General features: G+C 43.1%; 1 protein-coding gene across 1 annotated transcript; it reads right to left on the minus strand.

The window, feature by feature from the left end:
- Positions 1-11,199: 11,199 nt before the first annotated feature.
- Positions 11,200-174,715, minus strand: CFTR (CF transmembrane conductance regulator). Its single transcript, XM_088457430.1, has 27 exons — positions 174,663-174,715; positions 147,518-147,628; positions 143,717-143,828; positions 138,058-138,273; positions 136,764-136,853; positions 128,815-128,978; positions 126,247-126,372; positions 123,266-123,512; positions 120,959-121,051; positions 120,592-120,771; positions 99,659-99,850; positions 81,697-81,791; positions 79,966-80,052; positions 74,934-75,666; positions 72,524-72,652; positions 70,121-70,158; positions 68,174-68,412; positions 66,843-66,922; positions 59,840-59,990; positions 52,756-52,983; positions 49,481-49,581; positions 43,879-44,121; positions 40,086-40,241; positions 22,643-22,732; positions 21,468-21,640; positions 21,282-21,387; positions 11,200-15,121 (listed from the first exon to the last, which is right to left on the minus strand). The coding sequence occupies exons 1-27, from the start codon at positions 174,713-174,715 to the stop codon at positions 14,915-14,917; spliced, it is 4,440 nt and encodes a 1,479-aa protein (XP_088313556.1). The 3' UTR covers positions 11,200-14,914.
- Positions 174,716-252,193: the final 77,478 nt, after the last annotated feature.

Consider the following 252,193-nt stretch of genomic DNA (forward strand, 5'->3'; position numbering starts at 1 on the left):
ATGAGTAGACCTGTTGTCTCAGGATCCATGTCTACATCCAGACCTAGCCCATCTGTCTTTAACAGCTTGGCTCTTGAGACATCCCTCCTAACGGCTAAGGGTTTATCCAGATCTGTGGTCCAGATCATGCTAAAAGCACGTAAACCAGCCTCAGCCAGGATTTACCACAGAATATGGCATACATATTTCAATTGGTGTGCTCCAAGAAACTATGACCCTCAGGTCTTTAAGGTTTCTAGAATTCTTGCCTTTCTTCAAGCTGGATTGGATCTAGGCATCCGCCTAGCATCTCAGACAAAGCCGAGACCTGCACTTTCAATCTGGTTTCAGCGCAGAATTGCTCTTATACCGGATGTTCACACCTTCAGGCAGGATGTTCTACGAATACAACCTCCCTTTGTCCCTCCTGTGGCTCCATGGGATTCGTCAGTGGTGTCACTTCAAGAACCTCCATTTTAACCCCTGGAATCAGTGGATGTCAAATGGCTCACTGCGAAGACTGTTTCTTCTATTCTTCAAACACGCCAAGGCTTCCTTCCCAAGGTGGTTTTTCGCTTCCACCTGAATGAGGAAATTGTAGTTCCGGACTTTAATTCACCAGACCTCTCGGCAGGTGAGGCCTCTTTTGGATGTGGTCCGTGCTCTAAAGATCTACGTGGACCGCACTACTTCTATCAGGAAATCTGACTCCCTCTTTGTCCTATATGGATTCCACAAGAAAACCGACTCTGGCCAGATGGATTCGCATGACCATCTCACAGGCTTAAACGCAGACTGGCCTTCCTGTGCCGACTACAGTCTCAACTTATTCTACTTGTTCTGTGGGTCCCTTGTGGGCAGCCCGACATGGTGCCTCAGCTGAACAAGGCGGCCACCTGGTCTTCTGTCCACACCTTTCTTAGGTTTTGTGCCTTTGATACATTTGCCTCTCAGGATGCTTTCTTCGGGCGTAGGGTTCTGCTATCAACGCAGGAGCGTTTCCGCTCTTGAACAAGTGCTTTGGGACATCCCCAATGTCTCCATGTGGTGCCCCATGGACCCTGAAGAAGAAAAGGAGAGTTATGGTAAAACTTACCTTAGTTAACTTTCTTCAAAGTCCATAGGGTCCACAGGGCACCCACCCTGACATGCATAGCTTCTATGGGGTTTTTTCTCCTGGTCCCTTATTTCCTTCTCTGTGTAAGAGTGTGATTCCTCAGTGTACCAGTCTTCCTTTTCTACTATTCTGCTCCTGCCTTTGGCTTGTTAACAAAACTGAAGTGCCCTAAGGCTGTGGGTGGAGTATATGGGGAAGGAATGGAGCATTCTGGGATTGAATAGCTTTGCTGTTGGTGTCTGGTCCTCCAGGTCCCACCTACACACCAATATCTCCCCGTGGACCCTATGGACGGCGAAGAAAGAGAGTTAACCAAGGTAAGTTTTTTACCATAACTCTCCTTTTTAGTAAAGTTGGTTTTCTGAGAACTCCATTGTCCAAAGTCCATGGAGTTTCTCAAAGGTGTATAATCTGTTATATCTAGTTTTAAGGCACTGTTCTACAATCTAGTTGTTATCTCAAAATAGGGTATATGTTCAATAAAGTCTCTCAAATGTAGGCTATCATAATTTGGTTTGCTATTTTTTTTGCAGTTATTTACAACCTTCTGGAAATAATATGACCAGGTCAGAGCACATTTTTAGAAAAGAAAAAAAATACTGCTAGTAGTGCAGAGTTTCAGTACAAATGTGAGTCATTATATACGATTACAGTGCATTTACAGTATGTTCTCTTTGCATTCTTTGTGCATTGCAATAGTGTACGTGCCTGGAACTTGGCCATGTAAGGCCATTCCAGATAATCAAGTTTACGTAATCCCAGTGTGACCTGCAATGAGTTAAAGCAATACCATTATTTGATGTTTGCCATGGTTCTGTGCTAAGAATGTTTACTTTAGCTCGCTATAATCCAGCTCTGTAAAAAGAAAACCACGGTATTGGTGTACTATAAAAGGTGGTAATCCGCAGAGCATGTGGTATCAATGCCTTATAGCGCCAACATTATTTCTTTTTCCAAAGTTATATATTGATTTATAGATCTATTAATTTGCCACATTGTAAAGGTGAAGATCCCATTTAAGCTAAATTATTAACCCTGAAAGTGATTGATAGAGAAAGCAGATATGGTGAAAGCCAAAATAAAAGCCTCTGTAAATTGATAGAAATAATGTCAGTCAGGTACATAAGCGTTAAAACAATATATTTATTGAAAGTGCTGACTCCCTCTATGTAGATTCACTCATGTGGAAATAACAATACTATTTTCCATCCTTATGCTGATAGTTAAAGAGCAGAGCCCTGCTTATTTGGACCAGGAGGTCAAGAGGACATATTTAATTGAAGGGCATACATGTATAGGAAGTACAATGGTTAGTATTGCTGCATTATAGTGCTTTCGTACTAGCTGAATCTAGTTTGTATGTGTTTCCTCTGAGTGCTACAGTATTCTACCACAGACGAAAATACGGGTTATGTTAGAGTGTTTGTCTGATACACAATATAGACTGTGTCCCTGGGACAGGGACTGATTTGAATGGTGAAAGCATTCTCTGTAAATTAGGTAAAATGTTGGTGCTATTTACATTGGCCAGAAAAAGTATGTGAACCCTTTGGAATGACCTGGATTTTTGCATAAATTTTTCATAGATGAGGATCAGATCACATTTTAAGTCACCTAGTGTTCTGCTGTTTCCAGAGATTTATGTGATTGTATCTATTATTGAAAGATTCAATAATTGCTCAATGTTTAAATATTGTGCAATTTGCGCAATAAACTATATTAAACTTGACCTCTAGTGGTAATTACTATATCTACAGGTACAATCTCTGATTGCAGCCAGTATTTATATCTGTTTTAGCTAAAGCTGTCTACACACTGGCCGATATATTGGCCGATCAATTGATCAGCCAATATATCCTGCCCCCATAGGCCAGTGTGTACAGACGATATATCTGTGAACAACGTCGTACAGACATATCGCATTGGCTGTGCCTCCAATGAACAGATATGTCTGCAGACATATCTGTCCATCGGCAAGTATGCACGGAATATCAGACGATTGCCCATACACAGAGATGCGGGGGGGGGGGGGAGCCGCAAGCGGGTACTACTTACCAGGGTCCGGCACAGCTCCCCATCCACAGCAGCCCAGCACGCGCTGCTGTGTGCTGGACTGCACTGAGAGACTGTCCGAGGCTGCTAAAGCAAGCCCAAGCAGTCTCCTATGCCAAAGGGGGGGAGCGGTCACGCTGATTGCACTCCCCATTGGTTGTGCGCCGGGCTGAGGGGCACACTGTGCTCCCCTCCCCAGCACTGCAAATGTGTGTATTTTGTTTCCTAAGGGGGGGGGGGGGCAGCCACTCCTTCTGCAATTAGGCCACGCCCCCTACCCGCCGGGACCCACTGCAGCATGCAGATGATGGTCGTTCAGTGTGTGTGAACGATCGTCATCTGCAGATCACTCGAAACAGTTCAGTACAAGCACTTAAGGCATTCCATTTAAATTGCACGGTTGGTTAAAGTTGCTCTGCTTTATAAAAACCAATCACAAATGTTGAGTTTGCTATTCACCAGAAGCATTGCCTGATGCAAATCATGCCTTGAACAAATGAATTCACAGAAGCCTTAAGATTAAGAATTGTTGACTCTAAAAGCCCAGATGTTCCTCAGTACATGGTAAAACAAATGGTCTATAAATGGGGAAAGTTCAGCACTGTGGACCTCATTCAGAGGCGGTCGCACGGAGCAATGTTTTTCAACTGCGCATGCGTGTACATGGCAGTGCGCATGCGCAAGCCTGTCTTTCCGACTGCAATCCTCTTGCTCGTTAGTCACTACGAGGTTGTAGCTGTGATTGACAATTCGTGCCGTTTGTGGGTGGTTACAGGGGAAGGTGCTTGTGAACGGGGTGTGGTGGTGCGGACGCAGGCATGGTTGACCTTTAAAAAGGGCGTTTTAAGGCCGTGCATATATTACTGAGCGAGTTATCACACACGTCATCTCGTTGCAATAACAATGCTACTGGTCGTAGTGCTAAAGGTAGCCCAGGGTCTACCTTAAGCATTGCGAGTGCAGGTGATGGTTTCTGCCTCAACCGATGTCTGTAGGCAATTAACACTGTAACAGGTGTTAATCGTGCTGACGTAGGTTGCCGCCTGCGACTGACTCTGAATTAGGCCATAGAAATAGGAGGTGCGCTTTCATTGTTGTGGGTGTTTCCGCGCTTACGATGTGCGTTGCGATTGAGTGCTCGTTTTGCATATTCTCGATCACTTTGGGTGCGACCGCCTCTGAATGAGGTCCTGTATCCACTCTCCCTAGGGGTGGCCATCCTGTGAAGATGACTGCAGGACCACAGCACAGAATGTCAGCTAAAGATTTACAGAAATCTCTGCAACTTGTAAATACATCTGTTCATGAGTCTACAAAATGTGAAACACTGCACAATAATTGTGTTCATTGGAGGACACCACGGAAGAAGTCACAACTGTCAAAATATATTAATGCACATCTAAATTTTGCTAAAGAGCAGCTGGATGTTCCACAGCGCTACTCTCAAAATGTTCTGAGGACAGATGAAACAAAAAGTAGAATTTTTTTTGGAAGGAACACACATCACTGTAAGCAGGATGCACCAATATCAGAAATGGTTCAAACCCCCGAAAATGCAGTTTTTGGGGGGTTTGACCGCATTTCTCATGCACCAAGCCACAGAATGCAATACATTCCGGGGCTTGGATGCGGAGGGTAATGCAATCGTTAGATGATGTTGTCTATGGGCTTCTATTCGTGGCTCCCCTTCCATCACCTCCAGCAATGCGTGCGTCCTTCTGTGCATGTGCAGAAGGTCACCAGAGGGCCTTCTGGGTCATTAGATCCAGAAGTCCCTCACTCGCAAAGGACAGCTCTTACCGTGAGAGTTGTCCTTTTGGGTTTTGTTTCATGCATACCAGCGTAATTAATGCCGACATACATGTGATGAGTGGCGGGATGCATTGCATGCAAATTGCGAATAGTCATGCATTCCGCCTTGTGTGTGAAGTAAAATAAAACAACTTCAGAACCTCATCCCAATTGTAAGGCATGGTGGATGGAGTATCATGGTTTGGGGCTGCTTTTTGCAGATGTAAGGCTAGTTCTCCACAATTGAAGTTTAACAGACGTTGGGAGATACAACATCGCAACAACCTGTAACAGAAGTAAATCAACAATGGAAAAAGTCACCTTCTAGAGTGGGCCAGTCCTGACCTCAACCTGACTGAGATCCTGAAGTATGACCTGAAAAAAAAGCAGTTTACAACAGACATTCAAAGAATAGTGCTGAACTGGAACCATTTCAACCGGGACCATAACCCCCCTAAAACCTGACCAGGATCCAACTGGACCACCTCGTGTTGGTTTCATCCCAATCAGTGCAGGGGTGTCCGAATGCATAACCAGACAGACCGACCAATTAATTTTATATATAAGATAATGGCTCTTTTTTTTGACAGGAGGGTACAATCCAGATGGGGTACTAACATGGCCCAAGGAATCTAATCAAAAAAGAAACAAACTTCCGTAGTTGATGCTGGTATTTTTTTTATTAAACTACTGTATATCATTTATTTATTTGATAAATTCTCCTACATACAGCTGCTGGATCCAAGATAATTTGCTGTTCACTTAATGATCAGCCATAACATTAAAATAAGTATAGGTCTGCCTCGTGCCTCCAAAACAACTCTGACCTATTGAGGCATGGACCTCATAAGACCTCTGAAGGTGTCCTGTGGTATCTGGCACCAAGACTTTAGCACAAATCAAACAAATAGGAATCTGCGCTTGTTCAATTTTGTTAGTTCAATTGTAAAATGAGAAACAACAAAAGGTATCCCGCTCAAAATGATATCGGCAAAAATATTTGAAAAACTACATGGTGGTAGATAATTCAGAGATCTTAGTTGCATATGTTTGCAAAATTATGTGTAAGCTTCCAGGCCACGTTACGGTATCTCTGATACTGGAGGTTCCTAAGTCTGAGTCAAAGTCTGGGGCGCGGAACCCCAAAAAGCCAGCAAAGGCCAGCCACCCCAGGGTAGCACACCAGTGAAAGACAAAGTGTTAGTAAGTGTTAATAAGAAATTTAATAAATCAAAAGCTATGTGTTAGGGGGTGATACACAGGTGAAGGGTGTAATTTAAAATGCTAAATAAAGTAGTATTAGTAGAAAAAAAGTATTAATAAAGTGCTAAATAGAGTTGTCACGAACCCGGGCTGACTCACAGATACAACAATCTGGATCAGCTGGTTGTGATGACGGCGCACCGCGGTCACTTACCAAAATACACAGTTCTTCTGCCACCACGCAGACTATTCTCCAGAGGTCTGCGATCTCCCAACAGATTAATAATAAATCACATTCAAATGAGACACAAATATGTAGCATGGGCCTATCCAGGCACGCAAGTTCAACAAGAATCACAGAGAATATGCTAGATTAAATGTGTTTAATCCAAAAAATATTTTCAAGGCTTAGTTACAAAAATATTAATAAAATGACAAACAGATTATAATGCAAATATTCTCTTACAAAATAAAAGAGAGAAATAATTCAGAGTCCCTAAGACAATTTACACTAAAGTTCTTAGCACTGCTGATGGGGTGGGGGATCTCACCCACAGGAATATCCTGATGCACTCCCAGACCTGACTGTCTGAACCCCAAGGAGTGAACATTGAATGTTGGATGGTATTCTCTTTTTATACATCCCTAATTCTTTGTTCATACTTAACAGGGTCTCCCAATCAGGTCAGCAGGGTTTGAGATTAATAGATTTCCAATACAGGGTTACCTGGCCAAACTAACAGGGTCCCTGCTTTAACGATAAGTGATGATATAACTCACTCTTCAACTTCCCCCTTCTTGAACTATAGTAAATACCAGAATCCTTATCTTAGCCTCTATAGCATAACAAGAGTCCTTAGAAGTAGGGCACTGAAGTAACAGGAGGTCTGGTTCTGGGATTATGATCTAGGACACTGACTTCAGGGGTCATAAAAAGGGAGAGTTGATCACACATGACCTCACACTGTGAGGGATATACATTAGTTTGATACCTGAAAGCCATTCACTTGCTAATTCCAGCCCTTTCTGACCTGCACACCAAATAGCAATGGATATACCATGTTTATACAGTCTATAGAACTAAAGGAGACACAGTTATATAACACTCCTCAAATCACAGGACATAGATCATTATCATAGATTCCTCTTCCTGGAATGCCTATCTTCAAAAGAGGTGGGGTAATACCTCAGCCCTTCTAGGCACACACAGGTCAATTAAAGGACTTCATAGTTCACAAAATATTATTTCTGGCGATTAATCGTCACAAGAGTGTTCTAGTGTGCCACCCCAAAGCAGTCCAGCCATACTAACCCAGGGAGCACCGCACCACAAACTCATCCCCAAAAATAATATACAATCTAGGGCATATAATTGCCCAATGTAAGGCCACATGATAATGGCACATACACAAACATATCTAAAAATGAGAGCCAGCTTACCTTGGAGTCACCCCTAGGTCCTCCACATATGTCCATCAACATATTTTTGCAAACATATGCAACTAAGGCCCTCATTCAGAGCCGTACGCTCTGAGCAGAGCGCACGCTCTGAATGAGGGCCGGCCTCCATGAAAATGGAGCGTCCTTCTGCGAATTTGCGAGCCGGAGCCTGCGGTTGAGGTTTTCAACCGCAAGCTCCGGAGTGATTTTGGCTCTATCAGAGCCAAAATCACTCCCACTGACATCACTAGTGATGTCAGTGGGCCGGCTTCTGACGGGAGGCGTTCCCGTGGGAACGCCCCCGTCAGGGAGGCACGCCTACCAAAGGGGGCGTGCTGTCAATCAACATTGACAGCACGCCCCCTTTGATCGGACACAACGAGCGAAGGACTTTCCTTCGCTCGTCGCGTCTGGCGCATGCGCACGACAGAGCTCCCTCCGTCGTGCGCATGCTCAGTCCAGAACATCGACCCACTTGCGAGCGGACAGCCGCTCGCGAGTGGGTCTGAATCAGGCCCTAAGATCTTTGAATAATCTACCACCATGTAATTTTTCAAATCTTTTTTCTGATGTCATTTTGAGTGCTGGGGGATACCTTTTGTTGTTTCTTGTATAGACTAACCCCCCCTTTCATGCACCTGAGTGATATTACTAAGGTGATTGAGCAGCTACCAATATGCGTTTCAATTGTAAAATGGCAGAATTAAATATCAGTCAGGACTCAGTTGTATAAGTAGCAAAAGACTTGTTCATTTACTTCAATAAAAATCTAATAAAAATTTACATACATAATAGCTTCACATAATGCACATAATAAAAACTCTTTATACAAGCTGGATCCAGTAGACCACAGGTTCTCAAACTCGGTCCTCAGGACCCCAAACAGCGTATTTTTTCCAGGTCTCCTCGCAGAATCACAAGTGAAATAATTAGCTCCACCTGTGGATCTTTTAAAATGTGTCAGTGTGTAATGAATACACCTGTGCACCTGCCAGGATACCTGGAAAATGTGAACTGTGTGGGGTCCTGAGGACCTAGTTTGAGAACCACTGCAGTAGACTAATGGTAGGGGAGTGCTGTGATAATAATAATTAGAATTTGTGTATACAGAGTAATCCCATTTGACGATATTGCCACAGCTCAGTTAATATCCGCATAAAGTCAATATCGATCATATTAATTGATCCGCTCCAAAGCTGTAAAACACCACAGAGAAGCCGTGAAGTTGGCCTGGTGGCTATTTGCTAATATCACTGAATTTCTATTACCATATAGTTTTCAAGTATTGTTGCATGTACAATTTAGTGTGCTGGGGAATGCCACTCTCAGTTTTTTTACCTTTCTATCATAGCCAGCATTTACTTTTTTTTTTTTTTGTAAATTCTTTATTTTCATGAATATTTATGAAAAAAGATCAAAAATAGTAAGCAGATGAAACCAAGTAATATAATATAATACTGATTGACACTTAAAAATATCACATATCTAGAAAACATCTAGTGTAGAAGAGATAGATAACTATCTAGAACAAATACTTCAAGTAACATTTCTCAAATATAAAAGAAAGAAAGGGAAATGAGAAGATAATTGGAGGGGAAAGGTCAAATCCAGAGACCAGCAGATGTCTTAGCCAGAAAATAAATGAAATTCAAAAGACTTTTTCCTAGGGGGTAGCTCATAAGGCTCTCTTTCCATGAGGATGACCTTTTAAGAGGGAGTAAATTTGAATTCAATCCAGAGAGACCACAGTACTTCTCGGGAGCTGCATAAAAATATATAGTCCATGGACATGTAAAAATCAAGTCGTTGGCACCATTCCCACATTGAAGGGGGGAACGCCCTAGCAACTTTGTTAATATTCTTGAGAAGGGATTTTTTTTTGGACTGTGATACTGGGATCTTAGAATGAGAGAGTAACCAACAATCATGGCCCTTGGGAACTGAATAACCTACTATTTCTGAGGCCAAGGCTATAATTTTCTGCCAAAACGGGGCAATAAGGGAGCAATCCACCATATATGAATCAGCGTACCTGGCTCCTTGTGACAACGCCAGCAAAGGGTACACCAAAGGGAAGAATTTGTGAAGGATTATTGGGCAACGATACCATCCTTTGTATTAAATTTCCAATACCTCTAAGCTGAAAGAACAAATACTAGAAACCTGAAACTTTGTCCCATTTAACCTGTATTTCTCTTGGCGATAAATCTCAGTTCCCTGCAAATCGTAGTTTTGCAGATGCTTAGGACCGAGAATGTAATAAAATCTTATAAATTCCAGAGACAATATATATAGGGGCCTTTTGATGGAAGCACATAGCCTCAATGGGGGTCAGGTCTCTAGAGAGAGCCGAGAGTCCCCAAGGGACAAAATAAAAAGTGTTGAAGCTGAAGGTAAAACCAAGAACATTGAGCAGCCAAAGAAGTAGCAGAACAGAGCTCCTGAAAGGAAAGAAACCAACCCTCAGAGAGTACATGGCATATCCTAGTTAGCCCAGGCTCTGACCGCATGGAAAAAGCCTTCCCCGAAACTCCAAGAGGAAATTGGGAATTGTATAGAAAAGGTGTGAGAAGAGATGGTGCAGGAGAGAGATCACTTTTACCTTGTAACTTCCTCCATATGTCCAGTGTAGGCCCAACGGTTGGGTGAGATTAATGCACTATTTTAGAGTACCACGAGAGCATCCCCAGGTGAAGGTTGGAGGATGTGGATTCTAATTCCACCCATTGCTGTCCTCCAGAGTCACAGGTCCAGCTCAGAGTCACAGGTCCAGGTAGAGATCATGGGGGCTTGTTTCCCCCCACAACTTTTTTGCCTGCAGAAAATTACATGATTAAACCTAGGTTTTCAGAGTCGCTCAGATCCTCGCGCTTGCCCATTTTTCTTGCTTCCAACACCTTAACGTCGAGAACTTAATGGTCACTTGCTGCCTAATATGTCCCACCCCTCGACAGGTGCCATTGTAACAAGATGATTAATGTTATTCATGTCAGTGGTTTTAATGGCTATGGCTGATCGGTGTATATGTATTATACTAGTTTTTTGGAACAGATATTTGGAAAATATTGAAAGAACTGGTAAATAGTTACATGATTTTTTTAATAAATAAAATTGTCCCAAAATAACAAAATACAAGAGTGGATTCTCTCACAATGCTGTAAATGGTGTCACTTATTTACAAAATGCCATTGATGTATATAAGGATGTGTACAAGGATACAGTTTCATGTTATAATAAATATATATGATCATATATTTTAAATATAAAAAAAATCAACAAAATTTTATATAACATAACACAAGGTGAGAAACGACGATTACTCCGTTCTAATGCATACTTTCATGAAATACTGATCTAAAATTGTCAAAAGACCCATAATTCTCATGGGCAGCCCTAAACACAATGATCCAATTAGGATTTGTGATCTCTTTGAAGTAAAATTGTGAGCTGTATTGGAAGAGGGTTTATGCTCCCTTCCTCTAGGATTAGATAGAGACACATTTAAGAGATTTCTGCCTCTTTCTTTTCTTTTAACCACTTAATAATTGTTATTTCAAATTTGAATTAAAGCAAAACACTGAGAATTGTACACAAATTAAATGTCTTTTATTGACACATTTAATGCATTGGAATTAACTTAAATACAGAGTATACATTTGAGCATAATAAAAAATTGGAAGGCAGTATATTGTCCAAACAATTATCACATCACATTCAATTCCAATAAACCATAAATTATGTTATACTAATTTGGCAGTATTTGCAGCTCTAATACTCTCAATCAAACCCAGTGTTTAGCTCTCTTATCAGGAAAACCAAACCACCAATATTTTTTTTTGTAATTTCATTCCGAGGTCAGAAAAGAACAAAGACAGAAAAGACCAACAAGATTTCGTAAGAAAATGTTCTCCCTTATAAAACTGCAAATAAGAAAAAAATAATTTTTTCGGCATAGTGCGTCTTTCATTTAAATACAAGATTATATTAAAACTCTTAAAAATATAGAAATAAATACTAGGTTGTAGAGAAAATGTCCTTACAACCTCCATAATTGTAGTGTACAAAAAGATGTAAAATATATTTATTTTCACATATATTGTTTACAAAGTGCAATTATCATATACAATAAAGCATACAATTTCAGAAAAACATTCTAGATTTTAAGTTGAAAAACTAAATTCATACGAGATCACAATGTTAAAAAATATATTTAGAGACTGTAGGTTAAAGGTCGTAGTAGATATCACCTGAGGTTTTCAATGAATTGCGTTAAAACTACTAACACTTCTAGCATATAAGTACACTGGTGTCACAGGTTCCTTAGTCTCACCATGAATGTACTAACAAGGTAAAAAGCTGGAATTGGAAGAAAAAAGATTAATGAGCTATATTTTTGCTTTCTTCATTTTGATTTACCTGAATTTGTTCTCATTCTTAAAAAAAAAAAAAAAAATGTGAACTCTAATTTGCATATTAAAACTGATTTGTCCAGTAGTACAACTATAGAGGTGCAGCTGCTTGGGGAACTGGAGATGAAGACGGCCAGGCAATGCCATGTTGTCACCTCTAAGGTTAAAGTGCACCTTTTGCCGACATGCAATTAAGGCAGATGTTTGTGGGCTGAAATATTTTCTAGAATCAGTCAAAAGGAATCAATGCTTCATGAATATTTAAAAAGAAATTCCCTTCAGAACAATTTGGACAGTATATTACTCCAGTTGATAAAATGCTGGCATTAGCATCAAAGGAATTAGCGGTGCCTAATATAATATATAGTAGATGATTCAATATGTGTCATGATAATCCCCATTTCCACTCCCAGTGCTATTAATTATGGTGATGTCAATCCCGGTCTCTGATCTTCCCATCTGAAAAGATCTCACCTATGGTTTCGTGGTACTTTGGGGACATCACTGGTTCCTAAGAAATGGTAGGCTGTATTTTCAGGAATATTAGTTTAACCCACAGATGGATCTCCCACTGTATGTAGGCAACCTTTTCTCAGTAATTGCCCATGTATACATCTTTTGTGCTTGTTATGCAATCATAGAGCTATGAGCGTAGCTTCTCTTGTAAGGTGGACCACATATACACCACCCGAAGATGGTTCTGCTAGTAATAGCTTCTAATGTGGGGTTTGACATACAGTAAAGTACCCAGGGAGGGATGAGAATTATGGCAGTGATACTATGGCCTTATTATATGAAGTATAAGCAATGGAAGACAAAGCTGACCATTATTTATAACATTATAATGAACATGGACTATTGCTTTGCATGTATTCCTGAACATGTAACATAAAAATTTGTCACCTTTATCCAAAACCTTCTTTTAACATAATATATACAAATCAACCTCTGTATAATATGAAATGTTTACATTTTTAAAGCTACAGCATGCTGAGGGTTTTAAAGGTATTCTAAGGCATTGTTAATAAATACTGTCATCTGCTATGTATATTAAAATAAAGTACCATATATAACTATGGAAATTGAAGTGTAAAATTATATTTGTATCTACGATAATTAAACACCTAGAAATTCATATCTATTGCTTATGCTTTCAGATGTATCTGCATGTAGTTTCTTGAACAGTGCGGTATAAAATTAAATGTCTGACTAAAAATAAAAGAACTGCTAAAAAGAAACAAAAAAATAAACCTTGTTTTAAGTAAGGGTGGCAGTAAAAATAGTATCAAAGGCAATAAGTTAATGCAAGCAATAAAAATTGCAGTTTTGTCCATCTAATTACTTTCTACTGTTTGTAAACAGGAAGTTATAGGAATGGCGCTCTTTGTATAGCCAGGGGTATAATGCACTGTCCCTCCATGCTGTATTATCGATAAGAAACAGTAAGTAGTGGACCGTATAGGGGATATGACACACAAGCATTGGTTTGTGTTTTCTTTTTGAAGCACAGAAACAATATAGTTTCCTTAGCTTTGGGCATCTACACACGATTTATGTTAGCATGACTGCACCATCCACTGTGAGATGTCATCATTTGCATCATTATGGAGCAGGGGCTGAGGCCAAGTTTGTGCCACAATTTGCTATGAATTTCATCACAAAGCCCCCACCCACTAAACTAGGGAATTAGGTGGGATCTTGGGGGGGGGTGTCCTGGAGAACTCATCGACATTCTGGGAGAGTAGTTAAGTGGGAGGGTAAAGAAAAAAAAATATCCACAACATTTATGAGTTGTAATAGTGAATACTGCAGCCCTCACGCTTATATAGTTCTGCAGTTACACTTAGTGTTACTGAAGTGCATATGGCTTTGCAGGTGGTCATGAGACACAATGTAAAAGCGGGATTTTGCTTTGCAGGATGAGGTAACGTAAATGACACAGAATGAGTTCAGTCCCAAGGCCATTCCCTGCTTTGTCCAAGAAGACCCAGCCTGTTCCCCCCCCCTAAGTGATTTGACTTTGAACATAGATCAAGGTTACATTTTGCAGGGAACGGGTCATGGTCATACAGTTCATTGTTAAAGCTAGCACTCTAAAGTTGCCCATTGTTCCTCCCCTGCATGATCATCCAGGGGGAAGTCCCAGAATTTGGACAACTGTGCAAGGAGGTGCATTTGCGTACAAGAATCGCAGTTTTGCAACAACACAAATTAGTTTACAGTACACAGTTGTGTTATTTGTTTTCTTTGCATTGTTGCACTTCTGCCTATTTTTCACATTTTATTTGAGTTTGATTTTTCCTCAAATCTAAATGCAGAAAAAAAGAAAAAGCAGAAAAACTAAAAATACAAAGTAAAACTGCTTTTGTGTTCCTGTCCTACAGCATTACCTGTCCAGCTTATTCTGCTTGGAAAATAAGGCTGAAAAAACAAAAAGTAACATTTTCATAATCCTATAAAAAAAAACCTAGTAAATCTATCTAAAGGTGATTAAACTTGAAGTGATGTGAATTACTATTTCTACTGTAGATAAATGGCATGTACAGTACTTTACTGACACGTGTCAGGCTTTTCATACAATACATCCTCTACTCATCACATCATGCGCACGTGTTTCCTAGCTTTATAAATTCACTTTATCATCACACAGTTAAAGTGATAAAGGGTAAAGAGATACATGCCATGTACAAAGTACCTAAAAAAAACCTTTGGGTTCTGTTATCATAAATTGAAATCTGGATATTGCAGGCACTGCGTTATGTATGGTAATATAAATATGAGACAAGCACCACAACTAACTCATTTCAAATGAGATCATGCTGTAAAGTACCATTATGTCCAATGTTACATTGCTTTTCCTGACTGGCATCTTCACTACCTGTAGAGGGGGGGGGGATCTTCTGAAGAGTTTCTAGGTGCTTGATCAGAGCCTCGTCTCTTGTACTTCTTCCTCTGTTTCTTCCTGCAGGGCAGTGATCTTGGGTCTGGATTTCCTCTTACTGGAGTTTCTGCGTTGTAGTGGAAATAGTTTCACGCGGTCAGAATGACTAATGGCCTGCTTGAAGAAACTCTTTTCATTCATCAGTTTTTGTAGAGAGTCGTACTGCCGCACCGTGTTCTCTTCTATCACCTGAGAGGATTAAACATGTTTCAAACTAACAATCATATGCAGTATTTAATTTAAATAACATTTTCATACTTAATATGATCAAAACATAAAAGCACTGTTTGCGAGCTCTAAAATGTACGAATTTTAACTATTTCTCCAAATAGTGTTTATTAAAAATGGTGGACATTCATTCTATGGGGCCAATTTAGCAAGCAAATTGGTTACTAAAATCATACAGAAATGAAAGTATACAATTCTCCTCCATTAATGCCCGGCTGCTCAGGGGCTTAGAGAGCTGGCCTGGGCCCGGGGAAGAGGGCGTGTTAGTGCGTTGTAACGCCTTTGCAGGGGCGTGGCCACTGCGTGGCCATAAGCAGCCATAGCACTGATAGCGTGCGTGGCTGTTAGCAATTTCTGAGTAAGGTCAGGGCTTGTAGAAGTGTGCATATGGGTCCAATGTTACTCGATTTTACCGATGGTTTCACTATGTTACCCTAGTATACGGATGTGAGTAAGGGGAAGTGGGCATCCTTATGTCAGGCTGCAATCGCAATGTGAATGCAAACATTTAAATAGCACCTCTGAAATTAGCAACTGCGGTGCGTGCGTTATGCAGCTTGCAGAAAACATTAAGCAAATTATAAAATGCTGGCCTTAAAAAAATCCTTCTCTCTGATAAAAACTGCATGGACAGACCTGTCTTTTCCCATCAGTCCCTGCAGTCGGCTGCAACTCCTCCCACTCTCCTCCCCTCATTTGCTAGTGTGCCTGTGCTATTGTTGCTGTGTATTATAAGGCTTTCTATGGATATAAAATAATATACATAATCTCTCTCTATATATACATACAGTATCCACACACATATCCAGGTAAATACAAGGCCCATTTCTGTACAAAGCTGTATTGGGATGTGTGCTATCCTCATATGCAGTGACACATGGTGATGAGACACCGCTGTAAGGAGATGGGGCATTGAGATGAGCATGCCTGACCTGCAGTTGGAGCATTTACAATACTGAATAGAGGAGGATATTCATTTTGTCTGGAAGAAAAGAATGTCGGTGGGGACTTTGTAGGAACAGCGTGTTTACATAAGCGCTGTCCCTGGAAGGATTTCTGCTGAATAGCAACAAATATTAGAGTCAATATAAAGATTATTGATAAATAGACCCCTATGTACCATGACATGAGGTGAGAATTGTGAACCTTCTCATTACAATATGCCTCCAATCTGTATGTCTGTTCCATCCTCCTTAGCTGTGATCATGTATGCAGGACAATATGATGGCAGGCTAACTGCCACAGATGGCTGCTCAATGCTACTGTCCAATACAGTGTATATAGCAATGCAATGATAGATTGCTTTGTCTGTTCTCTCCAGGACTATAACTACAGAATCAAATGTGACAAATTGCCCAAATCGATGTAAACTTTGATAATCTTGTACTTGTAATTTTGCATATCACAGAAGGTTGCCGGGTGTGGTGCCCGCACTGAACGGTGTTCACTGAACGTCATTCAGTGCAGGAGACCGAGCTCCTATCTGTGAACATATGAACCTGTCGATCGTCGTCAGGTTGACGAGCATGTTCCACAGATAATCGGCTTCGGCAAGGACCCAGCGTGCACGCACATCGCTGATCCTTGCCGGCTATCCATTACACGACTTTCTGAACGTTCCGACCAAAACCTCCTGGTTTTGGTCGGATCGTTACAAAAGTTGTCTAATGGATAGGCCCCTTAAGTGTGTTAAAAAAAAGAGGGTAAACAATTCTGAACAATGGTTCCTGTTATAAATGGCAAACTGCAATAATTTTTTATAATGTACTCCATATTACTGTTCTACATTTGTATTGTGATAGTGTGTAATCACGCATTTCCTATATGGTTTGCATACAGATTTGTCCGCTTACACTATCTGTCCACATACATGTGTATTTAAGACTGCATCTGAATCTGTATACAAAGTGCTACAATTCAGTGGCTGCACCTTTTTTTCTCGCTTGAGGCTTGGTGTATGAGGACACATCTGTCGATATGCTTATGATCTCAGTGTAGGGACAATACCAAGGCTGATTATCATTAGGCAGCTGGGGGGTGCCAGTGAGTCATAGTTGTACTTAATGCAAGTGGTGGCAGTGGAACTTATCTGCCTCCTTGAGAAGTTGGGAAGTGGGTATTGGTAGTGGTGGGGGAGGGGCGCTGTGCATGCACAGGTCTCCTGGAACATGGCAGCATATCGACATATGAAATGTCAATTTATGCTGAACCCCTATTTTCATATCATAAATCCCCCCATACCATGTACCCCATCAATCACCCCAATTGTCACATCACTTTACCATGTAATGTCACACAGTTGTACCCCCAATTTACATTATGCCAAATACAACTGGACAGTGTATTTTATACAGTAAACTCTCTATACTGCTGTGTCCTCAGCTCCTCTAGAGGCAGGGATAATTAGGATGCAAAGTAAAGGGGAGTGCACCTCTGCACTACTATTTCTTGTGAGCCAAAAATTGTCTAACATGAGTTAAAAATCCACAACAGCAGTGTTTTGCTATTCAATTAGTAATGTGCATTAATTTAACACGGGTCTCAATGGGACAAATGTATATCTTAGTTCCCAGCTCCAGACTAGGTGAAAAGTAGGGGGAAATCCTTGTGTAAAGAAGGTATTTAGAAAAATATGGCCAATAAAGATATGTCCCATTTCACGTCATTTTCTCTAAAAAAAAAAAAAAAAAAAAAAATACTGCAAAATGGGTTACATAGTGTGGGACATGTTGTGTTGGAGTGAAGGGAAGGTTTTTGTTTTATTAACTTGCAGAGATGGGGGTTACAAGGTTTTTTTTCTAACTTTTTACAAACTTGTATATTTGCTAAAATACACTTGTTGGGTAGTATTTACCTGTCATTTATAAAATTTGCCAAGATAAACAATTTGAAACCATTTATCCCTCTAATGACCTTGCTTATGACCACTAACAACCTTCTAATCTGTCCTGTTATATTTGACACTTTTCGGGGGGACTCAGGATGTTTTCCCCTCTTTCATGTACTATAATTCACATACAGTAGGTCGCATACTGCAGAACTAACGCGCAACAACTGAAATTTGTCGTTTCTAATTGAATTGCATGGGTATCGGGGGGGGGGGACGCTTTATGTAAATATTCCTCCAAGCGTGTGTAATGTTAACCCTCTAACCATTGGCATATCTATAATGGGTTCAGGGTGTACGGTGCACACTGGCCCGTGAGCCCCCCTGCAGCCATATAATTAGTATATGTACCTCTCCGGAGTCCCACGTCAGCCAATTCTGCAGACTTTAATCAGTTGAAAACTGTTGCAGCGCCCATATTCCTAGTGATATACGCAGTAGTGATGTCCCCGGGAATAAGGCGGGAGCTCCATGTTCTCAGAGACCTGCGCATACGCAGTAGACTCTGCCACAAAAGACTACTGCACTGCCGGAGAGGAGGGGGCCTGCATGTAGTTTGCACACAGGCCCCCTACTCTGTTAAAACGCCCCTGCATCTTGCAGAGGGCATGTAACTCATGGCTAATTGAATCTGCACTGTTATCTCATCAGAATGCCCTCAGCACCAATAATTTTGTTGGCAAGCATGGATGTCATTTAGGTTCTTGTGGTGGTATTATTCTTATATCAGTGCTGGTTGAGGTTATAAATTGGAGGCCGATGGCAGGGTCAGATTAAGCCTTCGGGGGTCTGGGGCAATTAAGACAGGGGGATCTCTCCCACTTGTCAGCACAACAATCACTCATCATCCAGCCTGGAGCACTTCATCCTCCTCTGGTCTGTGGGAGTATTAATAATATGCAGTTGGGGTGCTAGCAATATAGGGGTCTATTTACTTGGATGGAGATAAAGTCAACGGAGATAAAGTACCAGCCAATCAGCTCCTAACTGCCATGTCACAGGCTGTGTTTGAAAAATGACAGTTAGGAGCTGGTTGGCTGGTAACTTATCTCCATTCACTTTATCTCCGACCAAGGCTTAGTAAATAGACCCCATAGTCACATTGGCACAAATGAAATACTGTGGATGCCCACTAAGGTACAGTGGAATTGCCCAACGGTAGAGTTATTTCCCTCAATAGTGTTTAGAGAAAATTGGCTGCACTTAAAAAAACGCTAATAAGTATTTATAACCTTTAAATACACAATTTGATAGTATATCATACCATCATATAGCATTAATAAAATCAGTCACAGACACATTAGCACACTGGCACAACGAGGCTTTGCTATTTTTCACTAAGACATTTATACTGGACAACAAACAACCTCCCTAGGATTTACTCACCTAAACAAATAATAAACACTCATATGGACGGCTTCTTCATTTGCAACAGCCCTTTACCATCAGGATTCCTGACGACAGACAATACACCAGAGACAAATGGCTACATATGAGACTTTACTGGAGAATCTTACTGGTGAACTTAGGGCCTGATTCAGAGCCGGTCACTCTGACAGAGCGCTCGCTCTGAATCAGGGCCGGTCTTTTTTTTTTTTTTTTTTTTTAGAACGGCCTCCTGGCCGCTCGCATAGCTGTGGGTGACCACCCACAGCTATAGCGAGCGGCCAGGAAGATGGTCGCGATAGTCAAGACCATCGCGACCATCGGGCTTGCGATGAGACCTTTGCGGTAGAGTCTCGTTGCCGCAAGCCCCAGAGAGATTTCGGCTCTAACAGAGCCGAAATCTCTCCCACTGACATCACTCGTGATGTCAGTGGGGCCGCCCACAAATGGAGGCATTCACATGGGAACGCCTCCGTTTGGGCAGCCACTCCCCCGGCCCGGCCATCAAAGGGGGCGTGCTGTCACTCAACATCGACAGCACGCCCCCTTTGTTGCGAGACCCGGAGCGACGGATTGCCCGTCGCAACCCGGTCTCGCGCATGCGCACGACAGAGCCAGCTCCGTCATGCGCACTGGCCCATCATCGACCCGGTTGCGAGCGCACAGCACTTGCGACCAGGTCTGACTCAGGCCCTTAATGAGACTCTGCATATTACTTTTAATCTTATGAGTCAGCTTTTGGAGTATATAGATTGTCCTCTAGTCATCTGTTACTGATTTTACTAATGCTATATGCTGATAGAATATTCTATCTACATTTTTATTGCAAGGATCTGATTTACATATTAGCTTTTTTTTTTAAGCTCACCAGATTTTCTCTTTTTTTCTAACTTAATATTGGGGCTTGTGGGGGGAAATAGGACTATTTATTCAATGTGAATGCTAATTAATTTAATGTTGGAACTGGTGGTTGGGATGGGTGGTGGAGTCCTATATTGTCCACTCATTGCTTGGCTTTTTAAAAGGTGAACAGTACCCATCCCTTTTCCAAACAGGTCCCCAATATTATAGGACCATGGCCAAGCATTAACTGAAATAATGACACCAGCAGCAGCACTAGAAAGCCCAAAGCTGCAAGATCTGTGATGTTAGTATTAAATGCACACTGCTGCTAATGGAACTCAGCGCTACGTATATTTTCTAAAGGTCAATATTAATCGATTTTGATCAATTTAAAAATTATCAATATCGATATTTTATCTCTAGGGCGAAATCATACATTTACTAACAGAAACGTTTTGATTTGGATCTTTAAGTATTAGTAAATGACATGTGTGATTTAGAACCAGAAACACAACATCGATGTTGATCAATTTTAAATCGATCAAAATCGACCTTTAGTAAATATACCTTCAGACCGCTTCATAATATGAATGATTACTGAATTTGAGAATGGTGCACTATTTTCTCATCAAAGTATACAGACCTAACACATAATAATAGTTAGTAGGAATTGTATCTAACATGTAAAACATTAGGCGTTTGATCGTGCAATGGGTCAATAATAAACAATATGAATATGAACATTTACACAAACAAATCTTTACAACCTGGGACCATCCCTGGAAATAAGAGACAGTTGGTAAGTAATTGGAGTGGTTACAAGCTTCTCTCAGGTCTGGAAAATCTGAAATAAGAATTACCTATTTCTTCTAAACATACTAGAATGTCTGATATAATGTCCCAATGTGATGCTTGATGTAATCTCCCTAATTCTAGCTGGTGTTTTTTTCACTAATACATGAGCTCATATAACACATTATAGTAAAATATGTGGCACTAACTTACCAGGAAGAACTGACATTCCAGCATGGCTTCCAACCTGTGCTCAGACAGGATGACCGTACAGTTTGCAAATGCATGCTTTAGAGTTTTCCTAATAATCTGAAAAGTTCTGAAATAAAAATATTCCCACAATGAATTAAATGTTTATGCCATTTAGAACATGACTGTCAGCTGTATTTAAATACTTACATGGGATCCAAATGAGCACTAGGCTCATCCAGCAGGAGAATTTTTGCTTTGCTGAGTACTGATCTGGCCAAACACACCAGTTGTTTGTGGCCGTGACTTAGAACACATCCGCCATCCAGGAGGACAAAATCCAGCTGACCTGGAAACTGCTCAATTATTGACTTCAAGCCAACCTACAGAGGGGATTGTGAAACCCATTCATATTAACTGCACATTCTATTTAATAAGGTGCATACACACACAACGATTTTTTGAACGATTATCGTTAAACGATATCATTTAACGATAATCGTTTGTAAAAATCGTTCACTTTCTGAGGCAAACGATGAACGATTTTCGTTCATTCACGTTTGTAGTTTGTAGTTCAGTCAGACTTGTCAACTCAACGATTTTCAGTAAGGGAATATGCAAAAATCGTTTGTAGTTCTAAAAAATCGTTCATTACATTTAAATGAACATAGTAAATGAACAACTTTAGTAAACGATTTTAGTTCATTTTTTCAAGGGAGAAAATCGTTTACTAAAATCGTTCATTAACTAAATCGTTGTGTGTGTATGCAGCTATAGTGTTTGACCTTAACATGAATGAGGCATGAACAGTTAAAGTAAATAAGGTTGTGACAAATAGTTGTGTTTATAAGTTTTGTTTTTCAGATATTTACTAACATAAATTAACTTATAAAGAATGTATATGTTGTCTGAGATGATTGTATTTGTCTTATTTTTTTTCACATGGAAAAATTAATAAAAGAATATTGGAATTAAAAAAAAAAAGAATGCTCCAAAGGCATAAAGGAAGAGAGCCAACAGTGACTTGTGAAGGAACACAAAGGACGGGGTATGTCACATGACACTGTTCCCTGGTAGGTTCAAATTTCTACAGCTTATAGATAATATATATAGCAGTTTTCTCAGACATGACGTCATTCTTTCAAACCACAAGGTGGCAGCACTGCACAGAAAAATAAAAAATCTGTATGACTTCTTAGTGTAGAAAAACACTGCACTATTAATCTTCAGTAAATCTTTTGGCATGCAGAGGGGATGGAAGCACACATCCAGCAAGCAGTCTTTGTTATTTGTCATATTATCAAGATGTTCACAATGCAGCTCATTGTCACCACTGGTAATTTTGTAATCCTTGCCATGCATATAGGACCAATGTGTAGCTTTACCTCTTCAGCAACTTTTAAGATATCTTCATCACTGTATTTTCCATAGGGATCAAGATTTTTTCTAATACTTCCAGAAAATATGAATACTTTCTGCGTGGAAGAGAAGAAAAAACATAATCAAGACCGGTTTTCAGCATTTTTTAAGTATAATCATGCTATTTATTAGGAATAAGCGTGGGTAAAATAAGACTTCCTTGTGTAACTCAGGTGAGGTTGAGCCAACACTTATTACAATAAAACTAAATCTGTTTCCTCCTTTATCTGAAAGAAGGTAATTGTTAAGTACTTGATTATAAAAGGCATTCATTTACTAATTAAACATATGCGTTGCATAATTCTTACACAAATACGAGTTCCTCATAATAATGTTTGTCTCAATTTTGTGCTGCACCGGGGGAGTGTACATGTAGAGCTGCTGCAGCCAGGACAGAGTCCCAGGCTGCAGGGCTGAGTGCCCTATGCCGAGGACTGAGTTTAGCTCCCAGCACTGCAGCTGGGCAGAGTACTGTATACAAAAACACTGCACATGTTTAAATTAAACTGTATTAACAATATATATCGTACTGTGCAAAAGTTTTAGGCAGGTGTGGAAAAATGCTGCAAAGTAAGAATGCTTTCAAAAATAGAAGTGTTAATAGTTTTTATCAATTAAAAAGATGCAAAGTGAATGAACAGAAGATAAATCTAAATCAAATCAATATTTGGTGTGACCACCCTTTGCCTTCAAAATAGCATCAATTCTTCTAGGTACACTTGCACACAGTTTTTGAAGGAACTCGGTAGGGAGGTTGTTTCAAACATATTGGAGAACTAACCACAGATCTTGTGTGGATGTAGGATTGCTCAAATCCTTCTGTCTCTTCATGTAATCCCAGAGAGACTTGTTGATGTTGAGATCAGGGCTCTATGGGGCCCATATCATCACTTCCAGGACTCCTTGTTCTTCTTTACGCTGAAGATAGTTCTTAATGACATTGAGGACACCATTAATCCTGACCAAATCCCCAACTCCATTTGCTGAAATGCAGCCCCAAACTTGCAAGGAACCTCTACCATACTTCACTGTTGCCTGCAGACACTCATTATTGTACCGCTCTCCATCCCTTCGGTGAACAAACTGCCTTCTGTTACCGCCAGATATTCAAATTTTGACTCATCAGCACATAGCACCTACTGCCATTTTTCTGCACCCCAGTTCCTATGTTTTTGTGCATAGTTGAGTCGCTTGGCCATGTTTCCATGTCAAAAGTATGGTTTTTTTGGACGCTATTCTTCCATAAAGACCACTTCTGGACAAACTTCTCTGAACAGCAGATAGGTGTACCTGGGTCCCACTGGTTTCTACCAGTTCTGAGCTGATGGTACTGCTGGACTTCTGATTTCGAAGGGAAGCAAGTATGATGTGTCTTTAATCTGATGCACTGTTTCCTTGGCCGACAACTGCGTCTACGGTTCTCAACATTACCCATTTCTTTGTGCTTCTTCAAAAGAGCTTGAACACCACATCTTGAAACCCCAGCCTGCTTTGAAATCTTTGCCTGGGAGAGACCTTGCTAATGCAGAATAACTACCTTGTGTCTTGTTGCTGTGCACAGTCTTGCCATGGTGTATGACTTGTGACATGAAACTGTCTTCCACAACCTCATCTTTGTAGCAGAGTTGGGCTGTTCCTCACCCAGTTTTAAGCCTCCTACATAGCTGTTTCTGTTTCAGGTAATGACTGTGTTTTAAACTACATATGAAAATAATTATCATTATCACCTGTTTGGTATGATTGGTCAATCATATACCCGACTATAATCCTACAAAATCCCTGACTTTGTGCAAGAGTATCTAGGCTACAAGAATTAATACGGTTTTGAAAGCAAAGGGTGGGCACACCAAATGTTGATTTTATATAGATTTCCATTCATTCTTTTTGCATTTTGTAAATTGATAAAAATAAACTATTAACACTTCTATTTTTGAAAGCATTCTTACTTTGCAGCATTTTTATCACACCTGCCTAAAATGTTCGCACAGTATTGTATATTGCTGTAAAGCACTGCTGAGCTGCAGTGCATTAGTATGAAAGCCTGGTGCAGGGAACCAGGCACAAAGTATGTATATATTTAATGTTAAAATTTATGCATTATTAAAGTAATAAACTACTTACCTTTTTCCCTGGTGGTCCATGGTATCAAGAGCCCTTTAATGGGCTGCTGGCTTCCCAAGTCACACTTCCAGGGAAACGGAATGTCCTCCCATGCAGCCTCCTACAGCAGAGTAGTATGAGGAGATGCATTGAGAACTGGCCAGCACAACTGGCTAATTGTTTCCTGGGAGTCCCAAAGACCTCCCACTTGGCTGCCATGAATCTACTGCCAGGGGATCTTAACTGCTTGTCCTTGGAGCCCAAATTTGGCCAGAGAGGGTGGCAAGGTTTCTTAGTAGAATCCTGGAAGTAAGTTTTAGAGGGAATTATCCCCCCACTCTAGACAGGTTATCTGTCCAGGTGGTCTCAGGCACAGATGAGTCACACTCCCCACTGTCCATTAGAGGCAATACTAAATGTGTGCATGCATGGCACATGCACTTAGCTTGCTTGGGACCCAGAGTAGATATCCCCAGTGGTATTGTGTGGAAGAGCAGGATAAAAGAGGGCTTGTTTGCCCTGCTTGTGTAGGTATCTTTTGAACATCGAGGTGGATTGTACTTCTGTAACACCTGTGTGCTGTATGCTGTGATTGCTCAGAGCGCCTAAAGCGAGGGAAATAGTTTTTTCAAGACATTTGAGCAATAAACATCTTTTTATATCCAGTGACCACCATAATAGAACAAAATGCTATTCCATTCTCTGGGCTGTTCTGGGTCGAGTTCAGTATCTCCAAGCTCAAGCTCTCTGCCAAATGCCCCCCTGCAGACTGGTGCAGAGTAAGGGACCAATGAGAATTAGTCTCTACTACAAAGAAAGTGTTGCAACAGAACCCATTCATACTCAGAAGTGAGTGTGTCCCAGGTGCAGGTTTAGGAGCCTGGGAGAAGTGGTTGCAGGTGCCAGTGTAGGAGCCTGGTGGTGGTAGTGAAGTACCCACCCACTACACAGTGAGAGGAGTGCCCTGGAGAGGGGTACCCCTTTATTGGGAGGTCCACACCTCCCCAGGGATCCCCGGCCTGATCTGACTAGCGGTCAGGTGTAATGCTTTGACCCAGTGAAATGGTTCCCCTGGCTGTGGCATTACACCCCCTACTAGAAAGAGTCCTGTGCTGCTTATGGAAAATACAGAGGACCCCCTACTCATTTTGTCCACTGTATTTCCAAAACCATGACCGGCTCACTGAGCCAAGTGCTGGTTGTGCTAAATACAGGGTTCCCCTGTATTTACGCAACCAGGACTGGCTCTAAAAAGTCTGGTGCTGGTTGTGCTTTTATGGGGGGACCCCACCTAATAGTTTTTAATTTTAACACGTTATGCGTTTTACACACAGATGCATGCATGGATCTAATTGATCTGTGCATGCATCTGTGTCATTCCTACCTGTTCATGCTAAAATCACCAGCATCATGCAGGTCTATGAGAGGGTAGTGTCGAGGGAATGCCTGTCAAGTGATGGCCGCTTCGTCCAGGTCAAAAACAAATTTAATTTTTCGTTTGGTAGTGTGTACACACTGCACGATAAGAGAGGAATCATTCATGAGATTGACAGATCTTCCTGCATGTACAAAAGATCTGAAGATGTGACCAACGACTCGCGGAAACACCATCGCATCATGATAGAGTGTACACATTGGACGATATGAACAATTTGTCGTTCCGATGCGTCGTATTTGGCCAAACCGCTCAAGATATTATCTAGTGTATAGGGGCCATAACTCAAACTAGGTATATCCAGCAAATGTAACTAGCTGTATTCACCTATATATAATAAGATTGACTGCTGATAAAAATCATCTAATTTTGTGGAAAGTGTCAGTGATTTTACAGGATTTAAGGGGGCAGTGACAGAGACAGTGGGGAGAAGGAGAAGTGGGATGAGAGTGGAGAAGAGAGAAAAGGGGGAAGGTGAGAAAGGTGGGAATAAAGCATCGGAAGAGAGAAAAGGAGTAAGATGAGAGAAAAAAAAAGATGGGGACTGGAGACAGATATGAAAAAAACAAATTACATAGCTAAAAGTCAGGCAAGGCCAAGCATTACAGCAAGTTTAAAATGAAACCCTGTTCCAATAGTACAGCAGTATGTATGTCCAGACAGAACTTATCACATTTTAAAGGTTTATGGCATAAAATACCGCTAACTAAACTTTCTTCTAGGCTCCAAACTTTCAAGCAGGCCCCGAAAACCTACAGTATGTCTTCAGGCAAGCTTATCAAATTCCTGAACCATCCATATAATCAGCTTCTCCTTTGGAGTTAATTAAGGGCACCAGGAAGCTCCAATAAAAAACACTGCTCCGTAACAATTTTTCACATTTTCCAAAACCATATTGGACACAAATGAAAGAGATTACTATATTTGCATGATATCTGCAAAACAAATGCAGAAAACGCATAAAAACACTAGGAACTCATTTAGTTTTCTTTCAAGCATAAGCTACAAACAGATTTTATATATCTTCAAGAATGAGGTTGCATGGGTGCCCGGCTAGCGAGGGGTCATCTATGTACAGGTGACTGAATATCATGTTAAACTTCATAGAACCCTAACGGGCCAAGAAGATGCAGGTGCTTAATACAGTGGAAGGAGTGCAACAAGCGACATTTTTTTATTTGGTATGCAAACTTGCACTTAATAAACACTTGCCACTTATATTAATTCCCTACACTTCACTCTCTGGGCCTGATTCAGAGCCGGACGCATGCATATGCATCGCAGTGCGCAGACAAGCAGTGGATACGCAGAGACACAAGGAAACGAGTGACAGCAAGTGCCGTTTGGGGGTGGAGAGGGGGGTGGTCAAAGGAACGCAGGCGTGCCATTACAGGGGTGTGCATAATTAAGCGACAGCATAGGCAGCCAGAGCTCTGCATGGCCACAGGAAGCTTCGCAGGTTGTGAGTCATGTCAAGCTCAATCACAACTCTGCATATGGGTCCGATGTTACTGATGTTTTTGCAGACTTGCTGATGTATGTAATGGGAAGTGGGCGGCTTTATAAGCTGGGGGCGTCTTAGTATAGTATACTGTGATCGCATCATTTGCATATTTTCGCAGCTAGCGGGTGCGTGCGATTGCAGACTTACGATCCGCTGAATCAGGCCCATCATTTCTTGATTGAATAGTGGATACAGGGCCTGATTCAGACCCGCTCGCGAGCACTGAGCGCTTGCAAGCGGGTCGATGGTGCCCTAGTGCGCATGCGCACGACGGAGGCTGCTCCGTCGTGCGCATGCGCGAGACCCGGCTAGCGACGGGGAAGCCGTCGCTCCGGGTCTCGCACCAAAGGGGGCGTGCTGTCGATGTTGATTGACAGCACGCCCCCTTTGGTGGGCGTGCCGAGGCGTGGCTGCCAGACGGAGGCGTTCCCATGGGAACGCCTACCATCTGGGTCCGGCCCCACTGACATCACTAGTGATGTCAGTGGGAGTGATTTTGGCTCTAATAGAGCCAAAATCACTCCAGGGCTTGCGGTCACCGAGACCCTACCGCAGGGCCTCGTCGCAAGCCCGATGGTCATGATGGTCTTGACCATCGCGACTATCTTTTTGGCCGCTCGCATATGCTGTGGGTCAGGAGGCCAGGAGGCCGCTCCAAGTTTAGGTAGGAGGGCCCTGATTCAGAGCGAGCGCTCTGGTCAGAGCGTCCGGCTCTGAATCAGGCCCACAGTGCTGTACAGTATTTAAATACACACGCACACACACAACTGTTGCACCACGCTTCCGTTAGATGATATTATGATTCATATTTGCAAACACTGTCTGAGATCAATAAGAAAGACACGTTTTCATACTTCATTACAGCAAATAAAACTGGCTCTAAAGTAAACAATGTGAGCAGTGTTGATGGGAACAGATATAATCCTCACATTAGCAAAACAAAGCTCACAGCTATTTTGCTGCATGACAATTATAGAAACCTTTTTTACTGAAAGTTTAAGGAAGCAAGTGGGAAATACTGGTGACATTGGCATAATTCTGAGACACACGTAATCCGAATGTAAACTGTGCATGTGTCACTGCTGATGTATGCAACAGATCATATATAAAGGATTCTGACTTATACACATTTCAGTCGCATCTCGCCAACAGTTGAATGGGCGCTACTGGGTGGCAACTGGCCAACAAATGAGCATTTGCATATAAAAGAAGTGTGTTGTGGGTGTGTTGTCAGTGCTGTGACCTATTCTGCGGGGATGGGTACGGGATGCTGGTGCTTGGGATCCCAGCGGTCAAAATCCCGACGTCGGCATCCCAACAGGGATAGGATACCAAGACCTGTCGGTAGGTATCCTAACCCTCCCCCTCTCCCTACCCTAACCCTCTCTGGTTCCTGAACCTAAACTCCCCCCCAGTGCCTAAACCTACCTTCCCGCACCCTAAACCAAACCCTCCCCCCTAATGCCTAACCCTAATACTCCATACACATGGGATGATTTTCATGAAACGATAATGATATCGTCAAATGATATATCGTTCCTATCATTCATTTTTAGGCAGTGAACGATCGACCAAGGACCAACGATGCGCGTTCCAGCATGGACGATAAAGATATCTTTCATCGTCCATGCATGCAGGCCAACTTGGACGATATCGTCAATTTTGCCCTGTTCAGAGATGTGGCAGGATGACTCACTGAAAGATATCTTTGAAAGATCTTTGAACGATCCATGAACGATAACTATGAACGATATCTTTGAAAGATATCTTTCAAGACGTTGGTGGTACAGATCGTAACGTGTGTATGCACCTTAACACTCCCCCCAACCCCGCTACTTACCTTTGGGATGACGGCGGGTGGGATGCTAGCGCTGGGATTCTGACAGGTGTTGGGATTCCGGCGCCGTTATTCCTTGCGCCGGCATGCCCTGTGTCGGGATACTAACTGTATCCCATTCTTATGCAAAGTGCGCTGTATTTTCAGTTGCACCCTCAGCACGAAGCATGGGGTAGGTGTAAGGGCTATTACTAGTGATGACGCCTGCCATCATGGTCAGAGGGCCTGGGGTGGTGCTGCCACATAGATGCATTAGACTCAGAATATGGGCAGATATGGGTTGGAGGTGTCAGGAATTGTGGCCGCATGATGTGTGTGATTCAGAATCAGGCCCTTATGTATAAAAATCTAAAAATAGAATAGCAAATGCTTCTCTTCTGTCCATGCCATGTACTTTTTATTTGTGGTACAGATGACAATGTTTGTAATGTTTGTGGATTGTAGAAAATCGCACAAGGTGTTTATAAAATAAGTAATAGAAACAATTAGGACCAGAAGAGGGAGTTGAAGGTGGCAAAGAGGTAGGGAGGGTTGGAGGCAGGGGTGTATTACGAGAGGAGGGGCCCTGTGTGCAGTCTCCATCTGGGGCCCCCCTCTCTACCCGGCAGCCAGCCGCGCACTCAGTGCAGCAGTAGACTCTGGACACTAGTCTGTGCCAGAGCCTACTGTGCATGCGGAGGTCACCAGGGAAATGGCGTGACAGCGATTTTCTCAGTGATTTCCCTACTGTGCATGCACAAAACGCCAAAAAAATGGCTATTTTCCAAGCAATTTGTACAGCAATGCTACCACTGACTTGGGACTCTGGAGAGGTAAGTATTGATTAAATGGGTGCGGTGTGGACCTATGTGCACCATACACCCTGCCCCCATTAAAGATACATGGGTTGGGTATGAGATCCTGGCGGTCGGGATGCTGCTGGTCAGATACTGACAGTGGCATCCTGACAGTCAGAATCCCAACTACCATAAGAACAGAAGGTAAGCCTAACCCTTACATCTAACCCTCCCAAACCGGCACCTAAACCAACCTCCCCCCTAGTACCTAAACCTAACCTCCCCCTCCCCCTCCCCCTCCCCTAAACCTAACACTCCTTCCCTGGTGCCTAAACCTAACCTCCCCCCTAGTGTCTAAACCTAACCTTCCTCCCTAGTGCTGAACCCTCATCCTAATGCCTAACCCTGCACCCTAACCCTCCGCCTAATGTTCGATACTTACCTTCTGGATGCCGGCAGTCGGGAGTTTGGCGCTGGTATTTTGGCCATCGGCATCCTGCACGCCAGGTTGCTAACTACATCCCTAGATACACACCTGTTAGAATGATTGGAAGATAAGAGATTTAATATTAGACTGCTTGGAGAGAGAAAGAGCAGAGCTGTAAGAGGAGAGTATAAATTTGAGTGAAAGAAGTCAAAGAGCAAAGAAAAGTTTCTATAATGCCTTTCCACAGTGACAGAACATCTTTAGGGGTAACAGACAAGTCTAGAGTGCCAGAGATGGAGGTGAGGATGCTCAGAGATAGAGAGTAACTGCTTGAGCAACAGCATCAAGGGCAGAAGTAAACGAGTTAAAAAAGAAAGTAGCTTTATCAGGGCAGGAATGGGAAGAGATGGGGGACAGGCTAGAGTCATGGGATGTGGAACAAGAGTCAGGGTCAAGGGCGTTAAGGGTGCACTGAATGAGGGTTGTCTTGAATGAGGGGGGGTCAAGTAAAAAGGGAGAGATAGATAGACAGAGAAAGGAGGTAATGCTCAGAAAGAGGAAGGGGGGTTGGAGAAGTCACATCACAACATTAGGAAAAGACTATGGCCACTGGAAGGACAGGGGTAAGAAGACCATTGAGAATGGTTCAAGGAGGAAGGAGAGACGTTTAGAAGTAGCAGTAGCCACTGGATTATCAATTGGGATATTGAAGTCTGCCAGTATGAGGAAGGGGAGGTCAGAGGAAAGAATGTGGGGGAAGCCAGGCGGCATAGTTGTCAAGAAAAGTTGAGGAGGAACAGGGGTACAGTAAATGTCCACAACCAGAAAATGGACAGAGTGGGAGAGACCGATACAATGGACCTCAAACAAGGAAATGGAAAGAGAGTTCAGTGGGAATGACATGATCGGTGCAATCCGGTGAAAGGTGGATACCTATGCCACCTCTAAGCGGGAGATGTGGGTGAGGGAGAGTCCACCAAAATGTAGGTGGCTCTCTTTTGGATGGTAATATTGGATCTATTTAAATATACAACTTTGCAGGCCCTTAAAGAAGGTGGTGACACACCGTAACAGCTGTTGGGCTGACATTTGATGCTATGTATTCTCTACTGCCTACTATATACATTAAGATGAGTATTGCACTTGTACACTTTCATTGGATGGCTTTTCTTGCCCATCAATAAATGCATTGATAATTTTTTCTACATATTGCTTTTTCAAGAACCCCTGGTGGAGTTTGGAAAGTGACTGTCATTTTAATTATTTTTGCCGGACACCCTCCTACATTAATGAAAGTGTGTGCGATTTTCTTTAGTATATAGTACACAAATGATGCAACATGGCACTCAATATTATATTTTTGTACCCTTATAGAAAAAGTACTTTCCATTATTTACATTTTTCATAATTAAGATGCTTGAACGGTGTTTAACGATATAAAGACCAAACTATGCAAGATATATCATTCCATCGTTTGGAGGATACCATAGTGTTTACGCACCATATCATTTGTTATGGAGATGAAGGGATATCGGAAAGACCATCACGCCATTTGCACATTGTCTAGCGTGTACCCAAGTTAAGAATAGTATTTTCAAAATGTCAGAATATCAGGAGAAAGTATCTCCCAGATAATCATCACGACTGCTGCCATTAAACTCAGGGCCTGATTCAGAGCCGTACGCTATTTGCGGACAGCCGTTCTGAAAAAGGGGCTGGCTATTTAAATGAAGTGCTCGCTCTTTGCGGTCTGTTGACTCCTCTAAGTCTGAATGAGCGAACAAAACCTGCGGCCGCTATTTTGATAAAAACGCCCCCCTGGCCGCTCGCATCCTACGTCATCTCCGCTATTTATTAGATTAATCGAGTACATCGAAAGGCGTCTGAACTGCTCGCAGTGCTTGTGGATTTTCCTACCGCAATCATGCGAGCAGTTCAGGCTAAGAAACAACCAAGTGACGTGGTCGATGACGCTGCTTTGTTAATTATGCACACCCTTAAAACGCCCGTTTTGACCTTTTGGCACGCCTGCGTTCGGATCTCCACTCCCAGTTTTCAAGCACCTTCCCCTGTTACCACCCACAAATGCCTCATCCTGTCACTCAAATTATCAGGCATTCGCTATTTTGCAAGCACATGAATTTCGACTGCACTGACTGGTTCGCGCATGCGTATTACGAGCCGTACGCATGCGCAGTTGTGCGAACATCGCTCGGAACAAACGAGCGGCCGCTTACGAGCGGCTCTGAATCAGGCCCTCTGTACACTATGCAGTCATGTTGTTGAAAACTGCCAAAGTCTTAGGTTATAATTATGAGTTCTTAGAAATTATTTATTTGCCCAATATCTTATAATGGAGACTCTCTTATAATGCATAATCTGTTATATTATTACCCAAAACATTATTTTAGGTGGCTATATACCACATCAGAGTATTTCTGTTTAATATAATCAAATCCTTTTGATTTTTCTTGTTTAATTTTTTGTCTGTAGAGTGTCACCCAAAACACAGATATTCTATTGTGAAGACACCCATTATCTATCTTTTACAGGAGTGTTGTTTTCCTTTTTTTACGTTAGCAAATACTACATTAGGGGGTCATTCAGAGTTGTATGCAGTAGGGATTTTCACTCAGTTTTCCGATGTTAGGAAAACTGCGCATGTGCAGGACCCGTACCTAATACCTAATATTTCTGGTCCCTTTATTTCATTTTGGCATTCATTTCTATGAGGACTGCCAAAATTGTTAATTTATTAAGCTTTGTAAAGCTAAGCCCTCAACCACTGATTATTAGCAACCATTGATGGTTTGCAACAAATGATAAATGGTTTTGCCATTGATGGCGGCAATCCGATGGCAATGATTTTTGTTTTCTCAAACAGCACAGAGGGTATGAAGCTTAGCTCCACCCCAACATGCCCAGCATAGCCCCAGCCCAGCATAGCCCCTTCCGATTGGCCTGCCGCACATGAGTCTCGCCTCCCAATGTGTTATAGCTGCTGCCTGCACTGTTATGATAATCTATGGTTCACAATCAATGGTTTCCTTCCATCAATTTCATATATTGATGGCACCATCAATGGTGACCATTAATGGTTGTCTCTTCAAAGGCCACTGCAGATTTTTTCTTATACACTGTATCTTTAGACTTCATGAGTCATTGAATTCAATAGGATGCCTTTTCACAAATATTTTGCCGGAGAGGAATCTTTGATACTCTTCCTTGAGAGCCACATGCGCAGTCTGATGGCCATGCAAGGGCAGAAAATAAGCCAGGTCCAAAGTCGACAGTAAAGTAACTGCATAAATTATCACTTTACTGTTTAATTTCCCCGGGTCAGGCTCTTACCAGAGCCTCTGTTCTGAGAAATTTGATAAATATGGTCTAAAAAGTAATTTCTTACTGCAGCAAAGACAAACCTTTAAAGTAAGTCAGCCATAAAGGTGCGTACACACGTAACAATTTTTTGAACGATTTAACTATAATGACGTAGTTATCATTAAAAAAAACCTACATTTTTTTGGGGTGAACGATGAACGATAATCGTTCAAGCGTGCTCCCATTTGTAGTTTATCGTCCATTCTGACTGTCCAACATAACGATTTTCGTTCTGAAAATCATTCATGTTGTACAGAATGAACGATGAACGATGTCCATTCACTGTATGCATGATTAAAAAATCGTTCATGAAAATCGTTGACAAAATCGTTCATTAATTTAGTAACCAACGATTTTTCGAAACGATTTTCGTTCACTTTTTCAAGGGAAAATCTGAAAAAAAATCGTTACGCGTGTATGCAGCTTAAGACAGACATTTATTTCATGCAAAGAAAAAGAACAGTCCACACTAGTAGTTTTGTTTATGGTCTAATAATAGACTGTTATTATTTTGCAGGACTAGACAGTTAAATGAGTAAAACTGATTATTTGCCAATGAATCTTCCAGCAAATGTGCCTTTTGATGCTGATAAACAAAAAACTGTTTATCACAGCAAAGTTCTTCCATTGCGTATGTTTTCCTGTTGTGTAGGAAGTAAGACACAGAAGTAAACTAATGCTATGTTTTAGTAACTATAACCCTATCGTATAACGCTATCCGTCTGTTGAATGTAGTCACAAGTGAGCAAAAAAAGATGTAAAAAAATAAATGAACAAAATTTGTGCTATTATCATGAAAGTATCTGTTTGGGGGTTAAGATATGATACATGTTTATGCAGTGTCCGACTGGGGCAGGAAGGGCCCACCAGGGGAATGCAATGGCAGGGACCCACATGGGCGTGACCAACCATTGGGTAGATTTAATAATCAACTACAGGTGTGTGGCCATCCCACAAAGAACATGGTATAATTTTATAATCTGTGCCCTTTTAGTCTATATTTGCCCCCATTATTAGAATTGTAATCATATGTGATCCCTCTTAATTTTTAAATATAAAATTGTTCTGGCGCGCCCCCCTCCCCCCCCTCTTAAAGTGTAACGTGAGGTGTTTTAACCTAAATACCGGCACATTACTCCTCCTCTTCCATGCAGTGCAGGGGCTGTGCGGCCATAGCTCCTTTGAAATGTTTTTTGGGGGGGGGCATGAGCCGCCCCCTTGATCCCCGTTGAGATGCCCATTGCCTCATGTGATGTGAGGTGGATGCATGTCAACTGCAGTCTCACTGCATTATTGTGTCCGATTTTGCAGCCCAGTAAAAACATGAAATGTAATTTTGTGTGACAAGATATTTTAATGAACGTGAAGACTTGGAGATGTGCCTGTAGGAGGGCAATCGCACTGGATGAGCGATAGTACGTAACTTAGTCAGGGCCTGAATCAGAGGTGCACACTATGCTGATGTCGCACACTAGCGGCTGATATGTTCATTCTGTGTATGCATCTGAGCCGCTCTGCGCATGGTTACTGCCAAAAGCCACAGAATGAATGTAGATGCAGCGAGAGGCATTTTCTGTGGGCATCTCTGGGTGATAACAGGGAAGTGGCTAGCCAACCGTGGGCATGTTGCCGTCAGCAACTCTGTCTTTTCCCACAGTTGCACATGTTTGAATGTAGATTCTGCATCTCCATAGGGCTGGTGCAAAGCTCAATGGTGCAGCCAATAGCATGTCTTAATACGCACAGCAGCGGATTATTGCCACAACTGGTGGGCATCTCTGTACAAAGCCCATCGGCAGTGGCATTGGCATAAAGATGCAGCCACCCTGCGGAAAAAAGGCAGCTGCATCTGCGTGCATCTCTGAATAAGGCCCTCAGTGTCGTAGATGGCCCTAACTTTTGGCCATATGTCTTCAGTTCACACGTGACGCTGATTGTTATGGTGTAAAAGTTTTTTAAACAAAACTTAAAATAACATACGCTCCCTCTATGGTCTTTAAAATGGACTATTATATATATATATATATATATATATATATATATATACATACACTTATGTGAAAATGTATATTAATACTATGCCAGCTTTCTTGACTCCTAAGAATTACTGTACCATCCACCTAACCACCTAAAGATATAATAAGTACAACAATGCTCTAACAAGCATAGTATCAAATCCTAGTACGCCTATATTATAATTACAAATCATCAGTAATAGTAAATCATGTACATACAGTAGGAAAATGGATACTGTATAGATAGTATTGTAATATTAATCTAAAAAAAATCTACTATAATATACTTGTTAGGAGGAATCAATTGAATTGATGTATTTTCCTTGTATGTGACTCCAGGCCTCTGTGTAGGCTTATGTAGAATTGCAATAACGGTTTACTGATCTTGTACATACCAGACTCATTCATTTACTTGATAACAGCTCATACTACCTTTATAAAAAGCTAAATATTTACTTCACTCTTTTTCCATCCTGGTATTATTAAACTCTGCCAAGCCAGTATTGACTTTACTTTTTATGTCCTCAGCATGCTAATGACACAAATACTAACATATATTAATAGTAAACATAATTAAAATCAATTGTGTGCATTCATAATTTACTAATGATGGTAAAACATGCATTAATCTGTTGTAATAGAATGCCTCTGTTTTAAAGTAGGTTTATATTTACAAATACTGTAGTGTGCTCATTTCATATTTAATCATGGAATAGAACAGTAAAAACCTAAGTATAAAACATCTTGGCATCAAAAGACTCAGGACCTCATTCAGAGTCGGTCGCAAGCGCCGATGCGCTCATAACCGACTTGATGGTTTGGCCTGCGTCTGACTTGCCTTCCTCACTGCTTTGTTACAATGTTTGCTTGCCTTTAAGTCACCTGAAATAGTGACTCCTAGATCCCTTTCCTCTTCAGTAGTTTTCAGTATAGTGACATTAATACTATATTTAGCCTTTGGATTTTTGAGACCTAAGTGCATGATCTTGCATTTTTTTGGCATTAAACTGCAGTTGCCACGATCTTGACCATTCCTCTAGTCCACAGGTTCTCAAACTCTGTCCTCAGGACCCCCAAACAGCGCATGTTTTGCAGGTCTCCTCACAGAGGCCCTGATTCAGAGCCGGACGCTCTGACAGAGCGCTCGCTCTGAATCAGGGACGGTCTTTTTTTTTTTTTAGAACGGCCTCCTGGCCGCTCGCATAGCTGTGGGTGACCACCCACAGCTATAGTGAGCGGCCATGATGATGGTCGTAATGGTCAAGACCATCGGGCTTGCAACGAGACCCTTGTGATAGGGTCTCGTGGCCGCAAGCCCCAGAGAGCTTTCAGCTCAAACAAAGCCGAAAGCTCTCCCACTGGCATCACTTATGATGTCAGTGGGGCCGCCCCCAGACGGTAGGCGTTCTCATGGCAACGCCTCTGTCTGGGCAGCCACCCCCCCGGCCCGCCCACCAAAGGGGGCATGCTGTCACTCAACATCGACAGCATGCCCCCTTTGGTACCCGGAGCGACGGATTGCCTGTCACTATTCGGGTCTCGCGCATGCGCACGACGGAGCCGGCTCCGCCGTGCGCATGTGCTCTGGCCCACTATCGACCCGGTTGCGAGCGCTCGGCGCTTGCAACCGGGCCTGAATCAAGCCCAGAATCACAAGTTAAATAATTAGCTCCACCTGTAGATCTTTTAAAATGTGTCAGTGAGTAATGAATACACCTGTGCACCTGCTGGATGACCTGGAATACATGCACTGTGTGGGGTCCTGGAACCGAGTTTGAGAACCACTGCTCTAGTTTACCTAGATCATCAATCATTTGTTTTACCCCTCCTGGTGTGTTTACCCTGTTGCATACCTTTGTGTCATCTGCAAAAAGACATAGTTTTCCTTCAGTACCATTTGCAATGTCACAAATAAAGATATTAAAAAGCACTGGTCCCAGTACAGATCCTTGAGGTACTCCACAGGTAAAATTTCCATCTTGAGACTGCACCCAGTTTACTACAACTCTCTGTTTCCTATCCTGCAGCCATGATCTTATCCATTCAACTATCTTTGTATCCAATCCCATGCTTTCCAGTTTATTTAACAGTTTGCAATGTGGAACAGTGTCAAAAGCCTTACTAAAGTCTAGATAAGCTATATCTCTGCTCCCCCCCCCCTTTATCTATTTCCTTAGTCTGCCAGTCAAAAAGTCAATAAGATTTGTTTGACATGATCTCCCCCCAGTAAATCCATGCTGATTGGGGTCCTGCAAATTGCTGGATTTGAGATAATCTACAACTTGTTTTTCCATAAATTTCCCTACTACTGATATAAGGCTCACTGGTCGGTAGTTGCTTGCCTCTTCCTTGCTTCCACTTTTGTGCAGTGGGACAACGTTTGCTCTTTTCCAGTCCTCTGGAATTACTCCATTAGCTAATGATTGGTTGAATAATTCTGTTAATGGTGTTACCAGGATCCCTTTAAGCTCTTTTAGTATCCTTGGATGTATCCCATCTGGCCCCATTGATTTATCCACTTTCAGTTTTGAGAGTTCTGTTAGGATCTTCTCTGTAAATGTGCTTGTTCCTACCTCATTTTTCTGATTACACCTGCAACTTAACTGTGGCCCCTTTCCCTCTCTCTCTCAGTACTGAATACTGAATGATTATTAAGATGATCAGCTATTACATTGTCTCCCTCAACAAGACTCCCTCTTTCTGTCTTTAGTCTTTTTATTCCACCTTCTTGTTTTTCTCCTTTCACTTATATACTTAAAAAAAGTTTTGCCCCCTTTACCCACTGACTGTGCCATTTTCTCCTCAGCTTTTGCCTTTGCACATCTGATTACTTTCTTAGCCTCCTTCTGTTTTACACGATACACCTCTTTGTCTTCATTATTTTGCGCCTGCTTGTATTTCTTAAAGGCCATCTTTTTTGCTTTCACAATACTTGCTATCTCATTCCCAAACCACACTGGCTTCCTTTTCCTTGTGGTTTTCCTAACCCTTTTGATACAAAGGTCTGTTGCCTTTAATATTGCACTTTTTACATTTTCCTACCTCTCCTGCACTCCTATCAAGTTCCTCCACTCTGCCAAAGATTTGCTTAAACATCTTCCCATGCCTGCAAAATCAGCCTTCCTAAAATCTCACACCTTTGTTTTTGTATGGGGTGAGTCAGTATCTGTCTTTATTCTGAACATACTGCTTGATGATCACTGGACCCCAGGTTTTCACCCACTTTTACATCAGATATTCTGTCTCCATTTGTAAGTATCAAGTCTAATATTGCGTCTTACAGAGTGGGCTCTCTCCACTTCAGCCCTTCAGTTAGAGACAATGCTGCTTTTTAGATATAGAATATTTCTGAGTCCCATAGGGGTCAAAGTATTTAATTGATATATCTATCTTGCTTTGTTTCTTGAATGTAATATGATCTCTAACTTGCCAATTCTTAATTTTAGGATGCCACAAAAGTTTAACCCCTTGTTGTGCATTGTTAAAAAATGTAGAGGTACTATGGGTGGTGAGACCACTTTATATATGATAGATGTGTTTGGCCACTTTGATTTCAATCTGTCTTTCTGTAACTACATTATTTTTATTCAAGAGGAATAAATCTATTTTGTGCTTTAGATTCTTTGTTTTTAATGTATTGTACATGGGTCATAGGGACCATGCATTGTTTGACATTATATGCACACCCATCCACCCTATTATTCTCAGGACATACCCTCATTTCCACAAACAATTATACTGGTGATGCTTTACCAAAGTACAAATTGCTATTTTCTGTTATTTAGTTATAAGGCCACCTATAAGAATGAATGCATCTTTTATGCAACATAAAATATATAAATAAAATATATAACAATTTTACTACATGGATTTGTAAATAAACACATAGTTAATGCACAAAAAGCACAATGTAAAGGAAAACAATCAGTCTTACCTGTGGAACAACTCCAAAAGCTTTTCTCCACTTCTGCAGGGGTAATGACTGCCAAGATACCCCATCAATTTGTATATCCCCTTGGGTTGATAATAATCTCAAAAAAGCAGACAACAGGGTGCTTTTTCCTGAACCAGTTCTTCCTAATAACCCAACCTGGAATGGTAGATATTCAAGATATGAATGCAAAGCATATGTGATAGGGAGTGCTATGTCTCAGAGAGCCTATTGTTTAAGATATATGTGCTCAGACAAACAGAAGCAATGTACAGTAGTTGAATCTTGGGAGTCATTATTATGTGGAAACATTACAAGCATCCATAAGAAAGAATGCTTCTACGGGGGCAATTCCAATGTTTAAGGAGAAAAAAACTATAGTTAGTAATATATGTGAGAAAGAAGGTAATAGGGAACAGTCCCATCAATAAATTTGGAATAAAAAGTATTTACATTAGAAATAGCTTCCAAACAAATGTAATGTTTTCCATTACTATCAACCAGTATTTATATAGTGCCAATATCCTCTGTAGTGTTCTACACAAACTAGGGAAGGGATGGGGGGGTTCATTTCAGCCACAATGTGCACAGAGTACCTCTGCAATGGTCGGTTAAAGGCTACTGTGCAGAGCAGAGCAGCACATAGCAGTGATATCCGGCAGCATATTGCACTGAATTGAATCCCTCCCCTATAGAGTGCCTCTATTCAGAGATGTACAGAAACCCAAGGCTTACGCATAGCACTGATGATTTTAGATCTGTGCATGTGCAGATCTGGGGCTGTGATGTCGCTCGCAGTGCCCCAAACACTACTTTACTGACGTGCTGCTGGTGTTTGGGGGCGGCGACAGGAAGCATTACAGAAAACTAGGGCATGCCGGTCCCGGTTTCTAGGCATGTCGAAGCCAGTAACTGCTTCCTTGGAAACAGCCTGACTGACCCCAGCTGCGTTATTTAACGGCTCATCCTGAGTAACCTGTGGGTTACTCAGATGTCTGATGGTCACACAGTTTATCCCATGCACTATCCACAAACGCAGCAGCAGATCACAGAAGCCGGCAGTAGGTGTCTTAACTCATAATGCCTCCTGCAGCATTTGCATATTTTAGCACAGCTGCTGCATACAAAAACACAGCAGTGTTGCTAACTGCGTCTATCTCTGAACCAGGATCCTTGCTAGAGTTACAATCTATAAGGAAAGGAGAGTGACACCAGGCAGGCATGCCTGGAAGAATAGATCTTTATATAAGGCTAGATCCACATGAACAACATATTTTTCAGGATACATGGTGAGGAGCAGTGTCACTAAATATGCAAATACAATTCCTCACAATACATTTTCCTGCCACCAGATGACCTTGTACAATTGTATTATGCCAGGGGAATGAAAATTATATAAAGTATATGCCACACATGTGCATTGTACTTTATAAATCAAACTGCCCTAGCTTAAATGAATGAACCAGCAACACCTGTGGTCTGACCCGAGGTATTTGCAAAAAGAAAAAGAAAAAACATTTGGTTAAATTGTTCATATATTTAAAAGATTGTCTGTTACTAAAGCTCAGATCGCAGATGTTGCACTAGTGAAAACCATGCCCACTGTGGTTATTTATGGCAAATAAATGTACCAGTCCTGTCCACAGACGGTTGTCCCTAACAACTTTGTCACTTTATTCAATACTCTTCTTTCTTGTATTGAACAAGGCACAGGTAAAGATAGGGTGTGGCAGGCTGGCCAAGAGCCCTGAGTGATGAAGGGGGAGGGGACGCTAACAGGAGAGCATGGGTGTATTGGCTATACGCATGCTCTCAGTAGGTTAATGGTGTAACCAGAATGTCTGAGTTTAATTTTTTCAAATTGTTTTGGGCAAATCCGGGAAGCTAGGCCATTAATGCAAAATGCTATGCGGTAGTGTGGACTGTGGAGTGGAACATTTCTCCTCTCCCATAGCTTGTCAGGCCCCATAGATAACACAGGGAATGGGTAATTAGTGCCTGCCCCCTGTTTAGCAGCTCTGATTATAAGGTGGTCACTGTGATGGTCTATGCACTATATAGCGGTCACTGTAATGTTCTCTACATTATATGGCAGTCACTGAAGTTTTCTGCATTATATGGCTTCCACTGTGATGTGTTCTGTATTATATAGCAGCCACTGTTTTGCTATCTGTATCATAGTGTGGACACTATGATGTTCTGTACATTATATGGCAGTCACTGTGATGCTCTCATCATATGGTGGTCACCATGATGTTCTCTATACTATATGGCAGTCACTGTGATGCTGTCATTATCATATGGTGGTCACTATGATGTTCTCTATACTATATGGCAGTCACTGTGATCCTTACCTTTGAGTCTGGAGACGGTGCAGCCTGCATGCTCCATTTAAAAATTAAGACACACCAGAATAAATGCAGGAGACACTGGCACTTTAATGTAACAGGACTAACATTGGTTTTTGCACTCATTCTACAAACATTTCAGTCTGCATTCAAGTAACATAAAATCCTAGCTTCACCCCTGGAACAAGGATACTGTACTCAGTCATACACTGCTGTTACCTTCATCAAACAACATATGTGCCTCCACTGGTGTATAATGGCTACTTCTCTAGCAACAGGTATTTTAAAAGGTGAAGGGAAAAACTAGAAAGCTGATTTAAGCAGGCCCAAAAGATGTCCTCCCCATCTCCCAGGACACTTCTGTTTTCTCTTCTACCTTCCATGAGTTTCATGGCTACAACCCCTGCCATGACCCATCTTTTTAAAATACAACAAAAAACTGTATGATTAAAGTAATATTTTTTATGTACTGTTGTGCTAGAATGTGTTTGCCAGCAACATCACTACTACCCGCAGGTGTAGGAGCTGATACCCCCATGTGCAGGGCTGATACCCACTCACGTGTAGGGCTGATACCCACTAGGCTTTGCAAATCTGCTACCTGAGCGCTTATGTGGTGTATAATAAATCCCAACCTGATTTTAAGAGCTAGGTCTGGGATCGTGCAAGATCACTAGTGATATTCATGTAATTTGAAATTATAAAACTCTCTACCTGATAAATTAACCTATGAGAGAAATTCGAGAATTTACTGTGTTGGGCTTTTACATTTAAAATGAGATGTCCTGTTTACAATCATTGGCCAGTTATATAATCTCCATTAAACAATTGTCATGTGCATGCAGACACAGCAGCCATTTATCTCTGTAGAAGATGATGCCCAGTGCCCACAGTCTTCTGAGAACTCAATTCAATCACAGTCACATTCAAGTGCAACTGTGGAGCAATGTATAAGGTTTCCCCATATATATTGGATCTAGTAGAGACAACTCCTATAGAACCAACATATATTAAATAATTAAGGGCTGGCAGCACATCCATCTAACAGACCAAGCTCTCATTAAAAAATTAATTAATTAAATTAAAAAAAACAATATCAAATAAAAAAGTGGAAATTAATGTACACATCTTTTATTTATAATCCTGTCACAGGTTCAAATGTAAAATAAACTTATTTCATATTGTTACATATTTCATATTGTTACATTGTTCATACAGTAAAAGTAGCTTTTTCTTTCTTAGATAAATTAATGATAAATTAATGAGCTTGCACTAATTGTGTAAGAGTTAGAAATAGTAGCATGATGAAAATTTCTCCTTCAATTTTCTTTATTTAATAGCCTCTCCTGTGAATAATCTAACATTAAAATGAGTAAACTAACAAAAAATCTCTATGCAAATTGGACCTTTACTTTAATAAATTGAATTTGGTATTGTATTGTTCTTACCCTCTGACCAGGATTGATCAAGAATGAGATATTTTCCAAAACAGCATGACCTCCTTCCACGTACTTTGCAGAAAGGTCTTTCACAGACATCTGACCACCGGATGGCCAGTCTCTGTCTTTCTTTGTATAGTCATTCTCAATGATAAGGACCTCTGACAGTTTATTATCTTTCTTGCTATTATTCTGGCTCATGTCTTCTCTTGGGAAATCAATAAATTTAAATATTCTACTAACAGAGCGCATCTACAACAAGGGAAATCACATTTGAGTATTACAACAATTATCTACAACATAGAACTTAAGTCTCTTTACCACATTTCCAACAAAGTCCCAGGTCTGACCCGGGATTTGGAACACAGTTCCAAACTGGGTCAGACCCCTTTTCCACCTCAATGCCAATCTGGGTTATTCCCGGACTGGTGCCATTCACACTGCACACAAGGGTAGTGCCAGCAAAATTCTCTTTAATTGCCATACAGATATTTATTACCCCATGACATTTGTTGGATAACATGCCACAGCCATGTAAAATCAGCCTTACATTGGTTTAATTATGTTTTAAAACTGCTCATATCTAATTTGGTTATTTAAACTGGTTGCCCAATATAGCTGTTTTTAACCAAAAATGCCCAACATTGCTAAATGTGTGGCCATAAATCAGTTTGTCTTATGAAAATTTATTTGGGCTAGATGGAACTTTATATGCGCAGGAGATATAATTCTGACTGGGCACTGGGGCTGATACATTGAAAAATGAGTCACAGACCCAGCTGTTGTTGGCATTTCATTGGACTACCAGATTTGTCACTGTGGGGCCAGGGTCAAGTACATGCTTATACACACATATACTGTATCTAGTTTATTTGATCACTATAAGATGATTCTGTAACCTTTTGCATCTGAAACATTTTATTAAGTGAAATAAAAGTTATAATAAAAGGTATGTAATAATAAGTGATGTCATATAATTGGAGAGGAAACACCAACTTTATCATCAAAACCAAAATGGAAAGCTAGATTAAGGGCTCATAATGTCAGAGCTATATTTTTGAGTCCTCACACAATTTTTAAATGTTAACAAAGGATATGCTGCCAGTTTATTTGAACAGTACTTGCCCCCCTAAAATTAAATGACAGTGTGACAAGGTGGCAGAGTACGACTGAAGACACTTACCTGTTCATTTACCTACCTGTTCCTGGAGTCCGGAGCTGGAACCACAGGATTTTCTGTCATGGTGGAGGTTGCATTCATTGAGATTCAAGCTCCACCAATGGCTCATCGCGGTTTCAAATTTGGCGCCAACCCTAAGCCAACTGTGACTCAAGGATGGTCAACCAATAAGGAGCTGCCACAGCCAATAATGGCTTGCTGCATCATAGCTCCGCCCTCTCACTGCATCTTATATTAGATGCCACAGGGGCAGCCGGTTCAGTTCAATGGTGGCGAGACAGAAAAAAGGAATTCCAGAGAAGAAGAGCTCCAATGGCTCGCTCATGCCAGAAGACCGCATGGGCAAAAAGAGAAGTCCCAGTAGTCGGCGAGAGTCAAGACTGAAGCTGTGGACGGGATTGGCCTACAGCGGTGGGAAGCAAATGAGCTTTATGAAGCTCCCCACAGCAGCCTTTCCCTCCACTACTGGTAGGCAGCCTTGGGCCACTGTGACTTACAATACTGTGCAAATGTTTTAGGCAGGTGTTGAAAAAAATGCTGCAAGATAAGAATGCTTTCAAAAATAGAAGTGTTAATAGTTTATTTTTATCAATTAAAAAAATGTAAAGTGAATGAACACAAGAGAAATCTAAATCAAATCAATATTTGGTGTGACCACCCTTTCTTCTAAACAGCATCTATTCTTCTAGGTACACTTGCACACAGTTTTGAAGGAACTCGGCAGGGAGGTTGTTCCAAACAAGAACTAACCACAGATCTTCAGTGCATTTAGGCTTGCTCAAATTTTTCCTGTCTCTTCATTTAAACCCAGTCACACAATGGAGATCAGGGCCATATAATCACTTCCAGAACTTCTTGTTCTTCTTTACGCTGAAGATAGTTCTTGGCTGCATGTTTGGGGTTGTTTTCCTGCTGCAGAATAAATTTGGAGCCAATCAGACGCCTCCGTGATGGTTTTGCATGGCGGATAAGTACCTGCCTGCATTTCTCAGCATTAAAGACACCAAGAAACGAGCAACGTTGAGAACCATAGACGCAGTGGTCAGCCAAGGAAACTTAGTGCATCAGATGAAAGACATCATGTTTACTTCTCTTTGAAATTGGAAGATGTCCAACAGTGCCATCAGCTCAGAACTGTCAAAAAGCAGTGGGACCCAGTTACACCAATCTATTGTTCAGAGAAGTCTGTCCAGAAGTGGTCTTCATAGAAGAATTGCAGCCACAAAGCCATACCTTCGAGGAAACAAGGGCAAGCAACTTAACTATGCACGAAAACATTAGGAACTGGGGTGCAGAAAAATGTCAGCAGGTGCTCTGAACTTATGAGTCAAAATTTTAAATATTTGGCTGTAACAGAAGGCAGTTTGTCTGCAGGCAACAGTGAAGCATGGTGGAGGTTCCTTGCAAGTTTGGGGCTGCATTTCAGCAAATGGAGTTGGGGATTTGGCCAAGATTAATGGTGTCCTCAATGCTGAGAAATACAGGCAGGTACTTATCCATCATGCAATACCATCAGGGAAGCGTCTAATTGGCTCCAGATTTATTCTGCAGCAGGACAACGACCCCAAACTTACAGCCAATGTCATTAAGAACTATCTTCAGTGTAAAGAAGAACAAGGAGTCCTGGAAGGGATGATATGACCCCCACAGAGCCCTGATCTCAACATTGAGTCTGTCACAAAACGGATTATGGATGCTACCCGTATTCAGGGAATTGGCTAGACCTATTCCTTAGGCGCAGAGTCTAATGTGCCGGCGGTTTTCACCAGGGACCCTTGCAAGAAGGTATGGACTTGGCTGCATCCGACACACAGGTCGCGGCCCTCAGGTTAGGTTTCCCTATACAGGTGCTGGCGAACTTGGTTGGAATGCAGGAGACTTTAGCGTAGTCGACTAGCCGGGTCAGGACCAAACAGACGAGACGGTACCAAGGAGCAGACATAAATGGGTCACAGGGAATAGCCGAGGTCAGATACAGATATCAACGCAGAACCAGGGGTCAGGCAGAATCGGAGTCACGAACAAGCCAAGGTCAGTACAAATAGTCAGGATATGCTCAGGAACGCTGGAGTATGGTAATGGAGTGCTCCCAGGAACTTCCTTATATAGGTCAGAGTTCAAACCCAGCCCCAATCAATACTCCCTAATCTTGCGCCTGCCCCTTTAAATCCTATGCGGAGCGCCGTGCGCGCTCCTATGGGAGCCACAGCCGCCTGCACACAGCCACTATACTGTACTTGTAATTCCCCTATAAAACCAGGCATTCTGTTATTAGACCCGAGGCACTGTAATCAGGCACTAGGCCTGTGCCCTAGACCACCAGGGATCTGGGCATTAGGCCCGAGACATAGATTACCAGGCATTGAGCCATGTCTCTCCTATATCTTCGGGCATTAGGCCCATGACAACTAGCCCCTTTTAGGGTGTGGAGGGCTTTCTGGGGGGTTGTTTTCCCGCCAAAAGCATTTTTCCCACCAAAACAAAACCCTGAAAAACCCATTCAGGAAAAGGGCAATAGGTAATCCAGAAAAGTTGGTGTGTGTGTGTGTGTGTGTACATGTAACCCAAAAGATGAAGGATAAATATATAGGATAATATGTTCTAATAAAAACATGCACATAAACAATAAATATAAAAAATACACTTTCAGTGGATTTGTCCCACAGTGGTAAGAATTAAGCAAATTACCAGAATGTTCTCAAAGAACTGTGGAGCTGATTCAGACTTGCTTGCTAGGATGCGAACACTTGTCGCTGCCCGATATTTGCACTCTGCACATGCATCGTAATGTGCGTGCGCGAACCACTGCGAAAGATCGGGAAGCGCTCGCTCACTCAGCATAGACAGTTGAGTCAGTGACAGGAGAGGCTGTTTGTGGGTGGTAACAGGGGCAGGCCATTTGAAACGGGGGAGTGACGGTGCAAACGCAGGCGTGCCTGAGTGTTTCAACGCCATTTCAGAGGCATGCATAATTAACAGGCAGCGTCATAGTACATGTCACCTGGTTGTATTTCACCGTGAAGTGATCGTAGTGCTTGCGGAAAGGTATAATCAATCTCAAGCGCTGCGAGCACATCCGATAGTGCTCGATGTACCAATGTTTTCATGCACTTCCAGGAGATGATGTGCGCAAGTGGGCGTCTTAAGACTGGCTGGTGGGCATCTGCATATACAAAGTGATCGCACGCCAAGACATAGTGGGTGTGCTAATGCCTTGCCGTGCATTCGCCTTCCTTGCGGGGCGTGCAATGGATTTGCATACGCTGGGAGCTAGCGAAAGCGTCTAGTGGTCAGGTCTGAATGAGCTCCTGTATGTCAAGCAGCTTTTATAGGTAATGTGAGAGAGGCATATGGAGTCTCCTCCTGGTCATGCCTTATATCACCACCATATTGTTCTCCTCTACCACCAGTGGATTGTCCACCTGCGCTGATGTGCTTTGGGGACAAAATATGGCCCAGGAGAAGTGAAGTAAATAAGAGATGGGATTGCAGAGGTGTCTTTGGAGACAAGTCCTCAGGAGGTGCCCACTTGTTTAAAATTTCTTGGGTTCCAACCCATAGGCTCCTGTTTTAAAAGTGTGCACAGAGTATACATTTTTGTTTTAAGGGCCAGTGGGCCTTACACAGTGGTGTAAGGTTGTAGTTTCCATCTAGTGCATAAGAACCTATAAGTGAAACTTGGGATCTGAGGCCACCAGTGCCAATGATGATCTTCCATTCTACCCCAAGGAGGGATACTTGTTTAAGCACGGAGTTCCTACTAAATGCAATAGAGGCCTTCCTGATCCCTTGTCTTGTTCTTTTTTTATTACTAGGTCCATTCTGCATCTGTCATCCATACCACGTCAAACTGAAAGACATACTTGCCGACAATCTGGCTGCCTCTTCCGGGAGTAGTCAGCCAGCTCGGCACAGCGGTGGGGGGAGAAGGGGGCGTGACTCATTTTCAGGGGTGGAACAGGGGCGTGGCCGCATGATCACATCATTGTAGCCCCACCCCCGCTACACAACGCAAATATTATCAGCATTGTGTAACCGCGGGCGGGGCCACGATGATGCAATTCAGCGCAATTTGCGTCATCAGCTCCTCCGACCCAGCCACTTTGACCAGGTAAGAGGTGACGCCGGTGGGGGGGTGAGCAGACACATGCGGAGGGTGAGGGCGGGCTGCACTGGCCGGGCGACACCCGACTCTCGGGAGGCTCACGACCATTTCGGGAGGGTAGGCAAGTATGCTGAAGGATTATCCTTGTTAGGGACTCTGATAAAGCAACATCTAATTGAGCATCTAAGAGGTCCACCCCTACCATCTCCCTTACAACAATTCTTACATTTGTAGGCAAATTGCACATTGACCATGTCTAGATCCATTTATCAAGGTTTATAAAGTTTTACCTAGGAGTATAAACTGAAGTATACATTCTTACTCACCAGACTATCCACATCAATACTCGAGTTTACAGCCCACTGCAAGGTATTCATGATATTCATGGCTAGTGTCAAAACTATCCCAACTTTTTCTTTACCAGCACCTGAGTGTTATGAGGAGACTGACATCAGATTTAAATGAAAAAGTCTACACATATTTTCTGAATTGACAATACAAGTTTAAGTGTGTACAATACATGCATGGTCACTGGGTGGCCATTTTATATTTCAAATGATGGTGGAAGTAGATGCGGCAGGCTACAAGCCTTTGACCATGCACTTAATGTGTTTAAAAAAAAAACATTTCTAGTTCAGTTAAAAAATGTTTTGCTATTTTAGGGTTTTACATTTGCAGTGCATGCACACACTGCAATGCATCTTTTCATTTTGTTGGGACGGGACGCAAGCTAATAGCATGCATGTGTCATTTTACTCTAAATTGTATTGCGATGACTCAAGTCACAAATATCTTTCCATTAAATATTTTACAGGTAATATATATATATATATATATATATATATATACACACATACACACATATATATATATATACACACACACACACACACATATAGGATTCAGTATAATTTACATGGCCGGCAGTTCAAATCCCGACAGCGGCAACCCGACAAGGATGAAAATCCTGATCGTCCCAAGGGAAGTATTCACTAAAATATTCTCCCCCTAACCCTCCCTTAGGGGTGCCTAACCCTAACCTCTCCCCTAAGTGCCTAACCCTAACCCCCCCTCTAAGTGCCTAAACCTAACCCCCCCTTCCCCGACGCCTAAACCTAAGTCCCCCGGGGGGGGTGCCCAACCCTAACCTCCCCCCGGGGGTGCCTAACCCTAACCCCCCCTTCCCCTAGCCTAAACCTAACCTCCCAGGTGGGTGCCTAATCCTAAATCCCCCCGAGAACCCTAAACCTAACCCCCCCGCGGCTGTCTGCGCCCGTCGCCCGGCTTACCTTCGATCGGTAAGCCGGGTGTTGGTCTTCCAGCGTAGGGAAAATGACAGGCGTCGGGATTTCAACGCCTGTCATTAAACCCTTGCCACGATTATACAGTCAGGAAGCCGGCGGTCGGAATTTCGTCCAGCGGCTTCCAGACTGTTTCTCATATATATAGTGATTTTCTCTATGGGTGCTGTCCTTGGGCAAATGATTCCTTCCTTCATTAGGATATGTTTGATAATTATGTATGGTTTAGGGGTATCTAAATAAAAGAACCACTTGATATTGTCTTAAAGGGTAACTGCCATTTATGTTATATTTTTTTGACACTCTTTCCTTGGAGATGAACAGATCAGTTGTTGTTCAGCCCCCGCGAGAACCACTGTTTTGAAAAAATAATTTCTAGCAAGAGAAATCTTGCTAAAAATGAATCCACATACACCTATCCTCATATAACCCCATTTAGCACAACTCAGACTTTGCACCATAACACTAATCTTAAGTACCTAGTACACTTATATAAGATGGAAAATTGGGGAAAAAGTAGCACGATAACGGAAAAAGTACACAATCTAGGGTACTGTACAAAGGCAAAAGACAAGTCCAATACCAGTGACCTGCACTTCGCATCGTTATGCTTTACCTGTGGATTTATGCCAATTCCTTTGTGACAAAAATTTAATCCTAAGTATGTAGTACACAATGTCAGATTGGGACACAAAGGGCTCATGGGGGGCTGATGTTGTAGGAACCATGCCAGCCACCAGTCCATGGTCCTGCTGCACCAAGTTACTGGCCAGAGTAATAGAGTAACAACATAATACACCAGTGTATGGTTTGGAACCTGACCCATTGGGTGGTATTCAATTGTTATAGCGCGCCTGTTCTCCCGTCTAAAGTGACAGGAGATCGCGGAACGCTATTCAATTGTTGCAGTTTTTGCGCTGATCGTGCCCAAAGTGGTCGGGTTTAGCCGTGTAAAGCAGCTACCCCCGACCAAAGTGCCTGGCGCGACCACAAAAAGTGATGTTTGGGCGCCCAAACATGTCACTTTTCACCCATTTCAGCTTGCACCAAGCTGGGGCTGCGAGCTGAAATGGTGTGCAAGCAGCTGATCGCGCCTGACAGGAGAAATAATTGAATAGCTCCTGTTGGGTGCGTACAGGTGTGTAACAATTGAATACCGCCCTTAAAGTAGGCAGAGGGGCATTCAGGCAGTGGGGCCCTTCAGGGATTTCCCCTGACTCTCTGCGGGCCAGTCCAGTGCTACTAACTATATGCAAACTAAGATGCAAAATTGAGAAAAAGTAGCAAAATTAAGGAAAAAGTGCACAGCATGGGAAGTGTGCCAGGAGTCTTGTGCCATATGGTGCAAAACGGACAGGTGTATGAGGAAGTCTGTTAGTAGCTTTGTCAGATTGATTTAGCCCATGTGCAAAACTAATGTGACAGTTCATCTATAAATCTATGTGATTTTACATAAAAGCCACATTGAAGATACACACACTTCAACTATATATACAGCATACGTAGCTGCTCAATCTCCTCTAATCTATACGAGCCACAGATATTATAGATTGTAGGAAAGAGATACAAGACTGAAAGCACTTATGGGGCCTGATTCAGAGATGGACGCTGCTGCATTCGCTCTTATGCCTGTTTCCAGAATCGCAGCTGTGATAATATGCAATTGCTGGTATCAGCCCTTCCCCTGGTGTACAAGTGTGTGTCTGAATGTGCACTCTGTGTCTCTACACACTAATACTGCTGGTGATTCTTTAGATGCCACCATCATAGCACCATCACTTGCATTATCGCCACTTGCAGAGACCGGCAGCCGCATAGGTGGGAGATACAGAGACGGGGCTACAATTCTGAGTGGGGGAGTGTCTGAGTTGAAATACAGCGGCGGGGACAGACACAGTGAGCAAATCCTTATGTATCTCCTCAGCTGTAGGGGGAAAAGTATCACTTTTCCGAAAAACTGACTCCGCAGCATTTCGGAAATGATACTTTTGTTAGTGAGGCATGATGAAAGGTTTATTAAACTCGCAGCAAGTTTAAAACATAATTATCACTAGTGGTAATTATGTAATGATGAATAGACCCGCAAGTGTGCAAAACTATCTTATGTGTTTCAGTTTTAGAACTTCATCAGGGATGAACCCGGTTTCAGATGTCTATCCATCTTTTACTTATGATTTTAGCTTCACAATAGTTTGTTCTAGATAGATAGATAGATAGATAGAACATAATTTCTGCTAAATAACACAAAGTGCTAGCTGCATTTTTATGAGAGGCTCAGTAAAGACTAGATCCTGGTGTACCTGATGTTGCAATCGAGATAAACGCAACAGCGCAGAAGAAGATGACGAAGATCATTTCGATAGTCATTTGGAACCATCGCAGTGTAGACAAATAGAGGAACCAGTTTGCGGTATGTACATTCAGTGCCTTGTGAAAAAGGGTTTCAAAATATGGCTGCCTGCCAAAGGCTCTTAGTGTCCACAAACCCTTTAAACTGGTTATCAGATGAGCAAAAATCGGGCTACGGGCTGTCAGAAGAAGAGAAATCTATTCACAAACATATTCAAGATTACATGATAAATAATAATAATAAAAAATAAAAAAACACTCAGTTGTTATTTAAAAAATAAACCAAAATCATCTAGTTGTTCCAAATTCAAATAAAGAATACTTTTAAACATGTCAGTACTAATAAAATAATGCTATGTACTGTACTACAAACACTTGATGCAGCAATTAACACTTTATTTACATTCTGTTCTCTTCCCATTTTAAAGTTTTCATAGAGCAAGGAGATAAACCAAAGGGAGTAGCTTTCCATGTGATAAAGGGGATTATCACTGTAAATACAGTAAAATAATCCAATAATGCATGGGACAAATACGGATTATGTATGAATATGAAATAGGGATCAAGATGTGCAAACTAGATGGGTGACTTGGTTCTTTTCTATCATCATACTTTAAATACCCTTGTCCCTCATTGAAACCAAACAAGCATAATGACCAGTTTGACACCTGCAGGCTACGGGACATGCCATGTGGGCACTACCAGACTGAAGAGCAGGCTCAATACGTAATTAATATGGATAGAAGTGAATAGTTATGTTTTAGCAACTAAATATGTTTCAATAACATTTACACACCACTTACATTACATATTGAAAACAATTTATATCGCTATGCAATCAGTTAGAGAAGTGGTTAATTTAAAGTATACGTATAAAACATGCAGTACAGTATGTCTGTCTATGACAAGTTTTCTTTCACCTTGACTGTCTATTAGTGATTATCCCAATTTTACTGTGGTGTAGATTTTTTTTTTACTGTACTTGACCCCTTTCAAACTTGGAATCCAGGATCTTTTCCACAATATATTCACGATGGACTTGCACTACAACTGAAGAAGGTCTACTAGGATGCCAGACTCTGAATTTCCTGGAAATAACTGCTGGTTTCAAGGGAGAACAGTGGAAGGTATTATTGATCTTGAGAGTCTTGGATAACTTCAGATGGAAGGCGACAGGATTGATGCATCTGGTAATCCGGAACTGACCAATATACCTTGGACCCAACTTCTGTGAAGGCTGATGCAACTTGATGTTTCCAGTCGAAAGCCAAACTAGATCACCCACTTTGAAATTACAAGGTTTTCAATGTTTGTCAGAAGTCGTCTTAGAACAAAAGGAAGCCTACTGAAGAGAATTGTGCACCTTTCTCCAAAAGGTCTTGAGACGGGAAATAGTATTAGATGTATCAGACTCCTTGGACAAGTTCATTTAGAAATATAACATCGGAGATACTTTTCAAGGGACTGCTTAACTCGTTCAGAGGCTGACATTGATGTTCAAGACGGAGAAGAACGACTTCCAGAAGCGACCTCTATCCAAAACAATGTCTTGTGGCAGACCATACAACCTAAAGATATGTTGAATGAACAGCATGGCCAGTTCTTTCGTAGAGGGCAATTTGGGTAATGGAATGAAATGGGCCATCTTGCTAAAACAATCCTCCACTGCCCACATATTGTTACATTTGGAGGATACCTGAAGGTCCACAATAAAATCCATGGAAATATGCGATCATGGTGTGTAAGGAATAGAGAGTGGTAAAAGATGGCTGGCAGACGGAGTACAAGGAGTCTTGCTCTTGGCACAGGTTTCACTGTCTTGCATGAATTCTTTGACATCCTGTGTAATAGAAGGCCACCAAACTGAACAGGATAACAATTCAAGGGTCTTGAAGACACCTGGATGTCTTGAAGTCCTCTTGGCATAAGTCGATTATGACTGCACCTAAATTTTTCAGGAATGAATAGAAGCCCTGAAGGAATTTCAGAAGGGTGCCTGAGCCTGCATGGACTGAGTTTGTACTGCCAAATCCTGAGCATGAATGTGAGTATTAGAAATTATCATAATTTCAGTGGATGTAGCGTGTTGTACCAGCAAGAAACTACGGGACAAGGCATAAGCCTTCACATTCTTTGACCCAGATCTAAAGGTAATTATGAAGTTAAAATGGGTGAAGAATAATGCCCAATGAGCCTGTCTTGAATTTAATCTCTTAGCTGATTCAATATAAGACACATTTTTATGGTCCATATATATAGTGACCCGATGCTTAATTCCTTCTAACCAGTCTCTTGAGTCCTCGAAAGCCCACTTTGGCCCTCATTCAGAGCCGTACGCTCTGAGCAGAGCGCACGCTCTGAATGAGGGCCGCCCTCCATAAAAATGGAGCGTCCTCCTGGACGCTCGTACAGCTGTGGGTCACCACCCACAGCCTATACGAGCGTGCAGTTTGATGGCCGGGATGGTCGTGACCATCGCGACCATCGAAACTGCGAGCCGGAGCCTGCGGTTGAGGTTTTCAACCGCAAGCCCCGGAGTGATTTTGGCTCTATCAGAGTCAAAATCACTCCCACTGACATCACTAGTGATGTCAGTGGGCCGGCTTCTGACGGGAGGCGTTCCCGTGGGAACGCCCCCGTCAGGGAGGCACACCCCCGGCACGCCCACCAAAGGGGGCGTGCTGTCAATCAACATCGACAGCACGCCCCCTTTGATCAGACACAACGAGCGAAGGACTTTCCTTCGCTCGTCGCGTCTGGCGCATGCGCACGACGAAGCTCCCTCCGTCGTGCGCATGCTCAGTGCAGACCATCGACCCACTTGCGAGCGGACAGCAGCTTGCGAGTGGGTCTGAATCAGGGCCTTTATTGCCAGAAGTTCTTGGTTACCCACATCATAATTGATCTCCGCAGATGAGAACTTGCGAGAGAAGAAGGCTCATGGGTGAAGTTCAGTGTTCTGAGGATCTCTCTGGGACAGTATGGCCCCAACTCCTACCTCTGAGGCATCCACTTCAACCAGAAATGGAAGGTCTGGATTGGGGTGACAGAACTGGTACTGAAACAAAGGCCTGTTTTAGGATCTCAAAGCCTTGGATATCTGAAGGCAACCAATGAGAAGCATGTGCTCCTTTCTTGGTTAATTCAACTATAGGCAGTGACTATGGTGGAGAAGGATCGAATGAACCTTCAATAATAATTTGCATACCCTAAAAAGCACTGTATCACCTTTAGGGTAGATGGATGGACCCAATCCAGAATGGCTTGAACCTTGGTGGGGTCCATAGAAAAGCCTTTAAGGGAGATGCTATATCCCAAAAAAGAGATCTTGTCCACCTCGAATCCACACTTCTCCAATTTAGCATAGAGCTGATGTTCTCAAAGATTCTGGTGTACCTGCTTTACATGATGGTGATGCATATCCAGTGATTGTGAACAAATCAAGATGTCATCCAGGTACACGACAACAAATCTTCCAAGAAAATCCCAGAAAACTTTGTAAATTAAATCTTGAAAGACAGCAGAAGTATTGGACAGCCCAAAGGGCATGACAAGATATTTGTAGTGCCTTGAAAGCATATTAAATGCCATCTTCCATTCATCATCCTCTTTTATTCCCACCAAATTATAGGCTCTCCGCAAGTTGATTTTAGAAAAAATAGTTGCCTCTCTTAACTGGTCAAACAGGACAGATATTAAAGGCAGCGGATATCAGTTTTTGATCGTGACCTTGTTAAAGCCTTTATTATTGATGCAGGGGTAAAGCGAGCAATCTTTCTTCTGGCCAAAAAAGAATCCCGCTCCTACTGGTGAATGAATCCTTTGGCAAGATTCTCCTGAATGTAGATTCTCTCCATAGCTTTGGTCTCGGAAATGGAAAGAGTATAAACTTCCTTTTGAAAAATTGGAACCAGAAAACATATTGATTGCACAGTCGTAAGGCTGATGCGGGGGAAAAGTGTCTGCTTTCTTCTTACAGAAAACATCCAGGAATACATGGTACAGAGCTGGTATTTCTGCTGAAATGGATTGCAGGACTCAAAGAGGAAGGGACAAACATTTGGCACTACATCCTGTACCTAAACGAAGGATCTCGCCTGTAGTCCAGTCCAGTACAGTCTTGTGATCCCTGAGCCATGGTAGGCCCAAAACAATTGGAGCCATAGGACACAAGTAAATAGAAGGAAAGATCATCCAAATGTAAAGCACCTATGGAGCCTCGAAGGGGAGGTGTCTGAACGTTCACTTGCCCATTCAAGAGAGGGCTTCCATCAAGGCCACAAATAGAAACTGGACAAGCTAAATCTCTACTTAGGAAGGCCTAAGGATTTGCAAAAGGCGAGGTTCATAAAATTTCCTGATGCTCCTCTGTCCAAAAAGGACAGTCACAGTCTCCCAGTCTCCATACCATTGAAACTAATCAAAACTGGAATCAAATGAATTTTGGGGAGAAATAGTTGACAGACCTAAGTGAATTTCTCTGTACTCACCTAGGCCTTGTCTTTTCCCACTTTCTGAGGGCAAAAGTTCACCAGATGTCCCTTTCCACTGCAATAAAGGCACAGATTGAGGGTTCGTCTCCTAAGTTTTTTCTCGGCTGACAGGCAGAACGCCCCAATATGCATGGGCTCTTCTGGCTCCAAGATGGGTTCGGCAATGGGCAAACAGGGGGCCCAAGTTAGCAGTTCTTTCTCCAATCTTTATTCTCCAATTTGCCTGTCAATTCTTATGGCCAACTGCATAAGACTGTCTAAGGAATCTGGTGTGGGATATTGGACCCAATAGTCCTTAATCTGTTTGGTGAGACCTAGGTGAAATTGACTCCATATAACCGAATCATTCCAGCCACAATCGTTTGGCCCACCTTCTGAACTCAGTACAATATTCCTCAGCGGAGTGCCGCCCCTGTTTGAGTAAGTGTAGATGAGCGTCTACTAAAGTTTTCCTGTCAGGGTCATCGTACAGAACTCAGAGAGCATTAAAGAAGGCATCAACAGACTGTAAAGCCTGATTTTGTAAGCCAAAAGCCCAAGTCTGTGGGTCGCCATTCCAGGAGAGAAATAATTATTCCTACTCTCTGGGACTTCAATCCTGAAGACAAAGGCCTGAGATTGAAATAAAGATTGCAGCTCTCCCGAAAATGTAAACATCTTCTGGTCTCCAGAGGATCGATCCGGGAGATTAAGTTTAGGCTCTCTTAACTCACCTTTAGCTACTGAGGCTGACCGAACATCCTGCACCCGGAAGGTTAAATCCTGTAGCTTCTGAGACAAACTCTGAATTTGACCGGCTAATACTTGTGCTGAATTCAATAGCGACGGATCCATATCAACATTTTTCTCCTAACCGCTGTTTTTGGGCCGGTTATAATGTTATGATGACCGGAACTACTATTGTGCAAGACCTCTAGAGTCTTCATGCCAATTACAGCTCCCTTTTGTTCCTTTAGAGCTGAGCATGCTCACCGGTACTTAGATTGCCATCTGGACATGCTCAGAACAGTAGAGGCTTACACAGTAGTACAGATATCGCTGGGGATGTGTGTGGCTAGGGATCTGACTGGAGACAGATGTAGTGAACTCCAATATAAACAGGAGTGACTGAGCCACTAGTTAGGTGTGGAGTGAAGTAACTGGGTAGCTGGCTGGATTGCTATGCTGAGGTAATCTGAATTACAGGGCTGCGTATAGAAATCGCAGAATTGCGATTTATCTGAATTACCATTTGTGTCTGTTTCCCAGTGTTTGTGAGCAAATGGTCGATTGTCATTTGCTCCCATACATTACCAGATTTACATTCCAACTAGCCAGATTGGTCAAATATCTGACAGATAATTGTAGAGCACAGTGGTTTCCAAACTCTGTCCTCAAAGCATCCTAACAGTCCAGGTTTTAAGGATATCCATGCAGATTGTGTTATCCAGTGGTTCTCAAACTCGGTCCTCAGGACCCCACATAGTTCATTTTTTGCAGGTCACACAGCAGGTGCACAGGTGTAATCATTACTCTTTTGGGCCTTCCACTGGATGGATTTGAAGATTTAAACCCAGGCAACGCAGTGTACTACAGCTAGTACTGTATAACTGTACACCAACTAGGAAAATGGAAACCATGCACTATTTGTGTTCCCTGAGGAATGAGTTTGGGAAACACTGATCTAGAGAATATGGTCTTCTATTTTATATCATACAAAGTAATTGTGTCAAAAATTAACAATTATTTGACCTCTCTCGTTGCAACAGTATTGTAACGCCATTAACTGCACACAAAATTCCCCCCAATTCCCTACCCTCCAACATGTCCCCTTCCATCCGCTACAAAATCCTCTGCTCCTGAACTTCCCACCTAATTAATGATTGCAGACACCTGTGTTGAGCTCGTTAATAGATGAGGCAGGTGTATCACCACAGGTGGCTACAATCAACAACTAAGAGAGAAATCCCGAGCAGAGCTTTTTGTACTGGGTGGAGGGGTCATGTTGGAGGGTCTGCAATTCCACCCCCAAATCATGTACTGTTGTTTAGGCCCCATAGGGGTACATTTTAAAATAGCAATTTCGGGGCTACCTTATGTGAGGCATATGCACGCACTAGATCGTAGCCACAACTAAATTGACCCCATAGCCATAACCATGATTTTGAGATTCATGTTTCTTAAATAATATAAAAAAAAATATTTTACAATTAATCGATTTATTTAAAATAATGTTTCTTTTATTAATATAGTTCTATAGGGAAAGTATTCTGACCTCTTAGCCACCTGCCCAGTCAAAGCTGGGACATTTCACACCTGAGACGTAAAGTCTGTGGACACAAATCAATTATGGGTGTGGACTTCTACAAACAATTGTTCTGTCAACCTTCATCTGTTGACATCAGCATTAAAACATCCTCCTCCCTGCATTCCATGCAATCACACTAAATCAATATGTATATTAGCTATATGAAGAACAAATGAGTGCTGGAAGAGCATTAGATAATATGACAGTGGGAAAGTTATATTTGCAAATCAGATAATGTGTTTCTGTTGTCCTTACCTTCAGATTCTAACTGTTTTAGTTGCTGGGAGGTGTGCAGAAAGTAGGACCTTAGTAAAATAAAGGCAATGATCACAGGCACTGTAGCCAAGAAGATGTAAGGTTCTAATATGGAAACCACTGTTATTGACCCAATCACAATGAGGACCAACTGGAAAGAGAAAAAGAATGTTACATGAACAGACATTATTTGTAAATTGAGTACAATACTGTAGACCGGGGCATCTAATGGTGTCACAACTATACATCTGTGGTATGTGTGTTCTTGGTCAGTGTCCATACCAGAGCCGGACTCGACATCTGGCACATGCCAGAAGGGGCGATGGGCCGGTCTGGCCATCTGCAGGTCCACCCGGCAGCACCGCCTCCCGGCGGCACTATACTCAGCGGCTGAAGTTTCATGTGCGGCTATGTCATGGCGTAGTGACGTCATGAAGCAGCCATGTAGTGCAGTCAGGATGTGGGCGGGCACGGCGGGGGCGGATGGCCAGACACCATCTTCAATTCTGACAGCTCCTGTGAGCTGGCATGCAGGGCTGCCCGACATTTCTGCCTCCCGTGTGGCAATAGGAAGAGATAGATCCCCTTCCGTTTCTGTACGATGACATCATCTGCCAGTGTCCAATGTCATTCCCTACCATCCAAGTGGTCATAGAAGGAGAATATATACTTGTGGCGAGCGAAGCAAGCCACCGAGTCCGCAAGGGGCCAACTTTTTTATTTTCGTGGAAAGTGGGCAGAAACCTCCACTTCTGCCCTCACTCACGTCACTTCCAGACTCGGCTAGTGAAGGGGATTTATACTCTTCCATGTGGCAATGTAGTGACATCATGATGCAGCCGCATAAAGACATCATAACGCGACTGGGCAGGGTATGAAAAGTGTGGCGAGGGCGGACGGGCATCTCAGGCTTTCAGCGGATGCATACCTCCTGTGAGTGTGACCAGGCCCGGCAAGAGCCACGGCAGGCCCGGGTAACAGGGGGCGTGGCCTAATCACGGGAGGCATGGCCACACCTCCTTCTGATCGCTCCCCCACACAGGCATAGGAGACTGCTGTGGCTGATGCTTAGCAGCCACGAGCAGTCTCCCACTGCAGCTCAGCACACGCTGTGTGCTGGGCTGCTGTGAGGGAGGGGGGGCGGCGTCAGACCCGGGCCCCCGATGGGCCCCTCAGGAAGCCCGGGCAATATGTACCCGCTCCCTCCCCCCTCTCGGCGCCCCTGTGTGACCTGACAGGCACCATCTGCAAACGCTGCCCGGACATAGTGCATGCAGCATAGTGCATGCAGCATAGTGCAGCATTTCTAACCCCCTTGGTTTGGTGGGCTGCTCCGTGGTCTGTGCCAACTTGCAATGGCTGCCATATAAATAAGTGTTTTATTATAAGTACTGTACAGGGCCATGCATGCATATGTGGGACTGTATATTTCTGTTTTCTCATAGTCCCACTGTTATAAATTCTATAAATAGACAAACGCCATACCGGCTGCTGAAATACCTGTCAAGCATATCTCCAATAAGGGATGAAAAGTAAAAAACACAAAAATACCTCCCAAAATGTCCACTGCCATGAAAGAGAACAATAAAGTATAAAATGCAGCATAATGGCTACAGTGCTTATTGTACATGACGAGTAGGGCTTCAATCTGTAATCAACAGTGGGAGAGGTGAGCTCTAGTGTCAGAAAAGCACCATCACCGCTGGAGCTATTGCCCCCTGGATGCCGCACACCGTGCATGGACCTGGGCTTGGATGCTAGAGGCCAGATCAGCACTCTAGTAGACAGGAATAGGCGAATGCGCGGTAAGCAGTACCCTAAAGTGCAGGGACCACTACTTGCCAGTAAGAGAAGGATCTATCGGCAGCCGTAAGAGAAGGATCTATCGGCAGCCTTAAGAGAAGGGTCATGGGCATATAAAACTCCAGACAATGAGAAGTACAAGGAAGCAGGGCAGCTACAGTCAAGGACACCTGGATAGGAAGCAGCCTCCCATCTTGGTAAGAATGAGTCTGGCATGTGTAGACATTACTGATTGTGGCATTATGTTATAAAGGGCATTACTACTGTGTGTGGCATAATGTGTTAAGGGGCATTACTACTGTGTGTAGCATAATGTGTAAGGGGCATTACTACTGTGTGTAGCATAATGTGTAAGGGGCATTACTACTGTGTGTGGCATAATGTGTAAGGGGTATTACTACTGTGTGTGGCATAATGTGTAAGGGGCATTACTACTGTGTGTGGCATAATGTGTAAGGGGTGTGTAAGGGGCATTAATACTGTGTGTGGCATGTGTTAGGGTCATTACTACTGTGTGTGGCATAATGTGTAAGCGGCATTACTACTGTGTGTGGCATAATGAGTAAGGGGCATTACTGTGTGCAGCATAATGAGTAAGGGGTATTATTGTGTGCAGCATAATGTGTTATAGGGCACTACTACTGCTTGGCATAATGTGTGGTGTAATGTGACTAAGGTTGAATTGGTGGTACTATTGTGTGGTCATGCCTCTTCCCAGCAAGACCACTCCCCTTTTTTTTTTAGATGTGTGCTCTCTCTACTTTACAATGTGTGGGGGAACACCAATGCTCTCTATATACACAGGGGACCAAAATGTAGTTAAGGCTCTGCTTTGGTGTGCACAGATGTGTCCTCCTCTGGGTTCAGCACCCCTATCCTAAAATATTCCTACAGTGAATTCCATCTAATCCTCTACAGCTGCTAAGCTAGGGCCTGGTCAATTGGGAAAATGCCTTCCCTTTTCTTTGTGTGTGACCTCCACCAACGAAGTGCCAGCTTTACCTAATAGAACCAACCAAATGCCAAATGTCTGACTGTGGCACATATTTGAATCCTCTGGAGGATGAGCTCTGTTGTGTATATTTTAATGCAGATAATGATATATACTCAGGGGCGGATTGGCCCTTCCTTTATCGGGGAAAATCCCGGTGGGCCGATTGGTCTGTGGGGCCGCTTCTCAACCTTGGCCCCGCCCCCCGAATCGCGTCACCCGGCTGTGATTTTTTTTTTTTTTTAAGCATGACAGGCAGCTCGGCATAGAGATCAGTAAGCTGCCCATGGCCCGTGGCCTGCCCACCTCTAGCACGAGAAGAGGCTTCTGAGCCTTGGCCCCGCCCCCCGAATCCCAGTCAGACACTGCGCCGGGCCGCACGTCAGCACTTCGTAGGAAGAGTGCTCACTGCTCAGATGCGCGGGTCTGCAGCCGAAGTCTCCTGTGGCAGCAGCGGCAGCGGCAGATCCCTTCCCCTCTACCTCCTGCACGTTTGGAGCAGAGGGGAGCGAGACATGCGGGCGGATCCCTCCCCCATGCACGTGTGGAGCCTGTGGAGTGAGACATGGAGGAGGAGTGATGGGGGAGCTGGCCGGGTGAAGAGAGAAGCTATTATCTGATGGGGAGATTCCTGTTTAGTGGCGGCTTGGTACTGGAGCTGGCACTGACCCCTGTGTGTGTGGATGAGGGGGGCTGGCACTAACCCCTGTGTGTGTGGGTGAGGGGGGCTGGCACTAACCCCTGTGTGTGTGGGAGAGGGGGGCTGGCAGTAACCCGTGTGTGTGTGGGAGAGGGGGGCTGGCAGTAACCTCTATGTGTGTAGGTGAGGGGGGCTGGCACTAACCCCTGTGTGTGTGTTTGGGGTAAGGGGGGCTGGCATTAACCCCTGTGTGTGTGGGGTGAGGAGGGGGGCTTGCAATAACCACTGTGTATGTGGGTGTGTGTGGGGTGAGGGGGGCTGACACTGACCCCTGTGTATGTGTGTGGGGTGAGGGGGGCTGGCACTGACCCTTGTGTATGTGTTTGTGGGGTCAGGGGGGATGGCACTGACCCCTGTGTGTGTGTGTGTGGGGTGAGGGGGATGGCACTGACCCCTGTGTGTGTGTGTGTGTGTGTGTGTGTGTGTGGGGGGGGGGGGGGTGTGGGGATGGCACTGACCCCTGTGTGTGTGTGTGTGTGTGTGTGTGTGTGTGTGTGTGTGTGTGTGTGTGTGTGTGTGTGTGTGTGTGTATGGGGTGAGGGGGGCTGGCACTGACCCTTGTGTATGTGTGTGGGGTGATGGGGGCTGGCACTGACCCCTGTGTGTGTGGGGGGGGGTGAGGATGATAAGATCACTGGTACTATTAGAAGACTGGGGGACAATAATCTTCAGTAAGACAACAATTGTAACAAAACCATATTACTGATGCAAAGGGAACCAAATTAGCAAATATATTTTATTAATATAAAATTGTTTGATATGGGAAACCCATATTTGTCCTGCCCCAAAACATCTGATTGTATGGATGTTGAACGATAATGACATTGGTTTTATTACTACACAAACAGGCGGCTTCCAGACCATGTAATCTCCTGCATGAATAGTGAATACCGTCTCAAGACACTGCCTGTCCAGGGAGGATCAATTTCTTCAGAGTTTCCCTCGTTGCAGAGAAATCATATAGGTAAGAAAATGCTCATTGTCATTAACATGTTTGCTGTGCTTATTCACTAGAAAGAAGGATTGGGGGCTTTTGGAGCGGTGGGCATGCCCCCAGCATGATGAAAATGGGGGGGAGTGGCTTGCGGGCATAACATTTCACATTAGGCCACACCCCTACCACAAGGCCACACCCACTTTCCGGGAGCACGCATGGGGCCACTTTCTCCGTTTTTTTCCAGGGCCACTTTAAATTCCCAATCCGCCCCTGTATATACTTGTATGTTTTTAATTATTAATGTTGTTAATTATATTTGTAAGAGCATAGACTAGGTAGGAGGAGTCAGGAATAGTAAGGGGGGTGGGACTCTATGCCTGGGGTCAGATGCTGAAGCCGAGGTGGGCCTGTGTGTTTTAAATGCGAGGGTCTATTTTTAGTGCCAGTCAGGCCCTGGTCCATACTATATGGCAGAGGTTCCCAAACTCTGCCATTACAGTCCAGGTTTTAAGGTTATCTATGCTTGAGCCCAGATGGTTAAATCAAATTGACTGAGGTACTAATTGAATCACCTTTGCTCAAGCATGGATATCCTTAAAGCCTGGACTGTGATGGCGGAGTTTGGGAACCTCTGCTATATGGAAAAAGAACACATGTATACAAGAGACACTAAGATCAATGATCAGATCAGTTGGGCATGTTGGAAGATTTTTCATGCCCATCATTTATCGGTCAGAGACATACAGTACATACACTATGCAATAATTTCCCAGATACGTCGATAAACTATGGATCGGGCCAATAATTGCATTATGTATGTATTAATAGTAGCTAGTATATCTGCTCTATAATAGCTATGCTGGACTCCTCATGTGTACAACACAGAATATCTTGGAGGTACTGTATATGAACTCTTTAAGATACATAGTTGTAGGAAATTCTTTATTCTTACAAACAACTAAAATCCACAACCCAGGTTGTAACCATTAATATTCTGTCTTCTGCCCTGTTGCATTATATCAGTAGCAGTGGCGTCACAAGGGGGGTGCGGGGGGTGCGGGCCGCACCCGGTGGTCACCCTCCGAGGGGTGACACCAAGGTGCAGGCTCCCCCTCAGTGACAGGTGGTGGGTGCTGCACTGTAACATCACGTGAAGCACTCTGCTCCTGTCACAGAGATTGAGCCTGCACTGCCTGCACCTCCGGCACCCCCCAATGATAATGAAGTACCGGCGGTCTCGGGACGCGAAGCCACGCCCCCTTTCCCGAGGCCACGCCTCCTCAGGCGAGGTCACGCCCCCTATCGGCGAAGCGCGCGGCTCCGCCACTCTCAAGGCATCCCTCCCCACACCGGGTGTCACTGATCAGTAGTTCCCAACTCCAGTGCTGAAGCCCCTATAACAGTCACAATTTTAAGCATTTCCATCCTATGGCACAGATGGTTTAATCAAATTGGCTGAGACATTAATTATGTCTCCCAGGCAGGGCCGTAACTAGGGTGGTGCGACCAGGGCAGGGGGCACTGTTGGGGCCTGTCAATTTTCCTGTTTATTATCATTCTCACTTGTATCTTCCTCCTCTTTTATCCCCAGCATCTCCTGGCCTCCCCTAACTCTTCCCTGGCCCTTCCCCATGAGGCCACGGCCCTTTTGCACTATCTTATGTCCCTATTTAAAAAATGGGGGGGCGCCAATGCTTTCTCTGTCACAGGGCACCAAAAAGTCTAGTTACTGCTCTGCTCCCTGGGCCATAGCAAGGCGAAATTCCGGCCAGCTCATCTCACGGTACACCATAAGTTTTAAAACCATTTCTATTCACCTTACAAAATTATGCAGTTTTTCTTTTACATATTTAGGGAGACATTGGGGTTAATAGCAGTGTACACACCCAAAAAGTACTGGCCACACCCTCACAATACTGGACACACCTTCTCTGCTTCTCACAATAGGTATTTCATCATTTGTAGCCCCAGGCCCATATGGCACTTTAGTCCTTATTCAGTACGGATCGCTATTGCGATCGCAGCTCCGTAATTGCACGCAGTCTCAATGCAAAAATATGCTAATGATTGCAATGCCGTCACAGCCAAACATAAGGACGCCCACTGTACCTTACACACATCCATAATACTTAGCAAGTCTGTAAAAGCATCGGTAACATCAAGTACCATCGCAGTATACACTTGCACAAGGTCTGACCTTACTCAAGAATTGCTAACTTCATCGCACGCAGTGAAACCCCAAGCTGCGTATGGCATTGCAGTGGCTAATTTACGCATGCCCCTGTAATGGCATTCATAGTCATACGCACTGACACCGCATTTCGCCGACCTCCCCCCCATTACCAGCCCCAAATGGTCACTTCCTGTCAATCACTCTGCAATGGGTCTGCGCACATGCATTGCAATGCATACACAGACCGCAACAATCGGCCAACTGCATGCGGAATCGCAGTTGCGATCGGTAATGAATCAGGCCCTTTATATGGCCCTGAGATCAGTAGTTGCTGGGAATAGGAGTCAGTGGAAAAGCTAAACTAGAAAGCTCAAACTTATCTTACAGTATTTCACCCACCTGTATGAAGTCAAATATTGTCAGAGGAAGTAGATCATCTAATATAGCTGTGTCCTTTGAAAATCTGTTAAGGATCCGCCCTGTAATTTACCAAAGACAGCCTTGTTAAAGACACTGCTTAGTTTTTGTATAGCAATTCTTATGAAACATGGAAGCACATGTTTACAGGAGGTCATCATTGTCAGAGAAGGTCTAAACAACAATTTAATCAAAAAAATATAATTTTTTATAAAATATTGAGGTAAATTGCATGATCAAACTTAATGAGCTTTCTACTTTTATCATAGTAACAAGGTAAAGTGATTGAGTCTTTCCTCTCCTTGCATCACATACACTACAAAAAAAACACCCAATAGATTTCTGTTAACTAGGAGACTGAAAATTTCTTGGAGAACCCAGGGACTAATTCATCACAGATCACAACTGCAACGGTGTACGCAGATCGACCGATAGTGCGTACAGCACGTGCGTATGCACCATAGTGTGCATGCGCGAGGTAGCGTTGCGATTACAATGTGATCACATACGCAGAATAAAAGCCATCGCAGACTAAGAAATAGAACATCAACATTTGGAGGTGGCGACGGGGGAGTGGTAGGAGAAACGCAGGCGTGCCTGTCCATTTGAGCACCTTGGCTTGGGAGTGCATAAATGAGCCACTGGGACGGCATACACAGCTTGTGTACTCACTGCATGCAACAAGTTTAGCAATTTCTGAGTGAGGTCAGACCTGTTGTAATTGTGCGCGAGGGTCCGATGTTATTCAATGTTCCCGATATATGCAGGACTGCAAAGTATTACAGATGTGAGATAGCGGTAGTTTTGGGGGCGTCTCTATGCTGGCTGGGCAATGGCTTTGCGATTGCATTCATTAGCATATTTTCGCAGCAGACCTGCGTGCGTTATCGCAGCCACAATCGCAATAGAGATCCGTAATGAATCAGGCCCCTAGTTCACTAATGTGAAGGGTTTGGTTTACTTTATATGTATTATATATTAACAAATATATTACTGCCCTATAATCAGAATATTTGCTCATTCACAGACTGCAGCAATTCATGTATCTAGCACGCAAGTTACTGCTCCATGCATGTGGGAGGGGAAAAACCATTCAAATAATGAATAATGCAGAATATAGGAAGTAATAAATACCTGAATGATTACAAGGCTTTCCAATAACATATAAAGGATAAAGCACAGTTTCCATAGGCCATAGAACATATTGTTTCCCAAGAGAGGAAAAGAAAAAGAAAGAACCAAAAAGAGTCATCATAAGCAGTGTTCTGCATATAGGATTCTTATCCCCCTACGCCGGCAGCCTATAAACATACCAGCTCTCATAGTATTAAAAGTGGACATCGGAGCATGAAGAACTGCGTGTAGCATTTTCTGGTGTAACGCCTTGGAAACAGATATAAGACCATGCACAAGAGGCAAGCCACGGAAGATCCCCATTGCCAGCAGAGAGTCAGCCACGCCAACATAAATATAAAATACATAGTAAGAACTAGTTGAGGTCACAATTACTGCTGACTTGGAGGACTCGTTCCCATTAGCTGTCCTATTATTTCTAAATAAGAGAAAAAGATAAATTAATTAGGATACACACATTTAGTAATACAAAAAAAATGTAGATGAAAATATAGGGACAGATACATAGCAAAGCATACGATTGTTTATGGAGCATATCTGTGCATGTTCTAGAGCAGGGGTTCCCAACCACGGTCCTCAAGGAACACCAACAGTCCAGGTCCTTGGGGATAGCCATACTTGAGCACAGGTGACTTAATTAGTACCTCAGTTATTTTGATTTAACCATCTGTGCACAATCATGGATGTCACTAAAACCAGGACTATTAGGGTGCCTTGAGGACCGAGGTTGGGAATCACTGCTCTAGAGTCAAGCATATGCATGTATGAGCAATGCTGAGTCTTATACTGTACATTTCCGTCTCATCTCCACTTGCAACTGAAGGGGCAGAACTAGTCTGTAATTGGGCATTCTCACGTAGGCAAAGTTCAGAGACTGTGTGTCTATGCAGACTGATCTATGCAGAGTTAGATGGAAGTATAAATACACCTGTTTCCAGATGTTTCATGTGCATCAATGTATCATTACTGGTGCAAGTGCCACCTGGTGATGATGGTGGTAGTGACTCCAATTACTAACAGGGCAAGGAGTGACTTCCACATGCTACAGAAGTCTGGGGCTGTTTAGTTCTTTCCAACACCTTGTTACTTTGGAAGTACCATCACGGCTGGCACAGTAGTTAGATTAGTAGGTATGATAGCTTGGGAGGTCTATGTAATGATATCAGTGTGTAGTACTCCGGTGGAAGAAAGTCTTCTTTGTCTACTTACTAATCAGGCTGATCTGGTGCTTTCATGGTCACAAGGTAATGGGAATGGAGAGATAATGAGGGAGCATACAAAATACAAGGTCAGATGGGCAAATGACAGAAACAAGAGTCAAGGAGGAAGAATTGTGCAAGTGTGGAAAGAGACACAATAGGAGACATATTTAGAAGCCCTCAGAAGGGCAGACAGCATGAGCAAATTATTCATGGGACAAAATTAACAAAATATGGATGAGGTTTGATGTATGTGATATGTGTATAGGATATACATGACATGTGTGAGTGTGTTAGTCATAGCGCAGAATTGATAGTGAGGAATGTAAGTAGCTGCCTGTAGCGGGTAAGTTCACACGACCAATGGGAGACTGGAGGTGTTGCAAACAGGTAATCTTTTTATTCCAGCCTTGAAAAGGCAGAGCCAGTGCAATGGCTTCTTACATAAGGCAAACACAGTTCAGGAACAATAATACAGCTTACATGAGACAGCAGTTCAAACAAGCAGAGTATTCCCAGCACAGTCATGGTTCAGATTGTCCAGCATAGAGAGAGCTGCTAAAGGTGCAATCTCTCTCTCACATTACCACTGACTAACTAAATTTATCAGGTTTTTATACCTTAGCTGGTCTTAATTAAGGGTGTGGTTCCTCCCTGGCTACAGGGAGGTTATCCCTTTCCTTAGAATGTGGGAGAGACCCACTCTATCACACTGCCCACTACTGCTATAAGGTTTGATACATTTGCAAAAGTTTATACATTTTATTTTACACTAGAGAGACTTTAGTACATTTTTATTTTCATGTACTGAGAAAATAAAGTGAAAGAAAATTAGTGATCATATAGTCCCTCTAATCATCACCACAATCTCCAGAACTCAATATAAAGGGATGTTTAAAGATGTCTTTAGTAACGGAATATACTTACTGACTAATAAGTAACAGACCGGCTAACGATGCCGCCACCTACAAACCAGGAAAATACATTCATTAACATTCAGATGTATAGAATGTGTATTTATTTTTCGGTTACCATAAATCAGGGGTGGACAATAAGCGGCCCTCCAACTGTTGTTGAACTATACATCCCAGCATGCCTTGCAACAGTTTTAGCAAGGCCAAATAGCAAAACTGTGGCAGGGAATGCTGGGATGTGTAGTTCTGCAACAGTTGGAGACCGCTTATTGCCCACCCCTACAAAACTGAATATGGTATAATTAGGGTGGCTGTTGCTGCTGCAGTGCTGCTACTCTGGCCATGGCCGGCCGGGTCCTGGCGCCTGCGCAATGAATCTAGCAGGTGCCAGGACCAGCGCATGAGCGGTGGTGAGCATAACACCGGCTTCTGGAGACTGCATTGTTTGCAGCCCCGAGAAGCCCTGTAGGGCCGCCCGATAGGCAGGGCAGCGGCTTCCTATGGAAGCCGCTCTCTGCTAATCGCAGCCCAGACTGGCGGTCCCAGGTGGAGGAGACACATCCCCATGTGGCTGCCTGTCCTGTGCATGACTGGCAGTTGAGACTTCCAAAGGAAAGCCACCTTCAGTCACAGTGTAGCCAGTGCAGTCATGGACTGCTGCACTGGTTCACTGAAGTGGAGGATTTTACTGGGGTGCATGCAGCCTGGCAGCCCCTAGGTAAAATCTGACACTGAATATGATAATAAGTCTATATAATCATGTACAATCAGATCCCGTTTGTGTTTTTGTGTGCAGAACAATTGTTTGAAAGAAATTTGTATCGTCCAATCCAGTTAAATCCTATTGGAGGAAAAGATGTGATAAGCACTAGCAATACCATATCTAAGTAAAACTTCTACTCAGCTGAGTCACAGCGTCATGATGTCATGTACACTGCTGTTTCGGGCCACAACATCATGGAGGTTCTGCCACAGAGCCCACAGCCAGGAGCTCAGACCAAAAGGCAAGGCTTGGTCAATTTGCAGAAAGCCTTCCATGGTATTGGGCAGAACATTAGGGGTTAAAATTTGTAAGTGGCTGCCCCAGGTGCCCCCCTCCATGGCTAGCGTCCCCGGCCCTAGCCATTCGGCGGTCACTTCCCCAAGCACAGTCACTAGTATTATGTGAATTACATATAAGAATCCTAGATCATAGACTTACAATGGTATCTATAAAATCTAAAACCCTACTAAAAATGCAATAACTAAGGTAACATAATTTAATGTGATCACTGTAGTCATTCAAACTTACATTTCCATTATTTTCCTAATGGAAGAAAGGGAGACTTTTACTAAAAATATGGAAAAGTACAAATGTGCAATAACTTGTAGCAACCACTCAACAATTAGACCTAAATCAAGTGTTGGCTTGAATTTCAAGCAACAGCACCCATTCAAAGTTGGTCAGATCAGATGGGTGCTATTTAATGTGTCTATCAGATGACCACACATAAGCCAACAGTGGTTATCTGCTGACCAGATCTCTGGATATACCCAAAACTGATTTTTCAATTTTGGGTATTGCTTGTTCCGGGGCCACCAACAGCCGGAATCGGTATGATATCCGGCTGCCGCATGGCCGGCAGTTCGAACCCTGGCAGCGACAGCCCGACAAAACAGCAGAGCCTGGCAGCGGAAGGCCAACAGCTCTGGAAATCCCGATCGTGGTAAGGTAAGTATCAACTAATCTAACCTAACCCCCCTAACCCTAATCCTCCTTAGGGGTGCCTAACCCTAACCTCCCCCCTGTGCCTAACCCTAATCCCCACTCTAAGTTCCTAACCCTAACCCCCCCTTCCTTGCTGCCTAAAGCTAAGTCCCCAGGGGGGTGCCTAACCCTAAGTACCCCCCGGGAGTGCCTAACCCTAAGTCCCCCCCGGGGGTGCCTAACCCTCCCTCCCCCTAGCCTGACCCTAACCCTCCCGGCAGGGGGTTGCCTAACCCTAAGTCCCCCCCGGGTGCCCTAAACCTAACCCTTCTCTCCCCCGAGTGGCTGTCCGCTCGCAGCGCCCAGCATCCCTTAGATTGGGATGCCAGGCGCCGGTTTCCCGGCGTCGGGGAAGTTACAGACATCTAGATATAGACGCCGGTCATTTATCCCACGCCGGGATAAAGCAGTCGGGAAGCCGGCTGTCGGGAATCCGGCAGCCGGCTTCCCGATTGTATACCCAACAGCCATATTTGGTTAAGCTGTTTTCACCACCGGCATTATCACAGCATGTTTGGCCAGCTTTAGGAAATGAAAAAATGTCTGAATGGTTGTTATGGGATTTTCCATATTTTACTGTGATAGTATATAACCTCGAGACTGTATAATAATAATAAACCAAACCAGTGCATGTTTACAACTTATATGTTAGATATTTACTGTACATACCTCTGCTAAGAAAATGACTAGGACAAGTATAAGGATAAAGATTAAACTCTTGTGAGCAGTAACATATCTGAAATAAGTGTTCCATGTTGTAGTCGGTGTTGCACTGTCTGTATCATCCAAGAAACACTCCTGCAAAGAAAGACAAGCGTAGCTACATTAGCTACTGTTTATATGCAGTTCAAATAATAAAAACTAATGTAGTGAGGAAAATACAAAAACTCTTTCTTGGTACCAATCACAAAGGTCAAATACAAAGTAGTTCAATTTCACCAGAATGTAAATCTACAATTAACAGGTAATTAATATCTCATCAAAATAAATGAAATGTCTTGGTATTTCCTTTCAGTTGAATCTTGTTTCCATGCTAATCTAGCCTAAAAGAGGGAGCATGGATGATCTGAAAGCCTAATAAGTCAAGTTACAGTATTGGTAAATAAAGCAAGCATTTTAAACAAATGCACAGTTAAGTGAGTGTAAATGTGATGAAATAAGCTAATATTGTTGCACCCATAGTTATATCCAAAATAAGGCAATTCAAATGCCAATTTTAAAAGTGCTTTCATAAGAAAGTCTCAATAAAGCTTAAGAAATGAGCAAACAATACATTCCCAGAAAAGATAAACATTATGGTAAACCACAATGAAGAACAGGATATATGTACTTAAATTAGTATTGTAATGAACATTTGGAGCATTGAGTTTAAATAAATGCTGATTTCACTACATAGCTTCCTTTGCTCAGTGACTAGTCCAAGTCAAATACTTAATGAGTATATGGAAAGATTGTGTAGGCTAGGAACGCTCTACTGTACTTTAGTCTTCATGCAAGCCCAACGTGTTGGCAGCCCAATTTTTAGACTGACCAGGCAACAGGGCTGGATCAACCATTAGGCTACATACAAATCCACCCCCCTTCCCAGTGCGGCACTGCAAAACATATTACTTTTAAAAAAAAATGTTTTGGGTGGGGGTGTGCCACACCTCCCTGATTTGAACATGCCCCCAAGACCGGGGCCCATCACTGCTCTCAATGGCCCTGGTGACGTGCAAACGGTAAGGTCAGAGTTTGGTGTAAACAACATGAATCCATCCTGCCCAGTGGCAATGGTTAAGGCTGGTGGAGATGCTTTAGTGGGGACTGTTACCTTGGCACACATTAGGCCCTTTAATACCAAATAAGCATTCATTAAATGATACAACCTATCTGAGGATTGTTGATGACCATGTGCATCTCTTTATGGATACAATCTACCCATCTTCTAAAGGCCACTTACAGCAGGATAACAAATGCCATATCACAAAACAGATGTTATCTCAAGCTAGTTCCACATTGAGTTTTGTGTACTCCAATGGCCTCCATAGAAAATAGAACACAATCCGATATAGCATTTGGAATAATGTGACATAGGAGAAAAGTGTACCTAATAAAGTTATCATGGAGTTTTAATTCATAGTTGACAAGGTGCTTGGTTGTATGGGGTACTTGAGTATGGGCCACAAAAATGACTAAAATATCTATTTTCAATAATGCATCCACGTAACATAAAATCATACATATTAGTTGGTAACTATGGAATGTAAGCTATGCAAATTGGCTCATTTCTTTCTTGACACCAACACATTTAAATTGTCTCTTCCCATTCTGGGATGTCTCCAGAAAATATAGAGTGCAACATGAATAGCTTAGAATGTGTCTGTTGACAGGAGATCAGCATTTTGCGCTGTCTCCGTCACTTCAATAACTAGAGCCGTCAGGCATTAGGTCCCACCGCGACTCTCTCTGGAGGTCTCTCCTCCAGCATATGCTACTGCGCATGTGTGGCACTGCCATACTTCTTTCTGAGTCCTGGGAGCATAGATATGCCCCACAACCTCCAGACCCTGCTATGCCCAAAGGACATACCAGGACATACGCTGTGCCACCACCACTTAGGTGCCCAAGTGCCCTGCCTCAACAAATCATGTTTTGAAGATTTACTAATTAATTTTCTGTTGAATTATGTATTTTATTTGTTTTCTTCTTACCCAAACTGGTATAAAATGTGACCATACCACTAGGAACAGTCTCTATTGTCCACCGTTAATATTATGTACATTTTTATTCCATTAAATCCTATGCTGCCCACACATAGGTAAAAATATGCAGCCTCCACACACTTTGGACTAATTTGGACCAATCAAATATTTGGAAACAAGACCGATCATTCAGATTCAAGCCATGCAGTCAGCTATATACCACACTATCTGAGATAATGGTCATCAAATAGTCAAGTTTCCAGTTCTAACCCAAATCCTGTTAATTGGTTAATCATTTAGGGCCCATACAAAAAAATATATACATCTTGGTTGAAAATAATCAATTTGTTAAAACACTGTGTTAACACAAAATATAGAATTAGCAAGACACCTACCTTCAAATCTTCTTCATTAATTTCTTCACTTATCTCCATGACACTGTCTTGTGAAGAGCGTCTGCCGTAAATATCTAACTCTGGTGATAATTTGGATTGTGGAGCAATAGAAAGTTTTCTGATGGCTGCACTTCCTCTTCTGAAAGCGCTCTGACTTTGGGAAACAGATGTACCCGTCATTAGGTTTAATACAGATTGTCTTCTTCGACCTTGAAAAGTTAGGCCTGTGTTGAGAATGTTACTCCTTGGGAGGATAGCTTCCCCTTGTTCTGAATCTGGAACTAAGGACAGTTTTCTTTCTCCTGGTTCTGTGGGAGATTCTTCTTCAATTCCACCCATTTGTGGCTGAGATTTCTGCTTCACAGAAAATTTTCTACTCGATTTCCGAGCATTAATAATGGAGTTTTTCCTCCTTTCAATTAAATCTGCAGCTTGCTTGAATGACTTATTTCGGACTTCATTTCTGACAGTTACTGGGTCATTCTCTATGGAGAACCGCCGCAAGGTCTCTGTTAATATTGAGTTTCTTCTCTCTGCACTGAAGTGATCGAAAGAATCAAACCCCATCAGCTGCGAGCTGAAGTCGGGACGTTGTTCTTGAAGTTCTGCAAATCTTCCATAAAAATAGCAGCTTCCTTCATGCAGTAATAGTATTTTGTCAGCTTTTTTAAGCTGCTCCAGCTTTGAGGTAACTAGAATTCTGGTCTTGTTGGCCATTAATTTACAAATGCAGCTAAACCAAACAAGAAACAGCTATTAATCGTAGTGAAAACAAATAAGCTATTTTTAGAATTTGCACAAAGCAGGAGGACTTTCATTTTTTAAAATACTGTATACATACATTTCTAATCGTGTGCATATATAAAAGAGATAGATAAAAAGATAGATCAAATAGATAAAAAAATAGATTAGTTAAAAGGATTTGTAATGTTGCCAATGTCTGAAAATTGCTAATTTCCTTGTCAAATGTCATAATTCAGATATTCTGATGAGGATTTTGCTAAACAGAAGATAGTTAAGGTTGGGTTTAGGAGAAAGCATTCAATGTAATACCTGGAAGTGCAAACACCAAGCACCAAAGCTAACAATCTACTGTAAAATGTCTATCCATAAATAGACTTCAATATTAGGAAGAGAAGGTTTTGCATTGTATCAATAGTGTATGAATGAGTTTATCTTCAAAATCCATATGCAATATCTCTAAAACAACTTGTAAAGAAAATACACACATGCATTCAGTTCAAGTTGGTTGGTGGAGGGTAAACAGCAAACTCAAAAACAAATTAGTCATAAGGAAGTTATCTACTATGCACCAATATTCCTTTTACTGCAAATTGAATATTCTCGGGGTGCAAATACATTTATTTTATTTATATATTTATTTATTTTTGCATGCAAGTTAAATACTGCTGTACTGTAGCCCATAAATGCTGGATAGCTTTATACACTGCAATTTAGATGTGAGTTGAATACACCCTTCTCAAATCTAAGGGGTCAATTCATTTAGCAGAAAGGGGGGCAATTCGCTGTTGTACCGGCATAAAAAGATGCCAATGTCACCATAAGTCGACCCTCTCGCAGTCTGATCTTGCCCCGGACTCGTGGATATTGGTACGCAGCCCTCCGGAGGTACTGTAAGTGTGGCATATAGCTGCATTTACTCCCACCACAAGAGGACTCACAGCTAATTGAATTGACCCCCTAATCTCTCTTTACATTTTAAATCTGCCCCACCTGCAGTGCAGCATTTACCAAGGTGAAAGTTACTTATTTTGTTTTTTGTTTTTGCTTTGCTCCCAAATCAGATTCAGCCCCTCTATTCTAATTTACAACCTTCTCTCCTACCTCCGGAAAAATCCACTCTCCATCCTTGGCCCGCTCAGCCTATTTATCTAATTATAAAAAAATTCCAAAGAGATACAGGGGTAGATGTACTAAGCCTTGGAGAAAGATCAAGTTCCATCCAATCAGCTCCTAACTGTCATTGTTCAAAGTCAAACACACCCTGTAAAGTGTCAGTTAGGAGCTGATTGGTTGAAACTTGATCTCTCTTCACTTTTTCTCTGTCCAAGGTTTAGTACATCCCCCCTACAGTATAAATTAGACTAAATAGTGTAGATGCTTTGCAGTATAGGAACCATTTAATTATATAACATCCAATAAAATTACAAATCTGGCTTGCTTCCCACTAGAAAATGTCCATGATACTCAAACACACAATGGTCAGTGCAAAGACATTTGTTGCCAGGTGGAGGAGTAGATTTGTTGTGTAAACCTAAAAATAATAATGTACTGTACCCAACACCTGGTAAGAACAGACCAACACTGCTTAATTATATGTTGTACTTGTGTTATAAATCAAACTGGTTATTATATATATTAGTATATCAATATTTTCTTTTCAAACAACAACAGAGTGATTAAAAAGGATTAATAATTAAAATTAATATATTACTAAAACAAATACATTTTAGGTTTAAGCCATAATGCTTCTCATATCTCCCATTCACCTACCAACAGTGGTTGAAGTGGGATTTTTGATGTGGGGGTTTGGAAAATTTAAGGTCATTCTTATGCGTGTGCTGAAGGGAAAGGGGGCATGGACACTTTAAAGAGGCGTGTCCTTAAGCCACACACCCTTTTCATCAGTGTAGTGTACCAGACCATAGTATCCCGTACACACATTATGCCACACAATAGTAGTGCCCCTTACAACACATAATGCTATGCAATAGTAGTGCCCCTTATACATTATGACACACATTAATGCTCCTTACACATTATGCCACACACAGTAATGCCCCTTACACATTATGACATACAGTAATGCCCTTTGCAAATGATGACACACAGTAATGCCCTTGACAAGTGATGCCACACAGTAATGCCCTCTACAAATTATACCACACAGTAATGACCCCTATAAAATTATGTCCCATAGTAAAGATCCCCCCCTGCAGCCTCTTATCTCCCCCTGTGTCCCTCCAGCAGCCTCTCACCTCCCCTTCATGGACAACCAGCAGCAGCCTCTGACCTCCCCCTCATGTGCCAGAAGCAGGTATTTGGTGCCAGGTCTGGCAGGCAGCCATGGAGAGACAGCGTCACAGCACCGCCATCATTTAGAATCTGGCTCTGCCCACTAGTCAATTGTAGCTGCAGCCAATTGTAGCCGGCAGCCAATCAAGAGCCGCCCCTGCGGCCGCTACTGTTTGGCTGTCAGTCTGTGAGTTCCAATTGGCTCATGGGCAGTGGCAGATTCAAAATGACATTTCCATGGATGCCTGCCTGTGCACCAGCTGTAATCAGCTAGCGACCGGGCACCAGCACCCCCTCGATCTTCTGGCAGACGGGGAGCAACACAGCAGGGCTCAGTGCTTGAAGTGCTGGTATATCATACCATTGTATACCGGCACACTTCGAGCACTGCCTACCAATATAATATTATAATTTTTTATTACCTGTGTATATAGAGCCAAAAATGTTGCACAGCGCTTTAACACATACACACACAACCTATGGGTACATGTTTGCTTGCAGCCAATTTACCAGAAAGTAAGATTTTAGTCTGACTCTAAGCCCATTCAAACACAGAGAGAACATACAAACACCACACACATAGGGCCCTGCATGTAAGCGAACCCATGTCCAACATTGCGTCTCCAAGCTGTCCAGCATAAATCAAGCAAAACTCTGCCTTAGGAAGCAATCTTTTCAAACACTTCAGTAAATAGTTATGGAGAGGAATCTTCACAGCAGAACAGGAAAAGGACAAATGCAATGCTATGTAATAGTTGCTATGGATTATTCACAGAGCTGGACTGGCCTACAGGTGTACAGGCCAAATCCCTGGTGGGCCCCACTGCCTGTGGGGCCCTCCACTAGGGATCAGGTTCCAGATCACGCACTCAAATTATGCTTTGTTACTCTACTAGAGTGGCCGTAACTTGGTGGGGCAGGACCATGGATAAACTGGGTGCTTGGTTTGTTTCTATGGGAACTTCACTATTCTACCAATCACTTTCTAGATGCACCCCTGTCCCCTACTGTATAAAGTGGGCCCTGTTCTTTGCAGGCTGACTATGGGCTTGATTCAGTAGGGATTGCTATTGTGTACACAGCTGCAAATTCGTACAGAACGCAGCTGCGAATGTATGATAATGCCTGTCATAGCTCATCTGGCATAGAGACGCCCACTGCTGATTTCTTACATCTTTAATACCTGGCACTCCTGCGTATACATTGGTAACATCGACGGACATTGGCCAGTCACGCACAATTTACACCAGGTCTGACCAGCTGCAGAAAATGCAGTGAGTACTCGTACTGCATATGCATTTGCAGTGGCTAATTTATGCACGCTCATTTAACGGCGTTCCAACGGACAAACACTCCTGCGTTTCTACGACCAGGCTGTGTACCCAAATGCTCAATTTCTCTGTGATGATTCCTCTGTGTGTGCAAAATCGCAGTGCGATCGTAGCGCATGCTTATATGCATATGCAGTTGTGAACAATCGACCGATGTGCATATGTAATTGCAATTGCGTACACTGCTGAATCAGGTCCACTGTCCTCTCTCATAATTGTCCATGTCCTTTTATGGTGACTATGCCCTTTAAGTTTCAGCCCATACCACTACATTTCCCGGTGAGCCTTTCATGCCCCAGTCAGACAATAATTATTCATATCAGTGCACTGGAATTATGGTTTCTCTAACGTTACTCTCAGGTTGGAGTTTGACAGCAGCAGAACCTGCTATGTACTGGAATGTCTTTGCAATACTACAACTCCTCTATATCTTCTACAATAAATGGCAGTCAGTCAGTGATCAACAAGTTCAACGTATCTATTATACTTCTACCACCATTTCTACCACCCCCACATATAGCTTGTTCAGTGATAGAAATGTAGTCCAAAACAAGTTTGGGATAATTTAAAAGACAACCTACTGCAGTTTACAAAACACGAAACAATTTCCCAGCTACATTTTTTTAAAGTGTGCTGTCAGCAAATGATCCTGGACACATACATACCTTTCAAATATTTCCTTTTCTGTAAACAAGTCAAGGTAACTAAATGGAGAGTCCAGTAGGTAGAGGTCAGCATCCTTATACACCGCTCTAAACAAGAAAAAAAATACACTTATGGTTCTAGGTCGTTGGCTAATCCTCAACCAATTGTATGACATGGAAATAAATAAAAATTATCCAAACAAATTCTATTTCACTTTCTTTTGAAAGTATGTGACCTCCGATGCCCTTCACCTTCACAGTTATTTTATCTCTGTAACTGAGTGGAGTTAATCTCTTGATCTTCTTGTTCAATGTTTGTGCTTCATTTCCTACCTATTTCCTTTGTTAAACAGGTCTATGCTTCGGTTGTTCTCTAACTACACTATCTTTCTTTGGTATCAATTATCTCAGGAATATGCCAGCCTTTGGTTTACTAGCAATACTAATGCCTGGAACCACGTTCACCCTACAGGATTGCCAGGGTCATGGAAACCAGCAATATTCATATGTGGTTCTCTCAGCTCTGGTGCTAAAAACAATGGACCACATTCAGACCCGGTCGCAAGTGCTGAGCGCTCGCAACCGGGTTGATGTTTAGGCCCCTCTCTCGCTCCGGAGCTGACCACATAAGGGGCGGCTGTCGATGTTGATCGACAGCTCTACCCGTTTTGTAGGCGGGGCGGGGGGGTGGCTACACAAAAGGAGGCGTTCATGACGGAACGCTTGCCGTTTTGTGGGCGGCCGCACTGACATCAGCAGTCATGTCAGTGGGGAGCTTCCTGCTCAATCAGAGCAGGAAGCTCCCTGGGGCTTGTGGCTGCCGAGACCCAACCTTAGGATCTCGTCGCAAGCCCTGATGGTCGCGATGGTCTTGACCATCGCGACTATCATCCTGGTCGGTCGCTAAGCTGTGGGTGGTAACCCACAGCTTAGCTAGCGACCAGGAGGCCGCACTAAATTAAAAAAAAGCGGCCGCCCTCATTCAGAGAGAGCGATCGCTTCTGAATGAGGGCCAATGTCTACTGAAGGTCTTTATGTCAATTACAACATTTTACCTTTAGTTAGTGATCTTTTACTTTGTTGCCCCCCCCTCCAGTAAAACCCACCACCAGCAGGGACTGTCTAGCAGTGGCATTGGAAGCGCTCCCTACTAATCACAGTCGGACAGGCTATCCCAGGAAAAGGTGTTTTCTCCCTATGGGACTGCCAATCCATACTGCAATTAGCAGAGGTCGCTCTTCCAATGAAAAACCACTCCCCTGCTGTAACGGCAGCCCCATCTGGCTTCTAGGGGCTGCAGCCGATGCAGTACAGTAGAAACCCCCCCCAGAGTTACAGTTAGGAACCGCCACTGCTGTTTTCTATTAACACACATGTTCTTACATTTCTTGCCATTCAGGAAGGTACATGTAGCTAAAGTATTTAAAATTGAATGAATGAACTAATTGTTTCTCACATCTCTAATGATAGTTACATAAAACAAATGGATATGTTTATAGCTGTCTAGTCCCTATCACAATCATTATATCCTACTGTATTATGAAGCTACCAAAAAATCAAGGTGACCTTTTAAATGAGTGCCAGATGCTATTATAATTGCATTCACAGGAGGATTATCAACACCATAGGAAGCAGCATTATTGAAATGGATTTGCAGTGTGACATTTATGTAAAGAATACAGCAATCTAATGCTGTATTTTATAAGATATGCTGCTGTAAGCTCCAAAAAAAATAAGCAACCAAAACATTACCTTGCTAGGGAGATTCTTGCCCGCTGGCCTCCACTCAGTGTTATTCCTCCCTCACCTAGAACAGTATTATCTTTTTCTGGAAACTTTTCAATGTCCTACAAAAAAAACAAAAAAACAATTGAATATGTGAGCATGAGCTTCAGTCGATCTGCAAAGTAGATTTAAACTTTAGGGTCTTCAACCTTTGGCCCTCCAGCTGCTGTGGAACTACTCATCCCAGCATGCCCTGCCACCGTTTTGATATAACAGCATGCTAAAACTGTGGCAGGGCATCCTGGGATCTGTAGTTCCACAGCAGCTGGAGGGCCAAATGTTGAAGACCCATGCTTTAGTTCATACTGGATGTAGAAATAGATTTTAATACACCAAAGAAAAGTGATTTATAATTTGTTCTCCATTGAAAATACTTCTATTGCATGCTGGGGATGTCATCAGTCATTTATGAAAATGCTAAAATGTCTTTGTTTTATATGAGACAAAGTACGTAGACTGTAAATAATTATCTTAAAAAGTTTACGGAGAAAATCAGTTTTTCTTATATGTTGATAGCTGTATATTTCAATTAGGTGTAATATGAATGGTACACTTTTTATTCCTAAGATATATGACAGATGGGTTGGGTACGGGATGCTGGCACAACTACAGAGCATAATGCATGAGTTCCACTGGGTCCCAGCATACTCCCTGGATCAACAGCACATATTCACCGCACTGAGGGCCTGATTCAGACCCGGTCGCAAGCGCTGAGCGCTCGCAACCGGGCCGATGGTGGCCCAGAGCGCATGCGCACGACGGAGCCGGCTCCGTCATGAGTATGCGCGAGACCAGGATAGCGACGGGCAATCCGTCGCTCCGGGTCTCGCACCAAAGGGGGCGTGCTGTCGATGTTGAGTGACAGCACGCCCTGTTTGGTGGGGGCGGGCCGGGGGGGTGGCTGCCCAGACGGCGGCGTTCCCATGAGAACGCCTACCGTCTGGGGGCGGCCCCACTGACATCAGAAGTGATGTCAGTGGGAGAGCTTTCTCCCACTGGGGTTTGCGGCCACAAGACCCTACCACAAGGGTCTCATCGCAAGCCCGATGGTCGCGATGGTCTTGACTACACTTCGCATACATGCTTACGATGACTCACTATGGACCTCATTCAGACCCGCTCGCAAGCGCTGAGCGCTCGCAAGCGAGTCGGTGTTTAGGCCCTGTGCACGCGCAGTGGCCGCACTGCGTGTGCGCAAACCCATGCGCGAGAGAGAAATTCTCTCGCTCTGGAGCTCACTACAAAAGGGGCGGCTGTCGATGTTGATCAACAGCTTGCCCCGTTTTGTAGGCGTGGCAGGGGGGTGGTTTCACAAACGGAGGCATTCCTTAAGGAACGCCTGCCGTTTTGTGGGCGGCCGCACGACATCAGCAGTGATGTCAGTGGGGAGATTCCTGCTCGATCAGAGCAGGAAGCTCCCTGGGGCTTGCGGTTGCCGAGACCCAACCTTAGGGTCTCGTCGCAAGCCCCGATGGTCGCGATGGTCTTGACCATCGCGACCATCAACCTGGTCGGTCGCTAAAGCTGTGGGTGGTAACCCATAGCTTAGCTAGCGACCAGGAGGCCGCACTTCAAAACCCAAGTGGCCGGCAACATTCAGAGCGACCGCTCGCATTTTGCGAGCACCTCTGAATGAGGGCCTATGTCCTTAGAGAAGATCAGGATGTCGTCCAAATACACCACAACGTACTTGCTTGACAGGTCTCGAAATATGTTATTCATGTACTTTTCGAAAACAGCTGTGGCATTCCTTATACCAAAAGGCAGGACCAAGTACTCGTAATGACCATCACGCGTGTTGAAGGCCGTCTTCCACTCATCCCCCTCTCGGATCCTTATTAAGTTATAGGCCCCACAGAGATCTAACTTGGAAACAACCTTAGCTCCTTTTATGCGATCAAAGAGTTTCGAGATTAGTGGTAACAGATACCTATCCTTGACGGTGATGGCATTCAGGCCTTGATAATTGATACATGGTCTCAACCCTCCATCTTTCTTCTTAACTAAAAATAACCCCACTCCCATGGGTGATTTAGACTCCCTGATGAACTCACCCTCAAGGTTCTCCTTGATGTATTCAGATACTGCCTGGATCTAAGGAAGTGAGAGGGGAAACACTCTCCCACGGGAAGGCATTTTTCCAGGCAGTAAATCTATAGCGCAGTCCCACTCCTGATGAGCTGGGAGTGTTTCAGTGGCCTTCTTGCTGAATACATCTCTGAAATAATGGTATGGGGCTAGTAGGGGATCATCCGAAAAGATGGACGAATTCTGGATGACACGATGTATAGGCAAAATGGTTGGCAAGCACATCTGACGGCACTGAGCTCCCCATGACAGGATTTGGGGTTTACTCCAATCTAGTGTGGGAGTATGCTTGCGTAGCCATGGAAGACCCAGGATAATAGGACACTCGGCTGATGGGAGTATGTAGAAGGATATTAACTCCCAATGGAGAGCACCAACTTGCATGGTAACTTCTATCATACGGGAGTGGATGGTAGCCATTGGAAGTTTATTCACATCCACTATGATGATACAGAGTGGCATCTGTAGCAGCACACTAGGAATTCCTAACTCCTGAATCTTTTTTGCAGTAAAGAAGTTGTCGTCGGCGACGGAGTCCAAGAAGACCTTGAGAGTCTCTGGGGTTTTCTGTAATAACAGAATCACATCAATTGAGAACTGGGAAGGACTACCCACTTTTTAGGTGTGATTAAAAGCACCTAACCTGACCACCCCTTGATCAGTTAGGGCCTCTCGTTTCTCGGATGCTTGGAACAGCTGGCAAGGAGGTGACCACAGTACAGACATAGCATATTTTGAATCTCCTTTCCCTTTCTAAGGTAGGGAGACAGCCTTCCCAATCTGCAAGGGCTCTTCTGGAGACTCAACCTGAGCTGTGAAATGTGGGGCAAGCTTGAATCTGAAGCACCAAGACTTTTCCCTCTCTCATGCTCTCATGCTCATACTCTCTCTGTGACAAAGGTCTACCCTGAAACACAAAAATGCCAGTACATCCTTGATCTGCTCTGACAGACCTTGCTTAAATGCGGCAACCAGGTCTTTGTTGTTACATCCTAACTCTGAGGCCAGGGTTTGGAATTGCATGACATATTGTCCAGCAGATTGGTTGCCTTGCTTCAACTGCAGAATAGCCGACCATGTAGAGTGTACTCATCCGGGCTCATCGAAGACCTTCCAAAAGGCTGCTAGGAAATCAGTGCTATTATTGACCCGTGGGTCACTACTTTCCCATAACAGAAAAGCCCATGCCTATGCCTGTCAGGACAACAGCGAGATAACATAGGCCACTTTTGTCCTCTTGGAAGGAAAATTTTCCACATGGAAGTAGTTGACCTACACTGACTAATTGCATAAGCATCTGTAGGTGCTGCATAATCTGGATCTGAACTTGCTCTTGCTTTACGACTCTGGCTAGGAGATTCTCCAGCAGATCTTGAGGTGAAAGATTACCAGCAGCATCCATGGTGGGCCACAGTCTTCTTATGGATAGATAGTGTATGCTAACCTGTATTTCGGGATTGACGAGACCCAGTATTGAGGCATGGAGTCTAAAGTGCTGGCATTATTCTTTAGGGAACCCCACATGGAGCTCAAGACTTGGTTCCCTAATACAGGTGTTGTTGTTCTCTGGACAGGTATAAAAGCTGATTCAGACCCTCTCGCTAGGATGCGATCATTTGTAGCTGGCATATATTTGCAATCTGCGCATGCGTATGCATCGCAATGTGCATGCGTGAACCACTGTGAAAGATCGGGATGCTCGCCCAGCATAGATGGCCCAGCAGAGTGAGTGACAAGAGAGGCTGTTTGTGGGTGGTAATAGGGGTAGGCCACTAGAAACGGGGGAGTGGAGATGCGAACGCAGGCGTGCCTGAGTGTTTCAATGCAGTTCCAGAGGCATACATATTTAAGAGGCAGCGTCATAGCACATGTCACCTGGTTGAATTTCACACTGAAGTGATCGCAGTGCTTGCGACAGGGTATAGTCTACGTCAAGTGTTGCGAGCACATCCGATGGTGCTCGATGTACCAATGGTTCCATGCACTTCCAGGAGATGAAGTGCGCATGTGGGCGTCTTATGAATGGCTGGTATGCATCTGCCTACACAATGTGATTGCACGCCAAGACATAGTGAGCGTGCTAATGCTTTGCTGTGCGATCGCCTGCCTTGCTGTGCATGTGCTGGATTTGCATATGCTGGGAGTGAGCGAACGCATCTAGCGAGCGGGTCTGAATGAGCTCCAGAGTACAATGAAGTCATCAAGCCAGGTCAGAACCAAACGGACAAGACAGTACCAGGGAGCGGATGAATGCAGGTCATAGAGGATAGCCAAGGGTCAAAACCGGAATACTGAGCACAGTACCAGGGAAGAGACGTAGTCAGTTCACGAACAAGCCAAGGTCAGGAACAAGCAACAGTATCATAGGTAGAATGCTAGAGTAAAGTTTGGGAGCTTATACTCTGGCATTAGAGTGTCCACAGGAACCTTATTTAGGAGGAGATGTGAATTTGGGGCCGATATGACGTCACCACGGCGCGACTGGCCCTCTAAGAATATCTCTGAGCGGCCCACGCTGCCCTATTGGAGCCGCAGCCGCTAAGCGGATATTGGAGCCGCAGCCGCTAAGCGGAAGGGGAACAAGCTGCAGGGTCCGCATATGCCATGCCCTGGGTGGTTGCAGAGCAGGAGAGTTGGCCGGACTATGACGCATCAGGCGCCGGGAACCATCTGCCCACTGCCCCATAATACACCAGCGCTGCCAGACCCAGGGCCGGTGCTACCATGAGGCAACCTTAGGTAGCCGCCTAGGGGCGCCAGCCACTGGAGGGCACCGCTGAGTCCACAAAAAAAAAAATCAATGGCATAATTTATGGCTGAGTGGCATATAATAAATTTGTGGCACAGCTGTGTGGCATAATATAAATTTGCGACAGTGTTATGAGGTACATTATGATTTTGGCGCTCTACTGTGTGTAATATTATATATAGTATATTATGAATTTGGGACACTGCTGTGTGGCATGTTATTTAACTGGGGAGACTGATGCGTGGCATATTATGAATTGGTGGTTGGAGAAATGGTGCCTACGGCGTCCGGCAACCTTGCACCGGCCCTGGCCAGACCCACTAACTAGATGCCGGGATCCGGCGCGCTGTGACAATAATAATTCTCACTTGTAGCTTAATATCCCCCTCCATTTGGCCACCTCCTAAAGCACCTTCAGTCACATCCTCTTTCACTCATTTCAAAATACTGTCATACCCGGGACTCAAACGTATGATCTCTCATATGGCAGTCAGGCACCTTACACATGGAGCTATCTGCCCCACAATTTTTTATTGAGGCCACCGATTCTCGACTCAGGAGTTACCAGCACACCTCAAGTACCTTTGCCAATGAGTTCAGCTGCCGACACAGGGTACATATACGTATCTCCACACCGCTATTTGCTGCATATACACTACAGTAGCACTCTTACACTCTTACTATACATTTTGTCAGTGATCTACATTGCCGTCTCCACACTTGTGCACGGCTGTTCTGATGGGCAAATCCTGCTGCAGGTGCAGCTTCACCAGCGCTCTCCTGCATCTGGAGCTGGTGAGTTATTCTGCATAATTATTGTGTATCATCACTGCAGCCATTGGATTCACACTGTATTTGTCAGTGACAACCGAATAACAGTGATACAACGGGATCAGTACCCCTTCATCATCGTATGGGACAAATCAGATTTGTTATGCCCCTTCCCCATGAGGTCGCACTCCTTTGTCTTATGTCCATATATGAAAAATAGGAAAGGTGGGCGCCAAAGCTCTTTCTGACCCAGGGCACCCAAAAGTCTAGTTACAACTCTGCCATCAAAGAACAAGACTGCATCTTTGTCAGCCAACTGGACATAAGCTTTGGGGGTTCAGAGTTGCACAACTATTAAATCAAACACTTATTTCAGTCAAATTGTTCCTACACTTATACATGCATTTCTATGCTTAGACTACTGCAATGCCCTAAACTTGGGTCTCCTAGCAAAAGAATCGCACCGCTTGCAGCTGGTACAAAATGCAGCAGCCAGGCTGTCAACTAACCAGCTACATTCCTGCCAGTGGCGGATCAAGAAAGGTAGTGATTAGGGTGAGGAAGAGAACTGCTGCTGTTGGGTGTCAGCAGCTTCCCCAGATCCTCCCCAGCCCAGAACAGAGCAGATTGTTTTGATATTTGATTTTATTAGAGCACAACACAGCTTGTTAAATAAATTATTTCCTCTGTACAACTCAAGATAAAAGGTGACATGTAAGGTAATAAAAACTGGTTACATTACTTAACATGTGAAAATTACAACATGTCTCAAAGTATATTTATTTTGCAAGAGATGCAAGTATCCGATGCAAAGCAATTCATGGCTGAAAATACCTCTTCTATCGACTATTGTTCCGTCAAACATAAAGGTCAGCTTGCCCTTCGCTCACAGGGGAGTTAATAACTGATGTTCTTGTTTTCTTTTTGTCAAATATCAAGGCTCCATGGAGCATTTGATTTAATTTATTATACTTATTATACTGTGAGCACATTCCCTTAGAATAAAAATGACACTCATTAGCACTCCATTGGAATGACTAATGTCGCCATATGAGACCAGTAAAATGTTTACTGATAAGAGATCATGTAATTCATTATGTTATGTAAAAACAAAAAAGACTATCTCCTACCTACTAAAGTGTATACCCAGTTTGTATTTTACCCACCTGTAGGAAAAAAAATCTGCAAAAATGTAACTTTTACCAATGTACAATCAGATATCAACTGCTGTTTTGGTTGAACATGTGATAGTTCATTCAGTTGTGTGATGCCAAACATGCAAAGTAAGATAAGTCCCCTAGAGTTGGTTATATATGGCTTTCACCTACAGCGGCCCACTTTCACATAGAGAGCAATATGCTCATTCAGCGCTGTAATAGGTCAGCAGTGCACCCTGTGCTGGCTCCGCCCCCTAAACCAGTGATGTCATGGCTCTAGGAAGTGAATTAATTCTTGGAGCCTTTTAAGGACTCTCCAGGCAGCTCCAAAGTCTGCAGGGTGCCTGGCCAGAGCGTCCCTTGGATGCTCCAGTAGGCTCTGCAATAGCACTACTGGCTGTAGGATGTTGTTACAGGCACCCTGCAAGCCACATGCAAGTGCCATGTACGACCCTGTGCTCAATGGTACTCAGCTGACCCCAGATCTTAACATGTAGGAGTAGGAGCTTATACCATTCCTGGCTCTGGCACAAACTGATATTGAAATTGAAGAAATAGACTGGAGTGCACAGGTTATGAATCAGACAAGTAGCAACAAACAGGACACACCAAGGTGTTAGCAGAACTTGTGGTGCTGCTAAAGATTGTGAAACTCCAGAGGCAGCGGGAGCCAGGAAGGGTCAGCAACTTTCTATTACCTCGCGGTGTTGGCTCGGGAAGTGAAATATGAGTACCAACACAAGTTCATCATTCATTCACAAATTGTGATTAATTATATACCCTAGTTCAGTGGTTCCCAAACTTTTTTGAATCACAGCCCCCTAGATTAACAGCATTGTTTTCACGGCACCCTAAGTTTGTTTGTTATTGAGAGATACAGAAAAAAAATGTAGTGTAGTAAAGTGTGCTTATATGTCATCCTTAGGTTTGGTTATGTAGTCGGGGACAGGTTTGAGCTCTGTTTGTCCACATATTTACATTACATTGACCATAAATAATTTGATTTGGTGCTAGATCCACCAACCTGAGGATCCCCTACAAGTGTCCCGAGGCACCCCAGGGTGCCACGGCGCACAGTTTGGGAACCACTGCCCTAGTTACAGTCACAAAGTACTATGAATGATGGAATTATACAAGGCTTGAACAAATCAATAATGTCATTGTTGGTGTGCAATATCTGGAAAACTGTACTGTAACTATTGTGATATTTGTAAGAAGCAACTGGCCAGATTGTAAAGGATAAGTCAACCTTTGTGAACATTATATTAACAAAAATATACATAAGAGGTCAATAGGATATATCCTGTGAATACAAATCCCTGCCTCTTTTTTGCTAGTTAGTTACACTCTGAACTGAGTGTAACAAACATTAACTGTATCTGAAAACTCTTCTGCAGGAAAGGCATAGTCAGAGCTGGATTTCTCACTAGGCATGTGAGGCACATGTCTAGGGTCACCACTGGCAGGGGGCATCACAGCAGTCCTCCTGCACTAGGGGGAGTCTCAGGTGCGGGAGCTTGTGCAGTCCATGAGCAAGAAGATTAGGTTCGTAGCAGGGGGCAATATATACAGCTGCTGTAGATTTACCACTGTCTGAAGCTAGTATACTTGAAGTCACTGCTGAAAATAGTTTTCCATGCAGATGATTTTCTACATATGTAGAAGACTATGATGCCACTTCTATTGAAGAAAAGAGGCTTCAAATCTAGGCAAATTATTTATTTTTATTTATTACCAGTTATTTATATAGCGCACACATATTCCGCAGCGCTTTACAGAGAATATTTGGCCATTCATATCAGTCCCTACCCCAGTGGAGTTTACAATCTATGTCCCCTATCACATGCACATTATGGTTAATTTTGTTGGGAGCCAATTAACCTACCAAAACTAATTATTTAATGAATTTAGTTCAACATTTGTATTCTGATGAAACCTTTGTATTGGGAAAATGGAGAAACGCGTTAAGGGACTTAAACAGGAATTTTAATAATACCTGCTGCTCCTGCTACTGATTGAGACCCTGTGGATTACAACACAGATGCTTAATATTCCAGTGTTAGTGGCTTTCTCCCTCCCCGCGATTTTGGCTTTACAAGTGTTGCTCCAACTAGACGCTGTCTTGTACCACTACAGGCGTGTAGCCTGATTCCACCTAACGAGGAGCATAATACACTGTGGACTTCCTCTATTGCTGTTAATTTCAGCTAGACGCTATTCCAGCATTATCTTGTTTGAGAAAATATTCTAACATATGGAGATCCTAAAGCACTGAGGATGTCACCTACCGCTGCCACTCTGTGACTGTGTCCGGGGACTGTCATCTGCGCTAGTGGTGAGCTGATTTCCTAATGGAGGAGGTTGAGATTTATGCCTGTTTTCACATTTATTGTTGCTTTCAAGTGACTACTACTTTGGATTTCTCTTCAATACATCACACTGTGGTGCTCTTTAGCGGAGCTAAAGAAGCAGAATAATATTTTGTCATTGGAATTTCTGATTGCCTATATACTAAAAGTTTTTAAGCATGAAATATTTCTATATATGTATGTATATGCTTGTATAAATTTTATGTGTTATTTAGAATACAAATGTTGAACTAAATTCATTAAATAATTAGTTTTAAGCGCTCCCTATGTGCCTTTTATTGTTTTTTTCAGTTTTGTTCAATACTGAGTATCTCCAGAAAGACTCTTGGGAGCTGCTAAGTAGAATAAATCTTCAGTTAATTTTTAATATTGTTGCGCCTGATGTAGATTTTTAGAATCTTTTGGTGAATCAATTAACCTACCAGTATATTTTTGGAGTGTGGGAGGAAACCGGAGTACCCGGAGGAAACCCACGCAAGCACAGGGAGAATATACAAACTCCACACAGTGAGGGCTGTAGTGGGAAATGAACCCACGACCTCAGTGCTGTGAGGTGGTAATTCTAACGATTACACCCTTTGTGCTGTCCCCAAATTAAGGTATACTCTACTAATTCTAATTTTACCTTGCAAAATGATCCATAAAACAAGTAAAAACAAAATAATGCTAATTTCATTATACATAACTTATAGGTGTCAGCGAGCTGACATTGTAAAGATGTCAATAAACAATGTTACAGCATTTGTCAATAGCAAAGCTTACACATAACAAATATATTACTATAATTAGAGGAAGAACCTGCCAATGGAAAATATGCAGTATACAAATAATAATTAACAAGACTCAATATCACACATTGCCTTATCGTAATGTTGAATATTTACACACAGCAAATAATATAAACTGTTATATCAGCATATTAGGAAAGCTGAATTAATGGTAGTAAATATTTGAGTATATCACACACATGTTGCACATTGGGTTTGTCTTGATATTTTCTTTCAGCAAAGATTTTTATAAAAGTTAAGATTTCACTCTACATCCGGTGAATTGTTATTATTGGATGATTTTGTAACAAAATAGAGAACAAATTAAATAGAAAATATGTGATTTCTAAAAGAACAGTTATCAAAACGTTTTTTTCATTGTTTCATCTAAGAAAGCACTAATGAGATTGAATCAATTGCTCAAGTCATTATGCACAGGGACAGGCTTAAAATCAGGGTGAAATGTGTCTACCCATTAAAACCCCCATCCTCCCCACCCCATCACCGTTGTTTAATTGATTGCTCCACAGTCTCTCACTATACCCAAGATCACGTCGCTCCACTAATTAAATTAATTGTATGCATTTGGATGGAACAAGTCTGCCCAGTCTATATTTAGTTTACTACAGCATGATCCCCTACCTATACCTACTAGTAACCTTCCAAGGACCCCCACAAGGGAGTTTGGGCTTTGCTGCACCTGATATGTAGGTTGTGGCCCTCTGACTGGGTTCCTATGCATGGGCTGGTATACACTAGAGAGTTTAAAGACAGACAATGAAACTGGTCACTGAGAGGCATACTGGAGCGTAGTTATCAGAAATGGGTCAGAACCAGATGGGCAATGCAGTACCAGGGGACAGGCAGAATCAGGTCAGGAGAAAACCAAAGTCTGAACCTGGAAGAAACAAGAAGCGCTACCAAGGGAGCAGGGAGCAGAATCATCAGATGGACCGGATCAGAATTCAGGTAAGTACACTGGAGAGTTTTAGCAGATCAAAGAGATCAAGCTGTCAGCCTCAATACTATGGCATTTATTCACACTGCAGTTTAAATAGGCTGTGTAGTTTCAATTTGGCACCAACGTGACACATCAAGGGTCATATGACTGCATCTATAAGCTTAAGAGAGAGCTGGTCGCCCGCGTCTAAGCATGGCAGGGACAGAGAGCAGTCCACAGCAGCAACCAGCAGAGGGGGAACAGATCAATGAGCTGACCCGCGGACAGTAGAAGACAAGCACTCGCCTGCATACAGGTGGTGTCCTCCTGTCACAGTGAGAACCAGTTATAGCATGCAAAGAACAGGCCAGAATATCCTAGGAAAGTTGTGCTGCAAAAAATAAAAATGTAGGTCCCCTGAAATGGCACACCAGATTTGTGCTGAAAGCACTAGGGCTATCCTAAATTCAACATCACCCACCCTACCAGTCTAGTGGGGTTTGGAAGAGATGCAGTCATATTGCCGGTGGACACGGAATGCCGGGCGTCGATATACTGCCGCCTGAATCCCGCAGCCCGGCAATGTGCCGATGCTGATATCCCGAAGGTGAACAGGATACCGATGTCGGCATCTCGAAGCGCTGAAATCCTGATCATCTGGACGGGTAAATAACAGCTCTGTTCCCGGGGAAGGGGGGGTTGGGTTTAGACACCCACGGGAGGGAGATTAGGTTTAGGCACTCCCTGGGGAGGGTTAGGGTTAGGCAAGGGGAAGGGGGTTAGGATTAGGCACCACTGGGGGCGGTTAGTTTTAGGCACCCCCCGGGAGGGTTAGGGTGTGGGAAGGGGGGGGTTAGGGTTATGCATCACCGGGGGGAGGTTAGGGTTAGACACCCCCTGTGGAGGTTAGGGTTAGGCGCCATCAAGGGAGGGTTAGGGTTAGGGGGGGTAAGTGGGAGGTTAGGGTACTTACCTACTGCTTTCGGGATTCTGCACCATGTGGGCTTCCAGTGTCGGGATTTCAGCCATATCATACTGATTCCATTTGGAATAATATATAAAAATTATTTAAAAACAAAATTACTATACAATGTAGCACTACAAGTCCCAGTAAGCCATGGCAGTAATTAACAGTAATTCTACATAGTAATGTAACAGTAAATAGCTACAAACAGTACAGAAACAGAACAAGATTCCATCATTATTTTACTCCTATATACATTGGGACCTTGCTTTCTTCTATCTTCAAGTACACTAAAGGTTAAATCACCACCTGATAGATGAAGGTGTAGGGACCACAAGTGCAATTTACACTGAACTTTAAATTCCACATTATGGAGCATGTACAAGAGAGAAATGAACTTACGTCTAAGTCTAAATCAGACCCACACTGACCAAGCTACAGTATATGATTATATAGTATACAGCAGTGGCGTAACTAGGGTATTTGGAGCCCAGGGCAAATTTGAAAATGGAGCTCCCCCATGTGTGTGGAAAAATGGGCATGGCCACTGAAAAATGGGGCGTGTCAACATGACACACACCCCTTTCTTGTCACTGGGAACATTTCTTTCCATTTGCACCTTAATGCAGTCCCCCTATGCAGTGCCCCTAGTAGTGGTACCCCTTATGCAGGCCCCGATTAGTTCCCCTTATACAGGCCCCCAGTAGTGGTCCCCATATGCAGTGCCCCTTACACAGTGCCCCCTGTAGTGGTCCCCCTTATGCAGCCCCCCATTAGTTCCCCTTATACAGTGCCCCCAGTAGTGATCCCTCATATGCAGGCCCCCAGTAGTGATCCCCCATATACAGTGCCCCTTATACAGTGCCCCCAGTAGTTGTCCCCCTGTAGTGGTTCTCCCTTTTCAATGCCCCCTGTAGTGGACCCCCCTGTGCAGTGCCCCCAGTAGTGCGCCCCTTATACAGTGCCCTTTATATAGTTCCCCCAGTAGGAGTTCCCCTTGATGCAGTTCCCCCTGTAGTAGTCCCCAGTAGTGGTCCCCCACAATGCAGTGCCCACAGTAGTATCCCCCCCCAGTGGTAGTCCCCAGTAGTGGTCCCCCATGATGCAGTGCCCACAGTAGTATCCCCCCCAGTGGTAGTCCCCAGTAGTGGTCCCCCACGATGCAGTGCCCTCAGTAGTATCCCCCCCCAGTAGTATCCCCCCAGTAGTGGTGTCCCCCCTCCGAGGCAGTGCCCCAGTAGTATCCCCCGCAGTAGTTGTCCCCAGTAGTGGTCCCCCCCCAAAGCAGTGCCCAAAGTAGTATTCCCCACCCAGAAGTAGTCCCCAGTAGTGGTCCCCTCCCACCTGAAGCAGTGCCCCCAGTAGTATCCCCCCCCAGTAGTAGTCCCCTTCTTTGTAATAGAGCGCACCCCCTTCCCGAAATACACACTAAAATGAAACAAAAGAAAAATACTTACCTGTATCCACGCTCCTGCTCCCGCTGCCGTCCGCACGTCCATCCTCCCGGGCTGGGCCGCTCTGCATTATGGGACAGACGTCATGACATCATGACGTTTCTCCCATTACCACTGCAGGAGCCGGACGGAAGCCCGGTTTTTGCAGTGGGCGCGCAGCAGTCAATGAGAGTCTATCTGACTCTCATTGGCTGCTGATTCACACACACATCGCTGCCGCTTGGCAGTGATGTGTGTGCAGCAGCAGCAGCCAATGAGAGTCTGTCTGACTCTCATTGGCTGCTGATTAACACACACATCACCGACAGTGCTGGCGGCGATGTGTGTGTTATGATTGGGAAAGCGCTCAGGGGGAGGGATGGGGCTCAGCTGTGCAGCGCAGGACCGGCGCTGGAAGCCTAGCGCCGGTCCTGTGTAAATGTGTAGCGCTGACCGCACTCACTGCGGTCGGCGCTACACTGGCTAACTAGGGCGGGCCGGTACCGTGGCTGGTGGCGCCCCCCACGCCGCTGGTCCCACGGCACCAAGGGCATGCACCCCGCTCTCCTTGCCCAAGTTATGCCACTGGTATAGAGTTAAGGTTAGGTCTACACTATACAAGGCTGATGGACCTGTAACGTCACACACACGTGACCCGGCCTAAAAGGGGGAGGGGCGGGGATACTAACAGGGGACCAAAAGTGTCCTCTCACGGGTTCGCTACGCTCGCCACGCTTCGTGCACTGTGGCTCGCTGCGCTCGCCACAAATATTTATTCCCCCTCTATGCCCTAGTGGATGGTAATGCAGGAGCGGTCCAGCCTCCTGCAGCGGTCACATGGTGGATACGTCACAGAGGTCCTTTAGCCACATAGGAAATAGCAGCAACCATACAGTTAACGTTTGCCATATCAAGAAATATTGCAAGGTTTACAGTACTAGAATTATTCATATCTGGTAAATATTAATGGTACAAATAGTGGCCAAAATGTGAAGGAATTATAAATGTTAGTATCACTAACTAAATCAGCATGAAAAACATATCACTTGGACTCTTTACAGGCCTAATTATTGCAGAATTGAAGAATGACGTATAGTGGTTAATATACACAGTATGTGTCCGTGAACATGTTTTCCTAATTTTTGCCCAAAATTAATTTGTGATGGCTAGCTGATGCCAATTTAGGTTTTCTTAGAATCTGTGCACCTGGACGGCTTCCTGTATATTTATGCTACAGTACGTCACATATTCCGTGACGAATGGAAGATGTCTTTGTGGTCACACCCTAGAAGGATTTGGCAGTATTCGGATGGTCTGCATAAATTGGATTATATTTTTTTTTTTGCTTTGTAATTTCCCAGTATTACTGTTTGTTATGACACAGCAACAGTGTTATTGTAATAACACAACTGTATCATTAGTGCATACAACATTAATGATAAAGCATATTGCAAAATACAGCTGAAAATTAAGTTCATTATTTAAATCACAGGAAAATCTCATTTCGAGAAGTGAATATACTAGAAGTAATTTAAGGCTCTGACATAGACCATCTAAACCTCATCCAGGTTTGGTTTAGGTTAAGGATAGATATTATTGGGCTGATGCTGAGTTCACATTATTTTATGTAAATGATGCAAATGTAAAATGTAAAACTATGTATTTTGTGCAGTATGTGGAATCAGGCAAATTAAGATGTGTCCAGCTCTGTAAGTGTAGCATATATGCCAGGATTACGCCAGGGGAAAATAGTAGTAAATACACCACATTTACACTAGGACAGTAGTTCCCAAACCCAGGGTGTGACACATATTAGGACAGAATTGCAAAGCTGCACGCAAGCAGCTTTGCAATTCTGTCCTTGGAAATATGCAAATGCAGCTGGAGGTATATGACACCCCCTGCTGCATTTGCGATCCCAGCACTGCGACCGAGGTCGCAGGCTGGGATAACCATCACGCCTACCAGTCATGATGGTGGACGGTGCCGGCCAGCTGAGTAAGCCTCTTCTTACACAGGCTGGCCGGCTTGTAAGGCCAGGAAACTGCATCCATGGACACAGCCCCTGGCCTTTCCACTCCTGCAAACCTGGTCCGATATGCCCCATTTCCGGGGAACGCTGGCCATCCCCACACCACCCCTGTCAATCAGGCAGAGGCATAGATGGGCCTGCGTGCAATCATGCAGAATCTGTTCTGCACATTTGCAGAACAGGTGCTGCACACGCGCAGATTATTGATAATTGGGAATCTGCTTTCAGCATTCCACATACGTGCAATGCGTAATTATCCCCTCAATCCTCAAGGCACCCTAGCAGTCCAGGTTTTCAGGATATCCATACTTAAGCACAGCTTACTTAATTAGTACCTCAGTTTGATTATACTATCTATGCACAAGCTTGGATATCCTTAAAGCCTGAACTGTTAGGGTGCCTTGAGGACCAAGTTTGGGAACCCCTGCACTAGGATAAATAGTAGTATATATGTGTGCTTAACACCAAGAGATGTGGCATGTCAGTGTTAGTAGTAAATGCTAAAGTTACAATACCCCATTTGTACACAATATAGTAATTTAGTGAAGCAATAAATATACAAAAGACAGCCTGTCTGTGTCTGGCCAGTGTTGTTAATAAATACTAAAGGCACATTTACAATGTAAAATACAAATAAATACAAAATAAAAGTACTAATTATGTTCCAATAAATACATAAAACACCAGATTAGACCCTAATGTTTATAGGGGCCTACTCAGTTGATATGGCATAGAGGAAACACCAGCATTAAGGATATGGTGTAACTGCCAAAATACAAAAGAACCAATCATAATTCAAAGTAAAAACATTGTTATGCTAAGTTGTGTTGTTGTGTCTTTACCTCTTTGAGATTTATATGAAAGAATCCTGATTAAGGAATGCATTGTCTAAATTTTAGCATAGTAGTTTTTAAGGAACATTTTGTAGTTCAGAAGGTGCATTTAGCATGTAACATGGACCTCCAAACATTAAATATTGTGACATTGGGACAAGTGAAGACCAACAATTTTGAGTCCGACGTGGTGCATCCTTCATCCTGTTTCCTCCCATGAAAGCACAATTTGCATGTTGTGCACTCCAAGGATGGTGTTTGTAATACAAGTAACTGAACAAACCTCCTAAGCTTTCAGACTGATCAGTTCTGAGCTATCCCCATCGGGAAGGAGGGGCAAAGCTCTCAAACAAGGGCTGTCCACTAGAAGGTACACATACAGTACCATATGTCTTTGCAGTTTATTCTACTGTAGGTAGACCTTAGGATGCTGCAGCCCCAATCACAAAATGTTTACTGAATATCATTTCATTTTGTACAATCTTTCCCCCAGTTAGATTATACTTGCTATGCTTTTCCCCATTCCTTCTATCTGCAATTCTCCTAGCCTCAAAATACACCATGGGTCTCCAGTGTGGTGGAAAGGAATATATGTATGAAACCAATTACTAAAATGCATTAATAGTCAAACAATATGAAGGATATAATGAAGGAAGGGGCAATCTGCTCTCTACTAGAGTCCAGCCTATGTGGCCCCAAATTGTATATGACAATAGGATGGTTTTGAACTCTCCAACAAAAAATATTACTTTACAAAGCCGTACAGTGAGAAATGCAACTGGTATACGGAATAATCCATTAATTGTACTGTCGGTTAATCGGGACTAAAATATGATTAGAAATGACAGGGTAAAATCTGTAAAATCTGGGACTATACCAGGAAATTAGGCACATGTGGCAACTGCAATACACTCTTAAAACTTTCTGTACATGAAGATGTGAATTTCTTTCACATTTCATCTGATAACAAAAATCTTGTTCCACTTGAAGAATGTTACTTCTGTGCCAGGTTTTCCTCCCAGTTATGTTTTAAACATTTCCAAAATAAAACTGTCCAAAGTGGAGGTCGGTACAGGTTACAACTCAGTTCCTGCCTGTAAGGACACTCAAACCTCAACATGTGTGAGAAACTCAATCCAAAGGTTCCGCTAATAATCACTGATGAATACACCTTACCCAAAGTTTGTGCTACAAAATGGAGTCTGGCTAAACATTTCAATTGTATCTCTGGGTTGTGAAATGGTTAGCAACAGAACAGCATATTGTTCATGGTTTATATGTAATACTTTTCATATTTTTTTATTAAAATACTCCCCACTTATTAAAAAGGAAGAATACAGTTTAAATCAATACAAATTACTCACATTCTCCATAGCAAGTGCACTACATAAAGTAATGTGTAAGTCATAGGTAATGACCTGAAAGTGTTTGAACATAACAGTGACTATAAAGTTATGTTACAGGCTCCTCACTGAGTAACTTTGGCATTGAAATGTCTCTTGTTTCTTAATGGTGTATTCTCTGACAGCTTATGCAGACGACACTCAGGGTATATGTAAGGAAAAGTTACTCATGCTGTGTACTGATACTGTGATCTACACATACTTATGGTTTTATCACTGAGGAACGCAAACAGATGTATATTTTGACAAAATTCTGTGACCCTGAGAGAAATATGAAACCGTGAATAAGCTCCATTGTTTAAAGCTGGAATGTACAGTATGATTAATCAAATGTTGTTATTACTGCATGCAACAAAATACACAATATAACAAAAAAGATGAAATAATGATACAGAAGCAATAACTGAAAGAAACCTCACATACCTCTTCAAGCTGACAGGCTTTAATGACACTCAGGTATCTGTACTGGTCATAAGAAACTCCAAACACTATGTTCTCCTTGATGGTCCCAGGCATAATCCAGGAGACTTGGGGCGAAAATGATATCCTTCCACTGTGCTTTATTTTGCCTGAAGATGGTTCTAATTCCCCCATGATCATCATTAAAAGTGATGTCTGCAATATCATGAAAAGAACACTAAATATGTACAATTAGCAATAATAAGGCAACCGATAGCAATCCTACTGCATGCAAAGTGTTTTTTTTTTAAATGTAGCATTTACACCATCATACAGCAGTGCAATTACCTGTTACTAAAAATATAATCATAACTAATAATCTACAGTAGGTATTCTGCAAATTAGTGTTATATAAACCATCAGGTACTAAGCTTTAAAATAGATTATATAACTAGTAGCAGAACTAGTAATGAACTGCTTTTCAGAAGTAATAAAGATTCTTTAACACAAATATATTGCAATAGGAAAACTAATAACGTGTTTCACGGAGGTCTGTAGGAGTCAACATTGTGTGATTTTAGTCCCATCATAAATGAAATGTTCAAATTAGCTCTCTGTGTACTATATGTCCTTGTGTGACTTCTGTAGGTGTGGTCAGAAATATGCATGATGCATACAGTAGCTCAAAATATTCAGTCCTAAAAATAATTTTACTTACATGCAGTAAGAAGAAATACCCCAACTCAATAAACCTAATCCTCTCTCTTTGGGTACATTGCTTGTCTGCTTCTGATTGGCTGATTGTATAGTGACCCAACTGACTAAAATCATTAGCATGGTAGCCATATTAAATAAAGTCACGCCCATTATTTAACTGACATTTCCATTTGGACTACTGCAGGAAAGAAGTTTACTGTTTGATTGTTTGACTTACATGTGAAAGTATCAGATATTTGTATTTCATTTCATTTGAATTTTATATTTGTATATGTATTTATTTAATTACATTCCGTATGGAAAAATAAAAAATTGATTTATTAATAACAGAGAAGAGAATATTATTTTTTTATGTATACAGTATGTCATTTAACTTCATTATTATTTTATGTAAGGAGATTTTAGAACTTACTACTCATTCTGTCAAGCCACATCTCTAGTTATTGTGGGGTGCAAGCAAACACATGCTTGACAAATGCTACTTTTTTTTATCTGAACACATTTTGAGATGCATCCAATCTTATATATAATATTAATTGGTCTGTTAGTTTGTCTGTGCGATTATACATTCGGACACCCCTGCACCGATTGGGATGAAACCAATATGACGTGGTCCAGTTGTATCTTACCAGGTTTTAGGGGGTTTAGGGTCCCATACGGACCTTCCGTTGGTGTACGCTGGGCAGAACTTTGACCCGGGGAAAGTGTTCTGTGCCTTCCACTGGATGGATTTAGACAAAAACTTCACAGCGTGGTAACATAGGATCCCAGAAGACATGCTAGGGGGTTGAGGTCTCGGATGGACATCCTGTTGGTCTATGCTGGGCAGAACTTTGCCCTGGGGAGCCTGTTCTGGGCTTCTACTGGATGGATTTGGATAAAAACTTCACAAAGGGGTGGCAATTGGTCTGGGATGCCTAACTTCATAACTTGAAGATTATGTCCCAGTCGGATATCCCGTTGGTGTATGCTGGGTAGAACTTTGAGCCGGGAAGCCTGTTCTGGGCCTTCTACTGGATGGATTTGGATGAAAACTTCACAAAGGGGTGGTGATTGGTCTGGGATGCCTGCCAATTGGTCTGGGATACCTAACTTAATAACTTGATTATTAGGTCCCGGTCTGAGCTTCCGTTGGTGTATGCTGGGCAGAATTTTAACCCGGGGAGCCTGTTCTGGGCCTTCTAGTGGATGAAAACTTCACAGAAGGGTGGCAATTGGTCTAGATGCCTAACTTAATTAGAGATGTGCGCTGGACCATTTTTGCTGGATTTGGATTTGGCTCTGATTTGTTGTCTGGCTTTGGTTTTGGATTTGCCAAACCGCTGTGACTGGTTTTGGATATTTTACAAAAATAGCTAAAACCACATAATTTAGGCTTTTTTTATTCCTAGAATATTATTAATCTCAATAACATTAATTTCCAGTCATTTACAGTCAATTTTGACCACCTCACAGCTCACAATATTGTTTTCACCATTATTGGCCAAAGGCTGCAGTGAGCTGGCTGGTTACTAAGCGACAGAGCAGCAGCACAGACACCGCAGTTTAAAGCACATCTATGAAACATTGCCACACTGCAATGGCAGAATTGAAAGGTAGTGCAAGATGGAATTGTCCTTGGGCCCTCCCACCCACCCTTATGTTGGATATTAAAAAGGACATTCACATATTAACAAACCAAGCACTTCAGCAACTGGGACTGCCACTTTTGTGGCTGAAGTGCTTGCTTTGTTTGGTCCCCCACAAAACAAGCTACCAATCGGCTTAAGGAAACAGCTCTACAGTGGCAAGATGTCACTCATCATCAGTGTGTACATCATCCTCACACAATATCAATTCATCCCCGCTGGTATCCACCATTACAGAAGTCTCAGTACTGTGATGCAATTGCCAGAATTTCCAGTTCATCTTGATGAACATCATCTTTTCCACATTTTGAGGAAGTAGCTTTCTACACTATTTGCTCCCAAGGTTCCCGGCTGTGCTGAAAACTCTCTCCGAGTACACACTGGAGGGTGGGCAGCTTAAGTAATGCAAAGCCAGTTGTACAAGGGCCTCCACATTTCCTTTTTTTCCTTCCAGTACTCAAAAGAGACTCTGTGACATGTCTATTTGTACAGTGTCATGAAAATAATCCTCCACCATTCTTTGGATAGTGATCGTATCAGATGGAGTAAAGGTAGAGGTGTCACTAATGTTGGGGAATTCTTTTAGACCCGTCCAGATGTCAAAATGTTGGGTTGACTTATCTGCATCACCACTGGGTCTTTTTGGAAAGCTGAATTTTTTTGTGGCTGCTGCTGAAAAAACTGAATGAGGAGAGCTGCCAACTTGCTCATCAGGAACTCTTTGCATCTTTTATGATCTGGGTCAGTTGGAAAGAAAGACATAGCATACGACTTAAACCTAGGGTCAAGCACAGTTGCTAAAATGTAGTGCTCAGATTTCACGATATTGGCCAGCCGTGGATCCTGGCGAAGTGAATAAATGACTTGATCTACAAGTCCGGCATACTTTGCGGATTCGTTTTGTTTAAACTCCTCCAATTTATCCAGCTGATTTTCCAAAAGCCTAATTAGGGGAAACACCTAACTCAAGCTAGCAGTGTCAGCACTCACTTCACATGTGGCTACTTCAAAAGGGTTTGATCACCTCAAACAAGAAAGAAAGTACTCTCCACTCTGCTGATACATTCCCCCTCCTCTCCCAATGTCATGGCTTGTTGTATAGCTATGGATGGCTTTTGCGGTTCCTCCATCCGCTGAAGCATATAAAGGGTGGAGTTCCATCTTGTTACCACCTCTTGCTTCAGTTGATGGCAGGGCAAATGAAACTGTTCTTGCAGGTGCTGCAATCTTCTGTTGCTGAATTCCGAAAATGTCCCAACATTTTTCGGGCCACAGACAGTACCTCCTGCATGCCCTTGTCATTTTTTTAAAAACCCTGCACAGCTAAGTTGATTACGTGAGCAAAACAGGGGATGTGTTGAAATTCAGCCAGATGTAATGCTTTCACAATATTTCTGGCATTATCAGTAATCACAAATCCTGAGGAGAGTCCAAGTGGGGTAAGCCATGTTTCTATGACATCTCTTAGTTTTTCTAAGAGGTTGTCAGTGGTATGGCTCTTATTGAATCCGGTGATACACAGGGTAGCCTGCCTCTGAATGAGCTGACGTTGTTTGTTAGATACTGCTTCTGCTGCTGCTGAAGGTGATTCACCCACCCAGTGGGTGGTCACAGTCATGTAATCTTTAGTTTGCCCACTACCACTTGTCCACATATCTGTGGCACATTGTAGGCCAATAATTAGGGTTTTTTTTATGTCCTCTTACAGCCGAGGAATGGCTTTTCGGGTAAAATGAAACAGAGATGGAATTTGGTACCGGGGACACAGGATCTCAATTAACTGTGTAAATCCCACTGCATTAATTGTGGATATTGGACTCAGATCTAATACTAGCATAACCATAATGGTATCAGTGATCCGCTGTGTGACTTGGTGAGAGCTGTCATACTTGCTTCCTCTTGCAAATAATTGTTTAACAGTCAATTGTTTTGTTAAACTACTACTAGTAGTCTTCTTGGTCCAATTCTGGGATGAAAATCCACCCCCAACAGGAGCAGCAGCAGCAGGCCTAGCGCTCAAGGATTCTTCTGAGGAGACCTGGAAAGGGGAGGAGTCACCTAGCAATAACAAATTGTATGCTGGACTACCTCTGATCATTACTGAGGATTTTGACGTTGAAGGTGTTGGTGGTGGAGATTGCAGGTGCTGGAATCTAGTAGAGAGAAGGGAGCTAGCTGATGTTGGACTGCATGTTGTTATTTATTAGCACCAGTTTCTGATGTTATCAAATACTTGTCATGAGCTTGTTGCAGATGACTTAATAGCGTGGAGGTTCCTAGATGCTTAACATCCCTACCTCTACTTAATGTGCTTCCACAACGGCTACAGATGGCTTGACAAATGTTGTCAGAATTTGGGTAAAAATAATTCCACACATAAGAGGTGGATTTGTTGGTAATTCCACACATAAGAGGTGGATTTGTTGGTCCTATGCCCAGACATGACAAAGGCCTTCTTCTTATCCTGGCCAAGAGCTGCTTAGACTGGTATCTGACTTACACAAACAACATCCTCATCCTCAATATCCTCATTAGTGCCAGCATCAGCTACCTGTACACACATATCCCCCTCAACCTCTTACAATTCCACATTGGCATCCTCCATTTTCTATGTCATCAGTATTACTTATGCTGCTCATCCCCACAAATACAGAGGGAGCAGAAACCATGGAAGGCGGCTACTCTAAAAGGTCAGGCTCACACATAGCACTCGTGGACATACTTAGACTCTCCTCAGGGGTTTGTGACATTTGTGTTTCTGAATGCACAGTTTGATCTACTGCCTTACTGGTTTTCAGTTTTTTTACACTTCTTCTAAAGTCTGAGTGAAAAGGTCTTTCATTGTCATGAGAGGCAGAAGATGCATCACTGACAGTTACAGAACCACCACTCTGAAATAAAGGCCAATGCCTGAGCCTTTCCTTGCCACTGCGTGTGGTGAATGGTATGTTGCCAATTCTGTTTTTCTGCACTAACCTTTAGAGGTGTTTTGGTCTTTACCCCTTGTCATGACACCATGCCCAGGTTGCGCTCAGATATGCCAACCTGACGTAGCTAGGTTGTTGTGACGTGGGTTTTACTTATGCTGCCACCATGAAGAGTATTAAAATAGCGCTCTTATGTTCGCCAGACACATAAATCTCACTTAAACTCACAGTGATTACACAAATATAGCATGGACCTCTACAGGCACGTGAATTCATTAGAGCACAGAGATAACACTGATAAAGTTTTAATATTTATTGAGAAATATCTCCAGGGTTAAATTACAAGAAAAATAGGTAAATAAAGAAGACATATATATATATATATATATATATATATATATACATATATATAGTAATAATAATAAATGCACAGATTGATTACAGATAAGTAAAGGTTAGAAAGTCAGAATCCTAAGGTATCTTACGCTGAAGTCTTAGAGAATCTGAGTGGAGGGAGACCATCATAGACCGACATGGGGAGCACTTCTTCGCTCTCAGCTATCCCTAGAAGTGAACACCTAGCAGTGTGGAATGCTGAGTATTATAGTTCCACAGCAGCCCCCACCCTTCCCAGGCTCAAAAGTACAGTCCTTTGTTCTCCCAGGTTCTTGTGTAAATGCAAATTAGCACAACTACAAGACCTGACACTAATATACTTCCCTGGAGCCTTTATTGGTATTTTATGATAGGAAGACTGCTAGCATGAGGTGTTACAAATGACCTTTCTCGCAGCCAGTGTGACTGCACTGCTCCTTGAGCAGGGCCACCTAGTGTGTGAGCTGACATTACGTCCCTGAAGCTTTTCTTCAAAGGCTAGGTGTCACATGGCCATTTGCTCTGATTAGCTAAGGCAATCCAATTTTGACATACTGTATCCATTCATGGCAAGCAGCCATTCCTAAAATATATACTTTAGGGAATTATGATAATACACACACTTTATACAGAGCACACAAAATACGTACAGTCATGACATGGGCTTTTGATGAATCGCCGTAACCCATGGCGATGGTCACACCCCTGTAAAATGTAAATTTTTTATTTCAAATACCATAATATTTTAAAGCCTCTATGCCCTTGAGCATCAGCTTTAGATGATAGTGAAGGACTAGTATCATCATCATGACCGGTTGCAGCAGCTGCAGTGCTAGCATTTGCCTGCTGCTTCTGCTCTCCTTTCGGTTGGTTGTCATGATCCGTATTGATGAAACTACTCAAGTTGTACAAAAACTACTTACTAGTATTATGTATTTACTAATCACCACTCACTGCATAGTACTTGTTTGTTATGGACACACAGAGGGCTGAGGTCCAAGGAGTCATGGTGCTTGTATAAATATAGGGAGGTATTGCGCACTGGATTCTAGAAGGAATTGTTACAGGTGAGCTGCACTATTGGGACGGGTGTCTGCCCTCCTAATTAGAATGCAAATGTTTGATCTATGATTATAGATCACTATAATGCGCTCAAAACCTGTGACTGAATAGTCTGTGTCAATTACAGATATGTGAATTAATAATATTGATATTCAATAAGTTATTGAAGAATTTTATTGGGTAAAAGTAAATAGCTTTAAATCTCAGGGATGGTAGTTCCTGGGCTGAATATGACAGTCAATCATTTGGACATATGCCGTCTAATGGCAATGTTCAGTCTCTGAAAGCAAAGATAGAAAGTTTGATAAAACAAGAAAAAATTCCAAAATTAATCACTCTGGATCTGTGGAAGCAATATTGCTCCAGTAGTGGAGCAGGAACTGGAGACCTTTCAGTGTATAGTCAGTATTGTAGTGTAATTGGATATTGGTGCGGCGTCCCGCACTTGTGATTAAGTAGTCATCTGGGCTGTTGATGGATAATACACAGCTGGCGGTTCTCAGTGTGATCTTCCCGGGATAAGTAGTACGGACCCTCTACCAAGTGTCTGGAGGTGTGTTGCCAAACCTCACCGTAGCCGCAGATCGCTTCCGCAGCTCACCCGGTGAAATCAGGTGGTCTGTGGTGCGTCCCGCCGGTCCACGGTTAGGTATGCAGCAAGAGGGGGAGAGACGGCTGTGGTACTGAAACCAGGCACCGTCTCCCCTACTACGCTGTGGACTCACCTCCCAGGGACTCAGCAGAGTCCGCTCTTCCCCTTGCCGGCGTGTTGCAGTCGCGTCCTCCTCTTCTCCAGTATCTCCCGGCGGAGTCAGCTGCTGGAAATGATGTCTGTTCAGCGCTGTCTGCTCACGTGTGATGTCCTTCTGGTGTCCAGTTCCTTGCTTCCTTGTTTCTTTCACGGTGATGTGCCAAACGCGTTTCGACCCACGTGGGGTCTTCCTCTGGGCGGGATTGGTGGTGTGTCTGAGTTCTCGGTTTGTTTAAGTACACAACTTCCGGATACGCCTCGCTTTCTAATTGGTTGGCAGGAGGTCAGTCTTAGGTGTTCCTGGATTAGTTCTACTGCCAATTTGCATATGTTAGCAGCGTCTCCCATTCAGCCTTGATCTCTTTAATTGTAGTGAATTACTAAATCATTACATAAAGTGCTAATCCTGCACATGTGAATTCTACTTGATAAGCCAGTATCTAGTTAGCTTTGTATTGTTTATACTGATGATGTAGCGTGTATCCTTATTATTATGGCATTTATAATATGGTTATAATCCGCTAATGGATACTCTCTATAATGGACCTGGGGGGCTGTGTTTATTATAAGGAGCAAAAAATAGAAATGAGAACCTAAACGTAACTAAAAGGATTTAAATAAAAACAGAAATAAAACTGGAAACATCAGGGCTATTGGTGTGCAACATTATTAATGGTGATATATAATCAGAACTTGAATGAACCTCAATTAGGTGGACAACAATGTTAGTGTTGATAGTCAGAATTTCAGATGGATATCACTTAAACCTTATTTGTTCTAAGGCAATGTGTACCCAATAAGTGAAATTAGACCCACCTTACAGTTCCTGAATATAAGGTTCTTTATCATGTTAACAACAGATTAGAGGTGAATTGGTTATTGTCCCTGTGTATTTGGATACAAATAGTGACTATAATTGGTCGCATAAAAGATGATTACATGTTTGTACTGACTTATTTAGTCACATACGATGGACTTGATTTCATTATCTAGATTGAGTCCCTTTGGGTATAGGGTACCCATTTGAATCATGGTTTTGAGTTCCTCTTTGTTGATTTGTTTAATGAAATCCCCACCCCGCCAGTTCTGCCTAACTAGCCTTAATGCACAGAATTCCAGACTTGCTGGGTCTGACTGATGAAATATTTTGAAATGTGCTGAGAAGGGGTGGTTGTCATTACCCTTTGTTATATTGTAAAGGTGTTCCTGTAGTCTTGTTTTTAGCGGACGGATAGTTCTTCCGATGTACTGTTTCTTGCATGAACATTGTAATAAATATATAACCCCTTTACTGTTGCATGTTATACTGTCCCTAATTTTCCACGTTGCATTATTGCTAGTTGATCTCACAATTAATTTTGGTTTCGTACTTCTTTGTTTGGTTACGGTACATGCCTTGCATTTTCCACAATAGAAAAAACCTCTCGATCCCCCTAATTGTTTTAGATGCCAAGTCTTTGTCAGTGTGTTTCCTGTGGAGTCGGTGTTCTTTGGTGGTATATGGTTATTGGTAATCTGCATCTTAATGTCAGAGGATTTACGGAATATTACTTTGGGTTTCAGTGGCAGGGCTTTGCTTAAAATCTCATCGCCTAATAGGATAGGCCAATGTTTGAGTACTAGCTTTTGACACAGACTATTCAGTCACAGGTTTTGAGCGCATTATAGTGATCTATAATCATGGTGCTTGTATACACAGAGGGTTAAGGCCTAAGGAGTCACAGCGCTTGTATACACAGAGGGCTATGGCCCAAGGAGTCACGGTGCTTGTATACACAGAGGGCTAAGGCTCAAGGAGTCACAGTGCTTGTATACACAGAGGGCTAAGGCCCAAGGAGGAAGTGCTTGTATACACAGAAGTCTAAGGCCTAAAGAGTCACAGTGCTTGTATACACAGAGGGCTATGGCCCAATAAGTCACGGTGCTTATATACACAGAGGGCTACAGCCCAATGAGTCACAGTGCTTGTATACACAGAGGGCTAAGGCCAAAGGAGTCACAGTGCTTGTATATAGTACACAGTGGGATAGAACTAAAAAAAAAAATTTTTACTTTTATAAAAAAATTTTTACTTATTTTATACTTTAAAAAAAATTTATTTTACTTTTTTCAACAGAGTATAGTGCAGCATACATCAGCGTGCAGTGTTCCACCTATACACAGTCAATTAACAGGAGTCTGGACACAGGCTACAGCCACTTTAATTAGCTGAGTAGCGCAGCATACATCAGCATGCAGTGTGCCCCCTATACAGTCACTTAACAGCACAGCCACTTGGGAGTCTGGAGTCCGGATACAGGCTACAGCCACATTAATCAGCAGAGTAGCACAGCATACATCAGCGTGCAGTGTACCCCCTTATACACAGTCACTTAACAGCACAGCCACTTGGGAGACTGGAGTCCGGATACAGGCTACAGCCACTTTAATCAGCAGAGTAGCACAGCATACATCAGCGTGCAGTGTACCCCCGTATACACAGTCACTTAACAGCACAGCCACTTGGGAGACTGGAGTGGACACATGCTACTACAGCCACTTTAATCAGCAGAGTAGCGCAGCATACATCAGGCTACAGTGTGCCCTCTACAGTCACTTCACCAGCACAGCCACTCTGGACACAGCCACTGTAATATATGCAGAGACATTGCAGAGCAGTGCACAGCATGCGTGTGAACAGTGAAATGGCGCCAAATCCCGGTCGCGGCGCCTTATATAGAAATGAACTCTCGCGAGAGTCCGATGTCGGGGGATGACATTCGGCCTCGAAGTGGGACCCGAGTCAAGCGGGGTGGACTCGAATCCCCGGTGTTCGGAGCGGTTCGGATTCCACAGAATTCGAACCGCTCATCTCTAATGAGTACTGGGTAATGGGTACTTCAGCTAGTTCAACATGTAAACATAAGTACGCTTTTACTTGCTTGCACCTTTTCTTACTTACACACAGGGCACAAATGAGTGAAATATTAAATGTAAGATAAATACAGTATATATACTGTATATAGAAAGAGAGAGAGAGAATGTATGTCTTTTTCTTTTGAAAGATGTACTGTATGTGTCATTTATGAATGCATTGTATTTGATTGTAGCTATTCGAAATTATATTTCTCAAATATGTCACTTGCTGTGTAAAACTACTCCACAAGTTATGACAACGACCTGGACAGCTATGCTTATTTGGCTTGGCATGCAAAGCACATGTCATGTACCTATAAATTCTTTACATTGAGCTTGTGTATCAGGGAAAGGGATCCCCACAAAATTATTGCTAACAGGCTCCTTCATTTCTAGTTACACATATGGTTATATAATACTAGTGCTATAGTTACATTACACTAGAGATGAGCGGGTTCGGTTTTCAGAGATCCGAACCCACCCGAATTTTGTAGATCCGAGTTGGATCCAAGTCGGCTCGGATGTTCCCGCCTTACTCGGATCTCTTAAGGGAGGGTGGGTAGTGTAGGGCTAGGGAGAGGTGATGTGCTGTTCTGTCTGCTGTATCCTGGGCTGGTGCTGATCCATTCTGGGCTGGTGATGCTGTGCTGTCTGCTGTGTCCATCTGGGCTGTTGCTGATCCATCAGGGCTGGTGCTGTGCTGTCACTGTGCTGTCTGCTGTGTCCATCTGGGCTGTTTCTGATCCATATGGGCTGGTACTGTCTGCTGCGTCCATCTGGGCCCAAGTTCTGGACCCCCCCCAAAAAAAAAAAAAAATTTTTGTGTAATATATATTTGTCTCTGTGCGTGTTAGGCTTAGCCGCACAACATCTAGCAAGTCGGCAACGAAACCTAGTGCTGCCTGACTCCAGTCATCATCAATCTGTGCTCTGGGCCCAAGTTCTGGAGCTGGGAAAAAAAATAAAAACATTGTCTTTTTTTTCAAATAATTGTCTGTGTGTCTGTGCGTGTTAGGCTTAGCCGCACAAGATCTAGCAAGTCGGCAATGCAACCTTAGTGCTGCCAGACTCCGGTCATCATCAATCTGTGTTCTGGGCCCAAGTTGTGGACCTGCAAGAAAAAAAAAATAGTGTCTTTTTTTGTACATTTTTTTTCTGTGTGCGCACGACTGCACATGTGTGAATTTTGTAACCGCACCTTAGCTACACTATTGGTGCTTGTGACACTGCTTCAAGACCGCAGAAAATATGGAGGGCTGTCACATGACAGGAAAGCAAGGCCAAGAACCACATGTTGTAGCTGCCGCCAGCAGTGCAAGGCCATCAACTTCCTCGTCCTCTATGAAGGCCCATGCCCCAGGGCTTAAGTCACACCATTGATATGGTAAAGCTACTTTTCCTGAAGTTAAAAAAAAAAATTGCAAGGAAATTTGCCTTTAGATAAACAAAAAATTGGCAGTATGCCATTCACTACACGAAGTGGCAAGGAAAGGATAAGTCCTTGGCCTTTCTCTATGAAGACTGCTGGTTCTGATTCTGATAGCAGTGCGTTTGTGCTGCTGCTCTGTTGCTTACTTTAGCCAGCCAGCTCGCTGCAGCCTTTGGCCTGTACTGGTGAAAAATAGTGAAATCAATATTGTGAGCTGTGAGGTGGTTAAAAATGCCTAGAAATGCCTGAAAATGATTGTTATTAAGGTTAATAATACTGTAGGAACAAAAACAGGCCCAAATTATGTGGTTTTAGCTGTTTATATAATTTTTGGGAAAAAATACAGATCCAAAACCTAAAAACAAAACACCAATGAAAAAAATCCAAAACTAGATTCAGATCCAAAACCAGGGGAGATCCAGATCCAAACCCAAACCCAAAACACGGGGGTCGGCGCACATCTCTACATTACACACATGGTTCTTCTTGGCATTACTCAGGGATTGCTAAGAGGGCATAACTACAGTTGGTTACATTGTGCCACAATGAGATACAGCCAAGACAAATAGTTTATATAAATATACTAACTGTAAATCTGAAAAGTTTTGATGTATATATCCAGGCAACACATGCAGCAATACACAACATGTCCAAATATTGAATATTAATTCAACAGCAGTATTAGTGAAATTTTGGAAGAATGTAGTATTTATTCTAATGTATGCTGGGGAATATTGATTGTACAAGGATTTCAACCTTTGAGTTAATTATTTTGCAAATAAACCCTTCAGTATCAGTATGCTGAAATTATTATGCTAAGTCTGGCAATCCAATAAAGGTATTAGTTTTATATGAGTTAGATAAGATAGGAAGACCTTTAATTAGGTGGGCATTGTAAAATAGTTTTAAAATGCTGGCATAGAACTTATTCGGATGAGTAAGAGAAGTGATGGTGACACAATCATACTATACATATGACCACAGTAGGTATAGATATCACTAATGCACTACAATATGAAATATATAATATCTCGACAAAATTACACAAACTAAATGAGACATTTGTAATTGGCAGGAATGTCACATGAGAAAAAGGGGAAAAGAATAGAATTAATAAATTAATGAAGTTTAAAGGGATTTTTGAGATTGTAAATTTAGGAGGCATAGAACTCTTGTTTTACTCATACAGAAATGCCATGCAGATATTTATTTACTTTGAGATTGGATATTTTGTTCAGTACAAAGTCAATAATATGCACTTAATGGCAGCAATTCAATTGATATCTTTGTAGTAAAGTGTGGCACACCATCCAACACGACCAATGTCCCCAGACAGGCAATAATATGCTCATCTTTATCCAACTATATACTGTAACCAGTAAGAGTACAATTGTACTCACTCGGAATACACATATTCAATAAACCTGATCCTTTCTCTATGGGTACACTGCTTGTCTAATTCAATCAGGCGGCTGCACTGTCCATGCACCTTCTCTGTGAACTTCCAATTTTTGAGAATAAGACAATTATAGGGGGTGGATTTGACAACCCAGCTGATAAAAATAAGACAGGCATGAGCGAGGATTTCCTATGCTGGACCATTGTAGGCTATGTGGGGTACACTAAATTGTGGTATTGGCAAAGCACTGGAATGATTACATATTTTATTTTATTTTTTTTATTACTGTACTTTATGTCAACAAAATAAGTGGCTCTGTGTTTTTGTTAAGTACCTGCTAAGAAATAAATATATTTCTGAAAAATGTGGATTTTGTATATTAGGTTTCCTTTAGGTCTCATACTTACTGGGTTTTTACTTGAGTAATGCTATTAATAATAGCACATCTCAAATGTTTTTAAGATACATTTTTATTTTTATTAATATTTTAGAACCCACTGTAAGCTTTCTATGTGGTATGCACAGAAAATGAAAGTAAAAGTACACATGGGCACTAAATGGTTTCTAGTGTCAGACCTGTTTACATGTTTCCTTAATGAATCGTGAAAAAAAGTAAAAAATGCAAGTGGGTACGAGCCCTTAATGATTGATCTCCAAGGACAGTAGCAGGCGGGCAGTGTGACGTGGAGATACTGTACGCCTATCAGTACCATGGGTGTAATACGGCGAGCTCAGGGGGGAAATATGGGATCAGTTTTCTGTTTAGATTAACTAATACTTGAGAACATAACCAATTTCTATTAGTATAATCTTTTGGTGAAACCTGTTTGGTCACAATAGGTGTCAGCGGTGCCAGTGACAGCAGAATACACACTAAGTATAGGGTTAACAACAGTAACAGTAACGGAGGCCATAGCATCAGTAATAACAGGTCTCTAGCAGGCGCTAAGCACTGCACATCCGTACAATACTACGGTACTCTATACAGTGGTGTGAATGGGGTTCAAGCTCGGCAGTGATACCATCCCACCAGCGAGTCACAGCAGAGGAGGAGACAGCGTAGGAGAGCACTCCCCTCTAACAATTTAAACAGGGACAATGTTCTGCTCCTGATTCCCTAAATACTTTCTGTGAAATAATGTCTATTCCCTTTCAGTTATCTCAGTTTTGTTTGACACATACACATGATACTGTAGGTTCATTCATCTTGACCGATTTTTGTAATAACAAACAGTTCTGTATGTAGGATCCTACGCCCATGTCATAAATCAGCAGATAAGTAGGGGAGATTAAGTTGCAAAGCATTGGGTTGTAAAACTTGGCGCTTCTGATCATGTCCTGGTAGTAACAACACTGCCCTTTGGAATATCGGGAATACACATGACTAGAAGCATCGGGTATTGCAACCTGACTCTTCAGAAATAAACCATTGGAGAGTGGTAAAGTAGAGAAGCAGCCAATCAGCTTCTGTTAATTTCTAGCACAGCCTGTAAATTGTTAGTTAGAAGCTTTTTGGTTGTTATGGGCAATTTCACTTTCTCTCTCTTCAAGATTTAATATATTTTTAGATTGGTAACAGGGAGAAATCACCAAACCACCCTTATAGATAGTTAAGAGAAAGGAACAGATTACACATACTTGAATCTAATCCTGGACACAGGCACTTGTGAGGCTGGTCCTGAAGACAATCAGCCATTTTGTTAAGAACATAACATAAAATATGTAAAAAAAAATAAAATGTACAAGTATTTCCACTATGTTTCTTACAGAAACTATAATTTACTGCAATCTACAGGTGATTACTGGTTTTGTTGGTACTGAATGCTTTAACAGTTGCAGAACACTGGACATATATACTTTTGCTATTGTCTGTTTTTCTATATCATGGCTCCTAACTAGTAATCTGCCTATCTACACTTTACATAGAAAAGAATAGTAGATAGAGATATATATTGATAAAGAAATTAGTTAAACTATTGAAAATGATGCATAATATAAAACAAACAAGTAAGGGATGTATTATATAATTCCTTATTGTAGATGAAAAGTTTAAATTTCACTCTACTTTTATAGGAATAAAGTAACAGACCCATTCATTATAAAGTATATATCACGGATATCTCCTTTTTACCTTGCAGTAGCAATGTGGACTGACACCATCTTCAGATGACATTAGTTCCCAGAGCCATGTTCCTTCCTATGTGAAGTAGATCCAGGTTGCAAAGAGCAGTGGCGATAACACCATTTGAAGGGGTGACAACGAAATAAGACTTTCTGTGCTATTTTGTTGTACACCTTTGGATGGTGTCACCAGGCAGAGCATGCACACGTCATACACACTGTGCAGGGAGAGGCTGGGGGCTTCCCAGCAGCTACTGGAGCACTGGGCAAGCCCCCAGCATGAAGAGAACTGGGGGCATGACCATATGAAAATGGCATTAATTAGGGGGCATTGAGGTGCGTAGTGTGATAAAATTTCCACGTCTAAAGGGCACATCAGCAGCTGAAATTCATTGCCAAATTGTGGAGGTGTACGGTGATAATGTCATGTCAGGGAAACAGGTTTGGTGCACTGCCTTTGATAACGGCAGGACAGACATTCAAGTTGAACAGCGATTCAGTTACTCAAACACGAGAGTTGTTACGGCGCTAGCATTGAAAGGTACTGGACCATCCTCCCTACAGCCCTGACCTGGCACTGAGTAAATTCCATCTCTTTGGAACATTGAAGAAGCACCTGGGTGTAAGGTGATTCTCAACCGATGGTGAAGTTCAGCAAGCCATCATGTCCTGGCTTTAGGCACTTGACACTGAGTTCTTCTATGCTGGGATAGATGCCTTGGTGTACCATTGGAACAAATGCTTAGACAATTATGGGGACTATGTGGAAAAATATTCTGTACCAAGGCCATACTATTGATTATACATATATGTACGAGTTGAATAAATATACGCAATGAGAGGTCTTGTTACCTTATTTATTGGACCACCTTCGTAGATAGCGGCAAAAGTGTTAGTGATAGGGCTTGTGGGGACAGCTGCTTTTTAGAGCAGCTGTCCCACCTCCAATATTGAATCGCTGTATTAGTTTGGTATCCCCAGCCAGACAGTTTTGAATTCAAAGTAATGGTGGACAGATAGGGCTAGAAGGTGAATGGTTCCCATAGTTTGAAAGGATCAGTGGTGAACAAAGGGTTAATATCAGCAGTAGTGGTGAGCACAGGGTTAATTTACTCCTGAATTTAATAATTATGGTCATTCCCCCAGTCCTCTTCACTTCAATGGTAAAAAGCGTATTGGTGTTTGATATTATCTAGGAATAGTATAGAGCAGACCCTCCAATATGACCCCTTGCATCAGGTACAAAATGCTCTGCTCCTGGACTTCCCACCTGATTTATGATTGCAGCCACCTGTGTAGAAACACCTTTCTCATCATTTACCTAGTTCAACACAGGTGGCTGCAATCATAAATTAGGTGGGAAACCCAGGAGCAGAGTATTTTGTACCTGATGGAAGGGATCATGTTGGAGGGTCTGTATAGAGCAGTGTTTCCCCAACTCATTTCTTAGGGAGCACCAACAGTGCATGTTTTCCAAGTCTCCTCACAGAATCAAATACAAATAAAAAAAGGAGAAGCGGTTGTATTGGTATGGCGCACACTAGAGAAAAGATCCTATAAAATGGAACTTTTATTAATCTGTATTAAAAAGACCTATTCCACATCCTTGGTGTCCAGGTCCATGCATAGTGAAAGATATTGGTTAAAACTTAATAAATGAAGGTAAGTGCTCAATTGAAATAAAGAGTGTTTTTAAAAGAGGAAAGTGTCTTATAATCCTTTACCTTTATATTTTTGACATATATTAACTTTATAATCCTGGTTCTGGGGTCAAGATGATTGAAGTATGTCACATGCTTTTTAGACGCCGAAGAGAGGTGAATCCTATTGGCCGCAATATAACATGTGACCTGCATGACACCAACAGTGGGATTGCATGGATAAATAAGAGTGTCATTATTGGTTTTAGCCCCTCCACATGACTCGGCTGTCAGACAGCGGGACAAGTGGGGTGAGACCAATAGTAAATCAAGCCAGAAGACTACACCAGGATGACATAGTGGGTGTGATGGATTGAATAGCTCAAGTGACCTTCTAATGGATCGGGATTGGTCTACATAATAATTAAATATCCGGACAGCAGAGATTACCGGCTAAGCCTTGAAAAAGCAATCTAGTGAAACGCACACATTGGCATGTCTGTTACTGATGTCACTATGAGATGTACATATATGTTGTATCTATACTGCTCCACAGATCTATCCATATGGTATAATATAAATACTATCTGTAGGATAAAGCCAGAACGAGGCAGTGAAATGATCAGCAACATAACTGTTACTATCAGTCTATAAACTTGGTTGATGATACAAATGTATCCACTGAAGTAAGGGTTTGGATGAGCCTTTGTTTTGGTCACTGGACCAGCAGATATATTATTGAATGTGAAGCACATACTTTTAAGTATATCTGATGAAACAACAAGAATTATATCAAATAGATTAGTAAACTAAATACTTCAGTCATACAGGAGTTCTACTTATATAGTGTTACCTATGAGTAAATATCATAAACCCTAAATGAGAGGAATTAGTACTCACTAATTTAAGTATTACAACAATCTCGATATAAAGTTGCGGTGTCACCCTCGATCTAATATATACACCTATACTATATTTTATGATCAAGATCGAGATATGGGTTACCCGTAACCTCATGGATATTTATCCTATATGATTTTAGGTAATTAGCGGGGACCTTATGCCAGAGTAATCGGAGATATTAATCTCCATGTGGCTTGGGTCAGAATAATACCAGGGATCATATGCAAATAATTAAAAATTTTGGGCAACCCACTATAAGTGTATGATAGAGGTCCTAGATTATTATCTCGCCCAACATAGGGTACATTATTATCTGTATACCTAGGATACCAACTTTATGAGTGGTCTCTGCACCTATATTTTAATTTACTTGTGACCTATGATAGAGGTCCTGGAATAAGAGGGTATCACTCTGCCCAATATAGGGTATATCATTATACCCATATCTAGGGCACCAATTCACAAGTAGGTTATATACCATTATACCGATTGATTTGTGACCTTTCACTTAATAAGTATTATTGGGGATTTTACTCTGTAACACTGCAGGTGAATCACACAGTCTATCTGTGGACAGTTTACAATAATAAATGTGAGAATCAATTAGACACAGAAAAACCGATATTTTCACTATGCATGGACATGGACCCAAGGATGTGGAATAGGTCTTTTTAATACAGATTAATAAAAGTTACATTTTATAGAATATTTTCTCTAGTGTGCACCATACCAGTACAACTGCTTCTTTTTCTTTTTTGTATAAGATCTGTTTGGTTGTTTAGGCTGCAACCCCATGTGTATTGGTCTGATAATAGGAAATGGGGTACTTACAAGACATATAGTTGACTCAATTTTACATTCTCAAAGATTTTTTGTGTGCAGATATAAAAACCCTCTTCTCTTATTACTCCTCACAGAATCACAAGTGAAATAATTAGCACCACTTGTGGATTTTTTAAAATGTGTCAGACAGTAATGGATACACCTGTGCACATGCTAGGTAGAATGGAAAACATGCACTGTTAGGGCCCTTGAGGAATGACTTTGTGAAACATTGGTGTAGAGAGATAGCGTATGTGGTAAAGGCACCACCCATTATATTTTTAACACTTTCCAACCGCAATAATCAGGATTTAACTAACTAAATAAATAATGTTAAATGTGTTTTTTAATAAAGCACAAGTTAATTCATCTGGAAAATTAGTGATAAAAGTGAAGAGGCCATTGAGTACCAAGTGAAATACGACATGCAAGGTATGTAAGGGGTCTATTTATTAATACTTGGATGGAGATAAGGTGCACGGAGATAAAGTACCAACCAGTCAGCTCCTGACTCATCTTTCAAACATAGCTTGTGACATGGCAGTTAGGAGCTTATTGGGTGGGACTTTATCTACGTTCACTTTCTCTCCATCCAAGGCTAGTAAATAGACCCCACTGGGTGAGAAAATGTATGTACTACTCTTGTCAAATGTTACTACATAGTACTTTGACAAAGAACACCTTATATTAACTTGTAAAATCATATTCCCAGATATTTTATAAGCAGATAATCAGGTGATAAAACGACAGCGCAGTTTTTGACAGCCGTTATAATTTCTTAGTTAAATAGTAGCCAGCCTCCATCAAAGCAATGGTTGAGAAATGCAGAGAAAGGTGTTACATGTATCAGTTTAATGCCAGCCTTATCTTTGATGTCAGTCTGAGGTCAACAGGAAGACAGGGGCTTAAAGCATAAATCATTTTGGAAAACAATTTGCACAATTTCTGAACGTCATAAAACCGAGGAACAGTTTGCACATAGCTACAAATTAATTTGGATGTTTGTGTGAAATTTCCTTCCTTCTAGTAAAAAGTAATACAAGTAATGGGTTGCCCACAGAGAGCATTTGTACGAATATATCTTTAAAAAATATATATTTGTTTAAAGTCCATAATAAAGATGTTTCATGCACATTATGATATATAATATACATTTTATACAATACATCACAATGGTTTACAGATTAATCATGTAAACACATTAAAATAAAACAAACATGCTACATGACTATTCTGCATAATGTAATGGGACACTGACTGGGACTCGCAATTTAACGGCTGTATGAAAGCTTCTCCAGCCATTTGTTTATTTCCTATCAGTAAACTTTCACGTTCATTATCAGCCACTTTCCATAGTTAACTTTGCCTTATTTGTGAAATTCTATTCTACTAGAAATTACTGCTATTTACTATAAACATGCCAGACTCTGCTGCTGGGTACTGCCATACATACTTTGTAGCCAATGATCATTCATACTACTGGAAATAATTCTATACTAGCTGTACTCTACATAGCCTACATTCACTGTTTATTCGTGTGATAAATACCCACAAAGGCTTATTTGCAAATACTGATTAATAGGCCCAAACTGCCACATTAGTTAAGCAAATCATTTGGCAAGTGCCCACCCACTTTCTGAATCTTCTGAGTGCCCCCATAAAAAAAAAAAGATCGGGGTGCACCTTCTATGATGCTTGGAGGAAACAACCAAACTCCAGCTTACTATCATCTTAAGACCACAATAATAAATTATTATTATTAATTATTATGATGATGATGATGATGATGATGACTGGAGGGAACATTGAGTCTTTATTATGTGTGATACTGTATGTACAGATTTATTTCAGGATTTATTTATCTCAGTCTCTCTATTTTGCACTCTGGGAAAGATATATCAAACCTTAGAGAGAGATAAAAAGAAGTTGCCCATAGCAACCAAGCAGCTTCTGTCATTTTTAGACTGTGCTAATTAAATAATAACTAGTAGCGAATTAGTTGCTACGGGAATCTTCTCCATTTTATCACTCTCTACATTTTTAAACATCTACCCCTAATGTTACAGTAGCACAGGAATTATGGTGTAAAACAAATGGACAAGATTGTTGCAATAAATGTGTAAATTCAAAGACAAATATTAATACAAACTATCACAAATTGCACTTTCATCACTGACCCAATGAAGCTGAGGTTTATTACAATAACAGCGGATATAGAGTAGTATTGTATTTGCTATATTAAATAACAAAATACACAATACATATAATAAATGCAAAACACTGATTACCTTTCCAGACCCTGTAGACCCAGCAATTGCCAGAAGCTCTCCCTTATCAAGATTAAAATTGATGTTGGAAAGCACTGGGGTAACATGCAGTGAGAGGTTACTGAAGAACAGGTTCGGGTCGTCCTTTGAAGGGCTGCCCCCATTTTCAAGCATGGCTTTTCCAAAAGCTTCTCCAATCCCCTGTTCGTAGATAATAAAAGAGACATTTGACACATTCATCCAGTAAGAAGTGGGATGATTTTATAATTCCATTGTGACTACCCTGAAATACTCTGATAGCTCCACAAGTTTTGTTTTTCTTTTACTAAACTTCCTTAAAGATCACTCAAATTATTTTGACTATAGAGGATTTACACTAAACACAGACCTCATCCCAGGAAGCTGTAACATTCTCCATGGCCACTTCTGTGGTTGTCAGGTTGTAATCCAAAGATTTATATTCATCTTTTTGCAAGAATTCCTGTTGAATATATTAAAATAAAGATTAAGCAACAACTATTTTACCCCCAATAGGCAAATAAATAGACATGCTTTATTGTGCAAATAATGTATTATGGCATCTAATACCACTTCTATTTTGAAAATGTTGTCAACCAGTTCTCGAGTTTTCCTAAAACATCTCTTATTAAGCCCGGTGAAGTGTGTAGTGGACAACATTCACTCCAGGGAACCCTGTACCTAGTATGTGATAGGAAGTGACATCAAAAGTTGTTTGTGTGTCACCGAAACAACTAATCTAACCATAAAAAGAAGGAAAAAGTTTTCAACAATAAAATCTATTCAATTTCTATTATCAGGACAATGACTACATTTATTGTATGAAATAGAATGCAGGAACTTTGCTAATAGTACCCTATATAGCTATCAACATAGATGTATAAGGCGATAATAGTGGGAGATCGATGGATAATAGGTCAACAATGTATAGGTCTACACCAAATGTCTAACCATAACCTTCCACCTGGTGCCTAACCGTAACTCTCCCCCAAGTGCCTAAACCTGATCATAGCCCAACACTCCCCCTAGTAACTAACCCAACTGTCCGCTAAAAATGTTGGAAAAAAAAATGTCGACCTTGAACTGTCAACCTTTTGTCAGCTGCACCAATTTGTCTGCCAAGTCCATGTTAAGGTAGCCACCCATTTTCCAGGTCTTGGAACTTCCCCCATAAAAGGGGTGCACTTGTCTTTGAATCCAGCTGAAACTATGCCAGATAGAAACAATAACAACCTCACTTCAGATACCAACTTACTCTCACCTTAACACCATCCTAACTCTCACCTTAACACCACCCTTCTTTATATGTCATCTTCTACATTATTAACCTTTAGACTGAGGGGAACAATGAGACTGTCTTAGTTGCTTCAATAGTTTTTGTACACTGGTTGAACACTAATACACTTTCATAAATAAGCCTGCAGATGTGTCCTCATTAATCTATGCCCAAAACATGAGCATTAAAATGAGAGTGAGCCCTGCCATGCATCCCGTCGCTCACCATTTCAGGAAATTGCGAATGCACAAAAAGCACCAAGTATGAACACCCTGAGCACTACAGCAGTGTGCGACACAAGTGCTAATCTGAGACAAAAGCAAGAGACCAGAGGACAATAGGACTGAGCCGCGCCATATATCACGCCATGCAGATTCACACACAATGTGCTAATTTACACTGCCACAATTGCAATTCAAATACAAATCCTAAGCACCTAGGGCCTGATTCAGAGATGGACGCAAAGACGATTACGCATGCAATCAAGCAATTGTTTGCCATCGCACATGGGAATCCATTGCAGAGTGAGTGACAGGTTGTCAGCGTTTGGAGGTGGTAACGGGGAGTGGTCAGAAAAACGCTGTTACATGGGCGTGCATAAATTAGCCACTGTGAGTGCATACGCAGCTCTGCTTGTCAGGAGAGCTTCCAAGGCTGCAGCAGGTCAGACCTGCCGTAAGAGCAAGATGGCCGACGATTTGCGGCAATGTTACCAATATTTTCCGCAGGTATGCGTCTTCGCACGCAAATGAGAAGGCAGCAGTGGGGGTGTTTATGCTCAGGTGATCTTTGCTAACATTAGTGTATTTTCCCTGCTGCATTGTGTACGAAATCGCAGCTGCAATCGCATTAGCGTCCGTCTCTGAATCAGGCCCCTAATGCACTACCATTTGTATGCAGCTGTGGTGCAAAAGAAAGACTCTGGGGTCTATTTACTAAGCAGTGTTAGGAGAGTGAAAAGTGATAAGAAAGTGATAAGGTGCCAGTCAATCAGCTCCCAACTGCCATCTCACAGGCTGTGTTTGAAAAATGACAGTTGGGAGCTGATTGGCTGGCACCTTATCACTTTCTTATCACTTTTCGCTCTGTCTCCTAACACTGCTCTATATTGTGTGAGATTTAGGTAAAAATGCAAAAGTTCATGTTTCATTTGAAAAGCTGATTAACTTGCTGAAAGTTTTGTAAACTGTTTTACTTGTTGAAATGTATTGGGAAATGTTGCTTATATAAACATTAGAAATGTATACTGACTTATATCATTTGTTCTGTATATACTGTATGTAGGCGCAAATCATTATTATATAGCTTAATATCTTGTGTGCTTTGCTAGTTTTTCAATCTCCTTCTTCAGAGATGTGGATAAGGCTTTAGCAATAAACATTAGTATACAATAAGGCATACCTGTATTTTATTTATTACTCCTATAGAGTCGTACCAGGTCTGTACAGCCCAGGGAAACTGGCGTGTAACTGTCATTCTCAGCACTATGGTGAATGAAATGGTGGTAAAGATTTTCCGGAGGGTGATACCGGCTGTAAGTAAATGGGGAAGTATAGAAAGAAACACCACAAAGAACCCAGAGAAGAAGAAGGCAGAGCTGTTGAAATATCTCACGTAGGCAGCTTTTCGGGTGAGCTTCAATTCAGTCCTGTGAGAAGACAAACAGCGCAGAACTCATACTGATTATACATTTATTGCTTGTTTGTTTTTGCACACCTAACATTTGTAACACACATTGAAAGTGACTATGTATAACCCTTAACATTTCACTTGACATTCACACCCTAACTGGAAGAGGTAAAAGTTATGGGGTCTAGATACTAAGGCCAATAAGGAGAAAGGGGTGCCACATTTCCCCTCATTCCTCCACATCTGCCTATTTCGGTCATGCAGCAAGGCAATCTGTTGGGGGAGCACCCAGAGAAGGAGTTGTGGCTGAGCTACAGTGTGCAGGCAAGATAATCATTACATATAGCGTATATACTGCTCACACCCCTCCTCAGCATGACAAACACCTTCCTCATCTCATTTTTGGTGTAGAGCTGCTTGTATGTAGTAAAGAGACCATTCTAACATTTGCAACCTCTGCTTCAAAACAAAGCATTGTGGTAGCTCAGGCGTACAGAGAGCCTTATGACTGCACATAGGGACTGATAAGGATGCATTCATGGGCACATTTCTATCTGGCCGCGGATGTCTGCTTGCTACATTATGCTAATGTGAGAATCCGGCTGTGTATACTAAAGATCTGCACAAGTACATGTGGAAGTCTATTCTGCCCTTGTTCTTATGTCCGCAGCTGCAGTTGTCATCATTAGTATCGGGACTCAACCCCATGCTGAGTGCAAAAGATCCACTAAGAAATAGATATATCACCAGCAAACTCCATCTGTGCACATAAGTCTGATTTGGTGCATGTACAATTACTGACTTATTAAGTTGCCGTATGTGCAGTAAGCTAAAATCTATGAGAACCGTCTGCAGTTTAACTTTTTAAGCTGAATACACACTGAACAGATATATCTGCAGATAATGGTAGTCGACCATCATCTGTCTCTGGCCGCAGGTCCCGTTGGCCAGGGGTGTATTCCGCCCCCCTCCCCGCAGCCTGTACTGCATGTGTACGGCCGGTCAGCAGACCACCCATACACACTGCCCGATGGACAGATATATCTGCCTATGGCTGTGCAGCAGAGCCGACGCGATAGATCTGTGAATGACGTCATTCACAGGCATATCACTGGTACACACTGGCTGACGGGCACCCGATATATTGGCCAATCAATTGATTGGCCAATATATCTGTCAGTGTGTACCCAGCATTACTTACATTATTACGAAACACCGTTGTGTCAAATGTTGGGACTTCAGGCTAGATAGATTACAAGTCAACTATTAGTATAGAGTTTGTATAGTATTTAATATTTCAAGAAGCCAGTAGACAACATAAATGAAACAATGAGATGAAATACAATCCTGTAGCACATTTACACATGCCTATTCTATGTTCATACCATGTAATCTCATCACAGACCATATAAATGTAAGCAAAACAGCTTATTGAATACAATATCAAAACAGAAAGACAAATATTAGCATTTCCCATGAAAGCCAATTAGATCAGCCATGTGTAATACATTTTAACTAAACTCTCGAAAAACTTGACACTTTCTGTGGGCAGGTTCCAGGTAAAACCATCATCAGATGCAATGCATTTGCTTGGACTCACAGTCACAATGTATTATTTATTTAGTCTACATACATTATTTTCTCTAGACCTTTAATAAATGTCATTACTAAAGAATACAAAGAACGTAGGCAAAGTATTCAAACTGCTCTTTAAACCTATAAAGCCTGCCATCCATTGGATCTATATTTGGAGATGACAGCACCTGTCTGCATGGCCTGATCTAATCTGACATCATTGCTGTCCATGCCTATTGAATACAGTAATCAGTGCACTGAGCTTGGTAATGGCAGGGGGTGAGTGAGAGGGGCCAGTCCCAGTCAGTAGTCCAGTGGAATACTATAAGAATTTATTGTATATGTTATTTGTTGTCCCAACTTCATTATATTTATCTGCATGTATCTCCTTCATTGTTGTTTACATTGTTCCCCTTTATCTTTATTTACAAACCTTGCATGTTTATTATTTTCCTTATTGTGTATATTTGCATATTCTGATAAGTAAATCATTCAGGACCCAACACAGATAAATTGGCACTCACATAATTTCCCAAAGGCGATAAAAGATAATTGCAACTGAACAGAAGATCATGGAAGTGTAAAATAATTTAGACTCATCAACCAAACGCAACTCAAGAAACATGCCAGAAAAACAGCGCGGCATACAGAGCTATTGATCCTATGTTGCTCTGCCTATGCTGACCACACAGAACTGTGAGAAAAAGGCGCTGATGGCATGATGTACTTCCTCAAGGCAAAACATCAATCCTTGTATACCGTTGCTGCCTATCTGGAAGCCAGTCAGTGCAGCACACAGGTCAATCCAATCCATCTCCATGCCACAGTATCTCTCCTGCAGTTTTCTTAAGTTGCAATTGGGGATGCAGCTCAAGAAACACTCAAGACACAGTAACAAACTGCATCAAGGATACATCTGGGTTTTGTTAAACCTGCCATGTGTGTAGACACAGCATTTGTCAGACTGATCTACTGATGACAGGAACTGTTTAAGCAATTAAGCGGTAACCACTATTTGTATTAGTGTGAAATTGTGGAATTGTTCATATTACATATTGAGGGGAATAGTGTACAATTCCACATGTTTATAATTTCAAAATATGGCATGATTATTAGGCTAACACTTATGAATATATAATGTGAAAACGTGTGTATATATTGTCAAGGATCATACTTACTGTCTGATAGTTTCAATTATTTTCTCCATGGCATCCTCCCAACAGTAGGCTTTTACTGAGTGTATGTTGTCAATGATTTCAGATGTGATCACAAGCCTCTCATTGATCTTTCCTGCCCTCCTGTCTCTATAAGATAGTAATGCAATAATACAAGCTTCATTTTAACATTGATCATTAACGCCACTAATAAACATATAAAATAATACTCCACTGTAGCCACAAAATACACATTTCTTATTAGTGTCATATATACTACTAAAGACATACAGCAAGGATTAATTCTATAAATATGTAATGTTTGGACAGAGTCGGATACCAGTTCTGTAAATACTATTTTTTAGAATTGGTGCCTTCTGATATCAGAAAATGACAATTATACACTACAGGCACTCCACTTACCTCTGATGATGTATGAAAGTTCTGCGCACTCCACTCATGACAGCAGCAACAGGAGGTTACCTGTATAGGGAAAGAGGCGCCTCCTGGGACTCAACTAGTGCTGCAACTATAACATGAGTACTGAGAGATTGGCATCATATTGGTCCAATGCAAAGCACCAAGAAAGGTAAGAGAACAGGTGGTGGGGAGGGCTTCTGTCACTGTATGCATGTCTGTCTTTGGGGACAATCCAAATAGGTGCAAGTTCGTGAAAGTTAACTTGCATCATCAAACTCACATACACCGCAAGAACGAGCACAATTAGAAATGCTAATTTGTGGAACTCGCAGCGAAGTTGTGTGACTTTTGTACAAATGCAACCTGGGAGTAGGGCATGAAAAACTAGGGGAATCATTCTGAACCCCCAAAATCTGACTACTGAGATAGCAGGCCCATATAGGAGGCTGTTAGTGGCCATAAGGAAAGTACTGAAAATTCTAGGTGTCAAATGGCTGATTTTTACATTTTTTGTAAATGGTGGAAAAATGATAGCAAGCAGGTGTTATCCAGAATTTTGGGGTACAAAGAATGTCTGTAAATTGATTTTCAGTGTTTTTATACAAGTTTGTAAAATGTTGGAAAAAGCGCTTGTTACTCCCATCTGCTAGTTCTAAAAACAGTTTCCCATCAATACAACACTCACATTCCTGTCCCACATTATTTTACCCATGTTTGAGCTTTTAGAAAAATTCACCTGAAAACTGACTTCTTTATTAGCCAAATGACGCTATTTAAACCCCTCCAAGTGCATAATTATTCATTGGGAGGGGTGTACCAGAGATTCTGCACTGTGTCACTATATTTGTACATTGAAATAAAGATTTCTCGATTTTCTTAGCTGCTCAAGGTTATATCAGTGTGACTCTATATGTCAATGTGACTCTATATGTCAGTGTGATTCTTTGTAAGTATGATTCTGTGTGCCAGTGTGACAATTGGTTATTGTGTTTGTGATTTGTGTCTGTGATTTGAGTAACTGATATCTTTATTTTTTAAATTACATTTGTGTATAAAAAATAATGTACCCTGTACTTGAAATTATACAGTTATTAACAGTAATTTCATAGTCCTGTACCCAGGAGTGCCAACGGGGATTCGAGGAAATCCCTGGTGGGCCCCACTGATTTGTAGCCACGCCCTCTATAACAGAAGGCTGTGGCCTATGGCGCTGTTCTTATGGCAGGATGCTTGCCAGGCAGTCATCAAGGCTGTGTGGGCACTAGAGGTGACATAATGTGTGGGCACTACAGTCTGGCATAATGTGTGGGCACTATAGGTGGCATCATTTGAGGGCACTACAGTGTGTAATAATATTGGAGTCACGTGCATAATGTGTGGGCCCTACAAGTGGCATAATGTGTGGGCACTACAGTGGCATAATGTTTGGGCACTACAGTTGGACATAAAGTGTGGGCACTACTGGTGACACAATCTGTGGGTACTACAGGTTGCATAATTTTAGGATACTACAGTGTGGCATAAGTGGGGTGCACTACAGTGTGGCATAATGTGTGGGCACTACAATGGTATAGTGTGTGGGCACTACAGTATGGCATAATGTGTGGGCAGAACAGTGTGGCATAATGTGTGGACACTACAGTGTGACAATGTGTGGGCACAACAGTGTGACAATGTGGGGGGCACTACAGTGTGGTATAATGTGGATGCACTACAGTGTGGCATAATGTGTGGGCACTACAGTGTGACATAATGTGTGGGGCACTACAGTGTGACATAATGTGTTGGGCGCTGCAGTGTGACATAATGTGGGGGGCACTACAGTGTGGTATAATGTGGAGGGCACTACAGTGTGGCATAATGTGGGGGCACTACAGTGTGGCATAATGTGGGGGGCACTACAGCATGGCATAATGTAGATGCACTACACTGTAGCATAATGTGGGTGGCACTACAGTGTGGCAGAATGTTAGTACATGTGTAGTGGTCTCATTTACCCACAACTGACCAGCATTGAAAGGGTTACTGGGTGGCTCACCACTACCTATCTGCTATTCTACAATTAAAACAAACTTTGTAGTATTATTATTAATATAATAATAATAATAAATACATTTAGATATGTTTTTTTTTTATTGAATTAATAAATTACAAACAAAATTAGATTCTTACCTATAATTCATCATCAGTCTTCCCAACCATGCTTGAAATAGTGCAAGAATGACAAGAAAACCCAGACCACAGAAAGCAGACGCCTGCAGCAAGTCCCAGATCAGACCAATCAAAAGGACCACTTGCAGTGGAGCAATCCATACATAATGAGCCAGGGCCAGGCCCTATCAGGTCAAAGCAGAATTTAGGTCAATTGGGAGATACTATAAATGACTACACATATAATACAGCATATTGATTTTATCATTTTTAGAAAAGAAAATACAGATACGTTACACCAGTGGGTGCTCTCTAAAGAAGCAGCCTGAATGTTAAATGTTACAGACACAGAGAAGCAATAACCTGGTGCTATATAAACGTAAGAGACCGTCCGCTTTTACAACAGAACAATTTTAAATATTTTTCATAACTTCCACTCAGCTCATGATATTTGTTCTTTCTTTCTTCATATCTGGTGGTAGCACACACATAAATGTGAGGGGAAATCCCCCTTTCAGATCTATTCACGGAATCAGTATGATTTCAAATCCCGGCAAGGGTGAAAATCCAGATCATTAATTAAGGTAAGTATCGCTAACCTTTCCCCCCCTAACCCTCCCTTAAGGGTGCCTAACCCCCCCCCCAAGTGCCTAACCCCCCTCTAAGTGCCTAAACCTAACCCCCCCTTCCCCACAGCCTAACTCTAAGTCTCCCAGGGGGGTGCCTAACCCTAACCTCCCCCCGGGGGTGCCTAACCCTAACCTCCCCTTCTCCTAGCCTAATCCTAACCCCCCCAGGGAGGCTGCCCAACCCTAAGCCCTCCCCGGGAGCCCCGAACCTAAACCCGCGGCTTTACGCACCCGGTTTATCTTCGTTCAGGCTCCTGGCGTAGGTAAAATTACAGGTGTCTGGATTTCGACACCTGTCATTAGACCCTTGCCGGGATTAGACAGTCGGGATGCCGACGGTCGACATTCAGACCGTCGCCATCCTGACTGCATACCCTATGCACAGGGGCTGACTCTTAGGGGTAAATTTACTAAAGTGAGAGTTTTTAGAAGTGGAAATGTTGCCCATAGCAACCAATCAGATTCTAGCTATTATCTTCTAGAAGGTGCTAGTTAAATGTTAAGTAGAATCTGATTGGTTGCTATGGGCAGCATCTCAGCTTCTAAAAACTCTCAATTTAGTAAATATACCCCTTAGTCGGATGAATCTTAGTTGGATCTTGCTTTGTGTGAAATGTGATTTTAAAAAATGTTTTATAATTGTAAACGTTTCTGAAAATCACTTGGTGGTTATATCATTCACCTATTCATCTATCTATGCTACGTTTGGTTTTTGTTTTGTAGTTTTTCCACCTGTTGTTCTATTAAAATGTAAACAATGAGGTTATTTAAATAAGTTTCAAACAGCATCACCAGAAGAGCTACAATATGTTTCAGAACAAACGGAATGTATATGGTAGGAAGGGTAACGATATGTATCTAAATTCCACATGTTGTATACAGTTTGTATTAAGCTAGTCAAGTTACAGGCTGCTATTAAACATGCAAGTGATACTTTTTTTTTTAAAAGGTATTATATTTTAAACACAATCTACAATATTCATCTAAATATTACACCAAATTGGAGTAAGCATTTGAAGGCATGTGGGTTTTATACTTTTACATATAGGACACTGTTTGTAAACAATGTTATAACAATGCAATTACATATTTTTAATTTCTTTTGTTTTACTGATTTGCAATCATAATGCTTCTAAATAGGCAACTCGTTCTTACTACAGTATATCTCGCCCCATCTAATCATGTACTCTGGCTGAGGTTACCTGGGCTGTAGACAATCCTGTCAATTATAATAAGTACCTATTGTTTGCAGCACAGTGAAAGTGACAAGCGATCGAGACTGAGCAACAAGGAGACAGCTGTATTATTACAAAACAACATTAAACAAACTGGTCTCTTTGCACCAAATGTTATCTCACATTCCCCATCTTCACAAAACAGCTGCTAATTATATGTTTCTATTGGGCGTATTCATTTTCCTTTAAAGTGGATGAAAATATATTTTTTTCACCTACTTTTGTAAAATTAAAGTACTGGCACCATTCATGAAACATGTTACACAGGAGATTTCAGTGAAATCTCCTGCTTACCGGTCATCCCTGAAGTGGATCATGGTCCCCATACACTAGAATGGGGACCTCTTCATTTCCCAATTCATCAATCTCCTATAATACAAACTTTTTTCAATTTGATTGCGGGAACAGATTTCAACTTCAGATGTGCATAGCTTTATATGCCTTAAAACCTCAATGTGCTCGCCATTAGACAGGATATATCTGTGTATTTTGCACCCATAGGAACTAGAGATGAGCGGTTCGGTTCTACTCTGTTCTACCATGTTGCACTGCAGGTAAGGCAGATTTAAATGTGCAAAGAGTTTTAGATCTGGGAAGGGCGTGTCCTAGATCAAATCTAAAAGTTGTCCAGTATTTGTGGGCTATATGCAAAAGCAGCCAGTACTTTCCCTGCATGCAAAATAAAATATTTGCACCCCTTGCATTGCAACATGGTACAGTATGTCCGGTTACTCCTTTTTTTGCTTTGCTCCCAACTCTGAATCAGAGCCTCATGCAAAAGCAGGTGTAGTGATATCATAGCTGCTGTGCACTGCCTGGACACACTAAATGGCTTCCAAATGTACAGTATATTCTCAATGCATTCTTCTTTTTTTTGAATCCAGGGCATATCTGACATCTGTGGGTACACAATTCTTGTGCCATTCAGACTGACAAGTGTTATGTTGGACAAACATGTTTAAACATGTTTACATTTTTTAATCAGATCTTATTTTAATTGTGCAAGACAGGGACAGAGGGCCGATTTAGCAAGGATCGATATTCTGCTTATACGCACGCAACGCAGTTGCTAATATCAGCGGTGATATGTAAATATTTTAATTTGCATTGCAATCGCAGCCTGACATAAGGACGTCCACTTCCTCTTACTCACATCTGTATACTTTGGCAACATAGCAAAACAATTGGTAACATCGAGTAACATCGGACCCATACGACAGTTAAGGCAGGTCAGACCTCACTCAGGAATTGCTTACTTCAGCGCACACTATGAGCTCTCATGCTGTGTATGGTATTGCAGTGGCTAAATTATGCACGCCCATGCAACGCTGTTCCAACGTACTGGCACGCCTGCGTTCAGCCAACCAACCCCCCCCCAATCACCCACAAATGGCACTTCCTGTCAATCACTCTGAGATGGGTCTGCATAGCCTCTGCGATCGCAGTCCCAAACGCAGTGGCTGGTTCGCACACGCGCACTGCGATGCATGTGCAGTACGCAACAATCGGCCGATTGCGTGTGCATAAGCAACTGCGATCCTTGCTGAATCAGGCCCAGAGAATGTACTGTTGTCAGGTAATTCAGCAAAAATGGACCAACCAAATCTGCATGTACTGTACAGTATGTGTCCCAAGTAGTAATGTTTCAGCATATTTCAACCCTGTTTCTTCTCCTGCCGTGCCTTGGCACTGACATATTGATGTAATATTGTTAACAATATAAAATATTCTAACTCAGTACTTGGGGATTAGCGGAACTGTCATCACGTGCAACTTGTATCATTGGTAATTATGGTGTGCTTTAAGTAATGCTAGGCATACATTGTTCAATCATTGGCCTAATCAGCTGATAATCAGCTAATCAGACCGATTAATAATTCAACAGTGTATTGCCGCAGCTGAGCAGTAGTTATCGGTCTGTAGTCCAGCACGTCCAAAATATCCGATAATTGGTGCTCTGATTTCAACTATCTGACATGCTGACAGGCTAAAAGCATCCAATATCAGTACCATAATCTGACAGTACATAACAACAATTTTAGATATTGCCAGCGTCACATAATTGGTCTGTCGGCAAGACAGACATTTTAATCTGTAGGTGTATGCCCAGCATCTAAATTGTACTTGACAATATAAGATGTTAACATTACACTCAGAATGTAACAGAAGACAGAAACTTATAGTACAGTACAGATGTGTCCTCTTACACCCAGTGTCTATACGCCATATTGAGCAAGTGACTGAGCCACTCTGAGAGATGTAGCGTACTGTTTTTTTCTTAAAATTTTGCAACCTACTTGCATGTCAGATACAGCAAAACACCACTCACAGTGTACTTCAGATGCTGGGCTGCACACATAAAACTCGTTACTAAATGAGGCCTTATCACCAAAATGAGTGATAAATGTCACTGTGTATGATAAATGGTGCTTCAGCCAATCAGCTCCTAACTGTCGACTGTTAGAAAAATGACACTTGGGAGGTGATTGGCTGGAGCAACATTTATCATACACAGTGACATTTATCACTCGTTTTGGTGATAAAACTCATCACTAAATGGGGGCCATAGTTTATTAAACATATACAAAGTCGCAGATGAAGCACAATGGAAAGTGGCATGAAAGAAAGCCACAGCCGCTGCATTGTAGCACTTCATATACAGATTTAGACTCATTTGTACGCAATGCACATATGTCGGTCATCAAATTGATCAGTGTAATCTAGCAAAGTAGTTTTGTCACTTCGTTATTTTATTTATGTGAATGAGATGCACATTTTGAGCAAGAAAGACACTTGGTGCGGCTGAGTCGCCCAGGACTTGGCGCGCTAAGAGGGTCTGTTTGGCGCGACTGAAGCCACAGTGTATGAGGACACATCTGTATGTGCTGTTTGAATGTATTTCATAGGATAGACCAGGTTAATTTATGCAATAATCATTACGTAAATATTGTTAGTATTTTATAAAACTGTATACACAGTTGGTGATTGCAAGAGATAACATAGCTAGCAGGATAAAGTTGCACAAATATTATTCTGAAAAATACACAGATTAATGTGGCTCAATCTTCAAATGTACAGTAGGGATGGCCATCAGTGGGGTGTCCATCGATGGTCACCATTGATAGTTCCATTGGTGATTAGCATCAATGGCACAAAAACGATCTATGGTGAACCAACACTGGTTTGCACCCCTCAATGACCACTGCTGCTGCAGGCATGGCAGGCAACAGGCCAATCAGAAATGGGGTGGGGCTGAGTGGGCACCAGGGGTGTGGCTAAACTCCATCCCATGAAAAAAAAAAACATTGGGTCCAAACTTGGACATCGGTGGCGGAGAACCATTGACTCTCTGCCATCGATGACAAAACCTTTGACCATGGTGTTAACTATCAATGGTCCATGGCCATCCCTAATTTACAGTAGATAAAAAAAGTGGTTTTAACTGTGGAAAACATTTATATGTATAAATAAAGTTATACAACCACTGCAGTTTTAGATGTGACCAGCGCCCCTTATATTTGGAAATATACACTCAGAGTTCTTTAGGTTGCTGCCACACATGCACTTTGTTGGAGCATATCACTTTCCCCCACTGCAGTGTAGTCCATTATCTGTGCTCTTTGAAACACTGAACTTGCATACATACATTGCCAGGTGTGATGTGTGGTTTATAAGATGTAACCTGACTACAATATCCTTTCCTGTAATGTTCTTTTAGGTTTGTTTTATATTAAACTGGCTGTAGGCACCACATGTTGAATGTTGCAGACAACAGATATACGGTTGTGTGTATGCTTAGCCTGGAGCTTTAATGAAGGCACTAGTATCATGACTCGCTAGCATGTGCTTCTGCTCACTTCACTTTGCTGTTCATGCTTTTCACCCAAAGTTCCTCCCTGACATTACATTAGTCACTGCTGGTCATAAGACATTACCAAGTTGAGCTGTCTCAGTCACTGAAGATCATGTCAAATGCAACTGAACAGTCATCGAATTTCTAATTCACTGAGGGTTTGTGGTTGTCTATGGGAAACCAGGACATTTCAGGACTGGATCCTGACCAAGCTGTGATGTTGTTTGCTGAATTAACACATGCTCCAAACCTATATAGAAGCCTTTACTTTCTAAATGCTTGGTATCCCTCATTTAACCTGATGTTTCTAATGTTTGGTCTGCTACCTATAAACGCCATTGTTCTTCTCATCTAGATTTGATTATTAAAATCGGGAGTGGTTATCTCTCTCTCTCATTTTAATCAGACCAAAAGGAAGATTAAAGTGAGGGCAGAACACTGCTGATTCCAGGGTTAGTTTTTCCCAGACAGCTTATGCATGGCATCACAGAGTAAATGGCAGGACAAACTATTCCCACAATTCTTTACACAACAAACAATGTAACAGACTGTAAGGACTTCATAAATCACAGAGACCTAGAGTAATGAATGTATTACTGCTATGAAACACTATCTGTGCCATAATTACTTACAATGTTGTGAACCATAAAATATAACACACAGACATAATCCACCATACATCATCGCAGTCAGCCAAAACTCTCCCCATTGGTCTGATCAAGTTACAATGCATGATAAATTATCCACGTAATCATTAACAGGCAGTTTTATTGCACTTTACGAAGTGTCAACTTACGTAGAATGTTTAACTTTATATCCGTTCAACCAATAATACAGACTATAACAGTATCAGTGATGTAAGATTCCACCAACTGAGTGAATTACATTCCTTTGTAAGAGGAAACTGTAGAAAACAATTCATATAGGTATAATGTTTAACTATGTGTTGTTACGTAAGTGACATTTTCAAAACTGATACAAGAAATTGTCATGTACATTTGGCAGTGTAAATGTGCACATTAAGGGGCTGATGCAGAACAGGCCACAAAATGAATGACCGAAAAAGTCACACTCAAAAATAGTGTATTTCTTTCTGTCTATATGCAGAGCTTTAGATACGTTCCACCAGCAACAACAGTAAATGTGTCTGGTATCACCATTCTCACCTCACAGACACTTGAGCACACGTTGTAAACCATTTCATTTATGTGCGACAAATGTATTCACTATTAGGCATCAATTAAGCTACAAATGCCTCTGTAATTCAGCAGAAACAACTCCCCGTCTCACCTAGGTAAACTATGAGCAAAATAAAACAAAAGATATGCTTAAACACACTCACAAAAGTATAATCTACAACAGGGGTAGCCAATCTCAGTCCTCGAGAGCTACCAACCGTTCACGATTTGTAGGTCACCCAGCAGGTACACAGGTGTAGTTATTACTCACTGACACATTTGAAAGGATCCACAGGTGGAGCTAATTATTTCACTTGTGATTCTGTGAGGAGACCTGGAAAACATGCACTGTTGGTAGCTCTCGAGGACCAGGGTTGGCTACCCCTGATCTACAATATGCCCAAGTGATGAAGAAAGCACCAATTAGTATCACCAGAGTATTCACAAACAGCCAATCCCAAGTAATTTGATAGTGCTGGTGTCCATCAGCATCACCGTCTGGTATTTGCACCTGTCCCTTACCAGAATAAAGTGACCATTATCATCACAGCTCACAGACTATGAATTCAGCGAAATGCAAATTCAGAAATTTATTTTGGCAAAGCAAAGACAAACTCAAAGACAGTAACACCCTGATGTGCAAATGGCCTGTTTCACAGCAAACCCTGACTCACATGAAATATCACCACAAGTTTTCTCATCTCTATCTGGGACCAATTGTACTTGCATATTTTTTAATCTGAAGTTTTGTTGTTGATTAGATAGTGGATATAAATATTATCAGTCACTGAAGACTTGCCTGACAGCATAGCAGGAAAATATTCTTTTCCACAATTCACAATACTATGAAGGGTAAACTCAAGCAGGTGAAACATTAGAAACTGTTTTTATTTTCATGCTCTTAGCCACAAATTCATTTTGGACAGGATAGTGCCCACTGCATTCAACTGAATTACATTCATTGTTTTTTTTTTTTGGTTTTTTTAGATGTTTATAAGGTTTTCCTTGTGTTCATAGAATTCAAAATACATCAAATGATTTATGCCATAAATACAGATTAGACATGAAATCTTACCTCATCAAATTTATTTAGGTTGTTTGAGAGAAGACTTACAAGTTGCCCAGTGCTTATTTTATCCAGAACTTTACTTGACAATTTTAAAGTCTGTAACAACAGAAATGCAACAGAGTAAGCCATCTATTTATCATGAATGATTTGTGGGTGGCAGTAACTATCACTGTATGTCACTTCCATACAGTACATAATCAAGTTTTACTGCCATTAACCATGCTGGCGCTACTCTGTCCCAACAAACACCGTCCTCCTCTGCAATGATAATTTTCCTTTTACATTTTTCGGGGGTTTACTCTTTTAAAAATAATAGGAACTGGTGACAGGGACTCGTTCTTGAAAAAACAGACTTTTTGCAGGAAAAAGGCACTTTCATTGCTTACTCTTCTAATACAAGTTTAATAATTGTGTGTTTTACCATTTACAGTATATGGATCCATTTATTGTAGGATTCTCCTTATTTGATGGCACAATATATATATTTGTTAGTGCTGCCTGTACAAATATCTAACCTTATTTTATATGTTGGGTCCGCCTGTTTGTGAACATATATATGTATCTTTGTTTTATGTTCTGTACATTGCTTCAATAAAAATATATTTAAAAATAAATAAATAGGTCACAATTTGGATCACAAGGCAAAAATGAGTGCATACTACAGATAATGGGTACATTTACTAAAGATCAGATCTGCCGTCAGAGTAAAACCGATGAATATCAACATCAGATTGCAGTACTAAAAACCATCATTTACTATGGATAGGTTTTGATTATCATTCATAATCAACCTCTATTCTGCAGCAGATCTGATGGCAAACTCGCCATCAGTCTTCTGCAGAGTGGAAGCCCTGCACAGATCACTATGATCTGTACAGGCTTTGTTTGCTTAAAATGTTAAAAATGGTAAAAAATAGGAATAAAAGTCTGAGCTTAGGCTGGTATTGTAAAATAGGGGGTAAAGGGTTCCCTCTAAATTCCTATAACCAGTCTGAACCAGCTATATAGCAGGGTTGTCATAATTGCAACCACCCTCAAACTGGTCAGCCCAGGGCTGGAATCCCTTTAATTTGTCATGCAATTCCTTTTATTTCAGAGTTTGCATCCCATAGCCTTTACTAAGTACTGTTTGCAATTTATTAAACTGCGATAACCTAAGCTAATCACAGTTTAAAAAAAAAAACCCTAACGCCAGCTCAGGCTGATGCTATTATGCTTACGAAGTAAGGAAAGAAGCAGAATTTGTTTCTTCCTGCTTCCTCCCTGGCAAGCTGCTGGTTAGATAATGCAGTACACTTACCTTTTTGTAAATTAAGCTGAACATTGCTATCCTCATTTGCATCCCTATATGATGTAGACCAAAAATGGCAGGATGTAGAAGCAGCATTCTGACTGCAAAGAGTAGAGACAGACCAATTGCTAAGTAGTAAGCAATGGACCGCTCTACAGTATTATTTTGATCATAGGATGCTATGATTCTTCCAAGGAGAAGTGGTTGAACAGCTTTTGTGACTTCCTGAAAGAAATAAGAGATAATTTGTTTATAATACTAGATAAGGGGTACACCTCTCAAATTGTGAACTATGGCAGGTGAATGGCAAGATCATTATTAGGAAAGGGATTATTGACGTCAGGCTATTTATAAGCCTTTTGTTTTAAAATGTATCATATTTAAATAACATAGGGTAAATGATTATGCCAACAGCATTATAAGCTGCCATTAGCCTGCTAACTCGTACAGCTAAGGGAGGAGAACCCAAAATGAAAATCATGTCTTGTGCTTATTGTGAAATAACTGTTTTATATAACTAATTTATTTATTCATTTATTATATAATTGTTGATACACTTGTGACCAAACCCAAATAAGGCGACAAGCAAGGGGCTTGAACACTTTTATTTTACACCGCTTATCTGGACTTGTGAGAGCTTTGGGCTTTTCTCCAACATATAAAAGTCATTTCTGGATATCCATCATAGATTCAGATGAGCCAGATAACAATTTATATGATGTATGCAGTTATAGTATCCTGTATTAAAATGTATTATTTTAAAAAAAAAAATAGAAATTGCTACTGTGTGTTGGGTCCTTCTTTGTCTACATCTTTTCTCAACCTGTTAAGAAAGTGGCTTTATTGAGACCTTCACGACCAAGAAGTCAGTGAGGAGAGCTGGAGGAGGTGCCGACCGGGAGGGCAGATGTGCCTGCCCTGCACAGCACACTGCTGGAGGACACGACCACGGCTGGCCTGGTGCTGTAGGTGCAGGGGAGGGCCAGACCTCGGAGTCAGTCCAGGCCCCATATCAGCCGCACCCCCGGCACCTATGGTAGTTACGCCAGTGCCTGTGCGCAATTATTCAAGTAGCACTTAGCGGCTATTGTGGCGAATTGAATTCCCTCCTTTATGTCCTGTAATGAGAGCGTGATGTTGTTGCTCCTGATGTGTGAGAAGGCACATGTGCTAATCAAGAAAGCAGGAAGTTACTCACTTCACATCAGCAATGTACTTAGTACATTCCTGCTTTCTTTCTCCTCTCAACCACTCTGATTTTGATGGGACAGTCCCACTTTTCGGGCACTGTCTCACCATTCCACAGTGTCGTATGGTGCAGGAAAGTTGGGAGGCCTTCTCTCACTCGCTGCTCTGCTTTGCAGAGCATACTGTGAATAGACGCTGAGCACATGCGCACAGCATCTGTTCACAGGAGAGAGGGACTGTCCTTCATCCATTCTTTGATAAATAGTTAAAACATTCACAATCTCATTTATCAAAGAGTTTTATAATTCACAACGAGTAATAAAACTTGTTGCATTATGCATTATTTTATTTACCAAGGCTGTCACATATGTAATTTTACTGTGTTTATGGGGCTAGCCTCTCTGCTACACCGAAAGAAGACAGGTGAGCCTGGCTAAGGAGATGCAGCGGCGGAAAGGAGGGGGAGTCAGACACCCGCGAGGGGGTTCTGGATCGTAAAACCGCTGGAGGGGGGAGGTCAGACACCCGCTGGGGGGGAACCAGATTGTACACCCATGGGGGGGGGGGGCATTTAAGTCCACAGCCTGTCTTCAGCTTGAAGACAGGCAGTGAAAACTAGGAGAAAAGTCTTTCACTTCCGAAACACTGCTTCATAGAAACAGCTGTTTCGGAAGTGATAGTTTAGAGCAGGAGGCAATGGTGCACCAGCCAATCAGCTCCTTACTGTCATCTGCTTGAAAAATGACAGTTGGGAGCTGATTGGCTGGAGCACCATTCATTATACACAATGAGTTTCATCACTCGTTATGAATTATAAAACTTGTTGATAAATGAGGCCCTTAGAAACTGCTGTTTCTAAGGGTTTATTAAGGTTAATAAATGGCCCACCAAGGCAGGATGTACTGAGATCAAAAATGCGGTAAACCCCCCCCCCCCCCAAAAAAAAAATGGGATTGCTCAATAGAGTCCTATGGGCTTTGTTTCAGAATGTCCCTTGAGAGGGATCCAATGAGATCCCACCCAGCTTCCCCCGCAGTGCGCTTGCCCTTCTGCACATGTGCAGAAGGATAAGAGAGGGACTTCTGGGTCACAAACCTAGAAGTTCCTCTATCGCAAAGGACAGTTCTTACCGGGAAACTCCAATTTAACATAATGGAGGAAAAACAGATGTCCATATAAGGGTATATATTTAGAAATCACACAGTGTAGTTTATATTTTGACTATTGAGTCTCCTGGAAAAAATGGGGCCTTCATGTGTCTTATTCCGTAGACAAGACATTGCAATTCTAGATCTCAATGAATGAATGTCATAAAGCATTCCACAAACATTTTACCACAGCTATTTATTTCTTTTGAATGTATACTTAGTAAAATACTTAATAAAATTTATATTTGTAATAAACCTGGCAGTAATAAGAGCAAATAGACATTGTATGGTGAGAGGCTGTCACTAGATGGAGCCAGAAAGGGACAAGCTGGCAACCACAGCAAACATTTGTGGAGTCTGTGTGAGTTAGGGGCCTATTCATCATAACATAGTTATCACATGTAATAATTATGGTTTGAACACGCTGCAAGTTCAAACACAGTTTAGGCGGCATTCGTCATGCCTCCTGCTCTAAACTATCACTTCCGAAACAGCTGTTTCTATGAAGCAGTGTTTCGGAAGTGAAAGACTTTTCTCCTAGTTTTCACTGCCTGTCTTCAAGCTGAAGACAGGCTGTGGACTTAAATGCCCCCCCCCATGGGTGTACAATCTGGTTCCCCCCCAGCGGGTGTCTGACCTCCCCCCTCCAGCGGTTGTACGATCCAGAACCCCCTCGCGGGTGTCTGACTCCCCCTCCTTTCCGCCGCTGCATCTCCTTAGCCAGGCTCACCTGTCTTCTTTCGGTGTAGCAGAGAGGCTAGCCCCATAAACACAGTAAAATTACATATGTGACAGCCTTGGTAAATAAAATAATGCATAATGCAACAAGTTTTATTACTCGTTGTGAATTATAAAACTCTTTGATAAATGAGATTGTGAATGTTTTAACTATTTATCAAAGAATGGATGAAGGACAGTCCCTCTCTCCTGTGAACAGATGCTGTGCGCATGTGCTCAGCGTCTATTCACAGTATGCTCTGCAAAGCAGAGCAGCGAGTGAGAGAAGGCCTCCCAACTTCCCCTGCACCATGGGACACTGTGGAATGGTGAGACAGTGCCCAAAAAGTGGGACTGTCCCATCAAAATCGGAGTGGTTGAGAGGAGAAAGAAAGCAGGAATGTACTAAGTACATTGCTGATGTGAAGTGAGTAACTTCCTGCTTTCTTGACTAGCACATGTGCCTTCTCACACATCAGGAGCAACAACATCACGCTCTCATCACCTGTCTTCTTTCGGTCCGGGCCACATGTCTGCAGTGTTCCGGAGCTGTGCTCCGGGGCTCGGCAGTGCAGAGTGCAGACACAGCTGGGAGGGATCTAAATAGATCCCACTGCTGGTGGCCGCCATGTAAATCTTCACAGGCTGCTGTGTAAACAGCAGCCTATGAAGGTTATCGGGGGCTGAATGCCATATGAAAGTGGCGTCAGTAACACCATCTGACAGCATGATATATGTGCACATTCAGCTACCATTGAACCAGTGGGACTGAGACTATTAGTATGAAGGGAGAGGAAGCCATATTGTGAAAAAGATTGGCAAACTGCAATAGCTAATTGAGAGTGCACCTCTGACTGAGATACTGATACTATTAAGTGCTGAAGATAACTGTTGTAGTTGTAGACCTGCAGCCACAGAGGCTATGTTTATAAGGAGTTGAGAACGAGACAATGCACCTACCATAGGCTGGTGCAAGAATTTATGGTGCTCGCAATGGTGTGCCTTTTGTGGATTGTTCAGAACCAGCAGCAGAGTTGCACTGACTATGGGCATTGAAAGTGGGCATCTCAGGGCTTGCACTCTCCAGGCGCTAGCTAGTACACAAGTGAAAGTAGCATTTGTATATTACCGCCGCTGCAACTGCACAGAGAGTCGCAGTCATGGCTGCAATAGTGTGCATCTCTGAATCAGGCCCTCTGTGTTCAATTTAAAGTATTTGACTGATCAGTCTGGGGTTCAGCTAGTCTGCTGAGTAATAATCTGTTTCTTTGTGTTATTGAGAAGGTTATTGTGTGTTTAGAGAATAGTGTATTGAAGTAATTGAGAAACTGTATATATCATAGTTTTTGCTAAAGAGGTTCTGCAGCAGTTAGCATAAATAAGCCTATTTAACCATTAGAGAAAATTATTGCCTATTGTGTATTTACAACCATATTGTAAACTACTGTCATATATTTATTGTATTTCATTTATGCTGCATTGACTGTCATCTGTATGGTGATTGTTATTTTCTCCATCTTGAACTCCCTGGACTCAAGTCCTCTGAAGCTGTTACACACTAGGTTGGCGGGGCAGCCGTTCAGTCGTCCAGTCGACCTATCTGATAACTGGTAAGTGTATACACACTTACCTGTCTGATGTTCCGGGCTTGATGTCACAACTGGGCGGGCATTTAAATTTGACCACCCAGCTGAGATGTCAATCACCGTTGGTCCCTGCAGTATGTGTAAGGGCGATCGGCGGGTCACCCATATACACCAGCAGAGGACTGATCTATCTTTCAGATATATTGGCTATCTGCTGTGCTGCAGGGGCGATCTGATATGTCTGTGTATGACGTCATTCACAGACATATATCGGGTACACACCTGCCGATGTACTATTGATATATCGGCAGTTCAATAGAATGGGCGATATATATCTACCAGTGTGTAACCAGCATTACACTCCTTTAATAAATCTACTACATTATTTCATACTTGCCTACATCTCTTTCCCTCTTTCCAGAAGGGAGCTGTTGGGCATTCTCGGTGGGGGGCGGGTCGCAGTAAATAGTGGACGTGGCTGGCAAATTACGCTAGTTTGGGGGCGGTGCTTGGGGTATGACAGCGCGATCACGTCATTGTTGCCCCGCCCCCTCTTCCCATTGCCGTTATTAATGGCGAATCGCGTCACCGGCCCCCTGCTGCAGGGGATTTACACCGTAACCGCAGGGGGGTGGGGGGAGCGGACGGATCGCCGGGGGCTGGAAGGCTTGCCTGCCTTTCCAGGGGGCCGGGAGCGGCACCCGATTTTCAGGAGGCTCCCAGCCGAATCGAGAGGGTAGGCAAGTATGCATTATTTTATTTACCAAGGCTGTCACATATGTAATTTTACTGTGTTTATGGGGCTAGCCTCTCTGCTACAGCCTGAGGGTGGATAAAGCTCGTGGAGTCATTGCCAGGAAAGAAGGAAGATCTGCCATCTACACCTAACTTATCTGTGCCCATGCTAACACCCAGAGTACACATACAGTATATATTATCTGTATTAACAATAAAATATATATGCAATCATATATTTATCTGCATTAACAATAAAATATAGCGCATAGTAACAAAAAAATGTCATCATACCCCGAGATATAATAGGATACCATAAAAAAGAAATTTCCAGAAAAAACATCGTTTCAGTGCATTGATTAATTTGGGGTTTTCCTTTGATGTTGCCAGCTCCCTGTCCCATTCTCTAAAAGAAACAACAAAACAAGAGAGTCATTTATCATGTGTAACATTTACACTTGTAACATTTCTGCCCATTCGCAGGTATTTCCAGGGAAACTCAGGGGTTTACATAAAGATGCTAATAAAAACGCAGTGTTAGCATACCAGTGAGATCCACTCTTCATTATCCTGAAAGGGTAACCTCAGCATCAGTTCATTCATGTGTTTGGCAGATTTAAATACCTAACCATATATCTCATGGCAGGGAGTTAATTCATGTAAAGGTCACATTGTATGTAGAAAAAAAACTGCCAGGGTTCTTAAGACCAATGCAGAAATAATAGGCAAATAAAGTGTGTTGGAGTTCATCCAGTCCCTAGCAAGATGAATACAAAGGCAGACTATTCTGACTGGTAACAATGCAGACAAAGGTGACTTGTTGACAGAATAACATCTTATCCATTAATACAGAAACAAGACATATCAGACGGTTTCCTATATTTTCATATAGTGACTTTGTTTCTCAGTGTGATAAATCTATATATTTTGTCAGATAGAATAAAATAACATAACACAGGATCATAGATATACCAGTAACTGGCAGCATCCGTATTATAGTCATCAGTCTAAATAAAGGCTCACATCCATCATTAAGCGTAGCACATGTAGGAATATACATGTATATGTACAGTAAATGCATTACCTGTGTTTAAAATGTTCTTATACAGTAAACACAGGGGAAATGAGACTGAGTCAGTCTGATCTTCTACATTGTGCTAATGAGAGTGTCTGTAAGGCTAAAGCGAGGATCTGTGCAGGTTCTGCGGGAAACCGCTCCGCCCACTGCTTGCCACAACCATCATTATTAGTGTCAGCATTTGCAACAGCCCCAGGATTGGTGCAAGAGATTGAGTGTGAAACAGGCTTCCCTTCTCTATACGCACAGCCATGACACTTCTACGACACTCCCATGACACTACCAGTACTGTACACTCCAGCAACACTACCATGACAATACCACATCTTCCATGACACTACCACAATACTACCATGACATTCACACAGCATTACCATGACACTCCCACAGCACTACCATGACACTCCCACAGCACTACCATGACACTCCCACAGCACTACCATGACAGTCCTATGACACTCCTACAACACTACCATGACACTCCCACAGCATTATGAAGACACTCCCACAGCACTACCATGACATTCCCACAGCACTACCATGACACTCCCACAGTTTTACCATGACACTCCCACAGCACTACCATGACATTCCCATGACACTCCCACAGTATTACCATGACACTCCCTCAGCATTACCAGGATATTCCCACAGCACTACCATGACATTCCCACAGCACTACCATGACACTCCTATGACGCTCCCACAACACTACCATGACACTCCCACAGCACTACCATGACACTCCTATGATGCTCCCACAACACTACCATGACATTCCCACAGCACTACCATTACACTCCTATGACGCTCCCACAACACTACCATGACACTCCCACAGCACTACCATGACACTCCCACAGCACTACCATGACACCCCTACAACACTACCATGACACTCCCACAGCATTACGAAGACACTCCCACAGCACTACCATGACATTCCCACAGCACTACCATGACACTCCCACAGCACTACCATGACACTCCCATGACACTCCCACAGTATTACCATGACACTCCCACAGCATTACCAGGATATTCCCACAGCACTACCATGACATTACCATGACACTACCATGATCCACCCATGACACTCCCACAGCACTACCATGACACTCCTATGAAACTACCATGACACTCCCACTGCATTACCATCACATTCCCACAATACTACCATCACACTCCCACAATACTACCATCACACTCCCATAGTATTACCATGACACTCTCACAGCACTACCATGACACTCCTATGACACTACCATGACACTCCCACTGCACTACCATCACACTCCCACAATACTACCATTACACTCCCAAAGTATTACCATGACACTCTCACAGCACTACCATGACACTTCCACAGCACTACCATGACACTCTCACAGGATTCCCATGACACTCCCACAGCACTACCATGACACTCTCACAGGATTCCTATGACACTCCCACTGCGTTCCCATGACACTCTCACAGCACTACCATGACACTCATGACACCCCCACAGCTTTACCATGACACTCCCATGACACTCCCACAACCCTACCATGACACTCCCATGACACTCCCACAACACTACCATGACACTCCCATGACACTCCCACAGCACTACCATGACACTCCCATGACACTCCCACAACACTACCATGACACTCCCACAGCACTACCATGACACTACCATTACACTCAAGTGCTTTTTCGAAACCCAGATCCTACTCCAAAACACCCATTTCACACAAAGGCCGGGATGTACTAAAGGAAAAATGCTGTTAAAACCCCGTTTCCGGGTTTTTGCCGCATTTCCAAATGTACTAAGTCCCAGCTGCCCTTTTATCGGTGCAGAGGGTAACGCCAGAAAAACCTGGCATTACCCTATAGAAGCCTATGGGTTTCTTACCACAACCCACACCCGACACTTTTCCGCCACCTCGTCGCCCCGCAGACGCCCAGCACTGGCCCTCACTCACATGCTCTCCATGGTTGCCGTCCCGTGCTCCTGCTGGGTCCTCCGCCTCCTCCTCTTCCTAATCTTCTTCCGGGTGTAGGGAGGAGGAGGAAGAGCCCGAGGCTTCCTGCATAGGTCACCAACAGAAAGCTCCCGGGACTCGGAGGAGGCGGGGTCCCACGGAGACTCCCTCACCTGGCATCGGCTGCTTTGCAAACGGCAGCTCTTATCGCAAAAGCTGTCCTTTGCGATACTAATCGCATATGTTAGTAAATATGCAATTAGTAAGGTTGCGGTGACTGGCTGAATGGTCACCGCAACCTTCAGTACATCCTGGCTAAAGTGAGATCTGGCAAAAGTCCGTTCAAATCAGATAGGGGGTAAGCAAAAATGCATATATTCGGTTCTGGTGCTAAAACTCGCTATTTACGTCCATCTCAGAATCTGCCCCAGGAAGTGCAAATGTACATGATGCCATAGATCAACCCAAACTGCTCTCCTAGAATTTTCATGTGATCCTAGAATTTGTGGAATTCTCTGGGGCTCCTGGCAGAGTAGAGAACCCTCATGCAATGATTGGAAATGTGGACAGTGTGATGATGGTTCACTTTAAATTGTGTCATCATGTCCCAACATTATGTTGTGACTCACTGTATTTAGTAAGAGTGGTCAGGACCATGATAACATGATTCATGGAACCATGCCCTGGCCCATACGACATGGACCTCCCCCTGTCCAACCTCCCAGAGCACAGAAAGAAAAAGTAGGTAAGTATGGTCTACCTACACATGCAACAATGGGGAACCCTCTGATCTTCCTTCAGGGCTCAGCAAACGGCTCTGATTGATTCTATATGTCTCTCAACAGTATAGCCATACTAGGAAAGTCATACTAGGAACATCCATGCTGGTCACAGTCATAATTTTGTTAATTTATAAAAATATAACTGTTTAATTCAATGCATATTTATTATAATACATTTACAAATACAATAAATTCTGAACATATTACATTCATATTACAAAATGAAAAATAATTTGTGTATTCAGGAAAACACAGAACATCTTACCTTTCAAGTCTTTCTGACAGGTTATCTGCAGAATCCTCCGTGGGAATTTGATAAATGTCTGACAATTCCAATCGTTGTCTATATCCCTTTCTCAAAATAGGCTTGGTCCAACTGCAATGATAGACAATGCTCAAATTGTTTTGTTATAACAAAACTACAGAATCCATTGATATTGGATATTTGTACCAACTGTACTGTTGAACCCAACTGCATGCTATAAAACAGATGAACAAGTACAGCTTGTACCAGTATTCAGTGAGACAAGTAGACAGCATTTCTCTTGAATTAAATCTAGGATTAAGAAATGGACTTAAGCAAAGATGCCCCTCAAGTGCCATTGGAAACAAGTCTGTTGTAAAAGGAATCCTGCAAGTTTATCTCTACTGTGTATACCACATTCCAGAGCTGGCCATGTGTGCAGCACAATGTCCTGTCTCCTTAAGAACCAGGTATTGTGAGAAGGGGGGAATTAGACATTTTCTTAGAAAGACCATGAAGAGAGAGAGACAGAGAAGGTAGTGATTAGAATTTATAGTCACTGGGACTCACTTTATAAAGTTGCAAAACACCGTTTATCAGCTGTCACCTGTGATGAAAAGGCTTTACACTGCACAGTGCTATTCTGGGAGTGGGTTTTCACAGTGAAATATATGATTTCTCTTATGGTGTCTAAACTTTCGCTTCACTACACTTTAGTATGGGGAAAGCGATCTCCTGTCAAGTTATAAAGCTATGGAAGTTTTGCTTATAGCCGGCTTATATAAAATCAGAACGCCATTAGAGGATGACATAATGAGCTTGAATTGGCCTTTCTGTGGGATAAAAGGATTGGAGTTTCTTCATGCTTCCTACCCTTCCTCAGCGTGTTGCTCCTCCCCTTTACAGTGTGTAGAGGCAATTGTACCAATTAGTATTTATAGCATAGCATTTAAAGTATTGTAGTATTGTCATAAAGTTTTTCTCTCTCTCAGTTCACAATGGTAAGCACTGTTATTCCTCCTCTCTGCGCTAAACAATCTCTCAAACTGAAAGTGCATAAATGAGGCTTTAGAGGGTCTTTTGTTTAAGTAAAGCTTATTAAAAACTTGTGTAAGTGTGTTTATTTTCTTTTACTAGCTTGTATAATGGGCATTGGTCAGATATCCTTGGGGCACCTGTACAATATACTGGGACCATACCAGGGTTCTCAAACCTGTTAGTTTTCCAGCGTACATAGCCCTGCGAAGTAAAGCATTGGACTGGTATAAAAAAATAAAAAGGTAGTGATTATAATTTATAGTTACTGGGACTCACTCTATAAAGTTGCAAAACACCCTTTATCAGCTGTCACCTGTGATGGCTCCTAAACTCTGAGACACTCATCCTTTATGGATTAATCTGGTTTTCATTATAGCAGGGGGATTCCATATGCAAGAGTTTGCTGCCTATTTCTTAATTATTTTTATGATACAGTACTAGGGTTACCACCTTTTTCTTTTAATTTTCCCGGACTGGGTACGTGACAAGAAGGTGTGGCCAAAACCACACTAGGATTATAATCATTTTATTTCTCCGATTTCAGGCCCCTATATCCCTTTTTAAATACTATCTGCTTCACAAGCCTCTTTACATGCCATCAGAGCCTCCTCATGCCCCTTTATATGCCAAAAGTACCCTCCACTTCCCCTTTATATGGCAGAGCCCCCTTGTTCCTCTTATATGCATCACCCCTCCTCCACATGCCCTTTTATATGTCAGAGCATTCTTATGCCCTTATATGCCAGCCCAGAATACCCTCAGTCTCTAAATACGCCAGAACCCTCTTCTCACCCTTTATATGCCATCATAAAAGAGCCCCCTCATGAGTCATACCTACTCATATCCCATAAGAGAACCTTGACAATGTGCCTTCTCCACTCTTATCTCAATATAATTAACTTACTCACAAAAATTAAATCTCCTTTGTGCACTGCTCTGCAAAACTGTGCACCTTTTCCATATGTCAGTGGGAGCAGCTTCCCTCCACACAACTCTACACAACTCGTACATTTACTAACACTAAAGGGCCCCATACACAATGTGATATGCACCTTGCAATGCGAAGGCTGATCCGACGGCCGACATATCGGGCGGTCCCCACACACTGGGCTGCATGGGATCCACGAACGATCCCATGCAGTGATATGCCGGCACTCCGCTCCCCCACCCGCATAGCTCTGCATGGGATCATTCGTTGATCCCCCAGATCAATTGAATAAGCTGAAAGAACTGGAGGAGCGACGGACGACCCCACGGGAGCGCGCAGCGGAAGATATCATGCCCACACATGGAATGATATAGCGGGGATATCGTTCAAAACCGTCAGATAGGCCACTATATCGCTCCGTGTGTGGGGCCCTTAAGCTTTTGCAGACATTTTTCTCTGCCAACCTATGGTCCTGTACAAAATCTAGCTGCAATTGGCAAATCGTTGTGCACATAAGGACCAGAGCTGTGTTTATGCTGCAGAGTGGGTGATTTGCAGTTTTAAAGGACCTCTAGGAGGAGATCCTTAGTACAAAGTTTATATTCTATTTAAATTCAAGTTCCAGTAGGGCACAAAATATAATCTCATTTCAAAAATACTTTTTTTTTTATTTTAAAGAAGATTGATTTGTCTCTTTAATCTATCAATGAAAATTTAGATATCAAGTTTCCACATCATGATGATATTCACATTAATCAATGCTTAACATCACCTATGAAACTGCAAAAAGTCAACTGTGCAAGCAAATCCCATTCATCAACACAAGCTGAGGCAATATAATCAAAGCCGTGCTTGCCAAAAAGCAGCTGTTTGCTTTATTGGGATTTCCAGCACTACGTACATAGATAAGTGTAACAGGTTTATGGCCAGGGAAGCTATGATTTTATCACTGTGACTTTCTCAGACAGTATAACAGGAAACATAACTAAGACTGTACGTCAGCACTGTGAGTATAGAAGTAACCAAATCCACAAGACTCACACATATATGAGAATATTTCATATCACATTAGCAGATAGGGTGAAAGATGAATGAGCAATCTTCGAGAATTATAATAATTTGAACTACACCCTTTTTTTAAAATGGTATATCACAGGATTTTTCTTCAGAGAGAAGGTGATTTTTATATCAGGGCTATTTATCAACCTTCAAAAGCTGGAGACATCTCTGATTTCTCTAATGTTTACATAGGTAATGATAGATACCACAGTCCCCCCTTATCGTCTTATGGTTTTCTGTGTCACATTGTATGGATACCAGGTCGCAAAGCTAACTCTGCACGAGTGCCTTTTGTTATTTGATAAATTGCCCATTTTGATAATCACACACAAGAGATGCATTTAAAATTGTGATTTGGAAAATGTTCATTTTAATCCATCCCAGCCGGGATGTGTTCACAAATAAGAAAATATTGATAGAATAACAGTAGCAGAGAGCTCTGAAGATGTGCTGGTTAATTAGAGCTTTTCTTTTTGTTTCAGCTAATTTAATTCAGGACAGGCACTTACCACTTTCAGAGAAAGGTTTATAATTTGCATGTCACACACACGTGCTTTATGTATAACTCAGGCTCATGTGATATTTCAGAAGTTTGCACTGTGCTGTAAAGGTGCCTACACACTACACGACTCGCAAAAGATGCAATGTCGTCAACGATTTCCCTTGAACTCCCCGGCAACTCCCCTGCACTCCCAGACAAACAATATCTTGCATAAACTGTCCAATCTGACAAACGATCTGATCAACGACCTTAATCTCGTTAACCAGATTGGCAGATCTTACCTGCTGTAATCAAGATCTGAAGATGCGATGTACCACCCACAAGGAAGCGCATCAGTATCGATATCGTGAGTAGACACTCACAATTTGGACATATTTTACATGATGTGTCGCTCCAATGTGTCGAAAATTGGCAAATTGTACAAAATATTGTCTAGTGTGTATGCACGTTTAGTCAATTAGTACAATGTCTATTAGAAAATAAGGCACTTTTTTAGTTCAATTTATAAGTAGTCATGGATTTGTAATTGCCACAAAACATTGTCTTACTTAGACCCCTTTTCCACCTAAATTCCGGGTCTGACCCGGAGTTGGAACAAAGTTCCTATCCGGATCAGACCCGGAATTTCGCCGGCGCCGGCTCGGGATATTCCCGAGTCAGCGCCGCTCACACCGCAGTCGGGTCTGCATAGACCCGGCTTTTGCGGAGTGAAAGTGGTCGCTTGCAGATGACGTCATCTCCAAGCGCCACTGAAGCTGGACCAATCGGCCGGCTAACAGCGCACTCCAGGTCATCGTGACCCGGAGTGCGCTGTTCTCACAGCAGGGTTTCACGGGCTACGCCAGTGTTAAACCCTGCTAGTTACCTGGGTTGGATTGCCGGGTCACTCGACCCGGCGATCCAACTCTCTCCCCTTTTACACCAGGGAGCTGCTGGGGTTAACCCTTCAAAAACCCGGGTTTAGCTCCGGTGTAAAAGGGGTATTAATATCAGTAAATGCCATTACAAAATGAAATGGTCATGCAGTATTAACTCACCAAAGTTAGTGTAATGGTTAAAACTTACAACAAAGGTTAAAGAGAATGTGGCAACTATTCAGTAAGAATTTATCACATCCGATGCCTCCGATTACATTACTGGCAGGAGGAATAATATCTATTTTGTAAACTGTATGGCTAGCTTTGAGACTAGTTTGTTTAACAAGAGTTGGGGGGAAGCTTCGACATAGGCTGGGTTCCTCATGTTCACAGATAGGAGAATATAAAAAAGTTGTGCAGACCGTGGCTAAAATTCAACTGAATTCAGAAACAACAACAGTCACTTGAGAGAGCCACAACTGACCTCTATCAGGCAGTATATCTGCTATCTGAGGTGGCACTACTATGTACATATGTATATGAGTTGTGTGAACTTTAAAAAATAAATACTGTATTTTTATTTACAATGTGTATTTCATCTACAGTGGCTAGCATTGTTGCTTATAACGTCGGTGCCTTTGGTTAAATTCTGACTTTGGAGTTTGTGTGTTCTCCCCGTGCATGGGTTTCCTCTCACACTCTGAAGTCATTCTGGTAGGTTAATTGACAGTATGCATTTGGACACCACTGCACCAATTGGGATTGGATCATGGCCAGGTTTTAGAGCAGTTAGGGTACCAGTCAGTCCTCCTGTTGGTGAACGCTGGGCAGAACTTTGACCAGGGGAGCTTGTTCTGAGCCTTCCACTGGATGGATTTGGACAGAAACTTCGCAGAATGGTAACATTAGATCCCAGAAGACATACTAGGGGGTTTGAGGTCCTGGTTGGACCTCCCGTTGGTGTACGCTGGGTACAACTTTGACCCGGGGATGCTGGGCAGAACTTTAACCTTGGAAGCCTGTTCTGTGCCTTCCGCTGGATGGATTTGGATGAAAAATTTCACAGATGGGTGGCAATTGGTCTGGGATGCCTAATGGAGTGGTTGGGGTTTCGGTTGGACCTCACAGCGAAGTGCGCCGAGCATATCTTTGACCCAGGGAGCCTGTTCACTGGATGGATTTGGACAACATCACATAATAACCTTAATAACTTGAAGATTTAAACTTTGAAGATTTAAACCCAAGCAACACCGGGCCCTTCAGCTAGTTCTCTATTAAAAAATGAATAATATAGTTGTTGCTATAATAATAACTATTGTAAATAAATAAAGCAATACTTTTAAGTATTCATATATCTACCACATGATGACAACCTGGTTTATATTTTGGCCAAGGCATTATCTGGGTGGTGTTTGTAAGTTCTCCCTGTGTTTGTGGGTTTCCTTCTGGTACTCTGGTTTCCTCCCACTGTCCATAAACATGCTGTTACTGTGTGTTTCTATGGTATACATTTTAGACTGTAAGTTCCAGGGGGTAGACAATGATTAAATTATTCTCTCTAAATACTGCATACAATTTTAGCGGTATAAAGTTTGGACACACATTCTCATTCAATGGTTTTTGTTTATTTAAATTATTTTCAACATAGTATATTAATACTGAAGACATCAAAACTATGAAAGAACACATATGGAATTATGTTGTAAACAAAAAAGTGTTAAACAAATCAAAATATGTTTTATATTTTAGATTCCTCAATGTAGCCCCCTTTTGCTTGTATGACAGCTTTGCACACTCTTGGCATTCTCTCAATCAGCTTCATGAGGTAATCTCCTGGAATGGTTTTCCAACAGTCTTGCAGGAGTTCCCACAGGTGCTGAGCACTTGTTGACTGCTTTTCCTTCACTCTGCAGTCCAACTCATCCCAAACCAGCTCAATTGGGTTTAGGTCAGGTGATTGTGAGGACAGGTTATCTGATGCAGCACTCCATCACTTTCCTTCTTGGTCAAGTAGCCCTTACATAGCCAGGAGGTGTGTTTGGGGTCATTGTCTTGTTGAAAAACAAATGACGGTCCCAGTAAGCGTAAACCAGATGGGATGGCAAGGCGCTGCAGAATGCTGTGGTAGCCATGCTGGTTAAGTGTGCTTTGAATTTTGAATAAATCACCAACAGTGAAACCAACAAAGCACCCCCACACCATCACACCTCCTCCTCCATGCTTCACAGTGGGAACCAAACATGCAGAAACCATCCGCTCACCTTCTCTGCAGCTCACAAAGACATAGAGATTGGAACCAAAAATCTCATTTTTGGACCCATCAGACCAAAGTACAGATTTCCACTGGTCTAATGTACATTCCTTGTGTCTCTTGGCCCAAACAATTTTCTTCTTCTTGTTGTTCATCCTCAGTAGTGGCTTTTTCGCAGCAATACGACCATGAAGACCTGATTCATGCAGTCTCCTCTGAACAGTTAGTTGACATTTGTCTGCTACTTGAACTCTGTGATCTCTAATCTGAGGTGCTGTTAAGTAGCAGTTTCTGTGGCTGGTAACTCTAATGAACTTATCCTCTGCAGCAGAGGTACCTCTTGGTCTTCCTTTCCTGGGGCGGTCCTCATGAGATATTTTTTGCAACTGTACTTGAGGATACATTCAAAGTTCTTGAAATTTTCCGTATCGACTGATCTTCATGTCTTAAAGTAATGATGGACTGTCATTTCTCTTTACTGAGTTGAGTGGTTGGTGCCATAATATGGATTACAACAATAGTCAAATAGTGGTGTCCACTGTACACTAACCCTATCTCTGCACAACACAACTGATGATCTCAAACACATTAAGAAGGCAAGTAATTTCACAGATTGACTCTTGACAAGGCACACCTGTTAATTCAAAACCTTACCAGGAGACTATCTCATGAAGCTGATTAAGAGAATGCCAAGAGTGTGCAAAGCTGTCATCAAAGCAAAAGGGGGCTACTTTGAGGAGTCTAAAATATAAAACATATTTTGATTTGTTTAACACTTTTTAGTTAACAACATAATTCCATATGTGTTCTTTCATAGTTTTGATGTTTTCAGTATTAATCTACTATGTTGAAAATAATTTAAAAAAACAAAAACCATTGAATGAGAAGGTGTGTCCAAATCTTTGACTGGTACTGTATATATGCTAGAAATATAATAACACCAATAAATAACACCACTGCTTTAGTCTTTTGTATAAAGAATATAAATTTTTTTATATTAATTATTTTTATTTTGTTGCCCACTAAATAGTGCAGCCTAAGGGGCCTACATTGAGAGTGGTAGCATGGGATGATCAGCCAGAAATTAAGCTCTGGGTATCAGTCACTCTATTGGACTCTTCACCGCCACAAAACTACTTTTCTGCTCAGGTGTAGTCCACAGCAACAGTGCTCAGGGCTCAGTTTAAGAACATTATTAATTGCCGTCTGTATATTTTGTTTAGTATTACTGTGATACTTATGAATATTCCGTCACTATGTAACATCGCTTACCTATCAGGCAAGGTCCAGACAGGGCTGTAGCGAGGGAGGTGTTGTCTGTGCCGTCACCTAGCGAGCAGAATGACTGCTGCACCAGCCTGACCTGTTGGACATATTCCCATGATTTGTGCCTGGTTTTTTTGGCTGAATGTGAACAGGAATGCCATCCGTGGGGGCTGTGTATACTGATTGCTTTGGAAGGGCATCCTGTCAAGTTGAAGTTTACATTTTTTTTTTTTTTAAATCATTCTTACAATTCTGTAACAAATTTATAATTTTGTTCCACAATTAAAGAGGAAGGGGGCAGACGCTGGTGCTGTCTAGCTATGGCTCGGGGGCCCAGACTTGTCTTCATCCTCTGCAGCGTCCTCTGCTGTGTTGCCTGCAGCCTAACACTGCTACTAATGGGTTGCTGATAAATGTTCCTTTGCAACAGCCTATAGATGGAGTAAGCATACTTGCCAACGCTCCCTCATTGTCAGGGAGACTCCCTGAAATAACAGCATTCTCCCTCTCTCCCTGAAGAGTCTAGCAATCTCCCTCTCTCCCTGAAGAGTCTAGCAATCTCCCTGATTTTACCTTACCCCATTATGTAGCTGTTATATTAAAAAAAAAAACAGATATATACATTCCAATTGGATCATTAGTATAATTTCCCTGCATTGGTTATAAGGCACAATGATCCCTATAGCTACATGTATTTTCTGAAAAGTATCAGTGTGTTTTCATCAACAAGTAGATCTTACTGACTGCTTTGGGGCTCATTTACATTTGGATGTGTCAATGTTATGACATGCCCCTCAGATGTAGCAGTACACGCCCACTTTAACTCCGCGCTCATAGGTGTTGCTATCACAATCTCCCTGAAAATCTTTTTCAAAAGTAGGCAAGTATGGGCGTAAGGGTTTCTTCAGAAGCAGCGGTAAGCTAGGCTGTGATGGATAAAAAAGGGATGGGCTAATGAATAACCAGTGGTGTTTGTGTGTGTGTGTTAGGGGGGGGGGTTATTGATAACAATAAGTCTGAGGGTTGAAAAGTTAAATAATTCAGGTGGTGACCAATGAGGATTTAACAGGGGGGCTGCAGTCCCTAGGTAAATTCCACAACTGCAATTCCCATTTTGCATTTAGGGCGCGATGTACTAAGCATCACAACGTGAATGTGGTACATGCTGCCACTTATCGGTATATACCAATGTTAGTAACGCCAGGTTGCACCTAGAAATGTGATTAAAATCGCAAAGGACAGCTCTCCCGATAAGGTCTGTTCTTAGCAATAGAGGGACTTCCAGGTTTATAACCCAGTAGTCCCTCTGCACATGCTTCGTATGACGTGTGCCGCGGGGGGAGCTGTGAGGGATCTGATTGGATCCCACTCACAGCACTCTGAATGCACTTCAGGCTTTAGTACTTTCTGCCCATACTGTACGTTGATGCATATCTCAACTAAATGTGAAGACAATCATGTGTATGAGACCTTGATATAAGATTTAGGTCCAGTTAAATCCAGTAATGAAACTAATGTTTTTAGATAGCAACACACTGTATATACCATGTTTGTAGTAGCCACAAGAATATGTCTGTCTGATTGTTGTCTCTAGTGTTTACATAAAAGCTTTCCAAAGAGTAGTCTAATAGTGAAACAAATGATGCAATGATTTTCTTTCCTCACTACCCATTGATTTTATGTTCATTTACAATGATGTGTAACTGTTTATATTACTCTCGTAAACTTCACAAAAAGTGCTAAAATTTTGATGTCAATTAAAAACATGAAGGTTCCCAAACACTGCTCCCTGACCTTGTGTTTCAGATATCAGCTGCTGCTAACAGCACAGTGTGTGCTCACTAAACACACTTGCGGTATAAAAATATTTAATAATTAAATACAATGTTTATTCAGTAGGATCAACATAGACCTAATACATTAAGAAAAGTATCTAAATGAAGCCGATATGACAATATATTGCATAGTCAGTGCTGTTTGTACAGATTGTTAAGACATTCTTTTGTGCAGGAACTAAATGATGTCTGTGAGTTTGCATTGTGAATGATTGTGCACTGTTTTGATGATTATATAATTGTTGAAAACATGATTATCAATTTCCAGATGTGCCCAGCTAGTTTGTTGTTCAAGGCGCGCCATTCAGGGCTCTGAGTCGCGCCATGGAACGTTACGTGATGTCTGGACTTGTGTCGTACTGTTGTATTCTTCAACTAAGGATACGCTACGGCATGTAATACAGCGCTTAACCGCTGGGTGGCGAGTGCTCCACTGTTGTAATTTGTACTGAATACCATACTGTTAAATTGGAAGGATATCACATTCACGCACTGTAAAGTATTTGCATGTTCACACAACCAATATTTTTAATATCACATACATACAGTAAGCTCTTAGAACGGGACGCAAATCAGTACACATATTGTACATATCTGTACAGTAGTGAAGTTGCCCGAGTTGTTATCACGGTATAACCAATACTGTAGATTAATGAGATGCACGCACAGCTTTCACTGAGATGGGATGAATTATTCTCTAATGGTGGGGTACTGTGTATATACGTACTAGTACTGTATAATATTTGGAAAGGAAGACAATTTTTTTATTATTAAAAACAGCAGCGAGTGGGTGGAGTGCACAAGGCTGAGACCGCTATGTGCCGTTCTTAATATAGCTGGCTTGTGGGCTAGTGGTTAGGTGATCACTTTGAAACAATGCTGGTCCCGGGTTCGAGCCCTGGAAAATAATAATTTTTGGCACTGTCGGCTCTGGACACTATAGTAAAACTACTGTAGAAGTGTTGTTGTTTAAAAGGCTGTTTAAAAGTAAGGCATTACAAACTGATTGTGCATTTAAAAAGTGCAATCTTGCGTCAATGTCTGCGCTGTGGTGGCTGTCAGCTCCGAGGGGTTACAATGGGATTTCTGGCGCATGCCCAGTGTAGGGGTTACAATGGGATCTGTGGCGCATGTCCAGTGGAGCCAAGCCATACGCCATGCCCAGTTGTCTGTATTACTACTGTATGCGGTTGAATTTTCACACTTGCGCCACTCTCTGCGCTGACTACTGTATAGTCATTTCATGACTTCAGAAACTGCTAGTGAGCTCTGTTTGAGAGAATCTCTGTATTACAAATTGACTGTGTGTTTAAAGTGCAAACTTGCGTCAATGTCGATGCTGTCCCAGACTTGTACACAATAGTGATTTCATGAGTTCAGTAACTGGTTGTGGGCTCTGTTTGAGAGAGAGGTGTCTGTATTACAAACTAACTGCGTGTTTAAAGCGCAAACTTGCGTCAATGTCAGCACAGTTGGCACTGTGGTGGCTGTCAGCTAGCTCTGAGGGGTTATAAATGGCATCTCTGGCGCATGCCCAGTGGGAGGGTTGCAATGGGATTTCTGGTGCATGCCCAGTGGAGGGGTTGCAATGGAATTTCAGGCGCATGAACAGTGGAGCCGCTACGTAGCTGTGGCGTAAGGAAGTTCATATACTGTAGTAGTAATGTGCATGCCCGCCCAGTGTGTCGGGAGTCACACACAATGGAGCCACTCCATACACCAGTCGAGCTACTGTACAAGGAGGCTTACTACACGTACAGTACTGTAATTCGCAGCCATCACATCACATACATGACAGATGCAATTCTTGCTAAGACAGGCTCGTGAGCAAGGGGTTAGGTGAACCGCCTTGCTAACACTTCCTGTCCCACCTGTTAGAGACCTTGATAATTTTTTTTTTTTTTTTTAAATGTTCACTACAGTAGTTCAGTATTGTTATCCAACCCTTACTAAACTCAACACATTATACTGTATATGTAGATGTGCCCAGCTATTGTACAGTAGTTTGTTGCTCCATACACCATGTAGCGCATTGCTAGTTGCGCGCTACGCTGTGGCATATTGAGTCTCGTAGCACTGAGCCTGCCCAGTTGTCTGTATTACTGTACATACTGTACTGACTGTGCACACTTGCAGTAATGTAAGTACAGTACTGTCGGCACTGTCCCGGATTTAGACATTGTAGTGATTCCATGACTTTAGGAACTACTGTAGTATAGGGTTGAGGCATGTGGGCTAGGGGGCTAATGCCTAGTCTCACTGCTTGTACGGTCTTCTTATCCCGCGGGTTCGAGACCTTTAAAATAAATGTAATTTTTTTTTTTAAATCTTCACTAATACATTATCCACAAATCCTGGCATTTCTATGCTACTTTATACCACTGAGTGCTCAAGAAAGGGGTGTATGGTGCTCCAATACAGTACCCACGTACAGCACAAAGCTAGTTGCGCTACAGTATGGCATACTTACATTGGCGCAAGTGTGCAATTTCAACCGCACAGTCAGTGTGTAATACAAAGCTTAATGATTTAAAACTTTATTAGACATTCATCTATCGCTTTATTATACATTCCTGATTCCATGTGGAAAACGCTGTACTACTGTATAGTGTACTGAATCACCACTTCTGTCAGACAATCATCCGGCGGTGATACAGAACATGCATTGGAAATCAGATGCATGCGCTATGTAGTTTAGGAAAAGTGACACCTGGTGGGCAAAAAGTTGATTACACATTATGACTTTTTTCCAGTGCTACGCTACGCTACATTACGAAACTTTCTGTGTGGCGCAACTCATGGCGTGGTGTGTGGCGCACCTTGCATGGCGCGCTACATAGCGTATGGAACAACAAACTAGCTGGGCACATCTGTAGATATAATTTGGAAGCATATAATAGTACTAATTAAGCGGACATGGACACAGAAGTGCTTATTTTTCCACTAAATGCACTAAATTACCATTAAATTCTGAGCAAGCATACTTTACACTTTGGTAAGTGATGACATGCAAGGATCCAATTTACCTAAGTATGTTTTTGGAGTGTGGGAGGACACCCATGCAAACATACAGATGTGTCCTTACAGCGTCGTATCAGAACGGCAGTGTGCCCTGTGCTGCACTGCCGGTCCTCTCGCTCCCCCCGCCCCCCTCCTCTACCTGAGCGCTTACCTTTTCCTCTAGGGGTAGGGTGCAGGGCGGGGTTCTTCATCAGCGTTGCTGGGATCCCGCGTAGCACTGCAGAAGGTCTCTTCCTGTAGACCTCGAGAGCTGGACAGTTCGTGTCGGTGACGCTGAAGGATTCCGCCCTGTGCAGAAGCACCGGCCACACCATCCTCCCTACGGCTCTGTGTCCTTATACCTCAAGCCTCAATACTCCTCGCAAAGCGAGAGGACTGGCGTGAGTGAGCCGCTAGGTCCCGTGCAACACTGCTAGGGTTAAATTTACTAAGATTCGAGTTTGGTAGAGGCTGACAATCTCGGATGAGTTTAGGCACGTTTTTCATCTCGCAATTTTACTAAAGACAAACTCGGCTGAGTTTGGGAGAGAGTTCTCTCTTCTCACTCGTAAAACTCGGGTGAGATTGCAAACTCAAAACAATCTTTTTATGAAAAAGATGCAACTCAGGAATTTACCAAGAATCGAGATTACAATCTCGGGGTGAGATTTAAGCAAACTCTCAGAGAAATTGAAGTTTCAAACACTCTACCTCCTGAGCTGCGAGTTTTGCAGAAACATACACAGATCAGTGTGATTTGTGTATCTTTCTGCATGTGTACCTAATTTAAATGTTTTATATAAAGAAAAAAAAAAAAAGATGTAGGGTCCCCCTCCAAAAGCATAACCAGCCCCATCCGCTAATTGGCTGGGACCCACGTTTAACCAGCCAATGAGTGGCCGCTATATGTAAACCGGCCTCAGATTGGCTGGCGGGCCATGGAATTTCCAGAGGATGCCCGTGCCAACACATACCAATACTTGACCATATGGGTTCAGTTACTTGGTTTGTTATGACCCTTGGTTTGTTATGTATAATACCCCTGGATGCTACGGAGAGTAGCGCGAGGATGGAGGTGAGTATAGGATCTTTATTCCACGTACTCCAAACAGATTCTAAGTAGGAAAAGTGGACCGACCAGCTGGCACAGGTATTTGTGAGTGAAGTAAGTAGGTGTGTAATAAAGTTTTACTTTAGATGGTATGTGTGTACTGTTTTTTAACTATTTATTTTACAGTGGAGGTATGGGTGCTGGCTGTCTGCTGGCACTTGTAGTTCCACAAGTGCAAAAGAGCAGGCATGCTGGCACCTGTAGTTCCACTGTAAAATACAATAGTTTATAACTATTTTCCACATTATTACCCCCGTACCCACAGCCCAGGGGTGCGGGGAAGAGCCCCAGGCTTCAGCCCAAGCATGGGGTTTCAGGAGAGGGGGGACCAGGTGATATGATTACATTTTATAGTTAACAATTTAACCACCAAACGATGCAAGATACATCATTTGGTTGTTTGTTAGATTGCACAGTGTGTATGCACTAGATCCTTTGCCCGGGAGCTCAAGGGAATTTGTTGACGACATTGCATAGTTTGCAAGTCGTCTAGTGTGTACCTAGCATTAGTCGCAATGCGATGTGACTAGGACGCACCAGGAAACTGCACTTTTTAAATTGATATGCCACACTTACACAGTATACCTGTGTCCGATTGAATCTGTATACAAAATACACTTGACATGGAAAAAGCAATGACTGCTGCATTGTAGCAATTTATATATAGATTCAGAAACTCAGTCACACACATACAAACAAGTGTTACATGTCAAATTAATCAATGCAGGCTCCTGGTACAGGACCTGGCGTGCTGCGAGGGGTTGTTTAGCGCAATGGCAGCAATAATCAGAGATGTCCAGTAATGATCCAGTGTGAAAATTATATATCATGCCACCTACCTACTCTTCCAAACTGTCTGAGAAACTTCTGAATTTGTGGAGAGTCCCCCAGACCCTCGGAAGAGAAGTTAGCCTCCTTTTTCTATAAGAATCATATGTTAGTCCTGTACCCTCTTCACAGACCCGCAAATTGAGGCAATATGCTGTGATAGGGTAGTGCCTAATGACACCATGCACCCAATCCCACCTCCATCATCAGGGCACCAAGAGGGGGGGAGTACTAATTACCCGGGTTTGTTGGAGGGGTCTGGTTCCTCCGCCACCCCCTCCTTCCTCTTACCTGTCGGTAGCCTTTATCCCTAGTCCAGCACATGCTGCTGTGTGGTGGACTGCAGTGGGGCTAGGGAGGCTGCAGCCGCTGAACAGCAGCAGTCTCCTGTGCATGTGAGGGAGTGGTGCAGGGAAGGTATGCACATTACCGGCGCCAGGATGCCGGTCAGAATCCCGGGACCGGCATCCTGAATGCTAGGATGCCGAAGGTAAGTAGTGAGGTGGGGAGGAGGGTTATGGTTAGGTTTAGGGGTTAGGGTTAGGCACCTGTGGGGGGTGGTTAGGGTTAGGCACCAAAGAGGAAGGGCTAGTGATAGGGTAGGGAGAGAGGGAGGGTTAGCATACCGACCAACAAGTGTCGATATGTTAATACTGTCGGGATCTTTGCATCGGGATTCTGACTGCCAGGATGATGACTGTAGGTATTTCATACCGATTCTGCAGGGAAGCGGCTGTGCAATACCGTGCAACTAAAATGCAAATGCAGCAGGAGGCGTCTGTAGAAAATAGCTGCCTCCTGCATGCATCTGCAATCCGAGTGCTGCATCTGAAGATGCAGCATCGGATCACCATCGTGTTCATCTCAATCATCTCGATGGTCGCAGCCCTTGGCCAGTCTGCATAAGCTAATGCTTACACAGAATAGGCATCAGAACTGGTCCACAGGGCCCAGGAAGTCTGCGTCCGAAGACGCAGACCCTGGGCAAGCCTACAAAATGGGGACTGCATGCCCCCTTTTTATAGAATGGTCTTGGTCTCGGCCCCCCAAATGCCACAGCATGTCAATCATGCTCCGACTAATAGGGATGGGGAACTGTGAGCGATCATGTAGGAACCGTTCTGCACATACGCAGAATAGGCCCTTTACATGCGCAGAACCCCAAATATTGTTTTTGTATGTAAACCATGCTTAAATCTGAATCAGGCCCCGTATGATATAAGTCGGTAACTCTGGTGCTTAGGCATGTTAGAGCTGAGATGCCCTGAGATCAGAGAGTTTTCGGTGTGCTGACCATGTCACCAATACAAGGAAGTGCTCATAAGTGGGAAATACAGAGACAAACTGCAGATAGATCCAGAGCAACTTTTCCACTGGTCCACTTCTCCAATCTTTTCACTGCTTGACACATTAACCCTGAATCCAAAAGTTTTTTGTATCCATTTTGTCTGGCATTTGGTCTATGTCTGGGTGCAGTAACCTTGCCTCTTGTCTTTGGTGTGGAGAAAAAACATTAGTGCTGTTGAATTAGAGTTCTGGAGCAGAATAACCATACAAAAAGAATAAAATTCTCAGGTTACTGAAATGCCCACAAATAGTATTGTAATGTAATTTATGTAATTTTTACTGAAAGATAAAATGATGGATATATTTGGCTTACAGACTTGCCAAATAATAATAACAATTTATATGTGTAAGCACTTTACGGCAGCCCGAACTCGCACAAAAGTGCCCGCAGCCCCATGGTGCAAATTCGAGCTTGGTGCGGGCTGCAAGGGGTATGAGTTGATATCGTTGCGTGGCAATGGTAACTCGCACCCTTTGTCAAACGGATTAAGAAATTTTTACCTGTATTGAACAGATATTAGGGCCGATACAGTGTATGTCGTAATTGCTTCTCATTGCAAGCACAGAGGGAAATGCTATTTGCTTGTATGCAGAAGTGTACGGGTCCCTGCGGTTGCACCGCCTCATCAACATGCTTGATTGCACCTGCACCAGCTGTATACTATGTAGGTGCAAAAGATCAAGGGTGCCGAGGGGGGGGAGCAGGTACTACTTACCCAAGCCCGGGCCGGTTGGAGGGGCCTGGCAAGGCCCTGGCTCAGCGTCCGCCCCTACTGCTCTACCCACTACCACTGCAGCAGCAACGGCACATCTGGCAAGTGTGACCATAGTGGTAGTGGGCAGAGAGATGTGTCCCCCTGGAGCCGCCCCCCTTTCACCTGAGGCTGCCCCTTCTTTGCAGTGCCATGTACAGCAGTTTATTGGGTGTGGCCACGTCTCCCCGTAATTGCCCACGCTACCCCCAGTACCTGGGCTCCTTACAGCTCTTAACAGCCAAGCAAAAGATACATCTGAAAACAGGTGTAGTTACATGAAGCCACAACTCTACATTACCCACAATTCAGTTAACACACTCTCAATGAACTTAGCCTATGTGTGAAGGCCCCGTTACCACCCTTCAGTCACAAAAGGAGATGCTACTTAGTTGATTACTACTGTGCATTGCCCTTAGTAGTGCGTGCGGGACTCGGGAGCATGTTCAGCATGAAAACACGCAAGACCAACTTTTATTCACCTCTGCATCAGCCCCTGTAACAATAAATACTGACAAATTCAATACGCCTACATAAAGTTTGACTTTTATTTAATACCATTTTTATGAAGCCACCTGTCTTATTTTTGTAAGCATAAATACACATTAATGTTATAGTTTGGCAACTTGCAAAAATAATATCATGTTGGAAGAACCTTACATAATTTTTCTGTGACATGTGCCAGCAAGCAAGTGCTATATTACAATAGATTGGACCTCCACTTATTTTTATAAGCTGTAATGTTATAATGGTGCACTGCTGCTCCTCTATGTTCCCTTAAACACAACTTTAATTAGATGTAGTACACACTAGGAAAACAAATACTAGGGCCCCATTTATCAGTGAAGGTAAACACCAGCACAATTTTCCGTTTAGTATCACTGTGATACAAATGAAAAATCCACTGGTATTTACCAATATTTTCCCCTCCGGCGAGGTCCCGAGAAGTCCAGCAAGGTCCTTCTCCTCGGCGAGGTCCTCTGCTGGCAGCCTAATGCTGGCAGTGACGGGGGTCTTGTGAAATGTGCAATGGTCCATCTGTGCATGTGCATGACACGGGAACACGGCAGTGCATGGAAAGCTTTGCTGAAACCGGAAAGGCAGCACCAGGTCCCCAATGCTGGCAATGGGGACTGCATTGATAAGATGGCAAGAGCGATGCTGTGACAGACAGTGGTAATCTTGACAAGCAGTGAGCATTTTGGGGGTGGTGACGATGTAGTGGTCTGAGAAATGCAGATGTGTCTGTCAGTTTGAACGCCGTACGCATGGGTGGTACATAAATTAGTCAGTTCGATTGCATACGCAGTTTGAGTACTCACTGCGTGCAACGAGGTTAGCAATTTCTAAGTAAAGTCAGGGCTGCTGTAATTCTGCATGAGGGGCCGTTGGTACTCAATGTTATAGATGTTTATGGAGGTTTGCAAGGTATTACGGATGTGAGATAACGGTAGTGGGAGGCAGTAGGCTTCTCTACGCTGGCAGTGCGACGGCATTGCGATAGCATTCATTAGCATATTTTTGCAGCAGATCTGCGTGTGATTACAGAGCTGCAATCGCAATAGCGATCCTTAATGAATCAGACCCATAGTTATATCCAGTTCCTAAAATCTGGCAAACAAGTCTCCTATACCATCTTGCACACAAGTATTGTTTTACCATTATACTTGTTCTTACAGCCTCCATCGGTCCCAGCCGACACCTCCAACCATCGAACCCATCCGATGCTTACAACATCGGACTCATCAATTAAGTTAATCAATATCGGTCCCAACCGATCTATCAATTCATCAACATCGGACTCATATCATTTAAGTTCTTCAATTCTTCACCATTGGTTCCAACTGATCAAGTTCATTAATTCATTAACTTCAAATTCAAATACATCAAGTTCTTCAATTCATCAACATCAGTCACAAACTGATCCAGCTCTCAAACCAGTTTAATCGGTCCCAATCTGATTCTGCCCATTCCTTCAGTATTATATCTCCAGTCCCATTCCAACCTGCTGTGCAATAATTATAATTATATTTCTGTCCTTGCCTTCAGGCCCATCATCCACTGCGTATCTCTACCTCCTCACATCAATACATGAGGAGGTCCTGGCTCAAACCACCGAAGTTCCTTCACGCCTCTCTAATCTCCTCTTCAGCCTCCATGCCTGTTCCAACCCAAACTAACCCTCAGACGTGACACCCATAACACGCCCATAAGACAGACCATCTCCATGGGTGCACTAAGCCACCTCTATGTCACTGAGCAGAAAAATTTCTGAGATGTCTCCCGTGTGCCTGAATCGCTACTCCGACTCTGTGCGCTCGCTAACTGGATGTATGTGCAGTGTGATATAGAGGCATGATCAGAAAATAAATCCCAACATCAGCAGAATCAGGCCATATATGTCACCTTTTCAGTAGCTTAATTAAAAGTAAATCTGTTTGTGATATGTATTAAGCTTTAATTGTACTGGGAAGCAGGGCCGGCTTAAAGGGGGGCGTCAGGGGCGATCGTCCCTGGGCCCCCACATCTGAAGGGCCCCCACACCCAGCCATCAGGGTTAAAGTGAACCGGAGGAGACGGAACCAGTTCCGCCTCCTCCGGACACCTAACCCCGGCGCCGCAGGGAGGCACCATTGACCAGGCGCCCGCTGAGATTGTAACCAGCGGGCGCCCGGCTCCCTACCCGCAGCAGCAGCCAGAGCCGGAGGCTAGAGCTCACTCGTTCGTCACATTTAATAGGGGCCCCCACATGTTTGTTGCCCAGGGGCCCCCACAGACCTTAATCCGGCCCTGCTGGGAAGACTTTATTTTTAAACTGACTGGAGGGACATTGATGAATACCCCAGTCTGCCTCTCATCAACCTGATATGACTGAGTATAGAAAACAATACTTTGCACTCAGCTTCTATACATATCAAATGCTAATACAATATCTCAAGATCTGCCAAGGTACGGAAACACAGCCAGATTAACTATCTGGCACTTCTGGCAAATGCCAGAAAGGATTATGGCCAAATAGGCCGGACCGGCTGTGAAAAGGCCTGTTCAAGTAGCTCCACCTCCTGGCACCATGATCAGCCAGCATACTTAGACTGGGGCACAGGTACTCACTTTTCTATGCAGATGCCAGGGCCAATTAGAGACCCAGTCCATCCCTGTATGGAAACATATATGTGTGTATAAATGTGTATTAGTACACTCTTTATGTAAACTATTTTCATTTTAGATTTTTTTGTTAAATAATAATTTTGTAGCTTAAAATTCAAACAATATTTACCCACACCCCCCTTTAAAACTTTTAACAATATACAGAAACTAATTCTGAATTCCACCCTAACCTCGACCCCCCCCCCCCCCCAAAAAAAAAATAGATGCCTTCACAGTAAAGTATGACACTGCCAAACCCATTCAAGGTCATGCATCACTCAATTTGTGCCTGAGAAGGGCTGTGATTCTGCATTGCCATTTCTAGTAGTACAAATGGTAACACTGTCACATGCCTGATGCAACTGCACGTGTGTACAGTATAAAATCTGGTCTAATGGAGGGTATAGGGGACAGGCCTCGTTATGTCTATGCAATGTGCTTGGGAAAAGCGCTCTCATACTACAATATATCATAGTTTCTCATGGAAACTCTGGTCAGCTCTCAGCTATTATGCCAGAGGCAAATTGTAATGCCCCAAAACATATTTTATTGACAGTTCTACAGTAGGGAACTTTGTTGGCAAACTAGTTCATATGGCAGAGCTGGCAAATCCTTACATTTAAAGTCTATTCTAGAGACCAGCGAGTGATAGATAGAGAAAAAACTTCATAGAGCATTATGTGATGACATCTTTATATAGCTCTAAATAACAGAACAAGTAAATGTAAAGCCTGTTTTAGAGACCAGCGAGCAATAGAGAGAAAACTTTATACAGCATTAAGTGATAACACCTTTGTAATATGTTGCTTTAAATAATAGAACAAATATAATAAGTTTATTTTAGTAGTATATTCTCATTGTAGTATCCTGACAGCAGAAGCAGTTGACTGGAGGCAAAGAGGGGTACGGGAGGGAATGGGTCAAAAATAAGTTAATAGTGTTAGCAGACAAGTGGATATTCAGTACACCACCCCAGATAGGAGCCCCCCTCAGCACCCTGGACAGCAGCCCAGCCCACCCATCTGTAACAACTAGCCTGCTGTACTGTACACTGATTTATTGCTCTGCATTTAAACTGTTATATATCTAAATGCATTATACCATACATCAGGGCTGTAGCTAGGGTAGTGCAATCGGTGCCATGGCACAGGGCACCACAGGTCAGGGAGCACTGTTTGGACCTGTCAAATTTCTGTTTATTATCATTCTCACTTGTAGCTTCCTCTTATTTCATCCCCAGCATCTCCTGGCCTCCCCTATCTCTTCCCTGGCCCTTCCCCATGAAGCCATGGCCCTTTTTTGGGTGCATCATGTCCCTTTGAAAAATGAGGGGGGCGCCAATGCTCTTTCTGGCACAGGGCACCAAAACGTCTAGTTACGGCTCTGCCATACATAATTGTGATCTTTTTGAACTTTCAACTATTTGAAATTTGAAGGTAATGTAACTAATTGTAATGTAAATGTAATAAGGAAACCAAATGTGTCACATTTGCAAAATATTTGTCAAAATATCCCATTGTAACAAGTCTTGTTTTGATGAACTGTAAAAGTGTCAATGTGTTTATGTAAAGTAGCCTTTTATTGTGTTAAATCAGCTTCACTAACAAGAGTATCTGCTTGGCCACTTACTGGACTTTAGCTTTTTTTTGCAATTTGTATGCAATTTAACTGCATATATTGTCCTATCTTAGACAATTAATGCAATGGAAGAAGGAAAGCAATGCTTTGTTTTTAAAACAATGGGGCCATTTACAACCAGTAAGCACAAGACTTTTTGTCTTTGTTTGCGACATTTATCCCACTTTTTTGCACAGCCTTGACTAAAACTGGGTACACATTTAACGATTTTTTAAATGATTTGCCTGATTCTGACAGATCGGAATGACAAATCGTTAAAATCTCTAAATGTGTATGCACATGTCGTGTGGTGGGCACTCCCATGGAGTCGTCAGCCGCATTGTCAGGTCGGCCATACATGCAGCTCAACTTGACGATGCGGCTGACAACCCCATGTGGCGGGATGCGGCAGGGGTTGACATGTCAGGTGATCGGTCGTCCGATATGTCGGCCCATCGGCGGGGGGGGGGTAACCAGTCGCATCGCTGGGTACACACATTGTTTAGTGTGTACCCAGCTTTAGATTTATTTAGGTCTATAAAGCATTATTCTATGTACATAATGCACAAAGTTACAAAGTCAGGTCAAAGTACTACCTACTCTTGTATCTTTTTGCTCAACTTATTTATATTTCACAAGAAACACTGGATATGGTAATCTTGACAAGGACATCTGAGAGAAAGATGTAATCTACTTAGTACACCTGCGGACTAAACATCATATTCCAGCTGTGATGTCCATTAATTGGTTTGATATGGAAGCAAAACACATGAGCACCTATAAATCAGTTTACTGAAAATATCAGTCTAGGGCAGTGGTATCCAAACTGGGTGCCATGGACAGTTTAATGTTTTCAATACAAATTAGTTTTGAGTTTGGACATGCCCTACCCAAATCTAAGGGGTAGATATACTAATGTGCAGGCTTTTAGAAGTGGAGTTGTTGCCCATAGCAACCAATCAGATTCAACTTATCATTTATCTAGCACCTTACAGAAGCTAATAGCTAGAATCTGATTGGTTGCTACTTCTAAAAAGTACTTTAGTAAATATACCCCTTAATCTCTGTACATTTTAAATATGCCACACCTGCAGTGCAACATGGGTTTACCAAGGTGCAGAGCAACTTGCTTTTGACTGGACTTTATCACACTATTGTCTTTTTAAGTCTTAGTCATCAAGTTAAAATAAAATAATTCTGTGCAAGTTAATTGCAATGTCATTGGCACACTAGGCACAGGTACATTGTTCATGAACAATGACTGGAAATGTACCTGATACAAATAAGTATTAGATCACTATTATTCATTGTATGACCTATTTATACTTTACACAGCAAGTTGTGTAAGGCAGGGATTCTTAACCTTTGGGTTGGGACTGACAAATGAGGCACCATGTTGTTTATAGTATGTTTAAATAATAGGCCTGATTCTGGGTGGTTTTATAACACTTTCAAGTGTCATGAGCAGCAGCACATCTGACACAGATAAACCCTTTCATAGAGCTGGTCACTCCAGTGATATGCATACAAAGGTAGTGAACCTCACTGGAAGTGCAGTGTAAAGCACTTTTATTTGCACCAATATGTCTTGATATTTGCATACACCTCAAGATGCTTGCCTATTATCTACTCTCAGTATATGTCTCTACCCACTAGAAGTGTGCCTAAGTGTGTGGAGAGGCAGAAAAAGTGTAACCTTCACATCAAAAGTCCAACATCCTACCACTTTGGGGGAGATTTATCAAAGCTTGGTGAGAAATAAAGTGGAGAGAGATAAAGTACAAACCAATCATCTCCTATCTATAATATTTCAAATATGGGGGGTGATTCAGCTTAGGATGGAATTGCAAAGCTGCACATAAGCAACTTTGCAATTCCGTCCTAGCAGATATGCAAATGTAGCGGGAGGTGTATGATACCCCCGGCTGCATTTGTGATCCCAGCACTGCAACCAAGGTCACAGGCTGGGACAACCATCATGACCATCAATCGCGATGATGAATGGCACTGGGCCGCCAGTCAGCTGAGTGAGCCTCAGCTTACTCAGGTTGACCCGCTTGCCGGCAACTCACTGTATTCTGTCTGCCAGAAGCCTATCAGTCAGGAGCAGACATGTAATGGTGTGCCCAGTGCAGGGTTGTACCAGGGAATACAGCACCCTGTGGTGGCCTTGCCCCGTTTGCGCATGGTGGTGGAGGGATGTGAATGGGAAGCAGCAGGCTTGGGGAACAAATGTCATCTGAAAATGACGAATGATCCCGCAGTCAAGCTTGATTAATTTTGGTCTCATACTAGTGTATGCGGACAGTGGGCCAGATCGATCAGTGATATATCCAGCATTACCGTTATAATGAATGGCCCCCGATAATTTATACAAAAGTTGTTAATTTTCAGGCACTTTTGTATAAATTAATTGATGATGATATTAAAGACATAAACATGTAGTAACAAGTAGATCACAAAAAAAGATGAGAATGAATGAGAGGGGAAACAGTCACAAATTAAAAATAATAGCTAATAAGGATTACAAATAGTATAAAACTGTAGATGTGCTTCAAGCTCCCAGCATGGAATAAGACATCGATTCATCAGTTACGTAGTACCATAGGTTTCATGGCATTGAAAGCAGTTAATCACATCACTTCAAAGTTCAATAAAATTACCTGAAGATGGAGGTAACAAGACTTATTTAAGCATAGTAAGCTTAACACTAGACTTTTAAATATAGGATAGTGGACTCTACTTCACCCCTCAACAGAGCAGCCAATAATCTGTTACTTTGTGCAAGATTATTAAGAATTAATATCCAGGTCTGAGTGGGGATAACTAAGTATTCAATACAAGGACCCCATTTATTAATATCAGGAGGACAATCTGAATATTTAAAGATTTGATTGACAGCTGTAACTCTCACTAGATTTAATAATACTTATACCACTGTAACAATTTAAAATCAAAGCCTTGTGTAGGGAAGTGCAAGTTGTTGATGAAGACTGAGGGCCTGATTCACAGTTCGCTATGCACACAGCAGCTGCGCTTTGTGTAAATATGCTAATGCTGCAGGAGGCATCTGAGGGCAAAAGACACCTTCTCGTTCGCTATGTTTGCAGCCTCGGCCATCTGCGGAAACCTTAGGCAAAGTGGCCGTCTCATCTGCGTTGCCGAGGTCAGTAAATCTGCATCGGAAGATACAGACACTGACCTCGCCACTTATAGAAATGTTGGCGACATATACCCATTTTCGGGACCGCTACCCAGAACCGCCCCCAAACAGCCACAGCCGGTCAATCAGGATGCGGCTTAGGGGACACTGCGTGCGTGGACACTGGACCTGTTCTGCACATGCGCAGTCCACCCATCATCGGACTTGTAGGCAAACCATCGGTTACAGTATATTAATATTGTTGCCTTACTAAATGTCAACATCACCAGATCATCGTTTAGTGTTGGTTTAATTTAAACTGGCTGGAAATATGAAGCCGTTATTCTCAGTGGTGTAACAATGGATGTGCCCACCTTCAAAAATGATATCAAGGAAAGTCAGGTCACTAATAAAAGTTCTAAATGAGTGAAACCGCCCCACTACAACCCAATTACACCTCTTCAGTCAAAAAGTCATACATGGAGAAGTCACTAAAATACATACAACTCTGACTCGTATGTACTGGTGCACACATGGTGACAAAACATGAAAGATAGGCTCCCCAAAAGGTCTGTGCTCGGCTCTGCATTAGCTCATTCGTCTTTATGCAATCTCTGCTCTTTACCGCTTTCCTACAGGCCAACATTTAAGGGGCAAATATGCTATGCTAACAAATAATGAATACATATGGATTACCTGTGCATAATCAAATAAGCACATTGTAAAAGGTAAAAGGCAGTGCTGGAGAACTTGCATCCTCCTAAGCCAGTAGAAAATAAATTGCAAATTCAATATCAATATAATTGTTTTGTTCAAAAATTGAAGTAATTCCAAACACAACTCTAAAATCAATTGGGAAAATGCTGGTATTTATGGCAGGGATTTGCAACCATTGACCATTAGTACACAATAGTTTTACTTCTATTCCACAGGTCTCTTGACTGTTCTTAGTACAGTATCTACCAAAAGCATGTACTGTATGTAAATCACATGAACATTTCAGAAGTTTGGACAGCAGTGGTATATACTGTACTGCTGTCCAATACCCAGTATACTGTACTGCTGTCCAATACCCAGTATACTGTACTGCTGTCCAATACCCAGTATACTGTACTGCTGTCCAATACCCAGTATACTGTACTGCTGTCCAATACCCAGTATACTGTACTGCTGTCCAATACCCAGTATACTGTACTGCTGTCCAATACCCAGTATACTGTACTGCTGTCCAATACCCAGTATACTGTACTGCTGTCCAATACCCAGTATACTGTACTGCTGTCCAATACCCAGTATACTGTACTGCTGTCCAATACCCAGTATACTGTACTGCTGTCCAATACCCAGTATACTGTACTGCTGTCCAATACCCAGTATACTGTACTGCTGTCCAATACCCAGTATACTGTACTGCTGTTCAGATTCCCAAAATCAAATGTAGACAGCTACATAAAGGTGTACTGAGTGTAAAGGTGCTGCTCTACATTAAACAGTTAAATGCAATAGACATATCCCTAAATGTTTGTTTATGATAATTAATAAAAAGGAAGTTTGTTTAAATGACATGTTCTTTCTGTGATTATATTAAACACAGATATTACTATTTTTAAAATGCAGTACTGACAACAAATAATGTTATTAACAAATGGACAAGACGGTGATGTGTTTTATCATAAACCCACAACAAGCAACACAGAAGAAAACAATAGAGAGTTGGACATAAATACAGCTGTGTGTTATGACAGTAAACTATCAGGATGGTGAAAGAAAAGTGTCAGTGTTATGACCCACACAAACCATTAGAATGACCCTGCTTAAACCATACACACAGTTTATTTGAGTAATCAGCCTGCTCTTCTACACCACCACCTGACCCATGTAATCACATTTTGATTAATAACCAGATTATCCTTTCATCCATTTAATATCGCTATGTGCCTTTACTGTATGTAGAACATTTTCTAAGACTTTGCGTTCTCATTATTGGATGTGTTGCAAGATTACAGCACACATGTATTGTTATTTGTCAGCTAAACAATGGCAGATCTATAAGCATTGTATTATTTGCACAGAACGTTTACATTCTGCAAAGCTGAATTCTAAACTTTTGTTCTTATAATACAGATCTAAGGATTTGACCAAGAAGTCATTGATCAAAGGTCATTCATGTATTGTACTTATAAAAGTATGCCGTCCAAGATTTGCAGAAGTTATACAATGCCAGCTTTTATTAAGCAGAAAGGAGTTGGATATTGTCTGCTGTACAGTATTTGCTGTAGTGTGTGTGGCTTATTCCAGTTACAGGTGCAGCATAAACGGATCTGTTACAGCATCGGCTGCCAAATAGCTTTTCTCCCCTGCTCATTACTGGCATAAGCGAGAGCAGGACGTGAGTGGTGGACGTGCACTACCTGTGCTGAGCTGCCCCTGCCAGGACCTGCGCTGGATGGAACAGTGCTGGAATGCTGCAGCTCGCTGTCACTTACCTGAAGAAGAGCTTGGACAGGATGTTGGCTTTCTCCAGCGGAGATCTCTGCATGGTGACTTTTGTGCATGCACAGGATTTGTATCCCGGCACTGTAAGTCTACTCTGAACCTTCTCTCCCACCTTGTCTTCTCAGCCTTCTGATGTTAATAGACTCTACCCAGATTAAGAAGAGGGAAGCAAAGAGAGTCAGCCCAGTATTTCATATCTTCCTCCTCTTATCCCACTTTTTTCTCCTCCTCTCCCTTTCCCTCTGTTTAGGTGACACAAAAGGGGTGTGTTGCAAACAATTATAATACGAGTTCATTACCCAGGGCTTACTGTATTTTGGATCAGCAGAAGGTAATGTGCCCTGTGGGTGTTGGTATAGCTGAGAAGGTCATAAACACAATTGAAGGGGTAAACACAATTGACCTCAGGTCGGGAAAATACCATCATATTTTTATTTATTTATTTTTAGATATTTTAATTCATGACATCGATAAATAAGACAATTAGAAATAGTTGAAAAGTCCATGCAGGACATAAATCAATGAAACAAACCAAAATGAAGGGTCACTTAAGTTGCATGAACATACAAGAAAAAAGAAGTATATATAAGTAGAAAGAAGGTCAAGCCAAGGGCAGATAGTTGTTGGATTTTTAATGCTAGATAATAAAAATAATGAAAACCATAATACAAAAAAGGATGAAGAATAAGCAAGTGCTGTCAATTCAATAGAAACAAATCTACAGCAGATATTAGGGAGAAGAACAATGACATAGGAGCCGTGTAGGAAATGAATATCCCTTTCACACTGAGGGGCCCATTTATCAGTCATCACATTTGCAATGCGACCTGGGCACAATATTAGCGTATTATGCGCTCAAACCGCCCGGATGTATTAAATATCACCCACAGGGACAGGGGCTCCGACAGGATGTGATGCAATGTGCTTAGAGTAAAGTGACCGCATTGGTACTTTTTGCAATGTGTAGTCCATAGGCTACAGCAGCACAATGGAGATATCTGCTGCGGTCCCTCCATAATACATCTGGGGGATACTAATTATTTGCTGTTATCCCCAGAAAATTGATATTTTTCGGGGAATATGCTGCATATAGTTAATAATAAATGGGCCCCTGAGCTGGGATATGCAACCCGGGTCCTGGCTTGATGTAAAAGGGTAAATACAGGTTGTATGTTCCGGGTCCTCGACCAGGGTTATACCCGGGAATGACCTGGGTACTCTGCAGTGTAAAAGGGTGATCCGTGTTATTTTACCCGGGTTATGTTTACAAGCTGCTCATTGGCGGATCGAAAGTGTCCACTTTTCATATCTCATATTTGTGAGCCTGTAACATCTACTTTTATTTACTTTTATTGACTATTATTTTGCAGGGCAGACATGGGTGCAGGGAGAATAGCCTAGTTCCAAGGTGCAGTTTGAAAGGGGTATGAAGAGCTGTAACACGGATTGAACCCAGATCGTACCCAGGATTTAGGTGTGAAAGGGATATGACAAACTCTTTGTAGGACCAGATAGAAATAGGTACAAAAAGAAGAAAACTACAGAAAAAAAGGAAAAGTTAAAAGAGAAGGGAGGGGAAGAGGAGGAGGAGACAGAAGAGGAACGAAGCATAGTAGGTCAAATGTTGTCGCAAGATAAAGACTTAGCTGAACCTGGGCAGCAAAGTATTCATAAACTGGAACCATGGACCACAGATCTCATGGAATTTAGGAATTGTATTATTCTAGATACTAGTAATATATTCCATGGAAGCTATGAACTCAAACCTATTAAACAATGTGGTTTCTAAAGGCTATTTTCAATCCTTAGCAATTAGAGATTTGGCCGCATTGCAGCCGTGCATGAGTAAGCAGTAACAGGCCTTACTAATTGGGCGGTTCAGCAATGCATCTGCTGGATCCATGGGAAACATGATGTCCGTGAATCGTGTGTCCAGGCTGCAGTCTAGCATTGGTGGACACCATAATATTTTACAATGAATAATGATTAATCAGCTGCTCTAGTTTGATTCATTTTAAAAATCTTTTAAGTATTAACTTTGAGATTTACATTGTACTGTAACATGAATAATGTTGCTTTGGTGAGTACAGAGAGCAGACTTTTTACTTCAAGGGATCGATTTCATTAGCAATGCAGTACCCATATCAGTCAAACGTACAGTAGACCCTGAATCGCATATTTTAAAATGTACCCATAAGGGGCTGCAAACTAAACTGCAAAATTTAGGGGTGAATTCAGAACAAAATCGGGGTGATTTAGGTTGCCGTTGCAGGCATCCCAATTTTGTTGCATTGGTACATTGCAGGCATTGCCCACAATTCGCCCCCTTAATTAAAGTAACCCCAAAATAAATTCCCTGTTATTCTTATTAATTAAAATTACAAAACAAACTTCTGACTTCTTGATTACAAGTACAGCAGGGGCACAGATGGTCCTCATATATACAGTGTAGAAAGAAAAATATATGACGTTGTGATCTTACTGTTGTACTAATTAGTTGGCAATCCATAGTCAGCTTCTGTGAAATTTCTAGTTCAAATAAGTTTACAGGTGCACAGGTTTCTTATCTAGCATCTCAAATCTCCAATTAAAATGCTGCATTCGTAAACATGTTAAACACACTGACAGGAAAAGGACACTTATTGCCTCCATTATAGTGTTTATATAAAGTTGCTGTAAATGTGAAACAACAGAAAAATGCTGAAATTAGCCTAGTGAGATCATGTTACTATTATATACATAACAAATAAGTAAGGAAAATGGAAAAGGGAAAACAATATTATTATATGTACACATGTTGGAAATACACAAATGACTATAACAAGAGCAGGCTATCTTTTCTTAATATCAGCATATCTCCTACAGAATAAACGAAAGTAAAAACATATCTCTGTTATTACACTTTACTTACAAAGAACCAACGTATTTTGTACTGGTGTATGGAGAATGGAACAGCAACTACATCAGTATGCTGCTCATGTAAAGCCTATAAAAATACACATTGTCTACCTATCAGGAGGATCAAACTGAGGAGCTCATTCAGACCCGCTTGCTAGCAAGCGTCCGCTCGTTGCAGACGATGTTCGCTAATGTTTGCATGCATGTAGTTCGCAGTGCTTGTGCGCAAACTAGTACGAGCGATCGGGATGCGCTCGCTCGCCCTGCAAAGACAGCTCAGTGGAATGAGTGCCAGGAGAGGCCATTTGTGGGTGGTAACAGGGGCAGGCCAGTAGTAACGGGGGAGTGGAGTTGCGGACGCTGGCGCGTCAGAGTGTTTTCACAGCGTTTCTAGGGCGAGCATAATTAACAGGCAGCGTCAAAGTACACGTCACCTGGTTGAATATTACACTGAAGTGCTCACAGTGCTTGCGGTAGGGTACAGTCAATCGCAAGCGCTGCGGACAGATTCGATGAAACCGATGTACCGATGGTTGTATATACTTCCTGGAGATGACGTACGGTAGTGGGCGGCTAAAGACAGGCTGGGGGGCATCTATAAACACAAAGTGATCATTCGTCAAGACATAGTGGGCGTGCTTATGCCTTGCCATGCGAGCTGCTGCCTTGAGGTCACTTAGCTGATTTTCCATACGCTGGGAGCGAGCAGCCGCATCTTGCGAGCAGGTGTGAATGAGCTCCTGAGCCGAAAGTTTGGTTCAAACCATAAACTTAAAACTAGTAAAATATTGATTCCAGGCTACATCAGTGACACATAACTAAGCTATAACTTATGAGGTTATGCTGCTATAAAGTATTTATAATAGGTGTAATGAACTTCTGACTGACATACTGCCATGTGTAAGGATGAGAGCCAATACAATTCTTTTCTTTTTGCAATATATTTGTTTTATACTTAATTCCTCTTATAGCTATCCATATTTGCTCTACTGTTCTTCCTGGCGGTCTGGCACCAATATTAATCCTGAGTCTTTTGGAATAGATGTTTATTTATACTAATTTAATATGCATATATATGTGCACACTTGCAACACTGGAGATAAATTGTACTATAGAATGTTCATTCTTCTTTGTCCAAAGTGTTTGCCTGACTTTCCCATGCGTGGCATCTATTCACTCATCCAACCCATGGGAAACACTACCCTGGCTGATCTCTGTGAACAGCGTGCTTTGCGCATCCTGCACTATGGGGCCAAAGTATTTGTGAGGGAGCCTGTTGTGTTGAGGTCCAGTTTCTCTGCCAATAATCTGACCATGGGCTAATTTACCTTAAACATTTTTGAGCTTGGAGAAATTGTTACTGGCTAATCTTCTATTAGGTATGGGTAATTGTATGGAGCTATCTACTGTGATGATTGGCAGGTTTTTTTACTTTGTAGTAAACTGTTTTACACAGCTTATAAGAAAAGTAGCTAAGAAAAATCAGACGCCAATGTATGTACCAAAAGAGTCTTTCAGTTCATAAATATCCACCCAGAGCAGTAGCGGCTCCAGAGGTGGGGCTGTAGCATGATCCAAAATTCAAATAGGGGAGCCACACCAACTGCCTCCCCAAACGCTGCCAAACATCCCTGGCCAGGACTCACTAGCAGTTGGTGTGACTCCTCTATTTGAAGATTGGACTGTGCTGCAGCCCCACCTCTGGAACCTCCACTGACCCAGAGGGTCCCAATAATTTAATCTTCCACTCCAGTTGAGCATAAAAAATAAAGGAAAGTAAAGAAAAAATAGTATATTATCTTAATATATTCAGCACCCTGTGCATCACATGGAAAATGTGTACCCTCCACAATAGGGAAGTGAAAGCATAGGTGCAACAATTAGGGTATTTAAACCCTTTGGTATTACGCTTACCGTGAAAAAATGGCATTTGAATAATGGTCTTTATAGCATAAAACGATTCACTGCTTCTTCTAACAGTTACTCATCCAAGAATTCTGCATCATGAAGATTAAAAACAAACGTGGGCACGAGGTAGGCTGCGTATCGGATGGTACATGGTAATCACCTGTAAGACCACAAAGGCTGAAGGTTGCAGATGTCCCAATACACTGCAACACTCAACCTCAGAGGCAACACAGCAGTGGCATTTCTAGGGCCGACAAACTCCTCTAGTCCACTTGACTAGCATTACCACTACCACGCTTTTCGTGTGTCTGTAATGTCCTAGATCTCAACTAAAACTCATACGAGTTAAATTCAAGCACCATTTTTGTTACAGGTGTTAAAAATTCAATACTTTGCAAACATTGATTTCCATTTGCTACCTTACTGTAGGTCTCATGCAGACTAATGTTCTAGGGGGTCAGTAAACATAGCCGTAAAGGGGGCCATTGCTGTTGCAATGGCGTGGAAATCCTGGTACCTCTTCTCGGGCCCCTTACAGCCCTATCTCGCCCAGGACTCGTGGTCTCTCAGGGGCAACTAATTTCATTGACCCCTAGGTGTTCATTTAGCCTCTTTGTTGCTGAGACTACTCTCACCCCTGTTCTGAGCTTCTTCTTTTTTCAGGATTGTAAGATTCTAACATCAATGTCAGTTATTTGTTTCTAGCAAAAAGCAGGATTCGACAGAATCACCAGACAATAGCTACCAAAGAATAATATTAACTGAAAGAGGGAACACTGCTATTTCAAATGAGGGTACCCCTAAATCTATTAAAGCCAGGATTGGGGAGATCTGGGCATTTTAATCCATACATCTTTGGACGTCTTAATGCTTTCTGTAGTGTAGGGTGTTTATTGGTTATCTCTTTAACTATCAAACAGGCACAACATTTAAAAAAAGTAACTATTTTGTTTAGTGGCTTAGCCCTGGGTGCCCTGTGTCATCATTGTACAACCTGCCCTGTGTCATCATTGTACAACCTGCCACCCACCGGTAAGTGATACTCACTGTTCAGATTATGTAAGAACAGTGGCCCTGATTCAGAGTTGGACGCGCGCTTTGAATCAGGACGGTTTTTTTTTTTCATTGTGCGGCCTCCTGGCCACTCGCATAGCTGTGGGTGGCCACCCACAGCTATAGTGAGTGGCCAGGTTGATGGTCGCGATGGTCAAGACCATCGCGACCATCAGGCTTGCGACGAGACCCTTGTGGTAGGGTCTCGTGGCCGCATGCCCCAGAGAGATTTTGGCTCTAACAGAGCCGGAATCTCTCCACTGACATCACTCGTGATGTCAGTGGGGCCACCCCCAAATGGCAGGCGTTCTCATGGGAACACCTCCATTTGGGCAGCTACTCCACCGGCCCGCCCACCAAAGGGGGCGAGCTGTCACTCAACATCGACAGCTCACCCCCTTTGGTGCGAGACCCGGAGCGACGGATTGCCCGTCGCTAGCCGGGTCTCGCGCTGCGCACGACGGAGCCAGCTCCGTCGTGCGCATGCGCTGTGGGCCACCATCGACCCGGTTGCGAGCACTCAGCGCTTGCGACCGGGTCTGAATCAGGCCCAGTAAGTATTACTTTCATAGAATGCCATGAGTGCTTTAGATGAGTGTGTATAAATGGAGAACAAATGCCTCTCATCCATAGCACTCTAAGGAGCATATCAATTAAGTACAGGCTTTACCGCTTCTGGAAAAGCTCCAGGTTTAGCACCTTGAGTTATTCAATTATTCTGCATTTTTCCTGTGCAGTCAATCCTCAGGTAATGCGCAGTGAACCCATAGATTCTTCGTAAAATGCTAGAAAATATGGGTTTACAAGAGCGTTAATTCCCAGGGGTTGCATTTTAATGTGGACTTTACATTGCAGCTCCTAAGCTTCTGTTTGTACTCCGGTGTTTGCTGATGCTGCAGTAACATCCTGTTTGTGCTCCGGTGTGTGTTAATGCTGCAGTAACATTCTGTTTGTGCTCCGGTGTGTGTTATTGCTGCAGTAACATTCTGTTTGTGCTCCGGTGTGTGTTAATACTGCAGTAACATTCTGTTTGTGCTACGGTGTATGCTAGTGCTGCAGTAACATCCTGTGTGTGCTCCGGTGTGTGTTAATGCTGCAGTAACATTCTGTATGTGCTCCAGTGTGTGTTAATGCTGCAGTATTATTCTGTTTGTGGTCCGGTGTGTGTTAATGCTGCAGTAACATTCTGTTTGTGCTCCGGTGTGTGTTAATGCTGCAGTAACATCCTGTTTGTGCACCGGTGTATGTTAATGCTGCAGTAAAATTCTGTTTGTGCTCCGGTGTGTGTTAATACTGCAGTAACATCCAGTTTGTGCTCCGGTATTTGTTAATGCTGCAGTAACATTCTGTTTGTGCTCTGGTGTGTGTTAATGCTGCAGTAACATTCTGTTTGTGCTACGGTGTTTGTTAATGCTGCAGTAACATTCTGTTTGTGGTCCGGTGTTTGTTAATGCTGCAGTAACATTCTGTTTGTGGTCCGGTGTGTGTTAATGCTGCAGTAACATTCTGTTTGTGCTACGGTGTTTGTTAATGTTGCAGTAACATTTTGTTTGTGCTACGGTGTTTGTTAATGCTGCAGTAACATTCTGTTTGTGCTCCAGTGTGTGTTAATTCTGCAGTAACATCCTGTTTGTGCTTTGTTGATGCTGCAGTAACATTCTGTTTGTGCTCTGGTGTGTGTTAATTCTGCAGTAACATCCTGTTTATGCTCTGGTGTGTGTTAATGCTGCAGTAACATTCTGTTTGTGCTCCGGTGTGTGTTAATGCTGCAGTAACATTCTGTTTGTGCTCCGGTGTGTGTTATTGCTGCAGTAACATCCTGTTTGTGCTCAGGTGTATGTTAATGCTGCAGTAAAATTCTGTTTGTGCTCCGGTGTGTGTTAATGCTGCAGTAACATTCTGTTTGTGCTCTGGTGTGTGTTAATGCTGCAGTAACATTCTGTATGTGCTCCAGTGTGTGTTAATGCTGCAGTATTATTCTGTTTGTGGTCCGGTGTGTGTTAATGCTGCAGTAACATTCTGTTTGTGCTACGGTGTTTGTTAATGTTGCAGTAACATTTTGTTTGTGCTACGGTGTTTGTTAATGCTGCAGTAACATTCTGTTTGTGCTCCAGTGTGCGTTAATTCTGCAGTAACATCCTGTTTGTGCTTTGTTGATGCTGCAGTAACATTCTGTTTGTGCTCTGGTGTGTGTTAATTCTGCAGTAACATCCTGTTTGTGCTCTGGTGTGTGTTAATGCTGCAGTAACATTCTGTTTGTGCTCCGGTGTGTGTTAATGCTGCAGTAACATTCTGTTTGTGCTCCGGTGTGTGTTATTGCTGCAGTAACATCCTGTTTGTGCTCAGGTGTATGTTAATGCTGCAGTAAAATTCTGTTTGTGCTCTGGTGTGTGTTAATGCTGCAGTAACATTCTGTTTGTGCTCTGGTGTGTGTTAATGCTGCAGTAACAACCAGTTTGTGCTCAGGTGTATGTTAATGCTGCAGTAAAATTCTGTTTGTGCTCCGGTGTGTGTTAATACTGCAGTAACATCCAGTTTGTGCTCCGGTGTTTGTTAATGCTGCAGTAACATTCTGTTTGAGGTCCGGTGTTTGTTAATGCTGCAGTAACATTCTGTTTGTGCTCCGGTGTGTGTTAATGCTGCAGTAACATTCTGTTTGTGCTACGGTGTTTGTTAATGCTGCAGTAACATTTTGTTTGTGCTACGGTGTTTGTTAATGCTGCAGTAACATTCTGTTTGTGCTCTGGTGTGTGTTAATTCTGCAGTAACATCCTGTTTGTGCTTTGTTGATGCTGCAGTAACATTCTGTTTGTGCTCTGGTGTGTGTTAATTCTGCAGTAACATCCTGTTTGTGCTCTGGTGTGTGTTAATGCTGCAGTAACATTCTGTTTGTGGTCCGGTGTTTGTTAATGCTGCAGTAACATTCTGTTTGTGCTCCGGTGTGTGTTAATGCTGCAGTAACATTCTGTTTGTGCTACGGTGTTTGTTAATGCTGCAGTAACATTTTGTTTGTGCTACGGTGTTTGTTAATGCTGCAGTAACATTCTGTTTGTGCTCCAGTGTGTGTTAATTCTGCAGTAACATCCTGTTTGTGCTTTGTTGATGCTGCAGTAACATTCTGTTTGTGCTCTGGTGTGTGTTAATTCTGCAGTAACATCCTGTTTGTGCTCTGGTGTGTGTTAATGCTGCAGTAACATTCTGTTTGTGTTCCGGTATTCACAATTTTTTTTTTATTTACCACTTTACCAATAAATGGTGGAAAAACACACTGTGGGTTCCTAAACTGCACTATTCAAACTGAATCCACTCCAGTTCCCCCTGGAGACACAAAAGGGGTGTTTTGAAAACAACTATAATACAATTTCATTACTCAAGTCATGTTGTATTTTGGGTCAGCAAAAGTTAATGTACCTGGTGTATTTTGTTTTGACTAAGAAGGTCATACTTTCAGGCTGACCATACCTGATTTCAGGTCAGGAAATCACCATAGTATTTCACAATGGATAATACATACAACAAATGATCTAGCACAGGGTTATTCTTGTGACAGTTGCTCTAGCTGGAATTGTGCATGTATAACAAAAGGGATGTAGTTATTAGACTGCCGGAAGAGATGCCACTGGTCTAAATGCCGATGGTTCAAGCTCGACACGGGACTTGATATAGGCGTTGAAATACCGATGCCTATCTTAATCCCGACGTCAGAATCCTGGCAGAGGCCATCTAGAATGAGGTAAGTATGGGGCATCTTAGGAGTTAGCCATGGAGGGAGGGTTAGGTTTAAGCACTCCTGGGGTATTAGGGTTAGGCACCCCCTGGGGAGAGTTAGGGTTAAGCTAGGGAAAGGGGGGGTTAGGTGCCACTGGGGGGAGGTTAAGGTTAGGCACCCCCCATGGGAGGGTTAGGTTTAGGGTGCGGGAAGGGGGGGTTAGGTTTAGCCCCCCCCAGGAGGACTTAGGGTTAGGCACCACCAAGGGAGAGCTAGGGGGGGAAGAGGGGAGGATTAGGATACCAAACAGAGCCCCCTGCCCTGCAGTGCTCTGTGCCATGGCACTGATCGCACCACCCTAGTTACAGGCAAAGTGGCTGTAGTTGTGGGCAGCTGCGGGAGCCAGGTTTACTACCTCGTGCTAAAGTCAGAATCCTTAGAGCTCATGTGTGGGCTTTGTGTATCTTCAAGTGGAAAGCTGTGCTGCCCATTTATTTTACTTTAGCTACTAGAGCCATAGTCATTAGTATCAGCACTTGCACTAGTCATATGCTATGTGCAATAGATCTGTCAGAAAAAGGCTTCCCTCCCCCATATGCATGACTCAGAATCACATGGAACTTTTGATACACACCCACGACACTCCCACAAGACAGGGCTGCACTTGCATTATCAGCTCCGGAGCTCCCACCGCAAAATTTCCCAGAAAGCCATAGGACAGAAATAAATAATGTATGTATTTGTATCCACGCATGCGTTGTATGCAGAAACTCGTCATTTGTGCTCATGTTCAGCCCCAGTATCTTTACCAAGCAGTATTATTTGTGGTTAGCACGTTACATATAAAATTGGACTCTCATTGTTACCGTTCTTTCCCTTCTATTCATGCAAATGGACCCACCGAAAGCTGTTAGACTGACCCTACCAACTGATAAATCAGGGTCACATTTAATAACAAATCATGTATGAAAACTTCTATGATTATTTTACATTTATAAAAATGTTTGAATGCTGTTGAGTAGACAACAGATGTTTCCTCAATGTGTGTGGGGTTTATATACGACAAGCCACTGCTTACTGACACGTTTAAGTCCAACATTTAAAATGACTATTAGGAAAACACCCCATGTTTTGCTATTACAAGCATTGCACTTTTATATTTCAGGCTTAAACACACCAGGAAGCAGCGGCCTTTACAAGTGCTTAATAAATAAACCCCTGTGAAACCAACTGTCATGGAGGAGGAAGCGCAATCATCTGGGACTCTTTTACTGGTTCCTGAAACAGACTGACTGGCACCTTGAACCAAAAGGGCTACCACTGTATGCTGGAGCACCATGAAATATCCTCTGATCTACGCCAAGTTAGACAAGGATTCATCCTACAGCAAAATAATGAAGGTGTCACGGACTGAGAAACTTTGAGTTGTGTACCCGAACTGGGGTGTTGGACAGAGACACCTGGTTTGGAACTGGATGGTTTAATATAATTTCTGCTCATACAGTTGAAATAAAAGAAGATTGTAGTATAAGATGAAATACTAGAGTCCTCAGAGCAGAGATAACGCAGCTAGAAGATGCAGAATAAGATTGTAGGATAAAGACTCTAATTTGTAGTTGAACTTGGAAAAGGAACTGTACACGTGGAACTTGAATGAACTTGAACTTGATCTCCGGACTGGAGTATCGTGGACTGCACTGAAGAACTTGGATTCGACTCCGGACTGGAGCAACGGGGACTGAACTTGAGAACTTGTAACTTGACTCCGGACTGGAGTAATGTGGATTGAACTGTATGCTGGGAAGCACAGGTTTCACACCAGGAGCTCAGGAACATAGGTCATGCAGGAGCAATGAACATTATTTTACTGGCAACCAGCATGTGTTACAGGGAGGTCCTTTATAGCACCAGGCTGGAGTGGATTGGCTGAGGCAACTAGGAACTGCTGCTGACTGGATGCATCGGTATCACCTGACCTGGCCCCAAGATGCCAATGCCCATGTCTTGGAGAACATGAATTCTGGCATGCTGAGCGCGCATGGTTCTGCGGCAGTGGGACACAGGCAACAGCTGGGATGATGCAGCCGATCCTCCAATGGAGGCCCTGCACCGGAGATAGCCAGAGTAGCAGGCCGATGGCATGGTAAAGTGTGACGGCACAGACGCACAGGAAGGTACAAGGGTCTGGGACGGAGGTCTCTGGCACGGTTTGTGACAGTGAGCTTCAAATCATGGAAGTGCCAGCACAGTCTCCAGACTTAAACCCCAAGGTTTGGGATGAACTGAATAGAAGGGTAAAACCAAAGCAGCCTACAAGTGCAACACATTTGTGGGAACTTCTGCAACAACGTAGGGAAGAACTTCTTGAACAATATTTGATTTCCATTGTAGAAAGAATGCTACAAGTGTGTTTGGTGGTTATATTTAAAAAAAATGGCTACTTTGATAAGTGAAAACTGTAGATTACATTTTTGTTAAAGAAAATTACTCTATGATCTCTTCTGTTATCATCAATGGTTTACAGTACAGAGTACTTTGTGACATTAGACAGCATAAATTTCAATATATACTGGAAAAATGGGGGCGTTTAAAAGCTTTTGAAAAGTAGTACATATATATGGGCAGCACAGACAGTGTAATGGTTAGCATTACTGCCTCACAGCATTGAGGTCATGAGTTTGATACCCACTACAGCCCTAACTTTGTGGAGTTTGTATATTCTCCCTGTGGTTGCATGGGTTTTCCCCGGGCACTCTGGTTACTTCCCACACTCCAAAAATATGCTGGTAGGTTAATTGGCTCCAAACAAAAATTTAACCCTAGTGTGTGTACATGTGGATGTGAATGGCCAAATACTCTCTGTAAAGTGGGATATATGAATAACTGGTAATAAATAATATATATAGTTGGATTGTATATAAACGATGCAAGTGCAGACCTTTTTTTTTAACACAAAGGGGGGTATCCAATTAGCTGCGCTAAAGTAGCTCTGGTAATTGATCGCGTCAAGGCTATCCTATTAACCCCGAAGTGCCAGCCGACACCGTCAATTATCGTGGATATTTTTCGTGACCTGATGTGTCTCGAAAAATATTCCACGATAAGTGCCATTTTTTCACCACATAAATGGCGAACACACATAGCTCCTCGAGCTTATCGCGAGTCCTATGTGTTTTCGGGAGAACTATTCTATTGTTTCGACCAAAATAATAGGATAGGGTGAAAAAACACATTGGTGAAAAACAGGTATAATCTGTGAAAAGTCCCCATTTTTTGCCAATCGCGGCTATCCATTAGTGCTCAAACAATGTTCGGGGCTAAATGGATACCCCCGAAGACAATAATAAAATAGCAGTTTGTGAGAGGGTTACTAGAACACATGGGGCTACCTCTTTACATAGTGTCCTACCTCTTTACATAGAATTCTGGCATAATATGCTAAGCCTACAGCCGCATAAAGTTCAATGGTTTCCTCTCAGCCCTGATGATGATTTCCAATTCTACCCGACAGGGATGCCCCCTGTCCACCCTTATTTGTACTATGCATGGAGGTTATGGCCCGGGCGATCCAAATGAACCTAGACATATCTGAGAAAACTGTGGGTGGCCGTGAATACAAGGTGGCTTTCTTTGCGGATGTCCTCCTGGCCATTTTGACTAATTCGTCTGTGTCTATACCCAACCTAATGCATGAATTCTGTGAATTTGGTTCCCGCTTAAATGTTAAAATAAACTATTCTGAATCTATAGCGGTTAAACTTACGGTTCTCCCCTTGGCGGTGAAAGGTTTCAGGTTTCTTACCCTGTCTCATGGCATGCTTCAAGTGTTAAATTGGGGATCTTGTTGACCTAGGATCTGTCCCGTCCCTTTTTACATTCTCATGGTTGGATAGAGCAAGTCTAAATAAAATGAACATATTCCCAAGAATACTTGCTCCAGACCATCCTGATACACTTGCCTAGGGGCTGGTTTATTACATACTTGCCGACTATCTGGCTGCTCCTTCCGGGAGGGAGCAGCCAGATCGGCAGAACAGGGGACGTGGCCGGCAAAAGGGGGTGAGGCCGGGCGGACTGAAGACAGTTTGCGGGTGTGACAGGGGGCGGGGCCATGCGATCGTGTCATTTTGGCCCCGCCTCCGCTACACAATGCCGAAAAAACAGGCATTGTGAAGCAGGGGGCGGGGCCAAAATGACGCGAATCGCGTCAGCGGCCCCCCCGCTGCGGGGGTTTAACAGGTACTGGCGGGGGGGAGACGGGGGATCGGCGGCAGGCAGGAGGCTTGACTGCCTTTCTGGGGGGGGCGGGAGCTGCACCCGTTTATCGGGAGGCTCCCGCCCAAATCGGGAGGGTAGGCAACCCTGGTTTATTAGTATTCACCATCTTGTGAGGGAATTTGTTTGGGGTGGGTAATGAGAATGCTTTCCACATGAAGTGTTCTTCTGATGTAGACATTTAGGTGGTTTTCAGTTGTCCCACTTCCCCACTTACTACGAAGCGATGTCTTTCCTGGAGTGGTATAGACCGGAGTTGGAAAAATAGTGGGTAGTTATTCAAAATCGAGGGCTCTCTGTATGCCTCAGGCTGGCGGCATGGCTACATATCCTCTCTTCTGTTGCTCATCTCACTGTGGGCCTGACCCTGGCTCTCTGGATATCATTGTGTAACAGATCCTGTATCTCTCTTAATTGATCTCTCCTATGACTCCGCATTTTTACAATCCTGATTTTTCCCCCAAGCTGTCCCATTCGATTTTTCACTATTGGGTGCAGGCTGAGGTTGTACGCATCAGTGAGCTGGTGACCTCTTCTGGCGTGAACTCCTTTAGACATGTTCCAGCAACTTGGGACTTGCCTGCCTCCAAGCTCTGGAGATACAGTACCTCCCGATTAAATACTAAAGATTGACACAAGATCTTTCAGACCACTACAGTATGTCATGTTCAAACTTCTATTAGGGTGTTTTACTGTCATCACAGTGCTAAAATCTGTAGTTTAAGTGCATCCCAAATTGTTCTGGGAGGGAATTAGTAGCAGAAGCAGAGGTACGGTGATATCACCATACAGAATGGTGAGACGCAACCTATAATACTGTGTTCAGTTTTAGAGGCTATGGGGCTCATGTTCAATTAGGTATAATCTGCGTCCAAAAAGCAAAATGCTTTCCTATAAAAAAAGCACATTTTACTTAGCTTGCAGAGCAGGTCATAAATGCAAGATGCATGCAGATCAGTAAGGGTAGCTGATGAATCTGCTTTACTCAGGGCTATATTTCTGGAAAAATAGGTTCAGGAACTGTGTGTGGAGCTACTGGGGGTGGAGGTATAGAGAAAATTTTATATATATATATAATATATATATATATATATACATACACATACATACACACACACACACACACACAATGCCAATATTTGCAATGTGCGCATGTGTATAAGATGCAGTGCGCGTGCGCAAACTAGTACATGCGATCGGTAAGTGTTCGCTCGCAGCGCATAGCCACCTCGCTAGAAATGAGTGACAGGATGAACCATCTGTGGGTGTTGACTGGGGATGGTCGATGAAAACGGGGGTGTTGTGGTGCGAACGCAGGCTTGTCTGAGCGTCTTAATGCCGTTTTAGAGGTGTGCATAATTAAGACGCAGCGTCATAATACACATGACAAGGCTGAATTACACACTGAAGCACTCGCAGTGCTTGTGGTAGGGTATGGTCACCAAGAAGTGCTGCGTATGGATTCGATGTTACTCAATGTTACCGATTGTTGCATACACTTCCTGGAGATGATGATGGAAAATGGGCGTCTTAATACAGGCTGGTGGGCATCTAAATACACACCGCGGGGGCGTGGCTTGGTAGCCCAAGATGGTGGAAAACTTATTTTGAGCACCACAGTAAGCTCCACATAAGCAGTCAACACCCACTGACATCCCACTGCGAACCCTCATCTTACATCCCAGCTGCCTCACTGAAACACCCAGCTATAAACCTGACCGGGTCGGGGGAATCTAAGCCTCGTGTCTGACCTGGACAGCCAGACCCTGAGGCCTTCCTGCAGGGGATATCCGCTGCCTACTCGGGACTCCCCCCGCCGCGGTACTGCCGACGGGACTCTCCACCGCTGGTACACATACCTGGAGGGGAGAAGCGGCCAGCCTTCCTGCCTGCGACGTGACCTGGCAGCCGCTGGAGTGCCTTCCTCCACCTTCAGTGGCGCCGCACGTGACCGGCGGCTGGCTGTGGGATATCCGACAGGAGACAGCGGCTGCTGCGCTGTCGGTGGCGGCTGCTGCGCTGCCTGGAGTGCGGACCCTACATCAATTGCCCAGGTCCCCCACTGCATTTAAAGGGGCTTACCAGCCCAGCTGAGCTCAGCACCAGTCCCCTCAGAGGGAGGCGGCCATTTTCCTCTAACATCGCCGCACAGAGGACACACACAGGAGATTTCAATCTCCTGCAAACAGGTACTTTCCCACAATGTCTCCAACTCAATCAGGGGCAGCTTTTCATCTCTTCATTTAATTCATAAGCCTTTGTAGGAATTGGAATTCCTTTAAAGTGCTACAGTACAAGGGCAATTACAGAAATAATCTGTTGGTTTACCTACAGTGGCTACCTTGATCAAACTAAGTGCTGTGCAGGGTGAGGTCTCATTTATCAGCAGTCTACAAGCCCTCCTTATTATCACTGATAAATCATCTGTTAGAACCACAGCCCACTCCCGACCCACTCAAGACAACTCCCACCTATTTAAGCGTGTTTTATGTGAATACCATTTGTATGATGTATGGAGGGCCAAACACCCTGGTCAAAAAGATTACACCTTCTATTCCCACGTCCATAAATCTTATTCGCGTATTGACCTGGCCCTTTCAGATAAATGGACACTTAAATTTATTACTCGAACCTCTACATTGCCAGTCACCTGGTTCGATCATGCAGCATTATCCCTTTGTTGGGATATTACCAGTTCCAGAACCCCTCCTGGTCCCTGGCGGTTAGGTGAACATCTTCTCCTAAATTTAGAAGCTAAACATACTATAGCTAACTCCCTTTCATTATTTTTGGAGACTAATGATCCAGAAGATACATCCCTATTTACATCCTGGTGTGCTTTAAAAGCAGTGGTAAGGGGATCGGCCATTCAAGCAGAAACACGTATGCGTAAGATGGCAGTGTCAATTCAGGCTGATATAGAATCTCAACTCTCTGATCTAGAAGTTAAACATAAGACAGACCCGTCCAATGATAAAACTTATCGTAAACTCCTCAAAGTCCAAGAGGAATGGAACGCATTGGCATTGAAAGAGGTTCACAAATCCCTATTCAAATTAAAGCAAAAATTTTATGTTCAGGGTGACATGGCAGGACGTATGCTTGCAAGGAAATTAAGGGGCAAACGAGCGAGGGACCGCATTAGATTGATATCTACTATAGGAGGCAAGAAAATATCAGATCCTTTCTCTATAGCAGATGTCTTTGCTGAGTACTATACCACCCTGTACAATTTACAGGCAGATTTTGAGGTCTAGCAACCAACGAAGGTTGATATAGCAAACTTTCTGGAAAAACTTAACCTCCCTATGCTGGATCCCAACTCGCTTAGCCTACTTGAGCGACCATGGTCCAGTGAGGAAATTGAGTCTGTTATTAAATCCCTTCCATTGGAGAAGACCCCTGGTCCAGATGGATACGCCAATTCATTTTACAAAAAATTCACAAATACCTTATCCCCACTCCTAGCTCAGTTGTTTAATGAGGCTTCCTTTCCAAAAGAAATGCTTGAGGCGAGGATCGTAGCATTTCCTAAACCTGGCAAAAATCAGACCTTACTACCAAATTATCACCCAATTGCACTCCTTAATACAGATGTAAAATTTACTTTAAATTAATTGCAAATCGGATAAATCCTTTACTTCCTACGCTTATCCATCGGGACCAGGTTGGATTTGTTCAAGGACGTCAGTCTTCTGACAATACAAGATGAGTGATTGATATAGTGGATGCCTTCTCCAAAATAGACCAGCCCCTTTTGTTGTTAGCATTAGACGCCGAGAAGGCATTTGATAGGTTGCACTGGGGGTACCTTCATGCTGTCCTTCGCAAATTTGGTTTCAAGGGCTTAGCACTTTCATCGATAGCGGCATTATATTCCAACCCTTCAGCTAGAATTTTTGTTAACGGTATTTTATCATCAGTATTTCCAATTACTAATGGTACGCGGCAGGGATGCCCTTTATCCCCACTAATGTTCGCATTAGCGATTGAACCTCTAGCGGAAACCAAACGATCTCACCAATTTATTCAAGGACCAGTTTTATGTAATCAGACATATAAAGTCAGTTTGTTTGCGGATGATGTCCTTCTGACCCTTATGAACCCTACTACCTCCCTACCTTACTTACATTCTATACTAGAATCCTTCTCTAGAGCATCTTATTATAAATTAAACGGATCCAACACCGAAGCTTTGCCTATTTCTCTTCGACAATGATACAATCCCTAAAATCAGAATATTCTTATTCCTGGCAAGAGAATAGTATCACGTATCTTGGTATACATGTAACTCCCACTACTAATAATTTAATATCGGCTAATTATTTACCCTTGTTGCAAAGTGTAACATCATTAACAACGGACTGGATGATGCAAAATATATCCTGGTTAGGTCGCATATCGGCCATAAAAATGGTGATTCTACCGAAAATTCTATATTTATTTCAGACAATTCCTATATTAGTCTCAAAAACAACTCTTAATAAGTTTCACGCAGTATTTATTAAGTAAATATGGAAGGGCAAGAAACCTAGATTAGCTAGGAAGACTTTGTTTTATCCAAAATCGGAGGGGGGATTATCTTACCCAGACTTACGATGTTATCAACTAGCTACAATGATCTCCCAACTTAACGCTTGGTTTACTCAGGGTAATCCAAAATCGTGGGCTCTGTTGGAGCGTGATATGGTTTCCCCATTCCCTCTTACAGATTGTTTATGGCTTCCTTCATCGGTATCGGTGGGGGCTTTGGGACGGTCAGTGTCAGTTTCCAACTCCCATAAAGCATGGCTTGAATTATCCACAATAACATCGGACATTGGGCCTGATTCAGACCCGCTCGCGAGCACTGAGCGCTTGCAAGTGGGCCGATGCTGGCCAAGTGCGCATGCGCACGACGGAGCCGGTTCCGTCGTGCGCATGCGCAAGACCCGAATAACGACGGCCAAGCTGTCGCTCTGGGTCTCGCAACAAAGGGGGCGTGCTGTCAATGCTGTCGATGGTGATTGACAGCACGCCCCCTTTGGTTACGTGCCGGGGGCGTGGCTGCCCAGACGAAGGCGTTCCCATGGGAATGCCTACCGTCTGGGGCCGTCCCCACTGACATCACTAGTGATGTCAGTGGGAGTGCTTTTGGCTCTGATAGAGCCAAGAGCACTCCAGGGCTTGCGGCAACGAGACCCTACCGCAAGGGTCTCATCGCAAGCCCGATGGTCGCGATAGTCTTGACCATCATGACCATCATTTGGCCACTCGCTATAGCTGTGGGTGGTCACCCACAGCTATGTGAGCGGCCTGGAGACTGCTCTTAAATTGAGAGGGACGGCCCTGATTCAGTGCGAGCGCTCTGTCAGAGCGTCCGGCTCTGAATCAGGGCCATTGTCCTTCCCTCTGCTAACTTTTCCCTTTCCCATTGGCTACCTTTATTCCAAATCTATCTTTTGACACTTGGAAGGCCCGAGGAATCTTAACCTTAGAGGACGTAACCGTCCCTGATTCTCTGTTATTATATACCCAGCTACAAACATTATTTTCTCTCCCTTCCAGAGATTTTTTCAAGTATCTACAATTGAAACATTGGCTCGGTAGTATTACTCCCTCTCCATACATAGTGCAGAGATTACCGAAATTTCTCATTTATCGATTGTGTAGTATTGGAGGCAGAGGAAAAATTAGTTGGTGGTATCTATATTTAACTAACCCTCACAAATTTACCAAATTTAAATCTCTACTGAAATGGGAAGTAGATCTCTCATGTATAATACCTGAGGAACATTAGCATATCATATTTTGAACTTGCTTTAATCTCTCTAAGTGTATTACCCACATCAAACAGTTCTATAAACTGCTTCATCGTACATATCTCACCCCGGTGCTAATGCATACTTTTTGGCCCTCACAATCCAACTTGTGTTGTTTGTGACTGTGGGCTCTTTGATCCATATATTTTGGTCGTGCCCTCATATCAAAGTGTTATGGTCATCAGTGTTTGACCTAATCTTTAAAATACTTAATGTCTCTATCCCACCTAATCCATAAATAGCTCTATTCCATCTATATCATGGTGGCTTGACCAACAATGATAGCTATATTATGGATCATGTCTTCCTGGCCACTAAACTACACCTTATATTCCCAGTTTAGATGCTATCGAGAAAGAGGTGCAATCACATTGCGAGTTTGAGACAGCGGGAGTATTTTACTCCTCTGCCTCCAGTCCTCCTATTAGATGGCTTAGATGGTCTGAATATTGGGAATCAAAACTGAGGGTCTAACTATTGTTCTCCCTGTATTCTTGTGATCCCTCAATGCAATGTTATGTATTTTCTAGATACTTTATTGTACAATATGTTGCTATGTGAACATTTTGTAATGATATATTTTATATATGTCCTGATAATGTGTACCTATGTTTGTGTTTTTTCCTTTGTACCTCTTCTTTAGTATTTTTCGTATTTTATTGTTTTTCAAAGAATTCAATAAAAATTTAATGTTGAAAATAAATAAATAAATAAATACACACCGCGATCGCAAGCCAAGACATAGTGGGTATGCTAATGCCTTGCCATGTGATCCCGGGATTTGCATACCATCGAGAGCCATCGGAGCTGCACGCAGCGCTTGAGGTAGACTCTACCCCACCGCAAGCACTGCGATCACTGCAGGCTGAAATATAACCAAGTGACGTGTACAATGACGCTTCCATGCTAATTATGCACACCCATAAAACTCAGTTTTGATGCCCAGACATGCCTGTGTTCGCAGCACCACTCCCCCGTCCACAAGCACCTTCCTCTGTTACCACCCACAAATGGCACGATCTGTAACTCAAAGTAGCTCTCAGACTTTGTGGTAAGAGCGCATGATTCTCGATCACAATAACTGGATCGCGCACACGCACTGCGATGCATACGCATGCGCAGGTGGGCAACAATCGCCCATAGTGTGCGTCCACGGCTAAGCATTCAGGTTTGAATCGGGCCCACAGTGTCTGATTTACTCCATGAGATGTGGCTTCACAGTGAAAGTAGTAGATGCTAAAAGTACAAAACACTATTCATACTGTTCACAACATTGTTGGACAGTATTATCAACAACTAATAAAGTTGCAATTATCACTGAAAAGTATGAAGTAAAATACATACACATATCTGTTGCTTTTCCCTTGAAAGATGATCAAATGGGAATATGCTTTTATGCTGCAGGCAAATTGCAAATATAACTGTAATCGTGAACATATTGACAATAGTTTGCACCATGGGTGGAGCACCTGAATGCAATCCACCTCCAGACCCATGCATATGCATCTTTTGGAGTGAACACGCCATTGCTGTACTTCAGCTGCACTTACACGACCCCTCCAGTCTGCATCCCTAAGAGTTAGGAGCCATAGCAGAAAAATATGTCTCAGTCAGCATGGAAAAGAATGCATAAGAAATTTTGGTGCGCAACTGAAATAAATCCAAATGGGGGAAACATTTTTTCCAGCTCTACATGAGCCCATAGAGCAGGGGTGGCCAACCAGTCAGAGGCAAAGAGCCCAGAAACATCTGTAGGTATGTCAAAGAGCCAAAGGCGCACGTGCAAAAAGGGGCATGGTCAGCTAGGCCACCCCTGGTATGATGTTTGTAGGAGCATGTAAAAGTGCATGCACACAATTACCGTGGAGGTAACTATTAAAAGAAAAGAAAAAGCCAGAACTGAGAAAGCCACATCCACATAAAATACACTGAAAAAGCCATATCCACAATAAATTCATTGGAAAAAAAACAAAAAACACAGATTCACATAATACAATCCAACCTCTCCTGGTGTCACTCCAACCCTCCATGTGTCACTCCAGTCCCCCTCATGTGTCACAACAGCGGCCCCTCCATGTGTCCCTCCAGCAATCCCCCATGTGTCACTCCAGCAGGGGTGTATCGATACTTTGGCCAGGATGGCACTTGCCAGGGGCGCCGGCAGCCAGGGGGCGCCACCCAGCAGTGCCACCATAGCAATACATGCGCTCTGCTGTGGACAGACAGGTATGGTATGCTGGGCACCAACTGCAAAGGATAGGTAGGTAGGGTGGCCACACTGAGTGGAGAATGCTGACCCGGCCGCTGCTGCAATTTCTGTTTGCCGGGTGCCCGCTGCGGTGTATATCAGCAGCGCACCCGGCTGTCCTGACTGCTGTGTGGGTTGTGTATATAGATCCCCTTCAGTAGGTACATCTACGGAAGGGGATCTATCCACAACCCTGCTGTGAGCCTGTGAGCTCTGCCTCCTTCGGCTCCCGCATGGTGCACTGGCTTGAGACATCATGACGTCTCTCCAGTGACTCATCTCCCAGTGCAAGGGATCGAGGAGCTGTTCAGCGCGGCACAGCACTGAGAGGTTAACAGGTCAGTCTCTTGTTAGTGTTGGAAGGGTAGGGGTTGGGGATGGGGGGTGTGTGTGTTAACACAACAGGTCAGTCTCTTGTTAGTGTTGGCCGGGTGGAGGGGTGTATGTTTGTGTTAACATGTCAGTCTCGTGTGTGTGTGTGTGTGTATATGTATGATGTGTGTGTGTTTAAGTATGTCATGCGTGTATGTTATGTGTGTATGCATGCTGTGTGTGTGTTTGTAAGTATGTTATGTGTGTATGTATGCTGTGTGCGTGTTTGTAAGTATGTCATGTGTGTATGTATGCTGTGTGTGTTTGTAAGTATGTTATGAGCGTATGAATGCCGTGTGTGTGTTTGTAAGTATGTCATGTGTGTATGTTATGTGTGTATGCTTGTAGGTGTGTAAAGTATGTGTCATGTGTATCTATATATATATATATCTGTACGTATATATATATATATATATATATATATATATAATATAATTATGGAAATTATGGAACCCCCCCTGAAAATCTTGCACTTGCCCCTGGCTGCCCTGTCAGAATAGAACCAAGCACCGCCTCCAGCTACAGAAAAAAGACAGAAGAGAGGATAGAAAGAAGGAGGTAAGTACATATATATATATATATATATATACACACACACATCATATATATATATATATATATATATATGATGTATGTGTAATATATACAGTCAGGTGCATAAATATTGGGAGATTGACAGAATTTTCATATTTTGGCCTCTATTCACCACCACAATGGCTTTGAAATGAAATAAAGAAGATGAGCTTTAACTGCAGACTTTCAGATTTAATTTGAGGGTAATTACATCCAAATCGGGTGAACGGTGTCGGAATGACAATGGTTTGTATATGTGCCTCACACTTTTTAAGGGGCCAAAAGTAATGGGACTATCAACTCAAAAGCTATTTCATGGACAGGTGTGGGCTATTCCCTCGTTATTTCATTATCAATTAAACAGGTAAAAGGTCTGGAGTTGATTCTAGGTGTGACATTTGCATTTGGAATCAGTTGCTGTCGACTCTCAATATGAGATCCAAAGAGCTGTCACTGTCAGTGAAGCAAGCCATCATTAGGCTGAAAAATCAAAACAAACCCCATCAGAGAGATAGCTAAAACATTAGGTGTGGCCAAATCAACTGTTTGGAACATTCTTAAAATGAAAGAACCGCACCGGAGAGCTCAGCAACACCAAAAGACCCGGAAGACCACGGAAAACAACTGTGGTGGATGACAGAAGAATTATTTCCCTGGTGAAGAAAAACCCCTTCACAACAGTTGGCCAAATCAAGAACAATCTCCAGGAGGTAGGTTTATATGTGTCAAAGTCAACAATCAAGAGAAGACTTCACAAGAGTGAATATAGAGGGTTCACCACAAGATGTAAACCATTGGTGAGCCTCAAAAACAGGAAGACCAGATTAGAGTTTGCCAAACAACATCTAAAAAAGCCATTACAGTTCTGGAACAACATGGGCAATGCACTATGATCACATCTGACTACAATAAATTGTATGTCTAAACAATGTAACACACACTGAATGAATAAAAGAGATATTTTACTTCTAAAAATGGAATGGATACATCACACACAATATATTACACACAATACATATAACATATATAATTTGGACTGTTAGGTTGCAAATGTATAAAATGATTATATCAAAATGATAACTTGTGTCAAACAGTAACTCTTCTGTTGAGCAAAGAATGAGTGATACAGTTAGATGTAACAAATCAGATCAATTGTGTAATTTCCATGGAATGAATTAGTACTGTCTCAATTCTTTGTACACTGTTTGAAATTACTGCGTTCTCACACCTGGAATGAGTATATATAATCTGTATTAATTGATTTAGGTGTAAAGATTTCATGCTTGTGTCCCAGCATACAATAATGATATTAGTGATAATCAATTGAAGTTATATAACTTCTATTCTGGAATGAATAGTCCTGTGAAAAAATATGTCCATCGACAATGGGGATAGAGCGGCAGATATATAAGTATCTTTCTCTCCGTTTGTTGGAAAGGAGAGAGTGTATCTTACCGCTACCGGGAAGGATGCAGCAGCGTTCTCCCAAAAAATGTGAACACTGTGGGGAGCTGAATATCGACGTGCCGTGGGATCGGTGGTTCCGCTGTGTTTGGCTGTAAGGTCAGCTCCTGAATACCGCTTGCACAGTGCGTATGGCAGTGTTCTCCCGGCTGGATGTGATCACTGCGGGGAGCTGGAAGGTGATACTCCATGTGCGGCTGTTCGATCAGCTCCGAAATCCCACTGGCACGGTGAGTGTGTCGGTGCTTTCCCAATTGGATATGGTCACTGTGGGGAGCTGAAAGGTATTCCTCCGTGAGACGGGTGTCTCCGCTGCCTGGGGCTGTGTGATCAGCTCAGGGATTCTCCAAAAGGTACAGGTACAGGTGTGTAGAACGTAGAGGAAGGACTGAACGGCAATTGACCATATCCAATTGGGAAAGCACCGACACACTCACCGTGCCAGTGGGATTTCGGAGCTGATCGAACAGCCGCACACAGAGTATCACCTTCCAGCTCCCCGCAGTGTTTACATCCAGCCGGGAGAACACTGCCATACGCACTGTGCAAGCGGGATTCAGGAGCTGACCTTACAGCCAAACACAGCGGAACCACCGATCCCACGGCACGTCGATATTCAGCTCCCCACAGTGTTCACATTTTTGGGAGAACGCTGCTGCATCCTTCCCGGTAGCGGTAAGATACACTCTCTCCTTTCCAACAAACGGAGAGAAAGATATTTATATATCTGCCGCTCTATCCCCATTGTCGATGGACATATTTTTTCACAGGACTATTCATTCCAGAATAGAAGTTATATAACTTCAATTGATTATCACTAATATCATTATTGTATGCTGGGACGCCAGCACGATATCTTTAAACCTAAATCAATTAATACAGATAATATATACTCATTCCAGGTGTGAGAGCGCAGTAATTTCAAACAGTGTACAAAGAATTGAGACAGTACTAATTCATTCCATGGAAATGACACAATTGATCTGATTTGTTACATCTAACTGTATCACTCATTCTTTGCTCAACAGAAGAGTTACTGTTTGACACAAGTTATCATTTTGATATAATAATTTTATACATTTGCAACTTAACAGTCCAAATTATATATGTTATATGTATTGTGTGTAATGTATTGTGTGTGATGTATCCATTCCATTTTTAGAAGTAAAATATCTCTTTTATTCATTCGGTGTGTGTTACATTGTTTAGACATACAATTTATTGTAGTCAGATGTGATCATAGCGCATTGCCCATGTTGTTTCAATAGTTTTTGCAGTGGGAGTTCACACCAAACTCCAAGCAGTTACAGCTGATCCTCACTGACAGTGTTATACTACTAATACTAGCGCCGAGAGCTGGGTAGGAGTTTACCCTCCTCCCCATTTTTTTCATTACAGTTCTGGAACAACATCCTATGGACAGATGAGACAAAGATCAACTTGTACCAGAGTGATGAGAAGAGAAGAGTATGGAGAAGGAAAGGAACTGCTCATGATCCAAAACATACCACCTCATCAGTGAAGCATGGTGGTGGTAGTGTCATGGCGTGGGGATGTATGGCTGCCAATGGAACTGGTTCCCTTGTATTTATTGATAATGTGACTGCTGACAAAAGCAGCAGAATGAATTCTGAAGTGTTTCAGGCAATATTATATGCTCATATTCACTCAAATGCTTCAGAACTCATTGGACGGCGCTTCACAGTGCAGATGGACAATGACCTGAATCATACTGCAAAAGCAACCAAAGAGTTTTTTAAGGCTAAAAAGTGGAATGTTATGCAATGGCCAAGTCAATCCCCTGACCTGAATCCGATTGAGCATGCATTTCACTTTATGAAGACAAACTGAAGGGAAAATGCCCCAAGAACAAGCAGGAACTGAAGACATTTGCAGTAGAGGCCTGGCAGAGCATCTCCAGGAATGAAACCCAGTGTCTGGTGATGTCTATGCATTCCAGGCTTCAGGCTGTAATTACCTGCAAAGGATTTGCAATAAAGTATTAAAAAGTGAAAGTTAGATTTAGGATTGTTTAGTTTGTCCCATTACTTTTGGCCCCTTAAAACGTGGGAGGCACATATAGAAACCGTTGTAATTCCTACACCGTTCACCTGATTTGGATGTAATTACCCTCAAATTAAATCTAAAAGTCTGCAGTTAAAGCACATCTTGTTTGTTTCATTTCAAAGCCATTGTGGTGGTGAATAGAGGCCAAAATATGAAAATTCTGTCAATGTCCCAATATTTATGCACCTGTGTATATATATATATATATATACTAACGATACTAACTTTAAACCTCTGAACCATCCTGCCTATACCTTGTAAGCCTTTATATGCTCCTGCCTATACCTTCTAAGTTGAAGCTATTTGCGTACGCAGTCATACAGTAAAATAAAAACCTTCAGACATTGAAATGTGTTTCCAACGCACAAAGTGTAATATTCAACATAAAAACAGTAGGTTACACACTGTGATCTAAAGACAATTTAGCGCAAAGAAATTATACAGACCCAAGGTACAGTTATACATACGCACACGCACTGGGACCAGTTACCGGCATCCATAAGAAACCTCCATCAACAGCATCAGCATGAAGCCTCCAGATTGGAGTCAGTACGCACATTTATACTCTTACAGGGATAAGCAACACAATAGAAGAGTGTGGCATGGGTCCATTGGTTCCCAGTATGCGTGCATCTGTTACAGAATATTTAACAGGTTGATTCAAATGGACACAGATCAGCCTCCGACAGCCTTTTGTCTCCTTTTTCCCGCCGCATGCAAATCTAAGCTGTTAATATTACAAAGTACATTTTAGTGTTTTAACTCTCTACAGTCCATAAGTTGAGAATGCATGTTGCGACCTTCTCACCGATGACACCGGAAAGCTGTTGAGACAGAGTAGATCAGTACAACACCAAATACGGTTTGCTTATCATGTACTAAACCTTAGTTGCAGAAAACAGTCATTTCTTTACATGCTGGCATTGTGATTGAATTGAATAATAATAACCCTTTTGCGCTACAGAACTATTGCTTTAAGTGTATGTATGCAAGGGAGAATGACACTAAATAGCGTTGTGCGTCTGGGGGTCTGTGGGGTACTTAGCGAGCAACACTAGGCTGGAAAGGTATCTCTGAGTGTATGGGACTAAGTCAGTATTGGTTGTGTAGGGATCGTTAAAAAGCTGAACGTGCTAATAATTAGCTTTTTTGCATTGTGCACTGTTTAACATTGCGTGTATGTGTTAATGTGAATGCAGGGAAAACACCACTAATTTGCCACTTTTTAGTGCTGTTCATATTTAAGTCTGTGGTGATTTTAATGTGTTGGAAAGTCATTTTTATGTATGTCAGACACCGTCGGTATGTGTTTGGGGAAGATTGTTAAAAAGCTGGCCGTGCTACTTAGTAGCAATTTTGCGTTGTGTTTTGTGTACTATGTGGTTTTTATAAAATGGCGCTGTGTGACCTATTTCTAAGATGGAGTCTTGTCGCCATTCGCAATATGATGTCGCTCCGATCTCATTTTAAAACTGATTCTGTCTCAGGCAATTATCCAGCTTCGACAGTCCACCCTTTTATAGCAACCAACATGCTATCATACACTGGTCTTACATTTATTTTAGACTTACATTTTGACATATTATGTTAATGTTATAGTATGGGATGGCACACGGTGGTTCTTAATCCATCAATAACGTGTCTCTAGGAGGGGACATAAAACTACCTTTATACGCACACCGCGGATCCTGGAGGATCATGGGAAAGGTGTGGGAATGCACCTATCCTATAAAGGAAGTCTTGTGGGGGAGATAGGGACTTACATTATTTGAGGTGTTTTTAGGATAACATTTTAATAATACATTTTATGCATGTCTAAACATAATACATTATATGATGGTATTTCCTAGTTCAGGGTTGTAATGCAGTTCTACATTTACCTCAGTATTCATATTGTCATTACTGACCACCATCATAATTTTGTTCTTCCGGTTTACCTTATTTTTACATCTTCCACACTTCAACACAGTAGGAACACACCTGACACATATTCCAATTACTATGATGACAACCAGTATGAGGATCAGGAGTTTACCTATGCTTGCAATCATTTCCTGGACCCACTCTCCTAGACCTGAGAACCATTTTGCTTGGTTCAACCATGAAACCCATTCCTCTACCTTCTCCTCTACTTCAGCCACTGAAGCATTATGGTTCTTCCGAAATTCCCATTTTAGCTGCAGAATTTCATCCATCCTCCGGTCTATCACCTCCTTGGGGTTGCTGGTATCATTCGTGACATAAGTGCAACACTTCACTCCAAATTGGGTGGCCAAAGTTACACAGTACCCACCAGTGACAGCTGTTAAATAATTTAGCACTAGTCTGTGTTGCACCAGCTCTTTCTTGTACGCTTGCAATTCCCTACCTGTATACCTGAAGGTGTCATCATACATCTCGGTGATATTATCTATCAATTTAGCAAGATTTTGGATATATCTAAAATTTAGCATACTCCGAGCGATCCTGGTGGGATCCAGTGCTACTAAAACTTGAAAGCCAGTTGTCTTACTAATTAACTGTGTGGCTTTATGCACATCACCAGGTATAATATTTATTTTGCCTCTGTGTTCATACTGTGAAGATATGGTGATGGTGAGTTTTTATGAATACCAAGCATTTCAACATGTGTGAGGGTCATAACATCTGGAAGTATTCTTCCCAAATAACATAACAATTATGGTACCAAGATTGGTCAGACACTCCCCTGATTTGGCATAGTACTCCTCCTCTCGACTCCACTTCATTGATATCACTATCAGCTCCCCTCTCCGTCCTCCATCACAGAAACTGGATATCCCCAAACAGATCATCATGACAGAAACTCTGGAAGAAAGAACTAGGATGACCACAGCAGACCACTTCATTGCTGGAAGCACTGATCTACACATTTCTTTAGCTCAGGTATCTCACCGCACCTTTTAACCCTCCTGGAACAGGCTCGCAATCGACAGGTTCATGTTATCTGCCTTGACTCCACCCCGTATCTCCACCGGTTGGTTGACCTTTCTACAGTGAGTGGAATGGACCCAGGTATCTCTCTCGGCCACCTTCAGCAACACCTGATACAGACCTTCCCACCGATCTAATGGACAACCTGAGAGTAAGAAATTTTGGATCATAACAAATTCTCTAGATTTGACATCATGACAATTTGCTTCTGGCATATCAGGTGACAACAATTTAATTTTCTGCTGCTGCTGTTTTAACTGCTTACTCATTGATATAAGATACTTTACAGTTACCTCGTTGTTACCTTTCGAATCTTCCTGTGGACTTATAATCAAATGAGGTTGTCTACCAAACAGTATTTCAAAGGGGGACAGATTTAAAGGGGGCCTGGGGGTGGTCCTGGTGCTACTATTACTCATCAACTTACACATGCTTCTGGATGACCACACCTATGAAATGAGTATCCCTATACTCTAGGGATACCGTATCTGCATACAACCTTCTGTACAATTGAACCCTGTTATTAATAGCTACTGCTCTAGGTAGTGTCTCAGCCCCTGGGTTTGAACAGTTTCTCAAGTACTTGACCTTAGCCTGGCATGGCTGCAATTTTTCCTTAGCAATCTCATGTCCTGTGTGTGAGAGATGAAGCACAATAGTTTAGTATCTTTTCAACAGGGCATAAATGAAACAGGGCACAACAATAAATTGTCCTTATATTGTATCAGAACAGATCCATTGGCAGGTTGAAAAGATTGTAAACAGTCATATAAGGCCTGGGAGAAGATAATGGGGTTGTCTATGAGCCCATGGGACACTCATGTCCATGTGTGGTGTACACCTCCCCCTATGTGAAAGCAAAAAGATACTGACAGTCAGGGTATTAGGACACAGGGAAGAAAGCGGAACAGAGATTGGGTATCAGTTACATCAATTACCATTACCGGTTTTTCCCTAGTACTTCCCGTCTACCTGTCTATCTGTAGACCACAGGTATGACCTGACTCCTAGCGTTGGCTCCCACTCTCCAATAAAGCATTAATGGCCACAATTGGAGCTGGTGCCTGTTGGACATTTGCTGGTCTCTGTGTATATCCTTTATGGTGATATCCAGGTGCTCCCTGATTAGGGGATCCTATCCTCTTCACCGTACAGTTCTTACTTACATGTCCTAGCTGGTTGCAATTATAACACTTTCGTGTGTTGGATGAAGGAAAAGATTGTTGTGTAGGTTAAGCAGGAGAGAAAGGTGGTGGGTATGGGTAAGGATATTGAGGGAAAGCATATTGTGGGAGATATGGAGTTTGTGGGTAGTATGGGACCTGTGGTTGTGTATGTTAAGTGGGGTAGGGCTGTGTTTGCAGTGGTGTGGGATTAGTGAGGATGTGTAACTGTTCAGGTGCAGGTGCAGGTGTGTCCGTTGGCTGTGATGTTACCGTCATTCCTTCTAGAGCTTGAATACTGACAACCATTAGTTTCTCGCTCTGGGTCTCTCTCTTTTTAGAGATGTTTTTGTCATGTTCTATGGCAGATTCTATGAGGGTATCTATTGAGACTCCCCTCCAGCCAGGCTGTGAGGTCTGAACCCGGGTCTTTAGGTTCTCTTTAAGACCATCCATGAGTATAGTGACAATCATTCCACTGTGGTGAGTGCTATCTTTAATATCTTCTAACCCAGTGTACTGGGTGATAGCCTGCAGAGCCCAGTCACAATAATCTTCTGCAGATTCACTCTCCTTTTGTTTTATGGTTAACATTTTGTTCCAGTTAACTACTACTGGAAAATATACCCCCAATTGAGTTACAATGCGGGAAATATTTTCTTGATTAATTTCGTCTGTTAAGGGAACATCTCCATCCAATACACAATCCGTGATAAATTTTGTCACGTTGGTATTGCGTGGTAGACAAGCCCTTAACAAAACTCACCAATCTTTGTTGGTTGGCTCGTGAGAACTACCCAAAATTTCTCAAAAATCTTTGCCATTTGACTAATTCCTTTTTGGGATCAGAGAAATCATTCATTATGGAATTTAGCTCCGCTCTTGTCCAAGGGCAATGCATTATTACTTCCCTTGTGGGCACTACTCCGTTTGCATCCGCATTCCCATTTGGAACAATTATTGTCCGGGTGGGATGCAGACCGCCGCACTGCTACTTTTGACCTTATTACCTGGCTAGGGGTTTAGGGCCTGATTCAGACCCGCTCGCGAGTGCTGAGCGCTTGCAAGCGGGTCGATGTTGCCCAAGTGCGCATGTGCACGACTAAGGCGGCTCCATTGTGCGCATGCACGAGACCCGAATAACAATGGCCAAGCCGTCGTTATGGGTCTCGTTATGGGTCTCGTTATGGGTCTCGCACCAAAATTGACAGCACGCCCCCTTTGGTGGGCGTGCCGGGGGCGTGGCTGCCCAGATGGAGGCGTTCCCATGGGAATGCCTACCATCTGGGGCCGGCCCCACTGACATCACTAGTGATGTCAGTGGGAGTGCTTTTGGCTATGATAGAGCCAAAAGCACTCCAGGGCTTGCGGCAGCGAGACCATACCGCAGGGTCTCGTCGCAAGCCCGATGGTCGCGATGGTCTTGACCATCGCGACAATCATTGTGGCCGCTCGCTATAGCTGTGGGTGGTCACCACAGCTATACGAGCGGCCAGGAGGCCGCTCCAAAATGAAGGAGGGACGGCCTGATTCAGAGCGAGCGCTCTGTCAGAACGTCCGGCTCTGAATCAGGGCCTTAGGGGGTCATTCAGACCCGCTTGTGAGCGCAGGACGCTCGCAAGTGGGCCGATGTTCCCCCACTGTGCATGCGCACGACGGAGGGAGCTCCGTCATGCGCATGCGCGAGACCCGGCGAGCGACGGGCTCTCCATCACTCCAGGTCTCGCACCAAAGGGGGTGTGCTGTCGATGTTGATTGACAGAACGCCCCCTTTGGTGGGCGTGCCGGGGGTGTGCCTGCCAGACGGAGGCGTTCCCATGGGAACGCCTACCGTCTGAAGCCGGCCCCACTGACATCACTAGTGATGTCAGTGGGAGTAATGTCAGTGGGAGTGATTTTGGCTCTGATAGAGCCAAAATCACTCCAGGGCTTGCGGCAGCGAGACCCTACCGCAGGGTCTCTGTCGCAAGCCCGATGGTCGCGATGGCCAAGACCATCGCGACCATCATCATGGACACTCGCATATAACATGTGTACAGCATGGGAAATGGCAGACATAACAATAGGCTCATCATCCACATCATAAACATTTTCCTTATGGTTACTTAAGAGAGGGTACAAATTACTTGTTACATTTTTATGTTTTTTTTTTCAATAACTGTACCTGCACCCCCATCCACATAAGGTGGCGGTGGTGCGCGTGAACCACTGGCAATACCTTCCACAACGCTACCTTGCTGCATGTGCGCGCTATTTCGCGGCTCCCACGAATTGCAATTTAGCGCCGCGGGTGTACTTTCTGGTATGCGTTCGCAATGCTAGTTTGTGTCGCTTGCACATTTTTAAACCATGCATCCGCTTCATGCTGCCACAATTTTAAACATTCGTAATATTTTGCATCCTTATCAAAACTACCAATTCTGGGAAACGGTTTAACACTCTTCATCGTTATCTTAAACCATACGTCACAATACCTTATTGCATAAGCACCGTACTTAGTATGCATAATACGATGGGCCGATCCAAGCAGCGCTTCCATTAGCAGCACATCATTGTCTAACATCTCTATTGTTTGTGTGGCTCCCATCTTGGGACAACTCCTACGTTTTTCAATAAAGATTTAAACTGGTGAAAGACAGCCAAGATACTTTCACTTACCTGCGGACGTCTTGGAAAAAGTGTGTATCCACGAACCCTATGGAAGACCTCTAGATGCCTCCACTCACCTATGGAAGAAAGGCCGCTTCCATACAGCAATCCCTTTTTGACTACTTTCCAACTGCTAGGGGGCAGCAAAGTACCCTTTGTTTTCCAGTTGATTTCATCCACCCTCTCACCAGTTCACAATCACAGTTTAGCCAAAACTATGTGGTTCAATTATAGTGCTCAAATACGCCTAACAGATTATCACACACTGATTACTGAATACTATAATCACACTGGGAGCCGAACCCAAACAAAAATAACAACCCATACACCTGCCTTGTGTAAAGTAAACGGTAAGCTGATACCGAGTCACTAGGCCAACTCCTGCGCCTAGCATTTAAGGGTCCTATGATACCCTTAACATTTAGGTCCCGTGTTACTCCCTAAACAAATACTCACAGTTACACACTATTTTCCTGCGCAGAAAAATACACGTTAACCCAGTTATTGGCAACAATTGATAAAGTTATCTCATCGGATTTGTTTTAAAACATGCGGCAGCAAGACCGGAAATACGTATACGCTATTGTGCGTCTAGTCGCATATACAATAATGTGACCACTACACAACCATATGACTGTTACCCTTAACTGCGTACGCAAAAATGCGTCACTGCTGCGTATGCAAAAATGCGACCCAGCCGTGTATGCAATACTTCGGTAGTCCTTTTAGCATGCAATTCTATCAACAAAGAAAAACAAACTGTTTCCTTTCTTGTCCCTGGATTCTAGCCAGCGTACCTTAACTCACACAATAACGGATAGCGATCTCTCAGCATCAAGTGGATGTAGGTAAACTGCATGTGGCCACTCCACCCTTTGATGAGAAATTGATAACCGTATATTTATCGTGTAAATTGGTATCATGACTTCACTCGATGAGCCCCCAACTAATGATACTAACGTTAAACCTCTGAACAATCCTGCCTATACCTTCTAAACCTTTATACGCTCCTGCCTCTACCTTCTAAGTTGACGCTATTTGCGTACGCAGTCATACAGTAAAATAAAAACCTTCGGACATTGAAATGTGTTTCCAACGCACAAAGTGTAATATTCAACATAAAAACAGTAGGTTACACGCTGTAATCTAAAGGCAATTTAGCGCAAAGAAATTATACAGACCCAAGGTACAGTTATACATACGCACGCGCACTGGGACCAGTTACCGGCATCTATAAGAAACCTCCATCAACAGCATCAGCATGAAGACTACAGATTGGAGTCGGTACACACATTCATACTCTTACAGGGATAAGCAACACAATAGAAGAGTGTGGCATGGTTCCTTTGGTTCCCAGTATGCGTGCATCTGTTACAGGATATTTAACAGGTTGATTCAAATGGACACAGATCAGCCTCCGACAGCCTTTTGTCTCCTTTTTCCCGCCGCATGCAAATCTAAGCTGTTAATATTACAAAGTACATTTTAGTGTTTTAACTCTCTACAGTCCATAAGTTGAGAATGCGATCTTCTCACCGATGACACCGGAAAGCTGTTGAGACAGAGTAGATCAGTACAACACCAAATATGGTTTGCTTATCATGTACTAAACCTTAGTTGCAGAAAACAGCCATTTCACATGCTGGCATTGTGATTGAATTGAATAATAATAACCCTTTTGCGCTACGGAACTATTGCTTTAAGTGTATGTATGCAAGGCAGAACGACACTAAATAGCGTTGTGCGTCTGGGGGTCTGTGGGGTACTTAGCGAGCAACACTAGGCTGGAAAGGTATCTCTGAGTGTATGGGACTAAGGGCCTGATTCAGAGCTGAACGCTCTGACCAGAGCGCTCGCTCTGAATCAGGGCCCTCCTCCATGAAAATTGAGCGGCTTCCTGGACGCTCCTATAGCTGTGGGTGACCACCCACAGCATATGCGAGCGGCCAAAAAGATGGTCGCGATGGTCTTGACCATCGCGACCATCAGACTTGCGACGGAGACCCTGCGGTAGGGTCTCCCTGCCACAAGCCCTGGAGTGATTTTGGCTCTATCAGAGCCAAAATCACTACCACTGACATCACTGGTGATGTGATGTCAGTGGGGCCGGCTTCAGACGGTAGGCGTTCCCATGGGAACGCCTTTGGTGGGCGTGCTGTCAATCAACATCGACAGCACGCCCCCTTTGGTGCGAGACCCGGAGCGATGGAAAGGCCGTCACTCCCCGGGTCTCGAGCATGCGCACGACGGAGCTCCCTCCGTCATGCGCATGCGCATTGGGGAACATCGACCCGCTTGCGAGCGTACTGCCGATCGCGAGCGGGTCTGAATGACCCCCTAAGTCAGTATTGGTTGTGTAGGGATCGTTAAAAAGCTGAACGTGCTAATAATTAGCTATTTTGCGTTGTGCACTGTTTAACATCGCGTGTATGTGTTAATGTGAATACAGGGAAAACACCACTAATTTACTACTTTTTAATGCTGTTCATATATAAGTCTGTGGTGATTTTAATGTGTTGGAAAGTCATTTTTATGTATGTCAGACACCGTCGGTATGTGTTTGGGGAAGATTGTTAAAAAGCTGACCGTGCTACTTATTAGCAATTTTGCGTTGTGTTTTGTGTACTATGTGGTTTTGATAAACTATGACTGTGACCTATTTCTAAGATGGTCTTCTCACCATTCGCAAGATGGCGTCTCTCTGATCTAATTTTAAAACTGATTCTGTCTCAGCCAATTATCCAGCTTCGACAATATATATATGTATGTGTGTGTGTGTGTGTGTGGTGAAGGGAAGGGGAGGACACACAAGAAAAGTATACAAGTGAAGAGGGGCCAAAAATTCTTTGAGCATATGTATAATTTAAGTAAAAGGGAGTAGGGGACAAAGCAGTATTAAACGAAACACTCACACATACATATACAGTACATGAATGTGAAGGGTAATAGGGGATCATTAATTAGAAATAAGAGAAGGGGTGAGGGCAACAACAAAAAATAATTAACTATACATATAAGTGAAGAGTTGCTTTGGGACAAAAAAATCATCAAATATAAACTATACAACTAACAATACAATGGGAGGGGTCAGGATTGGAAGTAGGAGGAGTCATAAGTAGAGATGGGAGGAGTCAGGGTTCATTCTTAAGCCGCCCTACTGTGTGGTAGGGGAAAATGCAAGAGAGAGGAGGAGGGGGGGAGCTGTCTCTTAGCTTGCCAGGGGCACTCAGACCCCTAGATATGCCCCTGCACTCCAGCAACCCCTCATGTGTCAATACAGCAGCCCCTCATGTGTCAATACAGCAGCCCCTCATGTGTCACTCCAGCCCCCCCACTCTCTCCCCAGGCCACTCCAGTCCAGCCACCTTCCCCCACACTGCCTCCCACTCCACAGGCCACTTCAGCCCCCATGTCACAAATAAATAAATGAAAAAACAAATAAAATCCCCCCACAGATCTTACCCTGTTGTGACTACCTGTGTCACGTAGGTAGGCTCCGGAACCTGCGACCGCATCCTCCTCGTGGCTGCAGGTACAATCACAAGTTGAACTACGCCTCCTGTTTGTGGCGTGACATCACCACATCACCCATACATGCCTCCGGAGCGGAGCAGACTGCTACAACAAAGGACGAGCCTCCTCTGAACGGCTGTGCGCCAATTAGAGGAGGCAGTCAGGGTCAGGCAGGGGAGCCACATCAGAACAATGGATGAGCCGCATGTGGCTCAAGAATAAAAAAATTATAAATCACAAAAGGTTACCAGGACATACCAGAGGACTTAGCAAATATAAAGGGAGATGTATGAAGCAGTGAATAGAATGGAGAAATGTGCTTGTGGATAAGTTGTCCATGGAAACCAATAAGCTCATACCTATTATTTTATTGAATGTACTTGATCAACGCAACCATGGTTGCCATGGGCAACTTCTCCACTGGCACTCTTCTTCACTCTTTAAACTGCTTCATACATTTCCCCCAAAGCTTGGAGCAGAGAAGGGAGAGAGGGAATATGACAGGTGTCAGGGCCGTAACTAGGGTACTGCAGGACAAGGGGCGCTGTTTGGCGGTGCCTGTACATTTTTTTCTCATTATCATTCATTTCTCACTTATGGCTTTCCTGGCTACCCCTATCTCCTCCCTGGATGACTCCCCCTCCATCTGGGCACCTCCCCAAGCACCTTCTGTCCCATCCTCCTTATTTTATACTGGGAACTTGAACACATTACCTCTCACATGGCAATATACTTTTGTAAAAAATAATCAGCATTGCAGCTGAGCAGATCTTTGTAGTGTGTGGCTGCAGGGGACTGCCACACACTACATGGATAATCCTTATGAGTCCCCATCCCTTTTTCGGGCGTGCGCCTTATGTCCCTATTTGAAAAATGGAGGAGGGGGCGGCAATGCTCTTTCTGGCTCAGGGCATGAATAAGTCTAGTTACGGCTCTTACAGGTGCTTACCAATATATTCAATAAATTAAAAAAGGTGCAGGAGGGAAGCATTATTCAGAGGAAGAGAAGCATTAAAACAAGAGGACATACACTAAAAATGTAGGGTAGTATATTTATGGGAAGTTTAGGGTAAATTACTAAATCCATAGGGTGGAATAGCCTCCCAACAGAAGTGGTGGATTTTACTACAATATACATACTGAAAATCTAATCTATTTAATGAATACCAAAGTCTGCAAAACAACGGTCACAACCTCATATTTGTGGATGCCATCATTACTTATTTTTATCAGTACCTTAGATATTTATAAAAATAAATAAAAAATACATTCCCCAAAACAATATTACCCAACTACCTAATAAGATTTACATTTTTTTCAGCTACCAGCACTTACCACCTAAAACTTACATTCACTTACCACCTAAAACCTACGCCTGCTAATGATCCATCAATTTTATAAGGAATTTGCTGTATTCTCCTTCTATTTCTGGAACACCCCAGTTAGGGATGCTCAATGCAGTCTGTCCTTATGCTCTGTAGTCATATTTTTTGTGCAAAGTGAAAAGTGTGTGTGTCTGATAAATTATATAGTATATATATATATATATATATAGATAGGTAGATAGATATAGTGATACTTGGGGTTAATTAGCTCGGTAGACTGGGGTCAGTGGTGCAGTGAGTAGGTGCAAAATTAGAGTCCTCATGTAACATTCAAGTTAACTAAACATAAGTGCTGCTTTACTTCCAGCATGTGAAATCAGAAAACAGAAAAATAATAAACAAACCTAGCCCTTGTTTAGGGCACTAGCTCACTTCTTGAACTCTCTCTACAGAAGCAGCTACTCTGCATGAAAGTCTCTCACAGTCTCTGAGATTGGTGGTCCTTCCTGCCACATGCAGGACTGGACACTGACCTCCCGTCCTGGTATAGCTTCCTTAACTTGTTGGCTGCTGCCTCTCACAGTCTGGCCTGCTTCCTTGCAGGTACCATAGCTCAGTCCCAGAGTTGGATAGCCTTCCCTGTATCTCACAGGTCTAGGCTCGGGCCTCCAGGCCCTCACTGGCTTGCTAGCACAGGGAGCTCTGTCTGACTGGTCTGCCTCAGTCCTCCCTGGACTGAGTTCACTCAGCCACCCTTACACCTATTCCCAGAATCCTTTTCTTCTCTGTGTGGGTGGATCTCTCCTGCTCCACACAGAATCTGCTGCTCACCAGCGCCATCTCTGGTGATACTGCCATATATCCCTCTCCCCAGCTTGAAACCCCAGGGTTCAGCGACATGGGACGAGGTATTCTCATGACGATGTCCCTCTTCACTCTCCTCATGAGGGAAATCCACCGTATTCACAGTCATACAAACTCTTGCGACCTCTGGGGGTCTCATCCTCCAGATTCCAGAATTTATTTTCCTCCTAACTTTTTTCCTCACTTTGTGGTACTTCTTGCTTTCTATATGAAGCACTTGAGACTCATTCTTGAGTATGTCAAGCTTTAAGGATTTCAGGCACATTTTCCCATAGTGCCCTACTTCCTCAAAGACAAATTCAGCAGAATTGCAAGTTCCGTCCTGCTTGCATGAAGGCATTGTTTCACATACATGAGTATTATTCTTCACAAGACTCTCAGAATTAACCTTCTTTAAGGTTCTGATTTGCACTGCAAAACTGTGTGATTGCATCACATTCACATCACTCTGAATCCACGGCAACAAGAGAGTCTCATTCTTTGCAGCCATCACTATCTCCGTAGACATCTGTACATCCTGTACCTATGCTTGACAGGTCATGCGATCACCATCTGTATACGTCAGTTCTTTATTATCAACTTCAGAAACGGTTTTGCCAACTGGACCTGTGTCCCTTTGGGAGGACTTCACACCCTCAGCTATCACTGTAAGCTGGAAGTCACTGCAAGGACTCTCATCCACTTTTCCAAGACAGACTTTTAGGGAATTTCCCAACTTTGATACAACTATTTCAGATGCTGCCATTTTTAATGCACATTGCAACTCCAGTTCTTTGGTTTTCCTCTCTGTCACGACCCTGTCTAGTTTTCACCTTTTTGTCTGTAAACTTGCCCCTGCCAACTGTCTCATGGATCTGTGTGTGTAATCTGCCTGGGAGATCTGCTCTGGTCATGCTGGCTGCAGTACATCTCTGTGTGCATTCCTTCCACAGTGATTATTCACCTGGACCCTTCTCTGTCTGTGAACACTGCTAGCCTTGATTGGAATCGCAGGTGTAGTTCTGATTCTCAGTACTGCAGAGATGATTGCTCCCCCTGCATGTTGTGCCTCCACCACTCAGAGTGCTACTACCAGACCACCTGTCCGTATCCACCAATTCCTGCCAGACCCAGGGTATAACACCCTCCTCTGATAGCATTCTGGGCCTGAACATCTCATTACTTGTCGTGGTGTAATGTTTGTGCTTCGTCCATGTACTAGTGTATTCCAGGCTCCTGCTGATTGCTATGCCTGGCATGTCCGGAAATCCTGCTGGTTCCCAGACTGGTTCTATCAGTAATACTGCTACACGAATATAGAAACCCAAAAGTCCTATTAGTTCCCAGGCCAGTGCATAATGTCCTTTGCAGTTGCATGACTTATAGTCCTGAGTTCCCTGTGTGTAACCAGTGCTTCCCAGCACAGCGAATGCTACTCTAGTGCAGAGTCAGTTATAAGTTACAAGGTAATTCCACGCTACTCCAGTGCGGAGTCAGTTACAAGTTACAAGGTCATTCTACTATATTCCAGTCCGGAGTCAGATCCAAGTTCCAAGTTACCTATTCCGCTCTACTCCAGTCCAGAGTCAGATCCAAGTTCCAAGTTACCCATTCCGCTCTACTCCAGTCTGGAGTCAGTTCCAAGTTACCCATTCCGCTTTACTCCAGTCCGGAGTCAGTTCCAAGTTACAAGTCATTCCACGCTACTCCAGTCCGGAGTCAGTTCCAAGTTATAAGTCATTCCACGCTACTCCAGTCCGGAGTCAGTTCCAAGTTACAAGTCATTCCACGCTGCTCCAGTCCGGAGTCAGATCCAAGTTCCAAGTTACCCATTCCATTCCACTCCAGTCCAGAGTCAAAGCCCAAGTTCTTCAGTTCAATCCACGCTATTCCAGTCCAGAGTCAAAGCCCAAGTTCTTCAGTTTAGTCCACATTATTCCAGTCCAGAGTCAAAGCCCAAATTCTTCAGTTCAATCCACGCTATTCCAGTCCAGAGTCAAGCCCAAGTTCTTCAGTTCAGTCCACGTTATTCCGGGTCCAGAGTCAAAGCCCAAGTTCTTCAGTTCAATCCATGTTACTCCAGTCCGGAGTCAAAGGCCAAGTTCTTCAGTTCAATCCACGTTATTCCAGTCCAGAGTCAAGTTTCAAGTTCATCAGTTCAACTCAGCAAGTCTTCCTGCCGGTCCCAGTCTGGTTCCTCCAAGTTTTGTACTGGTTCCAAGTTCCTGTCATTTATCATCAAAGGCAGTTCTAACTGCCACATAAGTCTTTGCAATAGAGCTATTTACGTCATCTGTGGTTCCAGTCATGCCGGTCTCTGTTGAATCCAGCTCATCACCTGAGACAGGTAACTCACAGACACCAACCGTGACACTCTCCACTTGGAATCTTTGCAACTGGTCCTGTGTACTTAGCAGACACTTTTCAAGGTTCTTCTTCTGTTCTTGCAACTTCCAAGCCGTGCCATGGGCAAGGTTAAGCTCTCTCTCCAAAGATTCACTTTGCTTTGCAGCTTTATGCAAACTTTCCTCCAGGAATGCATTTCTTTCTGTGAGACATTCTGAAACTGCTTTAGCTGCAGCTAAATCGGATTGGAGAGTTTGTACTTGTTCTTTACAGTTGACTTAAAGACGGACCATCTCCATCTCTTTTCCTTCACTGTCAGTTTCCCACTGAGCGCGCGTCTGCAGCATCTGGAGATACTTCTCTTTTACTTCACAGAACTCTTCAGCCAGAGAACTTTTCTCCAATTCACAATCTTTAAGTTTTATTTGTGTGGACACAATTAAAGAGTCTTTTCCTTTTAACACCAGAGCCAGATCCATCACTTTCACTTGTGTGCTCTCTGTATCACTCTGATGTCTCTGGACACCTTCTTTCAATTCTTCCACTTCCTGCTGCAGTACCACCCACTTTTGCTGCAATTCCACAACATCCTGCTCTAATATGTCATTCTTTGCTAGGAGCACATCATTCTCATACTTTGTAACACATTGGAAAAATTTAGCTTCCTCAAGGCGTTCAGACATAGCTGCCAATTTGAGGTCTGTCTCTTTAAGAACTTCACATTTTTTTATTTCTTGCTGCTCAAATGCCATTTTCAAAGTGGACAATTCACTCCGTAATTTCTTTACAGCTTGTTGATGAACATTTCTCTCATCAGCTATTTGTTCCATTAAGTCATCAACCTTTCCAGCAAAATACGCATTACCTTCATTCAAAACTTTACGTATATTGTCAAATTCTTCCAGGCTGATATAGTCCTTTCTGGACGAACCTTGCACCATACCCTGACCACTTTCTTTTTGGGCCTTGAGCTTTGCCCACTGCTGCTTGTTAGCTTCTTGAGGAGCTGCTATAGCCATCCGCAAGGCCTTCACCATGTCATCCATGTTGCCTGGTGATTTAGAAGTGAGGCAGGGTTCGGCTTGAATAGATGTCAGCACCATGAAGAGCCTAGAACCGCAGTCTTTTCTCCCCAAAATAAATTGGGTGTCTGTCCCTTCAAATTTTAAACACTTTTTTTTGGCACAGTTCTCCTTTCACTTGTACAACACTTTACTTTCAATTGTATTTACAGCACAATATAACACAGCACCTGCTTTCACTTCTGTGGAACTACAATGTCCAGCAATCAACATAGCACTTGCTCTTTTCATTGCAAAAGAAATGTACAGGCCACATAATTAGACACACCTTGTCTTAATGAGCTTGATTTCAACAGAATAAACCACACAACTTCTTTTAACTTTTCCAATGCTGAAGAAAGTGCACTACTTTTAGCAAACTTTGTAGCACGGTTTTCAGACATGCATACGAAATATTTCAAAACAGATTTTATCTTCCCTCACCAACATGATGAGCTTTGAACTGTTGAGTCCACTATGCAGGTGCAGTGAGTCGTCTTTTGGCTTTCTAGGAGAGTCCGATTATGCAGTGCAATAAGCATCCATATTTCCATTTGTATTCCAGATTTTCTGCAGCATAGATATTTTTGCGTAGAAACTGTATGCCCGCATTGTCCACCATATGTGATACTTGGGGTTAATTAGCTCGGTAGACTGGGGTCAGTGGTGCAGTGAGTAGGTGCAAAATTAGAGTCCACACGTAGCATTCCAGTTAAATAAACATAAGTGCTGCTTTACTTCCAGCATGTGAAATCAGGAAACAGAAAAATAATAAACAAACCTAGCCCTTGTTTAGGGCACTAGTTCACTTCTTGAACCATCTCTACAGAAGCAGCTACTCTGCATGAAAGTCTCTCACAGTCTCTGAGATTGGAGGTCCTTCCTGCCACATGCAGGACTGGACACTGGCCTTCAGGCCTGGTATAGCTTCCTTAACTTGTTGGTTGCCGCCTCTCACAGTCTGGCCTGCTTCCTTGAAGGTACCATAGCTCAGTCCCAGAGTTGGATAGCCTTCCCTGTATCTCACAGGTCTAGGCTCAGGCCTCCAGGCCCTCACTGGCTTGCTAGCACAGTGAGCTCTGTCTGACTGGTCTGCCTCAGTCCTCCCTGGACTGAGTTGATTCGGCTGCCCTTACACCTCTTCCCAGACTCCTTTTCTTCTCTGTGTGGGCGGATCTATCCTGCCCCACACAGAATCTGCCGCTTACCAGCGCCATCTCTGATGATACTGCCACAATACAATATATGTTGAAAAATATCCCCACAGCATGATGCTGCCACCAACATGTTTCACTGTGGGGATGGTGTTTTTGGGGTGATGGGATGTGTTGGGTTTGCGCCAGACATAGCATTCTCCTTGGTGGCCGAAAAGTTACATTTTAGTCTCATCTGACCAGAGCACCTTCCTCCATACATTTGGGGAGTCGCTCACATGCCTTTTGGCAAACTCAAATCGTGTCTTCTTATTTTTATCACTAAGTAATGGCTTTTTTCTGGCCACTCTTTCATAAAGCCCAGCTCTATGGAGTGTACGGTTTATTGTGGTCACATGCACAGATACACCTGTCTCTGCTGTGGAACTCTTCAGCTCCTTCAGGGTTACCTTTGGTCTCTGTGCTGCCTCTCTGATTAATGCCCTCCTTGCCTGGTTTGTGAGTTTTGGTGGGTGGCCCTCTCTTGGCAGATTTGTTGTGGTACCATGTTCTTTCCATTTGTTGATGATGGATTTGATGGTGCTCCGGGGGATCATCAAAGATTTGGATATTTTTTTTATAGCCCAACCTAGAATTGTACATCTCAATAACTTTGTCCATGACTTGTTTGGAGAGCTCCTTGGTCTTCATGGTGTGATGCCTCTTGCTTAATGGTGTTGCAGCCTCTGGGGCCTTTCAGAAAAGGTGTGCTTATACTGACAGATCATGTGCAGGGGCTGGCTGGTAACTTTTAGCCTGGGGGGAAAATGCATGCAGGCGGCCCTGGCAGAGGAGTAGCGTGTAGCCAGGGTGCCCGAAGAACGTGCGTGCTATGGCGCCGCCCCCCCTCAAGTGTTTCAGGGAGGAGGCGGGTCCATATGGGATTTTAATGTAAGGTAAAAATAAAGATATGGGGCAGCCCCCTGTCGTAGTGCCCCCGTGTGCCACAGGAGAGAACACCCTTATGCAGGCCTCCAGTAGTGCTCCCAGTAGTGATCCCCCCTGTGCAGTGCCCCTTGTGTCCCCAGTAGTAAGCCCCTTTTTAGTGCCCCCAATAGTGGTACCCCCTATGCAGTGCCCCTTATATAGTGCCCCCAGTAGCAGTCCACCCCCCATGCAGTGCCCTCAATAGTGGTAACCCTTATGCAATGTCCCTTAAATAGTGGCCCCAGTTGTAGTCTCCCCCCTATGCAGTACCCCCAGTATTGCCCTTTATATAGAGCCCCCAGCAGTGGTCCCTCGATGCAGTGCCCCCAGTGGTAGTCCCCTCCCCTATGTAGTGCCCCTATTAGTAGTCCCCTCCCCCCTATGCAGTGCCCCTAGTAGTAGTCCCCTCCCCTTGTAGTGCCCCTAGTAGTAGTCCCCACCTTGTAGTGCCCCCAGTAGTAGTAGTACCCACTTCTAGTGCCCCCAGTAGTAGCCCCCCTTGTAGTGGCCCCAGTAGTAGTAGTCCACCCCCTTGTAGTGCCCCCAGTAGTAGTAGTCCCCCCCTTGTAGTGCCCCCAGTAGTAGTCCCCCCCTTGTAGTGCCCCCAGTAGTAGTAGTCCCCCCCTTTGTAGTGCCCCCAGTAGTAGTAGCCCCCCCCTTGTAGTGCCCCCAGTAGTAGCCCCCCCTTGTAGTGCCCCCAGTAGTAATCCACCCCCCTTGTAGTGCCCCCAGTAGTAATCCCCCCCTGGTAGTGCCCCCATATTAATCCCCCCCAGTAGAGAGAGACAATAAAAAATAAAAAACACTTACCCGAAACTCCTGCTCCTGGTCCCAACGCTTCTACCGGCTCCTCCAGCCGCTTTGCATTATGGGAGAGACGTCGTCATGACGACGTCTCTCCCATTACCCACTGCGGGAGCCGGAAGAGCCGGACAGACTCTCAGCGGCTGCTGATTACAGCAAACACACATCTGCCGGATCCGGCGGCTGTGTGTTTGTGCTGTGTAGCGCTGACCAAACTCCGTCCGGCCATCGCTACACACGTGGTGCAGTCTGTGTCACAGTGACACAGACTGCCCGCGGCCCACGGCCCGCATGACGCTGCGGCCCGGGGGGCACATGGCACCCTGCCCCCCGGCCCAGCCCGCCACTGATCATGTGACACTTAGATTTCACACAGGTGGACTTCATTTCACTAATTATGTGACTTCTGAAGGTAATTGGTTGCATCAGAACTTTTGGGGAGCTTCATAGCAAAGGGGGTGATTACATATGCACATGCCAATTTTCTGATTTTTATTTATAAAGATTATTTTTATTTATATTTTTCTCATTTCACTTCACCAAATTAGACTATTTTGTGCAGATCCATCACATAAATAAATTGAAAAAAAATTCCAGGTTGTAATGTAACCAAAAAGGTAAAAAGCCAAGGGGGGTGAATACTTTTGCAAGGCACTGTATATATATATATATATATATATATATATATATATACACACACACAGACACTGAAATACCAAAAGCCATGGCACAGCAGTATATAATGGTAGTAGTAGGTGGCACCACCATGCTGTGATGTAATATAACTTCTCATGAGTCAGTTTGAACATCGGTAACAGACAAGCCACACTGGCTCAAATCACATCCACATTCAATGCAGGAGGTACTAGAAGCATATCCAGCAGCTTCCATCGGATATGGGAGCAAAAGACCCACCAGAGCACCCCTGTTAACACTACTACACTGTACACAGCGCCTCACCTGGGATTGTGACATCGTTAATTGGAAACTGGAGGACTGGAAACGTGGTGTGGTCTGATAAGTCATGGTTCCAGTTGTTTCAGGCTGATGGTAGGGTTCAGGTGTGGCACAGACCCCATGAGGCCATAGACCCTTGTCAACAAGGCATCATGCAGGCTGGTAGTGGTTTCTTAATGGTGAGGTGTGATTATATGGCATGGGTTGGGTCTGCTGCTCCGCCTGATCATGTTATTGACTGGTAACTGCTACGTTGCATTGTTTGATGACCATTTGCAGCTCTTCATGGACTTCATGTACCCCCACAATGATTGAATATTCCAGCAGGATAATGCACTGTGTAATCAGTCTCAAGTTGCCCAGAATTGGTTTGAGGAGCATTCTGGAGAGTTCTGAAAAATGGTGTGGCCACCATGTGCCCCCGACAAAAACCCAATCAAGCAATTATGAGACGTGGAGGAGAGGTCCATTTGAACACCCAAGATCCTGCACTTACAAATATCAGGTAGCTGTACAAGCTCTCCAGCGGCATTCCATCAACATGTGGGATCAAAGCCACATCAAGCTACTGCACTTCGACAGGCTAGAGGGGGGTCCTACACGATACTAGGCATCGATCCCATGACTATTGACATTTTATTGTGTATATAATATATATATAGTCAGGTCCATAAATATTGGGACATTGACAGAATTTTCATATTTTGGCCTCTATTCACCACCACAATGGTTTTGAAACTAAACAAACAAGATGTGCTTTAACTGCAGACTTTCAGTTTTAATTTGAGGGTAATTACATCCAAATCGGGTGAACAGTGTAGGAATTACAACAGTTTCAATATGTGCCTCCCACTTTTTAAGGGGCCAAAAGTAATGGGACTATCAACTCAAAGCTATTTCATGGACAGGTGTGGGCTATTCCCTCATTATTTCATTATCAATTAAGAAGGTAAAAGGTCTGGAGTTGATTCTAGGTGTGACATTTGCATTTGGAATCAGTTGATGTCGACTCTCAATATGAGATCCAAAGAGCTGTCACTATCAGTGAAGCAAGCCATCATTAGGCTGAAAAATCAAAACAAACCCATCAGAGAGATAGCAAAAACATTAGATGTGGCCAAATCAACTGTTTGGAACATTCTTAAAAAGAAAGAACGTACCGGAGAGCTCAGCAACACCAAAAGACCCAGAAGACCATGGAAAACAACTGTGGTGGATGACAGAAGAATTATTTCCCTGGTGAAGAAAAACCCCTTCACAACAGTTGACCAAATCAAGAACACTCTCCAGGAGGTAGATGTATATGTGTCAAAGTCAACAATCAAGAGAAGACTTCACAAGAGTGAATATAGAGGGTTCACCACAAGATGTAAACCATTGGTGAGCCACAAAAAACAGGAAGACCAGATTAGAGTTTGCCAAACAAAATCTAAAAAAGCCATTACAGTTCTGGAACAACATCCTGTTGACAGATGAGACAAAGATCAACTTGTACCAGAGTGATGGGAAGAGAAGAGTACGGAGAACAAAAGGAACTGCTCATGATCCAAAACATACCACCACATCGGTGAAGCATTGTGGTGGTAGTGTCATGGCGTGGGCATGTATGACTGCCAATGGAACTGGTTCCCTTGTATTTATTGATGATGTGACTGCTGACAAAAGCAGCAGAATGAATTCTGAAGTGTTTCGGGTAATATTATATGCTCATATTCAGTCAAATGCTTCATAACTCATTGGACGGCGCTTCACAGTGCAGATGGACAATGACAATGACCTAGATGTCCATAAATTAAGTTATGTGTAATAATGTGAAATGACATAGGGAAAAAGTATTGAACACGCTTACTGAAAACTATTTAATACTTCATACGAAAGCTTTGTTGGTAATCACAGCTTCAAGACGCCACCTGTATGGAGAAACTAGTCGCATGCATTGCTCAGGTAAGATTTTGGCCCATTCTTCCACACAAAGAGTCTTCAAATCTTGAAGGTTCTGTGGGTCTCTTCTATGAGCTCTGATCTTTAGTTCTTTCCATAGATTTGCAAATGGATTCAAGTCAGGTGATTGGCTGGGCCATTCTAGCAGCTTTATTTTTTTTCTCGGAAACCAATTGAGAGTGTCCTTGGCTGTGTGTTTGGGATCATTGTCTTGCTGAAATGACCACCCTTGTTTCATCATCCTGGTAGATGGCAGCAGATTTTTTATCAAGAATGTCTCAGTACAGTTTTCCATTCATCCTTCCTTAAATCATATGAAGTATGCCAGTACCGTATGATGAAAACAGACCCACACCATGATGTTCCTACCTCCAAACTTCACTGTTAGTATGGTGTTTTTGGGGTGATGTGCAGTGTAATTTCTCCTCCAAACATGGTGTGGTGTATTATGACATCCAAAGAGTTACATTTTGGTCTCATCTGACCAGACTAAATTCTCCCAGTATTTCACAGGCTTGTCCAAATGTTGTGCAGCAAACTTTAAACGATCTTCAACATTCTCTTTCTTCAGCAATGGAGTCTTGCGTGACGAGCGTGCATACAGGCCATGGCAGTTGAGTGCATTACTTATTGTTTTCTTTGAAACAATTGTACATGCTAATTCCAGGTCTTTCTGAAGCTCTCCACAAGTGGTCCTTGGCTGTTGGACAACTCTTCTGATAATTCTTTTTACTCCTCTGTCAGAAATCTTGCGAGGAGTACCTGGTTGTGGCCGGTTTATGGTGAAATGATGTTCTTTCCACTTCCGGATTATGGCCCCAACAGTGCTCACTGGAACATTCAGAAGTTTAGAAATCCTTCTGTATCCAATGCCATCAGTATGTTTTGCAACAATAAAGTTCTTGAGAGAGCTCTTTGCTTTTATCCATCATGAGATGTTTCTTGTGTGACACCTTGGTAATGAGACACCTTTTTATAGGCCATCAGTTGGGACCAGCTTATATTAATTTGCACAGACAAAGGGGCAGGATTGCTTTCTAATTACTGATAGATTTCAGCTGGTGTCTTGGCTTGCCATGCATTTTTGCACCTCTCTTTCTTCATGTGTTCAATACTTTTTCGCTGCGTAATTTCACATTATCACGTATAACTTAATTTATGAACATCTATGGTTTGATTTCTTTGCATGTATGGATTGCATCAATACTTATTGTTCAATTCAATACTTATTTTACCCACTATATATATCTCATACAAACTTGGCCCTGACTTACTTTGCAAACTGTAAATACAGGGAATGTTAGTTCCAAAATATTGCAATAATTTGTCCAGCTGGCTGGCCACGTCAAGGTCTTCCCATCTGGCCAGTCCCTACACTGACTCTCAAAAATATGAGCTTTGCTCTGACACATTTGGTTCCAGCTAACACACAGATTTTAAATGCAAATTATGCTTCTTCCATAAGTATGGGTCGTGGTTTAAAGAGACAGAACAACACCCAGGCATATTAATTAGAAAATAAAAAACGATATAAATGCGCTAGTCCAATTGGTAATGTTCCAATCTAAAAGTCCGGTTTGCACATAAATGTTTTAATTCAATTTAATTTAATAACAATATACAAGGACACAAAAAAATTCAATATTATTATAGTTAATAAATAAAAAATATAAATAAATATAAACATTAAAATAAAAACAATAAATTACAAGGAATAAATCCTTCTAATAATTAATTATTAGCTTCCATTACACTAATTTAAATTAAACATGTGTAGCATGAATCAATTGGAAACATAAAATTCACTCCAGCTTGTCTGAATGTGACTATTCTGAAAAATAAAGCAACAATTGCAATCGGCACTGGTTCCTCAAAAGCCTTTTTGTTCTCCGTAATATGAGGAATACTGTATATCCAGATTAAATCCACATAGAAAGTGTCCCAATAATCTCCAGACTGAATTATTGGCAGCAATACATGCTCCGTATAAGTTGTCAACAGGCAGTTTACCTCAGTGAGATGCAGTCTTGTATATGAACACTGTGTAATGACACTGCATGGATTTACATCAATAGGGCACGATCCTCGCGGCAATAGCCAAGTGGAAGTAATAAAAAAGCTGTACAAGCTGTAATTGCCTCCATTAAAGTTCTATACTGGTGTCCTAATACGTAGGCTCTGTTGTTGGTGCAGAGAGCCAGCACGCAATTGGAGTGTGGTATAAGGAGAGGACTGAGGGCCTAATTCAGACCCGCTCGTCTCGCACCAAAGGGGGCATGCTGTCGATGGTGAGTGACAGCACGCCCCCTTTGGTGGGTGTGCCAGGGGCGTGGCTGCCCAGACAGAGGCGTTCCCATGGGAACGCCTACCATCTGGGTCCGGCCCCACTGACATGGGAGTGCTTTTGGCTCTGATAGAGCCAAAAGCACTCCTGGGCTTGCGGCAGCGAGACCCTACCGCAGGGTCTCGACGCAAGCCCGATGCCGACCATCTTTTTGGCCGCTCGCATAAGCTGTGGGTGGTCACCCACAGCTATGCGAGCGGCCAGGAGGCCGCTCCATTTTTAGGTAGGAGGGCCCTGATTCAGAGCGAGTGCTCTGGTCAGAGCGTCCGGCTCTGAATCAGGCCCTGAGTTCCGTGTGCAGTTCCTGTGTGTGCTGTGGGCATACACGGCTCTTGTATGTAATCAGCAAAGTAAAGCTCAGATCCAACAGTTCCACTCCATACTCACACTTATTATGTAGACAAAATGATACCAGTCATATGTAGTCACGGAGAGCGGACGTAGCATGCAATCAATCCAAATAGTAGATCCGTATATAGCACAGCAAGCAACAGCTCTAGCAGGAAGGCTTGGAGTGGACAACGATTAGATAAACCCACCCAATATCAATTAATTAGCACCTGGGAATAAACTGACTTTGTTTGTCTTACATTTGAAAAGCAGGGTGCCCTAGCAAGTGGGCCCACAGAAAAATTTACATAAATAACAGGCTTAATCTTCGGCACTCAACCATCTGTGGTGGAGCCCTTGGCATGTGACCACACAATTTACATAAAAAAAAATCATACAAACTCGCCACTCACTTTTCAAACTGTAAATACAGGGAATGTTAGTTCCAAAATATTGCAATAATTTGTCCAGCTGGCCAGCCACGTCAAGGTCTTCACATCTGGCCAGTCCCTACACTGACTCTCAAAAATATGAGCTGTTGGTTACAGGTAGCACACAGATTTTAAATGCAAAATATGCTTCTTCCATAGTTGTGGGTCCTGGCTTAAATAAATTATATATATATATATATATATATATATATATATATATATATTAGGGGTGAGCGGGTTCGGATTTCTGAAATCCGAACCCCCCGAGCCCCCCTGATCCGAGGTCGATCCGAGTCAGGCTCGACTTTTCCCGCCTGACTCAGATCTGAAATCGAGGCAAAACGTCATCATCCCGCCTTCCGGGTCTCGCGGGTTTTGGATCCTATATAAGGTACCCGCGTCGGCGCCATTTTCTCACTCGGCTGTGGACAGTGAAGAGGGAGGGTGGGAGTTAGGGCTGGCTGGGCTGTGTAGTGTAGTGCAGTGTAGTGTTGTGCTGTGCTGCTGTTGTCCATAGGGGCTCTGTCCACTCCTCCAAAGTCCATAGGGGCTGGCTGGACTGTGTTGTGCAGTCAGTTGTCCATAGGGGCTGTGTCCACTCCAAAGTCCTGTGCAGTGTCCCAGTCCTAAAGGGGTGCTGTAGTGTTGTCCAGGGGGTGCTCTGTCCATCAGGGGTGCTCCCCCCAAGTGCAAAAAAATATATATATTTTTTCTGTGTTTGTGAATTGTGTGCACAGTAGCCGCACGTGCATCAACAAAGTAGTGCCAAGCGTGCGCCTGTGTCATAAGTAAAGGGGCGGCTGGCTTGACCGTTAAAGGGTGCTGTAACCCCCAAAGTGCACTCCAAACAAAATAAAAAATATTTTCTGTGTTTGTGAATTGTGTGCACTGTGGCTGCACGTGCATCAACAAAGGAGCACCGCCAAGCGTGCGCCTGTGTCCCATAAGTAAAGGGCCAGCTGGCTTGTCCATTAAAGGGTGCTGTAACTCCCAAAGTACACTCCAAACAAAATAAAAATATATTTTCTGTTTGTGAATTGTGTGCACTGTGGCTGCACGTGCATCAACAAAGGAGCACCGCCAAGCGTGCGCCTGTGTCCCATTAGTAAAGGGCCAGCTGGCTTGTCTGTTAAAGGGTGGTGTAACCCCCAAAGTACACTACAAACAAAATAAAAAAATATTTTCTGTGTTTGTGAATTGTGTGCACTGTGGCTGCACGTGCATCAACAAAGGAGCAGCGCCAAGCGTGCGCCTGTGTCCCATAAGTAAAGAGCCAGCTGGCTCATTTCTTAAAGGGTGGTGTAACCCACAAAGTGCACTAGTCTCCAGCAAAAATAAAAAAATATTTTCTGTTTGTGTGCGAACGTAAATATCAAATCAATATAACATAATTGGAGGACCAAACTTTCTCCGATAAAAATAAAATAGGGAAAGATCAAGAACCACTTCCTCCTAGTGCTGAAGCTGCTGCCACTAGTCTCATGACATAGACGATAACATGCCATCAACGTCGTCTGCCAAGGCCGATGCCCAATGTCTTAGTAGAGGGCACATACAATCCCAAATGACAAAGTTCAGGAAAATGACCTTAAAAAAAACATTTAAATCATCTGAAGAGAAACGTAAACTTGCCAATATGCCATTTATGACACGGAGTGGTAAGGAACGGCTAAGGTCTTTCCCTATGTTCATGACTAATGGTTCAGCTTCACATGACGATGGAAGCCCTCCTCCCACTAAAAAAATCAAACGAGTTAAGCTGGCAAAAGCACAGCGAAGAACTGTGCGTTCTAAGAAGATATCACAAATCCCCAAGGAGAGTCCAAGTGTGGTGGCGGTTGCGATGCCTGACCTTCCCAGCACTGGATGGGAAGAGGTGGCTCTTTCCACCATTTGCATGCCCCATGCAAGTGCTGAAAGGAGCACCCACAGTCCACTTGCTGATATGCAAATTGAAGATGTCACTGTTGAAGTACAACAGGATGAGGATACTGGTGTAGCTGGCGCTGAGGAGGAAGTTGGCAAGGAGGATTCTGATGGTGATGTGGTTTGTTTAAATCAGGCTCCGGGAGAGACAGTTGTTGTCCGTGGGATGAAAAAGCCCATCACGGTCATGCCTGGGCAGAAGACCAAACATTCCACCTCTTTGGTCTGGCAATATTTCTATCCAAATCCGGACAACAACTGTCTTGCCATATGTACCATATGTAAAGGTGAAATAAGTAGGGGTAGGGACGTTAACCACCTAGGAACATCCTCCCTTATACGGCACCTGCAGCGCGTTCATAAAAAGTTACTGTCAAGTTCAAAAACTTTGGCTAAGACCGTAAGCAGTCCAGGGACACCTAAATCCCATTGTCCTGTTGTATCCAAGCACCTGCAAACCACACCATCAACTCCCTCCTCGTCAATTTCCTCCTTAGTCAGGATCGGAAGTAATCCTGCAGGCCATGTCTCTGGCATGACTGACTCTCCTATCCAGGATTCCTCCGGAGGATCCTGCATTGCTACGCCTACTGATGCCGCTGCTGCTGGGAGTCGTTCATCATCCCAGAGAGGAAGTAGGAACACCACTACTTTTACTAAACAATTGACCCTCCAACAGTCCTTAGCGAGGTGGTTGAGGTACGACAGCAGTCATCCTGAAGCAAAACGTATAACTGAGGCCTTGACTGCTATGTTGGTGTTAGACATGCGTCCGGTATCCGCCATTAGTGCAGTGGGATTTAGACAATTTATGGAGGTAGTGTGTCCCCGGTTCCAAATCCCATCTAGATTCCACTTCACTAGGCAGGCGATACCGAGATTGTACAGAAATGTCAGAAAAAGTGTCCTCAGTGTCCTGAAAAATGCGGTTGTACCCAATGTCCACTTAACCACGGACATGTGGACAAGTGGAACAGGGCAGACTAAGGACTATATGACTGTGACAGCCCACTGGGTAGATGTATCACCTTACGCAGCAACAACAGCAGCATCACCAGTAGTAGCATCTCAGAAACGCCAGCTCGTTCCAAGGCAGGCTACGCTGTGTATCACCGGTTTCAGTAAGAGGCACACTGCCGACAACCTCTTAGAGAAACTGAGGGAAATCATTGCCCAATGGCTTACCCCACTTAGACTCTCCTGGGGATTTGTGATATCTGACAACGCCACCAATATTGTGCGGGCATTACATCTGGGCAAATTCCAGCACGTCCCACGTTTTGCTCACACAATAAACTTGGTGGTGCAGAATTTTCTGAAAAGTGACAGGGGCGTGCAGGAGACGCTTTGGGTGGCCCCAAAAATTTCTGCCCACTTTCGCCATTCAGCGACTGCGTGCCGAAGACTAGAGTGCCAGCAAACACTCTTGAACGTGCCCCGCCATCACCTGAAGCAAGAGGATGTGATGCGGTGGAACTCAACCCTCTATATGCTTCAGAGGATGGAGGAGCAGCAAAAGGCCATTCAAGCCTATACATCCACCTATGACATAGGCAAAGGAGGGGGTATGCACCTGACTCAAGCGCAGTGGAGAATGATTTCCGTGTTGTGCAAGGTTCTCCAGCCCTTCGAACTTGCCACACGTGAAGTCAGTTCAGACACTGCCAGCTTGAGTCAGGTCATTCCCCTCATCAGGCTTTTGCAGAAGCAGCTGGAGAAAGTGAAGGAGGAGCTAAGACGGAGTGATTCTGCTCGGCATGTGGGACTTGTGGATGAAGCCCTTCATTCGCTTTGCCAGGATTGCAGGGTGGTCAATCTGTTGAAATCAGACCACTACATTTTGGCCACCGTGCTCGATCCTAGGTTTAAAGCCTATGTGGTGTCTCTCTTTCCGGCTGACACAAGCCTGCAGAGGTGCAAAGACCTGCTGGTGAAAACACTGTCAGCTGAAGCGGAACGTGACACGTCAACAGCTCCTTCTTCATTTTCTCCCGCAACTGGGGCTGCCAGGAAAAAACGTAGGTATCCTAAGCAACCCGCTGGCGGTGATGCAGGGCAGGCAGGACCAAGTTTGGACATCTGGTCCGGACTGAAGGACCTGGCAACAATTTCTGACATGTCTACTGTCACTGCATATGATACTGTCACCATTGACAGAATGGTGGAGGATTACATCGGTGACAGCATCCAAGTAGGCATGTCAGACAGTCCGTACCTGTACTGGCAGGAAAAAGAGGCAATTTGGAGGCCCCTGTACAAACTGGCTCTATTTTACCTGAGTTGCCCCCCCCCTCCAGTGTGTACTCCGAAAGAGTGTTTAGTGCAGCCGGGAACCTTGTCAGCGAAAGGCATAGGAGGTTGCTTCCACAAAATGTGGAGAAGATGATGTTCATAAAAATGAATTACCAACTCTTCCAGGGAGACCAGGCTCCAGAACATACAGAGGGACCTGTGGTGGTGGATTCCAGCGGGGACGAGTTAATAGTCTGTGAGGCTGTACACAACACTGAAGAGGGTGTGGAATTGGTGGATGAGGACGACATCTTGCCTCCGTAGAGCCAGTTTGTGCAGGGACAGATTAATTGCCAGCTTGTTTTGTGGGGGCCCAAACGAACCAATCATTTCAGCCACAGTCGTGTGGCAGACCCTGGCGCTGAAATGATTGGTTTGTTAAAGTGTGGATGTCCTGTTTATACAACATAAGGGTGGGTGGGAGGGCCCAAGGGCAATTCCATCTTGCACCTCTTTTTTCTTTGCATTATGTACTGTTTGGGGCCTAGTTTTTCAAACTGCCATCCTGTCTGCCACTGCAGTGCCACTCCTAGATGGGCCACGTGTTTGTGCCGCCCAGTCGTGTCGCTTAGTATAGCCTTTTGGACATGAAAACACTATTGTGAGGTGTGAGGTGTTCAGAATAGACTGGAAATGAGTGGAAATTAAGGTTATTGAGGTTAATAATAGCATAGGAGCAGAAAAACCAACACATTCTGTGATTTTAGCTGTTTTTATTCTTTTTTAAAAAAAAATACAGATCCAAAACACAAAACCCAGAACCCAAAACACGGCAGGGTGGTTTTGGCAAAACCAATCCAGATCCAAAACACGAAGAAAGATCCAGATCCAAAACCAAAACACGAAAAGTGGCCGGTGCACACCCCTAAAATATATATATATATATATATATATATATATATATATATATATATATATAGTACTGTCCAAAAGTTTTATGCCGGTGTGGAAAAAATGCTGCAAAGTAAGAATGCTTTAGAAATATAGAACAGTTTATTTTTTTCAATTAACTAAATGCAGAGTGAATGAACAGATAATAAATCTAAATCAAATCAATATTATTGTGACCACCCATTACCTTCAAAACAACATCAATTCTTTTATGTTTTTGAAGGAACTCAGCAGGAAGGTTGTTCCAAACATCTTGAAGAACTAACCCGCTTGCTCAAATCAAACTGTCTCTTCATGTATACCCTGCTAGACTGTTTGATGTTAAGATCAGTGCTCTGTGGGGGCCATACAGGACCGTAACTAGGGTAGAGCGACCAGTGCCATGGCACAGGCCACCGCAGAGCTCGCTGATGGGGCTCATGCAATAGGCAGGGATCCACAGAGAATTAAACTGGAGTTAGCAGCAGGCAAGGCAAGAGTTAATTGCAGGCAGACTAGGCAAGGCAAAAGTAACTGAAGGTGCAAACAGGTGCAGATGTGTACTGCAGTCTGCTGCAGAAAACTAGCTTGTAGGTCCGAAGAATTGCAATTAACAGGCACAGGTGGACATGCACAGAAACTGTCTGGATAGTAGCAGGCCAGCTACTCGGGATACAGGTAGGAATTATGTTGAGGCTGCAATGCTGGATATGAACTTGGTTGTGGCAGGCCAGCTACTCAGGATGCAGGTAAGAATAATGTAGGCGCTGCAATGCTGGATATGAACTTGGTTGTGGCAGGCCAGCTACGCAGGATGCAGATAGGAATAATGTAGAAGCTGCAATGCTGGATATGAACTTGGTTGTTGCAGGCCAGCTACTCAGGATGCAGTTAGGAATAATGTAGAACCTGCAATGCTGGATATAAACTTGATTGTGGCAGCTCAGCTACTCAGGATGCAGGTGGGTGTATGTAACAGAACCAGTACCTTAAATGGTTGAATTGGATGCAGGTTGAAGTCTGTAGCAGAACCAGTACTTTAAATGGTTGAACTGGCAGAATGAATCCATGGGTATACACTGGGACTAGATACAAACCAAAGGTAAATTGGAGGGTCTTGGCTAGGCACAGACACAAAGCTGGGATGGACACGGGAACAGAGCAGAATCCAGCAGGACACAGGAGTAGGACTGGCAGGGGCAGGACACTGAGGACTGAGGGCATGATTCAGACCCGCTCACGAGCGCTAGGTGCTCGCAAGCGGGTCAATGGTGGCCCAGTGCGCATGATGGAGCCGGCTCCGTCGTGCACATGCATGAGACCCGGATAGCGACGGGCAAACCGTCGCTCCGGGTCTCGTACCAAAGGGGGTGTGCTGTCGATGTTGAGTGACAGCACGCCCCCTTTGGTGGGCGGGCCGGGGGAGTGGCTGCCCAAATGGAGGCGTTTCCCATGTGAACACCTCGAGTGATGTCTGTGGGAGAGATTTTGGCTCTGTGAGAGCTTAAATCTCTATGGGGCTTGCGGCAACGAGACCCTACCACAAGTGTCTCATCGCAAGCCTGATGGTCGTGATGGTCTTGACCATTGCGACCATCTTCCTGGCCGCTCTCTATAGCTGTGGGTGGTCACCCACAGCTATGCGAACGGCCAGGAGGCCGCTCTAAAAACCAAGAAGGCCGGCCCTGATTCAGAGCGAGCGCTCTGTCAGAACGTCCGGCTCTGAATCAGGGCCTGAGTCTGGAGCAAGGGTATACAATGGCAGGATACTGGACATAGGAAAAAAGGACTCCTTGTTCTTCTTTATGCTGAAGATAGTTCTTAATAATGCTTACAATTGTAAAGCGCAATGGAATATGCTGCGCTATATAAGAAACTGTTAATAAATAAATAACATTGGCTGTATGTTTGGGGACGTTGTCCTGCTGCAGATTAAATTTGGAGCCAATCAGACACCTCCCTGATGGTATTGTGTGATGGATAAGTACCTGCCTGTATTTCCCAGCATTGAGGACACCATGAATCCTTGCCAAATCCCCAACTCCATTTGCTGAAATGCAGCCTCAAACTTGCAAGGAACCTCCATCATGTTCCAGTGTTGCCTGCAGACAGTTATTATTGTACTGCTATCCAGCCCTTTGGTAAACAAATTGCCTTCTGTTACAGCCAAATATTGAAAATTTTGACTAATCAGTCCAGAGCACCTGCTGCCACTTTTCTGCCCCCCAGTTCCTATGTTGTCGTGCATAGTTGAGTCGCTTGGCCTTGTTTCCACGTGGAAGGTATGGCTTTTTGGCCGCAATTCTTCCATGAAGACAACTTCTGGCCAGACTTCTCTGAACAGTAGATGGGTGTACCTGGGTCCCACTGGTTTCTGCCAGTTCTGAGCTGATGGCACTGCTGGACATCTTCCGATTTCAAAGAGAAGTAAGCAAGATGTGTCTTTCATCTGATGCACAAAGTTTCCTTGGCTGACTATGGTCCTCAACGTTGCCTGTTTCTATGTGCTTCTTTAAAAGAACTTGAACAACACATCTTGAAACCTACAGTAAGTCTGCTTTGAAATCTTTGCTGGGAGAGTCCTTGCTGATGCAGTATAACTACCTGATGTCTTGTTGCTGTGCTCAGTCTTGCCATGGTGTATGACCTGTGACATGATACGGTCTTCCACAACCTCACCTTTGTAGCAGAGTTTGGCTGTTTCTCACCCAGTTCTAAGCCTCCTACACAGCTGTTTCTGTTAATGACTGTGTTTCAACCTACATATAAAAGTGATCATTATCACCTGTTTGGTATGATTAGCTAATCATACACCTGACCATACATATCTTTTTAATATTGGGTTGGCTACCCTTTTGTAGCTGCTTTTGGTGGTGTACAGACATATCTCTACCTCCCAGCACCTAGTTTAATACTGTGTTATACACCGGATCATGAGCCTGATTCAGGGCCGGATTAAGGATTGTGGGGGCCCCTGGGGCACCTAAGTTGTGGGGGCCCCATCAATAATATTACCATGGCCTCATGCATCGATTACTATGCCCCTTACCTTGTCTCTGGTCTCTCCACTTACCGGCAAGGTTGCAGCATACTTCATGTCCGTAACACTGCTGGGAACCAACTGCAGGCAGCATAGCAGACATGATCTAGTACACTGCCAGGGACAAATGCAGGATTTTGAGTGGGGTGTGAAAGAGAGAAGGAGGGAGGGAAAGATGAAGTAGGAGACAGAAAGATAGAGAGTATGGGGAAAAGGGAGAGAGAGGGAGGTAGTGAGATATAGGCCCCCATTTATTAATGATTGCAATGCGATCTGGGCATGACATTACCGCCCACGATCGCATTGCAATTTGCAGTCATAGCGCCCGGATGTATTACACGGCACATGGAAGGACACTGGTTCAAAAGGAGCCTATCCCTGAGATGTGCCCGGAGAGCTACAGGGGCTGCTGCACATGTGCATTCATGCTGACTGCACACGTACAGCCGCCATTGCCGGTGAGGGTTCCGGAGGAACCCTCCACAAGCTAATTATGCATAGCGTAGCTCATAGGCAGGGGCCAATAAAGTGGCTGCCTGCGGGAATGGAGGGACCACCTGCTGTGATCCCGCCTTAATACATCCGGGGGAAACTTAATATTTGTGGTTAACCCCCGAAAACTGTTTTCAGGGATTAAACCTCAAATTTATAACGATAAATGGGCCCTATGCAGAGGAAGGGAGGACAGCAAAATAGAGGGAGAGAGAAAACAAGAGGGAGGGGGAGAGAGAGAGGGAACAGAGAAAGGGAGATAGAAGTCATGAAGGAGAGAGAAAGACAGATGGGGGATTTGAGGCAGGGGGAGAAATGACAGGAGGAAAGAGAGAAAGAGAAAGGGAGGGAGAGAGGATGGGAAGGAAGAGAGAAAGGGAGAGTGAGAGACAGAGGGAGGGAGAAAGAGAGGGAGGGGATAGGAGGAGAGAGAGAAGGAGGAAGGGACAGAGGAGAGGACACACACACACTTACCTGTTTCAGACTTGCAGCATCATGCAGGCTTCTGATGGGAGCGGGCAACTCACTGCATTAGGCTACGCCCCCTTTCCATACACCCGCGAATCACGGCAATATGTCAGTGAGGGGGTGGAGCTTCCATCATCAGCCAGCAGCCACAGACCAGTCCATCAGTGACTGTGCTCATGTGCTGCCTGCAGCCCTGCAATGTCACAGTCACTGCTGCTGTTTGCTGCTGGGAGCTGGCAAGAGTATGTATGCTACAATGTGGCTAATGTGTGGGGGCCCCTGGACGACCGCCCCATGTGCCCTGCCTATAATCCGGCCCTGGTCTGATTCATTACGGATTGCTATTGCGATCACAGCTGTGATTATGCATGCAGTTCTGCAGCGAAAATATGCTAGTGTTTGCAACTGCTCAGCCAGCATAGAGACGCCCCACTACCGCTTTCTCACAGCCGTAAGTACTGCATATACATCAGTATCATCGGCCCATCACGCAGAATTACAGCAGGTCTGACTTGTCTCAGAAATTGCAAATCTCGTTGCACGCAGTGAGTACTCAAGCTACGAATGCCATCGCAGTGGCTAATTTGTGCACGCCCAGGTTATGGCGTCCAAACGCTCCCCCGTCACCACCCCCAAATGCTGATGTCCCGTCACTCACTCTGCAATGGGTTTTTATCTGCGTACGTGATCGCAGTACGATCACAATGCTGACCTGTGCATGTGCACTGCGGTGCATATGCATGTGCAGTATCCACCATCGGCCGATCTGCGTACGCTGTTGCAATTTGCGATCCGTGATGAATAAGGCCCTATAATCCTACAAAATCCCTGACTGTGCAAGTGTACCTAGAAGAACTGATGCTGTTTTGAAGGCAAAGGGTGGTTACACCAAATATTGATTTAATTTAGATTTATCTTCTGTTCATTCACATAATTGATAAAAATAAACTATTAACAATTCTATTTTTGAAAGCATTCTGACTATGCTGCATTTTTTACACACCTGCCTAAAATGTCTGCGCCATATTGTGTGTGTATATACTGTATATATATATATATATATATACATATACACACAGGTGCATAAATATTGGGACATTGACAGAATTTTAATATTTTGGCCTCTATTCACCACCACAATGGCTTTGAAATTAAACAAACAAGATGTGCTTTAACTGCAGACTTTCAGATTTAATTTGAGTGTAATTACATCCAAATCAGGTGAACGGTGTAGGAATTACAACGGTTTCTATATGTGCCTCCCACTTTTTAAGGGGCCAAAAGTAATGGGACAAACTAAACAATCCTAAATCGAACTTTCACTTTTTAATACTTTGTTGCAAAGCCTTTGCAGGCAATTACAGCCTGAAGTCTGGAACGCATAGACATCACCAGACGCTGGGTTTCATCCCTGGTGATGCTCTGCCAGGACTCTATTGCCAAATGTCTTCAGTTCCTGCTTGTTCTTGGGGCATTTTCCCTTCAGTTTTGTCTTCATCAAGTGAAATGCATGCTCAATCGGATTCAGGTCAGGGGATTGACTTGGCCATTGCATAACATTCCACTTTTTAGCCTTAAAAAACTCTTTGGTTGCTTTTGCAGTATGCTTCAGGTCATTGTCCATCTGCACTGTGAAGCGCCGTCCAATGAGTTCTGAAGCGCATTTGACTGAATATGAGCATATAATATTGCCCGAAACACTTCAGAATTCATTCTGTTGCTTTTGTCAGCAGTCACATCATCAATAAATACAAGGGAACCAGTTCCATTGGCAGCCATACATGCCCACGCCATATTCACTCTTGTGAAGTCTTCTCTTGATTGTTGACTTTGACACATATACACCTGCCTCCTGGAGAGTGTTCTTGATTTGGCCAACTGTTGTGAAGGGGTTTTTCTTCACCAGGGAAATAATTCTTCTGTCATCCACCACAGTTGTTTTCCGTGGTCTTCCGGGTCTTTTGGTGTTGCTGAGCTCTACGGTACGTACTTTCTTTTTAAGAATGTTCCAAACAGTTGATTTGGCCACACCTTATGTTTTTGCTATCTCTCTGATGGGTTTGTTTTGATTTTTCAGCCTAATGATGGCTTGCTTCACTGATAGTGACAGCTCTTTGGATCTCATATTGAGAGTCGACAGCAACTGATTACAAATGCAAATGTCACACCTAGAATCAACTCCCAGACCTTTTACCTGCTTAATTGATAATGAAATAACGAGGGAATAGCCCACACCTTTCCATGTAATAGCTTTTGAGTTGATAGTCCCATTACTTTTGGCCCCTTAAGAAGTGGGAGGCACATATAGAAACCATTGTAATTCCAACACCGTTCACCTGATTTGGATGTAATTACCCTCAAATTAAATCTGAAAGTCTGCAGTTAAAGCACATCTTGTTTGTTTCATTTCAAAGCCATTGTAGTGAATAGAGGCCAAAATATGAAAATTCTGTCAATGTCCCAATATTTATGCACCTGACTGTGTATATATATATATATATATACAATGTATATGAAATAACCAAGTGTGTGTGTGTGTGTCTGCCTGTTTGTCCTTTATGCACGGTCAGAGTTTTAGCTGTGGACACAGTGTCAAGGATCAAGCAGATTGCCAATTATCGTAATCTGCTCATGCGCTTGACTCATACTGCACATGTGCAGGACGAGTCTGCGATCCCACATGTAGTCTGTCAGCAGACTGATTGACATGTCTGCTGCCGTTTCTGGGTGAGGAACATACTTTCCTACTTTTTTTCCAGAAGCAGGTGGGCGCCAATGGGGGGCGGGACCTGACGTTTCGTGTAATTAAGCCCTGTTTACTGGGGGTGCGGGGGGCTACCGTAAAAATCGGGAGCCTCCAGCAACTTCCGGGAGAGTAGGCATGTATGGTGGGGAGGGGGTGGCAACAGCCTCCATTTCCTAAAACAGGTGCATGTTGCCGCCGTTGGGGGGGGAGTGGAGAGGTCAGGATCTCTGTCGGCTGACGGAGATTTCCTGGCTTCATTTACCCATTTGCAGCTGCTTGCTTGCGCGACCCCATGGTCACTCAGCCGGCTGAAGGGATTGCAGATTATCCGATGCTACATCCTAGGATGCCGCTCGGATCAGTAATGCATGGAGGAGGCGTGAAGCCTATTACTGCATTACCATATTACAGCTATCGCAGCTGCTACCTGTTAGTCTTCTCCTGATATACCCCATTCCATACGGTATGAGAATACGCCTGTCTATACTGTCAATTTACTCCTACTTTGTATAGTTATCCAGGTTATAGGCAAGGACATGTTAAAAAAATTAAAGCGGCAGGTGTACTTCAGAGTCCAGTCTTCACCTCGGGCAATGCTGGTTATCCCAGCTAAAATATATATATATATATAACCACAAAACCACGATAGGCCTGGCACTCCCAATAACACACTTAGAATAACTGCTGCCGGTGCCCTCACAAAGGTAAGGAATAAAAAATTCAAAGGTGCGGCACTCCAGGCATTATTGTAATGAGGGGACAACTAATGGCATGTTAGGTGAACGTTTCAGTTCCTTGCATCTTGATAAAACACGTTTCATCCCGTCAATCACCGGGACTTTCTCAAGACTCGGTGACAGACGGGACGAAACACGTTGATGTCATCCAGGTAGACAAGGTCCCCTTATACTATTCCTGACTGTGCACTCCGCTGCAACCGTCCGGCAATCTTCCGGCGAGTCTCTGGATTATCTGACCACTCACTTTGCTCACGGCAACCTGTAATTCTTCTGGCAGCAGCTCTACATAGCCAGGCACAAGCAGAGCAAGGACGGATAAATAGCGTGGACACGCTATATCGGGTGCATTCAATCTATTGTCTACAAGCATTTATTATTGCGGTTATAACTCTCACACTGGGATGCCAATGGTGAAGATTTGTTCTCCGCAGAGTCTTTCTGCCAACAAACACCTGCGTTTAAATTATCAGTGGAAGTGTTGCTGAAATGCTACATTAGAAAGATTGTATCTTGGGACTCTCGTTCATTATAGTATTAGTATCTTAAACATCTCAAGCTTTTTCACTGAGAAATGATTTCACTGCCATTTATCTATCTATGATTGCAATCCAAATTCTATATCTTTTTTTTATATTTTTGTATTCATATCTTGATTCTCTATTGTTTTATTTCATTTGTATATGTTAAATGTTGATATATTTGCTATATATGTATTAAATTGCACAATCTATTATAAGCCTCCTGTTTATTAACAGATAGCAAACCTTCTATATATTTTATATCCACGTATTGTATATTTATAGTGCTAAGCGCAGTATACTTTGTTTTTTCTAATTCCATTTTCAGCAGAGACTGTGGTCTCTAGGGTTCTAACTAAACCCGTTTGACTTGCAGTAAACACTTATTTTAATTGAATTACAACTAAATACAAACAAGCGCCAGGTTCCTACAGTGACTACACTGCAGGTTTAATATATATATATATATATATATATATAAAAATCATACAAACTCAGCACCCACCGTTATATTCCAAACTGTACTTCTGATTCCAGGGAATGTTAGTTCCAAAGTATTGCAATAGTTTGTCAAGCTGACCAACCACATCACGGTCTTGCCATTCTGGTCAGTCCCTACGCTAACTTTCAAAAATATGAGCATTTGGCTCTAGGTATCACATAGATTTAAATACACATTATGCTTTTCCAATAGGTCTAGGTGCTGGCTCACTGGCTTAAAGAGACAGAACCACACCCAAGCATACTAACTAATCACACCTGTGGTATATGCTGACAAAATTTGACTTACATATAAGAACATGGTGTGCAAGAGCACACACAGGTTCAGTCTCCCATATCCAAATATTCTGAAATACAGAATATCCCGAAATATGGAATTTTTTGAGTGGGACTGAGATAGTAACACCTTTGCTTTCAGATGGTTCAATGTACATAAGCTTTGTTTAATGCACATAATTCTAAAAAATATTGTATAAAATTACCTTCAGGCTGTGTTGTGTATAAGGTGTATAGAAAACATAAATGCATTCTGTGCTTAGACTTGGGTCCCATTCTCAACATATCTCATTGTGGTATGCAAATATTCCAAAATACGGAAAAATCTGATATCCAAAATACTTCTGGTCCCAAGAAATGTGTGACCAACACTCAGGGCTTTATTCAGAGGCGGCCATACGGTTTACAACCGCACGGCCGCCTCAATGTTTCTAGTGCGCTTGTGCACGAGGGAGCTGGCTCCTTCGTGCGCATGCGTGAGACCCGCTACGACCGACAGCGCCGGTCGTAGCGGGTCTCTTTCCAAAGGGGGCGAGCTGTCGATGTTGATTGACAGCTCGCCCCGTTTGGAAAATCGGGCTGTGGGGGTGGCACCCCAAACTGAGGCGTTCCCATGGGAATGCCTGCCATTTGGGGGAGGCCCCACTGATATCACTAGAGATGTCAGTGGGGAGCTTCCGGCTCTGACAGAGCCAGAAGCTCTCCGAGGCTTACGACAAGTGAAACCCTACCCTAGGGTCTCGTCGTAAGCCCCGATGGTCGCGATGGTCTCTGACCGACCTAACGACCGAAACAGAGGCGGGCGGTCAGGATGCTAGCGGCCGCCCAGTTTCTGAGCGACCGCTTGCATCCTCCGACCGCCTCTGAATGAGGCCCTCAATGGTGAAGAAAAGTAGAGCTATAATCCAACATGGATACAGGTAATGTGTGCCTGTAGGTGGTCATTTCAGCCATGCAATTATTTCGGAATATTTGGATATGGGAGACTCAACCTGTATATATATATTTTTTTTCTTAAGCTTCTTTCTTTTCTTTTACATTTAAGGTGTACTAGATTGCCAGCAAAGTTAGATTCAGTGTTCAGCTGACGTGTTAGCCAGTGTTCCCTGAGCTTCACAATAGTTAGACCGTATAATATAGACACATACAATACATGCACTATGAAGGAGTGCACATGAAGACACAGTATAGGACAGTGGTTCCCAAACTTTTTGGAATCACGGCGCCTTAGAGTATCAGCATTGTTTTCATGACACCCCTAAGCCAAAATTTGTTATTGAAAAATTCAGAAAAAAATGTAGTGAAATAGTACAGTGAAGTAAATTGTGCTCACCTGTCATCCTTAGGCACAGCTATGTGGTGGTGGTGGACAAGTTTGTGCTTCTGTTTGTGCACATATTTACATTACATTGGCCATAAATAATTTGATTTTGGGCTGGACTACCAACATGAGGCACCCGTGCAAGTGTCCTGAGGCACCTCAGGGTGCCGCGGCACATAGTTTGGGAACCACTGGTATAGGAAATGATTCCCACTTACCCTAAATTGAGTTATCTAGTAGTTTAAATTAAAGAAAAGGATTATGATTTAAACTCTCAATGCTGTGAAAAATAATTGGGCACTTGTATATCTGTCCTGATGTAGATGTACTGGTGTAACACCATAGTAGCAGGGGTTCAGCTGCCACCTGGCCCACTTCCAAAGTCAAAGTCCCATGTATATGTGTATTTTTAACTCTTGGGCAGTACATGGGGCTTACAAATATATATGTCTCTGCACTAAAACATCATTTTATAAATATGTTCTGCTTTCTGGATTTAAGTATGATGCATTTTAATGTATTCCTTAGAACTCATTACTGCCATCTGGTGTACATTGTCATCTACAGTACTGTATTCTTCTACATATTCCCTTATCTTTTACATTGTTTCTATGTTGAAACTTTCACAAAATATTTTATACCAGCTGTGCCAACAGAAATTATTTTACAAACAAAATGTTTTTCAGATAACCTTTTTCTTCACTAACTTGCATTCCAATATGCGTGTAACAAAAATAATACAGTGTAATGTTGTAAATAAAAAAGATGTAATTGATGTTTAATGAACTAAAATTAAATACATTTTGGAGTTTGATCTTTGAAGTAGAATTGATGCAAGCTTTCATGATACGAGTGAATAAAAACAAAGTAAAATAATTGTCATTTAATTGAGATCATGATACAGAGAATAGATTATAGTGGTGCAGACTATAGGTCTGATGTAATCTTGGATGCAATTTACTGTACATCTAAAACACAGATGTAAACTACATTCCAAAAAAAGATCCATTTTGCGCAAGATTGAGAGGTGTAGGTATAATTAAATCCCTGTGACAGTACATTGTAAATAAAATCTATAGCTGGAAGAGGAGATCCCCCAGCAGATCCCAGGAAATAGGTGTGCAGTAAATGAGCATTGTGTGGGGTTGGTATTTATATTTTAAATACAATTATGTTGAATTTAGCATTTTTCCATGTTGCAGTGCAAAGTGAAACCATGGGAAATACACCAAACGCATAAAGGCACCGGGATGTAGTTGAGATCCCAACGGATGGGAAGTGCGCGCCCTCATAATGCCGTTGCTGGAATACGGACACAAGTCAGAATCCTGATGCTCGCCAGCATCCCGATGGTAAGTATTGGGGTTAGGTGGAGGGTTAGGGGTTAAGCACTAGTGGAGGGGTTAGGGATAGGCTGCGGCGGGGGGAAGGTTAGGTTTAGACTGCGGGGGGAGGGTTAGGTTTAGGGTACTTACCTTCAGGTGTTGGTATCCTAACCCTATCGGGATGCTGGCAGCAGGATGCTGACCGCCGGGATCCTGAGCGCCGGCAACCCTACCCAACCCAAAGGCATCTAGGGCACGCTGATATGAGTAGTGCACCAAATAGCAATGTTTTTATTTAACCTTTATTTTATTTTTTTATTAGCACACAGCCATATCACCAGGGACATGGGACTAAGCTAAGCTTCCTATCACCTGTATCAAAGATGTGTGGTGCGCAATGGCTCATCCCACCCTGATATATTTGCACATTATTTGTTGTGACCCTGCCTGTCTGCACACTTCACTGGCTGCCCGCTGCCAGAGTACTAAGTTAGTAGCTCACTTTATGTCATGGCTGGACGGAAGTCATGGCCCCACCCTCGAGCATTAGAGCACTATAAATCCTGGGCCCCACTATGGATCTCCCAGTCTGGCCGACACATCCATCCTACTGCAGCTACAGCTCCACTGATTACATTTCCCCCTCTTTGTCACCTGGGGCACACGCCCCACCTGCTCCCCCTAGCTGCACCACTGGTAAGAGAAGAGTCCTAGTGCTTAAAACATGGTACTAGTTTTTCATAGGGGTGGTGTGGTACTAGTTTTTCTTAAGTACCAGTGTGGATTCTACAGGAGAGGGGGACAGACCGGCGCTGGGGACAAGGTAACTATATAGTGTGAGTGTAGAATGAGTGAGTGTATATGTAATAAAATATTATAACCTTTGGTGTGTGTGTCCTGCCTTTTAATAATTTATTTTGCATGTGAACTAGAGGTACCAGTGTGCCATTAATGCCCCGCATGCTATTCCTTGTGGTTCTCCAAGTATCAGTATGTGGGAGAGGCTTGTTGTGACCTCTAGTTCTCCTGTAAAGGACAATATTATTTTAACTATTTATTACAGTATCAACTTCACACCCACCACCTAGGGGTGCCGGGGGTAGGCCTGGGCTATAAGTCCCGGGAAAAGGGGTGGTCCTTTATTGGGGGATCCCCGTCTCCCCAGACCTAGGCTTACTGTTGTGGGGTGCAAATGCTTTGGCCGGGAGACCCTGTGAAGTGGGGCCCACGGCTGTGGCATAACACCCCTGCTAGAAAGAGTCTGTTGCTGGTTGTGGCTAATACAGGGGACCCCTACTCATTTTGTCCCCATGTTTCCACAACCAGGATCGGCTCACTGAGCCTGGTGCTGGTTGTTGAAAATATGGGGGACCCCTACATCTCCCCACCATATTTTCATAACCAGGACCAGCTCAAAGAATCCTGGTGCTGGTTGTTGAAAATATTGGGGACCCCTACATCTCCCCCCCATATTTTCATAACCAGGACCGGCTCAAAGAATCCTGGTGCTGGTTGTGCTTTTAGTGGGGCCCCATGTCATTTAAATTTTTTATTTTAAACAATTTCAGAGCTTTTTCACACAGAAGCCTTCATGGATCTCACTTGTCTGTGAAGGCTTCTGTCTAACTCGCACCTTGTCATGAAAGTAGCATTACAAGGTGCGAGTTTACCCGCAGTTTAACTGGCAACTGGCAAATTCGCACCCTCAAACTCGCACCCTATTACTTGTGCAAGTTGTGGGACAAACCTGCACCTTAAAACTGAGCTAAAATGTGTGAGTTTGACTCGCACAAAAAACTTGTACCTTATTACATCCCGCTCTGTATTTCTGTGAGTGGAGATGATGAAGGTGATGATGAGAACATAAGTTTAGGGATGCTAAACTGAAGTTTATTTAAATTGTGTAAAATTATTCTTTTTAAAACTGTTGTTCAAGTGACTATAATAAATATATGTTTGTTAACTTTATTAAGACACAATAAATTTGTCTTTTGCTTGGGGAAAAAGTCACATAAGCATTTTATTTAAATTGATAAAACTATTATCATATGCTTATTAGGTTCTCCTAATTTACAAAGAATATAATGCTTGAAGTCAGCCCTCATTTTACCTATGCCGGGAGCACAACGCCCAGCATAACGATCGAAGGTAAGCCGGGCAGCGGGCACGGACAGCTGCTCTAGATTAGGGGATCCCAGGGTTAGGCACCCCCCAGGAGGGTTAGGCTAGGGGAAGGGGGTGTTAGGGTTAGGCACCCCCAGGGGGAGGTTAGGGTTAGGCACCCCCCCGGGAGACTTAGGTTTAGGCTGCAGGGAAGGGGGGGTTAGGTTTAGGCACTTACAGGGGAGGTTAGGGTTAGGCACTTGGGGGGAGGGGGGGTTAGGCACCCCTAAGGGAGGGTTAGGTTAGCAATTATAAAAAATGCTTACCTGTCGGGATCTTCACTGCCGGTGTTCCAGCGTCGGGATTCGAACCGCCGGACATGCATCCAGCGATATTTCATACCGATCCCCTGTAGCTTCTCATATGCAGTCTTGCACGGAATGGGTATGAAATACCGGCAGCTGTTTAGCCGCCGGTTCAAATTCTGACTCCAGAAGCTCAATAGGACAAGATCTCGAATAGGCTGGTAAGTACCATAACCCTCCCCTCCTTGCCTCTAACCTTCCTTTAGTGGTGCCTAACAAGACTCCCTGGGTAATGCCTAACCCTAAGTCCCCCCCGGGGGTGCCTAATTCTAACCCTCCCTTCCTGCACACTAACCGTAACCCTCCCGGGGGGTGCCTAACACTAACCTCCCCCCGGTGGCAACGAACCATAACCCCAATCCCCCTAGCCTAACCCTCCATGGGGGGTGCCTAACCTTAAGATCCCCAGGGAGTCCCTAAACCTAACCCCCCCTGCAGCTAAGTGCTAAGAAACCCGGACTAACCTCGATCAGTCCAGCGTCCTACATTGCAGCATCGTGATTAAGATAGGCATCAGTATTTCAACGTCTAACTTAAATCCCGTCGGGCTTTCGTTGTCTGGATAGACCGGTGGCATCTCGATGTTAACTACATCATGTCTGGCACATGGAATTGTTAGGAGAGAGTGCCCTGCACTGTCTTTGCGTCCGGGGAGTAGATCCCCAGGGCTGGAGCAGGCGTGACCAACAACTCTTGTGCGCTACTAAATCTGCCAACAACATAAATGATGTCTCTGCCTGCACTTTTCCTCTTCCTGAAGGCTGGCCACGTCACTAACAGTCACATGACTGACATGTATTGAGGCCAGCGCTGCACAAGCGCCAGGACCCTGCTTCCCCCCTTCCTTCCTTTGCTTCAATACATGAGCTCCCCCACCCATTTAGATTTTTGCTTGCCCCTACTGTCCATCACCCCACATACTCCCCAGTGGATCATCCTCCAAGTCCTCACCAGCAGCGCAGGACCTGCTTTCTGAGACTGCAAGTGACAGCAACCGTTAAGTGGCGCTGGGGGACAGGTGGGCTGGGATTATCAGTGAGAGGGTACACTTCTGCTATTAGTATGCATGCAGCTTCAACTTCCTGAAATCAGAGACATTGTAGGCCCTCTCTCTGCTTCCATGTGCCACTAGCACTAACAGCGCACAGGGACTGGCACTGAAGTTTCCACCACTTCTACATTACACCAGGTATTGCTTTCTTATTCTGGGACTCTCTCATTAGTAGCTGTACTCCACTTCCTGCAATGTCTCCGATATCAGCATGGTGAAGCTGCATGCATACCAAGAGCAGAAGGGTATGCAGTCGGGAAGCCGGCGGACCTAATACCGACAGCCGGCTTCCCGACTGTCATATCCCGGCAAGGGACTAAAGACAGGCGTCGATATGCCGACACCTGTCTTTAGACATACGCTGGGAACCCGACGCCCGGCATCCCGATCGAAGCGACGCCGGGCGCGGATAGCATCGGGGGGGTTAGGTTTAGGGTTCCCGGGGGGGACTTAGGCTTTAGTCCCCCCTGGGGGACTTAGGTTTAGGTGGCAGGGAAGGGGGGGTTATGTTAAGGCACTTAAGAGGGGGGATTAGGGTTAGGCACTGGGGAGGAAGGTTAGGGTTAGGCACCCCTAAAGGAAGGGTTATGGTTAGGGGGTAGAAATAGGTTAGTATATACTTACTAGTGGCGGGCAGGGCCGGGGGGCAGGGTGCCATATGCCCCCCGGGCCAGAACACATCCTTCAGTGATGGCCGGTGCCACACACTGCACATGCAGGGCTGACGGCCGGGTGACAGGCAGAAAGTGCTCTGCAGTCGCTCTGACAACAGAACCATCAGAGCGGCTGGGCAGCATTCTCTGCCTGTTACCCAGCTGTCTGTCACATCCATGCAGCTTGCATTCCTTCTGAGTCCGCTCCGCAGCACAGTGCTGGTACACTACTACTTGCTTCCTCCCTGATACGAGTGTCAGTCCCTCCCTGCTTGAGACTCCTGAGTCTCCACCCCCCTGCTATCCCCTGTACCTACTCTGACTTCACACTCTACTCCCTCCAGTGTCCCGGGCAAGACCCCGCCCCCTCCTCTACCCTCTGTTTTAAACTCATTCCTGTCCCCTACTAAGGTCCTGCCCCCTCACCAGGGGCCTGCCCCCTCTCCTGACCTGTGTGACTATTTTAATTCACCTCCTCCTGTCCTTGCCCATTGCCCAAGACCCTGCCCCCTCACCATGAGTCCCTGCCCCCTCTCAAGTCTATCTTTTATCTCTTCCTGAACTTGGAGCTCCACACTCCGCAGGGACCAGACTGATCCTTCCAAACAGGTAAGTGACTGTCAGTGGAGATGTGAAATGTTTAAATGATATTTATGGGGGAGCGGGTGGAATACTTATCTTAAGGGGAGAGGTGTAGCTGCTTTTTTTCTTGTTTTCTGGGGGGAGGGGAGGTATTTTAATACAGTCTGTGCTGGGGGTGGTGTAATAATGAGTGTTTATAGGGGAGTATTATTATTGTGTGTTAGGGGGATATTCATAATATCTGTGTTATACGTGGGTCTCTGCATTATCTGGCAATTATTGCGATGCTTTGCATAATCTGGCAGCCACTGCAATGCTCCCTGTTCTAGCGGCTACTGCGAACCCCTCTGTATTATGTGTCAGGTACTGCGATGCTCCCTGTTCTAGCGGCTACTGCGAACCCCTCTGTATTATGTGTCAGGTACTGCGATGCTCCCTGATCTAGCAGCTACTGCAAACCCCTCTGTATTATGTGGCAGGTACAGTGATGCTCCCTGATCTGACGGTCACTGCATACCCCTCTGTATTATGTGGAAGGTACTGCAATGCTCCCTGATCTGGTGGTCACTGCGAATCTCTCTGCATTATGCAGCACATCACTGTGACGCTCCCTGATCTGTCGGTCACTGCGAACCTCTCTGCATTATGCGTCACATCACTGTGACGCTCCCAGATCTGGCAGTCACTGGGAACCTCTCTGCATTATACGGCACATCACTGTAATGTTCCTAGATCTGGCAGTCACTGGGAACCTCTCTGCATTATATGGCACATCACTGTGACGCTCCCTGATCTGGCAGTCACTGGGAACATCTCTGCATTATACGGCACATCCCTGCGATGCTCCCTGATCTGACGTCACTGAGAACCTCTCTGCATTATACGGCACATCACTGCGACACTCCCAGATCTGGTGGTGACGGAGAATCTCTCTGCATTATACGGCACATCACTGTGACGCTCCCTGATCTGGCGGTCACTGGGAACCTCTCTGCATTATACGGCACATCACTGTGATGCTCCCTGTTCTGGCGGTCACTGCGAACCTCTCTGCATTATCTGGCAGAGTGTCAGTGGAGATGTGAAATGTTTAAATCATATTTGAGGGGGGGGTTGGAATACTTATGCAATGAGGAGAGGTGTAGTTGCTTTTTTTCTTGTTTTCTGTTGGGGAGGTGTTTTAATACAGTCTGTGCTGGGGGGGTGTAATAATGAGTGTTTATAGGGTGTATTATTATTGTGTGTTAGGGGATATTCATAATATCTGTGTTATACGTGGATCTCTGCATTATCTAGCGATTTCTGCGTTATCTGGCGATTGCATTGTACAGCACATCACTGTGATTCTCCCTGATCTGACGGTCACTGCAAACCTCTCTGCATTATACGGCACATCACTGTGACGCTCCATGATCTGGTGGTCACTGCGAACCTCTGCATTATACGGCACATCACTGTGACAATGGAGGTGCCCCTTCAGAGCTGGAGCCCGGCGGCAGGTGCCTCCATTGTCTCCCATAGTTCACACTTTCACTGCTGCTGCCATTGTTAGATGTGCTGAACTCTTGCTTGACTGTGGCCTATAAGTTCCCATATGAGGTTTTTAATAGATAGTTGCCGTTCCATCGCCTTAAATGGTCTATGCATTCTATACCAGTCACTAGACTGTCCCCTATATTATATATCAGTGACTAGAATGGTTCCTGCATTCTATATTGGTCACTAGAATTGTCCCTACATTGTATATTGGTCACTAGAAAGCTCCTTTTATTATAAATGTCACGAGAATTGTACCTGTATTGTATATTGGTCATGAGAATAATCCCAGTATTGTATAATGCTCACAGGAATGGTCCCTGTATTGTATATTGGTAAGTAGAATGGGTCCTGCATTGTATATAGAGTGCGGTGAGCATTTGGTAGGGGTCACTAGAATGGTTTCTGGTTTGGGACAGGGCTCTTTGACACAACAATTTTTTATATATTTAATTTGTTATTTAAAGGGAATGGGATTGAAATGGTGCTTAATACTAACCTCCCCCACCAAAACCTAACACTAACCCCGCTAACAGCCCTAAACATAACCCACCCATCTCCGTGGCTAAAAGGACGGGCCCGTACTTAACTCGTTCGGGCATGCTTCCTCCTTTGCCGACATTCAACAGTCGGTATTGTGACCGGCGGCCGCAACTACATCCCATTTAAAGTACGCCCAGATTAGACAAGCCTTACCTACAGAGGCTATTATCATGTGTCTTTCCCCATTTCAATGCGCTGGTGGAAAAACCGGGCCACTTACTTGTGCCTGCCCCCCAGGCTAAAAGTTGCCAGCCAGCCCCTGATACTTACCTTTGACGATCGGGATTTCCTCCTCTGCCGGGAGGCCGCTGTAGGGATTCCAACCGCCAGGCATGGGTCCAGTGGTAAATCATACCGATTCCAGCAGAAGTACCCTCTCTCACTGTCTATTCAAACCAGCATCGTTCTCTTGCACTCTCATCCACCTTCCTATGCTAACAGCATGACGGTGAGAAAGTAGATACAAGGGAAATCAGGCATACTAGACTCTATTTCAATCTATCTTTCACTGTGACATACAGTATAAACAAATTTACCTTTTTAAGTTATATTACAGGAAGTGCGCATATGTATATTGTTGAAAATAACATATCTTGTGATGTTTATTTTACTATATACTAGTATGGCTTCTCAATGACACTGATATGTTGGTTGGCCCTCTACCTCTGAATACAGTATACGTAAAATTGCCTCATTTACACTGATGTTATTACTATATGCATAATATTGTTGGAGTATCTAATTGCCTAAACAAAATGATTTATTGCTTAAACAGATGGATACATTTTTCTTTAAACTCATAAATTGTCTTTTACCTTGAGAAGTCTAATTACATTGAGCTATACCATGGACAGGGTGATATACGGAATACAGTTTATATGTTCCTCTGACGTTCATTATATGTTCAGTTTGATTTTCAAGGACGGTGTGCGTAATAGCATATGTTTCTGTGATGTTTATTACACACCACTGTTGATTTCCAATGGTAATTAACTGTTATTTTGTTTCTTACTTTACAACAGACACACATAAGGAAAGTGGACATTTACCTAAAAGTGGATGAGAGTTTATTACATATATTATTGCAGGAATAATTTTTGGACAAATTCTGTCCTATCAGAGCCAATAAACCTCTACAAGAAATTAACTATTTTGGCCTTGTTGCAAGATAAAAAAATTGCTCTATAATTATTATCTCCTTATACACAGCTCCCTATTTGTCTGCCAAGTCCAAAAAACTTTTTAAGCAAAAAGACAAGACTTGTGTATTTATTTTTTTTATTTTAAATATCCTCAATTTATTTTACTTTCATATAAATAAAAGTTATATTTTAAAAATTGTATTTCATTTCAATTAATCTGTAAGAGTGCCCCTAGCAAAGAGTCTTCTTATTCTGTCCCATTGAAATAATCTATTTCTGACTCAAGGGAGCACCACCAATTTTTTCACACGAACACTATTTTATGTCATATAATCACTTTGAATAGTTGGTTACGCACTACAAGAAAAATCCCCCATATGCTATGTACGCTCTTTTTAAATTTGGAATATAAGGGAAGTATCCTGTGTGAAATCCACCCTAATTGTATGGAGTTGCAAAAATGCTCTCAGTATCTATTGTATGTCAGTCACAAAAATGCTCTTGGTATTGTGTGACGGTCACAAAATTGTTAATGTTATTGTTATTATTGTTTTAGTATTATTTTTCTAATTTATGTTGTAATAAGTCTAAAATAAAATCTACCAATATTTTAAGAAGTCAAGTTTTGATATGAGCGGTTTGGTGGAGGATATTGGGGGGATCAGGGGCAGTACTGTGTAGCTTTACCTAGGGTACTTAGAAACCTTGTTCCAGCCCTGTTAGCAACCATTGCATTGTAACATGGATAATACAGGTATAGTACAAAGGGCTTGATTCAGCAAGGAACGCATGTTAGCAGACACACGCACCCATCCGCTGCGAGAATATGCTAATCAATGCACTCAAGGAGACCGCAGCACAAGATAGAGATGCCCAACCCCATATTAAGCCGCCCATTTCACTTTACTCACAGCCTGATCAACACGCAAGATAGCGTAAAAATCGGTAACATCGAGAACCATTGGATCCATTAGCATAATAGTGGTTGACCTAACCTGCCACAGGATTTTGTCCGCTTCCTGTGTACAGCTTACGGTATGGCTGCATATGCCACCGCACTGCCTTAATTATGCACACCCCTATAACCACCCTCCGTCCCCACCCACAAATGGCACTTCCTGTGAAGCAATATTGGAAGAGTCTGTGTACACATTGCGTGCAGTCTGCGTACCTTAACCCGATCGCACGGACTAGTTCGTGCACGCGCAGTCCAATGCATGCGCAGTGCAAAAACATCGGCCAAGTGTGTGTGCGATCATTGCTGAATCAGGCCCAAAGTTTCTTGATCTTTTTGATTTGCTCCCAACTCAGAATCTGTCCCCCTGTGTGGACATCAACCACCTGTTTGTCTTCAAAAATGTTTTTTGTTAGGTCTGTCCTGAGACAGACAACTTGATAGACAAATTGAAAGTATCCAACGACTCTGAAAGGGTATTCTCCCTAAAACGGAATAACACAAGTTTGCTCTTAGACTGGTTATCTCCAATCCAGGGAAGTAACTACAATGCTCTTTTTACTGCAACAGTGCATGATATGATTCTGGAGGACAGTCTAATTGTATTTAAGCAGGCCTCACAAATATGAGCCCGATTCAGAGATGGACGAATTTACACAGCCGCACACAAGCGGCTGTGCCAATCCGTCCATCTCACATGCCAATGTCAGACAACTCCTTGCTGTATTCGCGATCCCAGTACTGCGACCGACGTCGCAGACTGGGATTACCATCGCGACCAGTTGCTCTTTTGGTCAGACTGCGGGACCTGGTCACGCAAGAGGCCAGGAATCTGCGTCCTCCACTGCCTTGTCCCTTCTGGAAAATGGAGGTGACGCCTCTGTTTCCGGGAACGGCGCCGAGACACGCCCCCACTCTGCCCCCCAAAT

Source organism: Taudactylus pleione, unplaced genomic scaffold (assembly GCF_031769625.1).
Source record: "Taudactylus pleione unplaced genomic scaffold, aTauple2 ptg000041l, whole genome shotgun sequence".
Classification (NCBI taxonomy): Eukaryota; Metazoa; Chordata; class Amphibia; order Anura; family Myobatrachidae; genus Taudactylus; species Taudactylus pleione.

Excerpts from the sequence above, each read along its gene's own strand:
- CFTR (XM_088457430.1), bottom strand. The coding sequence starts at position 174,715 with ATGCAGAGATCTCCGCTGGAGAAAGCCAACATCCTGTCCAAGCTCTTC. Across the intron at positions 143,829-147,517 it reads CTGTCAGAAAGACTTGAAAG|AGAATGGGACAGGGAGCTGG; the intron begins GTAAGATGTTCT and ends TGTTTCTTTTAG. Across the intron at positions 136,854-138,057 it reads TCAGCTTAATTTACAAAAAG|ACTTTAAAATTGTCAAGTAA; the intron begins GTAAGTGTACTG and ends CTGTTGTTACAG.